This window comes from Salvia miltiorrhiza, chromosome 6, assembly GCF_028751815.1.
Source record: "Salvia miltiorrhiza cultivar Shanhuang (shh) chromosome 6, IMPLAD_Smil_shh, whole genome shotgun sequence".
Lineage (NCBI taxonomy): Eukaryota > Viridiplantae > Streptophyta > Magnoliopsida > Lamiales > Lamiaceae > Salvia > Salvia miltiorrhiza.
In genome coordinates, this window is record NC_080392.1 from 12,577,449 (window position 1) to 12,843,752 (window position 266,304).

At 37.3% G+C, this 266,304-nt stretch overlaps 19 protein-coding genes, 2 long non-coding RNA genes, 3 other non-coding genes and 1 pseudogene across 37 annotated transcripts; 12 read left to right on the forward strand and 13 right to left on the reverse strand.

Moving 5' to 3' along the window:
- The first annotated feature begins 8,374 nt into the window (after positions 1-8,374).
- Positions 8,375-11,042, forward strand: LOC130988737 (dolichyl-diphosphooligosaccharide--protein glycosyltransferase subunit DAD1). Its single transcript, XM_057912678.1, has 5 exons — positions 8,375-8,627; positions 8,736-8,783; positions 10,151-10,238; positions 10,335-10,378; positions 10,778-11,042. Exons 1-5 carry the CDS (start codon positions 8,541-8,543, stop codon positions 10,859-10,861), a joined length of 351 nt encoding a protein of 116 aa, XP_057768661.1. The 5' UTR covers positions 8,375-8,540; the 3' UTR covers positions 10,862-11,042.
- A 4,939-nt stretch (positions 11,043-15,981) lies between these two features.
- Positions 15,982-20,838, forward strand: LOC130988739 (SPX domain-containing protein 4). Its single transcript, XM_057912680.1, has 3 exons — positions 15,982-16,542; positions 19,851-20,016; positions 20,145-20,838. Exons 1-3 carry the CDS (start codon positions 16,303-16,305, stop codon positions 20,618-20,620), a joined length of 882 nt encoding a protein of 293 aa, XP_057768663.1. The 5' UTR covers positions 15,982-16,302; the 3' UTR covers positions 20,621-20,838.
- Positions 20,839-21,273: 435 nt separating this feature from the next.
- Positions 21,274-24,820, reverse strand: LOC130988738 (phosphate transporter PHO1 homolog 9-like). Its single transcript, XM_057912679.1, has 11 exons — positions 23,891-24,820; positions 23,711-23,759; positions 23,557-23,628; positions 23,218-23,468; positions 22,884-23,142; positions 22,692-22,796; positions 22,540-22,584; positions 22,270-22,419; positions 21,895-22,188; positions 21,667-21,803; positions 21,274-21,560 (listed from the first exon to the last, which is right to left on the reverse strand). Exons 1-11 carry the CDS (start codon positions 24,619-24,621, stop codon positions 21,455-21,457), a joined length of 2,199 nt encoding a protein of 732 aa, XP_057768662.1. The 5' UTR covers positions 24,622-24,820; the 3' UTR covers positions 21,274-21,454.
- Positions 24,821-49,226: 24,406 nt separating this feature from the next.
- LOC130988740 (vesicle transport v-SNARE 13-like) lies at positions 49,227-55,046 on the reverse strand. 3 transcript variants are annotated; one of them, XM_057912684.1, is made up of 6 exons: positions 54,849-55,046; positions 54,599-54,706; positions 50,858-50,916; positions 50,589-50,777; positions 50,150-50,320; positions 49,227-49,612 (listed from the first exon to the last, which is right to left on the reverse strand). In XM_057912684.1, the coding sequence occupies exons 2-6, from the start codon at positions 54,690-54,692 to the stop codon at positions 49,460-49,462; spliced, it is 666 nt and encodes a 221-aa protein (XP_057768667.1). In that variant the 5' UTR covers positions 54,693-54,706; positions 54,849-55,046; the 3' UTR covers positions 49,227-49,459. The 3 variants fall into 3 exon arrangements, with proteins under 3 accessions (XP_057768667.1, XP_057768666.1, XP_057768664.1); XM_057912683.1 differs by having other exon boundaries at positions 54,599-54,702; positions 54,849-55,036; XM_057912681.1 differs by having other exon boundaries at positions 54,599-54,765; positions 54,849-55,034.
- Positions 55,047-68,541: 13,495 nt separating this feature from the next.
- LOC130988741 (SNF1-related protein kinase catalytic subunit alpha KIN10-like) lies at positions 68,542-76,115 on the reverse strand. The gene is made up of 11 exons (XM_057912685.1): positions 75,821-76,115; positions 74,765-74,954; positions 71,967-72,151; positions 71,681-71,863; positions 71,442-71,573; positions 70,768-70,953; positions 70,384-70,473; positions 70,232-70,315; positions 69,940-70,077; positions 69,478-69,720; positions 68,542-69,147 (listed from the first exon to the last, which is right to left on the reverse strand). The coding sequence occupies exons 2-11, from the start codon at positions 74,949-74,951 to the stop codon at positions 69,034-69,036; spliced, it is 1,542 nt and encodes a 513-aa protein (XP_057768668.1). The 5' UTR covers positions 74,952-74,954; positions 75,821-76,115; the 3' UTR covers positions 68,542-69,033.
- Positions 76,116-80,301: 4,186 nt separating this feature from the next.
- Positions 80,302-81,036, reverse strand: LOC130988742 (uncharacterized). Its single transcript, XM_057912686.1, has 2 exons — positions 80,863-81,036; positions 80,302-80,783 (listed from the first exon to the last, which is right to left on the reverse strand). Exons 1-2 carry the CDS (start codon positions 80,987-80,989, stop codon positions 80,320-80,322), a joined length of 591 nt encoding a protein of 196 aa, XP_057768669.1. The 5' UTR covers positions 80,990-81,036; the 3' UTR covers positions 80,302-80,319.
- Positions 81,037-85,685: 4,649 nt separating this feature from the next.
- Positions 85,686-88,011, forward strand: LOC130988744 (uncharacterized). Of its 2 annotated transcripts, none has more exons than XM_057912687.1 (3): positions 85,686-85,956; positions 87,060-87,359; positions 87,643-88,011. In XM_057912687.1, exons 2-3 carry the CDS (start codon positions 87,089-87,091, stop codon positions 87,720-87,722), a joined length of 351 nt encoding a protein of 116 aa, XP_057768670.1. In that variant the 5' UTR covers positions 85,686-85,956; positions 87,060-87,088; the 3' UTR covers positions 87,723-88,011. The 2 variants fall into 2 exon arrangements, with proteins under 2 accessions (XP_057768670.1, XP_057768671.1); XM_057912688.1 differs by having other exon boundaries at positions 85,716-85,956; positions 87,051-87,359.
- Positions 88,012-89,103: 1,092 nt separating this feature from the next.
- LOC130988745 (uncharacterized) lies at positions 89,104-90,157 on the forward strand. The gene is made up of 2 exons (XR_009090195.1): positions 89,104-89,593; positions 89,719-90,157. It is a non-coding gene; the product is annotated as an uncharacterized LOC130988745 (long non-coding RNA).
- Positions 90,158-95,362: 5,205 nt separating this feature from the next.
- LOC130988746 (zeatin O-xylosyltransferase-like) lies at positions 95,363-102,796 on the forward strand (annotated as a pseudogene).
- Positions 102,797-106,508: 3,712 nt separating this feature from the next.
- LOC130988747 (uncharacterized) lies at positions 106,509-111,592 on the forward strand. Of its 2 annotated transcripts, XM_057912690.1 has the most exons (11): positions 106,509-106,760; positions 107,419-107,545; positions 107,660-107,957; positions 108,344-108,424; positions 108,882-109,286; positions 109,428-109,566; positions 109,638-109,800; positions 109,883-110,011; positions 110,229-110,423; positions 110,826-110,948; positions 111,158-111,592. In XM_057912690.1, the coding sequence occupies exons 3-11, from the start codon at positions 107,684-107,686 to the stop codon at positions 111,269-111,271; spliced, it is 1,623 nt and encodes a 540-aa protein (XP_057768673.1). In that variant the 5' UTR covers positions 106,509-106,760; positions 107,419-107,545; positions 107,660-107,683; the 3' UTR covers positions 111,272-111,592. The 2 variants fall into 2 exon arrangements, with proteins under 2 accessions (XP_057768673.1, XP_057768674.1); XM_057912691.1 differs by lacking the exon at positions 107,419-107,545 and having other exon boundaries at positions 106,520-106,760.
- A 5,532-nt stretch (positions 111,593-117,124) lies between these two features.
- Positions 117,125-117,201, forward strand: LOC130991063 (small nucleolar RNA R12). Its single transcript, XR_009091027.1, has one exon. It is a non-coding gene; the product is annotated as a small nucleolar RNA R12 (small nucleolar RNA).
- Positions 117,202-117,296: 95 nt separating this feature from the next.
- On the forward strand, positions 117,297-117,377 carry LOC130991097 (small nucleolar RNA SNORD24). The gene has a single exon (XR_009091060.1). It is a non-coding gene; the product is annotated as a small nucleolar RNA SNORD24 (small nucleolar RNA).
- A 7,846-nt stretch (positions 117,378-125,223) lies between these two features.
- LOC130991124 (small nucleolar RNA R71) lies at positions 125,224-125,330 on the reverse strand. The gene has a single exon (XR_009091087.1). It is a non-coding gene; the product is annotated as a small nucleolar RNA R71 (small nucleolar RNA).
- Positions 125,331-135,237: 9,907 nt separating this feature from the next.
- On the reverse strand, positions 135,238-139,910 carry LOC130988748 (protein IMPAIRED IN BABA-INDUCED STERILITY 1-like). Of its 2 annotated transcripts, XR_009090196.1 has the most exons (8): positions 139,074-139,910; positions 136,647-137,477; positions 136,481-136,578; positions 136,348-136,411; positions 135,984-136,256; positions 135,705-135,807; positions 135,500-135,622; positions 135,238-135,461 (listed from the first exon to the last, which is right to left on the reverse strand). XR_009090196.1 is itself a non-coding variant. In XM_057912692.1 (7 exons), exons 1-7 carry the CDS (start codon positions 139,491-139,493, stop codon positions 135,615-135,617), a joined length of 1,797 nt encoding a protein of 598 aa, XP_057768675.1. In that variant the 5' UTR covers positions 139,494-139,910; the 3' UTR covers positions 135,238-135,614. The 2 variants fall into 2 exon arrangements, 1 of the variants encoding a protein (XP_057768675.1); XM_057912692.1 differs by having other exon boundaries at positions 135,238-135,622.
- A 2,461-nt stretch (positions 139,911-142,371) lies between these two features.
- Positions 142,372-147,623, reverse strand: LOC130988749 (probable WRKY transcription factor 4). 2 transcript variants are annotated; one of them, XM_057912693.1, is made up of 4 exons: positions 146,870-147,623; positions 144,981-145,657; positions 144,728-144,886; positions 142,372-142,865 (listed from the first exon to the last, which is right to left on the reverse strand). In XM_057912693.1, the coding sequence occupies exons 1-4, from the start codon at positions 147,308-147,310 to the stop codon at positions 142,592-142,594; spliced, it is 1,551 nt and encodes a 516-aa protein (XP_057768676.1). In that variant the 5' UTR covers positions 147,311-147,623; the 3' UTR covers positions 142,372-142,591. The 2 variants fall into 2 exon arrangements, with proteins under 2 accessions (XP_057768676.1, XP_057768677.1); XM_057912694.1 differs by having other exon boundaries at positions 142,372-142,839; positions 146,870-147,585.
- A 13,116-nt stretch (positions 147,624-160,739) lies between these two features.
- LOC130990504 (uncharacterized) lies at positions 160,740-162,518 on the reverse strand. Its single transcript, XM_057914733.1, has one exon. The coding sequence runs from the start codon at positions 162,516-162,518 to the stop codon at positions 160,740-160,742; it is 1,779 nt and encodes a 592-aa protein (XP_057770716.1).
- Positions 162,519-163,799: 1,281 nt separating this feature from the next.
- LOC130990505 (uncharacterized) lies at positions 163,800-166,317 on the forward strand. The gene is made up of 4 exons (XM_057914734.1): positions 163,800-163,807; positions 163,909-164,371; positions 164,549-165,885; positions 165,981-166,317. The coding sequence occupies exons 1-4, from the start codon at positions 163,800-163,802 to the stop codon at positions 166,315-166,317; spliced, it is 2,145 nt and encodes a 714-aa protein (XP_057770717.1).
- Positions 166,318-168,425: 2,108 nt separating this feature from the next.
- On the reverse strand, positions 168,426-170,792 carry LOC130990506 (uncharacterized). Its single transcript, XM_057914735.1, has 5 exons — positions 170,742-170,792; positions 169,062-169,588; positions 168,752-168,998; positions 168,587-168,670; positions 168,426-168,533 (listed from the first exon to the last, which is right to left on the reverse strand). Exons 1-5 carry the CDS (start codon positions 170,757-170,759, stop codon positions 168,426-168,428), a joined length of 984 nt encoding a protein of 327 aa, XP_057770718.1. The 5' UTR covers positions 170,760-170,792.
- A 2,299-nt stretch (positions 170,793-173,091) lies between these two features.
- On the reverse strand, positions 173,092-195,373 carry LOC130988759 (chorismate mutase 1, chloroplastic). Of its 2 annotated transcripts, none has more exons than XM_057912713.1 (12): positions 195,023-195,373; positions 193,950-194,172; positions 193,788-193,874; positions 193,268-193,411; positions 192,685-192,777; positions 192,383-192,592; positions 179,930-180,024; positions 179,300-179,402; positions 179,047-179,165; positions 177,966-178,152; positions 177,742-177,882; positions 173,092-173,694 (listed from the first exon to the last, which is right to left on the reverse strand). In XM_057912713.1, exons 1-12 carry the CDS (start codon positions 195,199-195,201, stop codon positions 173,404-173,406), a joined length of 1,872 nt encoding a protein of 623 aa, XP_057768696.1. In that variant the 5' UTR covers positions 195,202-195,373; the 3' UTR covers positions 173,092-173,403. The 2 variants fall into 2 exon arrangements, with proteins under 2 accessions (XP_057768696.1, XP_057768697.1); XM_057912714.1 differs by lacking the exon at positions 195,023-195,373 and adding an exon at positions 194,475-194,970.
- LOC130988768 (cyclic dof factor 2-like) lies at positions 188,676-241,097 on the reverse strand. 5 transcript variants are annotated; one of them, XR_009090200.1, is made up of 3 exons: positions 240,645-241,091; positions 237,799-239,263; positions 188,676-188,985 (listed from the first exon to the last, which is right to left on the reverse strand). XR_009090200.1 is itself a non-coding variant. In XM_057912726.1 (2 exons), the coding sequence occupies exons 1-2, from the start codon at positions 240,879-240,881 to the stop codon at positions 237,953-237,955; spliced, it is 1,548 nt and encodes a 515-aa protein (XP_057768709.1). In that variant the 5' UTR covers positions 240,882-241,097; the 3' UTR covers positions 237,578-237,952. The 5 variants fall into 5 exon arrangements, 1 of the variants encoding a protein (XP_057768709.1); XR_009090197.1 differs by lacking the exon at positions 188,676-188,985 and adding an exon at positions 236,136-236,313; XR_009090198.1 differs by lacking the exon at positions 188,676-188,985 and adding an exon at positions 236,831-237,246.
- On the reverse strand, positions 198,784-200,302 carry LOC130990507 (uncharacterized). The gene is made up of 2 exons (XM_057914736.1): positions 199,499-200,302; positions 198,784-199,371 (listed from the first exon to the last, which is right to left on the reverse strand). The coding sequence occupies exons 1-2, from the start codon at positions 200,300-200,302 to the stop codon at positions 198,784-198,786; spliced, it is 1,392 nt and encodes a 463-aa protein (XP_057770719.1).
- On the reverse strand, positions 206,966-207,858 carry LOC130988817 (leucine-rich repeat extensin-like protein 6). The gene is made up of 3 exons (XM_057912783.1): positions 207,457-207,858; positions 207,304-207,374; positions 206,966-207,247 (listed from the first exon to the last, which is right to left on the reverse strand). The coding sequence occupies exons 1-3, from the start codon at positions 207,524-207,526 to the stop codon at positions 207,098-207,100; spliced, it is 291 nt and encodes a 96-aa protein (XP_057768766.1). The 5' UTR covers positions 207,527-207,858; the 3' UTR covers positions 206,966-207,097.
- On the forward strand, positions 219,374-228,149 carry LOC130988787 (uncharacterized). 3 transcript variants are annotated; one of them, XM_057912747.1, is made up of 7 exons: positions 219,374-219,860; positions 219,940-220,005; positions 221,193-221,265; positions 223,963-225,979; positions 226,059-226,124; positions 227,312-227,384; positions 227,955-228,149. In XM_057912747.1, the coding sequence occupies exon 4, from the start codon at positions 223,964-223,966 to the stop codon at positions 225,032-225,034; it is 1,071 nt and encodes a 356-aa protein (XP_057768730.1). In that variant the 5' UTR covers positions 219,374-219,860; positions 219,940-220,005; positions 221,193-221,265; position 223,963; the 3' UTR covers positions 225,035-225,979; positions 226,059-226,124; positions 227,312-227,384; positions 227,955-228,149. The 3 variants fall into 3 exon arrangements, with proteins under 3 accessions (XP_057768730.1, XP_057768732.1, XP_057768731.1); XM_057912749.1 differs by lacking the exon at positions 227,312-227,384; XM_057912748.1 differs by lacking the exon at positions 221,193-221,265.
- LOC130990508 (secreted RxLR effector protein 161-like) lies at positions 231,608-232,306 on the forward strand. The gene has a single exon (XM_057914738.1). The coding sequence runs from the start codon at positions 231,608-231,610 to the stop codon at positions 232,304-232,306; it is 699 nt and encodes a 232-aa protein (XP_057770721.1).
- Positions 241,098-247,592: 6,495 nt separating the features above from the next.
- On the forward strand, positions 247,593-249,838 carry LOC130988824 (uncharacterized). The gene is made up of 2 exons (XR_009090206.1): positions 247,593-247,835; positions 248,572-249,838. It is a non-coding gene; the product is annotated as an uncharacterized LOC130988824 (long non-coding RNA).
- The last annotated feature ends 16,466 nt before the right edge of the window (positions 249,839-266,304 follow it).

Here is a 266,304-nt window from a genome sequence, read left to right on the forward strand (position 1 = left end):
CTTGTAATCTCTATAAATACCTTGTATCTCCCTTGTAAATGATATAATGAAATAACCACAAAAAGAAATGAAGTGTTCCGCAAGTTCTCTGACTTAACCCTTTGAACTCCGGCGATTTTAAGGGAATTCAGGTCTAATTTTTGCTATTATTTTCCAATTATTGTTAGTAATGCTTTTTTGTTTCACCAGCTTGGCTATCCTATTTTTAGATTTCGGTTTCATGTTGATAGTTAGTATGTTCTGGTATTTATCCTTTCTGATGCTTTTCCCTTTGTCCTCTAGATGTAGTCACTTTTGGACTATATCTATGTATGGTTTTGATCTAGCTAGTTTATGGTTTTCCATTTGCTTTCATCTAGCCGCTGTCACTTTTGGACAACATTGTGTATGGGATACAAGTTGAGGTTTATTTACAGGTTGGGGGTTCGCCTAACCCCTCACCCCTCAGGTGTTTAAAAAAAAACTAGTGACACCTGATAAAATTAAAATTGGAAGCACGAGACTTTTTTTACTCGGGGGAAAGAAAGCGTGAAGTTTGAACCCTAAACCTCACTGTTTGTAAATAGGAGTTCGCAACGCTTTCAAATATAACTATAATGAATAAATTTAAGAGACACATCAATCTTTTAAGCCTCCTTAAATTAGAACTCATGAGCGTACACACACTTTGCTCTCTGGGGCACATGTGTTGAAGGGCGCTTATGAGTCAAAAACTCATAAATGTATATATATACATATATTTTAAGGTTAGTGTTTTATGTCTCGAATTTTCAGCGCTTTTCATAAAATGTCCCGAACATTTATTTTCCCCTAAAAAACTCCAAACTTTCAGTTTTTTCTATAAAATGTCTTGCTATTCAAAATTTAATGACGGAAAGATGATTATCTCGACGAATGAAATATTTTGAGTATCGTCATTGTTGAAAAATTATATTAGGAACCACCATTGCTGGGAAACATTGAAAGTTCGGGATTTTTTTTTTCTGTCATCGAATTTTGTATAGCGGGACATTTTATGAAAAAAAATTGAAAATTCAAAAAAAAATTAGGAGAAAATGAAAGTTCAGGATATTTTATGGAAAATGCTGAAAGTTCGGAACATAAAACACTATTAATCCTATTTTTTTAACATCCGAAAAAACCTTGACAGAGATTGCTCCACTAGTCTTAAGTTAAGGTAACTAAAGTTAAAAATTATTGATTCACTATGTTTGATTCACTTGATTTTCTTTGAAAAATTGGTTTCTTCTCTTAAAACCAATTTAATCATAAATAATTTTTTTCAGTGAAAAGACATAATGCAAATATTTTCATACTTATATAATTAAAATGCACACAATAATATTTATTATTTGATTTAATTACTCGAATAATTAATCAAACTCAAATTAATTAATGGTGATTCTATTCATAGCCCTCATTTTACTCACTATAACCCTCTTATTTAAGATAATAATAAAAATTACCCCTCCGTCCTTGAAATAACTTCCTTTTTTTTTTCTTTTTGGGACGTCCCCCAAATAACTTGCTATTTCTTTCTTTCCATTTTTGGACAATTACCCCACGACTAATGATACTTTATTTATTCTTACTTTTCACTTTTCACTTTTCACTTTTCACCACTCCAAATACTAATTATAACACATTTTCACAACTTCCAATAATAATTATAACACTTTTTTTCCACTATCAATGCAGTTTACAATGTTTTCTTAAAACCCGTGTCGTCCCCAAAGAGGAAGCTGTTTCAGGGACGGAGGGAGTATTATTAAAAATTTGCTATTTTACCTATAGCATGTAGCCTTAAAAAAAAACTAATAAAAATACCATTTTTGTCTTCGTCGCCAAATTCTCATTCACCTCTGCAGCAATGTCAACAAAGATAATTAATCGAAATTAAAGAAAAAGGTCTATGTGTCAAGACCCTCGCGAAGGAGAACTACAATTTCGGCAACCTCAACTCCATCGTCGCATACGCCAAGCATTCCCATGACCTCCATCCTTCCATCTCGGGCCTGCAGATGCTCATCGTCTTCCAAATCCCCCACGTCGCTGTCATGTCCCCCATTCTCGACAACAACGTCAACAAACAAAAATCGACTCCAAACTACTACAGGATTCTGCTAATGCAAAGATTCTCGCACATCAATTTTATAAATATACCTAGAGCTAAACAAAAAAATCTATTTATATACCATTTTAATATTGTTGCTGGGAAAATGTTAGAAGTTAAGGGGAAGATTTCCCCCCCCCCCCCTCCCCCCTCTTTTTTGAGAGAGAAAAGATGATGAATTTCGTAATGTTATCACTTTTTTTTAAGATATAGGGTAATTGCATCAAATATTATGAAACACTAATAGTTTCTTTTTTATTCTTTGGAGTAGCCGAGGCATGCATAATAGGTGTTGCAAAAATTCTTGATTTTGAAGATGTCAAAACTCAATTATAATAAAATTCCGATGATAGCAAAACTAGCTTATGGATCATGAAGTTCTCAGCTAGAGTGCAGCATGTTGAAATACAATACTGAGAACTAGGATTCAAATTACTTTTGTTCTTACTTTTTTGAACATGCTGAGAAGAAGGTTCTGCTGAAAATAAAGTTGCAATTGAAGAAGGACTTCCGACTGAAGTGAAGATCCAGAGAAAACAACTGATGAGAAGATCCAACTCAGAAGACTCATGATGTGTGTGATTTAGTTATTTATTTTTGTGTCGTTTGCCGTTGGTTTTGCTTTGATATTATCCAAGTTGTGGTGTTTTTGGCGCAGGATTTCATGGAGTGTAGAAGAAGGCTCCTGGATGGAGAAAGTTCGATAATGGCGTGAAATTGAAGAAGAAGGCATGTTTTTTATGGAGATATTTAAAGATTGAGCTTGGAGTTAATTATTTCACATTTAATTAAGCCCAAAACTCTTATTTCTATTAATCTTGGACCTTATTATTTTGTAAGGGCCGATTAGCCCATGTTGGCTAGGAGACGGCATCTTATGGATTCTTTTAATCCCTTAGTTTGTTTAAATAGGGGCAGCCGCATGCCTTAAGGATTATTAGGTTTATTTTAGTCTTGCAACACACGTTTTAATTTCTTAGATATTAGGTTTTATTCTCTTAGGCAATAGACGTTATTTTTTTACTTCTAAGAATTAGGATTCAAATTACTTTTGTTCTTGCTTTTTTGAAGATTGGCGGCTGGGACATGCAGAATCATCAATTGGTTTAGAAATTCTTTTTTCTATTATTTCTTGTTTATAAGAGTTGGATACTTGTTATTAGTATTTTTCGTTTATTTTAATATATTAGATTATAGTTATGTTTTCTTCGTTTAATTTTATTGTGTTTTATTTTAATAGTATGAGTAGCTAAATCTTTAATTCGGCGAGAATAATGAAGTACTCCCTCCGTCCCACGAATCTTGATACATTTTCCTTTTTGGGCCGTCCCACGAATCTTGACACGTTTCCTTTTTGGGCAATAATTATTACCTTCTCTCTCCTACTTTATCACCTTTATTATATTCTCTCTCCTACTTTATCACTTTTATTACCTTCTCTCTCCTATTTTATCAATTTTATACTTTATTAATTACACACTTAAAACACTAATCTACAACTCCTTAATTCCCGTGCCGAACCCAAATGTGTCAAGACTCGCGGGACGGAGGGAGTATTGATTTAATAATCCGTGAGACCTAATTGATCATATAATTGATTTCTATTGATTTCGATTTATTCCTTGTGTTTAAAGTTAATTCTGATTTAATTTAAGTCTGATCAACTTAGGTTTAATTGGAGTAAAGTTAATTGGTTCCTCCAATCCGTAACTGTTGGAATAGGGTTGATTAGTGATAAAGCTACCATATTCGTAGTAGGAATAAATTGGTATATTGATTATTACTAGCGTATCTAGGGTAATCTATCTAAACTGGGTTCCTTCATCTTAATGCTATTAGAATATTAAATCTAGGTCTGACGTCTCCAGCTAGGTTATATTTTAATAAGGGAAATAAGCAAGTCTGTCATCTCTATCGACACAGTAAGTATGAATTGGGGTACGTCCGTTGCGTTCACGGTATACTATAACTGGTTGGTTGATAGGGATTAATTAATCTTTGCGTCGATGAAAGAGTTATTAAATTAGTATGGATTTATTCGAGCCGAGTTACCTTTTCTTGATTATTTTCTAGAGTTATTTTATTTTATTTAATTTGCTTTCTTAGGTTAATTCATATTTTCATAAATTAAGGCGTGATGGCTACACCAAATTAGGTCTTTAGGGAATTGGATGATTTTACCTGCTCTCTGGGGTTCGACCCTGCTTATTATACTCACTTAATTCTTGATAGTAGTGTAGGAATTATTTGGTGGATACGACGTCCACCAACTCAGCAAAATCAGAAGACTTGGTGAACTTGAAGATTCAGCAAGGTAATCGGGGAAGCAACTGAACATGCATTGTAGCTAACTTCCAGTCCACAATCAGTGAACCCCACGTTGATGTTGTCTCCACCAGCTTTCAGACTACTCACACGTTATCTCGGATGTTGTCTATCTGGAAGTTCTCAACGAACAACATATTGGATTGAAGACGAGTTTTCTCCAACGGCTCTATTCAGTTCTCGTACATAAATATAAGGGTTAATTGCCCCTAAATACACAAACTTTTACTGAATTCTGGAATTGCACATTACCTTTAAAATTCGCTATATAATACTCCCTCCGTCCACGAAAGAACTTCCTATCTTTCCTTTTTGGGACGTCCACAAAAGAACTTCCTACCTATTTTTGGATTATACCCCACCACTTATAATCCTCTTACTTTTCACTTTTCACAACTCCCAATATTAATTATAACACATTTTCACCACTCCCAATACACTCAACTACCTTTTATCCATTCTCAATACACTCAACAATATTTTTTCTCAAAACCCATGTCACTCCCTCCTAGGAAGTTCTTTCATGGACGGAGGGAGTATATCACCTTACTATTTTCTTATTTTTCCCACGACCACAAAACGCTCAATCAGAAAAATGACTTGGCAGTCGAAAAACGACACGTAATCACGTCGGAACACATGGAAAATGACATGTCACCCAACTTAAACAAATGACGTCATTTTTGAAGTACTCCACAATTCATTTGCAAATTAAAAAAATGACAATTGCAATTAAAAACCATGGCCTTATGCTGAGAAAGTTGTTGTTTTCATTCCCCAAAACCATGGCATCCCAACCCTAAATATGCCTATGTTCTGTCGTTTCTATTGCAAGAAATTTGACTCCCCAATTTATTCAGAGGCGATACAAGATGACAGAATTAGAAAAATCCCACAATTTCTAACGCCTAATTCTAATATTCTCTTACATGACTCAACAAGAAACTCAATTGTGTTTTGAAACTCCTGGGAATTCACGAATTTGAAAGTGAATTTACAGCCAATCGTGAAGAACGACGCTCATGTCACGCTTCTTAATGTGACGATGAGGGCTCGCAGGACGATGGGGTGAGATTTGGAGAACAAAAATGAAGAAGACGGATTTACAGCCAATCGTGAAGAACGAAACTCCTGCTTTGAAGAAGAATGAAAGAAATCCATTAGAAATTTGAAAAAGATGGGCATGAGCTTCGAATGAGAATGGAAGGGAAATTCTGTAAACTTAGGGCACGATTTTTTTAATATGGAAATGAATTGTGGAGTACTTCAAAAATGACGTCGTTTTTGGAGTTGGGTGACACGTCATTTTCCAGGTGTTCTGACGTGATTACGTGTCATTTTCCGACTGCCAAGTCATTTTTCTGATTGGGGGTTTTGTGGTCATGTGAAAAATCAGAAAATAGTAAAAGGTGATGTATTATACATCGAATTTTAAAGGTGATGTGCAATTCCAGAATTGAGTGAAAGTCTGTGTATTTAGGGGCAATTAACCCTAAATATAACGTAAAATCAAGATACTTGTGGGTCTAGACGCTACTGTATGATTTGCTTAAAACCTGCATGGTTATTCTCAGACAATAACAACGATCCAAAGAGGAACTTGTTCTTCATTGTAATATTCCAAATCCACACTTGTGAATAAATACACAGTTCCTAGACTAGGTAGTTCCCAATAAACATCCTTAACTTAGAATTGAACATACTGAATATACCCAACTCTTCTTCATTGTAATAGTGTGTTCACTTAGTTGGAGACCCCTTCTAAACCTCCCCACTCATTGTAAAAGATAGGTGTCAAAAGTAAAGAAAAGTCTGACTAGTAAGCTATGTGTGAGTAGTCTGAAAGCTGGTGTGTGCTACTGAGAAATAGTAGACGAAGGCAATCCGAGTAAATTGTCATTTACGGTCACGAACGCGTAACCTGTGGATCAGCTTAACGTAATTAGCTGATCGGTTGACTTGCAACCATAAAACAAGGAATCCTAAAGTGAAATGGATTGCCCTATTCAGCATGGTCGTGGACGTATGAGCAATTGGCTCCGAACCACGTTAAATCTTTGTGTGCTTTACTTCATGCTTTTCTCTTCAGTTATCTTTAATCTTGTTAAAGCATTGCATAAATCATTATGCATAAAAGTCAACAAAGAAAGTCAACACAAACTTTTACTCCCTCCGTCCCACGAAGCATGACACATTTCTAAAAATGACAAAAAATTTACCTTTTATTCACTTTTTTATTTTTTCACCTACCACACTTAACACACAAAATACCAATTTCTTAATTCCTGTGCCGAAAAGAACTATGTCATGCTTCATGGGATGGAGGGAGTACTTATTTTCTAAACAAAAAGTTGACTAAGCCCTTCTGCTGACTGAAAGAGATTTTCATATAGCGAGTATTTAGAAATCACCACATTCCGCAAGCACATCAGTTACTAGTCCAACTGATCACTGCTGTCAGTAGGATTTTTAATTGATCACTTAGCTTAGTGTGAAAAGAATTGTTAGAACCCCAATCAAACTATCAATTAACTGATTGATGTTAAACTCAATTGACTCATTATCAGTTGTACTTATTCTTAGACACATCTCTAATCAAGAAACAAAAAAGTTGTAATTGGTGTATTCTCCTCATACACTAATATGCATTCGTTCGGGACCAACAATAGGCACATCAAACTTTTTTCAAAACAAATCCTTGTCAGTGTTCTTCTAATTCTTTTAGTTGCAGTAAGAATGGTATTCCATATTGTTTAATTAAATTAAAATATCCTTTTTGTTCATAATTGCTTCATATTTCCAATGAATAAAGCAGAGTTGGAATTTGTAAATATTAAGTAGTTTTAAATTTGAATCATGGATGGCCTATTGAAATCGGAGAGACACCAGAGCGATTTCTAAGATTAGTTCTTCGATAGGAATTTTGTTGCTACGAGGTTGTGGGGGTTAAAATATAAGAATTTATTTTTGAAGTTTTTTTATTTTTATTATTTGAAATTTATTTTAGAAGTTAAATGGTAAAATAATATGTTTATTATGTTTTTTTAGAATGAATTATTATTATTAGTATTATTTTATTTTTATTTTTGATAAATTAATGATATTAGATAAAGAAATTTAAAGACCGCACCATAGAGGACTCGAACCCAAGACCTTTGGTATTAGGCATTAACCTCTTACCGCTTAGTCAACACACGCACACTTATTATTATTATTATTATTATTATTATTATTATTATTATTATTATTATTATTATTATTATTATTATTATTATTCCCTCCGTCCCACAAATCTTGACACATTTCCAAATAAGATAATAATTATTAGTTTCTCTCTCATATTTATCACTTTTATTACATTCTATCTTCTACTTTATCATTTTTATACTTTATTAACTACACACTTAAAACACTAATCCACAACTCCTTAATTCCGGTGCCGAAACCAAACGTGTCAAGATTCGTGGGAGGGAGGGAGTATTATTTTTAATACTATCTCCATCCCAATAAAAGTGGTCACATTTCCTTTTTGGGTGTCCCATTAAAAGTGGCTACTTTCTAAAAATGGCAAAAGTTTACTTTAATTAAGTCAACAATTACTCACTAATTTGGTCAACAATTGTAGGCCACTTTCTAAAAATGTCAAAATTACTCACTAATTTGGTCAACAATTGTAGGCCACTTTCTAAAAATTACTCACTAATTTTGGTGGGTCACACTCAATTAAAACATAACAATCCCCTTCTTAATCTCCGTGCCCAAAAAAAAGTGGCCACTTTTATTGGGACGGAGGGAGTAAGAGACTATAGAGAATAAATTAGAGGCCCATTTATTAATAGACGGTTTTATTCGTTGGCCTAATTTCGTTTTTATATCAGTAGCCCATCAATTAAATAAGTAAGGCCCAAAGCTAAGTTAATTAAAATTAGCCGTCTGTCATTGCTAACGCGCGACCCCGCACACTTCCTCAGTTCCTCTACGGCCAAACGACGTCGTGTAACAAAATAGAGAGATTTTTAGAGCGTGAAATCCTTCCCTGAACCCTCACTCCGCCTGAATCTCATCACTCTCAAACAAATTAGAGAGATTTAGAGTGAGAGAAATGGGGAGATCGGCGACGACGAAGGATGCCCACGCCCTGTTTCACTCTCTCCGCTCTGCCTACGCCGCAACCCCTAATCAACTCAAGGTCTCCTCTCTCTCTCTCTTTCTCTCTTTCCCCTTGTATTGTATTTGAAGATGCTTCGTTTAATTTTTCCGAGCAATTTTGGGTTGAATTGTTTAATTTGTTTCTCAGATCATTGATCTCTACATTCTGTTCGCTGTCGTCACCGCTGTGATTCAGGTATGACGCAGATTTATTAGACATATTATGGCGCTTTCTTTGCTGATTTTAACTGATTTCGTTTATTCTTTCCCGGTTCGAAAAATATTTCTTTGAGTTATGGAGGTTTAGATCTGAAACGATTTGTCCCATGAGTGCTGGAATTTGGATTTCGTGTGAAGTAAAAATGAAAAAGATGATAAGGGTTCTTTTGGTGTGAGGTTGGATTATTCTGTAGGGAATAATTTGGGATGCTTGTCTAGGGGGTCAATAGTTGATGTTGGCCTAAAGTAGATATATGTGGCATTTCTTTTGTGAACTTTCTGTAAATAGTGAGGTATATGATTCGTTCCTGTTGTGAAGTGGTGTTAATATTTTTGGGATTGGAATTAGGTCAACATGAATATATGGGGAAATCCCGAGTTTAGAAAGCTAATGGTTGTCAATGTATTGGTTGAATCAGTATAATTGGTCTTCATCTGGAGATAAGCATGAATTACACCATCGCATAGTGTTTGTTCCAGCTTGTAGGTGATCAGAATATTTATGGCCATATAGTTAGATGATCTCCTTCTATATCTCATTTGACTGCCTAATCCATGGGATTTGTTTTTTTCATACACTTCTTTTGATCTTTTGTATTTTGTATTAACTGATGCACATAATCCTTCTAAATTTAAGTCTGATTGAAATCTCTAACTGGAAGTGTTGACCAACTGTCATAAACATTTTAGCTTAGTTGTGGCTGGATTCTCAGCTTTAAGTAGTCAATTGGTTTCTCCCGTCCTTGTCAAATGTGATTTATGAATTGTACGGACAAGTAGTTTTGTCTCCTACTCTTTATCTAGATTACCATGTCGGACATGCAGGGATTCAATCAATCTATCTAAGAATGATGTCATAGCTCATAACTGAAATTTCTTTAAGATTATGAACTATGTTTGCAAATGCATAAGTTACCATAATATCGGACTCTTGAGCTTCCACACCTTCACAACTATGCAGACACAGAAGAAGAGAGGATTTGTCTCTTCTTTCTTTTTCTTTTTATTTCTTATTTTTATATTTTGGTACAATCAAAATTCGAGAAACTTTATTATTAATTCCCACATGATGAGGTTGTATATTTGGAGACATGTATGGTAGTATGTTTTATATTTTGATTAGGAAACTGAAGAGTATAGAGGATAACGGGATTATGATGAATATTATGTTTGCATTCGTTTTAGCAATTGAATAAGTTGTATGATGTGGTTATATCATATTGTTTTGTTTACTAATTTGTGTGGATTCTATTTTTTAAGTATAGATAATTTGTGTGGATTATAAATAGGCTCAAGTGCATTTAAGGTAGAGAAGAGAACTCAAAATGTTTCTATTGTAATCAGGTTGCTTACATGGCTATTGTTGGATCATTCCCATTTAACTCCTTTCTTTCTGGTGTACTTTCATGCGTGGGGACTGCTGTGCTTGCTGGTATGTAGATTGCACAGTCATATTTTATATGCAAAATGATATTAATCAAATCTTGAAATACAAAGTGTTAACTGGATTTTTATTTTTGGGTTACAGTTAGTCTCCGAATTCAAGTAAACAAAGACAACAAGGAATTCAAGGTAATGCATCTTGAAAAAGCTGTGATCTCCAAGTTATGGAGCTTGGATTCAATCTTTACTTGATATGATTTATGAAAATTTGAAGCACTGAAATTTCTGGCTAGTAGTTCTACTTTTAACATTTAGTTCTTCGTTATCAAGTTTTTGAGTTTTCTGATAAGCACTATTGTTGTCTAACTAAACTCCTGGAACTTCTGGGTTTCTTGGAACACGTTCTTCTGCCCTTTTCTTACCAGACAAAATTAAAATAGTCTTGTCTTGTGATCTTCTTAGTAACAGATCAGATTAATAACACCAAATAAAGCAGGGATCCATGTTATTATCCTCAGTCTTTCAACTTTTCTCGTGTTGATAACTTTATTGGTCCTTGTAACTAAGTTTTGTGTTCTGTATTTGCAGGATTTACCTCCTGAACGTGCTTTTGCAGATTTTGTACTCTGCAATCTAGTGCTTCATTTGGTTATTGTGAACTTCCTAGGATAACTGGAAAAGAGATGAGCTTGTTTGAGCTTTGAGTTGTACTCCAATAGAATCATTGTAATGGTCTTATTACAAGTGTTACCTGTTACTGGATTTTTTCACATGAGAGTGACTGTAATATTTTGACGAAATGTGTTTCTGAATCTTTACCAGTTGGAAATAATTAAATTAAAATCTTTAGCTATGCGCCTTGTCACTCACATAGTTTTATGTGTATTATTGTAATTTTTACTAAATTTTTTAATTTTGCGTCGTGAAATTCGTGAACTTTTCTTTTCATTTAGTAACTTAAGAAAATATAAAGGAATAATGGATATGTTAGTAGACTTTTCTAATATGTTCTTACATCAGTATGTAAAGAGAATTTGTCAAAGGGATCGACAATTTCCTAAGGGCATTGTCACAAATATGATTTTTCTATGTTTCTAAAAGTGTAACTATGCCGAATTCACTTAGAAAAAATTGTGTTTGAAATAAGTTTTATGACTGAGTTTGCTAATCATTTAAAAAATGGTACTACTTGTTTGGATCTTAAGTTGAAATCTCATGGAAATGTGATCAAAATAGAGGAGATTGAGTTTAAAAGGATCAAAAGTAAAATTTGAGAATGAGTTGCTCATGGAATTGCGATAAAAATAGAGGAGATTGAGTTTAATAGGATCGAAGTAAAATTCGAGAATGAGTTGGACTGAGTAAATCACACAAGAACATGCTTAATAGGATCGACGAGAATGAGTTGGACTGAGCAAATCACACAAGAACATTGCATGTACTATAGACAGCACAACGATCGCGGCATACGAGGATGAAAATTGCATATGCCTCTGTCAAATAGAGCATATGCCACAACCAACGCCATGTCCGCATTAACCCTTATGCCCAATGGTCAATACTTGCATATGCCCGGGACCAGTCCTGTATCTCACAAGGCCCTAAACAAAAATTAGAAAATTGGCCCTTATATAATTTTTTTATATTGACGACACAATAACAATATATTAACATAACCTTTTTCGGCTTATTATTCATAAGAGTTTTCAACCAAAAAAAAAAAAGAAGATGGCACTAAGAAATCACATTAATGATATAATCTAAATGACGAAAAGAACCTTCATAAGACGAATATATGTTTCAAAATTCTATTTTTATTGTTAAGAAATGGGCCCTCAAAAATTTGGGACCCTAAGCAACAACATATTGAACATATGATTAGGTACGAGCCTACATATGCCGCGGTCGCAGCAATAAAATCCAGGCTTTGCTTATTTTTTGCCGTCTCTTCCCTATTTTTGATAGTTTTGAGCTCTTAATTAAACTATGTAGTGGACGGGTCAAACCTCTATAACAAAAAATGTACCTAGAGGTATGATGATCGAAGAAGATGACCGAAGCTTGTTTGGAGAGTTACTTATGAACTTGTTCTCTCATTTTTGTTGTATTTTGTGTATCCGATCTTATCATTCATACTTTCTCTTAGCTCAGGTCTGGTATTTATAGTGAAGATCATTTTTTAAATATCTTTTAGGTTTATTATTTATCTTATTATTATTTGATTACTTTTATTATAGATTCATTTTAGATTTAATGATTAATATGATGCAAATATTTTTCAGATGGGGGGAGGGAAGGATGGGATTAAACACGTGTCCATTGGTCCCAATAGTTAGTTATGGTCCTAATAATTATGGATGATTCCTCCTAGTAGAGGTAGAAGGTCTCTCTCTGATGGGTTTGTATTACATATAAGTTTTTTTTTCCCCCCTAATATTATTGTAGGCGCTTCCAGAGATACGATCCTTGTCAGAGTCTTCCTTTACGGTTTACCCTCTTCATATTCCATAGTGAAATAGGTACTACAGATTTTACTCCCCTACAATCAGTCCCTCTACTCTAGAGAACTGTCGTGAGGTGTTGTCCTCTAGAGTAGAAAATGTCTTTGGAGTTTACCTTTTAGGTATGGGTAAGACAATTTTCGTGTATGCCTCATTTAGCATTTCTCACGAAAATTAAGTCTGCAACTAGTCCCCCCTTCTCTAGAGGATTTTCGTGAGGTTTTGTCTTCTGGAGTAAAGAGTGCCCTTAGGGTCTGCCCTTTTAGTATAGGTAAGACGCAAATTTTGTGTATGCCTCTTTTAACGTTTCTGGCAGAAATTTAGTCTACGACCAGTCCCTTCTGCTCTAGAGGACTGTCATGAGGTGTTGTCCTCTGGAGTAGAGAGTGTCCTTAGGGTTTGCATTTTTAGTATATGTAATACACAGTTTTCTTGTATGCCTCTTTTAACATTTCTCGCGGAAATTAAGTCTACGATGAGTTCCCCTACTCTAGAGGACTGTCGTGAGGTGTTGTCCTCTGGAGTAGGAAATATCTCTAGAGCTTACCTTTTAGGTATGGGTAAGACACAATTTTCACGTATGCCTCTTTTAGCATTTCTCGCGAAAATTACGTCTATGACTAGTCCCCTTACTTTTGAGGACTGTTACAAGGTGTTATCCTCTAGAGTAGAGAGTGTCCTTAGGGTCTGTCTTTTTAGTATGTATAAATCACAATTCTACTCATGTCATTCTGATAAACCCCCCATTGTCAGGCTATGACCATTTTTTACTTTCTATTAATTCTCTGCTTCAAACTTGACATGATCAACTATCTTGTCAGCACAACTATTTACGATTTTTATTATATAAAAACGATTCATACTAGAGAATGTAATAAATTATGCACTGATGTGCATGTCATAATTAGTTGTATGCTCGGGCATAAGGCATACCCGAGAGGATTTGACGTAATGTGTTTAGGCGCAGGTTTGTCATAATTAGTTATGTGCTTAGACGAAAGTCACATCCGAGAGGGATTGCCATAATTAATTATGACTATTATTATTATCATGAAAAGTTTTATCATTTTATAATCATCCCCTTATTTTTTAGCAACGAGTTTGGGCGTGCCGTGGTGGCTGTGTGTTAAAAAGATAGATATATGTAACATGCAATAGTTTTATTCTCAAAGTATTTTCTTTCATGTAATAAACCTACGACCAAGGGATCTTTGACAAATTGACTCATTCACTCCCGAGCCTAAATAAAAATCTCGTGGGAAAAATGAGTACTCAATCTACTACTTTTTACATAACCATTCAAATGAAAAATTTCTTTAGCTTGGACACATTCCAAGCTCTGGGTAAAGGTTTGCCTTCCTCATCTGCTGACTCGTATGCTCTTCATCCTAGTACTTTAGTCACCACATATGGTCATATCCAATTAGGGTCCAGTTTACCCGTTGGCCCTAAGGCATCTACTCTGCGCAACACGAGGTCACTTTTGTCAAACTTCCTGACATGGACTCTTTTGTTATATGCGTCTCTGACAACACTTTTGTAATGGTCTGCTCAAAGTCTTGCAATTTGCCTATGTTCGTGGATCAAGTCTAGATTTTATCGCAGCATGTTTCCATTTTCCGCCTCGTTGTAAAGTCCTGTGCATTCCATACAATGCAATTCATAATGTTCGGTGGGGCTGCATAGCAGCCTAGCTCCGCCGATTTAAAGTCCTGTGTGATCTCTCTCATCAATAAATTTTAAATGTTACTTTTGAAGACGGTCGTTCAGATTCCTCCAAATCATCCCCCTCCTCTCTCTTACCAGCCTTGCTCCTCTTGTTACTTCCCCTTTCAAATTTCTTAGCTTCGAAGTTATGCTCCCATGCAATTGGATTTGGTGGCTGGCATGGTTTGCAATTTAATGCCACTACTCATGTTCTCCTCTTGCTCTGAAGCGACCAAACTGCCTCTATCGTCCCTACTCTTTGAGAGCCTCGGTGATTCAAGGGGGTATCATAAGGATATCTCCTATTAGAGGGTTGTTGTTCAGTTGTGTCTTGTCCACCTTTAGGCCGTCCATACAAACAAAATCACCACTTTCCAACATTGCGACTTGACTCCTTAGTGGACGAAGTGAATTCATTAACTGGGTTAGCCTCTGGATTTCATGGTGGGGGCCGAGGGCCATTCGCTCGTGCTTTAGCGACCAAGTCCAAGTGCGGACCGTCTAAGGTTGGTCGTTGTGCCGTCCGAAAAGACCCACTTCTCCTATAATCAACTCCTATTCCCGCCATTAGCCAATTCCCAAAAGAAGGATTAGGCTTCACCATATCACTATCTTCACACTGTCACATGAGATGTCCCAATCTTTCGCACGCATTACAAAAGAGATGTGGGAGTTTTTCATAGAGAGCTAAAACTATGACTTCCTCCTCCAAACCCCCTCACAACCATTGAGACACATCGCGTGAGCAGTTTTGAAATCGAACAAGAAACCCTAACTCTAACATAGCATCCCAGACACAGTCATCCTACACCACAATCAACTTCCACAATTCGTCCAATTTGTTCTCCCACTCAGCGCACAATATGCGCTTTCATGCATACAATTGGCATATTGCGAAGTTTTACCCATAACTTAACAGTGCCAAATTGAGTGTTTATCGTTATGAGCATGGTGTATGCCTTTTGTAGTAACACAAATTCTTGAAAAAAGTGTCATGGCCCATCAAAGTGTATGCGATCTTGATTCGACTCCAAGTCTAAAGTTATAGCAAAAATATTCTTCCCAACTAGTTCAACCTCCATAATTCCTCGAGGCTGTAGAAAAGTGAGTAGGTGTTCCCTTAAGGTTTCACGATTGACATATCTATCAGAAAATATCTTCCCCATTATAATCTTTGTTGTCCTTGTCTGGTTGCGAACCACCTCACTATACGAAAGAATGACCATATTATTTCCCACCTTTGTCGATAATTTTAGGTCCGCCAATCGTTTGGCTATCTCCTCATGATCCATAACAAGGAAACCAATTTTCATAACAAATAGAGACAAAATCTACTTTCCCATCAGGGAGGAAAACGATTTTCCTAAAGTTTCAGGAAAAAAAAAAAGCATAGTTTTATTCTCGGAGTTTCTGACTGTCATTATTCTAAACAAAAATTTTTAAATAACTTAATATTTTATGTATTTAACTATTTTACATATGAACGGGTTATATCCAAATAACATTATTGATATTTAATTCCCGCTCTTGCCCCATTTTGGTCAATGATATTTTTTTATATTTGTGATCTTAATATCACTTGTTGCTTTCTTCGTCATTTCCTAACTCGTAGCAATCATAATCAGATATGACAATACTCGACTATAGAATATTCCGAAAATTCTCCGCAACAAGAAACGCACTCTATCACTACGTGTCAATTATATGTATACATACACATGTACACAGCCTGCAATCCATTTCCATGTCTCTTACTCACAAACAATTCCAAACCAGATTCTCCGCTCTTTTTCTCACAAACTGCTTCAACAATTCCCGACGAGAGGGAATAATCACAATCACAATCAAACGAGCATAATTCAATCCGGAAATTAAATATCAAAGGTCAACTGCGACGAAATAATTATGAAATTCGGGAAAGAATTCAGGATTCATTTGGAAGAAACCCTACCTGAGTGGAGGGACAAGTATTTGCAGTACAAGCCCCTGAAGAAGCTTCTCAAGAATATTCCGGCTGCCAATCCGCTGCCGTACGGCCCCTTGCCGGAGCTTCACGAGTGGTTTGTCGGAATTCTCAACGAGGAGCTCGAAAAGTTCAACGATTTCTACGTCGATAAAGAGGAAGACTTCATCATCCGCTTCCAGGTTTTCCCTCTTTTAGGTGTCTTAATTGTTTTGTTATTACTTTCAGTTACATAATTTTATTCACGGGGTTTATAGTGATCGAGGGTGGTTCATTTATGGTAAGTAGTATGGTTTAAGGTTTTGATTTCGTCAATTCTGTTGAAAATTGAGCCTCTTTGCTTGTTCAGATTCGTAGCGGTATCTAGTTTTTGTGGAGAGTAAGTCAAAAGTAGGAAAAAGAACAAAATAAATAAATTCTTTTACTTCGTATTCATCTACTAAAAGCTTGGATTGACTTGGTTTATATTAATGGATTGTTGAGTAGTATGTATGTGAATTATGGGATGATGAGTAGGTGAGATGATAAAGTTCAAGAACTTACTGGAATTCAACTATCTCTTCATACTTTTCTGGGTGATCAAGACATAGACTAAGATTCCTTTGTATCCGAGCGTTTATCTCGCTTGTTAGGGATCGATGCTTCACCTCCTCCGTGCTCATTGGAAACCTTGACTCTTCAATGGATTCATCTTAACTTAAGAAAAGTGGTGCCTTCTGTTTGCCTTCCCATCTTTTCTCAGCGGATCAGCCACATACTCTGAAGTAAGGTTAGTGACGGGAACATAGCTATCATTATGAGAATCAAAGATCATAAATCCCTCCTTATCAATGTAGAAACTGTCGAACTTTTTCGAACCAAGAAGTTGCCCTGCAAAATGAATTGGTGCTCAAAGTAGGCAGGGCTATTTGGAAAACCTGGTGTGGATAATATAAGTGCAAGTCTATTATTGTTGTTGAGTGAAACTTGAAAAGAAATGGTTCTTATTGAGACAATGTGAGGCAGGAAAGTTGTGATAGAGATAGCTCTATAAGTGACTAGTGGTAAGGAAAAGACATGAACTATATAAGCTATTATGAAAGTGGAATTCATTCTTTGTTAGTTGGAGGGTTCAAATCTCCCATGGCATATTCCGTTTCTTCATGGCATTTATTTATTTGATTGCTTAATGGAACACATGTCTATAGATTGGCTTCAGCTGTGTAAATGCAGTGATTACTTAATGGGTAAATCTCTTTTTGGCTCATCGTTTGAGTGCTCTTTCAAAAAATTTCCAACACTAGTATAATTACATGACAACACCCATCATTGCATTTTTTTTCTTGTTTGTGGTCCGCAAAATTTCCGGTGCCTGAGGTTGATGTGTTCCGGCATATGTCTACCATGTCAATCTGACGTGGAATTTTTAATTGACATGACAATTATGTTGGATTAAAAAAGAAAAAAAGAAATTCCACCTAACACTTAGCAACATCGTTTTTATTAAAATCCCATCTCTACGAGCCTCGTCTGCTCTTTAACAATCCCATCTTTCAAGAGAAAACTCACCTGCTGCCTTGAGCTGTGGTGGTGGTGCTTGTGATCCTCGTGAGTCGTGACCTTCAACTGCCGCCTCGTCTCCGGCTGGATCATCAGTGTTGCCGTGTTCCTCATTGAGTGGAACTTCATGCTCCGGGAGAAGGTTCTCTACTTCACTTCGTCTACGGCCTGTGGAAGAGCATCCAGAACTGCGTCTGACTCGGCCTTGTCCTCCTCTTGTGGACCTTTATCAAAAACTCCGACCTATTCTCCCTCAAACCCCTTCTTCGCTGCCTGCCGCTTCTTCCTTCTCTCTGCGCATGGTTTTCTTCATCAATTTGAAGGTGGCGAGGAGCACCATGACCATGCCGATCAAAGCGTAGCCGAATAAATAAAGCAACCCTTCTTAGATGAAGCATTTTTCTTTTAGGCGGAGGCGGGCAAACATTAGGCAACGGCGGCCCACACAGCTGCGGATTGCCTGAAAATCTCGATGCGTTTAAACCCTGCCGGGGATCGCACTGCTGAGATCGTTGTTGGAGACATTGAACTCGTCGAGATTGGAGAAGTCGAAATTCAGTATGCTTCCATTTAACCGATTGTTCTGAGCGAAAAAATTGAGCAAGCTGGAGATCCTCGAGAAGTCTGGGATGCCGCCGGAGAAGCCGTTGCCGGGAATGCCGACTCTCTTGAGATTCTTCATTCCAGAAGCAGGAATGCTTCCGGACAAGTTGTTTCCATGGAGATATATGTGAGTTTGCTGCATTTCGATATAACCTCCGGCAGCGCTCCGGCGACGCGGTTGGACTTGAGGATGAGGACGGTTATTGAAGCGGTGGCGACATTGATGGCCCCCATGAGGTTGAGCTCGTCGCTAAGTGTTAGGTGTATATTTTTTTTTCTTTTTAGTCCAATATAATTGCCACATCAATTAAAAAATTCCACGTCGGATTGACATGGTGGACATCCGCTGGAACACGTCAAACCTTAGGCACCAGAAATTTTTTGCGGGCCATAAACAAGAAAAAAATGTAGTGATGAGTAATGTCTTATAATTATACTAAAGTTTGGACTTTTTTGAAAAAGCGCTCAAACGTTGGGTTAAACAGAGATATTTATCCTTAATTAATAGATACTTAATACGTTTCGAGAAATTGAAAATCGACGCGTAAAGGAAAGACTAGAATATGTTAACGTGGATGAGATGCTGTTAAATTATTGTGATTGCAGTTAGTTTGAACTTTTGGTGTGAAATACATGGAGAGAATTTGAGAAAATAGGTATGGATTTTGTATCTCCAAATGCTTGGTCACTTGGATTATGCAAAAAAAGCAGAAATTGCAATCAAATAGACAGAGAAAGTTGAAACTTATGAATTTGGCTGCATGAAGTTCTGTCGAATTTTTTGTATGTAATAAGCTTTAGACCTGCATAATTACTTTTAAGTTGCTATCATGAATATTGAACTCATTGGAGTTTTTGGCATATTTGCATATTGCTAAGCCACGATTCATCTTCATCAACTCTCTCATGCCTCACCAAAAGAAGCAGCTACATAAAGAAGGTTCCAGTACATAGATTCATATAAGTACAGTGAGATATAGTGTGCGGACATACATTTTGACATGAGAATTATGCTGAGCTTCTTTATTCCCATTCGAATTCTGTCAGTTTGAATAGAAGAGAAGGTAAGGATACATGATTTTTTTCTACTTGAGGTATCACGAAGCAATTACTGATAAGTGATTACCACAAATAAATCAAAGACTGCATTCAGATGCGAACTTTAAATTCTTGTCATTTGGATTGGTGGGGTTTATTATGGGCATTGTTCCTTTTGTAGCTGGAATGAAAATGATAGAACAGGGTACAAAAAAGTGGACCAAGTGGTAAATAGCATTTGTGCAGTTAGTGGTTTACCAATGAACATAATCAGTGACAGGCACTTGAGCAATTTTATTTATCATTTCAGGCATTAAAGGAAAGAATAGAGAGATTGAAGGCAAGAGGAAGCACGAATTTGGTGTTTACATCCGAGACTGAATTTAGCGAAGAGATGATGGAGATAAGGAAGGATTTCGTCTCCATCCATGGGGAGATGGTCCTCCTAAAAAACTACAGCTCTCTTAACTTTGCAGGTAAAGCAGCTGATTCATTCTCTTTAGTAATAGTATCTAATGAAGTGGTTCTCACTATCAGCTGTCTACTTCTGTTACATTTGTCTTACACTGACTTCTTGTGGTTTATCTTGTGTATTCCTAATTAGGTCTTATCAAGATTTTGAAGAAATATGATAGACGAACTGGGGAATTGTTGAGTCTACCTTTTACTCAGCTTGCTGTCCACCAGCCTTTCTTTATGACTGAACCAGTCACGGGATTAGTTCGTGAGTGTGAAGCAAATCTGGAGGTCCTCTTTCCACTGGAAGCAGAGGTTGTCGAGTCAATGTCCGTTGAACAGAAGCAGACACATGCTGATCTACCAAATGCTTCTTCGGAAGCAAAAGTGCCGCTCGGTGAAGAAACTGTAGATATATATAGGAGTACCCTTGCTGCAATTAAAGCTATACAATGCCTTAAGAAGGCAAGCTCCACCTATAATCCTCTGTCACTATCGTATATCTTCGGAAACCAAGATAACGACGTCACAGGGGCAGTAACAGCAGAAAACTCGCCTCGTGATTCTTTTGTAACCCTGCCTAATGAAGAGGAGGCAACTGAAGATGTTCATTCCCCCGTGTAAAAAACCTTTCTACTTTACTGTTTGCTCTCCTTTTCTCCAGTGTGGTGTGTGGTGTGTGATGTTTGCTCTTGTGGCAAAACCTTTCTACTTTACTGTTTGCTTTCTTTTCCTCCAGAGTGTGCTGTGTGATGTTTGCTCTTGTCGCAGCGGAGTATAATAACAATGTACTTATGTACTTGCTTAATAAGCTGCCAACTAACGACGAAATTTGGATTGCAGTTTTTGCGTGTAAAAGGGTGTTTGGCTAAGTTTATTTGAATAGCTTATAAGATTATCAAAGAGCTTATAAATTGTTAAAGTATTTGAATAATTATGTTTATAAATTAGAGATAGAAAATACGTGAAAATCTGGAAGAAATGAAATTGGAAGGGCATAAGTTGAAAAGAACAATTAGCACATTGTAGTAGAATATATTTTTGTAAATTGATTGCTGTTTAAAAGATTGTAAAAAAATAAGAGGGGGTGGAGGAGTTTAGATTTCGAAGCTTATTTTCTCAGTTTATTAGTCGGTGAGGATTTTTTTGCCAAACACTTCTCAAGAAGACCCACTAATATTTCTGATTTTGGCATTGCGATACATATATGGGTGGTGAACTATGCTCGATCACAAAAAATTGTATTCAAAATGACCAGTGAGTTAAGTCTCATTGAATAGTACTAAAATCTGGTGAATATTTATTGGTATTGGTAAACCTTTCGAGGACTCATGATGATTGATATTAGATTTAGGTCAATCACACTAGAAAAAATTATCTACACATATTGTAAATGCTATCCTTCACACTCTTGTCACAAAACTTAAAAGACATATCTCTAAATACAAGAACAAAATTTCATAAATCATGTCTCCTAACTGACTCTTGTTCATAGTAGAATGGCATAGGTATGGACTTGAATGCCCTATAATTTTCCACGTTGCTGAAGTGCTCATTCTCCAACCTGTACAAATGATGTCCATTAATGGTAGAAAGAAACATTGTTTTTTATGTGTTTCGTGTGTGAGCCTACGAGTAGAGTGATTAATGTTTGAGGCCAAGGAACGTACCTGAAGAAGTTCCAAATGCCACGACGAAGTATCTCCAAGCATGCAACGACAGAGACCATGGCATTTCTGTGGAGAAATGGGAGATGGAAATCAAGAACCAGCTGCATCCATACAAGTCTCAGAAGTATGTTGAGCACCTGCAGTTTCATGTCAAACACTCTCTGTAAGTGCTGCTATTCGTAGACGAAGCAACGAGATTGAGGGAGTTGAAAGAGAGAGACTACTCACTATAGCTACTACATATACAGCTTTGTTTGATATCAGAAGCTTATCTCTGAGCCATCTGTTCTTGGCTTTCTTTCGCAGGAGACCCCAATCCACTATGATATCCCAATACGTGTTGTAGATGGTCGTGATTCCTGAGGTTGCTGCAGCCATGATCCTCCAAAACGCCGATGGATTGCCATTTTGTGCAGTGATATCATACACTGACCTCATCACCAGAGCCACAACTGTTGACAAATACTTTAGGCCGTTGAGGCCCTGCATGGCGTTTTTCTCCTCAAACACACGACGGAGGCACTGAAGTTCATCCGAGCAGCAAAGATTTCAGTTGAGAAGATTCAAATCGAAGATTTACATGATCAATGTAGCTCGAGTTACCTGAAGGAGGCGCAACCAGTATGGGATAACAGCTACGGCTATGTATAGAAACTTGTAAGTACTGTTGTTTGTGCACTCGCTCGATCTCTTTCTGAAGTCTCCCCATACATAGTAGCATATATAGAATTGCAGACTTCTGATGGCCTGAATCTGATGTACAAATGGAAACAGAATGTTACAGTTAATTAGGTATGAATTATGATCCTAATCTCTAGTGCTGTTTATTTAGCCTAACATTTTTGCATTTGGATGATATAGAAAACGCGGTACCTGGCTCGTCATCTGATCTGCCAAGAAGAAATCAATGAAAGTAACCTACAAAAAGGCAGCCAGAATTCAGATGGCAAAGAGGTAACAGTTTCTTTTAGTTTCAAAAAGGAAATAGAAATCCTTCATTTCTATGTTTTCCTGTTTCTGCACACCTTGTAGAGAGGAGCGCAGATGCAGTGCCACGTTGAACGAATGAGGAAGAAACGACTGGAACGGTATATAACGTTGAAGGGACAAAACGTTATAGCAAGCACAACCTAAAATAGAAATAATTCACAGCATTAGTCTTCACCATTTGAGTGTTGTGTGGCAGATGTGATATGAAAGAGCAGCTCGTGACTCACAGTCACTAGGAAGAGCGGAAGCAGTTCAGTTAGTAATCGGAACTTCTCCGTCTCTAGATCCATATCCAAGTCGAGATGAGCGAGGACAGCAGCCAGGGTGAGTACAGAGAGCCCGGAGGCAACAAGCAAGACTTCTCTGAAGCCAAGTGATGTCCCTGGTTTGCAGCCGAATATAAAAGGGTAGTTCACTCTTAAACGCGTCCAGAAATAGGTGTTCGCGCCGTACATGATCATGTGTAGGACGATGTATCCAAACAAGCTACAGAGATCAAAGTTTATCAGCATTAATGAAGGAGATGTGGGAAGAGTGTGAAGATGTTTGAGAGGTGCATACCTATAGAGTGGGAATATGGTCTTCATATACTGCCTTCCTCCGTTGTGTTGCAGGAGATCACGAGCATGGACAGAGACGACGATAGCAGCAATCAGAGCTATGCAGCAGCCGGTGAATAGACCTAGGAGAAACGTTGCCCCGTGCCTCTCCCTTTTGGCTCCAGGTCTCAACACCTTCATCCCTTCTCTTCGGTTTCCATTGGCGAAGTGCTTGATAAACGATGCCTCTAGTTTTCCGATGAGTTTGTAAACCTAGCAAAACAGAAGATGGGGAACTCAGGGCCATGATACTATGTAGAATTCCTGAAACTGAATCTTTTCATGTTGCTGCACTGCAAACCTCGTCCGAGCTGCCAAGGGACGAGGTGTCCACTATTTGCAAGTAAGTTTTTGAAGCATTCCTTGAAGTTATCTGCAAATAATTCATGAATCTGAGTTAAACAAAATCAAGAAAAGTAACCAAAACTAGTTGATTGGAGAAGGTGAAACTTTACCTTGTCATATTTCTTCATAATCTTGGAGAAGGCAAGCATATTCAAGAAACTGCAACATCAATTCATGCAGCTTCTGTTAGTCATGTTACAGCTAGCATCACTTTTTCAAAAAAACTGAATGTGTATTCCATCCTCAAAATAGAAAGTTATATATATGTATATATAGGAGAGTTGTGCGACCTGTAGCTCTTGAGAAGGCGAAGCTGCTGGTGAAACTCGACGAAGGCCTTGCGCATCTTCTTCTCGGCCCTGCGCAGCTCGTCCTTGCTGAACGACAGCTCGAGCTTGGAGCTCATGACGACGTTCTTGAGGGTGGAGACGGGGGTATCAGGATCAACATTGATCTTCACATGCTCCAAAAGTTGCAGAGGTGCAGGCCTCAAACTCTCCTTCTGCTCACTAATCTCACCTACTTGTTGAATCACATCCATATCAGCAGCAAGGCTGGTTCTTGCAGAAACAGCAGGCGGCGTTAGGTGGGGCTTCTGGACTCTGATCCTCAAAGCAATGAGAGCATCCATCTGTTGGGTGAGCTGTGCGGCGGCGTCCTTGACCCCTTGAAGCTTCCCCTCGTGGAAGGCCCTCACCTTGTCGAACTCGAGGTCGAGCTTCTTGAAGAAGTGGAGCTCGTGCTCGGCGCCTTCCTCGGAGAGCCTGGTGAGCAAGGCCTGGTAATGGGTGGTGTGTGGGATCATCACAGACTCTTCCTCTCTGGTCCTGGGCGAGCTCCACCCGGTTAGGCCGCTGAAGGCCCTGTGCAAGGCCGACCTCCGCCGAGTGAAGCCATTCTGCTGCTGCTGCTGCCGGAATTTGAGGATGGTTTTGAGGTGTTTCTTGAGGTGGGTGTAGTCCATGTATGCTCCCTGCCATTCTTGCACCATCTGCGAAGAGAACTCCTTTCCGAACTTCATCTTTCACTCTCAAGAATGTGTTTTCCCTCTTTCTCTACTTCATTCTTTTGGTGCTTTAAATGTGGCAACAACGAGTAGCTAGAATAAGACTGGGATTCAAATGTGGCTGCTGCTACCCAATAATTGTGTAGTGAAATTTTGGAGGGTATAATCTCCATATCCAGAAAGGATTAGGGACCACTTGTGCATTACGGTGACAGAGTTAAAAAGAAACCGAGTTTATGGTTGCATTGCATACTTTGCTATCAGTTGACGTTTGGATTCACCCACGGGGGGAAGGGGTCAAGTGGGCCACTGGTCCCGTTGAAATTTAAAGAAAAAAAAAGTTAATTAACTGTAAAATACTACCTCCGTCCCATTATAAATATCTCATTTGAACAAGAAGATTAAGAAATGGGTAAAAAATAGATGAAGTGGCTTGATGAAAATTATTTATTAAATATTAAATATAGAGAGAGAATATATTGCCGAAAAATGAATGAAACATCTCATTATGGAAAGTGGGGGGACATTTGTAATAGGACGGAGGGAGAAATAAATTTTTATTAAATTTAAATTTTATACACGAACTTTAAAAAGTGAACTTTTCTCATATTCTGATTTTGCATACAAAATTTAAAAAAACCGTGTACAAAATTTAAAAAGTAGCGTGGTAATTATTGAGCTTTCATTAAATTTTGATTTTACATACAAGCTTTAAAAAGTGACGCGGTAATTAACGAACCACTGATTTTACTATAAATTGAGATTCCTATCAAATTTACCACTGACATAGCTAATCGAATAATCTAATTTTGCATAATTTCGAATAGTGGTTGCGATGTGTCATCACATATGTTGTTTTATTCTATTGTCGATTATGTCACTTTAATTATTCAGCTAGCTATGTCAGCAACATTAAATTTGGCAGAAATCTCAATGATAGCAAAATCAAATTAAATTAATAGTTCAATAATTATCACGCTATATTTTAAATTTGTAAACAAAATCAGAATGTAATGAAAGTTCAGTAATTATCACGCTACCATTTAAAGTTTATATGCAAAAAATTTGACGAAAATTTAATATTTCACCGGCAATTAATCCAAAAAAATATTCTCTCTTTCCCACTATTAAAACTTGATTGGTATGATGGACGAAACAAAGAGGGAATAAAATAAAGGTAAGAATAAAATGAAGTTGAACATGATATTATAAATCTTGGTTGATTATTACACTATGTTTGATATGCTATTTAAATGAAATCGTTATTTATTTATATAAAATTATCATTTCATATCATTTTCCTCTCTCTCAAAACAATTTTAGATAGAGAAAAAATGTTAGAAAATGAAAATTTTAGAGAAAGAAATTTGAAAAGAGAAAAATTTATTTTTATAGATTTTCTTTTCTTTTCAAAGTTTAAGACTTGTGTATTTAAAATTTTCCCTCTTAAAATTTTCACCCTATAAATTTTTCTCTCAATAAATTTTCTTTCTTTATAGAGTTTTCTCTTTTACTCCCTCCGTCCCACGAATCTTGACACGTTTGGTTTTGGCACGAAAATTAAGGAATTGTAGATTAGTGTTTTAAGTGTGTAGGTAATAAAGTATAAAAATGATAAAGTAGGAGAGAGAAGGTAATAAAGTGATAAAGTAGGAGAGAGAGAATGTAATTAAGACCCCTTATTTTTGGACTAATTATTATCTTATATGAAAATGTGTCAAGATTCGTGGGACGGCCCAAAAAAGAATACGTGTCAAGATTCGTGGGACGGAGGAAGTACTTTTTTTCCCACACATTATCATTTTTTCTAAAAATTAGTGAATTTTTTCTTCACTCAACATATTATCTATCAAACATTTCTTAAAACTCATGTTATCCCTCAAGTGATACTCTCATACAAGACACAAGGAGTATAATTTTTTTTCATATAAATTATTATCAATTAAATAAAGAAAGTTAAAGATTGTGCTACGGTGAACTCAAACCTCATGACCTATGATGCACAGATTCTTCAAAAAATAGCACAGTGCAGTATCGAATACGCGTAGGGTGCGGGTGCGATTCGCACGGGATTCGCCAGGTGGCGAATCCCCTCAAAAAAAAAAAGAAGGGATTCACGAATCCGATTCGCGCACCCACAAATAGGGTGCGTTTAGGGTGCGTTTTGGGCTATTTTGCAATTTTTTCAATTATTTTTGGATTTTTTTTGCAATTTTTTCAATTATTTTTTGGGCTTTTTTATAATTTTTGAGTTATATTTACATGCAATTTGAAACTTTTACATGCAATTTATTGAAATTTTTACTTTACTTATATTTGCAATGCGATTTTTTTTTTCATTATTTTTGGGCTCTTTTGCAATTTTTGAAGAACTTCATTATTGAAACTTTTACTTTAACTTATATTTGCAATGCAATATTTAATTTGTGAATGTTCTTTTCTTTTTTCAATTTGATTGGTCACATATAATAAAAAAATATATAAATATAACAGACGTATCCTTCACGAATCGCACCCTATAATTTTTGAAAATTCGTATCCCCGCATCCGAATCGTATCGCTCCCGCACCCGCCCCCTCGCACCTATGCAACATAGCTCATGACCTTTAGTTATAGGCAATAACCACTTTATCGCTAGGCCAACACACGCACACTAAATTTTATACTTATTTCGTCTCAATTTAATAGGCCAAAAGGCTTGGACACATAAGTTAAGAAACAAATAGTTTATAATAAATTTGAGATTTAAAAAAAAAATAGTAACTTTTTTTAGGGTATATTTGTCTAAAAAGTAGAAGAGAGAAATTAAGATATTATTTTTTAAATAAAATCAGAGATAATTATGTGTAGATCATAATAACATTTGATGCAAATAATGAATTATGTAAAAATATTTGTTACTATACATTAATTATTAATCTTAAGAAATGATCTATTAAAATGAGATATTCAAATAAAAAAATATGATTTATTGAATATTATGAGATATTCAAATAAGAGAAAATATTAGATTAAATTGAGGTTTATTATAAAGTGAAAAAGAAAAAACATCCCTTGAAAGCACAAGATGCAGACTAAGGGCACAAAACTTAAAAAGCAAAGGAGAACAACTCAAAAAGGAAAGTCAGGATCATTATCCAAATCATCCGACCAACGCCTATGGACGACATTATTCATTGCAATCATACTAGGCCTATTGGTGACGTCAACCACAAACTCCATCGGTTTGTTACCCATTTCTTCCACATTCCTGAGACGACTTTTAATACAACCTTCCGGAATTGCATGTATAGGCTCTCGTCCCTTTACCGAGCCCTTTGGACGACCACGTCCGCGCTTCTGCTCCGAGAGCAACTGCATCCCCTGATTAACTTGCTCCTCTAACCTAATAATACGACTCGCCATGTCATCCGGAGAAGAAATGGATTTATTATCAAAATCAACTTCCTTAATCGGCGAATTAACCCGCTGGCTCGCTGAATCTTCTGCCCTAACTACCGGTTGTTGCTCTACCACAGCTCCACTATTCGTTCCAGAATCCAACTCCAAAGTTCCCTCTACATTCGAGCCCTCCTTATCACTAGCCTTGTCCGTGTGAGGCGACCCATCATTTTCTTCCTCATGTAAAGGGTCTGCTTCATAATTGGAGTCCGCAATGATAGTCTCCTCCACTTCCTCTTCCTCATCCTCATCTAGCGCTTGATATCGGTTAGCATCCCCCGCCAGAGGGAGATCATTTTTCTTAAAAGGTGCCGCGTCTAGAAGATCAAGACCTGATAGAGGTTTAAGAATATCAACTTTGGGCTGCCATGCAGGAGTCGGACCCTCTCCCTTATCAAGATTCTTCACAACCACAGCAGGAGGCTCAGTGATCTTTCGCTTGCTCGTGGCCCTATCAGCTCTCCGGCATTTATCCGTTGAATGACCTGTAAGTTTACAACGCGAGCAAAAAAGAGGCATAGATTCAAAACCAAACTCAATGTAGAACGATCTATCACCGTCATCAATGTACATCGAGTTGAGAATAGGCAAAGCCATGTCAAGTTCCACCAAAACCCGCGCAAAGTGTCCCACATGACCAGTTGCGGAGGCATTATCAATTCGCATAGGATGACCAAGCACACGACCTATACCAGCAATAATCACCGGAGTCCATAACTCCACAGGGAGATAATATATCCGAACCCATACCTGAGCCAGAGACGACACTTCCTTATACGAGAAAATATGTGAAAAAAAAGAGAGTACATGTTTTGACACCAATAATCCTTACTTTCGTACAATTTTTTTTTATATATACTTCGTTCGTCCCATAAAAGCATGCATAGTTTGGATTGACACAAGTTTTAAGAAATCTTATAAACTGTAGTGTGAGTGGAAAAAGAGTCTCACATTAATTGTGATGTTTAGTGGGAGAATTATTATTATAAATGAGTTATGCATATTTTTATGGAATAGGTAGAAAAAAGAAAATTATGTATATTTTTATAAAACGAATGAAATATAAGTAAATAAAGAAATTTCAAATCCAAAACTTACATATTGAACATTAACCTTGTGCGTTGCGCAGCTGCATTCTGTATGGAAACAAAGTAGTTTGTCTAAATTTGACTTCTTTACAAAGAAAGCTGAGTAAAGGTGCAACAATTAATTTCATTATGCACATATATCATATAAAATATTGAGAAAAATCAAGTGGCATTTATGTCCAAAGTAAGGGAGGGCCAAAGTGTCGTTTCTCAGAATAATGTTTCGTCATTATCAGCAGGAGGAAAGAAAAATGTTGCCAGTACAATATAAATAAATCAATGAAAAAAGATATCTTCTAAAACAAAGAAGTGATATTGGCTGCGAAAATTTAATGAATGAGACTAGGTTGTAAATTCGATTTTCGAGTTCCATTTTTTGTTAAAATCGAATTAAATAGAATTTATATTTAATTTTTTATATATGAAAAATAATTCGAACTAAATAAATTGAATAAATCAAATCGAATTAATCGAAACTTTTAGAATTATAACATAATCAAATCGAAAACTCTAAATAATCCAATACAATTAGAAAAAATGAAAAAGAATTTAAAACCTAAAAAAAAGTGAAATTATACTGTAGTATTTTTTATTACCTGAATTATCAAAATGAAATGTCATTAGGGTTAGAAAATTAATATTATATATAATTAAATATATATATATATATATACACATACATACATGACTATTATAAATATTATACTTTCTTCTTCCATAAAAAATGTAATGTGAAATAGATGGCACATGTTTTAATTAATAAAATGGTTGAGAGATGTATTTTTTAGTGTAAAAGGAGTCTTACCAAAAGTAGTCATTCTTGTTCTTTTTGGGGTGTTCCAATAAAAACGGTGCATTTCCTTTTATAGAATAATAAGAGGCACTAACTAATTAATTAAGAGCTTAATTAACACAATTAAATACACGCTTATTTATTTTTTTAAGTAACCCAATAATCACTCTCTCTCTCCAATCTTTCTCTCTCTTCCTTCTAGACATGGCCAAAAGAATCGGAACCGTGAATCGGACCGAACCAGCACGGTTCTGGAACCGGAACCGTGAGAGACGATTCAGAACCGGAATCGAAATCGGCTCCATGCGGTTTGGTTACGGTTCTGCTTTTGAGAACCGCCGGTTCCCGGTTTCGAATCGGAACCGAAACCGTGAACCGCATCGGAACCGCATTAGAACTGAAACCGTGCGGAATCGACTGGAACCGTCTGGACGTTGCAGGCTTTTTTTGCAGCTTTGGCAGCTATTTTGCTGCAAGCCTGCAAATATGTAGGGGGAGCGTCTGCATTGCAGACGTGAATTTGAAATTCAAATTCAAATGTTAAATTCACCTCAAATTCATCTCAAATTCACCTCAACATCTTCCTATAAATACACCCTTAATTCCCTTCATTTTCCTCACACCATTTATCATCTCTTCACTCTTTCTCAGCAATTCTCTCTACAAAAACACTCTCTATATATTACTCTCTTTCTCTCCATATTACTCTCTGCATTCTCTTTCTCTCTATATTACTCTCTTTCTCTCTACAAATACTCTCTTTATTACTCTCTATGCATTCTCTCTACTACTCTTCTTCCTTCTTTCATTTATTATCCTCACTACAAAAATGGCTGCTTTCGGTTCCGGCTCTGGTCGTAGTGGTGGCAAGGGAAAAATACTCGTTGACTACACTGCTACCATTGGAAATAAACTCCACGCCCCTCGTTGTCAACGTGGGGTTGTTATTCAAGATAATCCCGACGAATCAATCTATCTTGGGAGTGAGGATCCTACTTCTCAATTCCGAAGGGTGCCCAATCACCATGAACGTGAAGAAATGGAGGAGGCACAAATCTGTGGCGATGCAGAAATGGCGGAGCACCTTGCTCAACAACAATCCGATGAAGAAATTCCATCCACATACCAAACTGAACAAGCCGATGCCGATGCCATCGATTTGGATGACGAGATGGACGAGGTGGGACCGCTCCGACCTAGACGATCGACAACGAGCAAGAAGGAACGAGCTCCGCGGTCCAACGTCTTCATGGTGTACTTAAAAAAAGTACAAGTGAAAGACCTCGAAATCGGCGAAACTGTCACGAAGGCCATGTGCAACATTTGTGGCAAATCTTACGTTTTCAATGCGGGCAATGGTTATGACACCTACAACAAGCATATAAAAAATGTGCATCCTCCCACCAAAGGCAAAGGTAAACAAACGCAACTCACCTCTACCCTCGGCGAGCAAGGTACGCCCGAAATCTCTCTTTATAAGTTTAACGATATTGTTGTTATGGAAGTTATGGCTAAATTTGTTAGTACCGAATCTCTTGCTTTTCAATTTGCCGATAGCATGAATTTTGAAAATGCCATGAAATTAGCATATAATCCCTTAGCTAAAAGAATCCCACGTACAACTATGACTAGAACCATAGTTAAATTAGCTAGAAGATATAAAATACAATTGCGTAATATTTTGACTACTTTATCACATAGAGTTTCTATGTGCTCCAATATTTGGACATGTGCATTTCAACATAATTCTTACATGGGTATGATTGTTCATTGGGTCGATTTGCAATGAAATTTGAACAAACGTGTTATTGCTTTCAAAAAACTCAACTGTGCTCATACCGCCGAAAATATTGCTCTTAATATCTTGAAAATTTTGCAACAGCTCAAGATTATTGAAAAAGTATTTTCAATTAGTTTTGACAATGCAAGTGTCAATACCGCTAGTGTGCCTTCTTTAATTTGTGCATGTAATCCTTCTCTACAAGGTAAGTATTTTCATACTCGTTGCATTGCTCATATCTTAAATTTGTGTGTTCAAGAATTAAGATGGCCTTAAGGCTTTGGATAAATCAATAAAACCAATTAGGCAAGCTGTTGAAATGTTACGTGATAAGCAAAAATTACATAGGTCATGGCTAAAATTTTGTAAAGCTCAAACTGGACGAAGCAAGTATTTTAACATAGACGTGTGCACTAGGTGGAATTCAACATATGAAATGTTGAATTCAACATACAAATTTAATGATTTATTAGTAAATTTTTTTACAAGTGTAGTGAGTTCTATGATTTTATTGTCATCTTATTGGGATGATTGTTATGATCTTGTGTAATTACTTAAAGTTTTTGAGGCGCTACTAAAGATTTATCGGGTGTCTATTATCCTACTTGCTCACGTGTTCTTGTTCATTGTACAATGATTATGGCTCAATTAAGTCTTTGTAGTAGTAAAGAAAAGTTACAAAGATCCGTTACTTTTATGGTTTGAAAAGGTTAAAATATTTTAAATAAATTCCTAACGTTTTTTTAATTGCAAAATATTTAGACCCGTCTTTCAAATACGAAGGTGTTTGTGGCCTTTTAGAAATTTATTATCAATTTTTTCAAGATATAACCTATAGCGAGGGTGTTACTTATGAAGCTTTGGATATGCCAAACTTTATGAATATCAAAAGTAGTCTTTATTGTGATTTACAAATGCTTTTTCAAGATTTTACATCAAAATATGATGCAAATATTTCTCGAAAACAAACTGTTAGGAGTATCGGGTCTTCCTCTTATGGATTTGACACTAGTACTCAAGCGGGTCAAATGCTTCAAAAAAAAATTTGCCAACAAAGGTCATAGTAGTAGTCAAACACAATTTTCTGAATTAGAAGAATACCTTAGGGAGCCAAAAGGAGGGGAATTGCTTAATGCAGGGCCAAATGACATGGACGTGTTGAATTGGTGGTCAATTAAGCAAAGCGAATACCCCATCCTTGCAATCATGGCGAAAGAGATCTTTTCTGTCCTCGCATCAACTATAGCGGTCGAGCAAGCTTTTCGCGAAACGGGATACATGCTCGATGAATGAAGATCCCAAATGACACCGCATAATCTTGAAGCCCAACTATTGCTCAAAGATCATACATTAGCTTAAGCAAGAGAACAAGAAAATAAATAGGATGATTTGTTTGTAGAGTACCCCATATCCACGACCGAAGGCGACACCACCGATGCGAGCGAGTCATCTCAATGCACCGAAGGTGAAGACTTTGACGATGACTTCGACTTCGACATGTAGAAGACTTCATGATTATGCGGTGTCACCAAAGGTAAGACGAAGGCAAGAGAACTACGAGGACTTTCATTCATTCGGGATACTTAGGCAACTTAATTATAACTTAAATGTTATAATTAAGCTCAAGTCCTATTTCCTTTATTTCTTTTTTCCCCCAAATTACAAGTTGTAAATTAAGAGTTGTAATTTTATTTTAGCATCCAAAAGTTGTAAGTTGTAAATTATATTAATAAGAGTTGTTATGTGCAACTTTGTAACTTAAATTGTATTTGTAAGAATTGTAATTTATAAGTTCAATATTGAAATAAAGTAATTATGCAATTTACATTTTGTTGTGTCTTTTATTTTATTAAAGCATATTTTATTTTATCAAAGCATATTTCATTTAATTAAAGCATAATTAAAGTATATGTTATTTGAATACATAAAAAAAATTGAATCACAGTTCGAACCGGAACCGGCGGTTCGGAACCGGAACTGAAACTACCGGTTCATGGTTCAGAACCGGAACCATCAAGGTTACGGGTCCGATTCTCGTATTCAGAACCGTGGAACCGGCGGTTCCGATTCGGTTCGAACGAACCGAACCGGAAACCGGACCGTGGCCACCTCTATTCCTTTCCCATTCTCGTCTCTCTCCCTCTCAAACACTCACACACGATTGCAATGCCTAAACACAACGGCGTCTTCCTCGTCGGCGTCGCCGCCATCTTCGATTGTCACCGACGTCACCCTCATTTCACAGATCGACGGAACCTCGTGTGCCGCCTCCTTCCTTGGCCTGGCGTTGCCGCCGCTCCTACCCGCTCCAGGCGCGCCTACTCTCATCTCTCTTCGGACACATCACAAGCCTACCGCCACCGCTGCCCGCATTTTAAGCGGTAACGCCGCCTCCCTCATTTCCCAAACCCTAGGTTCCAAGATCCTCCTGCTACCAAATGGCAACATTAAATCCGTCGTCGCCGCCGTTACTGGGGAAGATAAACGATTTTCCGTCTGTTCCTATCGGTACGAGCCCCACATTTATCTCCTTCCCCCCCACCCAAAATCCGTTGCAAACAATGGCCGCGCCGCCCAGCTTATTATTGCCAAATTAGGGTTTGAAGTAATCCCCCTTCGGTCACCCGTCGCTGTATAGATTGGGTTGGAGAGGAGGCTGCCGGATTTCTCGGTGGCCACCACGCGAATTATGGCTTTGTCGAATAAGCTTTTAGGGAAGGGGTGGAGGGAAAGAAGGGGATGAAGACGATTCAGGGGGGGTGTTTATTTGGGTATTTTTTTAATTAATTATAATTTTATTAGGGCAAAGGTGCAGATTGGTCCTTGAACTCGACCCCCCTAGAGCGTTTACCCCCTCATACTCGGTCAAGGCGTGTTGACCTCCCTGAACTCCTGAGAAAAAGGTGCAACTAAACCTACGAGTTTAACGGCGGTTTAAGGCCGTTAAACGATTTTTTTTTATTTTTTTAAATTTTCTGGTCATCTTTTCCGGCTGGTTTCCTTCAATTTTCTGGCCAGAACCACCGGCTCGGACGACCAAGAATGGAGTGCCACCGCCGCCGCTCGCCTCCCCCTCATCCCTCTGTCGCGTTTCCGGCAAAGGATCTGTCCTCCCTCTCTCTCTCGCATCTCCGACAGCGGACGATGCTCTTCTCCACCTCCTATTTTTTCTCCCCTTTCATCTCCTCCGGTGACACCCCCGTAGCCACCGCCCCTGCTCCACCACCGCTACCGCCTCCTCCACCTTGAACGCGCTGAACTTCTCCAGCACCACGTCCAGCTCCCTCACCTTCCCTTCCTGCCCATTCGCGGCAATCGCCAATCCGTATTTAGCTTGCAAATGCTCGAGCTACGAGTTTATATTAAACCTGTCGCTCGCTTACACCGGTCAGAGCCTTAAAAATTGGATTCCATCAGATTTAAATAAAGGTAAGCTTCAAAGAAAGAGATTGGAGATAATAATTGTGGAAAGACAGAGAAAAAAAAACTAGGGTTTCAGTAAGGATTTAAATTGATTTACCTGCATATTGAACATTTTTAGATTGAGCGATATGGTTTCAGAAGCGGTGTCGCGCTCAGAGAGAAGGCAGAGGAGAAGGTGTCGCGCTCAGAGAGAAGGTGGAAGAGAAGACCAGCGGCAGCGCGGATGTTGCAGGAGGGCGGCGCGATATGTTCTAACTTGCAAGAGGGGTGATTGGGGGCGAGGTGTGTTGAAAGAGGGAGGGAGGCGTAGCCTGTTGCTGCGATTGAAGGCGGCAATAGCCCAGATTTTGGCGCCCAGAAGATTTGGGAGAGAGAGAACCGCAAAAAAAAAAAAAAAAGTTTAACGGCGTTTAACAGCAGTTAAACGCGGGGGGCAATCTGCACCCTTGTTTCAGGAGTTCAGGGAGGTCAACGCGCCTTGATCGAGTATGGGGGGATAAACCCTCTAGGGGGTGTAGTTTAGGGGGCAATCTGCACCTTTGCCCTTTAAAAAAAATCATTTACCACATATATAAACTAATTAAAAAAACTGGAAAAGTATAAAAAAATAAATTTAATAAATAAAATAGAAAAAAAAATATAAGTATAATAAATTAAAATTTTAGTTTTAAATTTAATATAAAATCATTAATTATTACATATTCAATTAAGGATAAAATTAAAAGCACACTTAAACCCCTAAACACTAGCTCCTTAAATCCTGTCCCGAAAAGAAATGCACCTCTTAAGTTGGGACGGAGGGAGTATATTTTTTGTAGATAAACGAAAGTAGTAATAAAACAATAATCTTCGTGGACAGAGAGAGTATATAATATAATTCGATTTTCGCTTTTGTTCGATTGTAGAAAAATCAAACCAAATAGAAAAATTAATTAAAAATAAAATAAAATCGAACGAAACCAAAAATTGAAAAAAATGAACCGTATTTTAATATTGTATTTTAATATTTTGATTTGGACCGATTTAGTTATTCAATTTTAGATATTTTGTTCACCTCTAAAGAACACACTGTAATTTAAGATGGTTAAAATAAAAAATTTAATAATGTACGCATCAAAATATGTATATATACATTTCTCCAAATATGAATAGGACATCTATTTATATTAATCTCGATAGCTGCCAAGACAACCACCTTTGAAATGACATAAATACTTGCCCGTTTAGGTAATATTAATAATTTTTTATTTTTTTTTTCTGGAAAATAGGAAATAACATTATTTGACAAAGTAGTCGAACTAGGCCAAGTCAGTTTTCATAGAAATCCAGCCCATGAATGGCAGTCAAATTTGGTCTCCAGCCATTCAGTTGTAAACATTAATTATCACCATCACTGATAGAGATGTCAATGCAGCCCGAAATTCGTGGGCCGACCCGAATAATCCGACAAAATTAGAGGGTTAGAGTTGAAAAATCGCAATCCGAAAAAATTTCCAGCCCGATTAGCCCGCACCCGACTAACCCGGAATCCGATAGGGCTAGCCCGAAAACCCGATGGGCTGGCCCAGTGGGCTGACGGAATTGTGACTGATGCATCCAATTACAACTTCTGCTATGTTTAGATCTATGGTATTTGCTTAAATATATATATGTAGCCTCATTAAAAAAAGTGAAATTAATTAGTTAGAATATATGTGTGTGTGTGTGTGCAATCTCATTAAAAAAAGTGAAATTAATTACGGATTTTTTGTAGAAATTGATTAATAGTATCTCATTAGTTAGAAATTAATTATTAGTATCTCATTTTAAAGTGATAACAATTTTTTTTTCTGTCAATGAGACGTGCATGGCAAATCCACTAATTATTCAGTAATAATCCAAATTGATTCTAGTGCATTGATACATGTTAAATTTTACTATCTCATTTTAATATAATTTTGTTTATGTAATCTTGAATATCTTATATTTTTGCATTTCATGCTTTGCTATATAATTTATATCTTTAATATCTAAGTATATTTTATACATTATACATTAGATCATTAGGAATAATAAAATACAAATGATAATTTTATTTTTACGCCTTTAACCTGATTAGCCCCATGGGCTAGCCCGAAACCCGAAAATTTAGGGTTAGGGTTGAAGATTTACAACCCGAAAAAATCTCCAACCCGATTAGCTCACACCCGACTAACCCGGAACCCGATAGAACTAGCCCGAAAATTCGGTGGGCTGGCCCGATTGACATCCCTAATCACTGACCAAATGCAAGTATTTGATTTTTTCTTAAAACACGTATAATCGATTTAAGGGCGCGCACTTCTAGAATGAAATATTATTCTAGATTTACCTCTAATAAATATACTACAAGTATGATAAAAGTCATATTTTGGCGCATGTCAAATATGATTGGAAATTTGGAGCATGCGTCCAAAAAAATATCACTAAAAGAAAAGATTTAGCAAGTATGTCTTTTCAAAAAAAACAAAGAGTATTTCTTGACCTTCAAACACTAAAGCTCGGTTAAGAAAAAAGTATACATTCGGTCTCCTATATAAAACGGGTTTGAGCAAGGGTAGAGCGCAGGTCGGGTAGGAGCTGGAAGCAAATAAGTACAACTTCTCCGCTCCACCAATCACACTGTCGCCGTGCCCTTCGCTACGGCCGTGCCGCCTTACCTTTTTGCCCGTGCGCCAGTGCCGCCTCTCCTTCCAACTAATGCATTTCTACTACGCGCCCGTGTCGCCTCTCCTTCCAACAGATGCGCCCTCTGCACCGCGCCGGTGCTGCTGCTCTGCCAGCCACCTATTAGAGCACGCTCAGCTCCGTGCACGTGCTCTCAACCACTCCTCTCCTGCCACGTGAAAGGTTGGATTGGCCCGTTTCTTAGGTGAGACCGGTCTCACCCAAGACATACTCAAGAAAAAAATAAATTACTTGAGTAGTAATTTGGTCCTTTCAACTTCTTAAAATTTGGTCCTTTACGTCTGCAAAAATAGTAAATGCAAACTTTATTACTCTTATCCTTCCCATTAAAGATGACTTACTTGTTTTTCGATGCAGAGATTGAGGAGAAGATATAAATTGGACAAAAGTGGTAGGGTCCACATCTTTCCAAGAGTTAAATATTGTCTTTTGCAACAATCCCAAATGAAAAATCAGTAATCTTTAATGGGATGGAGGGAGTATTTTATTTGAATTATTCGCTCTTCAAATCTTAATTACAAATACAACTTAGTTACCGAATTAGTGACGTCCAAGGCTAACCCGAATCGGGTGAACCCGGCCCATGGTCAATGGTCTGGGCTCGAAATCATTGACAACGGGCCAAAATCGGAAACGAAACCAAAATCGAAACTGCCAAAACACCTGATCCAGTTACAGGCCCAAAATTTTGAAACCAAAAATCGGCAGTTAACCGCCAGGCCTGTAGGGTTGCATGGTGGCAGTGGGCAAAGCTAGAGGTGGCAGGCGTGGTAGTCAAGGCGGAAAATTGTCGGCTTTTGGCAGTTAACCGGCGGTTTTCGCTGGAAACTGGCCAAAATTGGCAATTTTCAAAGTAATCTATTTTTATATAATCAAGCCCAGATGGTCAAGTTGATGTCTAGCATTGGTGGTCGACATATGAGATGGACTTTTTCATTCTCTTCATCTTGGTCGAGCTAGCATTTAGCTTTGGTGGGCTCCTGTTGGGCGGAAGAAAAAGCATCATGGATACTTGAAAAATGAAAGCCACCATGTTGCTTGATTATGGTCCAAAGCCGACATAAGAGCTCAAGAGAACTAATGAGATCAAGTTGATAAGAGCCTAAATGATGAAGTCATCGAATCCAATAGATCCAATGCATATAGGTTTGATGATTAGGAATCGTGCTGAGCCGAATAGGTAAGTTAAGGTGAGAGAAATATGTGGGCTTTGATTCTTTATTATTCAATGAAGATATGTACGCCACTCTATTGGTTCGGAGGTGAGTATATACTGGTGTAGGGGGAATACACCAGTTAGCGAACGTTTTTTTCTCGTTTTCTTAGAGTGGTTGTGATTAATAGCTCAGCTAATAATGAGTCAACTGTGTTGATTTAGATTAGCAAGTTGACCGATGTCTGGAGCAAGTTGATCAAGCTAATGGATCAATTAGCAATCCTACTAACTGCTCAAAAGCTTATCAGTTGGACTGTTAATTAACTAATGTGCGGAATGTGGTGGTTGGTAAACTCGCTTTTAGAAAATCTTTTTATCTTAATTTTTCAGCTTAGCAAGATTCGGTTTAAAGGTCAGTCTGACAATATATGCTGCAGTTTACTACTTGTGCTGAGTGTGATTGTGATGTCAGTTTATAATGCAGTTAGCAAGATAAAAGCAGATTGAAATGTAAATGCAGAAAGTAAACAACACAATCAGTTTTACGTGGTATGGAGAAAATTCCTACGTCCACGGTCCTGGTTTATAGGAGAATCTCTTAACTTTAAACTCCTTGCTTTTATAGTTGCAAGTCCAACTTGACCAATTAATTCCATTAAACTGATCACACGGTTTATGCGGTCGTGACTGTTAAATACAATTTCCACGATTATAATACTGTATTTAGTACTTCAGTTTTTAGACTTCGCACTTAAAGCTTACTTGTTGATTTCCTTCTAACTCTAACACCTAATTTTTTACACAAGATAAAGGGTTTACATAGGGTTTTCCAACAAAGAGCACATTGTTACAAGAAGAACAACGAGTATGGTGGTGTTCTCAAATCTAGGCAAAAGATACTATAATAGTAGAGCCTAGAACTAAGAGTCTGTTTGTATACTAACCCTGAAAGAACAAATCATGTAATTCCAAGAATAGTTTGTAAACACGTTAGAATTTCCTTCTTCGAAATACGTTAAGTGCTTGAGAATAAGATTGAGAGATTGATTGCTTGAGAGGATTCAAATGTACAACGTTTCAATTTCGGTAGTCTTCTCGCTGGGATACCTCGAGGTACTTATAGACCGATCTCTAAATATTTATGTTGGAGAGAACATGTTCAAATCGTGGTGGTTGGCTTGAAAATATCCTGTTAAAATATGAGGAGAGGCGATTTTAATGTACATCTTGATGTTGATGTATAGTAGAAACCCTCCTATCATGTTGTCCTTTCTTTTGAAATAGTGGGATCTTCATTAAATGACAAATCTTTCGCACTAACTTGCTGAACTCTTCTGATACGCTTTTATGTTGACTCTGCATTATCTTCTGTCTCTTTGAGATGACGTGGCAAGAGGCAAATTGGATCAACATCAACTTAAGATGCATGAATCAACTTACTTAAATTTGATAGGACACCAGCATATCTTTTGGTACTCATTGAATGTAACAGCCCGACTCCAGAGTTGACGGCTGTCCCCACAGACCAATACGAGTCTTTTCTAGCGTGTTTTGTCCTCACTCGCACGCTCTCTGAGAAACTTCCCAGGGGGTCACCCATCCCGAAATTGCTCCAAGCCAAGCACGCTTAACCTTGGAGTTTCTTCCGTGTGGGCACCAGAAAAGAAGATGCATCTTATTGATATGAGTAGCCCAATCAAATCCTTTAAGCTCTCCTCGAATATGCAGTCCCATACCTGCATATTCTCGGAATCCCTCTCGTTCAGGTGTGTTCCGGTTCATCCCTGCGCCCCTCCGCTTGGAAGTCTTAATCGGAGCCGCTCTTTGTCCGTGCCTCTTTTTGCACCGACGATCACTCCGCACTTCGTCCCCGGGCGTCACAGGCCCACCAGCTTCCGCTTGGTTCGTCCCCGAACCACACCGTACTGGGAGAGGTTCGGCTCTGATACCACCTGTAACAGCCCGACTCCAGAGTTGACGGCTGTCCCCACAGACCAATACGAGTCTTTTCTAGCGTGTTTTGTCCTCACTCGCACGCTCTCTGAGAAACTTCCCAGGGGGTCACCCATCCCGAAATTGCTCCAAGCCAAGCACGCTTAACCTTGGAGTTTCTTCCGTGTGGGCACCAGAAAAGAAGATGCATCTTATTGATATGAGTAGCCCAATCAAATCCTTTAAGCTCTCCTCGAATATGCAGTCCCATACCTGCATATTCTCGGAATCCCTCTCGTTCAGGTGTGTTCCGGTTCATCCCTGCGCCCCTCCGCTTGGAAGTCTTAATCGGAGCCGCTCTTTGTCCGTGCCTCTTTTTGCACCGGCGATCACTCCGCACTTCGTCCCCGGGCGTCACATTGAAATCTTCAGAGTTTTTAGGATACTAGCTTTGGTGTGCCGATCAGCAAGACTCCGTGTTGATCTCTCTGTCTGTGCTGATCAGTCAGCAAACTACAAGCATACAAGTTATACTTCCAAACAAATTAGTAGCAGCTTATAGGATACGGTTTATGACACATTCATCAGTTGGGGGTTTGGTATAGAATAAAACATCATAATTTTCTGAACACACTCAATTTTAATAATTATATTAAAATTGAGTTGAAGCCCTTTATTAAATTTTTTGTCCCTTATCATTATATTTTCTAAAATGTAATTTTCTCTCTTTATTTATTTTTTAGAATAAGTTGTTAGTGTTAGTAATTTAGAAACTTTAGTGTAGTAAGTTTAGATTACTTATTCAATATTATAATTTGAATTTTGAAGATTGTTATATATTTGTACACGTAAATTGTAATTTTTTTACTTTAAAATCAAGAAAAATGCAAATATTATTTTACTTTGATTGTAAATCTGTTATAATTTTATTTCATTTATAGTTTACTGTATTTCGTATGGATTTTATTCAAAAATTTCATAACATATGTAATGTATTAAATGAAGTAATTTCATAAGAAAATTTGCACAATACATTACAAATAAAAAGTCAAAAATCAACGGACCAATCATGGCTTCTCTACCTCTTCACGGACCAATTACGGTTCATCTTCCTGGTGAACCATGAAACGCCGATTCAGGCACATAACCGATAGTTTTCGGCTCGTGGACATCACTATACCGAAAGGTTGGAACGGTTAAACCGCCAACTGTCTTCAAGACACAAACATGAAATAACAATAATGTTACATTAAAAAATACTCCCTCCGTCCCATGAAGCATGACACACTTCTTTTCGGCACGAGAATTAAGAAATTGGTATTTTGTGTGTTAAGTGTGGTAGGTGAAAAAGTGAAAATGTGAATAAAGGGTAAATTTTTTGCTATTTTTAGAAACGTGTCATGCTTCGTGGGACAGACTAAAAAGGAAACTGTGTCATGCTTCGTGGGACGGAGGGAGTATTATAACAAGAAAGATGGAAAATCTTAAGAACAAGAACCTGAGCTCTGATTTTGAAAAGGAAATAGAAATTCTGTCAGATGGTCAGAATTGTCAGTGCTGGAAAATATGAAGAAATATCCTAACCTTAGTTTTGATGATCCCAAAACCCTTAGACTTTATTTTACTAGACTAGAATTTCTTTTGAACTCAATTATTGGAGTTCATTTTTTTCTAGCATAGACTGAAGACCAAAGCACTGAAGTCCCAGGGACTGAAGACCAAAGCACAGAAGTCTTAACGACTGATAATTCGAAGAACTGAAGATCGAAGATCTGAAGTCTTGAAGACGAAGTATGAAGGACTGAAACTACACTGCTCACCATAGAGAAGACTGAAGTCCACCTGAATTAAATGCTGAATTTAATGAAGGATCTGCATTGAAATATAAGTATTAGGGAAACACTTCAGTACACCTGATCAGTCAAAGAACTTTCAATGCAACTGAAAGGAATGTTTCGAATAGAAATCTCGGACTGATAATGCAAGATGAGGACTGAAGCTGGAGTAATGTATAACGCATTCAGTGTTAACGAAGGACAACTTGAATGCTTCCAGTACACGCCGCATTTAATGCTAAGGACAGTGCATTTAATGCAAGGATATGGTGAATCGTCCTTAACCCTGCAGAGTTTCCCTTTCTGTGTTAACTTACACTGTAACACCATCTCCTAGCTCAAAAAAGCCATGCTTCTTTCGGCGTAAAGGAGATAGAGGACAAAGACTTGAGCCATATTTGAATTGACAAGTCCAACGACAGATAGGATTGAAGGATCCCCTCCAATGGATCTACTCCTTCTCTTTCGCCTATAAATAGAGCTCAAGAATCAACCTTCAACCTCACTGATTCAAGAACATACGCTGAAGTTCTGCCAAACTCAAAACTCGGCTTATACTTAGCCAAAACCCTTGAATCGAATAAGAGAATTTCCATTGTCAAATATCAGTTCACCTGATATACAAACATTCTCTTAAAAGCTTCTAGGCAAATATTTCTTATCTTTAGCCTACTTTTTGATTACTCGAGAGCCTATTCTCAGTAATCTATAGTTGGAGATCTGAACCCTTTTCAACCAGAGTGAGAAGAGTGTTTGAGATAGAGAGAGAGTTCGAGACGTCTGTCTGAACTCAGAGAATCTTAACCACCGCAAGCTAGACATGTGTTGTCTTAGCAACTGCGCGCGAGTTAAGAAAGAGAAAAGTCCAACCCAGTGTGTTGGCTCTGAAACTTGAGTTTCAGAAGAAAGGTTTGTTGTGCACTTGCAAGCACAAACCCAGTGATTTATCAGTGTGATCGACTGACCGTGGACGTAGAAAATTTTTGCGAACCACGTAGAAACTCTTTGTGTTCTTATTGCTTTCAGTATTTACTTTTCCTTATCTTTGCACAAGTCATTATTCATACTGAAGTTGTTAAAGTGAAAAGAAAAACCCTAAGAACTGACAAAGTGATTCACATAAAGGCTATATCGTAAAATCGTTTCCGCTCCAAGTGTTATAAATCTAACTAACAAATCTTCGGATAGTTAGTAAGACTTCTCTGATTATTTAAAACTGACTAGATTGAAACCTTACTTGAACTATCAGTGTGTCGACAAGTTCCTCGCACTGAAGTTAATCTACTGAACCAATATCAGTATCAGTCTACACCCGTTCTTAACTAACCTTACTTTACACTGATCACTTCAGTCAACTCACTTCAGTATCAGTCTCGATACTCACATCAGTTTAAAAAAGAAGTTTTAAGTTTTAAAAATAGCCTACTGGTGTATTCCCCCCCCCCTCATACACCAGTTCAGTAACCCTACGGGACCCAACAGTCAGCACGTTCAGAATCTGAATGTTGTTGGTAGCTCTGTTGCTGCTGCTGGTATAACTTTGTCGTCTATTCTTTCTCAGCTTTTGTTTGTGTTCCCGTCTCTGCCGAAAATGTCACTGTCACTATGCCAGAACATATGTTGAACATTTTGCAGATGTTGATGGCTCAGCAGATGAGACATGTGCTTCTGATTCCTACTACTGCTACGTTGGCAATACTATCCCTCCTTAAGCTGTTCCATCTACGGCTCCTTCCGCAGAGCTAGACACGGCTAATCTGTCAACACCACCGCTAACAAAAGAGAAAGAAACCATGCATGTCTCAAAGAATCAAGATGTTAGATCTGCTAGCAAGATAGGAGATCGGGTCTCCGTAAGCAAGAGCATGGCAAAAAGCCAGTGATCGGTGGAGGAGGTCGAGGACTCCTCCGAGGAAGTAAACTCTGATCATAATGACAAAGAAGCTGCTACGCTGACATGATGAGGGCAATTAATGATGTTTTCTCTATGAGAAGTTAAGAAAAAAACAATAGAAAATCGATGAAGATGCGCATGAGTCAGCTCTGGAGTCGAGCAGACGTGATATTTATGCTCGTGATAACGTGCCAATGAGGATGCGTCGGAGTCCCTTCTCTAAAGACATCTAATGTTGATCCTGACGTGCATATGGCACGCTTTGAGGAGTTAATAATGCTCTGTCAATACTCTAAGGAAGTCTGTGTAAATTTTAGAGAGAGACAATTTCAAAAGAAACTTTATTGTGAGTTTATGAACCCTACAATATATTTACAATTTTCTTTCTTTTTGAAACATGTGAATGTGGTGCACGCATCCATCAATCACTAATTAATTTTCGATGAGGTTCATTAATCGTCAATAACAATTTATTCATATAAACTCAATTAGAATTTATTTAATTATAATTAAAATTTATTTAGAACACATGTATTGTACATCCAAATGCACCCAAGACTACCTCCATTTTATTATTATTATTAAATTAAGTCGTGATATATATATATATATATATATATATATGTGTGTGTGTGTGTGTAATTTATTAATATTTTAAAATTATGTACTGATATATTCATATAATATAATCCATTGGTTATTACGAGAACTATATTTTCTTATAACAACATGAAAATATTATATTGGATATATAAAGTTGTTGTACTAATAGTGAAATTTATTGTATTAAAAAAAAAAAAGAATCCCGTTGTGGAATTTGAATCCGAGTAATGCATTCACAATAAGTCTTCACGATCGAATGATTAGAACTGGTTATTCATTTTCACAATAATTAAGGGTTCTTAATTATTTGAAAAACAAAAGTGAAGTTACTTTATCATTTAAGTATTTATTTTACAGATTAAGTGTAACATTTATAGTTTTTATGTAAAATAAGATTTTTATTTGTTACTAATTTTTAAATTTTTATGTTTCTGGTATATACTACTTCCTCCATCCACGATATCGTTTCCACATTGTGCATGACACAAGTTTTAAGAAAATTATGGATAGCAGTTGATAATAATGGGTATTAGTATTAGTGGAGTTTGGGTCTCACTATAAATGTATGTAGAGGGAAATAAAGTGTTATGTGGACCCTACTGCTATAAATGGAAGTGAAAATGATATTGTAGACAGATCAAAATGATAAAAATGGAAACAATATCGTGGACAGAGGGAGTATATGATTTTTTTAAGTACTAGTATTGTATTAAGAAGTTACTAGTCCATCCTCCCGTGCGGTGCACGGCCCATAATATACTTACAATTTTTTTTAAAATTCAATTAAAAAAATATCAAAATATCTTTATTTATGAGTTAGATTATTTAGTAACAAAAATATAATTTTCGTTAATATAGATATTATTTAATTTGGAGTAGTGTACAATAAACTATTATCAAGTGAATGAAAATAATATTAAATTTAATGAGTATCGTATAGTCATCATCATAATCATGAAAAGATAATTTAACAGTATTAAATAAATAAATTTAAAGATAATTAGTAAATTATTACTAATTATAATTAACACCACACATTATAATTATAGAATATAATTAGGCATTATATAAAAAATAAATAAATATTTTCATACACACATACATATAAAAATAATAATTATAAACCGTATTTTAATTTTTTTTAATTTTAATCAATATCCCACACTTAATTTAGTTATTAGTTTTAGATCTTTAATTAAATTAAACAAAATTAATAACACACACCTAATATAATAGTTTTGGGAATTTAAAGATTCGATTTAACTATTGGGCTCAAAGAATCAACTAATGAAGTATTAAAAGCCCATCTTCAAATACTCCAAAATTAATTAAAAAAAAATACAAATACAAGTAAAATAAAAAAAGAATAAGGTAACCTACTCCATCTATTCCATCATTTTCGATGCAGCGCCGCTGCGTTCTGAGTCTTCTTTTTCCTTGCGCTTTTCTTTTTCTTCATCTTCTTTTTGCAGTGTAATCTTCTTCTTCTTTCTTTTTCTTTCTTCTTTTGCAAAATAATTTCATCATCTTATTCTTAATTCTCATAAACAATAGTGGTGAAATTACAATTTTCAGAATTATGTAAAGTTGAATGCGTCGATATCCTTTGAATTAAGAAATTTCTGTGTAAAACAAATTTGTTCAATTTCTTAAGAAATTATGGTCTGTCATTTCCCTTTTTATGATGAAGATTTTCAAGTAATTTTGTTTTTGTGGTTGCTGGATTAAAACTGGAATTCTTGTTTCTGTTGTCCTTGTTTTTAGAAATCTACTTGAAATTTTGATAAAAAACTGAATTGTTGCTGAAATTTTGGAAGAAAAACCGAGTCTTTGCTGAAATCCACGTTTTTTCAAATGTATCTAAAATTGGGAAAAATAACTGATAATAAATTGCCGGGAAAATATGACCGTTGAACTGGTCTTTTATATTATATATAGATTGTAAGTAAATGATAGATTTGTTGAGTAGATTATCCATATTTATATTTAGTGTTCTTATTTTTCCATATTCCTTATTCTAGTAAGCAAAAATGTGTTACTTACTATTTAAAAATTTTACTAAAAAGAATGTGCACAAATGTGTGCGTAATAGAATGTATTCGAATTCTCGTAAATTTCTAAAAATTAATGTATAAATTTTTACATAATTTTAAATTTTTAAAAATTATAAATATATTGTGGTGCGAAAGCAAAGGGCAATCAGAAGATAGAGGAGGCGACTGATCAAGTTGAGGAGAATCATAAAGGAGCTGCTAAGAAGGATCCCAAGCCTGCTTGGCAGCCTAAGGAACAGGTTAATGACACCAATGTCAAGGATAGTGATCTTCCGCCGATTGGATTGAAAAACCGTTATGGCGTGCTTCATAATAAAGATGATGAGAAGGTGGCCGAAACAGACAATGACGAGGTGGATGAAACCTTTGTTGTTGAGTCTCCCGATATGTCTCTAAATGAAACTGTGGAGGTTGGTGTGGAGCGCCTGAATGCGGAGACCTGTGGGAAAGCTCATGATTTTCAGGAGGCTCATTGCACCCCTAAGCGACATGATGCTTTGGTGTCGGGTGGTAAGGGAGCCACGACTTTCATAGGGGAGGAAGACTCCGGGAGCAGCAAGGGTCAGCGTGGGGAAGAGGTTGTTAATTACTTCTCCAAATATGCAGTCGGAGGATATTGCTAGTCGCCTTGCACGGTTAGAAGAACAGGTTAGTCAGGGGATGGAAATGCTCTCCGAGAAGCGAGGGCCTGGCCGCCCGAAAGGTTCGAAAAAGAAGCCGGTGCAGGAAGCTCCGGAAGGTAGCATTAAAAGTCGACTCAGGAATGCAAGTGAACTGGGCTACAAGCTGAGGGAATTTGTAGTTGATCTTAGCACTAGGCCTTGTATGCGTGTAATGGATAATATTGCTCATGGTAGTTGGTCGAAAATGGATGATTATCCAGATTTTAGGTACTGATTTGATGCCTTTGTTTCTCTTTTTTCGTTTTTCGATCCTCTTTTGAGTTTCGGACCCTTAGTCTGCTCTTTGTGCTTTCAAGGGATGCTACTTTTTTTTTTATCATTAAACGTCAATTTCATCATAAATATATCGTGGTGCATGTGCTCGCATGGGAGGGCATATTAGTAAATAAAAAAACCCCAAATATTACTATGACTTAAATTGAATATGATGTAGCAGCTATATAGTACTCCTTTCATCAAAATAATACTCCATCGATCCCCTATAAATATGCATAGGAGTTTTAATGAAAAATTATGTAGATTATTGATAGTGGAGAAAGGGTCCACCTAAAAGAGTATTGTTAAATAGATTGTGGGTAAATAGTGTAATTTACTAGGGTAAAATTGTGTGTAAAATAATACTAAAAAATAAGGTATGCATAAATTTGGGAGCATTCTAAGAAAAAAAAAAAAAAAGGTATGCATAGATAGGATGGACGGAAGGAGTATCATTTTAATGGCACAAATTATAATGTTTTAGTGGAAATATCTTCGGCCACTGCTTCATTTAAATTAAATTTCAGATATTTGTTACATTAATGTATCTCATATACACATAATTATGCCATACTAGTAACAATAATTCATTTGAAAGCAGACCAATATTGGTCATAAAATAAAACCGATAAAAGTATAGTAATTTATAGACAAGCATTTGTAAATTGTAATATGCAAAACAAGAAATTGATGAAAATCAATAATTACAATACAAGTCTTAAATCCAGAATTGGTAGATTGGAAGAAAGATGAGGAAAAGGTTTGGAAGAATGATATGTCGCCTATTTAAGAGTGGATAAGCATCGAAAGAGAGAGACGAGCAGCTATTGAGGATGAGGTACCCTGTTTCTTCTTATGGATGTTTTGAAGCGCAACAGAGTAGAGCCGACGATGCAATTAAGAAAAATAAAAATCTAAAACATATGCTGCAATTGAAAATTAGATAAAAGAATCGAGAGGTTTTACGTAATCAAAACTGGTGACAAAGAAAATATTTATTAATTTCTTTCACATTACATACGCCCAACGCAAGCTGCGCACACATTTGCAGTGCTTCTCATTTGATTGCAGAACAAGGAACTTCAAATTTACAGCTATTTTAAAAACAAACAAACAAACAAACAAAAACAAGGCAGTTGGCAGTTTCACTCGGAACAATCGAACAAGAAGAATAAAAACAAGCACAATTTACACACAACACAAGTCTTGTTTACTTGGCCAATTTAAAGTATAGGATGAGAGCGATCGCGATAACCAGTACCGTGATTACACCACCAATCATCCACTTGTTCCGGTTCATCCTTCTCGACATGTTGGTTAAGATTTTCTTGCTTCTGCCTATGTTGTTGTCGACACCATTCAACTGCAAGACAAAGGTACATTCGAGTAAGTTGGGTAGTCGACTCTTCATGCATTGTTACATATAGAGAAAAGACAAAAGGGCCGGCCAAATACCAAAATAATCGAAAATAATTTTGATATCAATCTTCTTTAGAGGTAGATAAAGGTAACAGGTAATATATATATATATATAGGGGTGCACTCTAGTGAGATTGTTATTTTTCGTTAGATCATGAGTACAATGAATAAAGCATAAAGCAGTATATAGTGTTGAATAAGGCAGTATATACTGATGAATAACGATATTAAAAAAATTGATAAAATTTTCGCTCCCTCCAAGATTCGAACCCTGGTAAAAAAATTCGCTCTCTAGGTAAATATCAGCCATAGGATACATGAAATCAACGCCCACAAATCAATCTAAGATCTCACCACATATAGGAGACCTCATTGGAATGCTCCCATATATATATATATATATATATATATAAAGCATGCCATTACTTCTTCAGATTAAAATCCAAAACATGAAAAGGAATAGTTAAATGAGAAGAAATACTGTGTTATCAGCATGCGAGAGAGACTGCCGCTGCTGATGCAAATCTTGAAGAAGTGAAACGCCAAGCTCTTCTGTTTCCAGCATGACCTTCCTACTATCCCTGATCCTGTTACTCGAATTATCCAGCCGTTCAGTTGCCGTTAATAATCTATCCCTTTGATTTGCAGATACCTGCACCAACCAATGTAACACGCTGCTTAATCAGCCAGATAAGGGGGCGCAGTTTGCTCCCAAAAAATTGTTCAGCTGAAGGCTTTTTCATAAATACATATATGTGTGTGAGAGTGTGCTTGTGTGTGCGCGCGTGTGTGTGCTACTTACACAACATGGAAAACTATGGCTTCCAAAATTTTGTATAACAAGAACCACCAACCCCACCAATAAAGATGACTAAAAAAGTATAAAAACAGATGCAATCCAAAAAGCAGCAGAAACATACTGCCAGTGTATCTGCCAATCCTGCCTCCAGCAGCTCATCTCGGGCAGCTTGGTTCAAGTTCGTTGATGCAATTCGTTTCACTTCACTTTTCAAATTGTTCAGATCAGACTTATACTCTCTCAACTTAGCAAGAAGCACTACCTTAATATTTGGCTGCAAGGCACGAGCCTCCAGATCCATCTTCCTAATCTGCAAGACCATCATCCATTCTCAACTAAAGAATATAAAGAGGGAAAAAAAAATAGATCCCATTATTAACCAATCTATACCAGTGCTTCTGCCTCATCCAATCCAACTTTAATTTCAGAAATCTTTTGCTTCTTTTGCTCTGCAAACAAATGATATGTTCATGCCCCAATGCATAAATTTCAGTCACAAGCACAATAACATTATGTAAAAGAAATTCAAAGAAAAATGGAAGATAATGAACAATACCGACAAATATGACTAAGCATGAAGAAGGAAGAAAATCATCCATCTCAAAACCATAAACCATGTCTATTTTACAACAAATAATCTATTACATATTTACATGTGTCAATGAAGAACAAAAAAGAGACCAAGAACATTCCCCTACCTACTTCACAAAGGATGTAATTAGGTAGAGATCATAGAAAGAGTAACATAATTATGACAGCCAAACAGCTTTGAGGTTGTCGGTTAAAATGCTTTTCCGGGCAGTAAAGACTGAAGGAATAAAAATTGGGAGAGGAAATGTCAGATATTCCTATTTCAATGGTGTAAAATGCTAAAATATTCATTTTGGGGTGCATAATGCAAATGAAATCTACTTAAGAATGTAAGTTGTCAATTACAGAATTACTCTTAAGTTTGATATAATAAATTTGATTTGAGAGTGGTCTTATCATTTTCTTTATAAACGTCATGTAATTCAACTATATAAATATGTATTCACTGTAATACGAATTATAATTATCACAGCCGTTATGCCATAGCCTCCGTGGATGAAGAACACATGGTCAAACCGTGTTTCATGCTCCTCTGTTGCTATTCAAGTGTACCATAAAACTAAATATAATGTGGCATAAAGAACAGGTATTAAACCGACCTACTAGTGTTTATAGGGTCATGTTCATTCTATCTGTTCATATCCTTCTTTCTGGTGCTTCTATATGAAGTTTGTGGCAACTCTACATTAATGACTACATGTGATAGAGAAAGAGGAACAACAAGGGAAATCCATAATAGTTAGGAAGACTATTGGCATAGACAATGGCCGTGATTAGCATTGATATGGGAACTTTCATTAGCTAATTTCTCTCTTCAGTTATTAGGTACACATATATAAATAAACACATTTGTTAGAAGAAGGAGCGTGCAAAGAATAATCTAGAAATTAGTCTTATAGTTGACTGCCAAAACTATTAGTATTGTTGGCGATTTCATCCCCTGGAGACAGGATATTTTATTCTGCCCTATTCGAGTTTTATTCTCTCCAGTTTTTTTTTTTTTTAATTAAAAAAACAAAATCTCTTTTCTTTCATACTTTTCTGTCTCTTAACTTCATAAATGTGTTAACGTGTGCCAACTTATCACAAACCTTCAATCACAAAACTGTAGTGCATCCAAGAATTCTTGAAGTCCATAATTTTATTTAAACTAGAGCATTTCAATCAAGATTTCGATATTTAACTTGAGGGGAGTGTTGCAAAATACTCCCTCCCTCCATCCCACTAGAATAGGCTCAATTCTTTTGGGCACGGAGATTAAAAAACTTACTTTTGAGGAGAAAAGTGGTGTGATCCACACCAATTAAGCATTTAAAGTACATTATTAATCTCCCAAAATGGAAAACGAGCCTATTCTAGTGGGATGAAGGGAGTAGAAATTAATTCCTAAAACTGATCTCTTATCATGAGAACCATTTCACGAGACGCATAAAGTATAAGCACACAAAGTATAAAGTATATGCACTATGATAATGCACTAAACATATAAGATTATCGGTTCATTGTCATAGTGCATATACTTTATACTTTACATGTATGTACTTTATATGTCTCGTGCAAAGGTTGTATGTACTTTATATGTCTCGTGCAAAGGTTCTGATAGTTCACACAATATTTATTTAAACTCCTCCACATATTATACATATATATATATAGGGGTAGGTTGTGGTAGTACCATGTCCTTCTAATTCGAAAAACTCATAGGGGTAATATAGGAAGAGCTCAGTTTTAGGAATTTCCTAAAACGCGCAGGAGTATTATTAAATTCACGAGCAACCCAGACTTATACATATTTGTGTTTAACTATATGTATATTATGTTATACAAGCATATCCCAAACCCTAGAAGGCTTCGCCACGTGTCGTGTTTTTAGTGTGTCCACATGAACAAAATGTGCGATCAAAATTTGGTACCACATACCATCTAAGGCTTGGGATTTGAACCCATGACCATAAATTCATTCAACAAGACGATGAATCCACCGTAGATCTTCATCATCTAAGGGCTGAAAATGGTTTCTAATTTATATTTTGAAATAATAAGGATTGAGTATGAGCCAACGATTGTTTGGCAAATAAGAAGTGTTTGTAAGGTCAAATTATAAGGATAGAGTGTGGGATCATGTCATAAAAAAACAAGTGGTGCACTCTTTGTGGACGTCGAATAACGCAATTGTGCCACGCGCTTGGTAAGAAATATTGCATCATTAGTATTAGAAGAATTGTCCCCAAGCATCAGGAAGAACGTATATACACAGAATAACATGCAATAAAAAAGCGAGATGATCAATTTATGCTTTGATTTTATGTTAAGTAAATGATGGAAGTGAAGACAAAGAAAAAGACAAAGATACAACATAATTTCATCATATAACCTACCTAAGGCAGAAATACCTTTATACTGTTCTTTCTTGATTTGAACTTTTGAAATTACAATGAGCACCTATTTATATAGGTGAAATGCATATGATAAATAATGAATATGAGGAGATCACTCCAAAATCAAATCAATATCACAATAATCAACTGGATATATTGTAATCTTACTCCATATGAAATAATCAATTCATTATTTCACTTAATTTCTTGGATAAATGTAAAAGAAGCTTTGCCCATCTTAATAACCCCCAATGACATGCAGATGCTTAATTTGATCTAGTTACACGGAACCATACCTTTTCCCCTATACCACACCAAATGAGAAAACTTGGCCATACTCCTACAGTTGGGGTAACTTTCAAACCAATAACGAAAACCCTCAAAAATAGCATGTGATCTAAGTAATTGCAATACCACAAACAACAACGTTAGCATATTAAATCATAGCTGCAGTTATGTTACAAAGAGGCAGAACACAATTGAAAACTCCTTTAGATATATAATTGGAATGATGTCATCACTTTTCATTCAACACAAAGGTTCTCGTACCAATTGTGTTGTTGTCATATCTACTCAATGTGGAACTCAGATTCTACACCAAAAAAGTAGCAAACAAGACTCCAGCCGTATCCCTCCACTTAAGCTATGGACTTGAATCTTTCCCACTACCAAATCATATGATGTACGCTAATAAGGCCGTGGTAACAGCACCATTAAGAATTAAATCCCAATCACAACTACGCAACATGAGACGAGAAAGAAGTTGAAAGAAATCCTCAGGGAAATATAATCAGAAATAGAGCAGTAAATTTCATATACCAAAATACCAAAACTTCCTAGCTTCAGTAGTTGATAGCAGTGCGAAATTAACCCCAGCACATTCATGTTTTCACATCCTCTTAACAGAAAATTTCTTTGAATTGTTTCAAACTAATAACAAGTTAAACATCCTCTTAACAGAAATTTATTTGAATTATTTCAAACTAATAACAAGTTGAGACTTTTAACCGTAATTTTATTTCTCTAACAAAATAGAAAAAATAAAAATGTAACAACCGATAGAGGCATGATATAAGATCGCCCAAATAAAAGAAAAATAAAAAGACCAAACAATATAAGAATTAACATGCAAATTTCAAATTGAAATAGGGTTTCAACTAACCTCCATCGAGTAGGTTGGCCGACGCACACTTCTTCGACAAATTCGCAGAGAGCTCGCAGTATTGTTTTTCGTAACCTTCAAATACGGCGCTCATCGTCACCTTCCTAACTAAATTTGGGCAAAAATTGATAAATCAACGATCGGTCGAACTCTTAATTACAAAACTACTGCAGTGTACATAAACATTCAAATAATCACAAGTCGCTGAATTTGTTAATAGTTTCAGAGAAACAACCAATAAATAGATAACCTGAAAAATCTGGTCCAAAATCAGTGTTTGTAATTCGAATCAATTAAGAAAAGTGGGTTGAATTTCGGGGGTTTCGTTCACGAAACTATTCTGTTATTCCGCGGTTCCAATTTATCGTTCAAGATTTCTACTTTTTATATTTTCTCTATTTTTCTTTCTTTGAACAAAGAAAAAAGGTTTTTAGTTTTACCATTCTATCAATAACTCTAAATAACTAGTTTTATAATTTTATAACTAGTTTTTTTTTTTTTTGATGGGATAATTTTATAACTAGTTTTGCTTAACAAATAGTATATATTTTTTTCAACTTTTATAATTTTATTTTTGCTTCTTTTAGGTAATAATCAAAATAGAAATATAAAAGAGTTAATATATAGATATGTCCACTTTCATATAGTAAAATTAAATTTTGGCCTATGAAATAAAAACATTAAAAATTGGCCAATTTTTGTGTAAAAGTACAAAATTACCCGTCACTTTAAAATTTAAAAAAATGGCCCGTCACACCTCTGTTCTTCTCTCTCTCTCCCTCCCTATCCGGCTCTCCTTCTCCCTCTCGCCATCCGTCCGCCGCGCCACCACCACTCAATCTCCGGCAATCGCATCGGCAACGGTGCACAGCCACCACCACCGCGACGCACAGCGAACCACCACCATCGCGATGCACAGCGGCAGCGCCGTACGCCGAACCACCGCCTATTTTTCCTCTCTTCGTGGTCCGGCGACTCCATAGCCAGGAGCGACCGTCGTCGCCCTTCCCTTTACTAGACTCCGGCGACCAGATCTCGGCCTCCCTATTGCAGCTCTCTTTCTCACCACTGTGGATTCCACCGCCATCTCCTGCTATTTTTTCAAAGGCTTAGCCTGAGATTGATATGGAAAATTATGTTTTGCTCTTTGTGTTTTGCATGATTTCTTTCTCCACAATTTGGAATCATTCCAATATGATTTGATTTAATTAGTCGGTTCGGGTGATTCATGTTTCTCCACAATTTGGAATCTTTCTCCACAATTACATTGTGGTGCTCTCTCTCTCAATTAATGAACCAATCACATACATGCTGGATAAGATGTCGGTGGAGTGGAGGTGGCTCAAGTAGCGGTGGTCACCGATTTGTGGCTCAGTTTTCCGATTTGATGTGTGCTGCAGGAGATTTTGATTGTAGATTGAATTGATTCGGATAATATTTTGTTGTATTTTGATTGTTAATTTAGAGGAATTGATGTATTTTGATGGTAGATTGAGTTGTTGTATTTTTGTGTTGTACAACAATTTGATTGGGCTGTATAATTATTTTTTTAATGTTCTTAGATTCACAACCAAATTTATGAATTCACAGCTTAATGTTTTTGAATTCACGACTAAATCTATGAATTCACAACTTAATATTCTTGAATTCACAACCAGATCTATTAATTCAAAACTAAAACTCGAATTCACAATCAAAATAAATTCTAGTTTTAGTTGTGAATTCAAACTTTAAAAACTCAAATTCACAACTACTTAAATTCACAACCAAAATAAATTCTGGTTGTGAATTAAATTTTAATTGTGAATTCGATTGGTTGTTAATTCACAACCAAAAAATTCTGATTGTGAATTAAATTTTTGTTGTGAATTCACAACCAAAAAATTCTGGTTGTGAATTCGATTAGTTGTGAATTCACAATTGGTTGTGAATTCACAATTAGTTGTGAATTGCGGGATTTATGAATTCACAAATAAAAAATTTTGGGTGAATTCACAACAAAAAAATTTTGGTTGTGAATTGCGGGATTTTTTAAAGGGGTGATGTAAAGTGGACATTTTTTTAATTTTTAATGTGAAAGGGTATTTTGGTAACAGTGGCCATTTTTTAATATTTTTATCTTAGTGGACAATTTTTAATTTTACAATATGAAAGTGACCATTTTAAAAATCCACTCAATATAAAATGGCATATGGTTCAAATTAAGTTTTTCTTAAGTAAATGGCCAAATTAATATTTATCTCTTTTACTTTTTAGTAAAACAAGTAGTGTTCCTTACGTGGGCTGTAAACGAGTCAAGCTACTCGTGAGCTATTCAACGTTCGATTCGATAAAAGTTTGATCGATAATTTAATGAGCAGCTTGTTTAGCTAAACAAGTCAAGCTTGAACATAACGATACTCGACTCGTTAGCTCGTGAGCAAGCTCGTTAAATGATTTATCTTAAAAATATAAGATTATTTAATTGAATATCGTATATTTTATATTATAATTAGTAATATTTGGATTAAATATCTAACTAACATCATTTATTTACAAAAAAATAGTAAATATATTACATCGTTGTGAATAAAATATTTTACAGTTGTTCGCTATTTTATTTAACACGCCGCAAGTGTACGGGTGCAATTGTGTACAGTAGCAAGCAAGGTCGTATTCCACAGAGACTGAATTAACCAATTCATATCCTAAATTATTCTACTCTATCTGGACAAACGAAATTAAGAGTTTTCTTTTTAAAACTAAAAAAAATTAATAAATACTGGTAACAAAATAAATCAAGCTGTGAAACAGAGAAACAGATAAGAGAATATTTCCCAAGGCAAAGATTTCAACAGATTCTCCTAACTAACATGTTCAATTCAATTAATAAGACGATTCCTAAGGCAATCTCTAAGCTAGTTCATACCCACTCTCGTGGCATACAAACCGTTGATTACATGCAAGGCTACCATCCCTGGATCTCACTTCTAACATGTAACTCCTAAAAGTTCCTAGGATTAACGCCCTCACAAATATCAATTCCCTTTAGAATTAAAATAAATGTGTTCTATGTTCTTAGTTCAGGTAATAATTATCATCTCCCGGTCTCAAATTAAAACCTATGATTATGCTAAATTGGTGGCCAATCAATAAAGCAAACAATTAAAATAAGAACATAGAAAGGAATAACAATCCAATTAATTGAATCAAACTATTGGAGCTTGTTAACGGCAGTGGCTATTTGACCCAATTGGGTCTCGAACATCTTTATTTGAGTCCCCACAGCAACGACATTGGATTCTAGCTTTTCCATCCTCTCGTCGGACTTGGAGATAAATTTCATCAGCAGCTCTTCCAAATTAGGCTTCTTCTCCTCATTGATGACTCCATTGGTGACAGGGAAGCCTGGTGGAGCCTGAAGCGCGTTATTCGGATTCCCATAAGCCAAATTGGGATGTGGACGCCCTTCATCATGAAACCGTTGTCCACTATTGTATCCACCCTGTTGCCCATGCTGAAAGTTCACATAGTTTCTGCCATTGATGTAGTTGGCGTCTTCTACGCCTGTTGGGATCTCCACAGCCGACTCAGGATTGCCAACAGTCATAGCATTGATCTTCGAGTTCATCTCTGCCAGATGAGTCAAAATCAACGCCATAGGGTCCGAACTGAATGTAGCAGCAACTTTCTTCAAGTGAACTCTCTCGGATGGCCATTGATAACTCGTGGTGGCCATGCTCTCAATGATCTCCATAGCTTCAGAACTCCCCTTCTTGAGCAATGAGCCCCCTGCAGCTGTATCCATGAACATCCTGGTGCGCTCCCCACAAGCGTTATAGAACATGACCACCAGAGTCCCCTCATCAAAGCCATGGGACGGGCACTTTCTCAACTTCTCCTGGTATCTCTCACATGTCTCTGCTAGTGTCTCTCCATCGAACTGTTGGAATTGGAGAATCTCCATCTTTAACTTCAATGTGAGCCCGGGAGGATGGAACTTCCGCAGGAAAAGATCTGCCAGGTCCCCCCATACTGGATTGGCTCCCAGCTGTAGAGTTTGATACTACGACTTTGCCTTATCCCTGAGTGAGAATGGGAAAAGACGGAGTCGTATAATGTCATCAGGGACTCCATTCATCTTAACAGTGCTGCACAGCTCCAGGAATTGCGCCAGATGCGCATTGGGATCTTCCACAGCTTTGCCTCCATACTGGTTTTGCTGCACCATCGTGATCAAACCAGTCTTCAGCTCGAAATTATTCGCGTTGACTCTTGGAGGCTCGTAATATTGATACTGCGGAGTGAACGCCTCATTGATCGGAGGCTGCTTCTGCGCCTCGTGGCTTTCCTGCGCCTTAATCAAACGCTGCAGTTGCTCCTTTAGAGCACGAACTTCTTCTGCGGTAGCCATAGAATCCAAATTATCTTGCTTTGCCTGGCTGTTGTTGCGGCGGAGCGTAGCTTCAATCTCAGGATCAAAATCTTCAAGAGGAAGCTTCTGAGATCGCGTGTTCATGCACTACCTAAAAAAAACTCCAAACGCAAGAATCAGAACCGCAGGAAAAATAAAGAACAGAAAAATAAATAAACAGAAAAAAAAATCCAGATTAGTCTCAAACAATCAACAGATAGTACTGATAAAAATCAGTCCCCGGCAACGGCGCCAAAAACTTGTTCGCTATTTTATTTAATAGCGCCGCAAGTGTACGGGTGCAATTGTGTACAGTAGCAAGTAAGGTCGTATTCCACAGAGACTGAATTAACCAATTCCTACCCTAAATTATTCTACTCTATCTGGACAAACGAAATTAAGAGTTTTCTTTTTAAAACTAAAAATAATAATAAATACTGGTAACAAAATAAATCAAGCTGTGAAACAGAGAAACAGATAAGAGAAGATTTCTCAAGGCAAAGGTTTCAACAGATTCTCCTAACTAACATGTTCAATTCAATTAATAAGACGATTCCTAAGGCAATCTCTAAGCTAGTTCATACCCACTCCAGTGGCATACAAACCGTTGATTACATGCAAGGCTACCATCCCTGGATCTCACTTCTAACATGTAACTCCTGAAAGTTCCTAGGATTAACGCTCTCACAAATATCAATTCCCTTTAGAATTAAAATAAATGTGTTCTATGTTCTTAGTTCAGGTAATAATTATCATCTCCCGATCTCAAATTAAAACCTATGATTATGCTAAATTGGTGGTCAATCAATAAAGCAAACAATTAAAACAAGAACATAGAAAGGAATAACAATCCAATTAATTGAATCAAACAGTCAGAAATTCAAACCATGTTTACTCCCTAAACCCTGGGAAAAAAAGGGATTATAGCCACACATAGACATATGAACTAGAATACAATTCTCAATAAAACAAATAAACATCCACAAAAAAAACCGTAGTCAAATTGAGAATCTTCAGTTCTTGCTCCAATGGTGTTCTCCGTCTTCTCAAAGCTCTCCAAAAGATGTAAAATATGATAAAAGATGATTGGGGAATAAGTTATTGGATGGTATTTATATGCCCTAGGTCTTGTAGCTCTCAAAAATACCCAAAATCGCTAAAAAAAACGAATTTTGGGCGGAAATACGGCGACTCGCGCGTCCACGTCGCGCGGCCGCATGGCTGGCCCACGTGACGAAACAGAACCCTTGACAGCTTTGCGCAGCGATTTTGTTTTGGCTCGTTCTCCTCGTCCGAATTTCGATTTATGATCCGTTTGCGCTCACGAACTCCTATCGAGACGAACTACAACTTGTATTTCAGCTAATTCTTCCAAATTCTGCTTCATTATTTTTGAAAATTCGTTCAAACAACAAGCAAGTGACAAGTTCTTGACCATAAACCAATATAAGCTCAAATAAATCATCAAACACACAAAATCCTCATAACTAAACATAAAATTTGACACACCAAGAGGTAAAAATGCATGTTTATCAACCCCCCAAACTTGAACTATTGTCCGTCCTCGGACAAAACAAAGATGGACCAAGAATGAATCAACAAGAGCGTAGAGAAAAGTAGATAACATTGTGGCTTCAGATTTGTCAACAAAATTATCAACATGCATTTGTATCTCCTATTATCAAGATATCACAATCATGACAAATTCAAATTATGGTCTCAATGAATTGCAATCCTCACCAAAAGGATAAAGAAAATAAGAACTCTCAACTCTCAAGTGTATCAATCAAAAAGGACGTGTATACGCTCAGATCGCTAAACAAGTACTCATCCATAAGCTTGTCAATCGTCTCACCTCTCCACCACTAAATGTGTGCTCCTATAACCAAGATCAAAAAGGTCTTTATTGAGGGTTGTAATGTAGGCTATTTGGTAGGGTATGATATATTTGGCTAAGTGACTAATAAATACTCAATGTAGCACAATCACCAACCTTATAACATTCTAACTCAACAATCATCCACCTATCACAAAAACCAAATTTCCAATACAAAATCCATCACAACACAATAATTAATTCTCATGATATTATGACTTTCTAAAGCATCCTATGTACCCATTTTTTTCAATTCTTTTCTCTCTTTTCTTTTCTTTTTTTCTCTCTTTCTTTTCCTTTTTTTTTTCAACGACTTGTAGGGTACTAGGATTTTTTCAATCAAGATCAAAGTACATAATCCATAAACACACATCTCCACAAACCAACTACCCCATAACAACAATCTCCAAGCTCCCACCCACGGCTAAACCAAATAAAATGAAAAATAAAAGGCTCAAAGGGGTGAACTAGGATCATATATAGTAATAGGACAAATATGGGATATATAGGCTAGCAAAGACGGCCTTCTATCATCTCAAAGTTATTAAGCACACTATGTGGCCTCGAGGGAGAAACCAAGATAAGTTCTAGTGAGACACATGCAAGCTTGAACAATCACTCAAGAAACAGAAATAAGACTGTAAAAATAATGACAGTCAAGGTTCAAATCATCACAGCTTATTTCATTGCTTGCAACAACAAGAGACCATGCTTATCATTCATCAATCATGCTCAATCACAACAATATCGACACAAACGCATGCACTTTCACAAGTTTTAAACAAAAATCATCATAAGCCAGTTATCTAATCCAAATCCCTACACAACTCATATCTCCACCAAGGTATCATCACAGAGAAACCACCAAAGAAAGACTAACGAACTCAACAACAAAACTTAACTATATAGTCTTTGAGTTTAGGGATTCAGTACCAATAAGTTTTAAGATAATAGGTATTATTGGTTCGATTTGGAAAAATCTCATTTGTTAATTAATTTTTGTAAAATATTTAGAGGTAATATATGGAATTGGTCACTTTCCTATAGTAAATTTAAAAATTAGCCTATCAAATAAAAAATTTAAAAATTGACCATTTTTTTGCAAAAATACAAATTTACCATTCACATGAAAAACTTAAAAATTAGCGATTTTTTTCTTCTTCACTCTCACGCACTTGAGATTCAGCTATTACCACAGGAATTGCCAAAAATTTGGCATCGAAAGCCCCCTTGGTATATTGTTGGAGTTCAATGATAGATGACCGTGAAACTTAAGCTTGACCACTGCCACTTGAAAGCAATGGACACTGTGATTGGCAGCGGGGTTCAGGATCTCGTACGACGTGAGGTGAGCGAGGAGTTTGTCGTAATTCTCCACAAACGAAGGTGCTATGATTGGCAGCGGGGTTCAGGATCTCGTACGACGTGAGGTGAGCGAGGAGTTTGCCGTAATTCTCCACAAACGAAGGCATGTAGTCCTCCATGACGAGGAGCACGTGTGAATTGAATTGTCTAGTTGATATTAAGAGAGGGATGATGATCTCGTTGATCTTGTGGAACACGTTGAATCAGCTCGCTCGCTCTCTCTCTCTCTCTCTCACCCTTTTTAGGTGACTTCTTGTGGGTAGGGGATTGAAAATTAATTAATGTTTTTGAATTCACAACCAAATCTATGAATTCACAATTTAATGTTCTTGAATTCACAATCAAATATATGAATTCACAACCAGCTCGATGAATCCAGAACTGAGTCATTAGTGTTGGTTGTGAATTTGAGTTTAAAAGCTCGAATTCACAACAAATTGTTTTGGTTGTGCATTCAAATTTTAAAACTAAAATTCACAACTGAATTGTTAGTGTTAGTTGTGAATTCGACTTTTAAAGCTCGAATTCACAACCAACTCTATTACTAGTTGTGAATTTAAATTGTAAAGTTTGAATTCACAGCTAGAAATAGTGGTAGTCGTGAATTTGAGTTTTAAAGCGTGAATTCACAACTAGAAATAATGTTAGTCATGGATTTGAATTTTAAACCTTGAATTCACGACTAACAATAACATTAGTTGTGAATTCAAACTTTAAAACTCGAATTCACAACCAACACTAGCTATTCAGTTGTGAATTCGAGTTTTAAACTTGAATTCACAACTAAAATTAAGTGCTAGTTGTGAATTCGACTTAGTGGACAATTTTTATTTTTACTATTTCAAAGTGACTGTTTTCAAAATCCACTCTAATATTTATTACATATATTTGGATAAGATTTAGCATATTCTAGGATGTATTGTTAATTTCAAAAATTCTAACCGTTACAAGTTTCTTTTTTTCTTTAACAATTAATACTAAAGAGGGGGGGATAAATTATACTATCTCTGTCCCAATAAAACGTCCCAAAAAATGGGGCACGCAAATTTAAAAATGTAGAGAAAACAAATGAAGATAAAGTAAACGAAAAAAGAAAGAGACGATAAAATAAATGAGGTGAGAGGTAGGAGAGTATATAAAGTAAATTATTTTCTTTTTTGGGTTGAGACGTTATAAATGGGACACCCAAAATGAAAAATTGAGACGTTAGTATTGAAACAGAATGAATAATAGAATACAAAAATAAAATTTTAGTATCAATTCCCAAGTTAAAACTGGTTGGTCCCATAACCCCATTGAACTCGAAATATGTAAATAGAGTGGGAGGTAAATTATAGCTTTAAAAAAAAAAAAAAGATTTATAAGAGGTATCTATTACTCCCCCCGTCCACCAATTCAAGGTCTACTTTCCTTTTTGGTCCGTCCACCAACTCAAGGCTTATTTATTTTTAGTAAGTTTTATTCATATTTTAATTGATGGGTCCCAATAAACAATACACTTTTTCTCCACTCAACTAATAAACAATACACTTTGTGGGCCCCTTTCTCCACTCTACCAATAAACAATATATTTTGTGGGACCCTTCTCCACTCAACTAATAAAAATACTCTTTTTCTTAAAACCCGTGTTTTTTCATGTAGGCCTTGAATTAGTGGACGGAGGGAGTATATAATAAAGGGTTAAGTACCAAATTCCCCATATTGATGGCTTCCCTATCGCGTACAGAACCATATAGTCAGGATAAGCGATGTACTACCTCAACGTGGCAAAATCGACCAATTTTCCCCCGCCACTTAACGGACATTAACACCGTTAGATTAAATAATTTTTTTATTTTTAATTAAGGTGGACCCCTATCGATAGGGGGAATTTGGTCTTGGGTGTGATGGCTGGCCTTAGGCGGCGCTTCCTTCTTCTTCTTCATCGGCGACAGTGACCGCCGTCGGTCGCCGCCTCTTCTCTCTTTGACCTTCTTCGCCGGAGATAAACACCACCGCGTGCCCAGCTCCCCCAGTGAATGGAGAGCCACTGCCGAATCTCCCTTTTCCCTCTCTAAAAATCCTAGCCCCAAACTATGACAACTCTCCCACCCTTCTCTCGACTCCGGCAACTGTAGTGGCCGGTGAGGCCAGCCACCGCACCTAGGACCGTCTCTCCCTCTCTGGCTTAGCGGCAGACACCGTCGCCCGGTTTACAGACGACGGCGCCGCTTCACTCCTGCGTTCGGCGACGCCACAACAGTCGGACGAACTGGACGGCCATCGCCAACCATTTCTCTTTCTCCATTGGATGGACAACAAGGTCGTGCCACTGCCGGCGAAGGAGATCAGAGAGAGAAGAGGCGGCGACCGATGGCGGTCGTTGTCGCCGATAAAAAGGAAGAAGAAGGAAGCGCCGCCTAAGGCCAGCCACCGTACCCAAGACCAAATTCCCCCCTATCGATAGGGGTCCACCTTAATTAAAAATTTTAAAAATTATTTAATCTAACGGTGTTAACGTCCGTTAAGTGGCGGGGGGAAAATTGGTTCGATTCTGCCACGTTGAGGTAGTAAACAGCGCTTATCCTGACTATATGGTCCTGTACGCAATAGGGACGCCATCGATAGGGGGAATTTGGTACTTAACCCTATAATCAAATAAGTCATTCGTACGTAGGCGGGACCTTTACACCACACAAATGTGAAAAAATAATCGCACGCAAGCAAAACCACTACCCACACAAAGATGAAAAAACTACACTGCGCCATACAAAGGTGAGAAAATAGTTGCACGCAGACGGGACCATTACTCACACAAAGATGGGAAAACTACACCGCACCACACAAAGGTGAAAAAATAACTACATGCAGGCCGCGGGACCATTACCCACATAAAGATGGGAAAACTACACCGCACCACACAAATGTGAAAAAATAATCGCACGCAGGCGGGACTCCTACTCTCACAAAAATGAGAAAACTACATTGTACGCAAGCGGGACTCTTACCCACACAAAGATGAGAAAATCACGCCGTATACAAGCGAAATTGAACTCAAGACCTCTCAGAAAAGAGACTCTTTAGGTGTCTCAGCTTTGTCACAAATAAACCACTGTTACAAACAATTAACAGAGTTGTAGTTTTACTCACATAAAAGCTCCTGCATGTTCCTTTTTCCTTCAAAAATTAAATTAAAATTCAATTCAATTTTTACATTCTTTTGTTTTTTATAATGGCCATACATTATTTTAATCCCACAAATCGTTTCTGTTTAGACTGTTTAGTCCTCCAACTCTACATCTTCTTTCTTGATATCATTAATAATATCTTCATTAACAGCATCACAGGTTTGAATTTATCACATTTAACGTTATATGTGTAGTTTATCCATCATGTATGATTTGCAAATTATTGCATGAAAATTTAAATTTACTTAGTGCACGTTGAATATAATAGGTATGAATTAATATTAATAATAATAATAATAATATACTTCATTTTTCTTTTCTACACACTTCGAAAAATATTTTGCGCCCTCTTGGAACTCATAACTTGTAGATCCACTTGTCAGAAACACATGAAACTGGTTTGAGAAATCATTTTTCAATTAGTATGAGCTTTTTCTTTTTATGTTTTGACCAAAATATATATGTTGAAATGACTACATATAATACTTTCATTCGTTTTATTTTAAATATCTCAAAACTATTGTAATATTGTTCTATTGTTTTGAGACATTTAAAATGGGATAAGAGAAATATGATATAACTTGGTTTGCTAAGGCTTGTGAATATATTAGATCATGATAAAATACGCCAAACAATATATTATGAAAGTTGTAGCATGACATAATAGCTTTAGTTGTGGCCATGTCAATAGCTTTAATTAATCACTAAAGACAAAAAAAGGCCTTTTTGTTCGTCACCAATTAAACAAATGAAAAAATGTGAACTAGTAAACATTCAAAGTAAATGTAGTAGCATGTCTACATTTTGTTAAGAGTACGTTAAAAGAAAGGGGATTTTGGGGGACCTTTGCACTTACCCCGGCTTTCCCCTCTGGCACCCGTTTGAAACCGGAATTTGTGTCGCTAAAAGCGTTATATGTTTTTTAGGGACGGAATAAGTATAATTTTAAATTTCAAATGATCATAGTTTGCGTCTTAAATCTATTTTATTTAACTTTTGTATTGAATTTAAGATTTATCATAATCACTTAAATTAAGATATATATTGCATGCTTGATTATGAATAATTTATGAAAATGAGAAAGAATCGAAATAAACAAAACGATGAATAAAAAAGTAAATAAATAGAAAAAAAATCTCTCTATCATTTACGATGGACATGTTCTCACGGGAAAATCGTAGGGTTTGATTCTCCTTTAACATATACAGATTTGAGATCTTCTATTACCGACGTTTTCAATCTTTTTCAGTTCATCAATATATATTTGGTGAAATTTGTTACTCTCTTCATCCACGAAACTTATGCCACAATTTTCTTTTTCGTTCGTTTACAAAAAATATGTCACATCCATTTTTAGTAATAGGGTCCACATCACTCCACTCGCATTTAAAATGAGACACTTCACTACCAACTTCACCCATATTTTATTAAAACTTATACCAAAAGTAATGTGACATAAATTTGGTGGACAGAGGGAGAGAAGTTCGATACAAGTAAGATGCCAAAATTAAAACGCGCGTAGTAGTACATAAATTAGCAGTTGCGATCCTCTGTCCCAAGATATAGTGTGTACCGCGTGTACCACCCTTCATTTCTTCGTTTTATAAATTATTTTTTATAAAAATAAAAATTATTATTATATTATAAACTAGTCTAATTTGTATTTATCATTGAAAAATTTAAATTAAAAAAATTATATACCCTAACTTCGATTAATGAACCCAAATAATCATTATTAATTCATAAAATATAAAAAAATAATTATAAACCCTAAATGGATGAGTGAACACTTGTTAATTATCTTTATATTATATAAAAGCATAATAAATTAAAATTGAATAAAAAATTATAATATAATAAGAGTGGTACACGGTGATACACACTATATTTTGAGACAGAGAATCTGATTTGATAAATTAGAAGGGATTCGCTATTCAAGAACTTCAGTATTTGGCCAGGTCAAAGCAAGAATATTGACATGTGGATTACCTAATATTGCATCATGACTTGTGTATATAAGATGGGATTAATTATTACCCATTACATCAAATTAAAAATATCCATTTCTCTCTCTCACACACACACTTAGAATGTCCAAATGTCTAAGGAAGCTAAAAGTTGTAATAATAAAAAGAGTATGACCAAATGAAAGAAGACCATTTCAGCTTCAGTGACGTGATATTTTTGTTGAATCCATATAAAGCCAAGAGATTGCACTCCCCTCACTAACTAAGCATAATCAACAAATCCAAGAAAACAGCCATCACTGAAGTTCACGAACGAGCATGGCTAGGAAAAGAAAGGCCGTCGATGACGAGAAGATGAACGCCAACGTTGGAGACGGCACGGCGGTGGTCGGGACACCGCGGAGGAGGCTGATGAAGCGGCCTGCTTGCTCCCCTCGAACTAATTTCTGGCCCGCTTCTTTGAATCATTCATCTTCTTCTCCAGCGCTCCCTTCCAAGATCACCAACCTTCTACTCAGCAGCGATGATGAGTGAGTGTATGAAAAGGATGAACTACGAGAGGACTTCAGTGGGGTTACAGAGTGCCTCAATTTGAAGCTCAAGCACAAGGAGGAGAATATGGATCATCTCTGTTTCCTCAACTACACTTCGCTGCATACACCAACTAACCATTCCTTCACAACCAAAATACATGGAATAAAAATTAAATAAAAAGCATTTTTTATGTACGTCTTTCTCTCACAAGATATTCCACACAAATCGAGTTAAATATCTTAAAATACACAAACATTTTGCTCATTTTCGCATGAATTTCCAATTTTTTCGACAAACACATAAACTTACTTTTGTTTCCCCCGCTAAACCATGCTGCCAAATTAAATCTGAATACATCTTGTAATATCATACTTATTTTGAAAATATCAATTAATAACTTAGCACTTAATTCAATTTGTAACTGACTTTTAAAAAGTAAGAATAAATTCTTATATTACATCGTTTTGGACTAACCTATACTCCACGTGAAAACCACATCAGCTTTGATTCGACATGATAGTTAAATCAAGTGAATAGTGCAATAAATGTAAAATTCGTGTAAGTGAAAAGGGAAGAAAAATGAGAGCTCAATGTTTAAAACCACAAATAGGCAAAATTTTAAGTATTTTAAGCCTTGAAAATACGATGGTAATGTCGTTTTCTTTTATAGTGAGCAATGAGCATGAATTGATACAACATGAAATACTACAACAAAACCTTCAGCCCCAGAGCCACATTATTGTATAAAACTGGGATCTGCTGAGAAAATAAACCTAAGCTCTACAGCTAGATAAATGTTGATGACTAAACATCAAGCTGCATAAGATCATCTTTTAATTTAAAATTCTATTACATGATTACATCTGCAAAGTTACAGCTACCAGAATGTGTTGAAGAGGTGCTTCGATCTCTTTAGGGTTGCATAATATTAGGACAAGAAAAGTTACAGTGTATGAAATGAGATTGATCATTGCAGAAGCCAACTCGTAGTGAGTTAAGAGCAAAAATTTATCGGCTTCGCACGACGTTCATCTCTAAGGAGGAGATTCGGCACTTAGCTGGTAACAATTATATACACAAACATCACCTTGTAATTCTCCACCCCAGACGAGAAGAAGTTTTGCTGCAGAGCTTCAGAGCACACGTAGCTGAGCTAGGAACGCAGCGCATAGATCAAGAAAGAGGAACTGTGGACCCTGGACTCTCTGCAGATCGAGCAAATATTTGTCTTCACGGGTCTTGTAAAGCTGGAAAGAATCAGACAATTTCAGCATGGAACAAATGAACACGAACAATAACAGCTCAAAATGATAACTAGTAAACAAAACAACACTATCTTAATTGATGGATGAGCTGTCAGTTTCTGGCACAAGCCTTGCAACCATCATGCATAAAATCTTATATGTTTCAGAATCCAAATTCCTCGTGTGAGTAAGAATCTCTTCAAAATATTTATAATTAGGTCTCGTCCTTGGATGATTACCGTTTTACTTCTTTGATACCGTTGAGTGCAAATATAGTTACTCATATTATGATACCACAATAAAGAGAAATAAAGACACAAATAAAAATATTACCTGCACTTCGAATTTGACCACATTCTGTGGCTTAACATTGCCATCATGCTCGACGATAGAAGATTCATCCCCAAAATAATTATTATCGTGCATAGAATTATTAAGTGCTCCTTCACTATGACCGGGACTGCCGGGAACCCATCTACATTTCATGTTGTAGTGCCCAATCTTTTTCCAGTAAACATTCAGTTCTTGCAGAGCTTTGAGAACTTCTGTCATTATCTCACGTGGATGGGCTCGAGACTACAAATAAGCCAAAATGATACAAGTATCATGGCAAACAAAGACAAACTGGATTAGTTCTCGACATATACTCGAAATCATAAATTTTAAAATTGTCAAAATCATCCTGCTAAGAACATTTAACGATTTCAGACCAGCCCTCAATTATGCCTGCTAAGCTAATTTCACGGCCCTATTGCCTTTCAAGAATGAAATACAAAGAGAAGCATGCCAACTAACCTGGAGTCCAAGTGCCCATTTCCTCTCGGCTGGGAATTGCCTTGCCCCAAATTGTTGATAATCGATAGCTCCAGGAGATCGTTGCCCGACAGGAGAGGCTACAGTCTCACTTGGATTAGTTGAATTATATCCAAGTTCCTACACAGGTAGGGATTACTCAGAACATAAACATTAAGAAAAAAGAGATATACACAGTAGGAAAATCAGAAGATGGAGATCAGAAAATCACAAATTACAACCCTATGAAACTGGAAACTGGATATGTACATAAGCCGAAGTTAAGAGAGCGCACCACAGTTTCTTGAAATTCGGATCCAAGGTAGCCCCCAGAAACACGAAACCTGTTGTCTAGCAGAAGATAGTACGTAACAGTACCCTGAAAGGCAGTTGAGATATAAGAAAGCTTGAACATAAAGCATGACTAGGATACAGCCATGTGCTGACCTCATTTTGAACTCTGTTTTGAATAGAATCAAGAAGCACGTTCCTGTCGAATCCCATATTAACCACTTCCTGAAGAATCTCTTCGTCAATCTGCACGTAATAGACATAACAATCAAATTTTTGTTATGATATGATAGCACACAGTCACGAAGCAATAGAATCAGATTGTCAAAATCATAAGAAAGAAAGTGTGATGCCGGATACAAAAATTAAAACTTACTAGCCGCGGAGAAGACCTAACACCGTAGAATCACTAAAAGAAGTAAAATAGAAACTTAGAAATATTCGATCACTGCCTTTATGTTCCTAGATTTGCTTACGTGTACAAGAAACAGCATGTATGCTTTATAAAAATCCAAATAAAGCACTGCCACTTCTATTGACCTTTTTAGCTTGCTGTGTCGTATCTGGTGGTGGAACAGCTAAGTAGCGAGGCAGATGAGCTTGGAACCAAGGGTGAGCACGAATCTCAGGAATAGTCATTCGCTTAGTAGGATCAACAATAAGCATCCTAGGAATCAAATCTCTAGCACCAACAGATAAATGGCTGGGGAGCGTATATATTCCACCCTACAAATAAATAAACAAATAAACATTATATCAATCTAAATCCAGCTACCTAGAAATAAAATTAATAACAGAATCAGGCAATTAATGCCAGAAAATATGATGTAAGAACATAACAGGGCACTAAAAGGGGAAATTTAGAACACATCTTGATCTAATATTGGGGACCTCAGGCTCAGACTTGCAATACTACAAGAAGATTGAATAAATAGCTAGGTTATACAGATTCAACTCTAGGCAAGTTCGTAGCTCGTCAAATGATGTTAACAAAGCTAATAACAGCCAAAACATTAGAAAACAGCATGAATAATAGAGATGCTCAATCAAGTGCAGTTTCACACTTCGAAAACCTCAAATTGTATGCTAATTTGCTAAAGAGCTGGTACAAAAAATGAAAGAAGATCGAAGATACCATTTTGACCTTTTCACCTACTATTGCTGAGTTCCAAATGAGACACAGTAATGAGTCTCAAAAGTAAACCTGAATATACCTTAATTTTCTTGAAAAGATTAGGAATGTTTTCATCATCGAAGGGAAGGGTGCCACAAAGAAGTGCATAGAGAATAACACCACAGCTCCAGACATCCACTTCAGGCCCAGCATATAACTTACCAGATATAACCTATGGGCAAAAATGCAATATCAGAGTCTTTCATATTGCCCAATTCTTATTTTTTTAATTTTTCTTTATCTGTTTGTCATTAATATTTCTGGTAAAATTCTAAGCACCTCAGGAGCAGCATAGTTGGGGCTTCCACAACTTGTCTTCAGGAAATGACCATCACGCATGATGTTACTCAAGCCAAAATCAGCAATCTTCACATTCAATTTAGAATCCAAAAGCAAGTTCTCAGGCTTCAGATCCCGGTGAACCACCATATTCCTATGGCAATACTCCACTCCAGAGATTATCTGCAACCATCATCAGAATGACAAAGACTCTAGAAAAATGCATTTATAAATTGACTCAGATAATAAAAACAGCACTATAAGTCCAAACAAGAAAAGCACCAACCTGCTGAAAGAAGATGCGGGCTTCATCCTCATGTAACCTCCCTTTCTCAACAATATAATCAAACAACTCACCAGACTTAACATACTCCATCACAACGTAAATATCAGTTTGTGTCTCCACGACCTCATACAGACGAATGATATGCGGATGCATAAACAATCTCAAAATTTTGATTTCTCTCCTAACTGCAGGGAGAAAACCCACTCTTGGAGGAATTCATCATGGTCAAACAAATGTAAAGCGAGGCTAACTTTTACAATATTGGAAACAAAAGAGATCCAAAATCTAGCTAGCAAGTTATATTTATTTAGTTAGCAATTAGATATCAAGGATATGGACATTTTTTTCCTGAAGGTCCCATTTAATGGTCAATTTTACCATAATACAATACTTTATCTCAAGATCTACCTCCGATAGATTTGTTTTACTGTTACACTTAAGGGGGGAACAAGAAATGGCTAACATTTCCTACATTTTAAATGGACAGAGGTCAAGGATACTGCAAACACTTGATCCAATGGTTAACTAACTTAACTTACTCTAATACAATTTCCAATACCCAAACTTTTACCCAAATAAAGTTTTAATACTTGAATGTTATAAATTGGTTCTTTTGTTTAATACTCGACCAGTCCATGAAAAAATTGTTACATTGTGGATGACACGAGTTTCAATAAAATGGTTGGTAGTGACGTAGTGTTGTAAGTGGAGTAAGGGTCTCACTATAGATATAATTTAAAATTGAGTGGTTATAAAGTGGAGTAAGGGTCCCATCAATGGCAAATTTTGTAAATAATGGAGAATTGGAGGTTAATAAAACGGTGAGTTGTGTGGACCCTACTACTATAAATGGACGTGGCAAATTTTTCCTGGACGGACCGAAAAGGAAATTGTGGCAAATTTTTCGTGGACAGAGAGAGTATTAGTACTCCCTCCGTCCCAATTCAGTAGGCCACATTTCCTTATTTGGGCGTCCCAATTCAATAGGCAACTTTTAAAAATGGAAAGTCAATACATAACAAATAACCTTACATAACTCATTATTTACACCATATGTCATTATGGTCCACACATAATTACCTTTCTTCTCATTTAAACTCTCCTAGTTTTTTGACTAATATATCCTCAAAAAAAGTTACTTTCTATCTCATGTTTTATTATAAATTATTCATTTCTTAACATCCGTGCCCAAGCCTTGTGGCGTGTTGAATTGGGACGGAGGGAGTACTAATTGGTAGTGAAATAACATTATCACCCTAGAAGATGTCATCTACCACAACTTGCCTATGTAAAACATGAGTTGGGTCTAAATTATAATTTTCTGTTCATGTACGTATTTGATGCTAAAAAATAATACTACCTGCTAAGTGGTGACAGGTTGCCATAATTTTGAACTAGGTGCTTCGGGATCGGGGAATGGAAATGGAATGAATATGCATGCTTGAGAGGAATAAAAATGGGGCATCAACCATGCCCCTCACAATCACAAATGAGGGAAGTAAAGCCCATCCAATACCCAATTCCCCACCAGTCAACCTTCATTCCCATTCCCATTTTCCTCAAACATCCAAGCACCCGGTAAAACTAGTGGATTAGAGTAAAAGTGGGTATTAAAAATTAACATGACCCAACGTTTGAGCTTTGCCTAACTTTTATTATACCGGTACAACGTGCAATTTTCTATTACTAATTGGAGTTAATTGCATATAATATCACGATCTTTGCCCGAAATCCATTTTCCCCACGATCTTCAAAATTTCATTTTTTATCAAATACTTTAACATCACGTAACACTGACGTGGAATATATATGAATTTTAAATTACAAATATAATATTAAATCATAATAAAAAGCCCTGATTTCTTTTAATTTCTCATTTTTATCGGGCAAAAGGAAATCAAAGATTGCTTTTGGCGCTAGAAAAAAACGATTGCTTTCCTTTCCACCACCTCTGTGGAAGGGTTCCTCTTCAGACCAGTGTGGAAGTCTTCGTGTCGAGGTCTTACATACCAGTGGCGCCGATTGCTCGCTGATTGCTGGCGCTGATTGCTTCGTGTTTCCAGTCTTCCAAACCAGTGCGCCGATTGCTGGCACCGATTGTTGGCGCTGGTGCTTCGACGAGGGTTTTAATGTTTAATCTGAAACGCATCATTTAATTTATCGGAATGGTGTGTGCCGGCGAGCCACATCAACGCCACGTCGATTCCGATTTGAGGGTAAAAAAAAATCGTGGGGGAAATTGAACAAATGTCAAAGTATTTAATAAAAAATGAAATTTTTAAAGATCGTGGAGAAAATGGATTTCGGGCAAAGTTCGTGATATTATATGCAATTAACCCTACTAATTATGATGTTCTAAAACTAGTGGAAGCAACGAGACATTTTATCAGCTTTACTTAATTTCCTTAGGTTGTTAAATTTGTAGGCATTTTAGTAAAATTAGAATTGACTAGTGAGGCAAAACCCATGGCCCAATATCAAAGTTGTTTCCTCAAAAGAACTGTCCAGTTCTCTATGCAGTGAAACCCTGGTAGATGCATCGAACAACACATGTACAACATCCATAACTAGTGCTGGAGATAGTGACTGATAATATCCAAATTATAAGAGAAACATATTGTACCCAATAAAATATTTTACTATGGTAAACAACATATTTTCAGATTTAGGCTATTTATCAATGGTTGCAGTCTACTTTGTCTTGAAAAGCATGAAAACTGATGAATTATCAGATTAACAAAGATCGGTGATCTTCACAAAGTAATTAGCAATAGCATATGATTATTTGAGTGGCGCACCTTTTTCTTCCATATCCATATTCTTAATTTTCTTGCGGTTAAGAATCTTGACAGCAACTTTGTGGCCAGTCAATGCGTGTTCAGCAATTTTAACTTTACCAAATGAGCCAATTCCAAGAGTCTTCCCAAGTTTGTAGTTCCGCAAGAATGAATCCACAGTTCTTCCATCTTGGTTTGTTCCATCCATTCTCTGCAGAAATATATGAAGGAATTAAAGCACCGATTTCTGAATAAACAAGCATGATGCATAAGGGAATTATAACAGCCCCAGAAGACAAGGACTTTTGTATGTAACATATTTGATAGCAGTAAGCGGTTCCAATTTTCCATTGCCCGACTTCAGTCTTAAAAGCAATTATCACAAAGGGAAACATTCAGTCAAATTAATGCATTGTCACTGTTGATAGATGAATTTAGGATCCACAAGTTTGGACAAAACCAATCATGATACTGAAGCAGCACAAACAAACACAAAGTTCAAAACTTTTTGAAGTATTCGATTCCAATTCGATAAAGTAAGCAAATTTAGGATAAGATTGCCTTTTTTTTTCTTTTCTTTTTTCTTATCTTCCCCAGCAACAGTAAGGTTTACTATTCCAAAATTGAAAGCACATGTCATCTTCTCCAGAAAGCAGCACTTAGATTACAAACTAAACAAAAAACAGCTAATTTGAACTTGAAAACAAGCAACCAAATCACAAATTAAAACCGCAAAAGAGGTAATTCTTCAAAATATCGTAATTAAATCACCCAGCACTTCACTCAATACCCTAGAGCTCCAATTTATGCAATGAAACAAACAATTCAACGTATTAAGAATGCACAGCTCCACATACCCGCAACCCGCACCAACCCACTTCAGATCTGAAAATTCACCTTAATAATAAAAGAAACCCCCAAAATAATGAAGAAGAACAACAACAACAACAAAGAAAGAAGGAAAAGAGGGAGACGAAAAATACAACCTTTAGTTTACGAGGAACACAAAAAATAAAAAACAAATAAAAATTAGACAGCTCAAAGCCCCTGAAAAATCAAGAAGAAAGTGGAACTTACACAGAAACAAAAACACGCAGAAGAGTGCCAAAAACCGAGAGGTGGTGCTGCGAAGATTGAACGAGAAAAAAAGATCAACGATAATTTAGGAATTGAGAGGATAGGTTAGTGTGAGTGACGCGAACGAGGACGAATCGCCCTCCTCAATGAAATGATGAGCACAAGGCGTTGCTGCGGAGCTTGTTTGGTTTCCTGCGAAGCTTTTTTATTTCTTTTTGTTTTTCCAATATATTAGTATCTATTTGTATTTTGACCCCCAAATTTTCTAGAAATGCCAATATTATCTAGATTCTTTTATATGTCAAATCACACCAAAATCGGCAGTATATAGTAGGAACTCAAGCTGCTTGGCTCAGTTTTTTAGTAGATTCGTTGGTGGTGGAAATTCGTCGACAAAGCGAGCAACCAAGAGATATTCTTCTTGTCCGCATCCATACTAAAGGTTCCACATAAATATTTGAGTTATGGTTAATTACAATTTAATACTCCAATTCTCAATAAATTGATAAATTTAACCTTACATTCAAATTTCAGTGTATGGAAAATAAGGTTGAAAATGAGCATTGTTGGTCCCTAAATGGATTTGACAGGTGTATAAGAGAAATACATCTATATGAAAACTTTCCGACCTATTATTTTGAGAGTCGGCAATGTTGAGGATGATTTGAAAGTTTATGCGTCACGTTCCCAAATATATATAAATTCATATAGGTATTATAGTATAGAAACCATTATAACTGTTAAATTGTGTTTAGTGTAGTGTTGTGGTTTGATATCACTCGAAACATCAACAATTGGAAGATTAACAGAACTCAAGAACTCATAGCAACAATTAGAAACAAAACAAGCACACAAGCGAGCAAGAATGAAAATTAAGAACAATATGAAGAAGATGACACACAAGTTTACGTGGTTCAATCTAAAGACCTACATCCACGTGAAAGATAATCAATTCTTCACTAATATGCCGGTAAAACGAGTACATTTACAACTCTGAAACAAGAAAGAATATGCAGCTTCAAGCTATAGCAATAACTACTGCATTTACCAACTCTCTCTCTTTCTATGCTGTAAAATCTATCTCTCAACATTACAATGAGATCTGTATGTAATGTGTGAACTGTATGACTATCATATATACCAGCTAAAGAAAGAACCAACTCAAAAGAAACGGTTCTAGAAGCTTCATGCATGCAACTGAACAACCGTTCCTTCACAAGTTAGTTGTAACTAACTCATTCAATGTATTAATATGTTGTATACCACCCTATTCAGACCGCATGTTTTCTTATATAGGCTTACTTATTCCTTGTACTGATATTCCAACTATGAAGTCACCATTCATCACATTACCTTGATTGTAATAGTGAGAATATCATAGATAGCTCTCCAAAACTTAGCAAAATACTTTTAGCAAACCATATTGCTCTCACTTTGAGAGCCTAGCTCAATGACCTTAAGACAATATATGAACTTAGCCACTGGTAAAACTTTAGTTAACATATCTGAAGCATTCTCTTTTGTACTGACTTTTTCCATCTTAATAGTTCCCTTTTCAACAATGTCTCTCAAAAAAATATAGTCTTACATCAATGTGCTTGGAACGCTCATGAAACATGTGGTGTTTTACCAAATGCACAACACTTTGATTATCACACGAAATGGTGATAGAATCATGCTGGATTCCAATATTTTGTAGCATTCATTTCCACCACATTCCTTCTTTCACTGCTTTTGTAATGTACTCTTCCTTTGTTGTTGAAAGGGCCACAACTAAATGAAACATAGACCTTTAGCTTATAACAGAACCATATAAGGTAAACATATATCAAATCTGAGACTTTCTAGTATCAACACTAGCTGCATAATCAGAGTCTACAAAATCGAGTAGAACATCCTTATCTTCATCAGTCTTTTGTTTAAGGGAAAATTGCACCTAAATACACAAACTTTGCCGAAAATCCATATTTGACGCGAAGTTAGGAATTTACATTTTAATACACCAATTTAAGAAGTTGTTCAATTTTGACACATTTTTCAATTCCGAAGACCGGCATTCTGACGTGAACGCCGGAATGCCACATCATCACCACGTCACACACACACACACACTCCACTCTCTCTCTCTCACACCTCACTCTCTCTCTCTCTATACACGTCACCTTCCCCCCCGTCCGCCCGTCGGACCCTCCCCCTCCTCAGAACCGCATCACACCGCCGCCGCCGCCGAGCCCAGCCTCCCGCCGTCAGCCACTTCCCCCTCCCCAGAACCGCGTCACACTGCCGCCGTCGAGCCCCACAGGGCCTCAGCCGCAAACCCTCCCTCCCCCCGTCGGACCCTCTCCCTCCCCAGAATCGCGTCGCACCCGCCGCCACTTCCCCCACCACCCGCAGCCCAAAATCGACTCCGCTCTCTCTGACCTCCGACATCAACAGCAGATCCTCGCTGCCTCCGTGCCTGTACTCCCTCGATCCTGAGTCACGCCGCCGCCGCCGCCGCTCACGGCCAAGCACAGACCCTAGATCTGCAAATCTGTGCAAACCAAAAAAAATGATGGTGGTGGAGATTTGGTGACGGTGGATATGGCGTTTTTGGTGGTTATGGTGGAGGTGAGGGAAAACGGTGGTGGTGGGAAATCCGGTTGGTTTGGTTGGTGGAGGTGGCGGGTGCGCCGCGGTTCTGGGGAGGGGGAAGTGGTTGACGGCGGGAGGGAGGGTTTGTGGCTGTGGGGCTCGACGGCGGTGGTGCGACGCGGTTCTGGGGAGGGGGAAGTGGCTGACGGCGGGAGGCTGGGCTCGGCGGCGGTGGTGCGACGCGGTTCTGGGAAGGGGGAGGGTCCGACGGGGGGAGGGGGGAGGTGACGTGTAGAGAGTGAGAGAGAGTGGGTGTGTGACGTGGCTGCGACATTGGCATTCCGGCGTCCACGTCAGAATGCCGGTCGCCGGAATTGAAAAATGTGTCAAAATTGAACAACTTCTTAAATTGGTGTATTAAAATGTAAATTCCTAACTTCACGTCAAATATGGATTTTCGACAAAGTTTGTGTATTTAGGTGCAATTTTCCCTTTGTTTAAACAAAATTTCCACATTTGTAGTTGCCTTTATATACCTTAGTATATATTTTAAAGCTTCCCAATGAGCCCTTCCTGAATTTGTCATATACCTACTAGTGACACTAATAAATGTGCCAAATCATGTCTAGTACAAACCATGGAATACATAATACTTTCAACCACATTTGCTCTGAGGTTTCTGAGACTTTGATAAATTTACATGATGAGCCAAAGGTACACTAACAGAATTAGCTTTATACATGTTAAATTTCTTTAGAACTTAGATACATAATCTGACTGCAGCAACATTAACTGACACTTCTTTCTATCTCTGTGAATATCCATTCCCAAAATTCTTCTTGCCTCACCCAAGTCCTTCATATCAAATTTAGAGCTTAGAGCTTGTTTGACCTCTTCAATATTAAACCTTGACTTGCTTGCAATAAGCATATCATCTACAAAAAGAAACAAATAAATCAAACCAATCTCCTTACCATTTTTTAGATAAACACGCTTATCATGCAATGATCTACATAAGCTTATGCTTAGCATAAACTCATCAAATCTCTTATTCCATTGCCTAGTACTTTACTTTAATCTATATAAAGACCTCAGTAGTAAGCATACCTGACTTTCTTCAAAACCCTCTAGCAACCAACCTTACTTTATATTATGTTCCATTACTAACTTCTAATTTTCTTTTATACACCCACTTACAACTGACACATTTCTTATTTTTAGGATTAGGAACTAACTTCTTGGTTTTATTCTTCACTAAAGATTCAACCTTTTCCTCCATGGCCTTAATCCATAACTTCTTCTCAGCACAAGTGACAACTTCTATGTAAATAGTAGGTTCTTGATAGTTGATCTCTTCAACAACTATGAGAGCATAAGCTATTAAGTCGTCATGGCCAAATCTATCAGGTGGTTTAATATTTCTCCTAACTCTATCTCTAGCAAGAAGATAATTGCTCAAATCATCTTTTTGTTAACCAATGCAATCCTTATGTACTTAGCTAGATATTCGTCACACCATATGAATTCGTCCGGGTGATCACCTTTCAATGGAAATATGTAGAAGCATCTTCCCGGATTCCTCAACCTCTACCCCGCGCGGATTAGACGCATTTGGCCATTTCCACATTCACACATCGGTGTTTTGCTTACGTACTGCTGCCAATTCTCCATTTTTTACTGCAAAAGCAATGTGCAAAAATGATGATTTCATAGGACAATAAAATTATTTTGTAAATCAAATGCAAGCAATCAAATTCATTAAGAAATTCCAATACACATAGAAACGTTCTAATTCCAATCCATAAGCAAAAAACAGCAGGTATATCGCAACATATCAGTACCAAAATAATAATCTGAACATTGGTAACCAAGCCAAATTTAAATGGATGGTTTTTAATTTTAGTTTCATAATCACTAAACATGCATTAGTTCATAGCATCACAATATTGCTGCCACATTGTTTGTGCGAGGGCATCCATCTCCGCGTTCCACGCTTGAGACGAGTTAATTGTATCAACAAAATCCTTCGGCTCATCATTGGTGATCTCGAGTTCTTGGAGGAGTAGATCGTACTGCTGCTCGACCGGATCAATCGCCATGTTAGAACGAATGAAGTTGTCAAGAAGAACACACGCCATCATTAGCCTAATTTGAATTTTGATGGGATAATACGTTGAACTTCTTAGTGCAGCCCACCGCATCTTCAGGATTCCAAATGCAAGTTCAATAACATTCTGAGCTTTGTCATGTCGTAGATTAAACAACTCCTCAGTATTTTGAGGCCTTGCATTAGTAGGCCCCCACTCCTTCAAATGATAACGAACTTCTTTATACGGTGCAAGAAAGTCTTCACTGTTTGCATATCCACAATCTACCAAATAATAATTCCCTAGACAATTGAAAACACAAAGATCGATTCATAATTTATTTATAAAAAAAAAACACAAAATCTCGAATTAGAAACGTACCCCGGGGGACTCTAAATCCATGTGGCCTATTGACTGCATCCCGGAGTATGTGAGAATCAGCCGCTGATCCCTTCCAACCCGGCAATGCATATACAAACTTCATATTGCGATCACAAACTCCTAGCATGTTGGTCGCAATTTGGCCCTTACGTGTTCTATACCTGGCCTTCTTAATATTGGGCACCAACACAGTAATGTATGTGCCGTCTAATGCACCGAGGCATCCCTATAAGTAGGACAAAACATGTTGTTTGTAAACTAGATACAATTATTCACATATTCTTTAATAAATGGCAGCATATTGGCTTTTACATTAATATAAGTTTTTTGTTAAATTAAGTACCTTAAACCACTTCCACCTCGAGTCATTACATTCTTCGGTTACGAGTTGCAGCTTCACTAGCAAAAGTACATGGATCTTCAAAATGGCTTTCAAAACAATATGCACGTAATGTGATATTGTCTGCCTTGATCTCCAAAAATCAAACTGGACAATCCTATTCTTTTTATGATGTGCTAATATTGACAAGAACATTGCCACTTGTTCTTCAACAGTTACATATGTACCATCCTTCAAAGAGCCTAGTTGCCTTAACAAATTACATAATCGGCCGAATGTGTTGCGGTCCATTCTTAGATTGAGTAAACAATCTACATCACTTACTTTAGTCAACCAGTTTAAGTGCTTTACTTGGTCAGGAATCCGAAGTAACATGCTGTAAGGCTGTGATTCGCACACACGATTTCTCTTACGGGATTTCATCCTAAGAATTACATCTATTAAAATGACTAGTTGATAGTAAAATTGACGCATAACTTCCTCAATTAACCAACCCACAACTTTCTTGTTAATTGATGTGTTTCTCATTGTGTAGCAGCAAATTCAACAACAATTTAATTAGAATATGCAATCAATTCGATATAACACAGCAATTTGTAAGAAGAGAGAAGATGTTATAGGCACAACGAATATCCCTACAGATCATGGATTTCCAAAAAAAAAAGAAAAACACAACAAATCACCAATGAAACAAATATAAAAAAACAGGGGATAAGATTGAGTGAGTGATCTAACAAAATTAATACAAATCACCAAGCTCCCATGTGGTATTAGAACCTCCAGTTTTAGTTCAATATTGCAGAAGAAATACATAAAAATTGATCAGTTTAACTCTGATACAATTGAAATCACAGCACCACATAAATGTCAAAGTAAACCTAAAGTCACACCAACGAGATAAGCAAAAAAATTGAAAGCACTGTGAGGGAAAATTCAAATTAATCCATTGTACTTAACAAAATGAACATCGAAACAATTATCAGCCTATTCATCTCCAAGCACATTTGCGATTATTCCGTAACAAATAATACAAAGTCTTCAACGAAAAAAATATTTCAATCACAACAAAATGAAACTGAAGAAATCACAAAATTAAATACAGAATCGGAGTTGAATTTCGGATAATAAAGAAATGAAAAAGAGGTAAAGATGCATTTCGTACCAGTTCAACGAAGCCCTTCTTCGCGATGAATACCGAGTCTTCCAACCAAAAAATTGTTTGAACCACGAGAAAAGGAAACTGCATATATCACAAAATGAAATACAGAATTGGAGATTAATTTCAGAGAATAAATAATTGAAAAGGAGGTAAAGAACTACAAAATCGTACCAGTTCGTTCGGAGGAGCCCTTCTGCGCGACAAACAAGATGAAAAATGAATGATGTTATGTTCCCAATATAATTGATGAGAGGGCAAATATAAAATTTGAATTTTTGGAAAAGAGGGAAGAAGAGTTAGATTAATTTTAACTGGCACCTACCGCCGGTTTATTAAACGAGCTCAAACAAAAGAATTATTGCGGGCTGGCTGGCTCATGCGGGCCACATTGGTTATTTACCGAAGCAACCAAACACCATGTACATACCAGTCTAATAAACAAACTAGTGCAACCAATCCAACCAAACTGGCCCTAAGGATTCTTAATTATCTACTTTATCACTTTATTATCTATACACTTTTCTACTTATTACATACACACTTTTATTTTATCACTTTTATACTTTATTACTTATACACTTAAAACACTAATCTACAATTCTTTAATTCATGTGTCGAAAACAAATGCATCAAGATTCGTGTGGGACGAAAGGAGTATTATATATTTGTAATTAAAAGAGACAATGTGAAACGAAAAATCTCTCCTCTCTCTTCGCGTATCGCTAGCAACCCCTGCAGTTTTTTTCACCTGACTTTTCTATTCTTAGTGTTTGTTGAATATCACCTGAAGGTAAAATTTCCCATTGCAGAAAAAATCCTGTTGATTTTATCTCTATTGTTGGATTCTGTGCTTGTTGAATTAATAATATACTTTAGATGTTATGAAACAAATGTAAAATGAGAAAACTAACATAATTAAGATATTTATGGACAACTACCCCCTTTTTTTTAGGGGGTTATTGCTGGAAAATACATGTAGTTTGTCAATTTTCTGGTTTATAACATGACTTTATAATTTGACCAGAAAATACATCAATTTTCAATTTAATCGCAATTATAACATGACTTTATAGTCTGACAATAAAATACACCAAGTTTCAATTTATTCTCAATTATAACATGACCTTGCAATTAATTTAGTATAATAATATCAAAGTTTAATACATTAAATATTTTTAATTTTCTTTTCATCTCACAATATACTGTATATATATATATATACATATATATTTGATAAATAATTAAATATACATCTATATATAAATAATATATAATATTATTTACTTTTTAACATAGTTTATATATGTACCTAAATTATTTATTGGTCCTAATATTTTATAATTTCATAATTTAAATAAATAAATACTTATTATATATGTAATATATTAATAGAATATTAAAATCAAATATATATATATATATATATATATATATATGTATATATATATATGTATTTTTAAACCATCAATGATCAATATAATATCTTGATATATATAGGGTTAATAGTCGAAAAATACACGAACTTTCACCAAATTTGCATATTGTACATGACCTTCAAAAATAGCCTCAGAATACATCACGTTTGAATTTAGTCGTAAATTGCACACGGGGAAAGTTCTGGCAGCTCTTAAGTTTGACCGGCGATGGCGTGGACAATATTTAACATTACATGGCATTACTCGTGACTTTTTTTACATGCTGGCAAGCCACGTGGGCAAAACGACGTCGTTTTGATATTTTGAAGAATTTACTACAAAAAAACAAAGAAAAATCCTCCCTGCCGGTTGCCGCCTCCCTCCTCCACTCAACCGCCACCTCCACCCTTCCAGATCTGGAGTCGCTCCCTGCTTCTCCGGCGAGGAACGCCTCTCCGACATCACCCTCGACGGGAGCAGCGCCGTTCAAACGCTGCCTCCTCTTTTCCACCTCCACTCAACCGCCATCTCCACCCTTCCAGATCTGGAGCCGCCCCCTGCTTCTCCGGCGAGGAATGCCTCTCCAACATCACCCTCGACGGGAGCAGCGTCGTTCAACCGCTGCCTCTCCCTTTCCACCTCCATTTAACCGCCATCTCCACCCTTCCAGATCTGGAGCCACCTCCACTCAAACCCCTCATCTCCAACAATGACGCTGCGTTCAATCTCTCCCCGCCCTCCCTCCGTATCCCTGTCCTCTACTTCTCTCTCCTCTCTCTAGGCATCGCCGTCTCCCCCTCAACCCACGACTACACAACACTACGCCTCTGGAGAGTTAGGAAGAGGGCGCTAGTGGCGGTGGTGGTTGGGAATGACAAAACGAGGGCACCACTACCACCTCTGTCGCCAATACCCTAGATCCCCAAATCGCGGCCTCCTATCCGTCGATTCGCGGCGTTCGCATAGCCGGAAGGCCGCCGCCGCCGAGCCCAGCTCAAAACCCCCCATTCTCTCCACACTCTGGCTAAAACAACGGCTTCTTGCCCCAAATCACTCAACAATCAACAATCACCTTCAACAGCAATTTTTTTATTTTTCAGCCCCAAATCACTCAACAATCAACAATAATCTTCAGCCCCAAGTTCGAGTGGCACCACCAGGCGGAGGCAGAGGCAGAGGCGGGGATGGCGGCTGCGGTGGTGAAGCAGCAGGTGAGCCGCGGCGGGAGACTTGGCAAAACAACGTGAAGCTTTTTCTTTTTCTTTTTTAATTTAAAATAACTTGACGAAACGATGTCGTTTTGTGTGTTGTAATGTAACAACAAAACGACGTTGTATTCCTACATCGGAAAATTATCCACGTCAACAAAATCCGACAGCCACGTCACCGCCGATCAAGGTGGTAGTCAACGCGGGTGCAATTTGCAATTAAATTAAAATGTGGTGTATTTTGGGGCTATTTTTGAAGGTCATGTGCAATATGCAAATTTCGTGAAAATTCGTGTATTTTTCGGCTATTAACCCACATATATATATATATATGTATATTATGAAATAATTAATCATCTAACTTAATTTTTTATAAAAGTTAATCAATTAATTAACAATATTTTATACATCACAATTTAATATAAATACAATAAATATTAATACATCTATGATAAAAAACAATCTAAATAAAGTCATGTTATAATTGAGAATAAATTGAAATTTGGTGAATTTTCTTGTCAGACTATAAAGTCATATTATAATTGCGATTAAATTGAAAATTAATGTATTTTCTGGTTAAATTATAAAGTCATATTATAAATAAGAAAATTGACAAACTACATGTATTTTTCGACAATAACCTTTTTTTTTATATACTATATATTTATGGGGCCTTTTCTCCCCGAAACCCAAATTGGCCCACTCGGTAAACCCAATTTGATACTACTTGATCCAAAATTTATGTACGATTTGTCCGATTACATTTCTCTCTTATAATTTTGATCTAATCCTCCGCTGACGCAGCACCGGCGACTTTCATTTTCTCTCTCCTTCATCGCCGCTCTCTTCCACTACCTGCCGTTTCAGAAGACTGAGCTGCATTCACATCAGTTTCTCCGGTTCGCTGCTACTTTTCTACGGTTTTACTAATCGCCAGCTTCACGCCGCCGCTGCCGACTTTTCCGCTCCTTGGTAAATCCTGATGCATTTAATGATTGACTGCCGGAACTTAATTTTATTTTTGATAATTTGTATGCTAACTTGCTGGAAGGATCATCTTCGTCGATTTTAGGGATCTTATGAAACTTATTGCGTACTCTTTTTGGTAATTAGTGTTCCAAGTGGTGAAGTACTGTTACTTTGTTTTTATTTATTTGATTATTGGTACGCATCTATAGTGGAAAGAGCATTTCGTTGATTTTGGAGTTTTGAAATTTATTGCTGGTTATATGGTGTATTGTTTGGGGAATTTCGATTTGGGGGTAATGATGGATTTGGACTATGTGAAGATAAAAAGAGGAAACGTGACGTTGTGGTTCAAGATTATGCTTATGAATTCTGTTTGATCCAGAAGGAAACTTTCATTCTTAGAGATATCAATAGATGTAGGAATTACTTCATCATGTACTCCTTATTAAAAATCAGCTGGTGCAGTCCAGATATGTTTGAATGTTTAGAAATAACTGTTTGGTTTTGAGCACCATCTTCATATGAATCTATGATGTAGAGATATGTACTTACACACCTATACAAGTGTTTAATATACTGTCGTACTAGTTTTGCTCTGTATAAGCATTATTTCTATGTGGATAGTTTTTGGGAATTGTTGGTTGAGTATAGAAGTCAAAGGCTATTTTATATTTATGTATCTCTCTTTTCTTAAGTGCAAATATTGTATTTGAATGAATGAATGCATAAGCATTTTGTGTATTTAACTTTTTTAATCTAACACGTTATTGCACTTTCTTAAGCTTTTTAGTTTGCTCAAATGGACTGATATTGCACTTTCTTAAGCTTTTTAGTTTGCTCAAATGGACTGATATTTTAATGTATTATTCAATTAATAAGGAATTGAAGTAAAATGGCTTAATTATCACCCATTGTTGCTACCTTTGTAAAGCATATGGTGCTCCTAGCCATGAGTTTGTTACAAGGACAGACTTCTCAACTCTAGCATTAGAGGTGTCATTTGGCTTTGCAATTTACTCTGTAAACTTTTCTTGGTCTTTTCAAATTCATCCTCTTGTGTGTTGTATTGAAGCCGTCTTATTTTGTTTTTGCACGAGGTTTTCCAGGGATATTTCTATAACCAAGAGTTACAAGAATGGCATCTAGACGGAATGTCCGTTATAGTCGTCTTGCTGATGACGACGATGATGATTATAATGGTCAAAATCGACATGACCCTAGATTTGATTATACTCCCAGAAGCTATGACAAAGTTCCTTGGAAGTCAATAATTCTCGCAATCTTTTTGCTCCTTCTTGGGTGTCTGCTTCTCTTGCTTGCAGTTTTCATCTTCACTGGTCACATGGGAGGGGAGCTCTCCCAAGCTTATGGCCTCTTAGGACTGGGTTTGCTTACCTTTGTACCAGGTATCTCGATAGCCTCTTTGTACAGTTATTTGATCGTAAGCACTACATAGTGTTCTACATGGTGTTCCTTATGCTCCACCTATTGAAAGACCCTCTTTTTATGAGCTGGGTGCCTCTACCACAGAATTTTTAGTGCAATATGCTTTACATATCTCAATACTCCACTTAATAACCCGAAATCCTCCATTACTACTCTGACAGCACATTTCCCAGATGCAATTTGTTTCGTAATTCATTGCACAATGGCTCAGTTTCTATTCTTACTATTATTAAATGATTGTAGGGTTCTATGAAACTCGGATTGCCTACTATTCGTGGAGAGGTGCCCAAGGATACCGCTTTGCCAATATTCCAGACTATTGAGAGGTTTTCTTTGTTTCAACTCAAGGCATATTTGTTTTTTACGCATTTAGCTTACAAGATTCCTCTGTAAGAACTCGTGGTCGTATTCATGTGTATATTTAGAAACAAGTGTGTGTAGTGTGTACATTCTTCAGTTAAGTTTAGCATAACTCTGGTGCCACGCACTGGACAATTGTTTACAGATGTGTCTGGACAAAGTTTTGTATCAGAGAGTTTCTTGTGGTGAATCTATGAGCTAGCTGCAAACTGAGAATGGCATTAGGATCATTTTGTTGGTTCTTTTATTTCAGATTGTATGTCATTTTCTATTTTCGTTCTTTACACATATGACATGAATTTGTAACTTTAAATTTCCCTGAAGACTGAAACTTATCTGTTCATGAAAACTGTATTTTTTTTTTTTTTTTTTTTTTTTTTTTTTTTTTTTGATGAAATTACATTATAAATAATACAAATCACACACACACCCCACCTAGTGGTTATTGTGGCCGAGAGTACTCGAACCTGTGACCTCTTGGACAACAGGCAACCACCCTAACCACTAGGCCATCCCAAGGGGACAAAAACTGTATTTTTATTTATATGTCAAGATGGTCATTTGTGTTTCCTGTATGAATCTCCTTGCCTTACATTCATATTAGCTTTTCAATATCCAATTATTGTTGTGATTCACAAGGCAGGATGTCACGTCTATACATGAGTTGAATATCCATGTATGAAAAGAGGAGTTTTAAATTTCAAAATTTTCTCTCCTCTCACTTCTGCCCTCCAAATTTTCCTTTTCCTTTTTTATATTTAGTTTTATTCAAAAAATCATTAATTTTGATTCATAAAAATATTCTATTTGAATGTTAAATTAAAGATGCGAGATGATCTTTAATTCAATGTAAAAATTATAAAAAATAAACTTTGAAACAGAAGAATTTGTATTAATGTTAATATAAATTTATAGTGAATAATTAGTTATAAATCTAAAGAAAACAATTTCTTATTTTGTTTAAATTTATTCAATTTGTATTTATGTTTGTCTATGAATATTTATTTATTTGTATGAACATATTTGTTATTTTATAAGATATAAGTTTAATTTAGATTTACATTTATACTCCCTCCGTCCATGAAAGAACTTCCTAGGAGGAAGTGGCACGGGTTTTAAGAAAAAATATTGTTGAGTGTATTGAGAGTGGATAAAAGGTAGTTGAGTGTATTGGGAGTGGTGAAAATGTGTTATAATTAATATTGAGAGTTGTGAAAAGTGAAAAGTGAAAATTAAGAGGATTATAAGTGGTGGGATATAGTCCAAAAATAGGTAGAAAGTTTTTTTGTGGACGTCCCAAAAAAGAAAGATAGGAAGTTCTTTCGTGGACGGAGGGAGTATATATAATAATGAAATATAATTTACATTTACTTTTTAAATAGGTCTTGTGTGAGATCGGTCACTAGCTAGAGAGCAGTCCTCTCTCGCCCCGACCCAAAGCTACCCATGTTCCCTCCCCACCCTAAATTCTAATCTTCAGCAGCCATCTCTCTCTCACGCGCGCGCGCCTCTTTTACAAGAAGTCGCGACATCTACCATTGAAGATGTGGTTGAGGGTCTACTCATAGGAGATGCGCTTGACCACCCAATCGGGGTTGAGGCGGTAGCCGCCCACATGGGAGTACTTGGGGCAGCACAACTCGAGTTCGTAGACGGCGAGTATGACGTGGCAGAGGTGGGGGACGAAGTCGAATTCATCGGCAGTGGCGGTGGCCCAGCTCTTGCTGTCGTAGGAGCCGATGTAGGTGCAGAGCTTTTCCACCCACCATAGGCACCCCAAAACGACGACACATTCCACGCCACAAGCTATAGACATTTCATCGAACAGTTTGAGGTAGAAGAGTCGAAGCTTCCCATTTGTAGAGTTGTAAAGTAAAAGCTATCGATTCTTTGTGTGTTGCGTGTTGTGAATAATGAAATTCACTTTTCGTTGATGATACATACAAATCCCTCAACCAGATCATCAACTCTCGCCACCATGAATTCCTCCAACTCGTCGTCTCTGGCCTCATCTACAACCTATTCTCCGATCTCAATAGACAGGACTACTTCCAAAAAATCCACGACAAATACTCGCGTGTGTTGGAATGACTCAGGTCGAGTTCCTCTTTAGCAAGGCAGAGCCGATGCTGAGGAGGTTTCGAATTTTCAAGTGCGGATTTACGACAAGGAGGGTGACAGAGCAACTGGATGTGGCGACGAAGGGGGCGTGGATGTTGAAGAGGGATTTCAATATTGATTTTTGATCTCCAATTTGACTTATTAATCCTCAAACATTACTTTAGTTTTATTCACGAGATGTTTTGCTTTTATTTATTTGGTCAAGTACTTATTTTTGTAAGAAAAAAATAATTATTGATATGATGAAAGGTAATGTTTCAAAAATTTTACCTTTTTTTCACGTCAATTGTTATTTTTACTTACGAGAGCTTATACTTTTAATTATTTGGTCAAATAATTATTGTCGTAATAAAAAATAACTATTGATATGCAAAAAGGAAATATTTCAAATTATTACCTTTTAACTTTTTTATGATAATTGTTATTTTTTTACTCTCGAGAACTTGTACTTTTATGTATTTGTTCAAGTAATTATTGTCATAAGAAAAATTAACCATTGATATGGAGAAAGCTAATGTTTAGAAAATACATTACTTTTTTTACGAAAATTGTTATTTTTATTCACGAAAACTTATACTTTTAGTTATTTGACCAAATAATTATAGTCGTGAAATAAAATTAACAAATTCAAATGAAAGATTACTAAACTCTAGTTGGATAATTAATAAACAATAGTTAGAATGTATTAAAAGTCAAAACAAATAAAGAAAATAGTTGATAAAAAGTAATTGAAATTTTTAATTATAAAGTGAAAAGATAAATTGTGACAAAATATAAATAAAATACAGAAAAATGAGAGTTTCTGTAGAAAAATGGGCTAAAAAATCAAAGGTTTAGATCGGCCATTGCCTTCCCAAAGTTGTAGGTTTACATAACTTATTGGGAGGTTCACTGCACTAGACTTCAAAAAATTTCACCGATCGTTTCTCTCGTCCAAAAATGGTGAGGTTGGTGTAAAAAGAAAGCGAAAGGGATCTAGAACAATATATCCAAGTTTCAAGGGTTTTCATATATTGAAACTGGACTTATGTCCTTTGAAATTTATCTACTAATTAAACTAGATTCAAACCGGCCAATAATATTTGAAAAATCATAGGATATTTTTAAGAGCTCGGGAAAATCTAAAAAATTTTACAATATGGGAGAAGACATACGAAAGGTCACTATGTAAAATTTTGAGAATTTTTGGGAACCATTTGATTGGTTGGAATCGCCTTGCAAAACACTGCCAAAACAGTAAGCTTACAACATATTTCCATCTTCACCTCAAACATGGTTTCTAGCCCACGAAAACTCGTCAAAATCATGATCCAAGGCCACAACACACACCGCCACCACTAAATATACATCATATCTATGCAAAATACCAAGGCATACATGCTCATTTCAGATTTTTAAAAAGAAGACTCACCCTTATAGCTATAGCTTCACTCTAAAACTTACGCCCAATATCCTTCTCACATTCCCTTTCTTCCTACTTTGCTTGAGGCTTCAAGGGGGATGCTATGGAGGGTGAGATGGGGGGAGAAGAGCTTGATAATGGTGGTGGGAGAGAGAGGGGATGGAGAAGTGAGTGATTTTATTAGTTTCTTATGGGATGTGTGAAGAGTGTGAGAGAAGAGTGATCAGCCAAAACAATATTTGGGGGGGAAGGGCGGGGAGGCGGCTGCCACCAATGGGTGCATTAGTACTTTAACCTTTATATTTTCCCTGCTAAAATAAGTACTAATTATGTTAGCTAAATTAATTTAAAATGGTGGCTAAAAATTACATGGGTTTGTGGTAACATTTTGTGCTGCATTTTAACTTAAAAACAAGGCCTAAAAATCACCCTAAGCTTCACAAAAATCGGCTTACCCATGGGCCTCCTCTACGGGCCCGTTATCGCTCAATACTCGAATAAAATCAAAATCGTATAAAAATAAATAGTCAATTAATTTTACACATTCGAAATGTATAAAGATATATTAATTTTAAATCAATATGACTCACGAGAGAATAAAATAGAATAACTTAATTTATTTTATTCCCCGTCTTTCTTAAAAGAAAATATAAGCATCAAGACACTTAAATGATCACAAATATAATTATTCTCATTAACCGGGAATTAGAGACCTAGCAAATATTAATAATATTATTAAAATATTATTACTTTTAGGATAAAAAAATCCGGGGTATTACAATAAATAAGTAACATATTAACATCGACTTACATAATAACTAATATGCAATTTTTAGAGAAATAAAGATGCAACATTTTTGTTAATTAATTACTCTCTCCATCTCATTACAAATATCCCAATTTTCATAAGGGATGCCACATTATAAATGTCTCACTCCTTTTTTTGACAAATAATTAATTACAAATAATTAAGAGACTAATTAACTAATGGGCCCACCACCTACTCTCTATCCATATACCTATTTTTAAAAATCCTAATTTATTTATCTCTTTCCACCAACTCACTTTATCTATTAATTACACATTTCTTAACTTTCATGCCCAAAAGTAATGGAACATTGTAATGAGACGGAGGGAGTATCATTTTTAATTTTTACTTCTAAATTTTTTATGTTAAGTATTGGATTTAAAATACAGAGAAGTGAAATGATAAGTATAACTTTCTAATATTTAATCAAAATATATTTCACAAACTTACAGACAAAATATTTTGTTATATTAATTTTCATAAGCAAAGTAATAAAGTTGAAAATCAAATAACAATAAAATTTTCATATAATTAAGTGAACACATTATTTTCGGGTCAACCTTATAGAGTTTCAGGTTATTTCCAGGCGAATCCTATCGAGTGTCAAACTATTTGATTACGAATTATTCAAAATGTAATATTATCGGGATGAAATTTTTTAACCATAATTTTCTTGAATTGACGGGCTAATCGAGCCAGTCCACGAGTTTCAAACTGGATTAACATCTCCAGTTGAAATGATGAAACTACCTCTCTGTGATCATAACAGAAAATCATTTTACCCGTCCTCAATTTTGTAACATCTATAAATAATATTCCCTCCATCCACAAAAAATGTAACACTTTTGGTGGACACAGATTTTAAGAAAATAGTTGATAGATGTGTATTAAAGTATAAATGAGTGATTGTGGTTGAATTGAGTATGAGCCATAAAAAAAATGAGTGATTGTAGTTAAAAAGAGTAAGTGACCATGTCCTAAAAAAAGGACTTCATCCGTCCACCAAAAGTATGACACTTTTGGTGGGCACATGTTTTAAGAAAAATGATCAATGGTGATTTTTATGCAGTGGAGAAAAGATCTCATCAAAATTTAAAATGAGTGGTTGAAAATGAATTAAAGATGAGTTTTTTTATAAACAAGGGGTGTTTGTAAGGATAAATAATACTCCATTTGTTTCACTTATATTCACCGCGAGGGAAACCGGCCATCTGATTTTATGTTGAGGATAGAACATCAGGCTCAGACGTTGACTACTTTCGATTGTTTTTCTGCTCCTCGTCATTTTCTTGCTTTGGTTAGGATGGATCAGTTTGGCTATCGTAACTTTAGATTTGGTTTTCGTGTTGATAGCTAGTTTGTTTCCTTTTTGATTTGGTTTTCTTTGTCTTCTGGATGTAGTCATTTTTGGGCTTCATCTTTTTATGTTTTTGGTCTGTTTGCTTTTGGTTTTTCTTTGTTGTTTCTGCTGGGCGTTGTCACTTTTGGGCACCGTTGTGTATGAGATACCAGTTGATGGTTTAATGATAAATTTACAATTAAAAAAAAATAATAATCTCTCTGTCCGACTTCAAATGATCCAATTTCTATTTTGGATTGTTACACCCAAATTTAAAAATAAAATTAGGCATTTAACACAACTCACCACTACTTTACACCTTTATCACACATTTCTTAATCTCTATGCCCAATTTTTTTGGATCATTTGAAGCGGGACAGAGGGAGCAAGAAAAAGTAGTACGGTCATGTCTTAAAATGGAAAGTGTCATAATTTTTGTGGACACCCAAAATGGCAAAAATATCATACTTTTTGTGAATGGAGGAAGTATTATATTTTTTGTGGACGTTCAATTGAGTAGTATTCCCTCCGTCCCGCTATTCATGGCACGTTGTTTTTCGGCACGGAGATTAAGGAGAAGCAAGTTAAGTGAATAAAGAGTGTGGTGTTTGTGATTAAGGGATATTATTAATTATTTCTATTTTATCAAGACTTTATACTTGTTACAAGATTCAATAATCTGAATAGCTTTAGATTCGCATTCAATGACTGATCAAAAAGAATTTTGTTTATAAACTGAGAAATTAGAGATTCATAGAACAAAATTAAGAAGATCGCAACAAAATAAGGCCACAGCCAAAAAATTCAAAAAATTTGAAACAAGATTTGGCAACATTTTCGACTTTTCTTTCTTCTTCTGCAACAAGATCACAACAACATAATCTGAAAAATTCAAATTACTCAAAACTAAAAATTCCAACAATTTCTATAACCAAAAATCAACAAATTCCAGAATCACCTGTTATCGAGTGGGAAAATTGGGGATCTAGGGCTCTGTTCTTTTACATAGAGGGGTGTGAAGTCTGTGAAGTCGCTGGAGTCTGTGGAGCCGCCTAGGAGGCGGTGAAGTCGGTGTGGGCGGCGCACTCCGTCGTCGTTGCTACTACGAGCCCTAGGAGGTGGTGAAGTCGGTGTGGGCAGCGCACTCCGCCGTCGCGCACTCCGACGGCGCTGTGTGTTAAGGAGGACGTGAAGAGTGGGAGAGTGGTGGAGGTGATGAGCCGGCGAAGAGAGAGAGAGATAGTGAGCGGAATTGAAAAGGATGAAAATAGAGAATGATTTTAGGGGTTCCCTCAAATCTGTAATTAGCATAATTAGGGAGGGATTAATTAAGCTTAAGTTATCCCTTATTATTTCTCAAAATAAAAATGAGCCATTTATACTGGGACAATCTAAAATGAAATACGTGCCATAAATAATGGGACAGATGGAGCATATTACATTTTCGGTGGACGGTAGGAGTAGCATATTAAAGCTATTCGCGATAAAGCACTTAAAGGCTGCACAATTAAATTTCAAGTGTTGTCGATCATTTGTTTAATCGCGTGCTTGTTACCGGCATTGTTCAGTTTACTCGCTTCGAATTAAATTTCATTTTTAGGTTTGTTCTTGAGTGAAAGGAAAAGGCTTTGATTGGATGGATGTCGAAATAAAAATCCACTCTAACAATGATTGAACTCATTAATAACTATAGTTTTATATTTTATACTCCGAAGTAATTTTTTAAATTTGGTGGCCTTTTTGATACACGTGGACTGATTTATCTGCTTGACTGAGTCCAGATCCATTTACCTGAGAGTTAAAACTTGTCACTCTCAACTTATGGATCAAGAAATTAAATATCTGATATCTCTCAACTTATGGAGCAAGAAATAGAATTCCGTCTCTCACATCTATAAATAGATGCAACTTCCTGGCCATCACATCATCTCTCATGCCTAACTCTAAACACACAACAATCCCTCAAAACACGATGATGAGCCACACCAAAAAATCTTCGGTGGCCGTGGTGGCAGTGCCGTTGTTGGCGCAAAGCCACCTGAATCAGATGCTTCAGCTCTGCTGCCTCATCTCCTCCGGCGGCCTCCCCGTCCACTACGTGAGCACCGCCCTCCACAACCGCCAAGTCAAATCTCGCTGCAGCGCCGTCGCCCAAATCCATTTCCACGATCTCCCCACTCCGCCCATCGCCTCTCCCCCTCCCAACCACAACGCCGCCAACAAATACCCCACACATCTCAAGCCAGCCACGGCGGCCTCGCTCACCCTGCGCGGCCCCTTCGCCGCCTACTGATACGGGCCAAGATGGTGATGAGACAGACGTGAGCGATGAGGAGTCGGAGGATGGGCCTCGCGAGTTCGATACGAACGAAGAGCTGGACGATGAGGCTGTCCGCGATGGTGGAGGGAGGCCTAGGCGCGAGCGTAAGGAACCCGTGAGGTTCCGTGATTTTATTAAATAATCGGGCTTGGCCCATAATTTTTGTATTTATCGAGTCGGGCTTATTAATGCTCCTTTTCGGGTTTTCTTATTGGTTCTTTCCCGAATCGTAAGTGTCGAACCAATCAGGGTCCTAGTATAAATAGTGGGATTAGGGTTGTTATACGCATGAATGAAGAAGAACCCTATTTTCCTTTCACGTTGCTTATTTTATTCTCGCAAGTTCCTCGACGTGATCGACGGGGAAAGCCCGCGACTGTCGAAATCGTGTTTTCTCGAGTGCTCTATCGAATCGTTCTTTGATAAGGGAGGCGAGACCTTATCAACTGGTGCTTTCATCGATCCTCTTCCTTCCGTCTCGCGATGAACCCTAACCCTCATCGGGTGTTTCCTCCCCATTCGAGGGCGCCACCGACGTCCAACATGGTGGTCTCATCGGCGTATACTCAGCCACCACACTCAGCGCCGCCGTTGACTCCCCAGGTTCCGGTGGAGACTCTCATCTCCGTTCTGCAGCGGCTCGAGGCGAAGCTCGATGCCTCCGACCACCGCACGCCGCTACCATCATCTCGTCCGCTCCCGGAGCCGCCGTCTGAGATGCAGGGGTCCGGTTGGGCGCCGCCGTGGCCATCGGGGTGCTTCCAAACACCATCGCCGGCAGTTACGATTCCGGTGCCACAACCGGTCACGATGGCTTGGCCGCCGCAAGAGGAGAGTCGGCGGGGATTCTCCGGGCAGCACAGCGGGTACAATAATCGCTCTCACGAGCCACCGGGACCCACGGCTTGGGATTCGACGAGAGAGCAGTCCAACCGCGCCATCATCCCCACTCACACAGCGTGGGATCGTCCGGTGGTGCGTAGTGGGGAGAATTCGGTCCCTCGTTCGTCATGGGAACCGAGTCAGCCGCGGGGGGGGGCCCTCCCACACCTCGTCCGAGCCATCCCGCTATATGCGTTTGGATCCTCCGATGTTTGATGGCTCGGACGCGCAATCATGGGTAACGAGAGTTCAATACTATTTCGATTACATTATGTTACCACTTGACCAACGCTTACATAGTGTTATTGTTTTGTTTTCGCCCCCGGCATCGGACTGGATTTTTGCTTATCGGGAGACTAACCCTCATGTCTCGTGGCCTCAATTCTTGGACGATGTGCGCCGTCGCTTCGATCCCAACTACTATGTGAACTATATCGAGGTGTTATCCAAGCTTACTCAGACGGGAGCGTTGTTGGATTATAACAACGAGTTCGAGAGATTAATGAATCGCACACACGGCCTCACTGAATCAGTGCTCATTCCGATGTATATTGGCGGTCTTCGGCAACCTATTCGTGGCCAAGTTCGCTTGCAGCATCCGCGTTCTGTGGCTGCAGCCATGTCACTTGCTTCCGAGTTCGATAGTATGGGGGAGCGAGGGAATCAGACGGGGAATACGGGGTCTCGACGGCCGTGGACGGTTCGGGACTCTCGGGGATCGACGTCGGGAACGGTCCCTACGGCCCCGACCTCGGAGGTTTCAAAAGCGGCAGCAGCTGTGGGCACCGGGAACCGCCCTCGCGAGTTATCCAAGCTGCCTATTATTCGTCTAACATCAGCGGAGAGGACGGAGCGGAGTCGGCAGGGGCTGTGCTGGTATTGTCCGGAAAAGTGGAGCGCCGGTCATGCTTGCAAGAAGCCGGTGTTGGCGTTTATGGGAACTGACGAGGCTCTGGCGGAGTTGGAGACAGGGGAGGCCGAAACCACGGGGTCGGAGGTAGTGGCGGAGGACCTTTCGCATTTATTGAGCATTGACGGCTGCTCCCGATCACCCTCGATCGAATTCCAAGGGGCGCTGGGTGCGAGGGATGTATCTATATTGGTGGACACCGGGAGTACGCACAATTTTGTGCACCCTCGGATTGCAGAGCGATGCCAACTTCCGTTGACGCCGATTACCCCCTTTCGTGTTTATATGGGAAACGGCCAAGCTTTGTCGTGCTCTTACAAATGTGAGAGGGCTGAGATTCGGATTCAAGGGAATGGTTTTCACGTCGAGTTATTTGTGCTTCGTTTACACGGGCCCGATTTGATTTTGGGAATGGATTGGCTTCATTCGCTTCGTCGTGTTACGAGTGATTACGAGAAGGGTACTTTTGAGTTCGAAGATGATGGCCGCCGGATTTGTTTGGATGTTACACCCCGTCTACCTCGGCAAGTGTCTGCGAGGGTTTTCTCGTCTCTCATAACCAGCCTTGAGAGCGCTTCTTTGTTCGAAATTTTGCCATTAGAGAAGGCCGAGCCGGCTGCCGGGGCCGAGGAGTCGAGCGCGGCGCTGCAATTTCCGCCGGGGATAACGGAGGAGGTGCGCGTGATTTTGGAAGAGCATGGGGAGGTTTTCTCGGTCCCTTCGGGTTTGCCTCCCACGCGCCGGTTTGACCATCGAATTCATCTTCTTCCGAACACCAAACCGGTGAACGTCCGCCCGTATAGGTACCCGTATTTTCAGAAAACCGAGATTGAGAGACAGGTTAAAGAGATGTTGGAAACAGGTATCATCAGACGGAGCAACAGTGCTTTCTCATCCCCGGTTCTCCTAATTCGCAAGAAGGACGGTTCTTACCGGTTTTGTATTGATTACCGTGCCTTGAACGGGGTGACGGTCCCGGATCATTTCCCTATCCCCACCACGGATGAGTTGTTTGACGAGTTAGGCGACGCTCGGGTGTTCACTAAGTTAGATCTGAGGTCGGGATATCATCAAATCCGAATGCACGAGGAGGATGTTTACAAAACAGCGTTCCGAACGCACGATGGCCATTTTGAGTTCTTAGTGATGCCTTTTGGCCTCACGAACGCTCCATCGACTTTCCAAGCGGCGATGAATGAAATCTTTCGGCCATTGTTACGTAAGTTTGTGATCGTGTTCTTCGACGACATTCTTATATATAGCCCGTCGCTTGAGAGCCATGCTGAACACCTCGGGGAAGTTCTCACGATTCTGCGTGCCCACCAGTTCTTCATTAAGCTTTCCAAGTGCTCTTTTTGTTGCACGACCGTGGATTACTTGGGTCACATCATTTCGGAGGGCAATCTGAAAGCTGACCCATCCAAAATAGAGGCGATGGTGGCATGGCCGACTCCCAAGACAGTGAAGCAGTTAAGGGGATTTCTGGGTCTCACAGGCTATTATCGTCGCTTCATCTCGAAGTATGCATCAGTGGCGTCCCCGTTGACTGAGTTACTGAAGAAGGACGCGTTTGAGTGGTCCCCAGAAGCGGCTGAGAGTTTCGCAGCTTTGAAGGAGGCCATGACGTCGGCACCGGTTCTCAAGCTCCCGGATTTCTCGAAAATATTTGTAGTTGAGACCGATGCCTCGGGATTCGGTATTGGGGCGGTGCTCTTGCAGGACAGTCATCCCTTGGCTTTCTTCAGTAAAAAGCTGGGTCCGCGACGTCGAGTTTCGTCAACATATCACAAGGAGTTGTACGCTATCGTTGAAGCCGTCCAGAAGTGGAGACAGTATCTGTTGGGGCGTGAATTTATTATTCGCACGGATCAGAAGAGTTTGAAGGAATTACTTCAACAGGTTATTCAGACACCCGATCAGCAATTGTACGCGAGAAAATTGATGGGATACAAATTCCGGATCGAGTATAAACCTGGAGCGTCAAACAAGGTGGCAGACGCACTTTCTCGTTGTGAGGAGGATACTGATGAAGCCGCGACCAATGCGACTCTTTTTTTGGAGGTGGCCCAACCCATTCCCGACATTCTAGAGTTACTTAGGGTGGAAGTCAAAACTTTACCGGAGTTTAAAGAGCTGCGTGAGGCTTTAGTGGCGGGCTCGGCGCCCCGGGGTTATCGGTTGCATGACGGACTGCTTTATCGCGACCATCGTTTAGTGGTGTCACCTTCATCGGAGACAAAAACGGCAATATTATATGAACATCGCTCCACGCCATCAGCCGGGCATCCGGGAGTGGAGAGAACATTCCGTCGCCTTGCTTCTTCATTCTATTGGCCGAACATGCGTCGTGATGTAAAGCAATTCGTGGCTGGTTGTTTCGAGTGCCAAACGACAAAGTATTCCACCCAAAAGCCGGGCGGGCTTCTACAACCGTTACCTATTCCTTATCAAGTGTGGGAGCACGTCTCTATGGACTTCATTACCGGCTTACCGCAGTCTCGGGGTTATACAGCAATCATGGTGGTGGTAGACCGCCTTTCGAAGTATGCTCACTTCGCGCCTCTCCCGACACGATTTGACGCTTGGAGAGTAGCTAATGCCTTTGTGGACACGGTGGTGAAACACCATGGCTTTCCGGCTTCATTAGTTTCGGATCGTGATTCGGTGTTCCTTAACGAGGTATGGGAACACTTGTTAAAGCTGAGTGGAACGAAGCTTCACTTTACAACGGCATATCACCCGGAGTCCGATGGCCAGACTGAGGTGAAGAATCGGGGACTCGAACAGTATTTGCGAGCATTCGTGGCCGATCAACCGGCTAAATGGTCGAATTTCTTGCCTTGGGCGGAGCTTGCTCTTAATTGTTTCCACCATGAAGGATTGGGGACTTCCCCATTCCATGCATTATACGGTAGAGAACCACCTCCACTAGTAGCGCCGCGGCCTTCGGCGACGTGTCCGGCGGCGGTAGCCGAGGTGATTAAGAGTCGCGGGGAGTTGATTGTGTGGCTCCGCCGGCATCTGGAGCGTGCGCAGCAGCGCATGCGGGACACGGCCAATAAGCATCGCCGCGAGGTGAGTTTTAGCGTGGGAGATCGGGTCTTGTTGAAGCTCCAATTATACCGGCAGCATTCGGTTGCTAAACCTTTGTCAGTTAAGTTGGCTCGGAGGTACTACGGGCCATTTGAAGTGGTGGAGCGGATTGGTGAGGTGGCCTATAGGCTGCGTCTGCCCGAGGAGAGTCGGATTCACGACGTTTTTCACGTCAGTTTATTGCGGCCTTACGTGGAGGGAATGGCGGTGAAACCGGCGGCGTTTCCAACGTTCTTTGCCCGAGGAAAGGCCGTGGCACGGCCTGTGAAGCTGCTGGACCGCCGAACTGTGCAGCGAGAAGGTGAGATGGTGGATGAGTGTTTGCTACAGTGGGAAGATGATGGAGGAGCGGTGCCGACTTGGGAGCCGCTAGAGGTGGTGCAGCGTTGCTTCCCGGCTCTACTCCTTGAGGACAAGGAGGTTATTAAGGGTGGGGGAGTTGATACGGGCCAAGATGGTGATGAGACAGACGTGAGCGATGAGGAGTCGGAGGATGGGCCTCGCGAGTTCGATACGAACGAAGAGCTGGACGATGAGGCTGTCCGCGATGGTGGAGGGAGGCCTAGGCGCGAGCGTAAGGAACCCGTGAGGTTCCGTGATTTTATTAAATAATCGGGCTTGGCCCATAATTTTTGTATTTATCGAGTCGGGCTTATTAATGCTCCTTTTCGGGTTTTCTTATTGGTTCTTTCCCGAATCGTAAGTGTCGAACCAATCAGGGTCCTAGTATAAATAGTGGGATTAGGGTTGTTATACGCATGAATGAAGAAGAACCCTATTTTCCTTTCACGTTGCTTATTTTATTCTCGCAAGTTCCTCGACGTGATCGACGGGGAAAGCCCGCGACTGTCGAAATCGTGTTTTCTCGAGTGCTCTATCGAATCGTTCTTTGATAAGGGAGGCGAGACCTTATCACCTACCTGCAGGAATTGGCGGCAAAATTCGCGAGGGTGGTGGTCGTCCACGATCCTTGGATGTCGTACGTGGTTCAAGACGTCGCTCAAATCCCCAATGCGGAAACCTACACTTTCGTTTGCATCTCCGCCTTCTCCTCCATCTCCTACTTCTGCGGATTTCTAGGGTTACCTTTCCCTGTCCCGCATCCCAGAGACTTGTCCCCTTTCGACGATTGGATGACCGAAGAAGCCAAGAAATTCGCTACTCTACAAATGGAGTCGTCGGCCAATCTTAGGCGTGGGAGCATCTACAACACCTCCAGAGTGATCGAACCTCCTTACATGGAGGTTATCGAAAGAGACGAGCTCAAGAACGGCAGGCTCACTTGGGCGATTCGCCCACTCCTTCCTACTTCATCACCACTTAATGAAAAACGGCATGAATGCTTAGAGTGGCTGGATAAGCAGGAGCCGAGATCGGTGATGTACGTTTCTTTCGGCACCACGGTTTCCTTATCAGACGAGGAGGTTAACGAGATTGCTCACGGGCTAGCGCGCAGCAGAGTGAAGTTCCTCTGGGTGTTGAGAGATGCCGATAAGTGCAACGTGTTCGACGGAGACGTGAGGAGAGCCGAGGTGCCGGAAGGGTTTGGAGAGAGAGGGAATGGTAGTGAGAGAATGGGCGCCGCAGTCGCAAATCTTGGGGCATCCCTCGGTGGGCGGGTTCATGAGCCACTGCGGGTGGAATTCTTGCATGGAGAGCATTACAATGGGAGTGGCGATGGCGGCTTGGCCTATGCATTCCGACCAGCCAAGAAACGCCGCCTTGGTTGTGGATATTTTGAAAACGGGGATCTTGGTGAGGGAGTGGAAGGACAGACTGGAAGTGGTGAAAGCGTCGACGGTTGAGAATGCTGTGACAAGATTGATGGCGTCGGAGGAAGGGGATCGGATAAGGAAGACGGCAGAGGAGCTCGGCGCCGCCGTCAGGGAGTCCATGGAGCCCGGCGGCGCTTCGCAGATTGAGTTGGATTCCTTCATTGCCCATATCACAAGATAGAAACTTAATTATTTCTACCACAAATCGTATCACGTGCTTTTGTTTGCCACTTTATATTTTTGGTCATTTTTTTTCTTTTTTCTTGAAATCATCTCGTATTTTCTTGTTATTGATGGAGATTTCTTTCATGTTCATGCTATTTCAGGATGCCAATTGATTCCTCCATTATCATTCTATGAATTTCAGAGAGTATGGCAGTTGTTTTTTCCAATGTTTTTGGGATTAAGCTAGAAGAAAAAAAAAATCTTGTTCCTAAAAATCGTGGGGCGTTGTTAGCCCACATATATGAGAGAGAGAGAGAGAGAGAGAATAATAAGAGTAAAGATCCGCAAAGAAAAGAAGAAAAATCGAATTTACGATATGAGCAAAAAAATAGGATTTTGAAGTAGAAAAAATTAAATACTGAAATTTTAAAAATTGAAGACCGAAAATAGTCGTTAAAACTGTATGTTTATATATTATATAGATTACTCTTTTAAAAATTAGAATTGTACTAGTAGTATTAATTAGTGTTGTGTATAGTTCCAATTTTATGATGATATGAAAAAGTGTCAGTTACCAACATATTTTGTGACCATAAGAAATTACAAATATCAGTTTTTAAGCATTCCCAGCAAGAAACACTATCCCATGCACATCAAATTGAAAAAAAAAACATGGGAAATTGATTGGATTCAATTATTTTAAATTTTTGGTATGGATGGATTTGGCCTTTTTTAAGGTCACATGAAGAACTTCTATTTATAGACGTTATTGCCAGAAGCCAATAAAGTGATATAAAATGGGGAAGTTCATTATATTTACTTTTTGAAAATGATAATTTGTACGTCAAAAAAAAAAAAAATTGTTGGTATTTGTGATAAAAATTAAAGAAGGTGTCTCACAACTTTTGCACGAGCTATTGAAAGAACTTTCTTCTCTAGATCTCAATGTGATTCGTTGAGGATTGTTATCTAATCAGTTAATTAGCTGTTAATAGATGCCCTCCCCAACTCCCCCAAGTCAAAAAAAATTAGCTGTTAATAGATCGATATATTATAGCGAATTCCTGATTTTTTCAATGTTTTATAAAGTTGGTTAAATACATAAATTTTGGTTATTTTCAAAATTACCTAAAAATTAAAATTCCACCAAATGAAAATTGGCAATTACATCAAAAAATTTAGAAACTGTAGCTCCAATTTTGAAAATTTCTAGCCTCACGTTTAAAAAATTTCGATGCTACATCAATTTCGATTTAATCGGAATCTTGATTTTAAGTGAATATGGAAAAAAATAAATTAGAATTCACTAATAATTTTTTAATTTATAAATTTACAACTAATTAATTACTAACAGAGCACAACTCAATTAGTAAGACCTTCATTTATCACAAGGAAAATGAGGAACTATTATTGATCCTTGTTACATAAAAACCTTTATCTAATTATTTGATTGATTAGTAAATATACATTAGAATCTCCACAAATTAATAATGTCAGGACCGTGAAATTTTATTGTTTTAAAAAGATATTAATTAAATGTTAAATTAATAAATTATTAATTAAAGAACACATTTTAGATTCAACGAATTCAAATCTAATTACATAGGTATTTGACAAAATTAAATTCAATGTAGGATTTCAACAAAACATTAATGTAATTACATAGAAAAATGTTTTGCAATCTTGCAATTTCATTTTAAATGGACTATGAATGTTCAGCAAGAGACAATTGTCAAGTGTTTCAAAGGATGCAAGAATTTCAAAGAACTTAAATGAAATGGAAGTTAAAAGACCTTTATGAACTCACCACAAGGATTAGTAATCTTGGTTGTTACAATAAAATGGATATCAACCACCTATTAAATTATCCTAGTAATTAATAGTATATCGGAGATTTCAAATTTGTTATAACTAAAATTAAAGTTTCGATCCCAATTTCCTTCACTCATAATGTGATAATAAAAATATAATGTGGGAAAGAAACATACTCCAGTGCTCACATTTTTTCTATGCTTGGCATCAACTTCGATTTTATCCTTTATTTTTATTCTGTAACCCAAGCTGGACATCATCAACAGTCGCCACCAAATAGGTTATAGGCAAAAAATTTATTGTTTGTGACACGTTATGACAATTATCACATAAAAGAAATTAAACCCAAAAAATATTTATATATTGTATCATCATTTTCGTTCGGCACATATGATTTTCCGCTAAAAAAGTTTGTAATGCAAGGCAACCTCATACCCCTGCGGAATGGTGAAATTCCCAACAATTGGAAGATCAATTATCGTCCCCAAAATAAAGAGATGCACTCGTGCACGCTCTGGCGCATCGTGCGCACAGGTTGGATTCGACTCGAATTCAGATCCGATCCGATCTGATTCTACCTAAAATCTTATTCCCTCCGTTCCATTGTAAGTGAGACTTTTTTTTTGTGGGCACGGAAATTAAGAAATGTGTATTTTGTGTGTAGGGTGAAAAAGTGAAAAGGTGTTTAAAGAGAAAAGCTTTTACCCAAAAAGGAAAGGTCTCACTTACAGTGGGACGCCCAAAATAGAAAGAGTCTCAGATACAGTGGGACGGATGGAGTACATAGATTTGATCAATTTATTTTTGAATGTATGAATTGTCATTGTTATTCATTAACATCTATCACTTTTATTAAGAACAACCATCACTTGTAATCATAATAATTGTCACTTTTATTTGAAGTAGTTTTGGGTTTATATAGAATAACTGCTACTTTTGCTCATAATAATTGTGGCTTTTACTTTTATTTAGAATGCTCTATTACTTTTGTTAATAACAAACCTCAATTTTATTTGGAACCATTGTGAATTTTATATAATAAATTATGAGTTAAGATTATGGGTCAAATTTTGAATCGAATTCAAGATGAATTTGGGCCGACCCAACCCGCGTGAATAGGAGCTTTTGTCTTAGATTAAAGGGTTAATTGCCCATAAAATACCAAACTTTCATCCAATTCTGGTTTTGCATACAAACTTTAAAATGTGGCATGATAATTACTAAACTTTTGATTTCATCTGATTTTGCTACTAATCTAAATTCTGGCCAAATTTCGTCCAAATTCCATGCTAATATTTGACGTGTCGTATTTATTCTTGTGTGCCAAGTAGTTCGACTCATTTGCTTTCTTTAAATATTTTATTGCAAATAACACGTACAAATCAAATTAGTCTAATATTGGCATGGAATTTGGACGAAATTTGGCCGGAATTTAGATTAGTAGCAAAATCAGATAAAATCAAAAGTTTAGTAATTATCACGCCACAGTTTAAAGTTTGTATGCAAAATCAGAATATGATGAAAATTTGGTATTTTATGGACAATTAGCCCTAGATTAAACCATGCCAGTCAAATGACATGATTTTAAAAAACCAAACTCTCTTTAGCTCTCTTAGAGCATCCACAATGCTTGCACCCATAGTGGGTGCAATAGACATGGTCCCACTTCTATTGCACCCACTCCAACAATGGCATTGCACCCACTTATTTTAATTCGAATTTTTTTTTATTACGGAAATGGGCGCGTGCTTTTCACCCATTTCCTTCGCTCCAGCCATCAGCCGAGTGCGTTCCATCGCCCCTGCGCCATTGCACCCGGGTGCAACAACCGTGGCGGGTGCGATAGGCCGGGTTCAATCCGGCCTTCGCACCCCACGTTGTTGATGCTCTTACTACACATATATACACTAGTACTGTAGTACACCCGGTTAACAATCAACAAAAAACTATATTAGGACTAAGTCAACAACAAATAAAAAAGATTTTATTTTGACGCAAGCATTGAAATATTATTATACAGTACATCATCAATGGTAGAATTAATGATAACAAACAAAACAACCACTAAATCCGAAATATTGGATAGAACAAAAAGCAATATTTTAGGATTCTAAAGCGGTAATAACATGGATGATTCACCACCTATAATAACAACGAGAAAAAAGGAGGCAACACACCAATTAAACAGACCAAACAACGTTGCTATCTCCCATCTTCCCTTTTCTTCTCTGTATCTTCAACAACTATAGATACAGAAAGGGAAAGAAAAAGGGAAGAAAATAGAGAGGCGAAAGATTCAAGCTTGGAGTTTCTATTTGGATCCCCACATTGCCGGACCCACTTCTCCTTTTCCCCTGGAAAGCCTTTGTTACAGGTTCCACCTCCCTTCCCCCTTCCTTTATCTCTCATTGTGTTTTCTTTGTTTACATGTATTTGTGGTTGAGTTTTCTATGCAAAATTCCTTTTCCTAACGATGATAAGTTGATAACAAATGAGGGTTTTATGAGTTTTTTTTTCTTTTTGTAGTGAGATTCCACATATTTATATTTGAAATGGTATTTATTGATGTTTTGTCTTTTCTGATTCTTGTCAGATATGAGATGAGATTTCACTTTAGCTGTTGTATTTTATTAATGTATGTTTCTGTATATCCTACTTCCAATGTTCTTGAAAATGACGGTTTTGTTTTATTTTATTAATTTATGTTTTGGTTCTTGAATGTTAATCACCATGATGCTTGGATTCATATTAATGAATTTGATCAAGGATAGTAGCATATATGATGTTTGATCTTCTTGTGAGCACTTAGCTATTTATATCAGGTAGTACCGTCAATGAATTATTTTTTACATTGTTTCATATGTTCATTTTCAACTCTCATTCTAGGTAATTAAATGGAGCTGTTTATTATTGTTTCATTTGGTATGCCCATGCTAGTTGGAGATGCTTTGTTGTGTTGGATATGATGTTGGTTGAATTTCTATATTTTTCTGTATTAGGCTCACAATATAGCACTTTTGATGTGTTTGTAGTTCATTAGGGGAAGTGGAGAATGCAATTTATGAATCTTTATTCTGAACTTTAAACCTATAGAAAGGGGAGGACTGCAACTCTGTTGCAGTTATAGGGCGTTTCGTTGTTCATAAACGTCATGCTAAGGTATGTTTATCATATATTATCAATGTGAAAAATTCTTAGGATTTAACAAGTATGATTATGTAATATTGTTCCACAAGATGTATGTAAAGTCAGCAGCAACTTATATTTTTGCAGAGACTTAGAGATTGAATTACTATAATGGGTGCTTGTGTATCATCTCCATATATAGCAACTAAACCATCAAAAAGTAGTAGAGTGAGAAGGTATTATGGCCGCTCCAAAAAGAGACACGTGAAATCGGCTTCAGAGGTGAATAGGAAAAGGAATAGTGATGCAGGAGCTCGAGTGTCTACAGATTTTGCTGTTAGTGAGTTTGTTCACACAACTACCAAATGCAAAAGATCGTCAGTCTCTAATTCCACTTTCCATCTCACTCAGCTGCAGTTCCACCATAGTCAAATTGATGTCAATGGTATGTATATCTTATTCTTCTCTAAGATTGGTTTTTGCCTATGTTGATAAGAATCACACCACAAAAAGGCAAAGGAAACTAAAGAATATTCCCACTTTAGTTTCATACACATCTGAAAATTCTAGTCTCTTTATGTTCTTGTCAGACTTTCTTTCTAATACGTCCCCAAGGGGAAACCAAGCGGTGCGAACTCCTGTCTACGAACAATGAGGTCCAGGGTTCAAACTCCACCGCTCCCCCTCCCCCAAAGTAAAAAAAAAAGGCAGACTTTCTTTCTAATACACGAGTCTAGAAATTACTCCAAAATGTGTGTTGACGAACCTCCATTTCTTGAGGATTACGAGCATGGCTATGTTAAAATGACGCGGTATACTTATATTCTACAGGAATGTATCAGGAAGAATGGTTTGACACGGTCAGCTTATTGGAGTCCGACTCCGATGATGACTTTAGTAGTGTACATGGAGGTAAACAATAAAAAACTTCACTAGTTGTTATTTTTTTAGCATTAACTTATTTGTCTTCTGTATGCAAAGAATTGATTTATTTACAAGATATAGTTGCTATAATCTCTACTGCTATTATCGCAAACCATTCTCTAAATCATTCTACAATGAAAGTTGATGTTTCGATTATCATTCATTTCATTTTCCTATGCAGTCTTAATAGAAATATGTTTGTCATAACAATTTAAAATCATCACTTATCAAGCACATAGAAGACCTGATCGAAATTCTATGAAAACTTATCAGCTGCTAAAGGGTTGTTTGTATAAACTATTTCAGACGTAGAATGTCATCAATAACATTGATTATATGTAAAACCTATATATGATTGTATTTCATGCGAGTCGAAATAACTAGTTCTCATTGCAAACCTTGGATTAGCACCACTAGTTTATATATCGACTTTCTTCTTCTGTAGATTATGCCCCATATACAAACGGGCAAGTTCTGCACTACGAAGTAGATAGCAAGAGTAATTTCAAAGAGTTGTTCTCAAGCAAAGATGGATTAATGCTAATAGATACCCAAAGGAAAGAGCTTCCTTGCTTAGTGAACAGTGAAGATACTGGTGCCGTGAAGACACTAAAACTAGATCGGGCCTACTTAAGTTTTAACAACGTGAAAGTTGACGCAAGTGACCATAATGATAAGGCGTCAGAGACCCTATTGAAGTCTGTCTTGCCGACATTGGTTCCCACTTTAAGTTTCAACGACAAGATGCACAACTCAGTAAATTCAGGTCCACAATCTCAAAGGAAGTCGGCAACTATTATCAGGCTCTCCATTACAAAGAAGTCCGTTGAGGAAGAAACAAATGAATTTTGTGAGTAACTCTTTTTTAAATTATTACAAAGAAGTTTGTTGAGGAATAAACGAATGAATTTTTTGAGTAGCCCTTTTTAAATTATTATGTGCCTAATGGAAGCAATCATTTCCAACTCCGATTTAACATATGTCAATACAGGTGCATCTGCAACAAAGTATCTCTATCGGCCTAGAACCGGCTTATTAATTCCTTGTTCTCCTGATGGGAAGCCGACTCCTGGAAGTTGGTCCGAGATTTTGCCATCCACGTTTAAGCTCCGTGGACCTAGCTATTTCAAGTACATGCCATCCCTAATACTCGACACATGATTCTGCTTTAGTACTAGTGTCTGATAATGTAGTTATGCAGAGACAAGAAGAAGAATCCTGCACCAGACGTCACTCCTTTCATTCCAATTGGAGTAGATCTTTTTGCCTGCCAGAGAAAGATTAACCACATTGCCAAGCACTTAGAGTTGCCTTCTATAAAATCAGACGGAAGAGTGCCCCCACTGCTAATTGTTAACATTCAGGTGATTGTGTGTGTCTTAAGAATAGATCATAGTAATGTGACTGTCCAACACCGGCTTGATGCATTTGTTTGTATCGTTGCAGCTGCCCACATATGCACCTGCTATGTTTCTTGGTGAAGGGGATGGAGAGGGCTTGAGCCTCGTGCTATATTTTAGGCTCTCGGAGACTTTTGAGACAGACGTATCTCCCCATTTCCAAGAAATGATCAAGGTACTATCATACATTTTTCGAGCTCATGCAACAATCCATTCCATTCTTTATTGATGTGCTCTGTTAATTAAAAACAATTGAATGCAACTTTAGTTATTTCTTTATCGTTTAAAGTGCTTGTAATGATCTCTTCTTACATGTTAGGAATCTTTATAAAGTGCAATGTCCAAATATAATTTCAATTAGAACTTTTCATGTTGAATCTTTTTTGCTGCAGAGATTGATTGAGGATGATAAGGAAGTTGTTAAGGGCTACACAAAAGAATCAACTATTCCATTCAGAGAAAGGCTGAAAATCATGGTTGGGGTGGTTAATCCCGATGACCTCGTCTCAAATAATACCGAGAGAAAACTTCTTAATGCGTACAATGAAAAGCCGGTTCTTTCTCGTCCTCAGCACAGCTTCTATGAGGTGAGGGATGGATTGCATTGGTGTGATAATATCTCATTCGTTTCATAATACCTACTCCCTCCGTCCCCCAAACATCTTCCTAAGGGAGGGTGACATGGGTTTTAATAAAAGTTAATTGTGTATTTGATGAGTGGAGAATGAGTCCCACAAAAAGTGAAGATTGTAAGAGTAATAGTGAATGCAATTATTTTCAAAAATAGATTAGGAAGATGTTTTTGGGGACGACCCAAAATAGAAGAGAGGAAGATGTTTGAGGTACAGATGGAGTATTTTGTTTTGTTTTTTGTTTTTCTTTTCTTTTTCTTTCTTTTAATTGTTATGACAATTCTAGTGTTGTTTTTTTCATTTCGTAGTTGCATAATACAATGGTCTCATACTACAAATCTTGATTTTTTTACACAGGGTCCCAACTACTTCGAGATTGATCTTGACATTCATCACTTCAGCTTCATAGCAAGGAAGGGACTTGATGCATTCCGCGAGCGGTTAGGCAATGGAATACTGGATCTTGGATTGACAATTCAGGTTCGTTAGAATTCAAAGAAAATCTACATTCATTCAAATATGATCAGAATCACTTGAGTTTGGCACGGGAGAAGTGCCTAGATATGCATGAGTTCTTGACTCGAAGGATGACCTACACAAGCTTACACACTTGTGGGCACTAATTGTATTTAAATTGGTATTCAAGCTAAGTAAACTAAGTGACTCTGAAATTGTGCTATCGCAAACAGGCTCAGAAACCAGAAGAGCTGCCGGAGCAAGTCCTTGGCTGTGTGAGATTGAACAAGATTAGCTTCGTTAACAATGGCCAAATACCAACAATCGTGAGGCTAGATGATGATTGAGTCTAGCGTGCACTTTTCATAACACACAAGAAAACGGAAATGGTTTACTGATGTGGTACTACTGTTGGAGGTCCAAGCAATCCCATGATCAAGTTTGATGATGTAAAATTATGTATCAATTGCATTACCAGAAATGATGTTTCAATAGAGATTGAATGAAATAACTTTCCAATGTTTGAATTTTCAATGTGACATTTACGTAGAAAGTCATGGCTTCCGAAGACAAAAATATTGTCTCGGAAATTTCTTTCTATCATCTGTTGTAAGCATATTTTTGTATTGTGTCACTTTTTCATAAGTAGAATTTTCTTAACTTCATTATTTTTGAAATCTTTATATGCCGATGTGGACTAATAATACACTTGATTTCCACTATATAAGGTAATGAATATATCTTATATACTCTCTCCGTTCACAAAAAATAGTATATTTTTGATATTTTGAGATGTTCACAAAAATTAGTTTTTTTCATTTCTAGACAATATTCAACGACTTATTATCCTCAACACATCTACATATTTATACTTTTTACCACATGGTGAAACCATTTCTCCACTTACAATATAATTAATTATTATTGTTAATATTATCTTTTAAGTGTGACACTCAGGGTGGTCCCATCAGTAATTTTTTGTAGAAACAACTACGATCTTCAACCCCACACATTATATGGAATCTGATTAGGCTTTAGGTACAAATTCAATTGTTGTAGAAAGAAGTCAGTTTCTAAAAAACGTGTGCATGAAAATGTTAAGCATTTAGAGGCGCATAGTCTGCTATTAGTGTGTACAGCGCACACGTGCGTGACTGCGGGCCCATGTGCCTATTAATTTCTTTTCGTCTGAAGAGAACAATTAATTCTTTTTTGAAGAGATAGTATGCTGAATGATTTTTTTTTGGTTTAATAAATATTGATGAATCGTTTCTTTCTCAACTTTTTGGTTTTCCAAATAACCATTAAAAAAATGACAAATGACTATTTTCAAAAAAAATTATTATTTAATAAATGGTTATTTGAGAAATAACAGTTATGCTTTCGCAAACCAAGGAACATAACCAACGATCCAAGAACGAAGAATTAAAGAAAAAGCACACACATGTTTATAGTGAGATTTGAATTACAAAAAAGAAACTAACAACACACTATTTACGTGGTTTGATAACAAAGGATCTACATCCATAGAAGAACAGCTGAAAGTATTTCACTATGAATCACGATTAAGATATAGAATACAATCAAGAGCAAGAAATCATAGCTCACATGTCTAACTTCTAAGACTACTATTTTTCAGGCTTCTTTTCACTATTTTCTTCTACAAATTCTATATCAAATTTGTTGATCTAGGTAGCACTTATAAGTATATTTACACAGCTCTAGCCCTTCAATCCGCAGAAGAAATCTGAGCACAATCTGATCATCTTTGCACTTAACTCTCCCAGATTTCCTGAAATTTCTTAGAAGCCCTCAAGCATGCATGCACTCATGCAGTCATATTTTTCCAATTCTCTACCTTGACTGCATAGTGATATACACCAAATTGATCTTCAATCTTAACATAACATCTACTGAGCAAGAGTGCTCTTCTTCAGAGAGCAAACTTGAATCAAATTGAGGCAATGTTTGAATTTGCTTACATGTCTTAGTGGGAATTCACTTTCTCTCCAAGTATTCAAGCACTTTTCAAATCTTTGAAGCGTTCTTAAGCATTCAAGGCATTCTTCAAGTTATCAAAAACTTTCTTCGAATCTTCAAGAGCGTTTTCCATATCAAAAGGCATTCTTCGTGCAGATCAACACGTTTTTCACTAGAATTAATTAAGCATTTGATTCAGAAACAAGACGATAGTCATCTGAATCATCGCTATCAAATTTATATACCAATTCTGAGAGATTAAGGAAGAATAAAATTTTCAAAATCTCGAAGAACATTCAATGATCATGCAAGAACCAAATTGTTGGGAACTTAATGAAATATCATAGCCCTTGTTTTGATGATACCAAAATATTTAGGTTTTCCTTGTAATAGACTAGAACCTTTCGAACTCAAGTGTTGGAGTTCACCTTCTAGTTTAGTTAGTGTTCTGAAGACTGAAGACTGAAGACCAGAGAAATGAAGAATGAAGAACAAAGGACTAAAGACTGAAGACTGAAGAACTAGACTGTTGTTCGCGATTAAAGGCAGAGTCAAATACTGATATTTGACTAAACGAGTTTCTCAACTGAAGAATCAGTTATGACTGATTCATTAATGCAAACCACGTGAATTTAGCAGACTGATACTAATGTCAAGTATCAGTTAGACTTCTTCCTCAGATTGATTCTCTAGAAGTTAAAAGGAAGCCACACATCGTCCTTTCTCTGCAGAGCATTCCTTTTTGGTGATTACCTTTTCAGATACGTCTTATCTCCTGCACTTGAGTAGCCGTTTCTCACCAAACAAGGAACCTCGAAGATTGAAGCCTCAGCCAAGTTTTAATTTATTTTCAACGGATGAATTCTTGAAGACCATCTTCGCCAACGGATCTATTCAAGACCTTTCCTATAAATAGAGCTCGAGGAACACTTCAATCTTCACCGATTCAAATACACAAGCTGAAACGTTGTCGAAATCGCCACTCAGCCAATCAAAGCCTTCCAAAGGTTGAATCGAAGAAGAGAATCCTAAAGCCAAAATCAGTCTACTACTGATTACATATATTTTCTTAAAACCTTAGGCAAATATTGTTTATCCAAAGCCTAAGTTACCGATTACAGAGAGCCTGTTCTCTGAGATCTAGTTGGTAGTTTTCGAACCTCCTTTATACTGACCGAAAAGAGAGTTTGAGTCGAGAGGAGTTCAGATCAGTGTTCTGACTCCAAGAGATCTTAGCAGTCGCAGAAAAGACATTGTTGTGTCTTAGCGAGCTAAGAGTGTTTGAGAAATCCAACCCAATGTGTTGGTACTGAAAATCTGATTTTGAGTTGTAAGGTTTGCTATGCACTCGTAAGCACAAGCCCAGAGTGTTTGTCAGTGTGATCAACTGACCGTGGATGTAGGAATTGGATTCCAAACCACGTAAAAATCCCTTTATAATTTATTGCTTTCAGTTCTTACTTTCTTATCTGTGCACAAACTCTTTGTTAACTGAAACTGATTAATTGCAAAGTGAAACTAAAATCTTGACAACGTGTTAATCACAAAGGCTATTTCAAAAAGAATTATTTTTCGCTGCCAGTGTTATAACTCTAACTGATAAATCTTCGGATAGTCAGTAAGATTCATAACACTTCTCTGTTTTATAACTAAAACTGAAGCCTCGCTCTTATCAGTTAAAGTCTTACACTTAACTGATATCTCTTTACTGAAGAGAGATTCAGTATCAGTCTTCAACCTTTGGAATCAAAGTTTTCCTTAACGCTTTCAATAGTCAAAAGGTTGTGTTTGTTTTGAAAAATAGCGTGTATTCCCTCCCCATACACCTATTCTAGACCTTCCGGGACCTAATACAAATTGAAGAGAAGAATTAGATGATAAAGTAGAGATTGTATTCGCATCAAACATGTATTAATTTCAATCTAAATTTATTGAATTTGTATGCAATTCCGTGTTTGTTAATTTAAATACGAAATTTGTTGTTACAATATTAACGTGTTTGAAAGATCTCATCTTTTCAATTACCTCGCTAGAGGTATCACTCCACTTGCACATTATGTCATACAAGGAAAATAGTATAATATTGTGGACTATTATTTAGCTGATGAAATATATTTGAAGTGATACATACTAATACAAACTGTTGGAAAAATTATATGTTTTGATGGAATGTCAAAATCCAACGCTGTAGAGCACGAGGACTTTGTTGTACCCAATGCTAAGCTGATGGAAGCATTAGTTTAACCTATCATACTAAAGGACAACATGATGATCCATGCTTAGATTCTTTCATGTCATGCCTATCATTTGGTCAAAAGGCTCAAACCAAAGTTAGCCCCTAAAGCGTATACTTTTTCGAACATTAAATGTCTCTGAACATGCATTAAATGTGAATCTCGCTTTTCAGAAGAAAGTACAAGGATGACTGCTAGACGTTAGCATCAAGTACGGATGTGTATATTTTTCAACTCAGTCATTCCTTGCAACAATAGGAAGAATTCAAAGAGAAACATATCAAACTTTGAAGAAGGTTCTGTCCAACGACTAGATTCATTCTCCGGTCTATATATATACATTAGAAGAAACAGAAGCGTGGTGGTGATGATGGTGTAAAACATGAAGTTGTTGTATATTGATAGAATACATTCTTAGAAACAAGCAACCTTCAGGAATAGGAACTAGATCTTCATTGTAAATTCCAAGTGAATAACTTGTGAGTATATTTTTAGTTCTTAGACTAGGCGTTTTAAATGTAAACATCTTAAGTCTAGCATTGAACACATTGATCTCATAAACTGTTCTTCATTGTAACAGTGTATTCACTTAGTTGGATAAACATCTTAAGTCTAACATTGAACACATTGATCTCATAAACCCCTCACAAAGATTTTAAGACAAAAATTAATATATAATATATATATATATATATATATATATATATATGTGTGTGTGTGTGTGTATTGTTATAAAAAATAATACTCCCTCCGTCCCTAAAATAACTTCCTCTTTTTCCATTTTGGGACGTCCCCCAAATAACTTCCTCTTTCTTTCTTTCCATTTTTGGAAACCTACCCCACCACTAATAATACTTTATTTATTCTTACTTTTCACTTTTCACCACTCCCAATACTAATTATAACACTTTTCACAACTTCCAATAATAATTATATCACTTTTTCTCCATTATCAATACACTTTATAATTTTTTATTAAAACCCGTGCCGTCCCCAAAGAGGAAGCCATTTCAGGGACGGAGGGAGTAATTATAATAGTGAAGTGATTGAATAATTAAATATGAGATAACGTTATAATAAAGAAAATATGAAATAATAAAAAAAAATAATGATTAATGGGTGCTCTTATTAGTTTTTTTTTTTGGAGGCTGGATGCTCTTAGTTTCCGCACGGGACGGGACACAAAAGAAAAGAAGTGAGGGGTAAAGAAGGAATTTCCATGAGAGGAGAGCTTAGCCCTAAGTTGTGGAGCAGATATAAAAGAGGGGAGAAGATATGCAATGGCAAGCAAAGCAGCGCCGTAGGCCGAGCGCTTCCCCCGGGAAAGAAGGGGTGGCGTGGTATTCCACGAGAGAGGTTTTACGTGGCGCACGCTAGTGTGATCGGCGCACACTAAAGGGGCTCCTTGGCCGCTTTGCTGTTCTACTTTATGCAGCCAACAGCGAGGGGATCGCCCTACATTTCTCATTTTTGCTACTGCCACTTTTACAGAATTCGATTTCCTCGTTACTTCTGAAGAATCCTTTACCGATTTCCATATTTTTATCATTAAAAAAAAAAAAATCGGTAAGAAAACTTGTGGAGATTTCGACTCTAAACTTCTCTGCTTTTGCGATTAGTTTACGGAGTCATTTTGTTAGAAAATTTCATCTGTATTATTTTCAATTCACTTTTTTTCCCTTGACTTATCTTTCAGCCATTGAAACTTTTGCCCTAGCTTTTACTTCTACACATCTCTATGGTTCTTGCACTTTAATTCCATTAAAATGAAATGCATAAAAATGAATAAAATTAGTTATATATAATAACCATTGCGAATTAGCACTTTCTGTTTTCTTTGTTTGGTGTATATTACTATTGTATACAGATAATAATTAACTTCAAATTTCATGTTAATGACAATTTATTTTTTTCTTTTTTCAATCCCTTCTTTTGGAAAGGGTTGAATCAATGGGTTTATCATTTGAAACTTATTTTCGATGATGCATTTGGATGATGAAAAAATCAGACGGATTCCCAATGAGATTTCGATCTGTGATCACTACCAGCTACTTCTGACTTATCTTGTCATCGTCTTTCTTGTGTTAATTTTTTCTACTATTTGACTAATCAATAATTTGCTTTGTGTTTATTTTTAGTTTTTTTTTAAAAATCGGTTAGCCAATGATGCAGATAATATTTGCTACTCTTGATGGGATTCCCATCTGATGATTCTTTATCCACCAAGATCTCTGAGGCCTATTCTTTTCATAAAATTTTGAAACTATTAAAGATTTTGTACACAAATCAGGTTTCTTTTGGATTTGGTTTTAGCGAACATTATTTGAAATGTGAAATGGAGGACCTGTGTTGCCTTTGTGTATTTCTTTAGGGCATCCACAACACTTTTTATCTCATTTCTAGGTATCAATTTTGTCACATCCACATCCATTACTGCGTGTATCCAAGTTGAAATCAAAATGCAATTCTGGGCACTGCTTCCCATATTTCATTCAAAATATCATAATTCTTCTAAAGAAAATCAATATTGCTAACATAATATCCGGTCGTATAAAAAAATAAAAAGTAACTGGCGATGGAGGGAATAATTAACTTAGCATTTTAATTGATACATTTTTTTTAAAAAATGTTCATTTCGTCTATGAAAAAGAGTATCACTTCACTTGCCCCTTTTTATTTCACGAAAAATGGTTCTTAAAAAATATTTGTTTGTCATTTTGAAATGTTTATAAAAGTTACTCCTTATATTTATAGAAAATATTTGTTTTTGTCATTTTGAAATGTTCATAAAAGTTAATTCTTTTTTTTATCTTTGGAAATTTTCTATTACTTGGTGAATTTTTTTATTAACAATATAATAAATTTTCATTAATTAAAATTTGTGTTGTTCCTTTGTAGTATTATTTTTTTTGAACGGATGGAGTATTTAACTATAAATAAATTGTACTTTTATATTATTTTTTAACTAATGTAATTTTTTTGTACTAACAATATTCCTACAAATTGTACTTTTATCTTATTTATAACAACTAGCGTCAAACTCGTTGAAATTCGACGGGAATTATTTTATGTCATCATTTATAATTATTTTATGTTATTTTTATTACTATAGCATATTGTTTTTGTCATTTTGAAATGGATTTGAATTGTGTAACATCCATAATAGCTCCTTGTTGTTTATTGTGCTTTAATCCTCCATATGTATGAGAGTTGCCTATAAATAGGCGTCCAGAGCATAGCATTCCACACGTGAAAATTTTGCAATTTTACTCTCATTCTTTGCATAAAACGCTCAGTTCTTGATCATATTCCGTTCGCCGGAGTTCGTCGGATTGTGGTGCTACATCCTACAAGACGTTGTCATTTTACCTTTGGGGAAGATTCGCCAACATCGAGAGTACTCCCGGGGCGATAATCTTATTGCGGGAAGAGTTTCATCTCGACTCGGCGTTCTTTCTTGTTCGCTTGTTTTTTGTCCAGATCAAGCGCGCAGAGCCAGAGCAGACAACTCCAGAGCAGAGCTGACCTCCAGAGCAGAGTCGACTTCCAGAGCAGAGTCGACTTCCAGAGCAGAGCTGACCGCCAGAGCCAGAGCTGACTTCCAGAGTAGAGCAGCGAGTCCAGAGCAGACCAGCAGGTCTAGAGCAGACCTGTGACCTGTTCGACAGAGCCAGAGCAGCGAGCCCTGTTACTTACAAATACCACATCTGAATTTTGAACATCATCTTGTATGGAGCTTGAAGATTATAACTTACTTGTGAGTATCATTTTATCTAAAATTTGTGAAACTATAATTAAGTTATAAGAATAATCTCGTCTCAAACTTTAAACAACATCGTCAAATTTGAAATCATATTCAATTATATATATATATATAGTTAATTATTTAAGTAAATACATCTATATATAAATGTATTATATATATACATATTAATTTGTGAGTATGATGTGATGAACTTAAATTAATATTATATAATAAAATAAAATACAAATATAAATCTTTTTTAGATATGAAAATGGATTAAAAATTTAGAAAAAAAATAAGAATGAATGAAAATTGAAGAAAATTAAAATAGAGTGATTATACGGCGCCACGTAGGATATCATTTATTTTGCTATTATATATAGATAGATTGGGCATAGGCATGTATTTTATTTATTTATAACATTTAGTTAAAGAATATCTTTTCTAAAAAATGAATTGACATTTGAAGTTGGTATGAGGTTGGGAGGGATTTCAGGCGTTTGAAAACAGACGAATTGATCCTCGAAGTGCTAATGTGTTTTAATTTGGCTGAGTTTCGATAATCAAATGGATATGTAGGATTTATAATTAAATGGATATGTTGGATTTAGTACAGACTTTTTCTAATAGTTTTATACAATTATTTAATAGTAGAATTTATCTATAAATTTATATGATTATTTAATAGTTTTTAAATGTAAAAATTGATTACAAATGTATAAATATGAATGAGAATTGAGGAAAATTAGAATGAAGTGATTATACGATGCCACGTAGGATATGATTTATTTTGATATAATGTAAAAATTGATTAGAAATATATAAATAATTATGAATGAATGAGAATTGAGAAAAATTAGAATAGAGTGATTATACGATGCCACGTAGGATAAGATTTATTTTGCTATTATATATGTAGGATTTTAATTAAAACTCAACTCTTTTTTGTCGGGATAGATAGTACTCCCTCTGTCCACGAAAAAGTGCCCTATTTACCCATTTTTTTTTGTCCACGAAAAAGTGCCATATTTACCTTTTTGTACATTCATACCCTTTACTTTTCAATTTATTTACAACTTATGTCATTAATAAATCCACACTTTTATTTAATCTATGCAATTAACCCACACAATTAACTCACTAATTAAAACTACGAAACCAACTCCCCCACGCCTTATCAATCCCATTTATTTATTTATTTTCTTAATTTTCAGTTTATTTATTTATTTTCTTAATTTTCAGTTTATTTATTTATTTATTTTCTGAATTTCAAGTTTATTTATTTATTTATTTATTTTTGAATTTTTAGTTTATTTATTTCCAGTTTATTTAATTATTTATTTATTTATTTCCAGTTTATTTATTTATTTTCTGAATTTTCAGTTTATTTATTTTCCATTTTATTCATATATTTATTTTCTGAATTTTCAGTTTATTTATTTATTTATTTTCTGAATTTCAAGTTTATTTATTTATTTAATTTTGAATTTTCAGTTTATTTATTTTCTAGTTTATTTATTTCCAGTTTATTTACTTATTTATTTATTTATTTCCAGTTTATTTATTTTCCAGTTTATTTATTTATTTATTTATTTATTTTCTGAATTTTCAGTTTATTTATTTATTTATTTTCTGAATTTCAAGTTTATTTATTTTTGAATTTTCAGTTTATTTATTTATTTATTTTCGAATTTTCAGTTTATTTATTTTCCAGTTTATTTTTTTTTCTGAATTTTCAGTTAATTTATTTCCAGTTTATTTTTTTATTTATTTATTTATTTCCATTTTATTTATTTATTTTCTGAATTTCAAGTTTAGTTATTTATTTATTTTTGAATTTTCAGTTTATTTATTTTCCAGTTTATTTATTTATTTCCATTTTATTTATTTATTTTCTGAATTTCAAGTTTAGTTATTTATTTATTTTCTCAATTTTCAGTTTATTTATTTATTTATTTTCGAATTTTCAATTTATTTATTTTCTGAAAATTTTATTTCCAATTTATTTATTTTCCATTTTTTATGTATTTATTTATTTATTTATTTATTTTCTGAATTTCAAGTTCATTTATTTATTGAATCGGCACTTTTGTTTAATGTTTTCTCATTTAAATGCTTTCATTTAATTCACCTAATAAAATAATGCCAAATAGTTAGTGCAAGATTAGTAAAAGTAACCACAATACATTAACACTACCCTTTTAGTCTTTTACACCACCTTTACACCACCTTTTTCAGCTTTCTTAAAACACGTGCCAACACCCAAATGGGGCACTTTTTCGTGGACGGAGGGAGTATTAATTTTTAACATCACCAAACAATTTTCAATTTATTATAATTCAATGTATAACAATATTTTTAGTGGAAGACAAATTGGACAATTTGTTTTTGAAAAAGGAAAGAAAACTAGTTAGAAATCTGAAGAGGAGATTTCCAAAATCAATTATTTATGTTTTCTAGTTATTTGAATTTAAAATAATTAAACAAAAAGAGGAGAGCTTAGGCCATCCACAGCGCAGAGGGCGAATGACGGGTCGATCCGGGGTGAAGAAGACGCCGCCGCACTGGAGACTCGTCCTGGCTCGAAGGGGTGGCGAAGCGAAGACCCGGGGCGAGAGGCGGAAGTGTATGACGCGTCCGGCGGACGCGCCTATTAAAAAAAAAATATTTAATTCGATTGTTTTTGAATTTTTTGACCGTTTGTAAATTTTTTTTTTAATAAAATGACCGTTGAATCAAACGACCGAATTCCTCTTTTTCATTTTGTTTCCCTTTTATCTATATATATCACCACTCTTCTTCATTCATTTCACATCTCCACATCAAAAAATCATCTCCACATCAAAAAAATTTCTAAAAAAAATGTCTTCCTCCTCATCAAGCCACGAGGACGAGCGACGTGCTGAAGAATTTTCCAATCTTGTACAACAATTTAACCAAATCGTTCAAGATATTGGTGATCCAGAAGAGCAACCTCGTCGTCGTCGACGAGGTGGGCGGAAGAAGGCTTTCATTCGTCGGGACCGTGAAGCCGGCGCTGTACGTTTGCACGCGGATTACTTTGATGAAAATCCGGTGTACGTGAAGCCGACGAAGCTTCGAGTAGCGCCGCATCTCAACCTCATGTCGGTGCTCCGCCGGATTTTCGTGCATTTGTTGCACGACAAGCATCCATGCGAGACGCGGAGATGCATGCTCGCCTCACTTTGGACTTGAAGGAGCACATTTGGTCTCGTTTTGGTCCGATTGAGCCCTAGAAAATTCTTGTAATTTTTTTTATTATTATTGTCTTTAAATTATGTCTTTAAAATATTGTAATGTAGAATTTTAATTTTAATGAAATTTGAATTTTAAAAATAAAAGTGTAAAAATATGAATTTTGTGGAAATGGAGATTTAAGCACCCACCTAAGACACAATGCATTGGAGAGGGGTGTGTCTTAGGTGGGGCCCACTCCTAAGACACCCCTATAAGCAACAAGCATTGTGGATGCTCTTATGACTATCTAAAAAATGACGAGTTTTTAATAAAATATAAGTGAAGTTGTTAGTGGGGTAAGAGTTTCATTTTAAATGTAAGTTGGGGTGTGTGGATTTCATTACTATAAATAGAAGTAATAAATTTTTTATGGATGAATAGAAAAGAAAATTATTGTAATTTTTTTTGTGATCGAAAATTATTGTAATTTTTTTTGTGAACGAAGCGAGTAATAGGAATAATTCTTCTTAAAGTATTAAAAATTTGAAATAGTAAATAAAAGAAACAAAAAGAGAAGAAATAAAATTGGATGTATATGAATTTAAGCCAATATTGTGAGTTTAAATAGCACAAAATTCCAGGTAATGTTGTTATTATTGGGGTAGTTGTCGAAGTGGTGGAACCCACTTGAGAGTCGAGAGTTGTGCGATTCTTCTTCTTTTCCTTCTTTTCTTTTTATTCTTTGTGGATTAATCGTATTTTATGATTCGAACTTTGGAGTCATTCTCTTGGCCTCAATCTGAAAAGACACTTTCCGAGACTTGGGATAGATATAAGGAGAAATATAGGAAGTGTCCCTATCATAGCTTTAATTAACGAGGGAATGCAGGACAAACAACGCCTTAAGTTTGGGGGGTTGACAAACATGGTTTTCGTACCTCAATTCCACATGATTTGTTGTCATTTCTCTTCATATTTTACTTGCCAATGCGTGTTTGTACCCTAATGTTGAGTTTTATGAAGATTTGATTCTTTGGTGTAGTTATGGAGTGATTTCAGGAAAAATCAAAGATTAATTGGAGGATTTTGAAGACATGAGATTGAAGTACGTCTCGAGAGGAATCCGTGAGCGCAAACGGCGACCAAATCGGAGTTCGGACGAGGGAGAACGGAGCCGAACAAGCAGACTGCGCATAAAGCCCAGGAGCCCGCGGTCCGGGCCGCGGCCACGGGCCCGACCGCGGGCCTCTGTCCAAAATTGCCGAGTAAGCCGCGGTCCGGGCCGCGGCCGCGGGCCCGAACGCGGGCCTCTGCTCCAGAGCAGTCCAGAACGTTTTTTACAGGCACCCGCGGTCCGAGCCGCGGCCGCGGCCCATGACCGCGGCCTCCCCTGCTTCCAGCCGCGTTTTCAACCGCGGTTCATGCCGTGACCGCGGGGAAGAGGCGGGGATCCGCCCTTTGGTGGGCCCAGACGTGATTTTTAGCCCAAAACTCCATTTTTCCCCTTTTTTCTCATATCTTTCATCTTCCCCAACATTCAATACACTCTCCTACCTCTATACCCAAACCCTAGCTTCCATAACTACACTCAACCACCAAGATTTGAAGAAAGCATTGACGATGAGAGAAGATTGAAGCAAGCTTTTCAATAGGATTTGTTCTTTCTTTCTCTCTCTTTCATTTATGTTTCCTTTTATGTTGGGTATGTTGTTGTTGAACATGATAGGCTAAATCCCCCATTGGTTTGGGGGTTAGGCTAGTAGATTATGTAATGGATTGATTATTAAGCTTAATATATGTCTTGATTATTTCCTTGTTATTATCTTTTCAAGCCCTAGTTTTATTCCTTGTATGAAGTGTTGGCCACTCTTTATGCATTTCTAATTTGTAATTTGAATCGGGAGAGGATAATTAAAATAGATTAGGTGTTTGAAACATATCGACTCAATAAACCGGGAGGTTGAGAGTTGGGTGAGAGTTTATCGATCTTAGTGTGCTTTTGGGAGTTATAGGTTAGAAGTTGACCGGGGACGGCAACTATGACCCGTAATCTACCGTTTTAGTCGTCCGGGAGGGGGCTAGAACTAGTTGGGAGATCACTCTAGATAAATAGGAATATCAAGACTAATATTGAGCTAAATTGAAGTCCGTTGCTAATTCATCATGCCTAATCCCTAGACCACCTTCATCACTTAATTAATCCACTTTGTTTGCTTGATTTACTTTGTCTTTGAACTTGTTATTTAGTTAGATAATCAAACCAATCACTCCATTGTTTAGTCTAAATAGCTCTAGCATAATGAATTAGGATAATCACTATATTGAACTACTAATCCTTGTGGGATACGACCTTGCTTCCATATATTACAACTACCCGTATACTTGCGGCGTGGTGAAAATAATAGCGAACAAGTTTTTGGCGCCGTTGCCGGGGATTAGTTTAGTTTTATTGTTTGTGATATTTTGAATCATTGTGCTTAACTACTTTAGACATTTTACTTGCTTTATTTTTTGTTTTCAATTTTAAGATTGTGTCTTGACTCTTTGCTTCTTTTTGGTTGGTAGGTAGTGTATGAACACAAGGTCCAAGGGTGCACCTCTTATACCCATTGACCTTGAGGTTGAAGCATTTTGCCGACACAACAAAGTAAGAGCAAGAAGAGAGAAAAAAATGGAGGGAGACATGACGGGAAATCAAGAATTGATCCTCCAACTCCAAAGACAATTGGAGGCTATGCAAGGGCGTATCAATGAGCAAGAGGCTCAAAGGAATGCACCACCACCACCACCTATTAGCAATATGTTCCAACCCGTGGTCCAACAAGGGGGAGTGCATGCCCCAAGAATCAATGCCAACAATTTTGAACTCAAGGCGAGTCTCATCAACATGGTGCAACAAAATCAATTCGCCGGTCTTTCTCAAGATGACCCGAATGGACATCTCGGCAATTTCTTGGAGATATGCGATACTATCAAGATAAATGGAGTCCCGGAGGATGCCATTCGACTCCGACTCTTTCCCTTCTCACTAAGGGGCATGGCCAAGACATGGTATCAATATTTGGAGATTGGTTCCATCACTACATGGGAGAAAATGGCTCAAAAGTTCCTTATCAAGTTCTTCCCTCCAAGTAAGACAATGAAGATGAAGAAGGACATTGTCCAATTTCATCAATTCGATGGAGAGACCTTCTATGAAGCTTGGGAGAGATTCAAAGAGATGATAAGGAAGTGTCCCAACCATGGTTTGGATCAAAACACCATTATTTGCTCATTCTATATCGGGTGTAGTGGTGAGATGCAAAGAGACATGAATGCATCGGCCAATGGAGCATTGTTGGAGAAAAGCTACGAGGAGGCCGCCCACATCATTGAGAATTTAGCCGCAAATAGCTACCAATTTTCGGGGGAGAGGACTATTTTGAAGAAGGTGGCGGCTACAACAAGCTCGGATCCAATAGCTCTTTTGACGGCTCAATTGACCGCTATGAATAGCAAAATTGATGCTATGTCCACATCAAAGCCGGAGCCTATAGTGGAGGAACGAACCAATATTGAGGATGTGAACTACATTAACAATAATCGAGGCTTTGGAAACTTTCATCCTCAACACCAAGGAGGGTATCAAGGGCAAGGGCAATACAATCAAGGATTTCAAACAAATCGCCACCCAAATCTTGCCTATGGTAATCCCAACAACTTCTTGCAACCACCACCTGGATTTGCGGTAAGCGATGGTATGATCAAGGAAGAGAAGAAACTCAACCTTGAAGAAATTTTAATGAAATTCATGACGGCCACTCAAGCCCACATGACGAGAACCGATGAAAGGTTGGAGGCTCAAGCGACCCAATTGAAAATGCTTGAGATGAAAGTGGGGCAAATTGCCGAATCCTTAAGCAATCAACGGCAACAAGGGCAATTTCCAAGCAACACAATTGTAAACCCTAAGGAGCATTGCAAAGCTATTAACATACTAGGTGAGACAACCTTTGAAGAGTCTAAGATGTGCTTGGGAGATGAGGGCATGGTTGAAATAGAGAAGAGCAATGATGGAGGCATTTCTTCAAAAATGCAAAATGATAAGGAAAAGAAGAAGGAAGTGTACAAAGCTCCACCTCCTTATTGCCCACCAATTCCCTTTCCTCAAAGGCTTCCCAAGAAGAATGTGGAGAGTGAGTTCTCCAAATTCCTTGAAATCTTTCGAAAGGTGAATATCAACATCCCCCTTGTTGAAGCTTTGCAACAAATGCCCAAGTACGCAAAATTTCTCAAGGAAGTTCTATCCAAGAAGAAGAAATTGGAAGAATTTGAGACGGTCAACCTCACCGAAGAATGTTGTGCCGTTCTTCAAAAGAAGCTACCTATCAAGATCAAGGATCCCGGGAGCTTTACTATCCCATGTGATGTTGGAAATGGTCGTTTTGGAAAGGCCTTGTGTGATTTGGGAGCAAGCATAAATTTGATGCCTCTCTCCATCTTCAACAAGCTTGAAATAGGAACCATTAAGCCAACCACGATTGCTTTGCAAATGGCGGATCGTTCCGTTTCATATCCTAAAGGGATAGTGGAGGATGTCTTGGTGAGGGTTGACAAATTCATTTTTCCGGTGGATTTTGTGGTGTTGGATATGGTTGAGGACAAGGATGTACCTTTGATCCTTGGACGTCCATTCTTGGCGACGGGGAGGGCCCTAATTGATGTTGCAAAGGGCAAGCTCACATTGAGAGTGAATGATGAGAGTGTTACCTTCTCAATCCACAAAGCTCCCAAGCACAAAGATGGGGAAGAAAGAATGAAAATGGAGGAATGCAAAATGATGCAAGTGATCGAACCTTGCATCAACTTGAAGGAAAAATTGAAGAAAGAAAAGGGAGAGGAGAAAGCTCCAAGCTTGGAGTTGAAGCTTCTCCCCACACACTTGAAGTATGCATTCTTTGGTGAGAATGAGATACATCCAACGGGGCAAGACCGTGTACTCCAACTCAATGAGTTAGATGAGTATCACGCATTTGAGAAGACAAGCCTCTACAAGGAGAGGACAACAAGTGCCCATGGTAAGATGATGCAAAAACAAGAGTTTGAACCCGGTGATGAAGTTTTCCTCCTTACCTTTCGTCACTCATTACTCCCGGGGAAGCCAAGATCAAAATGGTCGAGTCCATTTATAGTCAACAAGGTCTTCATCAATGGAGCTATGGAATTGAAAAAGAATGATGGAAGAACCTTTGTGGTTGGGAAGGAAAGAATCAAGGCGTATTCACCCTTGGAACCAAAAGTTGAAGTGTTTGTTAGCACCATCCCCGAGCCATGACACCACCATAAAGACGTCGAGCTCACGACGTTAAACTAAGCGCTAGTTGGGAGGCACCCCAACAAGGTACCCTTTAATATTTGCAAGTTCAATAAGCACACACATACATAGATATTTATATATTAATCTATGTATATATTTATATATGTGTGTGGTTTTTTTTTTTTTTTTTTATGTTAGTTTTTTTTTTGTGTCCGAGACAACTTCTCCTTCTCTTTTCCTCCAAACTCATTTCCACTTTGTGTGAAATAAGTTTGGGGGGAGGGGAAAGATGGATTAGTTGTCTCATCTATCTTTTGCTTTACTTGTTTTTGTTTGTTTTAGTTTTATTTTCTTATTTTTGTTATTGTTGAATAAATGAAAGCTTGAGAGTTAGTTGGGTTGATATTTTTGTTTTTGTTTTGCTTGGGATAATTGTAGCAAATTTTGTGACGATGAATTGTTTGTTGTTGGGCTTACAATATGATTGTTGTTTTTGAAAAGAAATTGTGTGTATCACTTGTGGATTATGCATGAAAAGTTTGAACTTGTGACAAGTGAGTTAAATATTTTGCCTCCAAGAACTTGATAATGAGCTTGTAAGATTTGAGCCATTGATTGTCATATTATCACAATCTCATTTCATTCTTGAGTGTAAATCAATTGAACATGCTCGTTAATCTCTAGAACTTGCCATAAGTCCTCTCTAAAAAAATGAAAGTAGATGTGTTATGGATATTGAAGTGATTTAAGGCCATCCTTGCTAGCCACTTGACTTAAATTGTGTCCAAATTCTCATATGATCATAGTTTACCCATTTTGTGCCTTATAACCTTTTTTTGAATGAACCAATGATAAAGGGGTAGAACTTAGAGTGTTAGTGGTTGCTTTGATGAAAAGGTTTGGGAAATGATTGAAATTGCCTATCAAGCTTTGATTGAGTGAAAATCACTAGTCCCCTATGAGCTTAAAAAGAAAAAGAAAGAAAAAAGAAAAGAAAAAGAAATGTTGAATAAAAGAGCATAATGGGGAGTGATTTACCTTTTGAACCATAGCCATGATAGATATCACTAAGGATGAAAAGAAGAAATGTGGGGATATTGGTTATTGATTGATTAGAAAAGAACAATGGTGAATATGACTTATTCAATTTGGGAATTGTATGGGATATGAGTCACTTCGCCTATAAACACCTCACCTCACCAAAGAGCCCTCATTGCAACCTAAAGAAAAGCCCTTGTTGATCATTATTTGTAGCACATTGAAGCATAAAAAGTTAGGACAAATGGCAAGCCTATGGTAGATTGCATGCATTGTTTCAATTCGAGTGCAAACACGTCCATTCTAAACACTTGAGAGTTGAGTGCACCATTGAAACGTTCACCTTGTGAGGATTCAAACTTGGATGCTATAATGTTGAACTCACTATCACTTGTGACTTCTTAGAATGCATTTTGCTTGTGATACACTTTTGAAAGATTTTTGAAATTGTTGAAGCCTTGAAATGACATCAATTCATGCTCACATGTTTGTTTACTTTTATTTCTAGTCTTTTTGTCGTTTGGGGACAAACAACGCCTTAAGTTTGGGGGGTTGACAAACATGGTTTTCGTACCTCAATTCCACATGATTTGTTGTCATTTCTCTTCATATTTTACTTGCCAATGCGTGTTTGTACCCTAATGTTGAGTTTTATGAAGATTTGATTCTTTGGTGTAGTTATGGAGTGATTTCAGGAAAAATCAAAGATTAATTGGAGGATTTTGAAGACATGAGATTGAAGTACGTCTCGAGAGGAATCCGTGAGCGCAAACGGCGACCAAATCGGAGTTCGGACGAGGGAGAACGGAGCCGAACAAGCAGACTGCGCATAAAGCCCAGGAGCCCGCGGTCCGGGCCGCGGCCACGGGCCCGACCGCGGGCCTCTGTCCAAAATTGCCGAGTAAGCCGCGGTCCGGGCCGCGGCCGCGGGCCCGAACGCGGGCCTCTGCTCCAGAGCAGTCCAGAACGTTTTTTACAGGCACCCGCGGTCCGAGCCGCGGCCGCGGCCCATGACCGCGGCCTCCCCTGCTTCCAGCCGCGTTTTCAACCGCGGTTCATGCCGTGACCGCGGGGAAGAGGCGGGGATCCGCCCTTTGGTGGGCCCAGACGTGATTTTTAGCCCAAAACTCCATTTTTCCCCTTTTTTCTCATATCTTTCATCTTCCCCAACATTCAATACACTCTCCTACCTCTATACCCAAACCCTAGCTTCCATAACTACACTCAACCACCAAGATTTGAAGAAAGCATTGAAGATGAGAGAAGATTGAAGCAAGCTTTTCAATAAGATTTGTTCTTTCTTTCTATCTCTTTCATTTATGTTTCCTTTTATGTTGGGTATGTTGTTGTTGAACATGATAGGCTAAATCCCCCATTGGTTTGGGGGTTAGGCTAGTAGATTATGTAATGGATTGATTATTAAGCTTAATATATGTCTTGATTATTTCCTTGTTATTATCTTTTCAAGCCCTAGTTTTATTCCTTGTATGAAGTGTTGGCCACTCTTTATGCATTTCTAATTTGTAATTTGAATCGGGAGAGGATAATTAAAATAGATTAGGTGTTTGAAACATATCGACTCAATAAACCGGGAGGTTGAGAGTTGGGTGAGAGTTTATCGATCTTAGTGTGCTTTTGGGAGTTATAGGTTAGAAGTTGACCGGGGACGGCAACTATGACCCGTAATCTACCGTTTTAGTCGTCCGGGAGGGGGCTAGAACTAGTTGGGAGATCACTCTAGATAAATAGGAATATCAAGACTAATATTGAGCTAAATTGAAGTCCGTTGCTAATTCATCATGCCTAATCCCTAGACCACCTTCATCACTTAATTAATCCACTTTGTTTGCTTGATTTACTTTGTCTTTGAACTTGTTATTTAGTTAGATAATCAAACCAATCACTCCATTGTTTAGTCTAAATAGCTCTAGCATAATGAATTAGGATAATCACTAGATTGAACTACTAATCCTTGTGGGATACGACCTTGCTTCCATATATTACAACTACCCGTATACTTGCGGCGTGGTGAAAATAATAGCGAACACTTTTTTGCTCCGGTGAAGCTCCAAGCTGACGTGTCGCTTACGTGGTAATACCAAGCTGACATCTCGGTTACGTGGTAATACCAAGTTGTCCTGTCGCCTACGTGGTAATACCAAGCTGATGTGGCACGTACGTGGTAATACCGAGCTGATGTCGGCAGAGCAGATTCGGCAGAGCTGAGTCGTGGAGTCGGGGCAGAGCTGAGTCGGGCAGAGTCAGCTCTGGAACTCTTCGTCATCTTCAATTTTAGGCTCGCATCAATCCAGAATTCTCCACCGCTGCCGTCCACCGCAGACCTCGCATCATTCCAGAAATTCTTCTTCTCCCCATACCTCCACCGCCACCGTCCACCACAAACCTCGCGCCGTTCTTCTTCTTCTTCCCCAAACATCCATCGCCGCTGTCGACTTCTTCTCCCTAAAAAAATCTTCTTCTTTCCAGATCTTGCGTCGCCGACCTCACACTTCACTAGGGTTTGCGCCCCCTTTCGTGCGGCGCCACCACCCGACCTCGCGCCGCCTTTCATCGCTCTGGCGAGATTAAGGAATGAGAGATTTGAGAAACTAGGGCTCTGCAAAACTGAGGGCAGGGGCGGTCTGGTGGGCGGTTCTTCGCCGGAGTTCAGAGAGGAGAAGACGGGGGCTAGAATTTGAGGTAAAACGACGTCGTTTTACGCCCAACTAAACGACGTCGTTTTGGTTCCCGTCCGGCGACGCCATGTCATATTTCAGGTCATTGAAAAGTGCCATGTCAGCACTCAATTTGGGGATTTTTGAAAACCATGGCAAAATTGATCAGTTGGTTAAGTTCAAGGAAAATTTGATAAAAAAAAAAGTTCATGGCAAACTTGGAAATCGACCCAAAGTTCATGATTTTTCACGTAATTGTTATTGATCAAAAAAAAAAAAAAAAAAAAATTAATATTCAATTGTTAAAGTTAACTACATATTTTCATTTCTATATGTAATTTAGTCATGATTGTGGTAATGAAAGTTAAGTAACAAAATTTTTAGTCGTTAATCACGGCTAGGGGTGGAAAATCGGGTTGCGGGTATCGGGTATACCCTCACCCGTCCCGATACCCGCGCGGGTATCGGGTATCCGATACCCGCAAAATTCGGGTGGAGGGTCGGGTGCGGGTATCGCATCCTCAAAAATTGCGGGTAGAGGGTACCCTCGGGTATACCCGCGGATACCCGCATTACCCGCAAATAACATTATAAAATTAAAATTAAATAATTTTATTAGATTTTACTTTTAGGAATTAACCCCCAAATCCCTTCTCTCTCCCTTTTCGACTGAGTATTGCCTGCCTCTGCTGAGTATTGCCTCTCGACTCTCTCCCTTCTCGACTCCGCCGCCGGCGCCGCTGCCCCGCGCCGGCCCGTCGCCGCCGCTGAGAGTACGTTGCTGTGAAAGACGTTGCTGAGTCGCTGACTGCTGAGGCCTGAGAGTATGCTGCATCGCGCCCACCCATCTCCGCTGCCTCGCGCTCGCACGTCGCCGCCCCCGCCCACCGGCGCTGCGCGGAGGTTTACTTTTCTTGGTCCATATAATTAAATAGTCTATCAGCCATACAGCTGATTATCTGGAGCCTGATAGACTTATCTCTGTCTGTTTCGATCTTTTTGTGAGCAAGGTAGAAGCCCGTGAAACTTGTCTGTTCGTCTTCATCTATTTTTGAGCGAGGTAGAAGCTAAGTAAAGTGTACAAGCATAAGTTTTGCAATGTTTCACATGGTGGTTTTTCTTTACATTCTATATTAATATATTGAATTCCAATAAAAGACATGCTTTTTCAATTTTTTGGGTCATATCTTAGGATATAATTATCTATCTGAGGACCTAATAACCATTTGTTTCCTGTACTTGCCAGAATGACCATCAAACAGATGAGATTTTTTTTTGTGAAATGTGGGACAAAATACCCTCTCCGGGATGAAATACCCTCCAGCGGGGCCAAAAATCCGCAAAATTACAATTAAAAAAAAAAATCGCGGGACTGTGAGGGTACACTCATACCCGCAGCGGGTATCCGCTGCGGGTATTCGGGTACCCGCATCGGGGAAGAGGGTCGGGTGAGGGTGCCATTTTCGGCAATTTTCGTCCCGCGGGTACCCGCATTTTGCGGGTAGGGTACCCGCGGGTACCCGATTTTCCACCCCTAATCACGGCGATGAAGATATCAATTGTTAAGTCCATCGTAATAGATGACACGGACGTATGGAGCAAAAATTTGTCGTTGAATCGCTGAAATAATTGTATTTATAGTAAAATCTTAATCTATTGTAATTCTTTTCATCATGAGCATTAATTTTTATTTTTTTGTAGTGAGCCAAACTTTCAAACCCTCAATGTTCACTAACATATCTTAGAGGGTGTTTGGTTATAAGCTCCTCAAAATAGCTTATAACCTGTGTAGGAGCTTATAAGCTCTTTCAAAGTGTTTGACAAAATAAGCTCATAAGCAGCTTATAAGCTCCAAGGGCTTAAATCTCTCCAAAAAATAAGTTCCTCTACCTCAACTTATTTTTTATAATCTCATATGCAACAATCCTTTTACAAATATTTTTCAACTATAATTTATTATTTTCATCATATATCATTCAAGTTCATTTTTCTTCAATTTTCTCTCTCTAGCAAATAAATTCTCTCTCTCTCTCTCTAGCTTATAAGCTCAATTATCCAAACACTCTGACAACTTAACTCTTAAAAATTACATCTTATAAGCTCTTGAAACATCTTATAAGCTCCAAGAACTTATAAGCTCTTTAAAATAAGCTTAGCCAAACACCCTCTTAGCCTCCTCCTTCCCCAACTATTTATGCTGAGTTTGCCAAACTTAATGATGGAATATTGAGAAGGTTTCGCAACGTATAATGAAAGATATGGAGTTTCATATCTAGATGTTCATGCAGATATATCGACTTTTTTTCCTTAGATGCGTCCGATCACTTCCACCCCAACATCTGAGTAGCTCGTTTATTTTGACATTCCGATTAGATATTTTATGACTTTTTTGCACCCTTCATATTTTGTCCTATGAATTTATGACTTTGGTACCTTTCTATTTTGTTACATTTCTAATATTGTTATTAGAGATAGGAAATAAAATAAAAAATTAACGATCGAAAAATTGATTGTTAACAAAGTAATTTTTTTAATATAATTAAAAAAATAACGGTGAAATGATGGTTTTTTCGATCGTTATATTAAAAGAAATACGGTCAAAAATAAATTTAATGATCGAAATTGCGGTCGCTAATTAACAACCATAATTTCGATCTTTAATATTAAAATAAACGATCATAATGTTCTCAAAATCCGATCAATTCTTAAATTATAATGATCGAGAAAATGGTCATTAATTTTTTTTAAAATGATCGTCAAAATCTACGACAGAAAAAACGATTGTTAATACCAAGAACAACGGTCCAAATCAGGACGCCTTGAAACGATCATTAATTCGATCGTTAAATATTTTAATGACCATTTTTAAGGTTTTAGCAATCGAAATTTCGATCGTTTAGGAGCACATTTTCTAGTAGCGTTGGATCCGTGGTTAGGGATGACAATTTACTCGCGGGTAACGGATATCCGCGAAAATCCGACCCTAATAGAATGGATTTGAGAGGCATTTGATATCCACGGATAATTTCGTGGTTACAATTCACTATCCATTTAGTTTGTGGGTATGAGTTTGGATACTTATTATCCATACCCGCGAAAAATGTCCGCGAAAATACCCGTCAATTACCCGTGAAATACCCACAAAATATTCTAAAACTATGGGCTTGAATATACATTTCAGATATGTGCCAACATATCATATATGAAAAAAAGCCCAAACACAATCTAATCCCTAAGGCCCAAACACTACATAAACCCTAATTTGTGGTGATTTTTTATTTTATTTTTGTATTAAATTTGTTATAAATTTATATTTAAATTATGTTTCACGGGTATCCGTTGAATAGCAGGTGGCGGGTATCCAACGGATAGAGGGTGGCAGATACCCGACGGATAGCAGGTTGACGGATAGTTGGTATCCGCGAGTAGCGGGCTTGAGTAGCATTTGATATTCACGGATAGTTTTGTGATTAAAATTTACTATCCATTTAATTCGCGGGTATAAATATGTATAGTTACTATCCATATCCGTCGTACCCCGATTGCCATCCCTATCCGTGGTTCTAGAAATCAAATGCTGAGTTGTGGTGAACGCAAGAAGAAAAATACGTTGGCATATTTGTTGACGCCCTCGATATTTCCTAAACAAACGATGGACATCAAGTCTAATGGTAAGTGCTACAAATAGCTTCAATAAACTATTGTCATTTTAGGAATCCATACCTTTTAAGGAGTCAAAAGTGATCTATTAATTTTTCAAGGTTTCAAGACGTCGATAAAAGCTTTAATAACTCATTTGGAGGAATTTAACAGAGAGCAAGTTTAGACTTGTCTGACTTAATTAGTTTTGTACTACGAAATGAGTTCTCATTTGTGGACGGCACAAGTTTTAAGAAATATATTAAGTGTAGTGTGAATAAAATAAGGATCCCACTTTTTGAAGGTATTAATTAAATAATTGTGTGGGGTACACTTGCTAAAAAAGAAAATGGATACTCATTTCGTGGACAGATAAAAAAAGAAATATTGGTAGTCATTTGGTGGAAGGAGGGAGTATATACGATGTGAATCAAGTGTGAACGTGTGTGTTGTATGGAATGTAAAAGCTGGAATAGTAAATAAACAAAAGAAGAAAACAAAAAAACTATTGAACATGAAAAAAATTAAGATATTAACAAACACAATCCAAAATATACACTATGAGGAAAAGAGAAAAACAAAAGAAAAAAGAAGAAACAAAAAAAAAGTGGATTCACAAGGCAAAAGGGGGAGAAAAAATAATTGGATTCGGCTTTGGCTATTGGGATGTTTCTCTCTTACAATGGCAATGGGAAACTAAAGATGGTTGCTTTGTGCCTCTCCGTACGCCTCCTCTGTTCCTCTGTATATGTATATTTAGATGCATATACTCTACGCCAAAAATCTAGAGTTAGAAATTAATTAAATATCGCCATATTGGGAGGGTCAACCAAAACCGAGGCACAAAGCTTTGTGATGAGCGTTTCGTCACTTAGAATCTTGTCATCACACATCTGCACAAATTGTAGCAATATCATCAGTTTCTTTAATTCAACTCATTTCCCATTATTAATCTTAAATTATAATCGTTGCTACCTTTAGAGAAATGTGATCCGCCAAGATTTTCGTGTTGTTCCGACATATACACAATCGGCCCTGAGAATGTCACCTTGCTCTTCTTCCTCGTATTGCTACTATCCTATTTCAATCCAAAACACATTCTTTAATTATTGGGTGAGACTAAAAACTAAGATTTTTTTGAGGCGACTCATGATTCTGTAGCCAGGTTTTATAGAGAGGGACATGGATTGAATTTTTAATAGAAAAAAAATTATGATCAACACTTAATTAAGATTATATAGTGGATTGGGTTACCGCGGAAAATCCTTGAGGCTCGTAATCCTGAGACGACGCAGACTGATCTAACGATTCGAAACGATTGGGGTATATTTGGCGGCTGGACGTTCCTCTTTTAGACCACACGAAATCAGTGGTGGATGGTTGGATGGGCACCGATTTAGTGGTGGATATGTGAGATGTTTGTGATTCCTGTGTCATTCGCGATGCCTCCGACATTGTGTCGTATTGCAATGACGTCCGCCCACTTCTTCGCCTTCCACTCATTCCATGCCTCCTACCCTCACTCTCCTTCATCATCAACAATATATAAGAAACACTCAGAGAGAGAGAGAGAGAGAGAGAGAGAGAGCTAGAGAGAGAGAGAGAGCTAGAGAAAAACCTCGCTTGATCCTTCTAGGTCACGGATTTTCATTGGTAGTCTAGAAGTAGCACCAGCTTTCCTCCTGAAAGAAACACTCTAGCATTAACACATTATATTGCATTTTTATAAGAAGGAAATTAAAATATGTGACCTTTTTGCATCTTCGCGATATTTGGCATCCATCTCTTTGTTAGGCGGGTACTTAGGCAAGCTTGATGGATCGCATGCATATGGCTTCGTATAGAAGTACTGAAAGAGACAAATGTGCATATAAATATATGATTTTGATAAACCTGAATCAATGGTTGATCGAGTACCTTTGAGGCGAGCGCAGAAGAAGCAGTGCCACGTTTGTGCGGTTCAAACGAAAGAAACGTGTCTATAAGCCCAACCGCACCTTTTGGAAAGTCTCTACATCTCTCATGAAGCGTTGACTCATAGGATTGCTGCGGTCTAAACATTTGAGCTAGAGGAAGTTTGGAACTCCTCCAATACTCATCTGGCGGAGTGCCACAAAGTTTGAAGATTTTGTGCAATTGCTCCACCTCGGTTCTGCCCTTAAGGAGAGGCCTTCCGACGAAAAGCTCAGCGAAAACGCAGCCAACGCTCCAGAGATCGACGGCCTCCCCGTAGCTGGTGGCGCCCAGGAGGAGCTCCGGGGGGCGGTACCAGAGCGTCACCACGCGGCTCGTCAGGGGCTGCTGCTTCTTAGGTTTGGCGAAGTTTGCAAGACCAAAATCCGCGATTTTCAAAACGCCTTGATTGTTGACTAGGATGTTGGAGGTCTTGATGTCGCGATGCAGTATTCCCCGCGAGTGGCAGTGCTCCAATCCGCTCAACAGCTGCTTCATGTAGCATTTGATCTGCGAGTCGGTGAATTTGATGTCGGGGCAGGATACGAGGCCAGCAAGGTCATGCTCCATGTAGTCGAAGACAAGGTATACGTGAGTAGATAATTTAGAGGCGATGATTCCCTCGAGCTTCATCACGTTGGGATGGTCCAGCCTGCGCAGGATCCGAATCTCACGAGCCATGAATCTCACGCTGTCCGCTTGGAAACTGTCGAATCGCACCTTCTTCACTGCAACGATTCTTCCGCTTTCCACATTGCGCGCCCGATACACCTCGCTGTATGTGCCTTGTCCAATCTGAAATATTTCCAACCCCAACCATTTTTCACATATCACAAAATCACAATTAAATTAAGTATGTCAAATCTACCTAGTTTTGATCATCAAGTTTCACTTAAAAATTCGTAGTCGTACCTAAATGAATCCCTCAATTGAAACATCATGTTTCCTAAACTCACCATTGGTCCATATTAATTAGTTATGGTTATTTTGCCGATCTACGATCCTCTATTCTAATTTTGATGTGTCCTACTCAAAGTTTGCCCCAATTTTCTTTCTTTGGTGTCCCAAAAAATTTGCTCAAATATTTTTATTTTTTTATTTTTGTATGTGATCCACTGTCAATTTTACAATTACAATCCTTTAATCATTATTTTTATACATGATTTCATCATCAAACTTTTGAGGGATGGATGCAGTACGTAGATTTATATTTTAGTTCTCATTTCAATATATTGTTATTTAGTTTAGGGTTATTAGCATATAAATACATCAACTTTTTATATTTTCTGAAATTTAACATGACTTTTATTTTTAGCCCATAAATACAGGAACTTAGCATTTTTTCTGATTTTTGACATCGACATGAAAAAACTCTATTTATTGTTGAGGTGGCGGCCGGAATACATGACGTGGACTACGAAATATGCACTTGAATAGAGTAATTTGATTCATTATTTTGATTAGAGAGTGAATGACATGGTATACCGGCCTTCACGTTAATAGTAAATTAGAATTTTTTCTGGTCGATGTCAAAACTAAAAAAAAAATCACTAATTCAATTAGGGTTAAAAATAAAAATCATGTTAAATTTCAAAAAATATAAAAAGTTCGTGTATTTACAGGCTAATAACCCTTTAGTTTAAATTCACTAATTCAATTAGGGTTTATACTTATATTAATTTTTATATTTAATCTATATTTTTTAGTTAAAAATGATTATTCGAATTATTATTGCAAAATTAAGATATAGTATAACCTTTTTAACTATAAATTTATTATACTCACTCTGTCTACCAATTCTTGACCTATTATGTCATTTTGGTCCGTCCATCAATTTTTGACTCATTCTAGTTTTTGTAACTTTTTCACTCACAATAATGTGGGACCATCATTCCACTAACTCCACCTATTTCTTAAAACCCATGTCACTATGAAATGGGTCAAGAAATAGTGGACGGATGGAGTATTATTTATTTATTTTATAATAAATATTAATAATGAAGTTAATAGTGAGACGCAAACAAGACAAGGGGACAGAGTTTGAAACGAGAATCCCATCTCGATTTCACCAGCCATAATAGCTTTAGAGCATCTATAGTGGAGAGTCAGGCTTGACTCTTAAATGGTGGTCCTTACTATTTAAGAGTCATCCTGCATAGTAGTGGGAGAGCCTCCACTTTACCTCTTAAATTTAGTTTTTGATTTTATATTTAATTGTTTACGATTAAGTTTGACATCTAATTTAATAATTAAAATTTCATTAATGGTCTTATTAATATAAGCATAGAATTAGGGACAAGGATCCCATCTGAATTTTGACTGTACATACAACGACTTATTTTAATTTTAAGAATTTTGACTGTACATACAACGATCTAAAATTGTACGTACCTTTTCTAATCTTTTGAAAGAGTCTGATCTCAAAGGCAGCCATCCTTGAATGGCTTCCCCCGCAGCGGCGGAGAGCCACGACGGCCACCCCGCCGCCACCTGCTCTCCTTCCGTCAACCTCCCAAACCTGAAGCCGAAAAGAGCCGCCTTCTTATGAGACGACGAAGAAGAAGCTCCCTTTGAACTCCCGTCCTTCCTCACTTGGAGGTGCACCTCATCCTCTTCCTCCTCCAGCCCTTCCTCCTTCTCCGGCTCCTCCTTTATTCCCTCCAGCGGCCCGTACGACATGGTGCTGTGCAGCAGAGACGACGAGCGCCGCCGGCCATTGCTCCTCCGCCGCCGAGACGAGGCTGATGATGATGAACGGCGTTGGTATTCGGGAGACTCGGAGCTTGCACTCTTTGAGCTAATGCAACCCATGACCCGCTATGCCCATCCACCGGCACCCGACACCGCCTGTATTCGGATCCACCCGGATGGGCAAACGGGTCGGATGTTGGAAGGGGTGCGAGTGTAAAACAATTCACATTCAGCACCCCTTACAACATCAGATTCCTTGATCCTCAAGGATATATATATATATGAGCTTTGTAAATTAAATTTCTCTTGAGAAGGTGCGGAGGAGAGAGAGAGTGTGCGCGTGTGAGAGTGTGGAAGCAAGGAGAATCGAGAAATGTTTGGTGTCCATTTTTGTTGTTTCTTCTTCGCGTTGTGTGCGGAGGGGGAAAGGCCGATATTCATTGGCATTTTTCGTTTGTCCAATCATTGTTAAGCTTTGTTGCAAATTCTGTTATACCGTACTATTTCTGGATTACTTATGTATGTGAGCTTTAATATTGGACGATACTATAATTACTTATGTATACTATATAATACAATAATTAAGGTGAAAGATAAGATGATGATAAAAATTATTATTCTGAAAACAGACAATTGCCATCTAAATCCGGCCAATTAACAATCAAGATCGGTCATTTGGCTTATTTCATCATATATATACTTTTTTTAGGGTATCATATATATATATATATATATATATATATATATTGCATTCTCCAAACTCATTATTAAGAGAATTCTTCCCGCCTCAAATTGGGGTCTTCCACTTTTTCAATCCAGAAAACTTGAAAACTTTCAAGGGATTCCATATTATAACTATTATGACTATGTCAAAGCTTGGGATAATATTTTCCTTTATGAAAATAGTGCTCGAAAGCACTCATGGTGGATAAAATTCACACTTAGATGATGAAAATAAAAAAATTCCAAATTGGTATTTCTCTTTTTTCTTGCATGCAATATGCATCATTTAGGTCCTCATTTTATCAAATTAATCTGAATTTAGTATCGGATTAACTAATGCATTATATTGGAAACATACTTATGAGTTAAAACTGGAAGTTTTCTATATATTGTTTGTATATTCGGTTGATCAAATGTTATATTGAAAATATAGAAAATAATTAAGTTTGTATGTTGGCCTAATGATAGAATTAGAGATGTAAATCGAGTTAACTCATCAGGTTACGGATCAATTTTATCGATTTGCGGGCTATTCTATCCTAACTTTAAATTGGATTTCGGGCTAGCTTGTCGGGCTAGTTGAGCTTGAAAAATTTATAAATGAATTAACTAATATTCGTGATGATTTTATATTTATAATAAGGGTTAATTACGCCAAAAAACATGAACTTTGAGTTCATTTCCAAACTTTCCATGAATTTTTTTTAATAAAAAATTCCTTGAATTTAAGGGATTGAACAATTTTTCCATGCTTTTTGCTTCGATGAAGCTTCGAGCTGACATGGCAATTACGAGCTGACATGGCGCCTGCTATGACTGAAAATTGACACATGGAAAAAAAAAATCATGGATCTGCCGCCCTCTGCCTCTGCCTCTGCCGCTGCCCTTCTCCACCACCACACCTCTTTCTTCACCGCCCTCTCCCACCACCATCACCAGATCCGTCGGCTACCTCTTCACGCAACCCCCTCCGTTGCCTTCCCCCACCACCACACTAGATCCGCCGCCTTCCTCTTCCCCCAACCCTACCCCCGCAGATCCGCCACCCTCTGCCGCCCCCTCCGCTGCCTTCCTCCACCACACCAGATCCGTATAAAATGTCTAGGGTTTTTTAAATCTTCATCACCATCTGAAAATCGCAAAGGCTAGAGGAGAGAGAAAATCTGCACTCCGGCGAAAATGGTGACCTACAGAGACGGAAAACCTTCTTTCCGGCGTGCTCGACCACCAACTGAGAGAGAGAGGGGTTCGGGCTCAAAACGAACCCCCAACTAAACGACATCGTTTTGATTCACCACCGGCGACACCATGCCACTTTTCAGATCACTTAAAAGGTGCCACGTCAGCACTCAGTTTGGGGATTCTTAAAAGTCATGAAAAAATTGTTTAACACATTAAATTTAAGGAATTTTTTATTAAAAAAAAATCATGGCAAGTTTGAAAATTGACCCAAAGTTCATGGTTTTTGGAGTAACTAACCCTTATAATAAACAATTACATGTATAAATAAGTGAAATGTCAATATTGACTTAAATAAGGAAAATAATGAGTATAGCTTTCGAATATTGAATCAAAATAAATTTCACAAACCTTTGGAAGAAAATCTTCTTATACTAACTCTCAAAAGCAAAGTAATAAAGTTGAAAAACAAAATAACATGAAAAATTTCATATAATCGGACTATTTTCAGGCCAGCCCTATAAACCTCTGGCCATTTTTAAGCCAACCCTATCGAGTTGTCGAGCTATTTGGGCTAAAATTTTATCAAACTGAAAATTTTCAATCTTAATCCTCTCGCGTTGTTTATCTATTCAGGTCAATCCATAAATTTCGTGTTGAATTGCCAACTCTAGATAAAAGATCTCAAGTTCAAGTCAATCGTGATATGGATTTAATCGGTATTTTGATATGGTATCAAAATAAGAATAAAAAATAGAAGTCGATCAGAAAATATGACAGATATATCCAAACCAAAAGAACAGAAAATATAGAAATGAAAACCCATTTGAAACATAAAAATTTAAGCCTAACAAAAGATTTTAGGATTTGGACACCAGTTAATCAATGAATGAACCCAATTAGCAGGTGCAAACCAAGAATATACAGAATAAGATCAACCATTGTGGAAGAATAGTAATCTTTCTCTGTGCATTTTTCCCTATGGTTCACAAGGAATAGCATAAAAAGAAATGAGGGAAAAAATGTTTACATTCACACACGCGCGCACACAGAATAACAGCTGATATATACTATTATTGACAGAATAACACCGTAGTTAATTAAACCCTCACAATCCAATATTATTGACATTTATCACATTCTTGTTTAATATTGAACACAAGTACAAAATTACAAGCCACATACAACTATTAACTTTTATGTATCTTACAGTATAGGGGAAGATTTGGTCTTGCTGCATCGCGACTCTTCTTTCGTCATCCTACTAAACAGGGTTGAAGATGATGCAAAAGCTACATATAGTCGTGCTGGGCATATCACGCTGCGATTTGTTCTTCTTTGAGCTGTAAAGTTGTTGGTATTTGGTCTTTGTTCCCATAACCAATTTCCGAAATGTCCTTTGATACCGCCGCCACCTTCTGTGTTTTCGGATGCTGAGTCGCTGCTCCATGGCTGCTGCCATGCTTCCCTATCGGGATGTCATGATTATGCTTGCCCTCGTACGTCGTAATCACTGATTTTGGATCTGCTGAAGCCCTCTCCACATGTTTACGTACATTACACCCTGCATACGTACATCTGTAGTAACTCCTGCACACACAACTATGTTTTACTTCTAGACTATGACATACTTAACCATCAATAGAACACAGGGTGTTTGATAGGCAAATAATTTGATGGATCCAACAATTTTGAGCTTATTTGATCATGTAATCCTTTGAAGAGCATTTGGTTTGGTGGATGAGATAATAAGATTGATGGAATATACTATTAAGATTGGATTATTTAAATTTGTGTTTGGATTGATTGATTATAGTGTAGGATAAGTTGAAGAATACCAAGATTACCCTTTCGATCCATTTTCCTTCAATTTGCAAACACATACTACTACTACTACTACTACTACTACTATATTATTATTATTATTATTATTATTATTATTAATTTTTATTTTATTTTTGATAAATTATCAATTAAACAAAGAAATTTAAAGACCGCGCACCGAAGACCTTTGGCAATATTAACCACTCTACCGACCCTTGATGAACCCAAACAAAGTGTTTTGCTATAAACATGTAAAGATATGTGAATGTTTTATTCTTTTATTCTCCCTCCATCCACAAAAAGTATGATATTTTCACTATTTTGGTTTGTCCACAATAAGTGTGGTTTTTCGATTTTGGTACACATATTTTATATTTTCAACCTTATTCACACTCAATATTTACAAAAAATCATCTTATAAACCATTTATTAATTGTCTAACAAATCAATTTTGATGGATTCTCTTTCTCCACTTTATATGCATCCTGGATTATTTATTAAAACTCGTGCCTCCAAATCACACCACACTTTTCGTAGACAGAGTGAGTATTAAATTTCATAGATATCATTCCATAGAACAGGAAAAAGGGAATATCACCCAAATTTCCAATCTATTCAATAAAAATCCAAACCATGCATAATTACTTCATGTAAAGTTGTAAACACACAAAGCAAAACAGGGGACAGAAATATCAATCGGCAAATGAAATTGCAAAAATTAAATAATTCAGAAAATAAAAAAAACAAATTCAAGCCCTCACAGAATTGAAATTCAAAGAAAAAAATCATAAAACTCGAAATCTGCAGCTGCAAACTCCTACCAACCAACTACCCATAAAAGGACAAAAAAAATATATCAAAATTGACAAATTCATAATTAAGAAATCGGTGAAATCAGAAAAAAGTTAAACCGACTTTTTATTCTCTTGCTAACGCCAGCACACACCCAGTGGATAATGATATTGCAACTCCAAAATTACATCAACACTCCAATAATAATTTTGTTGAGGCTATTTTGAAATTTTGAATTATAGATTGGAATATTGGATGGTGATGATTAAATAATAAACTCAACTCCGGGGTGATAAATAATCATCCAATTGGATTATTAGAGTCCGGGCCGAATCATGCAAACCAAACATTTGATTAAATTGAATTATTTTATCAATCATATTCCATCACTCAAACCAAATGCCACCTAAATATACTCATCATATGTATTGTCAATCAAATCTAGGTGATCTGTTTTAAAAAGTGAAAGGCCAACATGCCCTAAAGTTCTCATTCAGACATCAATGCAGTAAGGGGGCGCTTACTTTGAGTGTTATGATAGATTGACAAAATATAGGATTGAGTATTTCAAGGATAAGATGTTCAAACAAGCTCAAAATTATGCAATACATTAAAGTAAATGATAGATTAGCTTCGATTATCTTTATCTATCCATCCTACCACAAAAAGTAAACGCCCCCTAAGATTCCAGATTACAGTGAAGAGCTTCAAAGTTTGTCAATGCTCAGTGCATGTTCGTTTCCCAGTTCTTTAATTTGTTTAAAGAATCAAGGTGACTGGAATTTTTTTTATGAGAGCAAGCACATAATATTTTTCCAAATTAATTACCAGTTTACCTTGGATGAGGATTCCCCTTTACCACTTTCTGCCCGTATTTTCTCCATTTGTACCCATCATCTAGAAGATCAACTTCACTTCTCGTCTGCAAGACAATTTTCGAGTCTGGAACTGCTTGATGCGACGAAGCTGGTACAGATTGACCAATATCCAGGATTCTGCAACTCCAAGGAAGTGTGTTTTCTTTAGATGATATGATATGATAGATAGGGATAGGGAAAAAACAAGAATAGGGGAAGACATTATTTTTACCTTCTTTTGGCAGCTGGTTCATCAGCATCACCCTCATCTACTACTATTGCAGCCTCTTTAACATCTTTTTTATGATTAGCAACTGCATAAGGATCAAATGACTGCTGAGAAGTTGTGGCAAAATTTTGGTTCTCATTTAACCTTTCAGTTTCGGTCTGATCCTCAGAAGCGAGAACAGAATTGGCCTGGGAGTTTGTTGATGTATCCAAAACAGAACTATCTTTTTCCCTTTTAGTGGGTTTAGGAGGATCGTGGTTGTGCTGCCCTTTATACGTAATCTCAGATATATGGCCATTTAAAGATCGTTCGACCTTCTTCTTGACAGGACAATTTGGATGGGTACATTTGTAGTAGCTTCTAGGGCATTCACTTGCCTTGACATGCTTCTGCCCGTATTTTCTCCAGTTGTAACCATCATTTGCCGGTTTATCACCAGCAGCGGCTTTACTAGATTGGGAAACTTCAGCCAGCTCTTTCTTTGTATTCTCAAGATGAAGAGGCGAAGGATTTTTCTGCTGTGTCAGAGCTTCCGTCTTTGCTGAGGAAGAATGGTTTACTATGGCCTCTGCAGATGAAGAATGCTGAAATTCTTCTTGCATATGCATGATAGAGTGAGACAATGCCGCCTGAGCAGTAACGTGTGCCAGGGCTTGCTGGTGGGACATACCGAAGGGGCTCTGCGTGAAATTAAAGAAGCCATTACTCGTAGCATCCAGATTGCAAAACTAGATACCACTGTACCGACAAAATATTTTACCCATCAAACTTACTACAATCAAGAGAGAATGATATTGATTCTTAACATTACCTATATTAGGACATAACTTGAATGACATCAAAAATACCTGTGCAGCCTATTCTTATACATGACAAACAAAAACCACAAGTATTATCATGAATGCATATCCATAGATCAATAAATTCCCCCCAAATGACAACAAACTATCGAAATATTCAGCTCTAGATCTATAGGCACAATCAAATGGGCAAGTTGGCTAAAACAAGAGTCACAATTGCAATAGCAATAGCACAAGCAAGAAACATGAACTCAAATTTCCAGACAAAACTGATCACAACAGTACTAGAGTTTGAATTAGATCGTGAATAGCGTGCTGGGGAAATTCACACTATACGCCTCCTTGAGCATATGGCGTTTAGGGTGCCTCACATTTTACGTGAAGGGAACTATGTAGCTAATAAGATGGCAGCGCCTAAGATGGTTGGTGGACTCGAGCTCATCAAGATATTGTAGGGGCATTTACTTTGCATGATTAGTATTTTTATCATCAAGAGTAGGATTTCTCTAGTCTCACTCTTTCAGTGGGATAACAATCAAGCAAAACTAGCTTAAATGACAAAAATAATCAAGGACCTTGGGATATCTGGGATATCCCGAAGTTTCAATCCATCAAAGTAAACAAGGGATTAGCCTTACTATTTTTATCTATCAAGGCTAATCCTTCAAAGTAAACGCTCCCTTAGTTCGGCAGGACTACCTGTCTATTATTTTTTCACTAGTATTGTAACTTAGACGAATACTCTTCTTCCTTTGGTTTTGGCCGGAACGGATTAAATGATGCTTGGCCCTATGTTTTTGGCTTGTGGGCTCTATCATTTAGCTAATTTTGTTTGATTCACATCCCATGTATAAGGTAGGATTGGAAAATCATAATAATTACCATAAAAATACTATATCGTGAATGTTATCAATCGAGAAAAGTAAACGTGCCCAAGAGTTTCAGGTGTTTTATTGCTTTTTCTGTTCTTTTTCTTAATGAAATTTCATTTCATTTCATTTCATTCTAGGGCTTAAATTCACACCCAAACCCAAAATTCAGAAACAATTATATGCATCAATCAGAATTGCAAGAGCTAAATTCGACGGATACCTGAAGCGGCGACATTAATCCCGACGGACTAAGCCCAGGCGGCACCATGAACAGAGGACTCATACCCATACTCTCCACCTGCAGCTGCGGCGGCGGCGGTACCACCAAATTCACAGGTCTATCCCACTTCCGCCCAACTCCGGCCTCACTATTACTCCCAGCATCACAAATACTCTTTTCTTTCCCATCCTTCCAGGAATCATAGGCGGAGGGAAACCCCGGCTTTGCGGCGAGCGGCGACGCCATGGCTCCGGCCAAGAGCTGAGAGAAGGAGAACGGGCTCTGCTCCGGGAAGAAGCTAGACACCAGGGTCATCGGCCCCGGGCTGAACCCAGGGCCCGACCCGTTTGCGTAGAGGAAGCCCACCGAGCCACGTGGCGGCACCTGTATCGTCGGCTTGGCTCGCGAACTCGGCTGCGCGTCTCCCACTGTTTGAGCCATTTCTGTGGAATAATGCTACTGGACAGAATTCCAAGAAGATAAAGATTAAAGAATTCAATTCGAAAATAAAGAAACAATTTTTCGAATTTTGCGAGGTTAATTGCACTGCAAAGATAGTGGAATTTTCGCCACTTTGTTGGATTGGGATGATGCAAATTTTATTACTACAAGGAATCGGAATTTATGTCATCAAAGTGACTTACGTCTCCCCATGTCTGTAATCTGAATTTTCAAAAAACCGATTTTTTTCTAATATTTATTGTTTTTTCAAAAAAACATTATATTTATTGTTTTACAGTGCATTTATTTAAGTACTCCATTTCGTTTTCGTAAGTGAAAGGAAACATTATTACATTACCTACTGGACATTAGACCATGTTTATCGGCGTACTTTTTCCAAAGTCGTCGAACGTCACATTAAAAAAATTTAAAAAATGAAAATAATGGAAAAGTAATGGTCGATCGGATGAAATATGAATCAGGGTGCTCTCCCTTTCTCTATAGAAACACCGAAGTAGTCATCTTCTGTCTCCTAGTATGTAATTTCAATTCTTGAACTAATGCTCAAATCACAAAAAGTATAAATTTCTCAATTAAAAAAAATTGTAGAAAATTCTTACTTTCTTAGTTAGAAAACTTTACTTTATTAGTTAGAAAACTTATACTCCCTTCGTTCCGCCAAAGATGAGACATTTCTTTTCGGCGCGAAAATTAAGAAGGTAATATTTAGTTACTTAAATATATTTATAAATATATGATTAAGTAGTTATTTAAATAGTTAGTGATTTTAAATTAGTTTTAAGTATAAAATCTAAATATTTCAGGTCCCACAATACATTTATTCATCCAATCTTTTACAATTGAAAATGAAGAAGGTCAGAGGCAGCGGCGCCTTCGCCATCACCAAGGAAGGAGGCGGCAGCATGTGGGTGGCGTCGTCGTCGGCGAGAATCAAGGAGGGAGTTTGGGGATTTGGGGATTTAGCAACAGGCGGGGGAGATGAGGGTAGATGGAGGGTCGTCTGGTCGGTGAATCGTGATTTCGTCGTGGAAGAGTGTGGATTGGGGATTTAGGGCTTCGATTGGCGGTGACTCTTTTGCCGTTTAGAGTTGGAGCAAGAGAGGTCGGAGACGAGGAGAGTCCGACCGAACAAAGGGAAGAAGAGAGATTTGCGGCCTGGGCTCTAGACGGTGGCGGTCTCACCGTTGTTGCTCGGAGACGAAGGGAACCCATAGGATGAGGGTTAGGCGAGGACGATAGAGATAAAGGAGATAGAGGGTAGTCAGCGGTTCTTCACCGAAGATGAATCGCGGCGGCACGATTTAGTGAGGAAGAGGGAGGTGGTGGTGGCAGCTTGTCGTCGTTGAACCACTGGAGATTCGAATTGAAGAAGGGGCGCCACCCTGTGTGGTTGTTGGCTGAAGAAGAAAGGGGTTTGGGTGACGACGGTGTGTGAGAGAGAGAGTTAAGAGTTGAGAGAAAGAGCAAGAGTTGAGAGGTGTGATGATTAAGGAAAAATAAGGGGTGCAATTAGTTGTGTTAATTAATATTTTAAATTGCCTAAATTTTGCCAAAAAAGGAAACGCATCAACTTTGTTGGGACGGCACAAAAAGGAATACGCACCAACTTCGGTGGGACGGAGGGAGTATAATATTCCATCTGTCCTATTGGTAATAGCTCACTTTTATTTTTCGTCTGTTTCATTGATAATAACTTGTTCCAAAAAAGGAAATACATTCTCTCATAAAAAGTTGTGGGCTCCACCACTTTCTATCACTTTTGCCATTAAATCACTTTCCTTCTTAATAATCGTGTCGAACAGTAATGAGTCATTATCAATGGAACGGAGTGAATAATATACAAGAAAACAAGGTTTGTCTATGTGGCACTACATAATCTCACAATTTCAAAATCTCTGAATTCTCCTTTATTTACAATTATTCTCTATTTTATATTTTCTTAAATATAAATTATAATTAAGAAGATGGCATATTCTAATTAATATTAATGCTTATTAATCAATCAATTAATAAAGACGTTACAAAAGCATAAAACAATCAATATTTTTTATTATTTATAAATGTTTACATATAATTCTAATTGTGATATGATGTTGAAATAGAAATTTTATTAAAAATGAATAAAAAATGCCCGACAAGAAAAAACAAAATAAGAGAAAGCACCCGCAAGAAACTATGGGTAACCGAAAAACAAACAAACCAAGACTAGGAGAATGATTTTAGAGTGTCTTCCCCATCAAAAGAATCTTCGTCATCCAACATATTTCCCCATCTTTTAGAAACCACGTCCGACATAGCTCGAGCTGCGTCGGAATACAAGTGGACCACAAAATTATGCAGAATCGCGCCTTCGGACTTAGCATGTTGCACTTTATTGAAGAACTCCACCGGCGATGGGATGTCCAGAACGGCGCCCTGCAACGCGGCACCAGCAGCACGACCAGCTGCTTTTTAAAAATCCGAAGACATACCATTCTTGATTATACGCTGGAGCCAATGCTTGATAGAAGAATTAGAAACCTTCCCCTTCGTGGTAGCCCCCTTCGGACGCCCTCGGCCGCGAGTTATGGGGGGATCCTCCATCGTCGCCTTTCCTAGCATCACAACCAAAGCTAGATCTGGACTGACAGTAACAATTTGTGTATCAAAAACAGTAGTTGTATCCGCCAATTGTCGGGTTGGAGAAGCAATAGCAACAACTTGAATCGGAGAATAACTAAGAGAGGACCGACTCCCCTCAGGATTGTCCGTGTGATCCTCTACTCCAAGGATAGCAAACGCATTGGAAATAGAGACTCCAACAGTTGGTGTGGTGTTCGATCCATCGTGTTTGGGCTGAACCCCAACGTTGTTATAGCCTTCAGAAACAGAAGCGTGGTGAGTCCCCTCAGGGAGTTTTGGAACCTGACGCCATAAATCAACAGAACCTCCCCTAGATTTCCTGTTTTCCCCCTAATGCCGCCAGACTTCTGACCTTGTTCCCCTGGATTGTTGGCTGGGGAAGAGGGTTCCATTTCAGAGTTCTTCCTGCAGTCATCAGTAGCGTGGCTAATAGAAGAGCAAAGACAATAGAAATATGGCAAATTCTCATAACCAAATTCAATCTCAAATATTTCCCCATCACATTTCACATCCAAAAACTCAGGAATCTCTAAAGCAACATTCATTTTCACAAGCACTCTAGCAAAAACAGAGCCTCTAGCAGAAATACCATCAATAATGATAGGAGTACCAACTTGCCTAGCAATGCCAGTGAGAACCTCGCGATGCCAGTACTCATGCGGAAGGTTAAAAATACGAAGCCAAACCTGAGCTGAAAATGTGGTAACTTTGTTGGGACTGAAGTTGGGCACCCAAGCCTGAAGATGAAGAATTCCAGTACTCAAACGCCAAGAAGCTTTAGAGAAAGCAGTCGCTTGATCCTCTTAAGAGGAAAACTTTAAGGTGAAATAACATTTGCCAAGAGGAATAACCTCCCAAGGGAGAGAAGGCTTCCATAATCTGTCTAGTTCAGAGTGAAGGTCTCCGGCAAATCTCGGTGTATCTCATTTACGAAGGAACAGACTTCCATGCAGGGCGTATTGAAACGAACGAATCTGCCTCTGATAAAAGGCTGGGGATAGAGTTAGGCTTGGGCGATCATCTTCCACCGTTGGCTTGAGAACTATATAATCATGAGCAGGAATATCGGCGGGGCGACCCGCCTTAGATTTGAGAGTGTCTGCAAAAGAAGTTACCGTCGGTTTAGCTTTGCTTGGCGGCGGACCACGCCTAGCATTCGTATCAGGCGACTCCAAATTTCACCCTTTCGTCGTGCTAGGGTTTTCCACAGCCCTCGGCTGCTGGTGATCAGCATGCAGCGGCATGGGGTGCAAGACCATCGCCAAAGGCTCCACAGGCTTCGAAAGAACCTGTTGGGTTGACGACATGGCAACCCTAGCGGCATGGGGTGCTAATTGTGATATGATGCTATTAAATAATTTGTGCATGTTAATTGTAATAGAAATTAGTAAATATTAAAATCTAGTAAATTCACGAAAATGAAAATAAAAATAATACTCCCTCCGTCCTATTACAAATGTCTCACTTTTCATAATGGGATGTCTCATTAGAAATGTCTCATTCATTTTTTAGCAACATATTCTCTCTCTATACCTAATATTTAAATAATTTTCATCAACCCACTTTATCTACTAATTACACATTTTTTATTTTTCGTGTCCAAAAGTAATGGGACATTTGTAATGGACGTATGAAGTAACTATTAATAAATATTATATATATATATATATATATATATGTGTGTGTGTGTGTGTGTGTGTGTTTTATTGTGATGCTAATTTATTCATGATGTTGAGAAATGAAATGATAGATCTAACCCTTATGTTTTGATGATACCAAAACCACTGAAAGGCACACTCTAGCTGAAGTGGTGTTAATACTCTTAATTGTTTGAGTTTCTTGAACAGCTAGACTGGACATTGAATGCAATAATAACTGAAGATGTAAGCTCAACTGAAGACTTGCTCGACTGAAGGCTATGCACAAGTCTAGAACACACTAAGAGATGCAGACTCAACTGAAAGCTCCCAACTGAAGGAAACTGTATCAGAAGCAATTGAGGAATCTACGAGTCATGGCATTCGCCTCAACTGAAGAAGGGAAGGCCACGTGGATAACCTCCAAGACATGTTGCAGAAGTCAGAAGCATTGACTTTAAAAGATGGAATTTCCTCTCTTGTGTAAATGCCTGCAGCATCCGTACCAAAGGACAAGAAGACCATTTCTCCATCCATCAAAGAGAAATGAAGACAGAGAACCTGAGCAGATTAAGACGTTATCTCACAACGGCAGGATTTGAAGAAGAGATCTCCACCAACGGATCTATTCTTTATAGCTGTCTATAAATAGCTCAGGAGGACACCCCAAGAAGTGGGGGAAAAGAGAGAGAGAGAAAATCCGATTCAATCATCAATGTAAAAGCTACATTGAAAGATCAATTCGAGCTCAACCTTCACAAGCATTGAATCGAAGAAGAGAGTAAATAGAGATCATACAATCAGAATGACTGATTACAAGAACTCTCTTGAAAATGTATTACAATGTTATATTAATATGAAATAGTTTATTTAATTTGATGTTTATATTAAGTAATATTTTAATAATTCTAAACATTTACTATCACTAAAATCGAAAAGTGGTACCATAAAAAATTATTTATTTTGAAAATCTCATTTATTTGTCAAACTTAATACATGTGATATTCTAAATTATTTATGATTTACAATTAGAATAAAAAGGCTAGAGTTCAACTACTCAAACTCCGTCTAGATTATATAAATACATGTACCCGTCATAAACCATTTAAAAGTGATTTTACTATTAATTCTAATCTCAAACATGTGTATTATACACGCTGTTTACTTGAACCTATTTGAATTTATAAAAATATATTGTTACACTAATTGATTATCTGTCACAATAACAAATCGACATTACAAAGTAAATATTAATATAAATAAACTAAATAACAAAATTAAGATTTAAAAAGTAAAAAAAGAATATCTAATCATATCGATTAATGTTTGAACCAATTTACAATTTATAAACCCATACCAATCTCAAATATAATTAAAAAATAATTTTACAACTTGTTCTCAACCCGAACTCGTATAATAATACCCAGTTATTACCCATGCTCATTTATAATCGTTTTTCTAATTTAGATTCAAATTTAAGATTGTGAATATTATTGAAACATAAAAATTGTAACATATGTTTAAAGTAAATTATAATACTCCCTCCGTCCCACCGAAAGTGGTGCGTATACCTTTTTGGGTTGTCCCACCGAAAGTGGTGCATTTCCTTTTTTGGTAATAATTTTACACTACAAACAATGTGGCCCCACACACATTTACACACCTTTACACTACAATTTTATTCTCCTTAAATCTCGTGCCCAAAAGAAGTGCACCACTTCCAATGGGACGGAGGGAGTATTAGAAACCATATACTTTTTGAATAATTATATTGATTTTATTTCACCAAGTCTTAGAATTTCATGAATCAAATATTACATGTATATATAATATTTACAAATACAATAAAATTTATATTGTGTAAAAAATGAGAGAGATGAGAGATGAGAGAAAAATATTTAATTTTAAAACTTCGGGCTTGTATGAATTTCTTAGTTTAAATCTATTATTTACATGCTCTTGACACGATCTTTAATTTGATATGTATATTGAATATTTTTTTAGAAACAAAAAAGATAAAAATGAGAATAAAAAAAAGTAAACAGAAATAAAGAAAGTATGATAATTATTAAAAAAAATTCTATGTTTAGTTTGAGATTTCTATACTGAAGAGAATTTCCTGTTTAAATTTATGTTAAAGTCTCTACAATTGCAGAGATTTAAAATAAAAATCTCTTATGAAGCCACGTTGGACCTAAAATTAAGGGGAGACAAGGAATCTCAAACCGTATTATATAATGATTGAATTCGGAGAACCTTTTTTTTCCTATATTAATATAAATACATATTACGGCTTTTGTCTCTCGTTTGATTCAAGTAAAGAAATGGAAAGGGGATGTAATCAAATAATGGAAAGGAATGGTAACAAAAACTATTACTTTTATTGAGTGTTTGGTTTAACAATGAAAATGAATCACTAATAAGGAATTCCCTTTCTTTTGCTTTCCCTCTATTTTGAGGGGTAACAAATTGGGTGATTGAGATACCTCAAGTAAGGGTAATGGTTAACTCATTACCCAAATCAAACAACAAGTAATGGATTCAATTAATTGAATCCATTTCCATCCTCCAAAATGTCTAACCAAACGTGGGCTAATAGTTTAATGCTTCAAAACGCAGTTGATGTTAAGTAATGCTATTATATTTTCAAAATAACTAGATTTGTACATCGTGTAGTTATAGTCAAAATTAATTAATATACATATATAATTAAATTGGAGAAAAAATAAATATGACACAAAAATTTTAAATTATTTAATTTTGTACAATATTTATGGTTATACCACAAAAATTAGAAGGTCATGGATCTGAAGAAAAAAAAATGTGTAATTTCAGAATTCTTAAAGCATTTTGGATTTATAGACAATTAATTCAAAATAGAATGGTACACTAACAAAATAAAAGCTTTAATATTTTATAAAATCAATTTTCAAAAATTAAAATTTACAAATTGACTGAATAATCATAATGTATTACGAAAAGTCTATAGTTATATATATATATATATATATATATATATATAATATTTTAATCAGTAACACATAAATGATAGTATGTTAATTTAATCTAACACTAAATATGTTATTTGCAAAAGATTCATTATTGTTTTAATAGAATCAACCAATTATAAGACCATACATAAATATATAATATAATATTGAACTATGTCAATTATTACTACCTATAATTACAAAATTTTTAATTTTTTATAGCTAATATATATATATATATATATATAAATATATGTATGTATGTATAAATTTTAAAGAGGCGAAATTTAAAGTGCCCATTCTCTTATGCAAAATTTGAAAAATGCCCTCTCTTACTATGTAAAGCACTCCATGCCCTAAATGTGTGAACTGCCGAAAATGCTCATAGATTGTGATGGATGTGCATTGTTTTCCGCAAAAGGTCTTACACATCTATGACAAAAGTTGTTAAAGTGTAAGAAAAACATCAATGTCATGAATTAAAGATTGAAATCGGTCAAATTATTGTTGGAACAAGTGAAAGACTGACACAAAAAATAATATTTATTTATTTTTGAATTAAAATCGAAGGTTATTATTAAAATGCGATTTTATTAAAAAAGGAAAAAAGAAAAAACCTAGAAAACCCTTGAAAGCACAAGAAAAGCAGACTAAGGGCCGAGCCTCATTAAAACCTTTTTGCAGAAAACCCAGTGGGAAAAACCGCAAAAAGGAAAAAGAGTACCCGTCTAAAAGACAAAAACGGAAAAGGGAGAGAGCGGAAGGGAAAGTTTCCAGAACTCCGGCCTAACCATCGTCCCCAAACAAACCCGGCTCTCCACCCAAGAAAACAAAACAAAGGCCAAAGGCCGGTTAGACGCCGTCGCCTAAAAGCCAACAAAAAACAAACACAAAACAAAAAAACCAAGAAACACAGCCGGTTAGACGCCGTCGCCGTGAAACCAACCAAAAAACCCATACCACACAGCGGAGCTACACGGCCGGTTAGATGCCGTCGCCGTGAGCTCACAAAGAGGCAGCGCCTTACCGAAAAGCAAGACCGAAAAGGCCGGTTATATGCCGTCGCCTTGGTCTCACAAGGAGAGAACGCACCATACCAAAAAGAGCTACACGGCCGGTTATATGCCGTCGCCATGAACTCATGGAACGGAAGCACGCTATCCAACAAGTAGTAGCCATACGGCCGGTTAGATGCCGTCGCCGCTGGCTTACAAGAAGGTAACGCGCCACCATCCCAAAGGACTCCATATCTGCGAAGGAGGGAGACGGAGTCACCATTGCCGCATTGAGCAGCAACCCAGCAGACCGCAGCTCGGCAGAAATCGTGGAACAGCACGGACTCCAGCCAAGCATCACAACAACGATCAGCAGCAGCCATGACAACTCTGGGCGAGAAGCTCATGACAGCACAAAAAACCTCCAAACGACCGGAACAAACTCCAGTTCAACGCAACCCGCGCAGAATAAGACTTGAGGCGAACCGCGCAATGCGTCGCCAAATCCAAGTTTGCCGCCAATCCGAAACAGAGCTCCAAAAACGGGCAAGCAGCAACCGCCCAGAGCAGACGCCAAGTGCTCGACGAAAGGCCCCCATCACAATCGCCGAACACCAGCAGGCAAAACAGCAGATCCAGAAGACCATCGCCACCCAACCTCAAGGAGAAAAGCCCAAAGCTCGCCAAAAACAAAAAAGTTGACCTCACCAAACTAGCGAGGTCAAAGATCTGCTCCATTAAAGTGACAAAAACAGTGGAAATGCTCACGGAAAACGCACCTCTCTCGCCATAAAGACCAAAAAGGCTTCTCAGAAAATTCACCACCTGTTTGTTAAAAGTTCTGCTCCACTTGTTTATCAAAAAACCGAGAACAACGAACACCATCTGTTTGCTAAAAGGCCTGCTCCAGTTTCTCATCAAAATACCAAACATCCAGCAACGCTCGGCAAGAAAGGAAACAAAGGCCCCTTTTTCCGAGTCACACGCCCGCCAGAAGTGCTACAAAACACTGAACCAAAACCCAAATTAATACTTAATCCGGACTCGACTGTGAGTCGACATATCAGTTGCAACAACATATTTAATCTCTTCAATGGCATGGGGCCACCATCCCTCCGAACGGGCCTGGTTTGCCATGATATCAGCTGCCGAGTTGCCTTCCCTGTAAATATGAGAAATTTGTAAGCGAAAGTCCAAAAGAAACCGAAGGGTACTTTTCCAAGTAGCTAAAAAACGCCACGGAACATCTTCGGATCGAGAGTGAAGAAGGTTAACAATATAAGAGGAATCCGATTCGATCCAAAGGAAGATCCATCCTCTGCTGTGGGCAATAGCAACTGCATACATGATCGCTAAGAGTTCCGCTTCGAAGGCGAAACCAACACCACCTTTGTAATGAAAGCAACCGCGAACCCATCCCCATTTATCACGAAAAACCCCACCAGCGGCAATCGTTCCAGGTGCTCCTAAGGCCGACCCATCAGTATTAACTTTTATCCATTGGCCAACAGGTGGCCACCAATGAACCTCGATCATGATGGGAGGGGGAGCCGCCCTAGTCGCCACTCCAATACTACGCATGGCCAGATAGTCCGACCAGGAGTTAGACGTGTTGCCAAGCTTTTTAAAATTCAAATCCATTTCCTTAAACATGACTTTAAGGAACCCCGTAATCATCTGACTAAGAAAACTCTTCTCATTGAAAATGATATTGTTGCGACAGTCCCAGATCTTCCAAAGTAAATTAATGATGCCAGCTTTCCAAAAAGAAAGAACTTGAGAGCTAAAATTCTCATTCCAAGCAGCAACAAGAACGCAATGAATATCAAGAAAATGAGAATAATCTTTGTTAAACCAAGCCATGAACTCTCTCCAAATAGGTTGAATAGAACCACATTCCCAAAACAGATGGTTTATGCTTTCCTCCGCCACACCACAAACCGCACATCTATTCGGCCCCATCATACCTCTCGTCATCAAACAATCAACAGTTGGCAGTCGTCTGTGAATAAGACGCCAGCAAAGCAGCGAGCGCCGTTCCGGGATGAACTTCTCCCATATCCAACTTCCCCATCTAACCTTAGGAAAATGATGTCCTTGAGTAGCGTAGGCAAGGGCCGCCGTGACATTACCATTGACCGAGGACTTCCACAATCTACAATCTCCCTCCTCACCGATAGGGAGTAAAAGAATGTCCACCACCACGTCCGGAAAGTTAATAACAAACTCCGCCGTGAAATGCCAAATACCATCATAGTAATAATCTTCCACAGCTTGATTCAAAAAATCATGAATAAACGGTGGAATTCGAAGCTTATCAATCAACTTGTAACCCAACCAATCATCTTTCCAGAAATACGTATTCATACCCGTCCCAATGTAAGCAAACGAGTTATCCACCAGATCATCAACATGTTGCTTGACGCTTGTCCAGAACGGCGAAGAAGCCAGATGATTTTTAGCATAGCCAAACTTGGTCAGGTATCGAGTTTTTAAAATTGAAGGACCATACTCCTGACCATGAATGATCCTCCAGGCCATCTTCATAAGGAAACTGCTATTCATAGCAGAGAAGGAACGAACTCCAAGACCACCCTCCACACGAGGAGCACAAACTCGCGTCCAGTTCACCGAACAGGAAGGTTTAATATCCACACTACCTGACCAGATAAAGTTACGGCAACATTTATCCAGGTTATAAATCAAGGATTTCGGCCAACGGTAAATCATCATAGAGTGAGTCACGGAACTTTGTATTACCGAACGAACCAAGCAAATGCGCCCAGCCATAGAGAGATGCATACCTTTCCAACGGGAGAATTTATTCACAATTTTATCATGTATAGCGGCAAAATAAGAGGCACGAATGCGGCCAGTGAATAAAGGAACACCAAGATACAAAACCGGGAGCGTGCCCATGGGAAACCCAAGTTCACGCCTAATACCCACTCGCATGTTGTTGACGACCCCGTTAGAAAAGAAAATATTGGACTTTAAAGTATTACAATTCTGCCCAGAAATTTCACCGTACAGATCCAAAATTTCCTTTATTTTACGAGCATTCCTGATGGAGGCTTTGCAGAAGATCAAGATGTCATCGGCATAAAAAAGATGAGTGGGAAAATGAGCACCACGGCTGAAATCCATAGGAGCAAGATGTCGTGAATTGACACAATTTATAAAAAGGTGGCTGAGCACGTCCTCCGCAATGCCAAAAAGAATTGGCGAGAGAGGATCCCCTTGTCTCACACCTCTCGAGCAAGCGAAATAACCACTCAACTGCCCATTATAAAAAATGGAGATACGGGCGGACTGAAAGATAATAGTGATCCAGTTAATAAACTTCTCATGATAACCGTTAACACGGAGCACCTGAGTAATAAAACTCCAACTCATAGTGTCAAACGCCTTGCTGATGTCAATTTTGCAGGCCATGTTGGATTTACGACCCGTGCGATTCATGCAATTAAAACCCTCCGACCCCAGCATAATACAATCATGAATTGACCGACCTCCAATGAAACCGAACTGGTTACCCGAGACAGTTGCCGCCGCCACCAAACCAAGCCGAGTGGCGAGAATCTTCGAAATTATCTTGAAGAGGAAGTTAGAGAGAATGATTGGACGCAGATCCGCCACAGTATCAACAGACTCTTTCTTCGGAATAAGGATCAACGTACTGGAGTTACAACCAGTCGGCAAATACGAGTTCAAGAAGAAAGCCTTAACCGCAGAAATAATATCCACTTTAACAATATGCCAGCAGCTATGAAAGAATCTCCCAGAGAAGCCATCCGGACCCGGAGCACTGTTAGAATCCATCCCAAAAACCGCAGCAGTAATCTCATCGTCATTCGGGGTACAAATAAGACGGTTATTCTGGTCCGTAGTGACACACTCATCAATTATGGCTTCCAACAAGGTGCGTTCGACATGATTCTGACCATCCTGTTTGAAAAGATTCGAAAAGAAGTCAATTATATGCTGTTGGATCACATCCGAATCATAAGTCATCACACCATTAATTCTCAAATGTGCAATGCGATGGTTCTGTTTCCGAAAACGAATCATACGGTGGAAGAAGGCAGAATTTCTATCCCCATCCATTAACCAATTGGCTCGACTTTTCTGCTGAAGGAGCATGTTCTTTCTTGTCAGAGTGACATTGAGATTAGCTTGGGCCGCAATTTCCTCGTCAAAAAGATCTTCAGTGTAACCTATGTCAGAAATCTTTTGCTGCACATCCATCAGATTTCGCTGACCCTCCTGAATTTGCATGTCAACATTACCAAAAGTCGTCTTATTCCAGATGCGGATGTCACCACGAAGCCTCCGAAGTTTGAACATGACTCTAAAAATCGGGCAACGAATATCAGCACTTGCAGACCAAGAATCCTTCACCATATCAAGAAAACTCGGATGAGACACCCACATGTTAAGGAATTTAAAAGGTCTTCGAGCAGTAGTATTATTCGAGCTGCACTTAAAGATCAAAGGGGAATGATCCGAAGTCACACGAGGCAAAGCATGGGAAACAATTTCCGGCCAAATCTCAGCAAAGCCTATAGAGAAAAGAGCTCGATCAAGCCTAGACTCGACATGTCTAGGTAGAAGACGTCGACCAGACCAAGTAAAATAGAGACCAGACGTGGGAGATTCAATGAAATTAGTAGCTTCGATAAAATCACAGAAATCCCTGCAAGCACTCCTCGAAGGCATAGCCGTGCTCAATCTCTCATGAGCACCCTTGACAGCATTAAAATCCCCAATGAACACCGTGTTCCCCTGAGTAAAAGAAAGCAAATCCTCCCACAAATTCCGGCGAGTCATCTGATCATTGGCTCCGTGAATAACAGCTACACGAAAATTAGCATTTTGCCAACTGCACTCGGCGATGATAGCCTGCTCCGAAGAATGGATAATTCTCGTAGCAACAGAGGGGTGAGCTAAAAACCAGATGTTGGAACGACGCGTAGCCCTGGAGTTTTGATGACGAGGTACCATGTTAATAGAACGCCAATAGCTCTGCCTCACTTTATGAAATCTGACCTTGGGTTCAATCAAGCCCACAATAATAGGCGAAAAGGAGTTACAATGCTCCTTAAGGAGCCGTTTGGACTCGTCCGTAAGACCACGGACATTCCAAACAAGCATATTCATTGAATTAGAGAGAATTCCTGGGCTGGGCTTCCCCCAGCTCCACTTCATCAGCCCAACTTTTGGTAGCAATGTTATCCATTGTACTAAAATTATCCGTATTACTATAATCTATGATATAGTCTCTCGGTTTATGTCCCGACTCCACCGACTTTCTAAGCCTGCTTTTGATATTTTCTTGCTGCTGTAGCAAGGCTTTATTGTGATTGCGGGCAGCTTGATCTTGTTTGGAAGGCCTTCCCCGACCACGTTTCGGCAAATCGGAATGTTCCTGAGTCGCCTGCAGCGAAACTGTTTGATCCTTAGCTTTCAACCTCTGCACTTTCTGGTTCTCCAGATCGATGAAATTAGTATTAGTATCCAAGAGCACCTGCTGTGTCTCTTCTTTCTGATTCAAAGAAGGTGTCGCCCGTTCCTCCGTCAACTGTTTGTTAGGAGCGTCTTGCTGTTTCGGACCTCTGACTTCATCCAGGTCCGACGTCTGTTTTTCCTTGTCCATGTTATCCAAAGAGTCATTGCCGCCCATGCACTCATTAGTCTGATCAACATCCTCCGACCTCTGCAAAATTTGCGCAGGCGAAGTAATTTTATCTTGAATCATCATAGTAATATCCAATCTCTTCCGTGAGTTGCTGGGTGATGAGCCAATCCCCTTTACCGTAGATATGGTTTCCTGAATCTCCAAGTTCTCCAAAACCTCAAAACGGTTATCAGTTTGATGATCCCCTTTTTTAGTAAAATCAGGACCAGACAGATCCTTGTGTGTAGCACCCTGATCATCAGATTTTTGTTTCGCAGTTCTTATGCTTGTCGCCCCATGTTTGATTGGATGCCATTCCGGCTCTTTAATGATTGGCACCTCCTCGGTCGATTGCTTTTCCTTTCTTCCCTTACGACATTTATCCGCCGAATGTCCGGTAATTTTGCATCTGGTACAAAAAAGAGGAAGATATTCATAACTAAAATCAATCTTAAAAGCATAATCCCCACCATCAATAGTGAGATTCTCCGGTAGCTTCTTAGCCAAGTCAATTTCCACCAGAATGCGAGCGAAATGAGCAACTTCATCATCCAACGAGTTGCCGTCTATTTTCAGCGGTTGCCCAAGCCAATGACCAATCCCTGTGAGAACTTCCGGATGCCAAAATTCGACTGGAAGTTCATAAATTCTCACCCAAACTTGAGCAAGAGATGACGATTCCTTATAAGGGTTAAAATAACGAACCCAGTCACGCAGGCGTATGGAGCCAGCCTTCAAATCCCATATGACGTGAGCTTTCGCTGTGGCTTTGTCCTCTGGAGTGGTGAATTTTAACGTATAATAGCCTTTTCCCATAGGCATTAAAAACCAAGGAGATTTAATCGCCCAAAGAGATTGAAGTTCAGATTTGAGATCACGCGTGGTTCTCGGTTTCTCTCCTTTATTCAACAATAAACGTCCTATAATGGCATGCTGGAACTTGTTGGCTTGGAAAAGTTGCAGATCACGTGGAACTTTGAGAACTCCATTATCACCAATATTGATCGGACGGAGCGCCTGAAATTTATGCGCAGGGATATCAGGTTTTTTGGTACGTTGTGGAGCCGTGATCCTTGCATAGGAGTCTTTAGGCGTCGTAGTCTTGTCAACGGCCGCAGTAGTTTCCGAAGACAAATTCGGAACAGTAGTTTCCTTTCTTAACGAAGCACTAGCGGTAGCAACTGACGAGGGTTGAAAGTTATTCGACACCGGTGGGAGGTTAAGCCCCCCCTTATCTGCCGGAGAGATTCGAGGCGAGGCAGACATCGCCGGAAAACGAAAGACGGCGCAGCAGGAACTAGGGCTAGGGTTTCGCGTAGAGAGGAGAGGTCATGCTTTTTGAATTAAAATCGAAGGTTTTACAAGTAAATCGTACGCTAATTAATCAATGGAAAATAAATACTAAAAATTAACACAATCGATATTAGCACTCAAAACACACATTGGAACAAAAATAAAATCTGTCCGACCGAAAAAAACAAGTGTCCGACCGGACACAAGGTTTTACCGGCCGGACACACATTTGTTCCGATCGGACAGATGTTTTTTTGGTTCCATTGTGTGTTTTGAGTGCTAATATCGATTGTGTTAATTTTTAGTATTTATATTCCATCGATTAATTAGCCTTCAATTAACGGACATATATTTTTTTTAAAAAAAATTTGATGATAAACGACAAATATGATGTGAAATAGCCTTGTCAGTAAAGTACTCATGTCAAACACTCTAATTTCATTGAAATTCACGTGAAATGAAGGAATCTTTGTTTATATATGAGTGAATTCTCTCATCCGAACACTCAAAGTGAAAAAACACTCAAACTTAATAGAAATTCTAATATTTTCCAAGTGGTGAAGCTATTATTTGTGAATTCTCTCATCCGAACGTTTAAAGGTATGTCATTTTACGTTTGAAATGTAATTTAAGTTGGTTATTGTTTATTTTCAATGTTTTGTTTTATCCTATATGCTTATGTGAATTATTAGCATATTATAGCATACTATGATTTAAAGCTACGTTTGAAGGAAATACATGTGAATTAGAGCACATTCTATCATGTTTTAAAGTATTAATTAGTAGTTATTACTTACATTTTAGTTCTATACATATATCTTGCTACATAACTCATGTTAATATGCTCGAAAATCATGTGTCCGCCCGGACAAGTGTCCTTGAAAATGTGTCCGGTCGTGTGTAATTATATATTATGTAATACACGGCCGGACACATTTCCTCGGAAACTTCCCCGGGCGGACAGATGCTTTTCGAGTGTATTAACATGTTATATGTTGTATTTTTACATTTTATTCCCTTTACATCATATATTTATTTATTTATTATTTTTTCTGTAGATGAATGAATATGGGAGATACTTTTTGGTTAATTATGGAGGTGGCTTCAATGGTTATGAGTACATCGACGGCTCTTCAAAGAGTTTGCATATTTTCGGAGACACAATGGCCACTACGGTGTACATGATAAATCACCTGATGTTGGAGAATTCATTGAGCACTAATTACAACTTGTATTATTTGACGAAGGGATTAAATGGCAGGGTATACAGTAAAAATCTTCTTGCTGATGACAATGATTTGCTTCAGTTGCTGGTGTCCCAGCCACATTTTCCTGAGATTTATGTTGTCGAAGACGATTATAGTGGAGAAGTGTATGTTCCTTCGTTCGATCTCCCTCAATCTTCCGGGTATGGAGGTGAATCCAGTGCAACATTCGAAGGTGGGGACGGATCGGAAACAATCCAAAGATATGTTTATTTAGACCTATCAGCCGGAGATTCACCGGCGCAAGAAATTGTTGAACCGTCGGTCACTTGGGGTAATGATCAGTCAACGGGTTGGCCTTCATGGGATGAGCCAAATCCGTACCATTACGATCACCTAACAACTGATCGTTGTTGGGGTCCAGCTGATGATCAATATACGTACGAGCCTCAGTTTGTGGAGAATGCTGGTAATGTAGATGAAGATTATGTTCCATCGTCTGAAGCCGAGACTGATACAAGCGCCTCTGAAGACTTGTCGGAGCCAGAGAACGTGAGAAGGGCGGGGATTGAATATACAGGTTGGCAGAATTTGCAGATCGATGACGATGATGACGAACAGGTTCCTGGAGCAGATGAACTAACTAATTGGTTAGTTCCGGTTATCCCGTTGGACGCTGCAGCGGCACTTGTGGATATTGAAGATTATCAGCTACTGTCTCGGGAGTTGTCAAAGAATATGTATTTCAATAGCAAAGATGATATGATCGTTGCAATCGGTCTGTGGAACATGAAGCAGGGCAAGGAATTTTCTGTCACCAAATCAGACAGCAGACGAATTTACTTCAAATGCAAGCATTCAGATACGTGCCCCTTCAAGCTCCATGCATCGTCACAAGATGGAGCCATTTGGGGAGTGTATAAGTTAACCAATGAGCACTCATGCGACGGTGAGCTAGGGTGCGTAGCGCGAATAAAGGCCCCCGTAAAAGTCGTCGCAGCATATTTAGCACAGAAAATACACGACAACTGCGAGATCTTGAAGCCGAAGGCTATCCAGCTGGAGCTGCGACGTGAGTTTGGCGTACAGATCAAGTACGATGTTGCATTGCGAGCCCGTAATCGAGCGACTGAGATGGTTTATGGTCGACATGATCAGTCCTTCGAGATGCTGCCCAAGTACTTATACATGTTGAGACAATCCAATCTTGGTTCGATGGTGGAGTGGGAAGTTGACGATGATGGCCGATTCAAACATTTATTTGTTGCTCTTGCAGCTTCGGCTACCCCTTTCATGTTCAGCTTACGGCCAGTGATTGTCGTCGACGGCACACACTTGAAGGGCAAGAATAGGGGTATTTTGTTTGTTGCAGTGACGAAGGACGGCAACGAGAGTTTGTTCCCACTCGCGTATGGTGTTGGCCCGAAAGAGAACGATGAATCGTGGACTTATTTCATGTCACGCATTCGACGTGTTTATGGCCAAGCCAATCCACATTTGATTGTCTCTGATCAACATATCTCCATTGCCAATGCTATCAGGAATGAGTTACCAAATGCCACCCACGGCCTATGCTACTACCATTTGCAAAATAACCTGAAGCATTACGGTAAGGCAGTGGTCGAGGTGTATCGACAAGCTGCATTTGCGTACGAGAAGTCCGACTTCACTAGGGCTATGAACTCCCTGAAGGTTATGAAGAGAGCCGCGTACGATAAACTAATGGGGATTAGGCCGAAAAAGTGGGCTCGTTCGATGTGTCCTGTGCCTGTGCGACGCTACAGTTTTATGGCATCAAATGCTGCTGAAGCTTTTAATTCCAGATTGTTGTGGGCAAGAAGACTTCCTATCTGCTCGATGTTAGAGGCAATCAAAATTGTTATTGAGAAATGGTTCAGCGAGCGACTAAGGGCTGCACAACAAATCGAGCAAGGCTTGACTGCTGAGGCCGGTAAAAGGGTAGCTATTGAAGTCCAAAAAAGTCGTCGATACACTGCACAAAGGTTGAGTGGCATGAAGTATAAGGTGCAAACTGCTGACAGAAGCTTTAAGGTGGATCTGGAGAAGAAAAAATGCGAATGTCGAGTATTCCAGCTAGACCAACTGCCCTGTTCTCATTCAATCGCTGCAATAAGGTACGCGCATTATTTCTAAGGCGGGTTCAGTGAAATGTAAATATGTTCTAATGTTCGTTATATTGATTACTGTCGGAGTTTGTTTGTTTTTATAGTGAGGCCGGTGATACGATCGCGGAGTATGTAGACTCGTACTACACGAACGAATTTCTTATCGATACTTACTCTCGCGAAGTTAATAATCTCCCGCCGAGATGCCAGTGGTTGGTTCCCGAGCACATCGCTGAGCAGGTTGTATTACCTCTGATTGTAAAAGGTCAATTGGGGTGCCCAAAAGAAGGTAGACATCGAGGTGGTGGTGAAGGCAGCAACATACAAGCAGATGAGTCTTCTAGTATCAGGCGTCGTAAACCAAAGAAGTGCAGCATCTGCCATGAAGAAGGACACAGCAAGAGAACGTGCGCTGGCAGGGCGACTGAGCCTAGGGAGTAGTGGTTTGTATTTGTGTGTTGTAACAGTTAATGATATTGATTGAATTATCTTATTATTCGATAAGCTGAAATGATTAACTGGAAATAAAGTTCGTTGAATAACCAAATAGAACCACACATGAATGTAACAATATACAACACTATGTAAAACCAAGTCTACTGCATCGGGCCTTCCAAGTTTCACACAACGAAAATATAGATCTAGCAATCTTGCTCCTATATGCCCTCACGTTGCTATTACCCCACTCAATGGATGGAGAGCCAGATATCAGTCGTTCAGCATACATGCAGATGAAAGGCCCGCAGCTGACAGCGTCCTGCTGCTGAAACTGAACCTCCGCTGGAGCAAACTCCGCCGTCATAATTGGCCACCTCTCATTTGCCACTGTCGAATCAATGGATGTGTCGTCTAGCCACTTCGACAACTGAAGGACAACTGGCAACAATCTCAGTCAAGGTAGTAGGTCACCATATCGAGCCCTTTGATTTTGAACACTAAGATTGTGGAATACTGGGTCATAGACCTCGCAAACGGCTTCTCCTAACCGAATCCGACATAGGATAAAATGGTGACCAATTATGACTGGCATGAGAACCTATGACAAACCACAATGAATTGATAAGAAACAACGATAAAGCACAAATGACTAATGACAAATAATTGTTTAACTGATTACCTGTGTGGCATCCATCCATCCTATTTGACCAGAAGGAAGTTCATGGCCCCGAAGTGCTTTTCCACGTATAGCGCAGATCTAGTCTATCTCAGGCTCCCAACCATCAGCCATTGCTGTACTAGTCAATACATGATACTCCGCTGGAGTAAACTCACTTCCTGCCCACTTCACCAATAGAGCGTCCCACTCTTTCTTGAGGTATATCTACAGATCAAATAAGTAATTAATAATTTATATCCGCACCAATGAAAACATATAAATAATGAAAGTTTACTTACAAACCAATCCGTGTCTACTATGACTGTGTTATTCATATTTACGTCATCAAGTAAATCCAGGGAATCTCGAAGTCTATTTCTCAAGGTCAAAAAATACAAGTCAATATCCTGCAACAAAGTTAAAATCAGAAAGTTAGTAGAAAATAATTTAACAATGTTAAAATCAATAGATTATTTACCCCAGTTGTGAATTCCTGGCTGACATTCTCCACCCGCGCGAAGTCGTCGTACTCCCGCACACCACCACTGGCCTTGATATACACCTCACCAGCCGCTCGACATCTAGCAACCCACTTCTCATAATGGTCACTGCAGTGTTGTGTCACTGGACGTGGCATTCAACTATTAACCCAAGGCGATCTCTGAAAGTTAGACGGACGCCTCACCCTTTGACTGCGACGCGGTGGCTGCTCTGCCTGGTGCTGCAGCAGCAGTGCCTGTGGCTGCTCTACCTGTGGCTCAGGCTCCTACGTCTGAGCCTGCCCTGCAGAACTAGACTGTCCCCACTCATATGGTGCAACAGAAGTGAGCGGCTCAGCAAAGAATATCGGGGGCTCTGTCCTATACTGCGGCTTCAGGAATGGGGAAGAGCCATGAGGGTAGACATAGGTCGACCAATCAAAAGTCTGTTGTGCCGGTGTGTAGTCGCCCTGACCAGACTGCATCATGGCCCGCCACTGCTCGTTGTAATCCGGGGTCTCTGCTGGGCGAGAATCATAATCTGAAGGACGTGCATCATAATGCTGGGTCTCTGGATGGCGTGGTTCCTCATCTCGGGGGTCGTCGTCGCAGGGACGTGAAACGCTTGGCCCTGAAGCGTCGGGCCCTGAAGCACTGGGTGGGGCTCTGTGCTTTGGAGGAGACCGTCGCTGGTAATCATCAGGGGACCGTCGCTGGTCATCATCATCAGGGGCGTCAGACCCTTGGAAATGTTTGCTCTTCTTGCACCTATCCTTTTTGCCCTTGCCCTTCAGTTTATCCAGGAATTTGCCGAAGGCCTTCTTAATCTCCTGACGGATCGTCTCCTTCACCCACTTACGGTCCATCTCACCCTCGCTGGGACTGGATACAGTCCGAGATCCGCTCGTCGATGAAGAAGTATGCGGCGCTGGGCGCTTTCCCGGATCTACTGAATGACGAGCCAGCTCGTGAGGTCAAGCATCCCTCACAGGGCCCCGAACACTGTGACTACGAGTCATACGAGGTTGTCTAGGTACATCCTCCTCGTCCCCGCGCTCCTCCACAACACGGGCTCCGATGTGCTGTGGAAATTGGACACCCCGAGCTAATGGGTTGTCGGGGGCCTGAAGCTCACCGAGAGTTCGCCCGATGTCAGCGCTGATATGAAGTAGTGACTCGCCAGATCGTCACCATCGGGCTCCAGGGGCAGGACACCACCCTAGAAAGCAACATAGATAATATATTAGAACATAAGTAAAACCAGTAACGGTGAAACACTAACTCTGAAATAACTGATTACCTGTCCCTCAAATAGATCTCGCAAACCGTGAAGCCGGGGCTTACCCCTGAAAGTCCATCTCAAACATCGAGGGTGCGCTGTCGGATCACCGCTAGATGCTGCCACCATCTGTCCGAGGCCCGGGACGCGCTCCAATGCCCAGACATATAAAGCCCACGAAGGACCGTAGAAGTGATACTTCTCGCCGGTTCCTATCTCTGTCGTACAATGGCATAACATCTTATACGAATACGCGCCCCAGGGGAATCTATCAAATGCAACCAGATCATCCACCAACACCCAAAGCCACGGCTATACCCGCGCATCCAACCCAAGAACAAGGGTGTGAGCCACACACACGAGGATAACACGAAGGTACAGGCTCCCATCCTCATCATCCACTCGACGATCCAAATTGCACACGCGTTTGATGAGCGCCTGTATTGTCATGGTTCGCCCACCGCAGAATCGTCGGTATGCCTCCACGCGACTGCAGTCGTGCTGTAAAGTCGCATCGAACATCGATCCCCCGAAATTGAGCCCAGTCACTAATGCGTAGTCCGCAGGGAAAAATCTGACTCGTGCTCCGCACAGAAAGAAGCACATCTCATCGGCTTCTGACACAATCTGCCTCGATACAATCTGGTGTAATGTTTTATTGCTCTTCGGGCCGGGCCTCCAATCAGTGAAATGCCCAAAACATGATGCTCTAAATCTTCCCAATAACCCTTCATTGCACTGTTCGCCGACCACATTTAAAGTTTCAACCAGCTCCGGAAAATGCGAATCCCTATAGTAGGTGCTGATAGCAACCTCCGTCTGGTCAATAGTGTCGGGACGAAGATATGGGACATTCGCCTATTCATTTACAAAATGAAAACCATATTAAATTCAGTAAAATATTAAAAATAATACAAATAGGCATAATTAAAAAACTGCAATTTAATTAATACCAAGCAATACCAAGCAATTTAATTAAACTGCAATTTAATATTAAATTCAGTAAAATTCAGCAAAATTCAGTAAAATTCAGTAATATTAAACTGCAATTAAATTTAGTAAAATATTAAAATTCAGTAATTCAGTAAAATAGTAAAATTCGAGTAAAATAGTAAAATTTAGTAAAATATTAAAATAGTAATTCGAGTAATATTAAAATTCAGTAAAATTCAGTAATATTAAAATTCAGTAATATTAAAATATTAAAATTCAGTAAAATTCAGTAATATTAAACTGCAATTAAATTCAAGAAAATTCAGTAAAATTCAGCAATTTAATATTAAATTCAGTAAAATTCGAGTAATTCAGCAATTTAATATTAAATTCAGTAAAAATTCAGTAAAATATTAAACTACAATTAATACCAGGCAATTTAATTAAATTCAGTAAAATATTAAAAAACTGCAACTTAATTAATACCAAGCAATAACAGTTTCAATAATTAATAATTAAACAATTATAATTAAATTAAATTCAGTAAAATAGTAATAATTAACGTAAACATACAAATAGATTTAATAAAGTATTTTATGCCTAAAGAGCAACTATCCGGCCGGTGAAGTGTCCGGTAAAATGTATCCGGCCGGGTACATTTCAGATTGAAACTGTTCCGATCGGACGCATTATTCCGGGCATAGTACCGGCCGGATAGTTGCTCTATAGGCATAAAATACTTTATTTTATTAAATTGCACAAAACACACATAAACAATGCAATGTAATACCCAGCAAAACTCGCAATAATAATTCAATAATGATTACTTAAACAAATATAATTAAATTAAATTCAGTAAATTACTAATAATTAATATAAACATACAACTAATTAAAATGGAATAGTTTATGCTAAAAAACGATCAGTCCGGCCGGTGAAGTTCCCGGAAAAATCAATCCGGCCGTATGTTTCATTTAAATAATGTACTCGGCCGGACCAATTTATCCGGCCGGACCGATCGTTTTTTAGCATAAATTATTCTATTCTATTCAATTTCATGAAAATTAAAAATAAAAACCTGTGAAGAAGATGCCATGGATGATGAAGAAGCTTGTGTCCGACGTGTTTCAATATTTTGAACTCTCTCGGTGGGTAAAAAAAAGTGAAGAAGCCGATATGTATATATTGGTGAGTAAAAAATCCTAGTGAAGGAAGGTAAATATAGTGTTAAATAGAGATAAGATATATGGACGAAAAAAAGTGATTGAAGCCGATTGTATCGGCTTTATGTCTATCAAAAGATAATCAATTTTTTTAGAAAGATATTTTTGTCCTTTATGTATCGGTTCTTGCATAATTCACTTGGTAACATGCATGATTTTTTTGGGTAACAAGCATGCATTTATTTGGGACGGATTTTGAGTATATATATATATATATATATATATATATATATATATTAAATTTAAAGATATGGATTAATTAACACGATATATATAGTGTTATATACTATACTATACTATATATCAACATTCAAGAATAACACAATATATATATATATATACAAATAATTTCAAAGAATATATGTATTGAAATTAAGATATTAAAGGGAAAAAAATAAAAAAAATTAAGATAGATACGCATGGATATATATTATTAGCTTCTTGACTTTTTTTTTTTATTTTTATGAAATTGAATAACATAGAATATTTTATGCCTAAATAATATCTATCCGGCCGGTAATTTTCAAGGAAAAATGTGTCCGGCCGGGTCATTATTTACCTGAAATGTACCCGGTCGGATACATTGCTCTGGCCATTTCACCGGCCGGATCGATGCTATATCGACATAAAAGTTTTTATTCTATCTATTTGTATCTTTATATTATTTTTTACTATTTTGCTGAATTTAATTTAATATATTGTTTAAGTGTTAATTAGTGTCCGGTCGATAATATTTACAATTTAAAGATATGAACACTATATATATATACAGTGTAAAAAAAATTATTGCATGCACTCAATGTAATCATTTCGGTCAACATCACAAATTATTGTAAAAAAATGCATTGAAACTCAAAAATGTGTAAGATGTGTAAGACTGCCGAAATGATTACAAAAGATGTTGACCCACTTAAGGGTTATTTAGTAATTTAGGGCATGGATAACTTTGCATGATAAGGGTGGACATTTTTCAAAATATGAATAAGGAATGGGGCACTTTTGCCTATTAACACAAATTTTAAATACCATGCATTAATTTTTATAAGCAATTTATCTTTAAATTCATGATAAAAGCTAAAACAAAAACTAATGATAAATAATACTCCCTCCGTCCCCAAAATAAGTTCCTCTTTGGGGACGGCACGGGTTTTAAGGAAAAATGGTAAAGTGTATTGATAGTGGGGAAAAATATGTTATAATTAGTATTGAGAGTGGTGAAAAGATGAAAAAGTGTTATAATTAGTATTGGGAGTGGTGAAAAAGTGAAAAGTAAGAATAAATAAAGTATTATTAATGGTGGAGTAGTTGTCCAAAAATGGAAAGAAAGAAAGAGGAACTTATTTGGGGGACGTCCCAAAAAGGAAAAAGAGGAACTTATTTTAGGGACGGAGGGAGTACTCCCTTTATCTCGCCGAGCTTGACTCGTATTCCTTTTCGAGCCGTCCCAACGAGCATGAGTTGTTCCCGTTTTGGCAAAAATTAGGAAAATTAATACGCTAATTAAAGCTACTAATTACATCCTTATTTTTCAACCCATTTTCCCTTTCCCTCTCTCAAACACATTATTCACAAATTTATATATAAAAAATAATTAATTTAATTAATTATAGAAATAATTAATTTGTATATAAAAAATAATTAATGATTAATTCAGATTTAATTAATTTAAATTTTATATTAAAAAATAATTAAAATAATTAATTATATAAATAACTACTTAACCACAAATTTACAAACATACTTATATAACTAAACAATAGCTCCTTAATCTTTGTGTGCCCAAAAGAAACGCCTCAAGCTCGACAGGACGGAGGGAGTAATACATATACTTTCATAATAAAATTTAAATAATTACACTACCATAAAATTAACACCACAAAATTTCCACTAATAACAAAAAAATAATGAAAAAACAACTTAAAAAGTGCATGATTTTATTTAAAATTAGAAATTGCAATTTTATTCAAAATATTGAAAATCAACTTAGAAAGTTGACGATTTTATTATCATTACAAATGAAGCTGTGAACTAATCCAATCCATTAGGATGTTTAATTTGACAAATGAGAGAGAAAATTATAACATTCTGACGATAAATAAATACTTTGCCTAACTTTAACATGATAAATAATTACTCAAATGCATGATTAGAGTGTGAATTGAGTGATTCATCGCGAGTCGAATCATGCAAACCAAACACTTGATCAAGTTGAAATTATTTTAACAAATCAATATCTTATCACTCAAACCAAACACTTTATTAATGTGCAACTGTATTCACATGTTAAAATATACATACAAACCGTACGCTAACAAGAACTAGGAGGATCCTTCATTAATCAAGAGTCCAGGATGTGCTGAACTCCTGCGAAGATGACAAAAAGCGGAGGAAATGTGAACGAATTTGATTCTGGTTCTTGGCCCCCTTACATTTACCGCTGTGACGATGCCGATGAGGACGAGAAAGATGAACGCACGATGCAAGCATCAGGATGCAGCGCAAGAAGAACCATCAAACTCATTGTCTCGTTTCCAGATAATATGTTGATGACACTGCCAATCCCTCCACATCATATGTCCGAACCAATCTTTGTCTCTTGCCAGGTGACTCGAGCCAGCAAAGTTCCAAATGGAAGGACTTGGACTCTTGCACACTCTTTGCCACGTCGGAAGGGCATCCCATATACATGCCGCCAGGCAATAAAGTGAACTGGAAACCACCATCAAAGGTGATCAGGTTGCTCGAGATGGAACCCGTCCAGAGCACGGAGGTGGTAACATCACTGCCATCTGATGTAAATCTTATATCCTATGCACATCGACAAATGCAACCAAAATTTATTTAGTAACAGATGTATAAGTATCGGAGGTGAAGCCATCATCAAAAAGGAAAGATGAAGCAATCAAAAGCTTCTATGTTTACTAATTTCCAAACTGAAAACAGTTCTGACTTTTTGTGTAGATCTACACTGCTATACACAATTTGCAAGGTGAGATGAAGTCAAAGGAAAAACAAGTCAGAAATAGAAAAGCATGCGCAAGTAAAAAGTATGGTTGAAATGAGGGAGTGGTAAATTGAAGACAATGCAAGAAACAACCACCATTATTTGAGACCTAAGATTGCAATTTAGGATTTCAGCACAAAAGAGGAATATATCTTTAGTCATTCCTCCGGGATCTGTTTGTTAACAAATAAGAACATGCAGGTATGACTAAATTGGAAAACTAACGGTTCAATTTTCTGGTCTTGGATCGAGTACAAATGCGCGCGCGCTCGAGAGAGAGAGAGAGAGCTATTTTCCTTCATCTTCATTCCTGATATGTACTATATTTTTCATCTGAATGAACAACTAGAAATAGCAATATTTTCCTTCATTCCTGATAAGTACTAATTGATAAGCCTAATTTTCATTACGCCTTTAGGATAATAATTAGTCTATCCACAAATAGATTTTGGAGTCCCAAAAGATTTATGTTTTTGAAATTGATAAGCCTAATATTCTACTCTTACTATATCACGTACAAGATCATATATAGCTTCATCATAATTTTACTTATCCAACTAGGAGATTTATACAAACCACAATCTCATGTTTATAATAACTCCCTCCAAAACTAGTATAATTAACAGGGATAAATTCCTACCCCAAATCATACACACGCATGCTCTCAAGAAAGCATTAAGTAGGAGTACTTTTTATTTTTTCCCTTTCCTCGTCGAAGTCCAGAGGGGATTTTGTAATCCTCTAAGTCAAATTAAGTTTGTTTGCTATTACTTGGAAAATATGGCCTGACCACACCATAGTTGTTTTGGGGGTTAAAAGCAATTAGCTATCTAGGATCTTCATCTCAAGATAATTCAAGGCGAGGTTAAGGTGGGAAATTTATGCATGTGGTTTATGTTATCCATATTGTCCTTTATGCTTTTATTTCATAGTTGATTCTATGCTTATATGTCATTGTTATCAAGATCTCATGGTATTTTACTTTCTCATGTTATTATTACTAAAACCTCACTGATTATAAGGTCTCATGGTATTATATTTAAGACCTGACTGATTATAAGGTCTCATGGTATTATTATTAAGACCTCACTAATTATAATATCTCATGGTAGTGTATTTAAGACCTCAATGTGATAGAGTAAAAGTGTACGTAATGTAAAGGAGCAAAACATGGTAGTGTATTTAAGACCTCAATAATATTAAGAACGCAAGAACCGAATGAATAATGTAAAGATAAAAGCTCCTCCGTAAAGGCCTACAGTAACAAACTCAACTGACCTAAACGTGCCTGACTCCTACTCCAAGTTGAACTATAAATAAACCAATAAGAAACCATAATCTAATTAGCCAATGGGCTCTGTTTATTCCTACTAAAAACAGCTGACCCAAAAGAAGTTAATAAACCAACAACAACAAAATGGCTAATTAAAAAAAGGGTTATTTGCGAATACACGAACTTTAAATATTTTATGGTTTTTCCCACGAACTTTATTTTTTGAATCTAAAGACATGAATTTTATGCTCCTCTGATTTTTGACATGAAACTTATTTTTCCTTAAAGTGATGCCGACGTGTCCGCCGCAGCTGCCAACATGGGATGACTGGCATGCAGTTTTAATTTTTATTTTTTTTGAGTTATTTGCATGTAAATTACACGAACTTTCAACATTTTCTAGTTTTTCCCGCGAACTTCGTACTTTTCTGGTCTTTCCCACAAAATTCATTTTTTCATCTTTCGCACAATGATAGAATTTTGGGATCCAAAAGTCATATTAAAGCTTTCCAATTTCTCGACACAATAAAAATTTTGAATTAACAATTTAACCATAACTAACTACAGCAAAAACTCGTTGAGAAATATGTCATGACAAAATTTTTGGATCCAAAGATCATATTAAAGCTTTTCAATTTCTCGACACAATAAAAAAAAAAATTGAGTTAATATTTTAACCATGACCAATTGCAACGCAAACTAATTGAGAAATATGAGAAAAAATGAATTTTGTGGGGGAATCACAAGAGTATTAAGTTCGCGGGAAAAACTAGAGAATGCTGAAAGTTTGTGTATTTACACGCAAATAACCTATATTAAAATTGACATGTGTACGCCAAGCCATGTAAACAATAATATGCCGCGTAGAAGCCAAGTCAGTTACAATTCGATAGAATTGCTCGTGGGAAAAATTAGACGAACACAAAGTTCGTGTATTTAGATTCAAAAAATAAAATTCATGGTAAAAACCAGAAATGTTGAAAGTTCGTGTATTTACACACAAATAACCCTTAAAAAGATAACGAGAACCAAAAAATAAAAGCCAACCCCACGTGCTATCACACTAATTATAAGGTCTCATGGTATGATTTATAGTACTCACTGAGCATATTGCTCACCCCTATGTAATTTCACTTTTGCAGTTGGAGATCGAAGCAGTCGTGGTCTTCGTGGCCATGGAATTTGAGAATGACTAGAACGAGAAGAAGGGGATTTCACTTTGGTTAATAAGACTGAATTTCAGTTTCCTAGATTTATTTATGCTCAAAACACAGATTATACTTGATAATGAATAATTATTTTAAACGACTTATTTATCTTTATTCATAATTGAGGGACACATTTGAATTTTGTTGTTAATAGAATTCAGCTTATTTTATAAGAACTGATTACATGTTTGAATTGATAACTTGGTTTGGCAGCATGACACAGCTACGTTTTTCTTTAATAACTTACTAATAAGGAATGGATAAGAATTCAGAACAGCTTTAGTTAACATTTTCCTTATGGTTTTTTTCATGTTTTGTTATTTAGAATATTGTGCATCAGTTATGAGATTATTACTTTACTGTTTATTTGATTAAGTTATACTCTTCTGCTGCTCTACATCATAGTAATATTTAATTTTTAAGATAAATAGTACTAAATATTCTAGTTAATTAAAAGTAGGGTGTTACATCAAACCTCATTAAATACTGGCCAAAAAAAATCATATCCCTAAAATCTTCGGAGGATTTTTCCGAAGCATCACATGAATCTATTAAAATTAAGCAGCTTTGCTTGAACTAAATACATCTGTGATCTCAGAAATGATTATCTACCATTTCGTGGGTAAATTAATGTTCCCATTAGTGATACCTTTCTTGATATCTCCATTTATTTTATTTTTTATTTTTCATTTCGTTAATTAAGTTATGTAGGGTTAGAATAAATGGATGGACTGGGCTTTTTTTCCGCCTTTCTGGAGCCCTAGTTCCTCTTGTTGTTCAAGTAGTAGAGCTTAGCCATTTAGGATCATCAAAAGTATTATTATTGAGTTTAGATCTTTTGGCTGAGGTAGGATTCGCCTGTGAACCTCATATGTTTTAGTTGGGTTTCTTAATTATTCTAATTCATTATTGTTACTTTTCACCTTAACTCTATCAAATGGTCCGACTCGCCGAATGTGGTAGTGCCTTATAAGATGCCATGTGATTAGGCCATTAGGGTTCACTTTCCTTTTAGTTTTTGTTACTTTTACATGTGAATATTGTACATATGGAAATTGTGTACATGGCAGCTCATGTGGCACTACCACATCATCAATGGGCAAAGAGATCATTTTCAAAATCTCAAGTAAATAAATTACTGCTAAACCAATAAATATTTGCTATTGATAAACAGAATAAGACTAGAGGATTAACTCTTTCAAAGTAATTCCTGCATTCTAATTTGAAGAAGAGACTCTAAACAAAGCTCAAGATGAAACCTAAAGTTGAAAATAGAAAGTAAGCCTTTCAATGGGCAAGGCACAAACAAATTTTTAACTAGAAATCAATAATTAAAGTAGAAGAAATGAGAGCAAGCACTGATGAAGCACCTGAACAAGTTGACCATTCTTGTTCATTTCAAGCACAGCAATAGTATCTGCTTCAGCTATTGTAGCACCGTAAACACCACTGCGTTTTGTTATAGAGCGACCCTTCCATGTCCCTAGATGAGGAGTAATCCTGTCTAAGTCCTAAAACCAATATTACCAGCGTCAGGAAACTTAGCATTTTCGAGAAAATATAATATATTGTTTCTTTAATATTATATAGGTACCTTAGAATTGTCAAATGAAGGGTGGGGAGTCGCCCCACTTCCTCTTTCTTCGAGGAATACAAGTAGCATGTCAAGTATACCTTTTGGATCCATGATATGGAAAGCTCTTACTCTTGCATCTTGTTCCAATGAGTAGAGGCAATTCTCACATACAAGTGAAGGCCTTCGAGATGGCAGCTTTAGGTTTCTGCCCGATGAAAAGTAATGCCATGAAATTAGTGATTAACGCGATAATGGATATAACTGGCATAACATAACAGATAGAACAGACCTAAATGACCAAAAAAATAAAAAATAACAAAATCCACGTACATCACTATATCTTCCTTCAGGAGCTAGCAAAATTCAGAAATCCATTTTATGGACAAAGGAAAGAATCCATTTGATAACATCAAGTTCTCTAGAGAATTAATCCTGCCTTCTCCTAATGCAATAAAATAAGTTCGCATGAAAACAAGGAAACTTATCCATTCAGGATTTTTTTTTTTTTTTTTTTTTGATAAATTACGTAAGTAAATAAAGAAGTTTAAAAACCGCGCGATAGAGGACACAAACCCAGGATCTTAGGCCTTGGGCATTTACCACCTACCGCTAGACCAACACATGCACACTAAAATTTGAGAAATATAGAAAATCCATTCAGGAGTTATTGATTTCATGTTTGGTGATCATGGCCAGACTCAGATGCAAATCATGAAACCAATATTAATACAGATTTATTTCCACAGAAGAGATAAAAATAAATAAAAAATCACATAATGAGTGAACATGTTCTCATTTCCAGGACTTATCAACAAACTAATCCAGAACTGCCTTCAAATAGCTAAGTAGACTCCTGGGGGAGACACTTGTCCATCAATCATGCATTAATCCTTGCAAAAAGCATGTTTTACATTCAGGCTTTTGAATCATTGATCATGATCAGATGCATATTGAAACCTCTGATATTAAGTACGGCTTTGTGTCCATAATAACTATGACAACAATCAAAACAACAAGTCAAAGGGTTGTTCTCAACATTCAATTTCAGGAATTGTTAATCCATTCAACCAAAACTGCTCAACTACATTGAATAACATACCTGGGAGATTCTTCTCCAATATCATCTTCACCTAGCACCCCTTGTCTCAAAACTGTTTCCAACATTCCAGCTGTCTGGTACCTCAATGCAAATGCCTTCTCTTTATGAAAGAACCCAATCTGCAAACTAAATTCAGTGGATGATATGCAAAACAATTAAAATTTCAACTATGGAACTGCCAAGAAACTTAGATTTTGCAGCTACGAATTACTATTGAGCAACCAAAATTGGGATTAGGCAAATGAAGTCTCACCTGTTGATATTTGTCCACCGTAAACATGTTGGTCTCTTTGATCTTGTACTCAAACCACTCTGGCTCATCTTTAGGGTTTAAGGGAGGCTGCCTGATGTACAACCTATATTTTTGGAAACCAGTAAAACACCCAACTAGTGCTACAGCTACTTAGAAGAAAAACAAAGCAACATGCCTCTATACATAGCAACCATAGCATGTTGGAATGTAGTTTCTCTGGCACTTAGAAAGATACAGTTACTTTACTTCGACCAATGAATAGTAAAATCTCAAAATAGCTCATACAATCCTGCAATATCAGCAATGAAAGACATATAAAATCACCTTCCCATAGGGTAAAACAAGGATAACAATTAACTTCACTTCAGCATATCTGACTATTGACCTCATAGAAAAACAGATAAACTTCTAACCTATCATTGTTATTAGCTGACCTGCCATATGACTACACAGAATCTGTACTCAATTTATTGGTTAGGATCTTACAAAAGTAAAGCTTCGACTCTTACCCCAAAGTAAGAAAAACGAAAATAATATAAAAGCAACAAATAACCCATATGCATGGTAATAAGATCAAATAAGATCATACCAAAAGTCCATTCAAGTAATGTTCCAGGGTAAAAAACTTACGACTGTATCAAACTCGTGAGTTCATTTTCTCCATAAGAGCTCGCAGCAAGCTTTGTACTAATTTTATACAGCAAATTCCCATTACAATCGAATTGCTGCAAGATATCAACCAAAAATCTTTTATTCGCATTCTCGTTCGAAGTTCAAACTCTTTAAATCACAGAAATAAAACTTCTCCCTATCAGAAATACCTAACTGATACAAAACAAAAACAGAACCAAACTTCAAAAACAACACTTCAACCATTAAACGTGATAAGAATCGTTACTTCTTTAGATCTTATACCAGGTGTTGAATCCATTGCAGACTTAACACACAAATAATTACGTGTACTTACAATCTAGCATTTTTTCTCCTACATCCTAGAGAAAACAAAACCCTAATTTTGTTGACAGAAAATTAAGAGCTATGAATTAAGGAAGAATGATAATTACGTGGAAAGAACCCTTCCAACTGCCCAAGTTGAGGTCAATGAAGCGTTTAAGGACGTCAATGCTAATCGAAATGTCGCCGCTTTGCTGTCCATCTTCCACAGCCGTAGAAGACGCGCCATTGACGGAGCTCGGAGGCGAATTGGCTGAAAATGGTGATTTAGTTCGAAGAGAAGGTCGAAGAAATGGCCTTGCCGCGCATAGAGGTGAAGGAAGCTTAATAGACATCGATGGGCAGAGAGAGATATGCGGTGGTAGCGACAATGTGTAAGAAAGTGCCGTCGCCATGAGAAGCAACTCAAGTCTGGTTCTCCGTTGCGGCGAGGCGGAGGAAAATATCTTATCCGTTGAGCAAACGATTGCCTTCAAATTTTTATCTTAAATAGTTGCACCAAAAACGGGTTTCTTCGCAGGATGTGTGTACTGACACGTATTTTTTAAATCACAGACTATTATGGGGTGTTTACTTTATGGATAAGCCTAGATTGATAAAACAATAAATCTATGCAGCCACATTGTGGCTACCCACCTTCTAATTTAATTGAAATTTTTTTAATTTATTTAACTTATTTTTTAAAATAAAAATAGGATTTAGTTATTTTATTTTATGCTATATATTGTAGTTATTTTTTTATAATTTTTTTTCATTTTTTATTTTTAATTTATTTTTTAATAAAAATAAAAAAGTTGAAAAAAATTATAAAAAAATAACTAAAATGTAGAGAATACAATAAAATAACTAAATTTTATTTTTATTTTAAAAAATAAATTAAATAAATTCAAATTTTCTCTATTAAATTAGTGTCACACCCCAATTCTTGAAAGAATAAATATAATCGAGGTATAAATAATTCATAGAAATAAACAAGGGAAATACCTTGTTAAAACCCGAAATAGGATAGAAAGTCGGGCTATGCCCCTTTGGATCACAAGTTTTGTTTCATGCTTCTGACAACCGACATTCATTGGCATAAATTTAGTAGTGAAGAGTCTAAGCTCGGTCAGGTATATCATTTGAAATTTAACATGAAGATCTTAAGTTGGGAAAACAAAAGACTGATATGAGTAATTGCTACAGCGGAAGTCTAACATAGGAATTTATCGTTAGCCTCAGCTCCGTCCCGTCAGCACCAGCCAGCCAACCTGAAAACATTTGAAAGTATTTTTGGGCTAAGTACTAATGTACTTAGTGGGCATGCATTTTCATAAACATTTCATTATTTTCTTAAAGACAGTTTATCCAATCATACTTGACATGACTTAGAAGGTTTTAAATTGAAATAACTTCTAAGCATGTTAAAACATTTTCTTTCATTTGTGCGCACATGTCACACTCCCTTTCTGTTACTCGCTGTGATCCCGGACCTCTAGCCACCGACGGATCTCTGTCTCCCGCTTACTTGAACTGAGGGCGTAACCCAGACAAGTTTACTTTTGACCTCGGGACGCTACCCAGGCAGGCCCTTACATTACATGCTTCGGAACACATCCAGCAAGCACCCTTATAACGCCTCTTAGTTAGTGCCCGAATGGAGATCAACCCACCGAGTCAGCTAACGGTGTACACAATTCTCAAACAACGTGTTAGGTCATAAGAGAACCTCAATTGATTCGTTGTGGCGAGCCTTAAACAGAGCAGAGTGCACATAAACATTTTATTGGATAAACAGTTTTCATTACATTAAATAAACAATTTGCATTTCATTGAAACATTTAGAGCTTAATAACTCAATCATACTTTGTACATTTGGAAAGTAAGCCCACCTGTATAGGCAAAGCCTGTCGTTTAACCTTATCTCTGAATCGGAATAGCAGTGCTAATCCTTCTGATGCTCAAAGCCTACAAGAAATCTATTCTCAATAGGTCTCCTTAAATCTAATCTTAAGTCATGGTATAGTGCTTAACATTCTATGATTCACTTAGCCGGGTTTTCAAAATTTAGTAAATAAATAATTGAAAACTAAATTCTTGAGTTAAGGACACCAACAATATCCTTACTCGATTTTCTTAAATAATTGGAATTATAAATAAAACCAATTAAATCATAAATACTTTTATTGCAAAAATAAATGCAATTTCATGTCATGCTTAGCATATAATAAGTAATTTACTTAAAATATGCACATAATAATAATTTAATATCATTATGAAAATTAAAATTAATCAAACTTTATAAGTCTAATTAATTATAATAGTGTAGCTCTTTAAAACAAATCTGCACAATCCAATTAAATCAATAATTGGGCAGCCCATGATTTAAAATAATCAGAGGCCCAAACTGAAAATTTAATACAATCAAAATCGGCCCCAAAAAAAAGAGCCCAAAACCCAAACCCTTTCTCTCAAGCCCAACATCCAACCCTAGCCTAGCCCAAACTCCCTCCCTTCTTCTCCCCTCGTCAGCCGCACACACACTCACACATACGAAATCAGTCATCTCTCTCTCTTAATTCTCGACTGATCGTCCCCCTCTCTCTCTCGGACTCACGACCGCGTGCCACCACCCCCGGCGAGGCAGCCGTCGACCGACCTCCTTCCTTGGCAACGACGATAGGTACCGCCGCCGCCTCCCTCCGTTCTCACTCTCTGTCCCAATTCCGGCGACTGCAGCAGGAAGCTACCGCCGACCGCGACTCCCATCTCTCCCTCCGTCCGTGGCCGAGCAACAGCAGCCATGGCCGCCGAGCTCTGGCCTCCCTCTGCTAAACCCAGCTCCGACCAGTCACCGCTCCATTCCCCGTCACTCCCCCTGTTCTCTCTCCTCCTGGGCGACGACGACAACGCCGCCGCCTCCCTCAACTGCTCTCTCTCTCGGCCTGTTACAGTGGCGAACCACCACCACCACTCTCTCTCGCTCAACTCTTCACCGACAAGCAGCTGCAAGAGCCGCCCGCCGGAGTCCTAGACTCAGCCTTCGACTATCTATCTCAAAACTTCGCCGGAGCAACGGCGATGAGCCGCTCACAGCCCCCGACCTTCTCTCTTCTCCGGTCAGACCGACAGTGGCGCCGAGCCACCGCCGTCGACTTTCTGCCCAGACTCGACAGACAACCCAAGTTCAAGACTCCATTTTTATCATTTCTTCTTTTAAAAACAAACTCATGCTTGTATGTAAACACACATATATAAACAGAGTGTATGTAGATGCATTTGAAATGCCATTTTGTTTAATTACTGAGAATGTTATATGCGGTGCTGTGCATATGTGTTGCTGGGTATATTGGTTTACTGGAATGGCACAAACGAAGTGCTTGATTAAAGCTGTAAAAGCTAATGAGACGAAGAGTTCAAGAGGGAACCTTTAGGAACTTGGTTTGGTTGCTGGAATCGAGCTATGGCCGCTCTGCACTTGAATTCTTGCTGTGAAAAAAAAGTCTGAAAATTTTGGGTATTGAGAATGCCAACTGAAATTGGCTTGAACGTGCTTAAGCAATGAAATTTGACAGCCTGCCCTTAGGCATGGCTGGAAAGTGAAATTTGGGGCTGGTAGGGTGGCTGGAAAGAGTGTAGACAGCCTGCCTTTAGGCATGGCTTAAAGCTTAAAGCTGATTTTGGGGGTTGTTTAAAAAGACAAGGTATGGTGTAGGGTGTAGTGTTGATTGGACTAATAAAATCCCTCAGGATAAAATATCGGGATTGTAATAATACTTCAGGGTTCGCTAAATAAATAGCTCGTGAAAATACTTGAATGCTAAATTAAATAAATATGCAATGCATATAAATTTAATAACTAAATTTACAAATGTTTTTTTTTGTAAATTATTTTTGTTGGAATTAAAATAAATTCTTTTTCTCAATCCGGCGTGAATCATCTTAAATCTAAGTTTAAAATTATTCTAAACTTAGCTCGAGGAAACGGGGTATTACATCCCTCCCTCCTTAAAAAAAATTTCGTCCCCGAAATTACATATCTGGTATTCTAGCATGGGATACTTGACTTTCATTTCATTCATTTCTTTTGTGGCCTTTTCCATCCTGTGATGGTCCCACTTCATGATGAGAACAAAATTATTGTCTCATAAAACCTGAACCTTGCGATCATGTATCTGGACTGGTTTTCTTTTCATAACTTTAGTCCTGGCTAGGACTACTTTATCTGGCTTAATCACATGCTTTCTTAATTGCGAGATGCAATACGTATTGTATACATCCATAATGCTTGGTGGCAGAGCCAACTTATAGGCTACAAAGGCCTAACTTATCTAGGATCTCAAAAAGTCCTATATAACGGGGTCGTAACTTGCCCCTCTTTTCAAAACGTATAACTCCCTTTGAGGGAGAGACTTTGAGGAAAATTCGATCCCCAACATTGTATTCTAACTCTGATCGGCGTTTATCGGCGTAAGACTTTTGTCTATCCTGAGCTTCGTTGATTCTTTGCTTGATGTGGTTGACCTTCTCAACCATCTGTTGGACCAATTTAGGACCTAACAGCTTTCTTTCACTCACTTCATCTTAGTAATGTGGTGAACTATCTTTTTGGCCTTACAAGGCCTCATATGGACCATTCCAACCGTTGCTTGATAACTTTTGTTATAAGCAAATTCTACGAGAGGTAACAAATCCTCCCAACTTTCACCTTTGTCTGCGGCAATCGTTCGCAACATATCTTCTAGAATCTGAATCGTTCTTTCTGACTGTCCGTCAGTCTGAGGGTGGTACGTTGTGCTGATGTTCAGCTGAGTGCCCATTGCTTCTTGTAAACCTTTCCAGAAACGTGAGGTGAATCTGGTGTCACGATCTGTCGTGATAGATGCAGGTACCCCGTGAAGGCGTACTATCTCTTGACATACTTTGCAAGTTTCTCCAATCCAAATGTCATTTGAATTGGCAGAAAGTGCGCTGACTTTGAAAATCGATCCACTATAACGCTATATCTCTTTTAAATTCCTGTTCGCCAGAAAATTTTCTTTAACTCTGGTGCATCTTTGTACTGCCTGGGTGTGCAGTGTATGGAGTATCATGAGCCTCGCTCATAATCTCGTTCTTTAATTCTTCATTGTGCGGCACACACAATCTTTCACCAACCATAAGTGCATTATTCTTTGCTTCAGTGAATCCTTTTGTTTCATTTGTTCTTGCAGCAAGACGCATATTCTCCAAGAACCAAATTTTCTCTTTGTGCTTGCACAATTCTTTCTCTCAAATCAGGTTTAGCCGTCAGCGCAGCTACACAACCGGATACTGAATCTGATGAATAAACATTCTCTAAACTGAGTGAGGCGAAGTCACGAATCAGTTCTTTCTGCTGGGTGATGAATTACCCTAGCTTAGCCTTCGTCTTTCGACTCCGGGCGTCAGCTACTACATTCGTTTTTTTTCTGGATGGTAACTGATGGTGCAATCGTAATTCCTTTATTAATTCAAGCAATCTTCGTTGTCTCATGTTCAAATCTTTTTGCTCGAAGAAGTACTTTAAACTCTTATGATCTGTAAAGATCTCAAACTTAACTCTATAGAGGTAGTGTCTCCAAATCTTCAGCGCGTGCACAACGGCTGCTAGTTCTAAATCATGAGTTGGGTTGTTCAGCTCATGGGGCTTCAATTGACGAGACGTGTATGCTATCACTTTCTGATTTTGCATCAACACGCAACCCCATCCTAGTTTCGAGGCATCAGTGTACACCTCAAATTCTTCATTCTCCCCTGGTATTGCTAACACTGGTGCAGTAGTCAGCCTAGTCTTGGGCTACTTAAAACTTTGTTTACAAGCTTCGGACCAAACATACTTAGTCCCTTTTCTTAAAAGCCGAGTCATTGGCCTAACCAATTTCGAGAATCTTATGTTGTAACCTGCTAGACCGAGAAAACTTCTAATCTCATTGACATTTGATGGTGCCTTCCATTCCTTGACTGCTTCGACCTTGGCGGGGTCTACTTTGATTCCTTCAGTCGACACTATGTGACCGAGAAACATAACTTCCTTTAACCAAAATTCACACTTGTTGAATTTGGTAAACCATTTCTCATTGCGCAGGGTTTTGAGTACTATGCGTAAGTGTTCTTCATGTTGTTCTTCGGTCTTAGAGTATACGAGGATGTCGTCGATAAACACTAAGACAAAACTATCAAAATACTGATGGAAAACTATGTTCATCAGGTCCATGAAAACTGCTGGGGCATTCGTTACATCGAAGGGTATTACTGTAAACTCGTAAAGTCCATAACGCGTTCGAAACGCTGTCTTTGGGATGTCTTCTCTTTTCATCCTGAGTTGGTGGTATCCAAATCTTAAGTCAATTTGGAAAATACACCAGCTCCTCTCAATTGATTTAACAGGTCGTCTATCCTCGGAAGAGGATAACGATTCTTATAAGCTTGCTTCAACTTCTTATAATCAATACACGTCCTTAGTGTATCATCTTTTCTTTTGACATCTTGAATTTGTGCTCCCCATAGTGACATACTATGTTGCATGAAACTAGGTCTGGTGAAAATTTGGTAATTCATTGGGAAAAATATCTTTGTACTCTCAAATCTGTTGAACTTCCTTAATTGTTTCCTTCGTCCTAAGTCACCTTCTCAGACTGACTAGGGAATTCTAACATCAAACTTTTCTCATCGTTTTCGTAACTTTCACTTCGAGGATTAATGGCACTCCTTCTGCCATGTAAACTCATTTTCCCATTTCCAAATGATTATTTAATGGGGGTTTCTAAGTTTCCATTGTGGTGGCGTTCCAACTTTATTCTTGCTGTAGCCTCTGGCACTTTTAGCCAAAGCATTCACTCTCTTAGCTTGAGCCTACTAGCCTTGGGGTTGGGTTATACCTTAAGTTTAGTTCTAGTGCTTTCCTTCCATTTCGGAGTTTCCTCTATTTCTTTCATTCCATTTCCTTTTTCTTTACCTGCATCTTGAGGTGGTGTACATATCTTGTTTGTGCGTGAACTTTTTACTTCTCCATTTGTTGTAGTGACTCGGTGGTGAGAGTCTCGTTCATTGCTTGTTCCTTCATAATATCTCCCTGGTTCACTAGGGGAATTGAATATCTCATGACGCGATTCATTCACGAATTCCTTTACGCATTTCTTATTATTGTTCACCATGTGGACCACATATTGACAGCTGGTTGAAAACTAATGACAAACTGAGTAATTCTAATCGCTACTATACTTATCGTGATAAAAGGATATTCTATTGTGACAACTATATAGTGCGAGTCTCTATATATTGTGATGATGCTCTACCTCGAGATTAAAAATCTTAATTGACAATCACCGAGATCTTAGTCATGTGGGCTGGCCAGACCCAACAAAACAAATCACTCAGTCAAATGGGAGCTTCGTCCCCAATCATGTCAACTTCTTATTCATGTAAGGCTCTGGTCAAACTTCTAACTTTAAAACACTTACTAACAAGTACTTCATCATCAGTTACTGATACCATGAAAAATCCATTCTATGCCGTTCTAGCAAAGCTATCACGACTAACATCATAATCATAAGCAACATAAGTTCTTATGTGAAAAACTTAATCTCACCGCTATTGAAATAGCTCAAGTGAATCCTTAGTCTTAAGGCATTGCCTCTATGTTATAACATATCTATGTTAAACATTTCTATCTTACCAATCCTTACTTAAATCGATCAAGCGGTGCTATCACGACTAACATTCTCAAAGCATTCTTGGGTGGTACTCAAACGGTTGTAAGAGGACCCTTCATTCTGATCGTATAGGCAATGAACCTAAAACGATAACATAAGCTTTCTCATTCATTCATTCATTCATACTTCTGTTTCTTTTGAAACCTTAACAAATATGGACATTTAAAGTCCCTTTCATGAAAACTTTGCTTGTGCCGGAAAGATTCAAGGAATCTAACTCGACCATACATACATTGATTCGTTAAGGGCTCGGGTAGTCCCAAACACGAAATAACATTCATTGAGTCGTTATGGGTTCGGGTAGTCCCAAACACGACACTATCGTTAAGGGCTCGGGTTGTCCCAAACACGATACTTGCTTAGTTATATGAGTCGGAGACCCAAAATAACAATATGAAAGCGATTAGCAATTCATAACTTATAGCATATGGAAAGCGGTAAGCAATTCACATATCATCATTCATTGAAAGCGCACACTTTTTCTTGGAAACATTCATAACATCTGAAATACATATATGTATATTTTTGAAACTATTATCGTACCTTAGTTGCGGCAGTGTGACGGCGAGCTGAGGGCTACTGACATTCTTAGAAGTCTAGAGATACTATTCTAGACTCGACATTGAAAAGCTTATGGTTATCAGAAACATGAAAGGAAACTCATGCTCTGATACCATTCTGTCACACCCCAATTCTTGAAAGAATAAATATAATCGAGGTATAAATAATTCATAGAAATAAACAAGGGAAATACCTTGTTAAAACCCGAAATAGGATAGAAAGTCGGGCTATGCCCCTTTGGATCACAAGTTTTGTTTCATGCTTCTGACAACCGACATTCATTGGCATAAATTTAGTAGTGAAGAGTCTAAGCTCGGTCAGGTATATCATTTGAAATTTAACATGAAGATCTTAAGTTGGGAAAACAAAAGACTGATATGAGTAATTGCTACAGCGGAAGTCTAACATAGGAATTTATCGTTAGCCTCAGCTCCGTCCCGTCAGCACCAGCCAGCCAACCTGAAAACATTTGAAAGTATTTTTGGGCTAAGTACTAATGTACTTAGTGGGCATGCATTTTCATAAACATTTCATTATTTTCTTAAAGACAGTTTATCCAATCATACTTGACATGACTTAGAAGGTTTTAAATTGAAATAACTTCTAAGCATGTTAAAACATTTTCTTTCATTTGTGCGCACATGTCACACTCCCTTTCTGTTACTCGCTGTGATCCCGGACCTCTAGCCACCGACGGATCTCTGTCTCCCGCTTACTTGAACTGAGGGCGTAACCCAGACAAGTTTACTTTTGACCTCGGGACGCTACCCAGGCAGGCCCTTACATTACATGCTTCGGAACACATCCAGCAAGCACCCTTATAACGCCTCTTAGTTAGTGCCCGAATGGAGATCAACCCACCGAGTCAGCTAACGGTGTACACAATTCTCAAACAACGTGTTAGGTCATAAGAGAACCTCAATTGATTCGTTGTGGCGAGCCTTAAACAGAGCAGAGTGCACATAAACATTTTATTGGATAAACAGTTTTCATTACATTAAATAAACAATTTGCATTTCATTGAAACATTTAGAGCTTAATAACTCAATCATACTTTGTACATTTGGAAAGTAAGCCCACCTGTATAGGCAAAGCCTGTCGTTTAACCTTATCTCTGAATCGGAATAGCAGTGCTAATCCTTCTGATGCTCAAAGCCTACAAGAAATCTATTCTCAATAGGTCTCCTTAAATCTAATCTTAAGTCATGGTATAGTGCTTAACATTCTATGATTCACTTAGCCGGGTTTTCAAAATTTAGTAAATAAATAATTGAAAACTAAATTCTTGAGTTAAGGACACCAACAATATCCTTACTCGATTTTCTTAAATAATTGGAATTATAAATAAAACCAATTAAATCATAAATACTTTTATTGCAAAAATAAATGCAATTTCATGTCATGCTTAGCATATAATAAGTAATTTACTTAAAATATGCACATAATAATAATTTAATATCATTATGAAAATTAAAATTAATCAAACTTTATAAGTCTAATTAATTATAATAGTGTAGCTCTTTAAAACAAATCTGCACAATCCAATTAAATCAATAATTGGGCAGCCCATGATTTAAAATAATCAGAGGCCCAAACTGAAAATTTAATACAATCAAAATCGGCCCCCAAAAAAAGAGCCCAAAACCCAAACCCTTTCTCTCAAGCCCAACATCCAACCCTAGCCTAGCCCAAACTCCCTCCCTTCTTCTCCCCTCGTCAGCCGCACACACACTCACACATACGAAATCAGTCATCTCTCTCTCTTAATTCTCGACTGATCGTCCCCCTCTCTCTCTCGGACTCACGACCGCGTGCCACCACCCCCGGCGAGGCAGCCGTCGACCGACCTCCTTCCTTGGCAACGACGATAGGTACCGCCGCCGCCTCCCTCCGTTCTCACTCTCTGTCCCAATTCCGGCGACTGCAGCAGGAAGCTACCGCCGACCGCGACTCCCATCTCTCCCTCCGTCCGTGGCCGAGCAACAGCAGCCATGGCCGCCGAGCTCTGGCCTCCCTCTGCTAAACCCAGCTCCGACCAGTCACCGCTCCATTCCCCGTCACTCCCCCTGTTCTCTCTCCTCCTGGGCGACGACGACAACGCCGCCGCCTCCCTCAACTGCTCTCTCTCTCGGCCTGTTACAGTGGCGAACCACCACCACCACTCTCTCTCGCTCAACTCTTCACCGACAAGCAGCTGCAAGAGCCGCCCGCCGGAGTCCTAGACTCAGCCTTCGACTATCTATCTCAAAACTTCGCCGGAGCAACGGCGATGAGCCGCTCACAGCCCCCGACCTTCTCTCTTCTTCGGTCAGACCGACAGTGGCGCCGAGCCACCGCCGTCGACTTTCTGCCCAGACTCGACAGACAACCCAAGTTCAAGACTCCATTTTTATCATTTCTTCTTTTAAAAACAAACTCATGCTTGTATGTAAACACACATATATAAACAGAGTGTATGTAGATGCATTTGAAATGCCATTTTGTTTAATTACTGAGAATGTTATATGCGGTGCTGTGCATATGTGTTGCTGGGTATATTGGTTTACTGGAATGGCACAAACGAAGTGCTTGATTAAAGCTGTAAAAGCAAATGAGACGAAGAGTTCAAGAGGGAACCTTTAGGAACTTGGTTTGGTTGCTGGAATCGAGCTATGGCCGCTCTGCACTTGAATTCTTGCTGTGAAAAAAAAGTCTGAAAATTTTGGGTATTGAGAATGCCAACTGAAATTGGCTTGAACGTGCTTAAGCAATGAAATTTGACAGCCTGCCCTTAGGCATGGCTGGAAAGTGAAATTTGGGGCTGGTAGGGTGGCTGGAAAGAGTGTAGACAGCCTGCCTTTAGGCATGGCTTAAAGCTTAAAGCTGATTTTGGGGGTTGTTTAAAAAGACAAGGTATGGTGTAGGGTGTAGTGTTGATTGGACTAATAAAATCCCTCAGGATAAAATATCAGGATTGTAATAATACTTCAGGGTTCGCTAAATAAATAGCTCGTGAAAATACTTGAATGCTAAATTAAATAAATATGCAATGCATATAAATTTAATAACTAAATTTACAAATGTTTTTTTTTGTAAATTATTTTTGTTGGAATTAAAATAAATTCTTTTTCTCAATCCGGCGTGAATCATCTTAAATCTAAGTTTAAAATTATTCTAAACTTAGCTCGAGGAAACGGGGTATTACAATTAGAATGTGGGTGGCCACAATGCGATTATTTAGCATAAAATACGTGTAAAACTAGTTTTGCTTAAATCTTATTCCATCAATGAGGTGGGATTGGAGCATAAAAATACTCAATCATTCATTATATTAAATATTAAATTTAACAACATAGCGATTAATTTTCTTAGTTAGGGCTTTAAATTGTCTATTTTTTGTCAAAAAAGGAAATGACTCATCTTCATTGAGACTGCCCAAAATAAAAAATACGCCTCATCTTCGTTGAGACGAAGAGAATATTAGTAAAAAACAAATTGCATTTCCAATGTTTAGCATAGAGTAGATAAGAGTAGTATAGAATTGTAAAGTAGAGAATGACAAAGAAAAACAAACATGCTCTTAGTTTCAGTATTTTGTTCTTTGATAAACTTAAATTTCTAGATTAAATAAACTCAGTCATTTATCTTTAATCAAATATTCATATATCAAGTAATAAAGCCAGTTTTTGTGCAGTATAAGACATACTCAAACAGACTCTCTATTCTACTGCAAAATGTGAATCTCAGATACCAATTAAAGGAATGTAGTCTATAAAGGTGAAGAAAATATTTCCATATGAAACATTGCATAGTAGAGAAGTTGGAAAAAAATATTTTCATCCTAAACTTAATCAAGTCTTTTCAATAGATACTCAACCTGAACTTGCTTAGTTAACGGCATGATCCATTCGCAGTAGAGCTCGGCAACAATGGTGGGGTTTATCTTGTAAACAGGTTCAATGTTATCTTGATCACCTGCAGCCGCGCTTACTTCTTGTCCATGCTTTCGAGTTTTCAGCTCCACGCGCTTAGTGATTGCCTCTTCCACAGTCGCGTAGGTCAGCAAATCCATCAGTTGAGCTCCATCCTGAAACAAACTCCATACGAGCTAAGTCGCTAAGCACATTGAAACTCGGTTTTTACATGTATACGTTTTGAGGACGACTTGAATCAACTTACTTGTGCTCTGATCGCAGCTTTATAGACGTCAGGGGAGGCTCGGAATTTGGCTTCAGCTACAAATTTACCGTAATGAATCCTCTTGGAAAGCGTCTACAAGTTGAGAGATGAGCAGTTAGTGTATGACTAATCTAAATAAAACTATAAATGGAATTGAGATATCCTTGATCAGATGCGGATACACATGCAAGATCTTGATGTAAAAGCTACGAAATTACAATATTTTAAATTTGGAGGGATGCAGCGTAATAACCCAATCTTATTGATCATTCAACATAAATCACTCAATCTAATGGATCAGAAAGCTGACACCGAGGACAATGATATGGTTACGGACAAAAAAAATTCCAACATAGACTCGGTAAAGAATCTGCTTTCAATATAGAAGTTGGATACCCCTTATAGGGCCCTTTAAGGGGATGATGAACCCAATTCTAATATAGTTTAAGGCCCAAATCAATGAGAATTACATTCAATACATAAGTTGGTGGAGTGTTAAAGTCCTGTCTCTCTCCCCTTATACGACCTTTTGAGGGAATGATGAGCCCAATTTTAATAATATAGTAGGTTTCAAAACATGTACCTGCAAGCATAAAGTGTCACAGGTTGCAGCTGAGCCATAATTACCATCATCACCTTCTTTAACTAATCTAGGGAGGAGATTCCTGAAGTACATATTCCATACTCGCACATTTATATTGATCACATCTGCTGCTGAATGAAGAACCTGTATCAGCGTCGATAGCATCATCTCTTAGAAGGACAAAAAACAACCAAATAGGGTGATGCTCGCGAAAAGAAAGAAAGCTAGTAATTAAGAAGCATATCCATATCATGCAGAAATAGTATAAACGCGCGTGTCATTTGTAATACAACCAAAAACACAAAGTTTTGCTGCACATCATTAGTAATTTTGAGTTCCACTGAAGGTTGGCCTATAAAAATCCCAAGACAACCTAGTAATATTCGACTTATGGTTTCAATTGTTTTTGTTAATTCCATGCAATAATATCATTATTAATGTGGAAATATTAGTGACTGCAATAAGTTTTTGACTTAACAGGAGACGGTAAACTATAAAGACAAAGCATCTATGATTTTACTTGTGGATACTCCAACGGGGGCAAGAGTGGCTCGGGCAAGTCATCTGGGAAGAATGGATGCTCATCGGGGCTCTTGTATCTTCCGGCCTAGATCAAAGAAAAATTGTTTAAATGCATATTCTTGCTAGGCCAAACCTTCACGAAAAATTAGTTTCAACTTACATTGGCATGAAGCTTTTCTGTTTCTTTGACCATGTACTCGACTAAAGAGCCATGGAAACCATCTATAGCAAAAGCATCAGGATCATATGTTGCCGCATTATAACAAAATTGAGCTCTCTCTACCAGACTGAATATAATGCTCTCTTCTTGTCGTATCAAGGAGCTCCTAATGCCCTCAAGAGTGTACATCTGCGACTCGTCTACCCTTTTCTTCTGTGTATACCTGACATGGATTGACATGACCTAAGGACCGGTTTCTAAAATGTCATAACATAGATCTTTACTGCAAATGGATCCATAGACCGATACTATCAAAGTGATTACAAATATCGGTCTTTATTGAAAAATGGTAAGAAGACAACTAGACAGGTTTATAACGTGATCGGTAGGGACCAATACTCAAGAATAAACATGAAACTATCGTTTATCAGAAACACAAGATGATCATACTCTAGAATCATTATTGTTTATCAGGTCACGAAAGGAACTAACTTAATTGAACTAGAAGAGATAATAAAAGCCAACATGTATGGAAAATGGAAGAATGGTCAATGTATTTCGTGATGCACATTGCTGAAAATCAAACAAAGTGCTTCTTCCAGATCATCTGCAGCTAACAAAAACGGGTAAAAATATTAGAAATTTATGACCTGCATGGAAAATACTCGAGCACTTCTAATAAGGGATCTCAAATATTCTCAATCATGATTTATTTCCTTTGTATACGATGCAATAAAAAGAATGTATCTGGTTTATGATTAGGTCTAGTACAATTAAATAGCTAAGATAAATGTAAGACTAAAACATTCAAAAATTGGATCCCTAAATAAAATTTTCACAGAATGAAATGCTTACATGTAATTAATAAAACAATTTTAAAAGAAATGCCTCCCAAAAAAAAAAAAAAAAAAAAAAAAACAAATTTAGAAGAAATGTTTAATTCATGAGCACTGCATATCTAACAAGAAAGTAGTAAGAGTCTTCAACCAGAGAAAATTATCATCGCCAAATTATAAAACAATTTTTTATAAATAAAAAAAACGAAAAAGAAACTTCGATAACCAGATTTATACCCAACCGCAGAAGCGGAAGAAGCTTGATTTGTGAGATTGCCATTACTGAGAAATCTCGAACTGGGAAATTGAAGGCGGGAAGATGTTTGATCTGGAAAGAGGCGAGTGGGCTTTGGGATATCGGAACTAAGGTGGCGGAGGGCGGCGGAGGAGGCGGCTTCGAGCAGCTTAGCTTCCATTTATTACAACAATTGTACTATATTTTTTTTTTTTTGGCAAAGACAACAATTGTATTAACAAAAAGTTGTGTTTATCTGGACAGATCCATATAAAGAAGAGTTCCGTCACTAGTAAATATGCGACTGAAGAAACGGATTCAGTTGTCCAGAAAATAAGATTGGATTTGAGTATTAAGCAGCAAAGATATTAAAATTAAAATCTTATACGTGATGTAATACTTTTGTTCATAAAAAATTGTCATATTTTGATTTATTTAGCATCAAGTTAAATATCAAACTTTACTTATCGAATACTTTGAGGCTCACGAGCTTAATCGAGCCTATACGAACTTTTTAAATTTATATTTATGTTCAAAATATTGATTATTTTCTGTCACGAGATCACCCGATCACCGCGGCGGCAGTTACCATATTCCGGCTCAACTCCAGACCTCCGATGGAGATGACTGAGGAACTCTAGCTAGTGCGCGTGTGCGAAGATACAAAGAAGAATAAGAACTCAATAACCGCTTTTTGATTATGATTCAAATGATGTGAAATATCGCTCAAGATTCTCTTTTTATCTTTGCTCTGTTTAGCAACTAACTAATTTCTATTCTAACTATTTTTTCTACTAATGAAAGACACGTCAACACCCTTAATAAGAGCCACGTGTCTCTTATATCAAGACTAATACAAATCTATGACAATATGCCCTCCTTGGAAACATGGCTTGTCCTCAAGCCTGGAAGTGAGGAAAATGAGCAAATCTTCCCACATAGCCTCGTCTTCTGGCAAATGAGCCCACTGGATTAACAGTTGAGCATGTGGTCTGTTGTTGTGGTTGATGATACGTTTGGCCAACACTTTGATTGGGTGTAGTAAAGTCTTGCCCTCTTCATCAAATTCTGGTAGTGTAGCAGTAACAAGAGCCGAGGGTTGAACACTTTTTTTTTCAGCAGACTAACATGAAATACCAGGTGTATTTTAGCGGTTGGAGGCAGGTCCAGAACATAGGCAACTTATCCAACACGTTTGATGACTTGAAAAGGTCCTGCATACCACGGGATGAGCTTCTAATTCTTGTGCAAACAGAGTGAGTGTTGTTTGTAGGGCTTTAACTTTAGATATACCCAATCAACAACTTTAAATTCCTTGTGACTTTTCTTCTTATTAGCAGCTGCCGTTATCCTATCCAGAGCTTTTTATAGCAACCGTTTGAGGTATATCTGTATATCCTGTTTTTCGATCAATGTAGCTTCCACTCCTACCACTTGAGGCTGTAGATAAGAGCTAAGTGCTAACAGTGTAGGCTTATAGCCGTACAAGGCTTCAAATAGTGTTAGTGAGATAGAGGTATGAAATGAGGAGTTATACCAAAATTCAGCTAAGGGCAACCATTGTGCCCATTTTTTTGGTGTGTGATTACACATACACCTAAGATAAGTTTCAAGACATTAATTAACCTTTTCACTTTGGCCATCGGTTTGGGGGTGGTAGGCGATGCTCAAGTGTTGTTTTATGTCTAGAGTAAAGAACATTTCTTTCCAAAAAAGACTAGTGAAAATTTTGTCTCTATCTGAAACAATGCTGATAGGTAAACCATGTAACTAATAGATGATATCTATGAATTTATGTGCAACGTGTGAGGCTGTATATGGATGATGCAAGGCTATAAAGTGAGAATATTTAGTGAAGCGGTCAACGACGACCCAAATTGAGTTCTTACCTAGAGAGAGAAGAAGTCGTTCAATTAATGAAATCCATAGTAAGGTGTTGCCAAGCTTGAGTTGGAATAGGTAGTGGCTGCAGGTAACCGGGTGACCTCGTGAGTTCATGTTTGCTAGTTTGGCACTGATGACACCGCTACACATGCCGCTGCACTTCTTTCCTCATTCCCGGCCACCAAAAAATAACTGCAATCCACTGAAAAGTGGCATTTATACCCGAATGCCCCCCGTAACTTGAGGAATGTAAGAATGATACTCCCTCCGTCCCAATAAACTTGTCCCACTTTCCTTTTTGGGTTGTCCCAATAATCTTGTCCCATTTCATTTTTTAGTAAAAATTAGGGGTCTCATTAAAAATTAATTAAACACATTTTAATTAACTTTGTTAATTAAATCCCTTTTATTTCCTACTATTCCTTATTCCCTACTGCACTCGTCTCTCTCTTTCTCTCTCTATCAGCCGCCTCGTTTCCATCCTCCAGAAAATCCTAAAATCGTCAGCCCCATTCGACCGGCGCCGCCACCACTTCCCCCCTCTGTTGGTGGCCGGTGCTCGTCGGCTATTGTTGGGCGACGTATTGCATATATTCGGCACGTACAGGGCTCTCTCTCTCCACTGGTCGCCTCTTCGCGTTTCTCCCGGAAATCCCAAAGTCGCCGGTCCAAATCGACCGCCGCCGCCTCCGCTTCAGTCAATTTTTGTATCCCCTTGGTTCGTCGGCTCCAAATTTCTGGTGTTCATTGGTTACTGTGAAACCCCTAAAATTTCACAGATCTAAGACGAGCGGCCGCCGATCTCGACCACCGCCGTGATGAACAACCCATGGGAGGGTTACCTGAGCGGCACGTACATTCCAGATACGGAGGAGGATTTCTCAAACTGGGGTTCACCTCCAAAGGTGTATTTTCCTTTCTCGGCGACGTTTTCGGAGGAAGAAGGAGAGTCTGACATGGTGGAGGAGATTGAAGCCGTGTGTTCGCCGGTCAAAACCCTAGCTTCGCCGAAATCCAGGTGGTCTTTGTTTAGGCGTCCTGCCCCCTTGAAATATTATCAAATGTTGAGCTCTCCTACTGTGGAGACTTTAATTTCATATCCTGATGATGTTTCCCTCGTTTGTGAGGAAAATTGGGACGACGTTGTTCGTTATTGTGGTCCAGAGGCCCCTGTGAGGAAGCCTGCGTACTCTCCTGCAATGTTGGTCTTCTTGAATGGCATGCTCCCTTTTCCAGAATATTGGGTGAGATCCTCCAATTTTACATGCCTCTCTGTATATGTTGATTGGTATAGGCTCTGTGTGGCCTCTGTTTTTGCACTATCCCCTGTATATGTTGATTGGTATAGGCTCTGTGTGGCCTCTGTTTTTGAACTGTTTCCTGAATATGTTGATTGGTATAGGCTCTATGTGGCATCTGTTTTTGAACTATAACCTGTATATGTGCACTTGGAATATGTGTTGGGTGATGGTTAGCAAGTTTGAGATGATGAAACTATGCTCATGAATTGTTTTAAGTTAAAAACTCTATGATGAACTAGAAGCCACTGAGATGTTCGATTTACAGCCCCTAATGTGCGTACATATGTTGGTGTGTGCCCTATATGCGTACATATGATGGTGTGTGCTCATATGTTGCTTTAATTAAGCTTACATATGCTGGTGTGTGCCCATGTGTAGTGCAATTGTTGGTGTGTGCCCATATGTACAATGTCTAAGGTTAAAACTGAAACTGAAAATGCATTTCACTAAAAAGGCTGACTGCATACATCCAAATCGTTACAAAAACTTACTCTTAACTGCCTACAAAAAGTTTTAATGTATGTGGCAGCCTCCATGACCACCTATGCTTCCAAAATACAGCCTTCATTACATCATTTTCATGAAACTTGAATACCTAAGCCATTCATTTGGTATTCAATTTCATCTAAGGAAATTGAACTTATTCCAAGTGCATTCCTTAGATGATCCATGCCACTTACAATTCCATTCTCCATGAGATAGTTAATTGCCTCTTTAACTAAATCATGTGGAACTTGTAAGTTGATTGGTAGTTCTCCCTGCCTAGTAAGTGATCCTTTCTTCATATGAGGGATTTTGTAGCAGTTTTGGCCTTTCACCTTTAGAATTTCAGTCAAACAACCTTGAAGGCTTAAGAAAACCTTGTTGAGTGTTGTAGGAGATAGTTCATCAAATGAACTCTTCACTGCCTCCACTAGTGTATCTACGTTGGTACAAACTGATTCAGTTTGTAGTCTTTGAATGGCCCTAAACCAACCAAGATCATTAATGTTGGTATCCGGTGAATTGGGTGGTTGATGAACAATCTTTATGTCAAATCCATCTGAGCTGGCAGCCTTTCTAAAATCTGGATCACTATCTTTAATGTGAGGCTTCGCGTTGTCTTGTTGAATAAAGATCACCCTACTTGCAAATTGTGGCCACTTGGCCTTTATGGCAGGAATAATCTGCCAACATACATTTACATCAGCTGTTCAGCCCCTAAGTAATGAACATCCTATCTAAAACACATGTTAATTGAATACATATCATCGTTGAGTGACAAACATGACATATTTCATGTAAAAGTACTACCTTATTAATAATGCAGTCCTTAATTACTTCCTTGGTGATTGATTGAATGGGCTTTTGCTCCAGAGTACCTGCCTCCCTGTTTTTGCTATTTCTCTTGGCTGGTACATATTCTGTAAATGGGAAAATGCCTATTTTCCCATCAAAAAGCACAGTCCCATCTTCTGCAATCAAGGGCCTGCACACAGCGCACATGAACATCACTTTCGTTATGAACTTCTTTGACTTGCAAGTCCTGTGTGGTTCGGCCTCTCCGGGTGTCAAATAAAACCGGTGATTTGCTTTGGTTATGTAAAACCATTTCTCATCAATATGCACCGTGTTGTGCATACTCTTGAATTGAAGCACCTTGAGTATTCTATCATACTCGATTGCTTCAAGAGAAAACTTTAGACGTAGCAACTTGTTAGGGGCTGTTAAGTCGGGTTTTATCGCACTAGTATGAGCCCTGATCAAACCCTTGCTAATCCATCGCCCAACTGTGCTCTTGCTGCAATTTATTCCACTTGCTAGCCTCCGAATGGTTGATCTTTTGCTTAGCTCCAATGTTGAAATTAATTGAAGATCTATTTCAACTCTCTTGCGTCGTAGTTTATTGATTTTGCCACTGATTGAATGCATATGCTGACCTTGATTCTGTTGTTTTTTTGCAGCAGTCCATAGTCGCGTCACCGTCCGACGGCAAACGCCGAACTTGACAGCAGCAGCCTGAATTCTGCCCCGTTTTGGCTTTCCACCTTGGCTGTCTTCAAGAATAAACTGCACGATCGAGTTTCTATCGCCTGTTGATAGATCTTTTCGCCCCATTTTTTCTGTTTTTGAATGGTTTATTGTGGCAAAAAGTAGGCTGCCACAATTTCATAGTTTTTGAAGTGTAATAGCCTTGTGTAGTGAATGGCAGATTTTATAGAACTTGGCAGTGAATTTTGGTGGGAATTTTGAAAGCTGTGAATTAAATGAAAAAGTTTCAGATTTTTGCTCTACTTTTCCCTCTTCTTTTTTCATTTCAGATTTTTGCTCTAATTTTGAAGTGTAATGCCTTGAATTCTGCCAGCCTATTAAATTTGAAGGGATCAAATTCTGCCGTCTTGAATTCTGCCGCCCTTTTAATTTAATGAAAAGTCAGTCAACCTTATTTGAGTTAAACATAAGAATAATTAAGATTTACTTACTTTTTGTTAAATATGTGGGACCTCTTACTTTACAACACTAATTCAACACTCCTTAATCTCCGTGCCCAAAAGAAATGGGACAAGTTTATTGGGACGGAGGGAGTATCACTTTGCCTCTAATACCTCCTGCACCAATATACAACTTTCCCTGTACCTCAGAAGCCCATCAACCAATGAGTACAAAGACATATTGTAGGGTGTGATTGTGCACTCTGTTATAGCTTCTTGAGCTGTGGGGTCCGACGTATAGCTTTCTTGTATTTTTGTCATCCACACTGGCTGAAGTAATTTAAGTGCATCACATTTCCCCTCTTCCTGAAACTTTCTGGATAATGCATCGGCTACGTTATTCTCTGTCCCTTTTTTGTACTCAATCTTGTAATCAAAGCCTAGTAGCTTAGTCAAATATTTTTGCTGCACGGGGGTAGAAATTTTCTACTCAAGAAGGTACTTTAGACTTTGATGATCAGTTCTTATGATGAACTGCCTATATAATAAGCATGACCTCCATTTTTCAATGGCATGTACAATCTTAAGAATTTTTTCTCATATATGGACAACCCCAAGTTCTTAGGAGCCAAAGCTTTACTGATAAAGGCAATTGGGTGGAATTCTTGTATCAATACAGCTCCAATCCCATTGTAGCAGACATCCGTTTCAAGTATAAATGGGAGCTCAAAGTTGGGTAGTGCAAGAACAGGTGATGTCAATTGTCACCATAGCCTTCTTAGTCATATCTGTTAAGGGCTTAGAAAAAGAGCCATAATGCCTCATGAATTTTCCGTAATATCCAGTTAAACCAGAAATCCTCTAAATGTTTTTACAATTGTGGGCTTAGGCCAATTTTTGACAGTGATGATTTTAGCAGGATCAGCTGCCATTCCCTGTTTTGATATGACATGACCCAAGTTTCAACTTGAGATTGGCCAAATGAACACTTAGAAGCTTTAGCAAAAAGTTGGTGGGTAGAAAGGATTTGGAAGGCAGATTCATGGTGTTGTAAATGAGAGGTTAAATCTGAGCCGTATATAAGTATGTCGTCAAAGAAAATTAGGATGAATTTTCCAAGGTGAGGCTTGAAGATGTGGTTCATAAGGGATTAGAACGTTGTTGGTGCATTAGTAAGGCCAAATGGCATTACTTTGAACTCATATAACCCACTTGAAGTTACAAAAACAGTCTTGTGGATGTCTGCCGAGTCCATTCTTATTTGGTGATATCTTGCTCTCAGATCCACTTTAGAGAAAATGGCAGCCCCTCCCAATTCATCAAGAAGATCATCTATCAATGGGTTGGGGAAGTTATCCTTAATAATGAAGGAGTTAAGTTTCCTGTAATTAATACAGAAACGTCACGTTCCATCATTTTTCTTAACCAACAAGACCGGAGAGGAGCATAGACTAACACTAGGCTATATAATGCCCGAGTTCAATATTTCTTGCACCAATTTTTCGATCTCTAGTCGTTGGATGTAAGGGTATCTGTAAGGTTGTTGTTTGAGGGGTTGTGTATCGGAATTTAGAAGAATTTGGTGGTCATCTGTGCGGGGGTAGTTGGGTGGGGATGTCAAAGATGTGTAGGTACTTGGTTATCAATGGTTCAATTTTAGGTGGGGGTTTGCAGTCTTTAACCACAGTATCTGCTGAGATCATACACAATCACCCAAACAAAGCTCATTTACCTTTTCTGATCGTTCTCTTGAATTGGTTTCATGTCATCATTTTCAAACTGATTCTTATGTTATGCCTTGAAGTGTGAAACTCCTAGTCCCTCTTTTAAATTGTATACTTTGCTCCTCAAAATTGAATGTAATAGGCCCCAATTGCCTCAGGAGATCAACCCCAACTACCATATCACACCCTCCTAATTTGAGTATTTTGAGCGCTGCACTAAACTTGCAGTCCCCCATTTTCCACTTGAACTTTGGGCATCTCATGTTGCATTCCAATTTTCCCTCACCGGCTACTGTAACACTCAAAGAATTTGTGTATTCCAAATCACAAACAATTCGTTTGGCAGTTTGTTCGTTAAGAAAACTGTGCATGCTTCCCGTATCTATCAGTACAGTGATGCTATGTTTCCACTTTTTCCCCATAATTTTGATTGTATCTGCAGCAATTTGTCCCACTAATGCGTGTACTAAAATGTGGCAATCATCCTCTGCTGGTTCTACTTTTTGCAAGATTAACTCAGTCTCTTCGTCAGCTACATGCTCACACACTATGACGAACAACTTCTTGTACTTATGGCCTATGTGATAAAGCTTGTCACAGTTGAAGCATAGATTCCTTTTCCTTCTCATATCGATTTCCTCAGGGGTTAACTTCTCAAATGTAGAGTTTGTGGAACTCTTAGCAGTATAGTTTTGTCCCCCTCCCCCCACAAAGGATCCAGAGGTTTTTTCTTCCCCTTTTTTCCAGCTACCATCTCCCACTGATGGTGTGGATTTGGTAAAAGCTCGTGGTCCTCTGCCCAACGAGGTAATCAATTACTCTTGTTTCTTCACTAATTGAATAGCACTGCTCAACGTGGTGGGATTAAACATCTCAACCATCTTCCCTACCTCCTCTTTTAACCCACTAAAGTAACTTTGAACAAAATAAGATTCAGTCAAAGCCTTATTCTCTGCGACCATGAAGGCTTTCAATTCTTCAAACATATAGTATAGCTCATGACATCAGAATCTTGTTTAAGCTTATTAAACTGAGCTACCGGATTTCTTTCTTCAAGATTCAAAAATCTCTCCATAACAAGAGCAACTGATCATTATTTTTATTAGCAACAATAACTGCAACTAAACAGTGTAATTGTAGTAATAAACAGCAAGCAGAGTATCGTCTCCACAGGGACTAATAACCGAAATAACTCTAAGTACTTTAAAATTAAACTCTCACAGTAGACAGGCAACCAGAATAATAATGAATGATTAAAGATAAAAATAGAGCGAATAAAAATCAAATATAAAATTCAGATGATAAACGACTGATCCTAGGGTTGTAAATTCGTTAATCAAATTCACATAATCAACCTATTAATCCTAATTACCAGTTTAATCCAGCTATGATGAGAGATCACACAATTAATCAATTACTCTTGCTAGAGCAGCAACGATCGTAGATTAGTAAATTATCTATCTTCGTCAGGTCTCAAGAAAATCTACTAACTCCCAAAAGCACCTAAGAATAGCTCTCTATGATCCACCTATCTCCGCCAGGTCTCAAGGTTAAAATCATATTACACATTCTTGAATTCGCTAAACAGTTATCTCCGCTAGGTCTTAAACCGAATAGCTAAACATGCAAACTATTAGCTAGATAATCCACAAGAATTCAAGCACCAGTAATTATGAATCATAAACTGGAAGACAAAAAGGTATTAACAAATTAATCACATGAATTCAGTTAACTATTTACAAACCCTAGAATCAGATAAAGAAACTAGCCAGACATCAGAAAATAAATCAAAAGCATAATAAATAAGAAAAGAAATAAAAATAAATAAACTTGATAAAATCCGAAAAAAAATCTGAACAATAGCTTGAATGTTGAATTATTCAATCTTGCAGGAAAAGAAATCTAATCTATGAAAGCTATAAAATTCTAAAACTGAAAAATATGAAAAGAGGAAGAAGAGGGGTGAAAAGAGGTAAAAAGATGTGTCTAATAGGTCAGGAAAATGACCTATATAAAGGCACAGGAGATAAATACAGTGTAGAACTCGAAAATACAGATAAAATCTCAAAATCCCGCAAAATCCCGAAAATTCAGAAATTCCCGTCGGGCACTATTCACTATTGCACGCGACTTTCTTGTTTCGACCATATTTTTTTCGTCCGAACTCGGATTTACGAACCTTTTGCGCCTGTGAACTCATATCGAGACGAACTATAACTTTCATTAAAACCACGGGTCTAAATTTAGACTACATATTTCTGTAAAATTCATCAAAGTATGAGCAAGTATCATATTTCACAAGATGAAATAGTTTAAGCACAAAACAAATATCCAACACTCAATTTCCTATAAATTTAACATCATAAGAACACTAAAAACCATGGAAAAGTGAGTGTTATTAGCAACAAAATCACATTAGGCCAAACCGCTAATCCCTTCTATGTATTCTAAATACCAGAGATCGGCGGCCCCATCCATATGCATAGCGGCAGTCAAAATTTTATCAGAATCCGACATCTCATTGAACAGAAAGTATTTATCACATGATGAGGAGTAAAATATGCGTAATACGAATATGACAGCACCAGGGCCGCCAACGCTGAGAACAAATGCGGAGCGAAGGGTCTGAATAAGGCGTTTCAAAGAAAACGTGAAGGATAAAAGCATCAGGGCCATTTTAGGAAAATTCAGATACTACCCGTGACAGTGCTGAAGAAAAGATAAAATGAGCAGCGCTGGGGATTGAGCAGAGCAAGTGCAATCAGGAGTGGGATTCCAGCGCTGGAAAAGAGCAACAACTCCACTGGTCGATAATAACTCTGGAAAGATTCTCTCTAACCAACAGGGTCGTTATTAGCTGTGTAATTACTGTTTTACCCTTGCATTAGGCGATTATAAATAGAAGGAACACCGGTCATTGTAACACATATTACTCAAATTTCAATACAACTCCTACTCTCTTTTCTCTTCTTCAACTGCTCTCGCTTTTTCCACCAATCCATCAACACACTGCAGGTGAATCACTTTACTCATAATCGAAGGGTGAAATTATTGAACTCACCATAACATTTGTGCAGCCAGTTCCGAGGATTTTCACCAACAAATTTTGGAAAATCGAATTTAGGAACCCTAGGCCGATAGTAGTGAGAATTACCTGTATCACCCGATGGAGATAAGTCACCTGTATGGTGAGTCTGGTGGCCTCTCTTTTCTGGTCGTTTGCTTTCTTTGGCGCATTTCGCGGCACAATTCCTCAAATTGCTAGCAAACAAGTTCCATCATCACCGTCTGATTCATCTCAACTTGTTGATGATGGAGTTGAGTGATTTGAGTCTCCAAATTTTCAATTCGTGCTTCCATCGTTGTTGTCTGACGAGTGTGAATTGTTGTTGTTTGACGAGTGCGATGTTGCGGCATGCGCAAGCGTGGAGAAGATTACTGCTAATACCACTTGTCACGAGATCACCCGATCATTGCGGCGACAGTTATCATATTTCGGCTCAAACCCAAACCTCCAATGGAGATGACTGGGGATCGAACTCTAGCTAGTGCGCGTGTGAGAAGATATAAAGAAGAATAAGAACTCGATAAACGCTTTTTGATTATGGTTCAAATGATGTGAAATACACCTCAAGATATCCCCTTTTTTATCTTTGCTCTGTTTAGCAATTAACTAATTTTTGTTCTAACTATTTTTTCTACTAATGAAAGACACGTCAACAACCTTGATAAGAGCCACGTGTCTCTTATATCAAGACTAATACAAATCTATGACATTTTCTTTTAAAAATAAATTATTTCATTAAAATAATAAATATATTAATTAATTCTTATAACAACCAGAGTTAATTAGAGGTTTAATAAAATTATTATTAATTTTAATGGATAAATATAAGTTGTATCTACTAATAATTTATAATTTTTCAAGCTGAATCATTTAACGAATTTGTTCACGAGCTAACGAGTCGAATACTACAAAGCTCAAGTTTGGTTTGTTTATTTATCAAACTTCTCTAAATGAATTTAAGCGAGCTTTTTTGAAGTTAAGCTTCGAATAGTTCGTGAACGACTTGATTTATTTACAACCCTAATTGTGAACGATACAAATTTTAATTAAATGTGAATAAAATTGTTAATGGGGTAAGGGTCATATTATTACACTTTTATATATATGAGTAGAGTTATGTGGATTATACTACTATAATGAAAGTGATAATTTTCTTATTGACGATTTTTTTGAGCAAAATTTTAGTGAACGGAAAGGAATATTAGTTATTGCATATATTATATATAGATGAAGTACATATGACAATTTTAAAGATTAATTTATAATTGACATATTAAGGTGTACATATTTTCTTTATATAGACCGTAAATTCTAAACCCTTAAAAACGACAATGATGCTCACGGTAAGTACATATCATATCACTCTTGTAAGAAATATGGAGGAGATAATGTCAATTTCAGTTTGTAAACTTCACTTATATATACTTTGCCAAATAGAAAACATAATGACTCTTATTTGTACTGAATTTAATCGATTCAGTCTGCATTTGGCATGAAAACATGTGATCAATGCATATAACCTCGGAAGTTGATGACATATCATTATTCGAAACCAATATTAAAGAAAGAAATTAATTGGAATATTTTCAATTCAAGGTGGGAAAAGTTTGTACTATTATAACAGGGACAACTATTCTAACTCGTGAAATCAAAGTCTGTTTCTATCTGGTCTTGGAATACAACGCAATTTTCAATAAGGCGGCGGTGGCGGTGGCGGTGGCGGCGGCGACGGTGGAGGCAGGCGAAAAGGCTGAGGAAGAGTGGGTAAAGGTACAGATCTTCCATTGACGTTTGGCCCAGTTCCTTCATAATCCAACTCGAACATTGCCCTTGATTTCCCCTGCAACATTTCAATTAAATACACAGAATATTACAAGGAGTAGAGTAAGTAAGTACCTGCAGCTCAGTAGCAGTAGCAATGGCGTGATTTTCTGAGACTGACATATCCACTAGTTTTCTTCCAAAGCCTAAAAACAACATAATCTTGATGATTCATGCAACAACTCAAACTATAATCTTCAATATTAGACAAAACTAATTAGAATTTACCGTAATTAGGTGAAACGCAGAGAAGAAAACATAAGAGAAGAAGCCTACTCATCATACAAGATCCATCCATATTTCTTTCTGGCCTCAAATCAGGACTCCATCTCTCCTATATATATATCCTCCAAATATCTTTTTTTAGCTTAAGATATTCAACTCATCATCGCTTGCCAAGTAATTCCTTTTTTTTTTTTAATAGTGTCGTGGAAATTTGCGATCGTTACATTTGATATTCATTCAAAAAAAATGCCCTTTATTTTGTATTCTCATCTTTTATACATTAACCTATACCAAACACATACAAAAAGTAAATCACATTTGTAAAATTAAATGAGATAGATTCAAATCTATAAAAATATTAGCATGATTAATATAATTATATAACGAATATATAAAATGAATCAAAATTTTAATTATACATGTCCATCTATTGTAGCCATCATCATGTGATCTGTCCCATATTAAGTTAGACAACCTTTCTCTCTCCTTACAAGGCTTTTTTATTTTCTTTTTTTTTTTAAGGAAAGGATTAATTCAAATTTAATATGGTATGAGAAAATATTTACGTTGACATGGATTTGTTCAATCCACATTGTAGTAAGATGAGCTCAATTCTAAATACCATCCAATCTCATGGAGGATTAATATTAGATATTTTTTCGGATCATTTTTAGTTATGTACGTAAAGTAATGTATGTTATATTTGGCTTTTGCTTATGTGATTTGGAAACAACATTTTTTCAATTATACCTTTATTCTAATTTTTACATAATACTGTACATTCATTTTACTTTTTCTTCACATACAATAATTTTAACAATTTTATTAAAAAAATTGTATTTAACACATAATAAACTCTTTTTTGTACCAACTAAATATTTTTGTGCTACATGTGGGTCAAACGCACGTGTGCGGAAAGAAGGCATGTGACTGCCAGTTGAATACAAAGTTTTAATAATAATTAATAAATGTGCCCTTTTCTTGTATCAAAACCATCAAATCCAGTGCAACTTTCTTTTGCTTTGATCTTCTTAATACTCCTACTTTTTTATTTTTCGTTATAATTTCTTTTTACTTTTCTACTTAATTTACTCTATGTACATCATTCCACACTGCCTTCATGTTATGCCGACCATTTACCTAATGTTGTGCATGTATACTAGTATATTAATCCGATTCTTTCAAATTAGATCGTCACCAATGTTACACATTTTTATCTTGTACGACGATTGGACACGATACTCATCTATGATATATGAAATTAAGGTTTTATATAAAAGAGAAAAAAAAACCCCCTGAAGATACAAGAGAGCATACTGAGGGTCCGAAACTCGAAAAGAGCTCGTTAATAAAACGAAAAGAGCAAGCAAAATGCGTAAATAAATGAGAGCAACAACACATCACAAATCAACCATAAGGAAAACCATGTTGGTGTGAAAGTCGTCCATCTTCATTTCATTCGACCAACGTCCGTTCGCAATATTATTCATAGCACGCATTGCACTACTGTTGTTATGATCAATAACAAAGTCTCTCGACTTATATCCAAGTTCATCCGACACGATACTCACCTCCTATTTTATATATATGTCGTTTTAGTCATTTGCACATTTTTTAATAAAAAAAAATTAGACCCATATTAACCTCATTTAATGATAACTTTCTCTTATGGGGAAGCATAAACGAGAGGTAATTTAATTAATGCCTCCTTGTTTAACAAGGTTAATTATGGAATATAAAATTAAAACGACAAGTAATATGAAATTAATTAAAAATACTAGAACGACATGTATATAAAATAGGAGGGAGTATTAATTTACATTATTTTCTAATTGTTCATTTTACTTTATATAATCATTACATGTATAGGATTGATCATATTTAATTTCCTAAGATTTAAGTCCTTCTTTCTTGAAAAGATATGTGATTTCAACTTAAGAATTTGGTATTTTTCTTTCATTCAATTTTAGGTATGCCTTTGTCTTTCATTGAGTGGCATAAGAATTATGTTAATTACTAACTTTCTTACTCTAGTGTTGATTGAACTTTTGTATAACAAAGTAACTAGTGTATAACCCGTCGAAATTTCGACGGGACTTTAAATTATGTATATTATTTTTACATAATATAATTATTTTTAATTAATTTAATTTGATGTAATAAAATTTACATTATATTAATCTCAATTATATTCGTCAATTAAATCTTAGTTTTTTTGCTAAAATAATAAAAATATTTGTTTATATAATTTTTTTTATACTTTTTCTATTTTGACGCATAAAAATTAATTTAAGATCTCATATGTCATATAAGCATCATCTCATCTTAACTCTGTAAGATTAGAAGATCATCAAGAACTCGAAAGACAATATTTGACTTTTGAACGCTAAACTTTTAAGCATTATTTCGTCTGGATCCTGAAACACTATATCTGACTTTTATGCGTCAATCGTTTGAACATCATCACTATCTGATGCTTTAAATATCATAACTCACTTCATAAACATTATTTCATTGGGAGCTTGAAAGACCAGGACTGACTTGTGATATTATACAATTTGAAGCTTATAAGATCATAACTAACTTTTAAACATCATCTTGTATGGAGCTTGAAAAAACATAACAGACTTATGTGCATCATCTCATTTGATGCTTAAAATACCATAACAGCATTTCAAGTATCATTTCGTTTGAAGTTTGAAATAATAAAACTGGCCAGTAAGCATCATCTTGTTTGAAGTTTGAAAGACCATAACTAAGTTTTAAGAATCATCTCGTCGAATGCTTAAAAAATTGATATGAGATTCAAATTAATTCATGTCAATTTATATGCGAATATTTATTTATCATAACTATTTTATATCCTACGTGGCACTCTCACAATTTATTATTTGCTTCACCCTCAATTCTATACTATATGACATTTTTACATTTGTTTTCATCAATCCAACATTGAGTTTATACAAAACTTCATCAATTCATAACCTAAATAAAAGGCTCAATTTCCATGAATACATTAGCTCATCTATCTTTCCCACATTGATATTCTTTTAAATTTAATCAAGGAAAAATCTAGATAAAAAAAATACTTGTAATATGTATTTCAAATAAATAGTTTTTCATATTTTTTTTATCATTGCAATAGCTTTTTTACAGTAAATTTATATTAAACTTCATAATTAAAAGTCTAAAAAAAATTGTAATTAGATTTAAATATTTGCAAACCTCAATAAAAATATATATGTTTTTAAAATAAATAGGTTCGTCAATTGAATGTTCAATTTTTTGATAAAATAATAAAAATACCCTTTTATATAAATTTTGTACGATTTTTCTGTATTGACGGATAAAAGTTAATTTAAGATTCATATGTCATATAAGCATCATCTCATCTGAACTCTATAAAACCAGAGGATCATCAAGAACTCAAAAAATAATATTTGACTTTTGAACGCCAAACTTTTAAGCATTATCTTGTCTGGATCCTGAAACACTAAATTTAACTTTTATGCATCAAATAGTTTGAACATCACTATCTGATACTTTAAATATCATAACTCACTTCTAAATATTATTTTCATTAGGAGCTTGAAAGACCATGATTGACTCGTGAGGTTATACAACCTGAAGCTTATAAGATTATAACTAACTTCTAAACATCATCTTGTTTGGAGCTTGAAAAAATATAATAGGCTTATGTGCATCATCTAAAATACCATAATTGAGTTTCAAGCATCATTTCCGTTTGGAGTTTAAAAGAATATAACTGGCTAGTAAGTATCATCTTGTTTGAAGTTTGAAAGACCATAACTAAGTTTCAATAATCATCCCGTCTAAGGCTTAAAAAGATTAATACGAGATTCAAATTATATCATATAAATTTATTTAGTATCTCAATTGGTAAATTATCATAAAAAATCAATGTGTAATCCAACTTTTACAAATAAAAAAAATGTGCAAAATATCTTATTTTATGACAAAATTTAAATGAAGAATTATTTATTTAATCACAAGTATTTGTTTTTAAAAATAAAATTAAATAATTTTTTATTTAACCAAATAAAATTGATCAATCATTCCACCAATTAAATGTGAAAATTTGGTTTGAAGAGTAAGAACATCCTTTTATATAGGTTTAATTTTGGTGAAATCACATAAAAAAATCAATATGGGATGAAAAGATTTAGATAAATAAGAATGAATAAATATTCAAATGCAAAAATATGATGATGCAAAATATAAATTAATAATTGGTTGATAATTAGGATAAACCAAATATTAAAATATTTGGAAAATTATATAGGATAAATAAAAATGTAAAAATATGATGATGCAACATAGGAGTATTCCACTTTTTTTATTATATATGTGATGATATTAAAGATAATTTATTTGAAATTATTTTTTATGATCAAATTAAATTGAAGAATCTATTTATTTTAAATGCATCTCATCAAAAGTATCCTTTTATTTATGTTTTTTTCATGATGAAGTTCAATTTAAGATCAATGCAAGAATGATAAAATATCAACGTGGGAACGATGATAAGCTAATATATGCATGGAGATTAAGCCTTTTTTTTAGTGCAAAAATATATATGAAATAATTTAATTGAAATAAATGCCATATATGAGAATGTGTTAGATCAACACATTCTTACAAAACTTCATCAATTCTACACTTATTATGACCATAATGATATATCTTAGTATCATTTTCTTTATTTTATATGACGAAATTAAATTGAATAACTTATTTATTTAAAATACATTTAAGTATTATTTTACTTTATATGACCAAATTCAATGAAGAACCTATTTATTTTTAAAACATCTAGTATTATTTATTTAGGTTTGTAAATATTGAAATCTAATTACAATTTTTTTTAGAGTTTGAATTATGATGTTTAATGTGAAAAACTATTGCAACTATAAAAAATGTGAAAAACTATTTATTTGAAATACATATTATAAGTATTTCTTTATCTAGATTTTCCCATGATTAAATTTAATAGAATATCAATGTGGGAAAGCTAGATGAGCAAATGTACTCATGGAGATTGAGCCTTTTATTTAGGTAATGAATTGATGAAGTTTGGTATAAATTCAATGTGGGATGAATGAAAATAAATGTAAAAATGTCATATTGTGTAGAATGAGAATGAAGTAAATACTACATTGTGAGAGTGCCACATAGGAGAGAGAGTGATGGAAAATGCTCCAATATGTATCATATTAAATAATAGATAGATGTTTCCCATAATATTTGACTTTTGAACGCCAAACTTTTAAGCATTATCTTGTCTGGATCCTGAAACACTAAATTTAACTTTTATGCATCAAATAGTTTGAACATCACTATCTGATACTTTAAATATCATAACTCACTTCTAAATATTATTTTCATTAGGAGCTTGAAAGACCATGATTGACTCGTGAGGTTATACAACCTGAAGCTTATAAGATTATAACTAACTTCTAAACATCATCTTGTTTGGAGCTTGAAAAAACATAATAGGCTTATGTGCATCATCTAAAATACCATAATTGAGTTTCAAGCATCATTTCCGTTTGGAGTTTAAAAGAATATAACTGGCTAGTAAGTATCATCTTGTTTGAAGTTTGAAAGACCATAACTAAGTTTCGATAATCATCCCGTCTAAGGCTTAAAAAGATTAATACGAGATTCAAATTATATCATATAAATTTATTTAGTATCTCAATTGGTAAATTTTCATAAAAAATCAATGTGTAATCCAACTTTTACAAATAAAAAAAATGTGCAAAATATCTTATTTTATGACAAAATTTAAATGAAGAATTATTTATTTAATCACAAGTATTTGTTTTTAAAAATAAAATTAAATAATTTTTTATTTAACCAAATAAAATTGATCAATCATTCCACCAATTAAATGTGAAAATTTGGTTTGAAGAGTAAGAACATCCTTTTATATAGGTTTAATTTTGGTGAAATCACATAAAAAAATCAATATGGGATGAAAAGATTTAGATAAATAAGAATGAATAAATATTCAAATGCAAAAATATGATGATGCAAAATATAAATTAATAATTGGTTGATAATTAGGATAAACCAAATATTAAAATCTTTGGAAAATTATATAGGATAAATAAAAATGCAAAAATATGATGATGCAACATAGGAGTATTCCACTTTTTTTATGATATATGTGATGATATTAAAGATAATTTATTTAAAATTATTTTTTATGATCAAATTAAATTGAAGAATCTATTTATTTTAAATGCATCTCATCAAAAGTATCCTTTTATTTATGTTTTTTTCATGATGAAGTTCAATTTAAGATCAATGCAAGAATGATAAAATATCAACGTGGGAACGATGATAAGCTAATATATGCATGGAGATTAAGCCTTTTTTTTAGTGCAAAAATATATATGAAATAATTTAATTGAAATAAATGCCATATATGAGAATGTGTTAGATCAACACATTCTTACAAAACTTCATCAATTCTACACTTATTATGACCATAATGATATATCTTAGTATCATTTTCTTTATTTTATATGACGAAATTAAATTGAATAACTTATTTATTTAAAATACATTTAAGTATTATTTTACTTTATATGACCAAATTCAATGAAGAACCTATTTATTTTTAAAACATCTAGTATTATTTATTTAGGTTTGTAAATATTGAAATCTAATTACAATTTTTTTAGAGTTTGAATTATGATGTTTAATGTGAAAAACTATTGCAACTATAAAAAATGTGAAAAACTATTTATTTGAAATACATATTATAAGTATTTCTTTATCTAGATTTTCCCATGATTAAATTTAATAGAATATCAATGTGGGAAAGCTAGATGAGCAAATGTACTCATGGAGATTGAGCCTTTTATTTAGGTAATGAATTGATGAAGTTTGGTATAAATTCAATGTGGGATGAATGAAAATAAATGTAAAAATGTCATATTGTGTAGAATGAGAATGAAGTAAATACTACATTGTGAGAGTGCCACATAGGAGAGAGAGTGATGGAAAATGATCCAATATGTATCATATTAAATAATAGATAGATACTCCAATACTAAATCATTTATATAGAGTTGACAAGTCCGTATATAATCAATGGCAGCAATAAATTAATCAAGTTACCATTACAGCTTGCATTGGAAATTTGGAACATGTGCGCCGACCTTACTATACTAAGATTAAACTTTACACTTATACTAATTAAGTTATTTCTCTATCAACTTTACTTCAATGTTAAGTTATTCCTCTAGCCATTTTAAAATAAAATTAAAAATTACTTCGTCCGTCCATAAAAATTAGTCATTTTTATTATTTTAGAATATCCATAAAAACTAATTACTTTTTATTTTTTAAAATTATCTATTACTAGTAGGCCCTATTTTCTACTCATAATATAATTAATTATCATTATTTACACTACTTTTTAAGTGAGACTATTTCTCCACTCACAATATAATAATCATTTTTACTAAAACTCATGTAATCTCTTATTAGGACTAGTTTTAGTGGACGGAGGTAGTACTATATATTTACCACGCCGATCAACGACCAAAAGTAAAGAAAAGAAGAAACAAAGTGATATGACAGCTTCTTACTCTTGCTTAATACACATGCTTCACAATCATTCATTCTAATATCATGTTGAATTTTGAGGGTTCCTTGTTTCTTAAGTTCAGTTAGTCATTTCTCACTTATATGTCCTAGTCTAGCATGCCATAACATGGTATTATTCTCAGAGACATTATCAGTTTCACTAGTTATAGCGTGGAAGCAACTAAATGATACAGACTATGTTTTCTCATGTCTTTCATCATAATTTTAGAAACCCTTAACAACTAGTAAACAATCTTTAGCAGATTTAAATTCACAGCCTTTAAGTTGTAAGAGACCACGAGAAATCAAGTTTCTCTTAAGGCTAGGGAGATATACCTGGCATCAGATAACAATCTGAAAAAGCCATCATGAAGTTGAAGTTTGATTGATCCCATACCTTTTACAGAGCAAACTTCATCATTCCAGGGACCACTTATCCTAAATCTTCTTCCTTCAAATCATGAAACCAGGATTTAGTTGGACACATATGAAAGGCACAACCAGAATCAAGAATCCATTCATTTCTTAATTTTGAAGAAATATTGTTTAAAGCTTCTGCTTCCTAATATTGCTCTGCAATATCAGCAAAGTCTGGTGTAGTGCCTTTCCGGGCTTGTTTCATTTTCCAGCTGTAGCAATCCCTCCTTATGTGGCCAGGTTTTTGACAATAATGGCACTTCCTACTTTGTTTTGTGTCATGATCACCTTTTTCCTTTTAATGTCTGCCCAGATTTCTGCTTGTCTTTCCATGGCTTCTTTGACTTACCTTTGGAGAATTTTTCTTTAACATTCAGGCTCTCATTTGGTGGCTTTTGTTTGGAGTCTGCAACCTTTTGAAGCTCCTTGGATTTCAAGGCATTAACTATTTCCTCCAGTGTAATGGAGGCCTCTCTGTCAGAGAGCATGACATCTTTCAGATTATCATAGGATTTAGGTAAAGCATTCAAGAGTAGAATTGCTTTATCTTCATTCTCAAGATTAACTTCAATATATGCTAGATCATCCACAACTTTATTGAAATCATCTAACTGATCCAAGATTGCCTTATCCTCTGTAATCTTATAAGAATGCAATCTTATTTTCATGTACAGCCTATTTGCCAAAAATATGGTCATATATAGGCTCTCCAATTTTGCTCAAATTCCAGCTGCAGTCTCTTCCCCTGCTACTTCACGCAATACTTTATCTCCTAGGCAAAGTATAAAAGCAATGTGAGCATTTTTCATCATGTCCATGTGTTTCTCACTGTCTTCTCCTTCCTTAGGTGGTTTCTTGGTAGTTAGAGCACCAAGAAGTCCTTGCTGAGTGAGAATCGCCTTCATCTTCAGCCTCCACAAAGCAAAATCATTTTTGCCTGTGAACTTTTCGGTTTCAAACTTTGGTATTGCCATGAAAGATGGCAACTCAAAATATTATTCTGATTTTACTTTCTTGAATCTAAGGTCCGACTTTTGATGTTCCTCGTAATGTTCTTCGTCGCGCCTTCTTCGTTTTCCACAAACGACGCCAATTTGTTAATCTTAATCAAGCTGTTGAATGCAACAGATCAAGACAAACCGCAACAACCAAACACTCGAATATGCAAGCTCAAACACTCAAGTTTGTGATGAAATTAAAAACAAGTAAAGAAGAATATGAACACAAGATTTTACGTGGTTCAGTTGTAAAACCTACATCCACGGAAGATCAGAAGAGAACTTTCACTATCAAGAACAAGAAGCTACACGAATTACACAAAAGAGCTAGAGATCACAGCTAACAAGCTTAACTTCAAGGCTACTGTTTTCACATCTCTCTCAACTCTTTTTCTCAGAGAATTCTACAAACTTCTAACCCTATCTATGTGGATTAAATAATATTTTAAACGCACAAAATGATTGAGAAACGGACTCGCAATCTGAGCTGCAGCATGCGCGATAGGAATGAGTCTGTTAGTTAGTTAAAACTAACTAACAATATTCTTTGCACTTTGGCCCTCCAATTGCTGCACATTTGCTTAAAAGCCCTTTACACTTAATGCACTTATGCATTCACATCCCTCTCCGACCATTTGATTTTTATTGGAGAAAGATCAACCTAACAATAGAGAATAATTTAGTGGTCTAGTTGAAGTTTGAAAGCAATTAATGAAGGAGATTTTGACATACTTCGACTTATAGTTACATTTTTGGGTTTCTCTTACCAAATTAAAATGTGATTGGTGCAAATAATTTACGGGCTATTATATTCTTGAAAAGAGGAAAAATTTTGATATATGATTCATTAATTTTAGTTAAATAACTATATGGAATTTCATTAGAGAATATGGAAAAAAAAATTCACGTCATTGTAGCAATATCTGGTGTAATTTTGACTTTTACAGTTTTCAAATAAGGATGTGATACCTATCCAAAAAAATATTTTAGTACTCCCTCCATCCATGAAAGAACTTCATAGGAGGGAGTGACACAAATTTTAAGAAAAAAGATTATTCAGTTATGAGAATTGTGAAAAGATGCTTTAATTAGTATTGAGAGTGGTGAAAAGGTGAAAAGTAAGGGTAAATGAGATATTTATAAGTGGTAGAGTATATTCTAAAAATAGGTAGGAAGTTCTTTTGTGGACGTCCCAAAAAGAAAAAGTAGGAAGTTTTTTCGTGGACAGAAATAAAATAATTTAGGTTTAAGTTCTAGAACAATCGATTAGTAAATGAGATGAAATTTAGGTGAGAACTGTCGGTGTCACAATAGACATGTAAACATTAAGGATCAATTTTGGTTAACTCCTAGCTTGGTTGCCATGACTACTCAAAATGGCAAGCTCGACCTAAGATTTCTATAAGTGTTTTAAATAGTAAAATTTGTAGACAAGCAAATGGTGAATGAGATAATGTTGTTGGATTAAATTCTTAATTAATCCAATTAGTGGACAAATATATATATATATATATATATATATATATATATATATATATATATATAATTAATGTAAATAAATACTATCATATTATGTATATATTAAATGTTATATTTATTATTTGTTGAGGGACCAAATAATAAATATGGATAACTTGAGAAGTTATAAATATGGGGTCTGGTCCCCGGGAAACTGTACCGTTCTGTATTCTTTTTCCCATCAAAAGAAATACGCTAAAAGAAGATACTGTATTCCTGGAAGATCAAATCTTCATACAGAATTCGTAATGGCTTCAGGTTAGTGATTCCGGTTTAATTATTTTCAGTTTATCATCATAGATTCTGTGGTAATTACATGAATTACTTCTAACAAGTGGTATCAGAGCCACTCTATCGATGATTTTCTGAAATTTGAATGTTTAACGGAAATTGGAATTTTTTATAAAATCTGAAGATTTCCGTGTCGGTAATGATTGAAATAAAACTGATTTGGTTTATTCAACTATTTAAACAAAGTTGATTAACGAAATTTGGTATGTGAATTCTCGTGGACTGACGTCAATTCTTGTGAAAATTCAATCGCCCAGAATGATGAAACTTGCATATTTAATTGCCGAAACAATTGCTTTGTTTGAGAATTGCATCATATGAATTGGGGTATTGAAAAAAGTGAAATTATAATTTACTAATTTATAAACGACGGCGGCATATTTAATTTGCGCCGAACTTGTGAATTACAATTTGCGGTATTGTTGATAACTTTGAAGTTATCATAATTGTGCAGAAAGTTAATTGGTTAATTGATATGCCAATTCAAATTTGTTTGGGCACTGTGATTAATTAAAAATAATATGTTAATAAATTATTATGATATTTTTTTATTGTTCTGGGATTTTATGCGATTGGAATCCATGAATACAATATCAGTTCTTTACTATGATTATCGTGGATATTTTTTTATGAATATTTTTTTTATTGGATATTTTATTGGGATAGATGTATTAATTTCTTAAGGATCTTCTCCCTATGGGATAGATTTTAATACGTCTTAAGGATCGTCTCCCAATAATAATATCTATTGTTTGTTGTATATTAAATAAATTGATTGAAGTAAAATGTCGCCAAAGTGACCCCTTTTATGTAGATCAATTTATTTAATACATTTGGTGTAATACCCCGATTTTTACCAATAGAATATTTTAATAGAAATTTTGAATTTTAGTTTATTAAGTAGTTATGCCCGGAGAAAAAGAAATTAGATGTATATATATATTCGTTTTTAAATTCCAACAAAGAAGTTTTCAAAAGTTTTACTAAATTAAGATTATTGATTGGTGTGTGTTTAACGTTGTCATGCGATCACGTGAATTTATTTACACGAATTAGATATGAATATTTTTGAGTTAGTATCACTTGAACCTTTCAACGTATATTTTATTTCAAATTATGTTGGATGAATCATCAACTCTTTATTTCAAACTAGTATGATTTTTATACATTTCGGGCTAATATGCATTTTTTTTAAAAGCCCATTAGTTGATATGAGCAAAGGCCCAATTCCTTTTGTCAAGAATCATGTGCAAGGGAAAAGGAAATCTTAGATATTTTCGCAGTGAGGTTTAATTATCTAAATCCTAGTTCATGAGATATGGCTCCCAAAAGGCCACGCTTCTTTTTACCTTCCATAAATTCTCTACTCTTTTACCCCAATCACCACTTCGTTCTGCATTCTTTACTGAAGAAACACCCTTTACGCCAATCATCCATCACCAATCATCCTCATTTCCTCCCGATCATTCGGGACATTTTCTCCATATATCACTCCAATATCATCCACAAGGCAACAAACAAAGTACTACTACTTACTCAAGAAATAGAAGAAAAAGAAAGGTTCAGGCTCCATTACTCACTTTCCTTTTTGTTTTCCTCATCAAATCAGACCTTAAGCATAATTCATATGTTTTTGCAGAAAACTCAAACAAAACAGTCACAGAACTCAGTCTATTCAAAGCTAGAACCACAAAACCACACCAAGGTTTCACCTTTAACTTCATAGCTCTACATCATCTACTCTATATACTACTCTTTAATTTACATCTATACATTATATAAGCAGAGAGAATACATTTATACTTTGAGCTGGACTTTTGTGAATGAATTGAAGAAACACAGAGACGAACGAACCCTTTTATTTTGATAAAACTTCAATCTTTGAGCTCCGATCTTGTTGAGCTTGATTTTTGTTGTGAGTGTCGGTGTGTGCGGTGTGAGTCGGGGATGTAGCCGAGCAGAGGGACCTCTGCAGCGGTGGCCGCTGCCCGTTCTAGTAAGAGAGCGAGAGAGATGGAGATGGTGGAGGGCGGCTGGGCGGCGATGACGGCGGGCCTGGGGGCTGATGCTGATGTCGCCGGATGAGAGTAGGGCGGCGATTCTCACCGTGAATGGAGGGTGAAGCGGCAGCAACCCACCCGTTGGCTGTTGTCGTGGGTGAGAAAAGTGGAAGAGGAGAAAATTAGGGATTTAGGGAGAAGGGAATTTTAGGGATTTGAGGCGTGGAGAGTCAGGGTAGGAAGAAGAGGTGGTGGCCAGCTGGAAAAGCAGCGGCGACGGCCGCCGGAGTTGCAGGAGCAGCCGGGCCGTGCGCGAGGGAGACGAGACAGGGAGAGAGAGGGTCGAGCGATGGAAAGGTAAGGAAGAAAGAGAAAGCAAGGGCGAGGGAGAGGGAGGTCAGGGGTGGCGGCGACGGCGGCGGCCAGAGGTCGGCGTTGCTGTCGTCTGCCGGAAGAGAGAAGGGGGAAGAGGAAATGCTGTGACGCGCAGCTGGGTGTGTGCGTCTGTGAGTGTTTTTGTGATTGTGAGAATGTGTGTGTGGGCATGTGAAAGAAAGGGAGAAGAAGAATTAAAAAGAAAATGTGTTGGGCCTTGGCAATTTATTAAATTTGGGCTTGTATTATTAGACTTAATTGAAAATGGGTTTAGTTATTTATAATTATATTGTGGCTATGAAAGAAAAATATTTATGCATTGACATTCTTTTAAGTTAAAGGTTTTATGAAAAATCGAGCAAAGGGTATTGTTGGTGCTCTTAGCTGAAAATTTATTTTTAAGATTATAAAGTGAGTTTTAAAAATCCGGGCATAGCGAATCAGAATTTAGTAGCCTCACTTTGCTATTATCTAAGGCTAGTATCACGAGACCTATTAAGTTTAGATTATCTTGTAGGCTCAATTGACCAAGAGGATTAGCATTGCTTACGAGACAAGTTACGTTTGACTTCGGACTTTGTCCAATCAAGGTGGGCTTTATTTTACAAATGTATCTTGAGTTATATAAGCTCTGATATTTCATGAAAGTTATTTGTTTATCCAATATAAATGTTTTTATGTGCGTTCTGTATTGTTTAATGCTCGCATAAGCATCGATCGAGATTCTCATTTGGCCTAACACGTTAGATGAGGATTGTGTACACAAGGTTAGTGGCTTGATGGGTTGATCGCCATCGTGCACTAACAAAGCAAAGAGGCGTTATAAGGGTGCTTGTCTGGATGTGTTCCGAAGCACAGTTATGATTATTGATCTGACCGGGTGCGTCCCGAGATTGATAAATGGGAGAAAAGAAAGCGATCCGTCGGTGGCTAGAGGTCCGGGATCATAAGCAGCGAGTAACAATCGAACGTTACATGGCGCGCCACTTAATGGGAAAAGTTTTGTCATGCTTAGAAGTGGATTTCTGTTTTAAAACCTTCTGAGTTATGATTGTGATATTGGATAAACTGTTTTGGTTATTTTCATAAAATATTTATAAAATGCATAACCCACTGAGTACACTAGTGCTCAGCCCAAAATATTTTTTAAATGTTTTCAGGTTGATCGGTTGGTGCAGATGGGGCTGAGCTGAGGCTAGGGTTCCACGTTGTCTTTTGCTTCCGCTAACGACTAGCTTGTTATCTTGTCTTTCAATTCCCTAAACTAAGAACTTCTATTATATGGTGCAGTATTATCTTATTGAGCTTAGACTCTTAATTCGTATTTCTATTAATGAAGCCATCGTTGATTATGATCAGAGTCACGAAACTAAACTTATGCTATCCTGGAAAAGTTGAATGTTGTTATTCGATTTATGTCGCTCAATGCCCATTCATTTATTTTATCTTTATTTTATTAATCTCTTCAAAACACAAATACCTAATCTTTTGGGTAAATCTTCGTAATTGATCTGTTCATATCTCTTTATTTCCTTATTTCTTTTTCTTGGGAAGTTGGGTCGTTACAAGTGGTATCAGAGCACAAGTTTTCTTTCGTGTCTCTGACTACCGCTGGTTGAATTATTCCGAGTCTAGAATAGTACCTCTAGACTTCTAAGTATTGTTGCAAACCTCGGCTCACCGTCTCACTGCCTGATCAACAAAGGTACGTTTTAAAAATTTTCAAATAAATAATTTTATTCCAAGAAAGTGCGCGCAAAAAGATTGCCTTGTGAAATGCTTGAATGATTCACATATATGCAAAAAGTTAATGTTTATGCCAAGAAAGAAGAGTATGATTTTTGGACCAGCGAGTCCTTACAAGAAGCAAAGTATGTAGTCATGATGGGACTCTCCGAGCCCACGTGATCTATTTTCAGAAGAAGAATATTATGATGAGTCTCTCTGAGCTCACATAAGTATGTTTGAAAAAAAAAAAAAAAAGATATGTTATTTATGTTTTGATTCTATGAATCATTTATGATTAAAGATATGTTATGATTTTTAACCCCATGCATGTTAAGAATATTTCAGATGACATAAATGATATTATTTGTCAACTTAGGTTATTTATAACCTTTTTGACTTAACGGTTATGAGTAGGTTGACCCAATAGTCAACTAAAGCTATGAGCTCAAGAGTATGTTTTACCTCATAGTTAGAGGAGAACTATCTAATGCTATGACAGGATTTCGATCCATATGAACTAGACGTTTGTCTAGAGATCTTTAAGTTTATGAAGGCTAGAACTTTGAAGAACATAGAATGCTTATAGAGAATCTATGATGTTTATAGAATAGAGAAACTTAGATCTAGCCTAGCGCTATTATATTTGAATGTTACTGGTTCTTCTTTCTAGATGGACAAACAAGGCAAGATATTCTATAAGCAATGCACTCCAGTGTATTTGCAAGAACAGTATGAAGAGAAGTTTCACAACTACATCAAGTAGCCAGATGATTTATTCGAGGAAATTTAAGGAGAATTTACGACACTTAAATGGATGCACGCAATGGAAAAGTATTAGATATCGAATCATTGATGGGACTCGTGTGACACCTTAATGATGAAAAACAGGGACAACCGACACATGCACAAGATCAATGATAGGCGATTTTCTATAGCTGACCAAGAGCTTCAAGCTAAGGCTATTGACATCGAAAGGTCTTAAGAACGAAATTGAGAAATCTATCACAAGAGAGTTAAGAGAGAACAACTGCCGCCTGTGTTATTAGATTAGTAGTTGTAATAGTTGTTTGGAATAACATTTCTCTTGATATAATCATCTAACCTTTTGGTTGTAAGGTCAAATTCTTCTACATTTAACTCAGACCTTACCTAGACACCCCAGACATTTTTTTAAATATTATTGCATTGTGCCTATGTATTTCAAATAAACACTTGGAGACACACTATTCTATTGAGTATAATGAAAGTCCTATTTTGAGACATATGATACATAAGTATCTTGTTCGTGCTTTAATGCGTGTTTTTCAAAATTTTCTTTCTTTAACACGCCTAGTTATTATGATTAGTTTACATCTGACCATGTTCAATCGTATTAACCAAAAGGAACTCTTTTGAGATGCACTATTATTTTGAATATATGTATTGCTCATATATATAAGTAATTTATTCAAACTTTATGCGTGTTGTTCAATTTACTTTCTTGTAGCGCGCATAGTTTTATGATTGATTCACATACAATATTGTTAAGTCCTGTTAACCAAATGAACCTTTAACTACAGGATGGACATGGAAACAAGAGGACGTGGACGAGGAAGAGGACGTGGACGAGGACGAGGACGAGGACGAGGAATTGCCCCGGAGCAGCCTGCACCACAAGTAGCACCAAATCGTTCAGCAATGGAAAGATTTCGCAAAGAGAAGCCACCTACATTTGATGGTTTAGGCGACCCTACGGATGTCGAGAAATGGATTAGAGCAATAGAACGAATTTTTAACTACATCCGCTGTGAAGATGAAGAAAAGATAATATGCGCCACCTATCAACTCGTGGATGAAGCCGATTTTTGGTGGGAATCTGTAAGAAGAACTATGACCGATGAGCAATGGGAGAATTTCACTTGGGACGACTTTAAGGCGGAGTTATATGAAAAATACATACCTGGCTGCTATCGCCAAAAGAAACAAAATGAATTCTGGAACTTGAAACAAAGAAACGGAACAGTCACAGAATATGATCGAGCTTTTAATCAATTGTCAAGGTACGCTCCACATCTAGTGGACACTGACGAAAAACGAGCAGAGAGATTCAGAAACGGGTTACGCCCCGAAATCTCAATTTCCCTAGCAAGTCAGGGAGGTCTCACTTACGCACAAACACTAAGTAGGGCTCTCACCATCGAGTCACTACTACCGAGAGAGAAAGGAAAAGCACCTGCACAGTTTGAACACGCGTCATATCCAAATAATGAAAAGGGAAAACGAAAGTGGAATGAGAAAGATTTCGAAAATGAGAAGAAACCGTGGACAGAAAATTGGAATCAGAACCAGCCACAACAACAATCTACGATTGGAGAAAAACCCCTATGTCTGAAGTGTCAGAAACCCCATGCAGGTGAATGCAGGAAGGGGTCCAACGTTTGTTACAACTGCGGACAATTTGGGCACTTTGCAATGGCATGCCCAAACCCAAGGAAGAACGGGGGAAAAACCCAGCAACATCAGAAGCATGGACACTTAGCTAATCAATGGCCATCATACCAAGCTAGGATTTATGCCCTAAACCAATGTCAAGAAGCTCAAGATGATGAAAACCTAGCAGGTATGACTGTGTATCTAACATACCACTTATAGTATCACGAGATGAAAATCTTCGATTTGAGATCAATCATTTAGAACACGCATATTGTTCTAAATTAAAGCAATGAAGAATCACTAGCTATGAATAAGAGTGAGACAATCAAACGATGGAAAAAGGCCACAAAAGAGTTGTAAGATGGAATGAAGACCTAGTATTCCAAATTAGAAAATGAGTATGCGAATTTCGAGGACGAAATTTTTTTAAGGGGGGAGGGTTGTAATACCCCGATTTTTACCAATAGAATATTTTAATAGAAATTTTGAATTTTAGTTTATTAAGTAGTTATGCCCGGAGAAAAAGAAATTAGATGTATATATATATTCGTTTTTAAATTCCAACAAAGAAGTTTTCAAAAGTTTTACTAAATTAAGATTATTGATTGGTGTGTGTTTAACGTTGTCATGCGATCACGTGAATTTATTTACACGAATTAGATATGAATATTTTTGAGTTAGTATCACTTGAACCTTTCAACGTATATTTTATTTCAAATTATGTTGGATGAATCATCAACTCTTTATTTCAAACTAGTATGATTTTTATACATTTCGGGCTAATATGCATTTTTTTTAAAAGCCCATTAGTTGATATGAGCAAAGGCCCAATTCCTTTTGTCAAGAATCATGTGCAAGGGAAAAGGAAATCTTAGATATTTTCGCAGTGAGGTTTAATTATCTAAATCCTAGTTCATGAGATATGGCTCCCAAAAGGCCACGCTTCTTTTTACCTTCCATAAATTCTCTACTCTTTTACCCCAATCACCACTTCGTTCTGCATTCTTTACTGAAGAAACACCCTTTACGCCAATCATCCATCACCAATCATCCTCATTTCCTCCCGATCATTCGGGACATTTTCTCCATATATCACTCCAATATCATCCACAAGGCAACAAACAAAGTACTACTACTTACTCAAGAAATAGAAGAAAAAGAAAGGTTCAGGCTCCATTACTCACTTTCCTTTTTGTTTTCCTCATCAAATCAGACCTTAAGCATAATTCATATGTTTTTGCAGAAAACTCAAACAAAACAGTCACAGAACTCAGTCTATTCAAAGCTAGAACCACAAAACCACACCAAGGTTTCACCTTTAACTTCATAGCTCTACATCATCTACTCTATATACTACTCTTTAATTTACATCTATACATTATATAAGCAGAGAGAATACATTTATACTTTGAGCTGGACTTTTGTGAATGAATTGAAGAAACACAGAGACGAACGAACCCTTTTATTTTGATAAAACTTCAATCTTTGAGCTCCGATCTTGTTGAGCTTGATTTTTGTTGTGAGTGTCGGTGTGTGCGGTGTGAGTCGGGGATGTAGCCGAGCAGAGGGACCTCTGCAGCGGTGGCCGCTGCCCGTTCTAGTAAGAGAGCGAGAGAGATGGAGATGGTGGAGGGCGGCTGGGCGGCGATGACGGCGGGCCTGGGGGCTGATGCTGATGTCGCCGGATGAGAGTAGGGCGGCGATTCTCACCGTGAATGGAGGGTGAAGCGGCAGCAACCCACCCGTTGGCTGTTGTCGTGGGTGAGAAAAGTGGAAGAGGAGAAAATTAGGGATTTAGGGAGAAGGGAATTTTAGGGATTTGAGGCGTGGAGAGTCAGGGTAGGAAGAAGAGGTGGTGGCCAGCTGGAAAAGCAGCGGCGACGGCCGCCGGAGTTGCAGGAGCAGCCGGGCCGTGCGCGAGGGAGACGAGACAGGGAGAGAGAGGGTCGAGCGATGGAAAGGTAAGGAAGAAAGAGAAAGCAAGGGCGAGGGAGAGGGAGGTCAGGGGTGGCGGCGACGGCGGCGGCCAGAGGTCGGCGTTGCTGTCGTCTGCCGGAAGAGAGAAGGGGGAAGAGGAAATGCTGTGACGCGCAGCTGGGTGTGTGCGTCTGTGAGTGTTTTTGTGATTGTGAGAATGTGTGTGTGGGCATGTGAAAGAAAGGGAGAAGAAGAATTAAAAAGAAAATGTGTTGGGCCTTGGCAATTTATTAAATTTGGGCTTGTATTATTAGACTTAATTGAAAATGGGTTTAGTTATTTATAATTATATTGTGGCTATGAAAGAAAAATATTTATGCATTGACATTCTTTTAAGTTAAAGGTTTTATGAAAAATCGAGCAAAGGGTATTGTTGGTGCTCTTAGCTGAAAATTTATTTTTAAGATTATAAAGTGAGTTTTAAAAATCCGGGCATAGCGAATCAGAATTTAGTAGCCTCACTTTGCTATTATCTAAGGCTAGTATCACGAGACCTATTAAGTTTAGATTATCTTGTAGGCTCAATTGACCAAGAGGATTAGCATTGCTTACGAGACAAGTTACGTTTGACTTCGGACTTTGTCCAATCAAGGTGGGCTTTATTTTACAAATGTATCTTGAGTTATATAAGCTCTGATATTTCATGAAAGTTATTTGTTTATCCAATATAAATGTTTTTATGTGCGTTCTGTATTGTTTAATGCTCGCATAAGCATCGATCGAGATTCTCATTTGGCCTAACACGTTAGATGAGGATTGTGTACACAAGGTTAGTGGCTTGATGGGTTGATCGCCATCGTGCACTAACAAAGCAAAGAGGCGTTATAAGGGTGCTTGTCTGGATGTGTTCCGAAGCACAGTTATGATTATTGATCTGACCGGGTGCGTCCCGAGATTGATAAATGGGAGAAAAGAAAGCGATCCGTCGGTGGCTAGAGGTCCGGGATCATAAGCAGCGAGTAACAATCGAACGTTACATGGCGCGCCACTTAATGGGAAAAGTTTTGTCATGCTTAGAAGTGGATTTCTGTTTTAAAACCTTCTGAGTTATGATTGTGATATTGGATAAACTGTTTTGGTTATTTTCATAAAATATTTATAAAATGCATAACCCACTGAGTACACTAGTGCTCAGCCCAAAATATTTTTTAAATGTTTTCAGGTTGATCGGTTGGTGCAGATGGGGCTGAGCTGAGGCTAGGGTTCCACGTTGTCTTTTGCTTCCGCTAACGACTAGCTTGTTATCTTGTCTTTCAATTCCCTAAACTAAGAACTTCTATTATATGGTGCAGTATTATCTTATTGAGCTTAGACTCTTAATTCGTATTTCTATTAATGAAGCCATCGTTGATTATGATCAGAGTCACGAAACTAAACTTATGCTATCCTGGAAAAGTTGAATGTTGTTATTCGATTTATGTCGCTCAATGCCCATTCATTTATTTTATCTTTATTTTATTAATCTCTTCAAAACACAAATACCTAATCTTTTGGGTAAATCTTCGTAATTGATCTGTTCATATCTCTTTATTTCCTTATTTCTTTTTCTTGGGAAGTTGGGTCGTTACATTTGGTATGGTTGTGAGTTTATAATTCATGCGTTTATAAATTGACCCAAAGGTTAATTGATGCTTGGCAGAATTATATACACACTTGTGGTAATAAATGTGTGACAATTATATGTATTATATGTGGGCAACATATTAATCCAAAGATTAATTCGCTGTTCGACATACCTTATTGTCAATGTTTGATTACTGCAACAAGAGTACCGTTTACAATTAATATTACTATCCAAAGATATGATATTAATGTTGTGATTGGTATCTTGAGATGGGATTAACCATTATTTTGAATTTATTATCCAATTATGGATATTGATGTGAACTTGTTTTTATTTCTTTTGTTTAATATTCAGCTACTTCATCTTCCGCTGCCACAATATCTTCTAACATCAATTCTGTGTCCATGCTTAATGGGACTAATTTCAAGGAATGGAAAAGGCACTTGATGATAGTGCTTGGCTGTATGGAATTAGACCTTGCACTTAGGGCGGAACAATCCGCACCTCTCACTGCAGATAGCGCCCCTGATGATAAAAGGGATTTTGAGAGGTGGGACCGTTCTAACCGCATGAGTCTAATGATCATGAAACACAGCATTCCGAATGCCTTTAGGGGTCCAGATTCTGAGGAGATTACTTGTGCTAAAGATTTCCTTGACGAAATTGATCAGCGTTTTGCGAAAAACGATAAGGTTAAGGGTCAAGGAAACGTTTTTACTTTGGTCTGTTCTGAGGTTAATTTAACTTCAGTACCTAGAAATACTTGGTGGGTAGACACTGGTGCTACTACTCACATAAGTATTTCTATGCAGGATTTTTGAGCTGCCGAAAGCCGAGTGATGATGAAAGACACATCTTTATGGGCGATGAAAATTCGGTGGAAGTGGAAGCAATTGGACATTTTAGGTTGTTATTAGAAACTGGTTTCTATTTGGATTTGAAAGACACATTTGTTGTACCGTCTTTTAGACGGAATTTGGTTTCTGTTTCTTTGTTGGACAAATTTGGTTATTGTTGTTCATTTGGAAACAATCAGTTTACTTTGTCTTTGAATTCAAATGTTGTTGGAACCGGTTATTTAAGTGCCTATGACAACCTTTATTTGTTGGGAACAATTGCATCATATAACGAAACCTTGCACGTGGAATCACGTGGTACTAAACGCAAATTAAATAAAGAAAATTCTGCATCATTATGGCACAAGCGTTTAGGTCATATCTCAAGAGGTAAAGTTGAACGTCTTGTGCATGATGGCATTTTGGAATCACTTGACTTCACAGACTTTAATGTCTGTGTAGATTGCATAAAGGGAAAACAGACCAAAATTAAGAGATTAGGTGCCAACAGAACTACAGACGTCTTAGAATTAATTCATACTGATATTTGTGGGCCATTCCCTACAGCATCTTGGAATGGTCAACAATATTTCATTACATTTACAGATGACTATTCACGTTATGGCTACCTATATCTAATTCATGAGAAATCTCAATCTTTGGACGTGTTCAAAGCTTATAAAGCTGAAGTTGAGAATCAACTCAACAAAAGAATTAAGATCGTCAGATCTGATCGTGGTGGTGAATACTACGGTAGATATGATGGATCAGGTGAACAACGTCCAGGACCATTTGCTAAATTCCTAGAGGAATGTGGTATCGTCCCACAATACACAATGCCAGGGTCGCCTAGCATGAATGGTGTATCTGAAAGACGAAATAGGACTCTTAAGGATATGGTGAGGAGCATGATTGCTCATTCTACCTTACCCGAGTCCCTCTGGGGAGAAGCATTAAAGACAGCAGCTTACATTCTAAATCGAGTACCAACTAAAGTAGCAGCTAAAACACCTTATGAGCTTTGGACTGGTCGAAAGCCTAGTCTAAAACACTTTCATATTTGGGGATGTCCTGCTGAGGCAAAGCCTTATAGGCCACATGAAAAGAAATTGGACTCCAAAACAGTTAGCAGCTATTTTATTGGTTACTCTGAGAGATCTAGGGGCTATAAGTTTTATGATCCCACATCTAGAAATATTTTTGAGACGGGAACTGCAGTGTTCTTCGAGGATGTTGAGTTTGAGGGGAGAAATAAGGTTAGAGACATTGTCTTTGAGGAGGAATTGAGTTCAACTTCAGTTCCTACTATCACTTTTGACGATGTTCACGTGTCCGCACCTACCATTGATCAAGAAGTGAATCCAGAACCTCAACAAGACAATGTTGAAATCTCCATTCCAGAAGTGCAACCTCAACAACCTCAAGAACAAGTGTCATTAAGGAGATCCACGAGAGAAAGGAGAAATGCAATTTCGGATGATTACATTGTATTTCTTCTTGAACATGAGGACAATGGAATGATGGAAGATGATCCTATCAACTCTCATCAAGCCTTGAAAAGTTCTAACTCTCAAAATTGGATGGATGCCATGAAAGAAGAGTTTGATGCTATGCAATATAATACCGTTTGGAGAATTGTCCCATTATCTGAAGGTGTTGAACCAATTGGTCGTAAATGGCTATTTAAAACCAAAAGGGATGCAAATGGTAATGTGGAGAGGTATAGGGTACGCCTTGTAGCCAAAGGCTATACTCAGAAAGAAGGCATCGATTTCAATGAGACTTTCTCTCCAGTTTCATCGAAAGACTCTTTTAGGATAATTATGGCGCTTGTTGCTCATCTTGATCTTGAGTTACATCAGATGGATGTAAAGACTGCGTTTCTCAATGGAGACATTGAAGAAACAATTTATATGTGGCAACCAGAACACTTTGAGGTGGGAGACCCAAAGAAAATGGTTTGCAAATTAGAGAAATCCATCTATGGACTCAAACAAGCTTCTCGTCAATGGTACCACAAATTTCATCAGGTAATTATCTCATTTGGTTTTGAGACGAACGTTGCCGATGATTGTGTGTATCACAAGTTCAGTGGGAGTAAGTGTATATTTCTGGTTCTATATGTCGATGACATATTGCTTGTCACTAATGATATGGGCTTATTGCACGAAACCAAGAGATTTCTATCAAACAAATTTGAGATGAAAGATCTTGGAGAAGCCTCTTTTGTGTTTGGGTATTGAGATACATCGTGATCGTTCTCGAGGCATCCTCGGATTATCACAAAAGAGCTATATCAATAAAATACTCAAAAGGTTCGGCATGCAAGATTGTAAACCAGGTGATACCCCTATTTCTAAATGAGACAAGTTTAGTCTAAAACAATGCCCAAAAGGTAACCTTGAAATTCAAGAAATGCAGAAGATTCCATATGCATCAGTAGTTGGAAGTCTTATGTATGCTCAAGTATGTACGCGTCCGGATATTTCGTACATTGTTGGGATGTTAGGAAGATATTTAAGCAACCCTGGTATGGAACATTGGAGAGCAGCCAAAAAGGTTTTAAGGTATCTTCAGAGAACAAAAGATTACATGCTCACGTATAGAAAATCAGATAATTTGGAGGTCGTAGGATATTCGGATTCTGATTTTGCTGGATGCCAAGATAGTCATAAATCAACATCAGGCTATGTTTATCTATTGGCTGGAGAAGCTATATCTTGGAAAAGTGTCAAACAGACACTAGTAGCTTCTTCAACCATGGAGGCAGAGTTTGTAGCATGCTATGAGGCATCAAACCATGGAATATGGTTGCGAAATTTTGTCACTGGGCTGCGCGTTTTGGAGAATGTTGAAAGACCACTCAAGCTATTCTGTGACAATAAATCAGCAGTACTGTATTCCAACAACAACAAGAGCTCGTCAAAGTCAAAACACATCGACATAAAGTTCCTTGTTGTTAAAGAAAGAGTGCAAAATAAACAAATATCTATAGAGCATATTGGGACAAACTCCATGATTGCGGATCCGTTCACAAAAGGCTTACCACCCAAGGTCTTTCATGAGCATGTTGCTCGTATGGGTGTTGTATCATTTGATGATATTATGGTTTAGTGGGAGTTTGTATTCCATTTGTTTTATATTGGTTTCAGATGCTTGTGTATTTGAGTATTTTCTGCAAAAATAAAGTATTAAGTATTTCACTCTTTTGTGACCTCACTTAGTTTAAAGAGGACCAGTCGAAAATATACATGTTTGATTAACATTGCGTGTTATTTTCGTTTGACCATTGATCTATGTCATTTGACTATATTTGTATATGTGACCATTGATGAGTTAAGTCATGTTTTTTATGACGAAAACTGCTTTGATCCTATATGTTTATAGTTGATGGACGAGATTGTTAAAGAATATACATTTTATGATAGCATATTAAGAGCTCATAAAGTCTTACATTTATTATGTTATATATGTTACCCAAGTGGGAGATTGTTGGATTAAATTCTTAATTAATCCAATTAGTGGACAAATATATATATAATTAATGTAAATAAATATTATCATATTATGTATATATTAAATGTTATATTTATTATTTGTTGAGGGACCAAATAATAAATATGGATAACTTGAGAAGTTATAAATATGGGGTCTGGTCCCCGGGAAACTGTACCGTTCTGTATTCTTTTTCCCATCAAAAGAAATACTCTAAAAGAAGATACTGTATTCCTGGAAGATCAAATCTTCATACAAAATTCGTAATGGCTTCAGGTTAGTGATTCCGGTTTAATTATTTTCAGTTTATCATCATAGATTCTGTGGTAATTACATGAATTACTTCTAACAAATGTCTGATTTCAGTATCATTGAAGGGTCTTGCAGAAAAACATTACACATACATAAATATAGACTTGCCTTTTACTCCATCCGTCCCATTATTTAAGACACACTTTCTTTATTGGGTTGTCCCACTATTTTAGTCACATTTATATTATTAGAAAAAATTAGGATATCTTTAACGTTAATTAATGACTATCCTAATCTACCTATAAAATTCCTAACCCTAATGGATCGACCCATACCCCCCGAGGCATTCCGCCATCTCTCATCCACTTATCTTGCGTCGCCCACCTCTGAAACCCTAAATCTTCTGTCGTCTTCTACCGTCGCTCTTCATCTGGAACCCTAAATCTTCTGCCGTGAACGATGAGTGAAAAGTTAGGATGGAAAGTTTATTTGAGCGATCTATTCGTCCCTGATTCGGAGGATTTCAAACCCTTCGATTGATTGCCTCCGTTGCCCTATTTTTCGTTTGTGATAACGGAATGAGATATGGTTGGAGCCGAGGAGTCTTTTGGTGGTGCGTCGGAGGAGGGGCTCACGGCAGGCGACAAAGCCCTCGATAAAGGCCTATCTTCGATCCGTCAGTCGATTTACCGCCGCCCCTGTGTCACCGTGAAGAAGCCCCCAAAGAAAATAGAAAATTCCCTCATCTGCAACGAAAAATGGGACAACATCATCCCGAGCGAAAGGGTGGAGGCCGTCGTCGATGATGGTGGGAGATGCGTTCCCCTGCTTTGCAAGGAATGCTTGAGATCATGTTTCCTCAACTGTTTCGGATGAGATCTTTCTTGTTGCTTGTTATTCTGTGATGCTTGTTAGATCTATGGTCTTTTGGCCGAGAGAACTATGTGGTAGATGGGTTGTTTTGAAATGATAAGAACATGCTCATCAAATTATTTGTCCCTTTTCGCTATATCTATGGTTATTTGAACTTTTAAAATGAGAGATTGGAATGTGTCCCTTTTTTTGGTTGAAGCTTAAGTTTGATGGAGTTTGATTACTATCTGGGCTGTGACTCTAATGTTCTTACTGTGATGATTTTCTTATTGTGAATGGGGCTATGTCCCTAGTGTTCTTGATGTGAAGATTTTCTTATTGTGGATATGGTTGTGTCCCTAGTGTTCTTGTTGTTGATGGGGCTGTGTCCCTAGTATTCTTGTTGTGATGAGTTTCTTGTTATGGATGGGGCTGTGTTTTTTGCTTTCAACATTGATAATCTGACCTTGTGCTTGTTGTTCTTTGACAGCCTTCCGCAACCGAGTTGCTCCTACAATATTCAAACTTGGACATGCCTTTTGAGTCCCATAGACAAGCTTCTCATCGTTGCTATGTTGAAGAAGAAGCAACACTATAGCTTGTCTCTCTTGTAATGAGAGATCTTTTCTTTTTGTTATGATTGTGATTTTTTTTTTTATTATTATTTTTATTTTGCACTCCAATTTGTGGGAATTAAGAAGTGGCAGATTTGTCCTATTTATAGATTGCAAATTTAGAGTATGATGAGAATCTATTTATTATATGAAAACACAGTTTGTGGCAAAATTGTAATAAAAGAATCAATCAAATGGTATTTATAAAACTCAACAAATCCTATATATTTTCTCTCTCCTCTCTCCCCTCTCCTCTATCCTTTTTTCATCATACGCATTCTTTAATTTTCTATACTCTCTCTCTCATATTCTCTTTTTCATATTTTGATGATTTTTTTAAAAAATCAAATTTTATTTATAAAAAATATTCTATATATATCTTAAATTAAAGATAAATGCAAGATCTTTGATTCGGTGTCAAATAATTATTCAACTCTTTTATTAGTATTCTAATAAATTCTAATAATATAATTTATTTTCCTACTTATCAATTGAAGCTTTTCTAATAAGATGACATAGGTAATGAGCTAACTTAGAAAAAATAATTTTATGCATGATTAGCTCATGTTTTAAAAATATATATTGTGATGTGAAAATTCTTTTTTTATTATTTCTTCGTTTCTTTTAATTTGAATGATGTGTTTATTCTATAATTTTAGGGAAGAAAATAAAGTTTTCCATCAAATAGATGGAAAATTAAAAACGATACTTTTCAAAATTATAAAATAAAATTAAGGATCTTTACTGAGTAATCGATGTAGATTATTTTATTTTATAAGAAAAAATAATTTACATTTACTTATATTCTAACTATATTTAAGTATATATTTTTTATTTATTTGACACATCATTTAATTTATTTATTTTTGATAAATTAACATGATTAAATAAAGAAATTTAAATGCCGCGCCACAGGGGGGGCTCGAACCTAAGACCTTCGGTTTTAGACATTAACCCCTAATCGCTTAACCGATACACACACTACATCGTTTAATTTTAATGCAAAACTATGTTCGCCGTGTATCGCACGGGCGAATGCACTAGTTTTGAATGAAATTTCAATTTGAAGAATTGAAAGTACTCTGCCGCCTTTTTTCTTTTCGTTTTTTTTCTTCTTCCAAATTTTGGTGCAAATTTTGTTTTTGGATTCACAAATTCTATTTTTGGCGCCTAATGAATCAATTTTGTCTGTTTTGGTGTAAATGGAATGATTAAAAGATGGAATAAAATTTAATTTAATATAATCAGTAATTAACTTTAAGTTAATTGTTCCGTAATTAAATTTAATTTTAATCTAATTAATCTGTAATTAATTTTAAGCATTTTTTAATTTTGTTAATTTTATTTTAAATTTAAAAATAAACACAATATAAATATAAAGTGGTCCACTAAACACATTTAATTAAATACACTAAACAAGTTGACCACAACACTTTACCACATAATCTAACTCATCTTAATTTTCGCACCTAAAAGAAATGTGTCTTCATTATTGGTTGGGACGAAGATGGAGGAAGTGTAACTTTAGAAGGTGATGGAATTGCAAAATTGATCATAGATTCATAACTTATGATTTATTTAACAGTTGTCCCAAAAAAGAAACACGTAAATTTGAATCAAGGAGAATTTTAGTGGTTATATTATTGAGGGCCATCGAGATTAAACATTTTTGAATTGGAGACCGAAATCCTCAATCTTTTTGTCTATTCTGATTTATGAAAATACCGAAATATAAATAATTTGTAAATATACATCTGAATGCATCTATAATAATTAAACCAACGTCAGTGTGTTGGGATAGTCTTATCTCTATCTATTCAAATCATATGCCACCGATTAATTTTAAAATTAAATTTGAGGACGGTGTTATCAACCCTAGCTAGCTCCGTTGAGTCGCTGCCCAAAAACCTGCAGAATATGGGTCCCACATGCAGGAAGTTTCAGCAATACAATACAACCCCCCACACACAATACTCAACAAGTATCTCTATTCACCATCTTCATTAAGGGAGTCTCCCTCTCCCACCGTTGCATCTTATTTTGACATGTCACTTGCACGCTCTCACATTAACACGATGAAGTGACCTTGGGTACAACAAAATATATCGTACAACTAGTTGTACCATCACTTTCATCGTGACCCGCATCCTGATTCAAATTTGTATTCTAACCCAAGCCGTATAATTAACACTATTCTGGATGGAGGTCAATTCAGTTGTACCCAAGTTTTTGTGTAACACGATGTCTTCAACCTTCCTTTAATACCTAAAATCATCAAAACTCTCTCTATTTTCGACTACGGTTACTAATCATTATTATTAACATCATGTCTTCAACTCAAGGATTTAAAATGCCTAAGACGTTTTCCGATGGCCCCGAGAGAGAGGTGTAAGCCTTGAGGCGTTCCAAAGCCTACATCCTTAAAAACACATAAAAACATAGCAAATATACAAAAACCCATGAAATCACAAGTTCATAATTAGTGATAAGTCTTTAAAATCTCAAATTAAAGTTTAATAATTATATAGGAGATAGAAAGAGAACGTGAGAGAAGCTGGAGTCTCAAAAGAATCAGAATCAGAACCATAGGGTTTCTTTGTGTTTCAACTTTTTTTACGCCGTCTTCTCTTTAAATCTTCCTGATAAAAGCATTTTTTTACATGGCCAACTTCAAGATGAGAGGCTTAAACATGAAAGCACGTTCATTTTTAGCCTCCAGAAGCCCAAAAAAGGGAAATTCAAATCCTAAACGTGAGCCTATCACCTCATCAGTGAGGCGGGTGCGAAGAGGCACGCCCCAAAAACGCCTTTTTAAACCAAGCTTCAATCTTCCGTCAATGCCTAGAACCATCAAAACTCTCTTTATTTTCAACTATGATTGATGCAAACAAATTTTGACATGTCACACGGTCTGACATAATATTTTTATGCTTAAGAGATCATTAACGTCACTAAACTTACAGGAATGGGACGCCTACAGAAGATAGAAACAACACTGAGCTAGGAGTAGAAAGGATTCTTAGTATCACTTACTAAATAAAGTATCAACAAATCCAAATATGAAATTATGATGAGTTATGAGATCATCTCAGCCTTTGATAGACAACTTATCAAGCAAATAGGTATTTTCCGATAAGAACCTAAATCTTATACTATTGGAAGAGGCAAATAGTGATACAAAGAAACTCAATATTCTGACCTTATTTTGCTGCACGTAGACTTTCGTTTCACAAGCGTTACGCTAATCTTGCTCTCAATGCATGGCATATAATTATGTACAATAACTAAAGAAGCCACCAAATCCATCTATGACCTAACAAATTAAGAACAACTATTTGCTAGTTGAAATGTTACTTAATCACATATCTTTAAGAAGATTGAAGAGAAATTTACCCAATCTCCAGCCTCATTCGTCCGTAGCTTTGTCAATGGGCGATCCTCGAGTTTCCAGGAGCAAAATGGATTGTCTGGAACAAAGCAAACAGTGATATCCTTGCAATGAGCAGTCAAGACAATTCAAGAAGCAGAGAGCTCCAGTCTGGTCAGCTTAAGAGTTCTCGTGGAAGCTCAATGACCTAGACAGCGCTGCTGGATTTGCTTGTAATACTGTCGAGGTTTCTGAAGCATGAGCCTTTTCATCGCCTTTCGATTGGCTTTGAAATGCCTTAAAAAGACCACCACCACCCACAGAATCTGCTCTCTCGTTCTTTATACCTAAAGTTGCCCATATGGAACTCTTGGCAGCTTCTCCAGGGTCGTCAATTCTCAAAGTTTTCGGAACCCACAGACATTTCTCGGGATTGCTCTCCTTTTCACTCGCATCCTCTGGGTTAACGGGCTTCAGAGTGTTGTCATCTCTCGAATGCTTCCCTAAAGTTGGGGAGTTGGGACCGGAATTTGGAGGTGTATGGCTCTGTGATGGTGTTGGGGGAATAATCCAAGGAACATTCCAAGGGCCAGGTACTGCACAACCCCAGTAAGGTGGTGCCGTAGGATAGAATGGCAAAGCAAAGCCACCGGGGGGAAAGTTCGGTGGAGAAATGGGAGCAGTCCACTGAACAGAATGCCACGGATAAGGCCATGGGGCTCCGGGAAAGCAAGGTACTTGGGGTGGAAAGGGATGATTATTTGGTATTGGTTCTGGCAAGCCGGTTTTACCAACTTCATCTTTTGAACTTGCAGCAGTGGTGGAAGATCCACTTGAGTGATCATCTCCATTCTCTTTATGTCCATGAGAAGTCTCCATTCCCAGTTCTTCCGGTCTATGAAACCCGTTCCTCAGGTTGCTTCTAACGGTTTTATCGGCAATATTCAAGACAGACACCATTGATTCACATAGAGGTGTGTCTGAATTGAATGTGATAACAGTGCCATTTGGGCTCAGCACAGGGTGGTGTATTCCATTTTGGAGGTCCACCCGTGCATTCTGAAGGACATTGGGAACAGTTAGATGACGGAATTGGGAAGCGGCATTCTTGTTTTTACGGCGCCCAGCCCCCACAGGAACATTCCTCATGGTCCCACCAGCTGTCCAGTACCTCTGGCAATTCTTGCAGAAATGTCTCGGCTGGTTGACGTTGTAATTGTTAAAATAACAAAATTTTGTGTCCATGCTGTTGCAACGAGGGCACGGGAGTATCTTGTCCGGCTTCTTCAGGGTTTTGTCCTGTGAGTTACTGGTCTCAGTCTGGTCCTCTTCCATCTTCGAACTTTGCACGGGTCCAGCATCACTATCGGCAGACAATGCCTTAGGGTCCGCAACTATACATGGAGTTGTATTAGGATCTTTTAATTCATCGGATGTCAAAGGCTGGGCTTGATCTTCCTCTTTATTGTCTTGTTTTAAACCTGATTGGTTCTGCAATTATATGGAAGCAAATGCTATGAGTTAACAGTTGCTACTCATTGAACAACTAAAGCCCATCAAGGTTTACATTGCACATTCCATTTGTTATACATAGCAATCTGCTACGAGGTAGTCAAAGTAGGATATTGTTGCAACAAAGCAATTGAAAGGACATGTACAATAAGCCGATAACAAATGAGAAATTTGATTAATACCAAAAAAAATCACAAAGTCACAATCTAGAAGACAGTAAAGAAGACACTAGTGATACAAGGACGATGATTACCGAGCAGGTCTATATGAGAGTCAATTTAGAGGATGTTTGGTTGGCTTATAAGCTCCTTAAAACAACTTTAGAAGCTCTTGAGAAGTGTTTGACAAACTAAGCTCCTTAACAACTTATAAGTCATCTCAAAGTTCCTCAAACCCAACTTATACCCTACAAAACCAACCCTGCAATAGTTTGTTGTTTCCAACACATACCCTTTCAATTTCATATTTTTTCAATTTTATCTCTCTAACAGGATTCTCTCTATCTAACTCACAATTCTCCCTTGAGCTTATTAGCTCAACTGTTCAAACATTTTGACAACTTATAAGCTCTTGAAACAGTACATCTCATAAGCTCATGAGCTCTCTAAAATAAGCTTCTAAGTTCATGAGTGCTCTAAAATAAGAAAAGACGTTATTGGAGAGCTTAAGATAAGCTTAGCCAAACACCGTTTTAACCAATCCCAACATATAGAACTGGTTGTGTTGATTCTCTCTGAAGTTCAGTTTAGAATCAGATATTATACCCTGGATCTTAATCAAAGGCTCCAAGTGAAATAAAACTCAATGACCTGGAACCTGTGTGTTCTAAAGGAAAACTCAATACAAGTTATAACCAATTATGCTATATTCACCATATCATTTTCGTTTGTCTTTTGGTTCATGAGTTACAATACAGGTTCCACGCTCGACTTTTCATTTTGGGCTATTGCAGAAGACAATAAACGTTCATCAAGATCAAAAAAATTCCCAGCATGAACCCCAGAAAGAGAAGGAAACGATCACAAAGTCATTTTGGCATCAATTGTAAACCCAACTAGAAACACATAAAAACCAATTTACTCACAAATGGAATAACAAAAGAGCAGAGCAACTTCTCCTACAAAAACCTCTATAGTTAATTAGTCAAAAATACTAAAATCAATTCAAGAAACAGAGCTTTCGAAGCCAGAAAGACAAAACCACCCTGAAACCCTAAATCGAGACATTGAGCCAGAGCATATCACAAAAGTACCCAAAATCTTGAAAAATAATGAAAAAAAAATCCGACCCGTTAATGTTTATGCCAAGAATTAAAGATTCTTCATCAAAACTCCAAAAATTAATCAGTTCGAAATTATACCATGTTCGATTCTTGGTCCTCTGCGTCGCCATTCAAATCGTTTTCTTCAATCATCGAGTTAGATGAACAAGGGGGATCTTGAATCGAATCATCATCTCCGGCAGCATCAAATGACTGAGCTGCTTCACCAGCCTTCTCCGCCGCCACCGCTGCCTCGGAGGCAGTGTCTGGCAGTTCAATGGTTTTGCCGAAAAGCTTTATCTTGGGGTCTTTCACTTCAGACATTTTCTCTCTCATTATCCCCTCCACCTCTATCTCTCTCTCTCTCTCTTTCCGTATATAAACCAGACAAAAGAACTCCCGATGAGTTGGGATAAAATTGGGAGATCTGACACGCACTCACACTGACCGTGTAACTGCGTTTTTTTGCGTTCTTTTTTTCTATTTCTGGGAGCACCTTTTTGGTGTGTGTTTGTGTGTGTTTTCTCTCTCTGATCAATGAATACTGTCGTTTGGACAACGTGGGAGGGATGGCGTTTTTAAGGTTTGAGTCCACGTCAGCAGCCAAGGTGATTTCTGAGCCACAAGTTTGTATGTGGCCATCAGATCTTGTCTTTTTATTTTTTTCTTTTTCCTTTTTCCTTTTTCTTGTTTTTGATTCTTCTAGTTCTACTCCTCTCAGTCTGACTCACCACTTTATTTCCCCACTTTTTGCTTTTTACTAAATTGTTAAACTTTCTTTATTCATATTCCATTTACTTCATTTTAAAATTCTTTATCCTAAATCCTATACCTCAAAAAATAAAAAATAAAATAAAAACATTTATCCTAAATTATAAGGCGACGACACGTATACATGTGTTACATGGAGTATTTGATATTACATGCAGTAGAATCTTATTCGAAAGAATTCACAACTTACCTATGCGAATCACATGCTTAGAGTTAGAGAGTATAAACAACTTAAACGGATGTGAATACTTCTATAAAAATAAAGTATAAGAAATGTATATAACTTGTTCTTAAACCATTTAAAACATTATTTATTCTCAATAATAAACTTTAATTTGATAAATTTTGATAGCCTAGTCATTTTTATTATTATAATTTATCATACTAATATTCTTTAAGCTCTTAGCGTTTGGGGTTTTATCAAAAAAATTATAACCTATGTTTAAGAAGAGTTAAGTATTATGACAGGAACCACAAATCCTTTCTAGAAAATGACTAAATTTTTTTATTGTCTTTTAATAACCTTGAATTTTATAGAAACATTTAATTTTGACCTGTAGTCGAGAATTCAATATTAAAATTAAAAATTAAATTGATTCATTGAATTCTGGCGCCGTGGAATATATAATATCGACATCTCAAGTCAATTTAGCTTATGAAATATACAATAATTAATATTCGATTCGAAAATCTTGTAAAATTGATTTAACTTTTTGGTGCTGAATTCTCGATCGCAAACAAATATTGGAACTTTCTATTTTTAAAAAATAAAACGAAAATTGATGTTATTTTTGAAAAATATTCCATTTTTTTCAAATCATAAACTACACTGACCCTTTAAAATATAGACTCATTAATAACAATATTATTTTATCTTTCTCCTTACAAAAGAAAAAGGAGTTATACTGATGCTGTTGTTCTTCTTCTTTAGGATTTAGGATTACATCAACTGAATTATAATGCTAGAATATGCTAATACCTTTTTAATAAGCCATAAGAAAAACTAATATTGGAGAAAGGGCCCATTTCCTCAAATAAATCCAGTAGTATATATTTTTCTGATAAAATTTATTCCCATCGTCCCATGGAATTTGTCTCTTATTTTATTTTTGGAATGTTTCAAAAAGATAATCCATTTTTCTAATTAATATTATATAAAAAATATTATTTTATTAAATTAATCTTATTTAATGTTTCATTTAAATATAAAAATGATATGTGAAATAATAAATAAAGATAAAAAAAGTAAAAATATAAAATTAATATCTTTTTTTAAAAAATTATATATATATATATTTATAGAATTATATTATTCTTTTAATATGTGTAAAAAGTGAAAGAGGATTAAATTGGTAGTAGGAGAGGAGGTATTATATATGCTGATAAATATACATTATTATTTATCAATTTATTACCTGGATAATGATACTATGATTGATGCCAAGTTCCTTGCCACCTTTTCAAAAAGTAGCCAAACTTTTCAGACTTTTGTATTTACTTTTCCTTTTTTTCTGCTTTTTTGTGGATAACAACGAAAGTTATTTAAAGGATAAAAAGAAAGAGCCCATCTTTCTAGCGTGAGAAAACCCCATCCATACGTGTGGAACCAGCAACACTTTTCTAATTACTTAATTAAGATAATTAATACTACTTTTCTTAGACCCACTTGTCCCATATATTATATGCATGCATATATTTATTTGACAACTACAATGCGATTCACAATGTTAAGCCTATTTAATTGCTGGGTCCCTTGTTCCTTTTATTATACAGGATTGAAAATTGAAATATAATTTTGCTCAATTCAGATTTGAATAAAACTAGATTTGCCATTCGTATTATGCACGAAAAATATTTTATATTTTTAAAATTTTAAGTTATACTTATATAAAAATATGTGAAGGGTGTGTGTAAGGAATTTAAAATCATATGAATAGTGTAAATATGTAAGAAACCTAAAATTATAAAAATTATAAAAATTTTGAATTTTGATATATATATATATATATATAGGAATGGGATCATATAGATCTCAATGCTTATAATAGATCCCTAGATCCAAATCTTGACCACACATTTATGACATGTGGCGCATCAAGATGGTGACACGTGGCAAGGATTCCAATGCAAAATCTGGAGGGGTAAAATTGGAATGTAATTTTCGGATTTAATAATTAAAAAAATATATATTTTTTTTTAGATTTTCTCAAAATAGATATATTTTAGATGCATATAGTTTCACACAAAGATGCATAAAGTTTTCACATGAAATGCATAACTTTGAACAGAAAAATGCATTTAATTTTTTCAGTTTTGGTATTTTCACCACCCCACCCCATACCACCCCCCAATCCAGCCCACACCACCCCCCAACCCTCCCCATTACCACCCCCCAAAAATATGCATGTTTCACATGCATATAAAATCAAACAAAAATGCATAAAGTTTTCACATAAAAATGCATTTCATTTTAATAAATCTGGTAGTTTCGCCACCCCACCCCTGCCCCTGCCCCCTGCCCCCCCACCCCACCCACCCCACCCACCCCCTCACCCCTACCCCTCCCCCCAAATTTTTTTTTTTTTCAAAAACTGATTTTCTAATTGCTGGCCCACCCCCACCCCCACCCCCCACCGACCCACCCCCCACCCCCCCCCAAAAAAAATTTATTTTTTTATTTTTTTAAAAACTGATTTTCAAAAAAAAAATTTGGAGGGGGGGTGGGGGGTGTCAGTGGTCAGAAAATCAGTTTTTGAGAAAATAAAAAAATAAAATAAAAAAAAATTGGTGGGGGGGTGGGTGGGTGGGGGGTGGGGGTGGGTCAGTGGTGAGAAAATCAGTTTTTAAAAAAATAAAAAAAAAAAAATTTTTTTGGGGGGGTGGGGGGGTGGGGGGTAGGGGGTGGGTGGGGGTGGGGTTCTGGGGTGGGGTGGGGTTCTGGGGTGTGGGGGGTGGGGTTGGGGTGGGGTGAAATCTTATGCATATTTATATGAAACTTTATGCATTTTTATATGAAAGTTCATGCATTCTCGTATGAAACTTTATGCATCTAAAATATACATATTTTGAGAAAATATAATTTTTTTTTTTAATTTCGAAAATTACATTCCAATTTTACCCATCTCCAGATTTTGTCTTGAAATGCCTTGTCACGTGTCACCATCTTGATGCGCCACATGTCATAAATGTGTGGTCTAGATTTGGATCTACGGATCTATTATAAGCATAGGGATCCACCGGAACCCAACCCTATATATATATATATATATATATATATATATATATATATATATGGGAGGGCTAAAATAAAAACACTTATTAAAATATAAAATATAAATAATTTTCAGCCCTTAGATCATCAAGATCTACGGTTGATTCGTAACCCTTTTGGATGAATTCGTGGTCCTGGATTCGAATCCCAAATGTAGCAAAAAATTATTTTTCACAATTCGTAATCATGTTGGATGAATTCGTAACCCTGTTGGATAAAATCCGTACATTAAAAAACATTTATATTTATATTTTAAGAAGTGTTTTCACTGTAGCCCTCCCCTATATATATACCAATCAACCTATTAAATCTATTAAAAATTTACCAATCCTTAATTTTATAATTTTTGTCTTATTATAATATATTTACTTGGAAATATGTCAAATGGAATATTAATACATAATAGCACCCCCTATAAAAAAAATTAAAGGTTGTGGCCACAAACAATGAACTGTTAATTATGGAATACTAGCACACGCCCACTCGTGCGATGCACGATCAATATCGAAACTGAACGATATTTTAAATAAATAAATATGCATATTAAATATATACTATAATTTAAACATAAATATAAATCTAAATAAAAAATTTAAATTATCCACGATATAATTTCAATAAAAAACACAAATTTGAAAATATATAAATTTTCAATTTTGTATTTTCAATTACCAATTAATTGATTTTTATTGATAATTAAAAGAAATTATAAAAGAGAAAGGAGAGATAAAAGATGAGAGAGAGAAAAAATAATTTTGTAACTTTAATTGATAATAACTTATTCGTTTTAAATTTATTTTTTATAATTTTTATATCAAATTAAAGATCTTTTCGTTATCTTTTTATTAATCAAAATTGACGATTTTTATAAAAGAATCAAAATAAAAAAAGAAAAATGAGGAGAGAGAAATTTTGGTGGGAAAAAGTAGCCGTTATACTGCTCTTTTATATAATATATAGATTAGTGCCTAGTAGCAGCCCCTATAATTAAGGAATAATATTAACAAATAATTTTATTAATATAGTTATTTGATTTTTTTTCATAAATTATGACTATAATTTCTTCATAATTTACAAAATTTTCATCCAAATCAATTTTAAATTAAAAACTCCCTTTTTAATATAGTATAGATGAGTCCTTGTATTATACAGAATTAAAATCAAAATATAATTTTGCTCAAGTCACATTTTAACAAAATGAATAAAAAGAATTAAATGGCCGAGTATCCGCATCTCATTCAATTAGATTTGTACAAAACTTCAAATCATTTTACTGAAATTAATTGACAGAATAGTGGTCGAAAATTAATTTACATAATTTTTTTAAAAAATATATGCTATCAAGTATTATTATTTTCGGAATATTGATTTAATTTTCAATATTTATTTCATCATCAAATAAATAAAAATTGAATTCATAATTAAATATTTAATTTTTATTGAATCAAAAGTTATAAAAGAGAGATAAATAAAATCATATATGTTTGAATTTATTCAAAATTATTGTTGCTTTCTAAATATGATAAATTTTTTATTTTTATTAATGTATGTATTTTTTTATATTCGTACAATTATCTTTTATAGGTATTAAATTAAGTTTGAATATCTTTGCATGTCTACTAATATTTTAAAAATAATGTGTTGAGATATGGTCTGTCAATGACCAATATGCTTAATAACAACTATTTTTATCCCTTAAATTGTGAAGATCTTTGATAGAATTATAGCTTCACTAAATAAATTTTGGTCTAGAGTTTGAATTTCATAGGTTGATTTTTTTTTATTCAGCATTTTTCACAACAAATTCATAATTTACGTAGTGAATTCATAGACAACTTATTTTATATTTATATATAAATTTTATTTAATTTGTATAATTATATAAAGTTCCTATATAAGTGATATTATATCTATATATAGACACATGTTATATTTTGATACGAATTACTTTGGTTATATTAAAATATTAGATCACTTTGCAAATAATAATTTTGGTATAAAATTTTAATTTTATTAGTTTGTATTAATATTATATATATATGCACAACTTACGTGATGAGGATGAAATTGAACACTTAAAAATATTCAGATCTAACTTCAGTGAAAATACGAAACATGAAGATAAAACCGCAAATATGAGGCTAAAGGGGAATCATAATAAAAGTGGGAAACGAAATATTTATATTCTAACTACATAGATACTGACTTTAAACACGTGGCAACCAACAATTTGCACTTCTCAAATATTATTATTTGGGCTTCGAAATGAGACTAAATGAGCCTTAGTATTGTATCTCAATAATAGACTATAAATAGAACCCTTAAGATTAAATATAAATAAGTCCTTCCATAAGAAGAAATCAAATCAACAAATGCTATCTTCTTTTTCACATATTTTGCACACTCAATTTCTTTGTTTTTAGCTCTTAGCTCGATTTTCTTCACTTTTTCATAAATTTGCCGTTGAATCTAATATCCAACTAAACATTACACGAGTCTAAAATTATATTCACCGCGCATAGCGCGGGAGGTACACTAGTAATTACTTAAAAAACGTATCGTTAGTAGCATGGACTTTATAAATTTTGTAATTCTCACGTAATGTCATTTTCTAGTCGAATTGAAACCAACACGATAACAAATAAATACATTGTACATCCATGTGAGGAAAGATAGATAACATCTCACATTCTATTATATATATATATATATATATATATATATATATATATATATATATAATTTTATGATTTATTAAAATTTGAAAAAATAATCTTCTTCGTATACTTTTTATTTCTTGATATTATGTGTAGGGATTTTAGGAGTCCGAAATTGCACCTAATCAAATTTTGATAATTGAGTTTATAATAAATATTTATTTATATTTAATTTGGGCCATAGGATGTGTTTGACTTATTATAAAGTATATAATTTTGGACCTTGGTATGGGTTAACGGGCTAGGTATATGACTTATTTAAACTTATCTGATAATATATCAGTATCTGATTAAATATCTAATAAATAGTTATAATAGCGAATTCACAAAAATAGTTCCAAAAAATCTTTATAAAAATTAATGGTTTCTACCAAGGAAATCCTGTGGAAAACGGTTTCACTATTCTTCTTCTTTTCTGAAGACTTGCGCAAACAGTTTCACAATCTGATCGTCTAAACAATCTCATTCTCCATCTTTTTGTACTCCACTATTTTTCTTCATCTTCTTTCTACACCAAGCAGAAACTCTCAGGTATATCTCTCTACTTTTCAAGGTTCGATAGACTACAAAGTTGTTTTTGAGAAAGGAAGAATTTTGGTATGATCTTAATTTTATTTATTATTTTGGTTTACAAATTTTGATTCAGCGTATGAAAAGTCGTATTTGTTGAGTATTTTGCACATGTCCCATCTTTATCTTTTTAACTGCAATTACTCATTTCTACATAACCCCACAATTAATTCAATCATAGTCGTTCATTTTCACTTAACACATTATCTACCAACTTTTTCTTAAAATTTGTATCATCTCATATGTGATATTCTCTTAGAGGATAGAGGGAGTATATGAATTGGTATTTTATTTATAAAATTTTAAAATCCCTAAGTTATGGTTTAACAAGGCGAAGATGATTGATCTTCTTATGTGATTGATTTCTTTATAATTGGGAGTGACAAAACTTTCTCTAATTCCTAAATTTTATTATTATTATTATTATTATTATTATTATTATTATTATTATTTTTTTTTTCGTGAGCTCCCTCAATTGAATCTAATCATTGTTTTTTACCATATGAGATGAAGTTTTACAGTACATGCAAGAATAGGAAGGATATGTTTTACTTTTGTCTGCATAGATTTTAACTAGATTAAATTAGTTAAGTCAAAAGTATATAAATTTGGCAAGTTTCTGGTCGTCCTAGAATGTATAATTTTGCTTTAGCTTCTAATAAATTTTTAATTGTGACTTATTAATCGGGTACCCTAGGTAAAATTGTTGCGGGTGGCGTCTTTCGTGACAAGTGGTGTTGGGTTAGGAGATGCTTTCACTTTAAAGGAGGGATTGGCTTTTCTTTTGAAGTCGAGCTTCTCACCATCATTAATTACCCATGCTCAAGGATGGCTTCACTTGTGGATTGAGTCAGAGTCCGCATATATTGTCCGTTTGTTGACCTCTAGGTCTCCCATGGTCCTATGGAGGTTCGTCGTTTCTTGAAAAAACACCCTTAATCTGCTTTCTGATTTTCATCTTCAAGTTAGCCATATTTTTTGCAAAGGAAATAAAGCTGCAGATATCATGGAAAACAATAATATGCAAGAGAGCTGGTGGGCTCGTGAAATTGATGTTATAAAAACTGCCGTTCGCATGGATATTTTGACTCACAGTCATATTCGTAAAGTGGTGTAATTCTTGATGGTTCTAAGCGGATCGCATTTCTTCTTTCTCCTGGCGGATTCGGCTCTGTTGCTAATTCGTGGTTCTTTCTTCTCCATCTTGTCCAGTAGGACAATTTGGTCTGGAGCTTCTTGCATTCTGATATTGCCCCTCCTTGTTTCGAGATGCAGGTCAGCGCCATTTTCCTTGAATGATAGCGAGCTTTGGGTCTGGATTTTGGTTGAATAGGTAGCGGGCATCTTTGGTTGCTTGCTGTCGTGTGGTAGATTTCTCTTCTGGGGACGTTACCATAGGTTTTGCTTGGGGTTCTTGCTTTGGGGAGCGAGATTCTCCTATTTTGATCTTCGAGGTTTGCGAATTTACTCTTTTGGCTCGTCACTTTGCTTGTCTTTGGAAGTTGGGCAACTTCGTCTTGTTGTATTAGTTGCTTGCCTTTATTTATTTATTTATTATTGGTGGTTTTGTGCACGGACCTTTTTTTAGCGTCTTGGTGCGCTAAGTGCTAGGGTCGGTTGGGCTGAGTTCGTGCTTGTTGCAGCTCTCCTGCGGGTTGCCCCTCTAACCTTTTTTCTAAGTCTCGGTAAGCTGAGCTCTAGGGTCGAGGGGGTTCATCGCCTTCTTTTTTGCTCGTCACTGCAATCTTAGTAAAGCCAAAATCAGGGTGATGGTTACTCCGAAGCGCTAGTTTGAGTTTTGCCTTTGTTGTAGTCAGGTTTTTTGGCGATGGTAAGCTTCATGTGATGGTTAGTCCGAACTCATTATTGCTTGTGTTTCTTTAATTTGTGTTGTTATTTACTTTTCTTACACGTACTATTTTTCCTCTTCTTGAGGTTTTAACGACGCCCGACCCTTAGTCTGCTTCCTTTGCTTTCAAGGGGTTTTTACGCATTTTTTTCTTTTCTATTTTTTTAGATTAAGGTTTAGTGATTATATTTATTTGATTAGGTGCGGTGCAATTAGAATCTCTATCCCCCAGTTAAACGTTAGTTAGGTTTTATCTCCAAGAATTGAAGGTGGGGTAAAGTAAAGAGAATTCTTTTATTTCAAGTTAAATGCCGCAAGAAAAATGTTGAAGTTCTTTATTTTGTGAAAGTGATTTTATGTCCAATGTGCTATGATATGATATGTGGGAATTATCAAAGGGTGTTATAGTCTTTTAAACTTAAAATGACTATATAACTTATCTATTATAAACTAGGGCTATAAAACTTATGTTTTTATGAAAGGGGGCTATAATAAGATTTTCCTCATATGATATATGAATTCCACAAGAAAATGTTTACTTGTGTTATGATATATGAATGAGGTTATGATCTAAGCTAGGGCTGGGAATTTCGGGTTCGGGTAATCGGGTACCCGATACCCGACCCGAAAAAATCGGGTATCGGGTACCCTATACCCGATTTTTTCGGGATCGGGTACGGGTTCGGGTAGTTAGGGGTTCAAAAAATCGGGTATCGGGTATACCCGATCGGGTATCGGGTATACCCGAAAATACCCGATTTTTTTAATTAATTTCAATTTTAAACTATTTAAATTATTTAATTAAATTACATATGAAAATGAAATCTAAAACTAAATCGCAATTCATCCCTAGAACTGTGAACTCCCTTCCCTCCCTCCCAAGTCCCAAATCGCAATTCCCAGCCCTAGAACTGTGAACTCTCGGCTCTCACGTCCAGCCCCGGCCGGCCGCCACTCGCCGTCGCCCCTCCCCCCTCGCCAGTGCAGCAGCCGTTCCGCCTCCGGCCTCCCCAGTCCGCGACCCTCGCCTCGCCTGTGGCAGCAACCGTTCGCCGCCAGCGGCGCCGGCCTCTCGCGAGTCGTCCCCAGCCAGTGTGAGTCCCGCCCGCCTCCCAGCCTCGCCCGCCCGTCGTCGCCGTTCTCCTCGCCTCGTCCGCCCGCAGTCGCCCAGTTCTTCTTCTTCTTCTTCTTCTTCTTCTTCTTCTTTAATACAAATTTCCTATGTCAATGTTGAATAATTGAATTTGCTGCTTTGAATAATTGAATTTGGTCCTTGAATTTCACTGTTAATGTTGAATTTCGACTGAATTTGCCGATTTGAATTTGCTGCCCTGGTTTGAATTTGTCGATTTGAATCTTTGAATTTGCCGATTTGAATCTACCAACTGAGCTATGTTTTCGGGTAATTTAGGGTACCCGAATACCCGATTCGGGTACCCGAGTCGGGTATTAGGGTACCCGATTTCAAAATCGGGGTCGGGTTCGGGTAGTGGATTTAGGGGATTTTCGGGTTCGGGTACCCGATTTTTTCGGGTAGGGTACCCGAACCCGACCCGATTCCCAGCCCTAATCTAAGCATAGTAATATGCCGAGTTTATGTTCCTGTGCACAGTGAAGTGATATGTCTCATATGTTCATACTTACTTAAGTGTTGTATTGAATTGTGGTTGAAGTTATGTTTCATATTTTTTTCTCTTGTTAGTTGAGCAATTTGTTGGTTTATGGTTGAAATTATACTTTTATTTTTCTTATGTTATGTTGCACGTTTGGACAGTGAAAGTATGTTATGAGCCCCCCTCACTGAGTATATTCAAATTACTCCCCCCATTTTATTTAAAACCCTTTCAGGTGAGGAGCAAGGAGATGTGGATGGATGTGTGTGGCACGTAGAATATGTTTTTTATGTTTAGTTACTGTTATTAAAGAACTTCTTGTTGTTTAAGAAAAATTAGGATTTGAAGTTTAGCTTATTTTTGTTGGTAAAGTTTCTAAGTTACAAGTGGTTCATATTTGACCTTCGCAGATTATATTAGGTACATTGGTAATCTAGCCTTTTATTTTCTATACGGCGTGTGGTGCTTTCTAGAAATCTTATTCTAGTGGTTTTAGTTTGATTATGGAGTTAAATATCATGATTTGAAATTTAGATGATTTAAGTGTTTTACTATTTTTTTTTAGAAAATGGTATTTGAAATTTGTTCAAATTTATGTATACATTCATGGTGTTACATTTAGTAAACGATGTCAATAGCTGCTGTGAATACTTAAGTTTTGTGTGTGCGAGATTCATGTGTACGGATAGGTGATATTTTCAGTTGCTTCTACCCATTCTCGAAGATAAAAAAAAAAAACAAAAGATACTACTATAAAAGAAAACTATAAAAACTACTCATTTTCAGCTTAAAATGACAAAGTTACCCTTACTTAAATTCACAAATTTTGCTTAAATTGTAAACTTTACTCGACATAATCTACCAATGCAAGTCGAGCATTAGTGCTAAATGCACTTATGCTTGACATGCTCGACCTCTGCGAGTTGAGTATATCGAACATTAGTTATTTACGATAAAGACATTAATGCTCGACATGTTCAACCTCTGGGAGTCGAGCATTAGTGGTAAATCCACAAATACTCGACATGTTTAACCATCACGAGTCGAGCAATCGAGCATTCTTAGAAATTATACTAATACTCGATATTTGTTGATTGTGAGTTGAGCATCAGTGGTCGAGCATCAATGCAAAATATACTAATGCTCGACATAAGGGTAAAAAAAATCTTAAATGGGTATAATTTATATATTTTGTAAAATATGAGTATTTTTTTAGATTTTATCATTTAGATGCGATCTCTCTAACCCCAGAGCTCATAAGTTATATGTTCATAATGTGACATTACCCTTTAGCCCTAGAAGGTGTTTAGTCTTTGGGTTAATAATTGCTTCTACCCATTCTCATAGACAAAAAAAATGAAAGATACGACTATAAAAGAAAAACTATAAAACTACTCATTTTTAGCTCAAAATGACAAAGTTATCCTTACTTAAATCACAAATTTTGCTGAAATTGTAAACTTTGCTCGACATATTCTACCAATGCAAGTCGAGCATTAGTGGTAAATCCATAAATGCTCGACATATTCAACCATTATGAGTCGAGCAATCGAGCATTCTTAGAAATTATACTAATACTTGACATTTGTCGATTGTGAGTTGAGCATCAGTGGTCAAGCATCAATACAAAATAAGCTAATGCATGACATAAGAGTAAAAAAAATCTTAAATGGGCATAATTTATATATTTTGTAAAATATGAGTATTTATTAAATTTTATCTTTCAGAATGTGTTGGGACACAAAAATATATATCCAACCTCCTTATTTTGATGATACCAAAACTGATAGAAAGTCTATCTAGACTAATACTCTTTTCTAGACATATAATTGAACAATTTTCATTATAGATTTCCCCAAAAAAACACCTGAATCAGATGAGGTAGTTACGGTTACTCAGCGACTTCCTCAAAGTGAGATTCTCGATCAGATCGCCGATCTGATTTCCACCCTTGCTGCAGTAAAAAGGAACTCAGCGACTTCGCACGCAGGCGTTTCGCACATCGCCGATCCGCCCGATCCGACTCATCGCCGATCCAGCAGCGCCTCCAGTCGGAGCTCGGCGTGGCGGAGAGATCAAGCAGCAGTCGAACATTTACTGTTCATCGACGACTTTTCAAGCAGCGCCTCCAGTCCGGAGCTCGGCGTGGCGGAGCTCGAGAAATCCAGCAGGAGATACAGCCTCATCGCCGATCCAGCAGCAGTCGTCCAGCAGCGGTGCTCCCGCCTCATCGCCGGGCAGCAGCGAGTTCGCCGCGCCACCAGCCCGGCGTTGCTCGCTGCACACCGGCCGTCTCAGTTCGCTGCTGCTGTGCCCGTCAGCCCGGCGCTCGGAGCAACCTCGCCGCAGCTTGAGAGCAGCGACGCCATCGACGTCGCGCGGCCTCGACGTTCGCGGCTCAAAGCTGCGTCGAAGGAAAGCGGCGACGTCGTCACAGATTGCCTCTGTTTGTGAGAAATGGCATCGCTCCAGCCTCCCCTCCAAAATTACCCGATTGTGTCTAATAACTTTGCTCCTGTCAGTCGATCATCATCGCCACTCCACAGTTCTACTAGGGATTTCACCACTACTGATCAGACGACAATGAACTCTACAACAGTAATGACGGCGCTTCTCTTCCCCGAGTCTGGGATCACGATGCCTCCGAGCATCACTGTCATAGATAGTTCGGCGGAGAATGCTAGAGTTACTGCTGATGTTTCGTTCCCGGAAATCGCTGCGGTGATGACTGCCCATACTGTCGGTGTCTCTAATCAGGCCGATGGTCCTAAGGGCCTGATCCCACCTCGCTCGATCGGGACTGCCCATCCGAATGTGGTCAGTCCACCGTATGCTTCAAAGGTGTCGCCGGCCTCTTTTGCAGATAAACTGAAAGCTAGGGATGGCAGTCCGACAGAGCAAGTTTCCAAGCCTAGGGACGTCCCCGCTCATGACTTTACAATCCTCCGGCCAGAGTTGGTGGATCTCAAACGTTGCCTTGTTTTAGAGCCTTCTTTCCACCAACGACAAGTCCGGCGTTTCGCCCATGCGGTTCACGGCCGGCTGATCCTCCGCAAAGGTGAGTCACCTCGGTTTGCAGCGGATCTTTGGCAGGAACTTCAGCAGCTTTGGAAACCGTCTGTTGGTTGGTCGATTCATCCTCTCGGAAAAGGTTACTTCACTTTTAATTTCGCCACCGACGAGGATAGGGCAGCGGCCTTCGCTAAAATGACTTGGCGTCTACGCTCAGGTATACTCCATCTCCAGGCTTGGGTGCCGAATTTTGATCCCTACAAAGCGAATTCTACCCTTGTTCACGTATGGATTAGAATCTTTAACTTGCCACATGAATATTGGCACCCAGAGGTTCTTTCCGGGGTCGCACGAGAAGTGGGTACGCCTATCTTGATTGATGGTCAGTCTGCACAGGCTCATGTGGGTCACTTTGCTAGAATTCTTGTTGAGTTAGATGTTTCGGCTGATATTCCTGAGGCTTTAGATATTAAGTGTGGCGACATTGATTTTACTGTCAAGTTTGTATATGAGAATTTGCCTTATTACTGCTCGGTTTGCAAGGTTGTGGGACATATTTCTAACGAATGCAGAAGGAGGAAAACAAACACGACCGAGGAGGGCTTTACGGAACATCAGGGCCGGGAACGTGGTCAGTCCAAGGTAGATGACCACAGGTTTCATCCTCGTCCCTACACCGGAAATCAGGAATCTCCAGCAAGGGCTGGAAAGGCTTTTGCTGAGGTTGGACAGAAACTGAACTCTTCTTCAGACTCTCCTACCTCATCCAATCCCTTTGCTGTGTTGGTTTCTCTAGAGTTGCAAGATGATCATAGACTTGTTTGTGATGATAACATGGAAAAGCCGCCTTCTGATGGAGGCCGAGCTTCAGATGCTTGCATCTATCAGGACAATCAGGATAGAAAGGATATGGAACAGCTTGAGTCAGATGACGAAAAGAGCCAAATTGAGGTAGTGGACCAGGAACACGAGAGGACTTCTGCACCTTTGGTTGTTCAGCCGCTTGCTGTGATGACTGACAACAACGATTTGCTAACTTTGACTGGGACGACAGGACCCATTTCTCGTAGACGAGGGCGTCCGAAAGGGGCTATCAACAAGAAGGGGAGAGTTTCTGATTCTTCTATCAAGCACAGGCTCCGTCGTATCATAATGAATGGCATGTCCTCGGATTTCCAAAACTCAGCACGCCGTGATGATATGCAGGGCCCAGGTCTTGACACTTCTTCGCCTGTGGAGTTCCTGAATAAAGTGAAGTATGCTCAGTCTAGAGGACATATTCTGCAAAACTTTGTGATCAACTCCTCTAACTCTTCCGATGCAGCCCATGCTATGTCGGTTGTGGCCTCTAAAAAATGGGGCGATATGTTGGACGATGAAGATGACGATGTTTTAGACGAGGACGACCCTCTTAAAATGTTCTCTTAGTCTTGGTTTCTTTTTTTGGTTACCCGGGCTTTCTTGCGGGTGCTTTTGCTTGTTTCCTTTTTCTCTGGTCTCTCTTTTTTCTTTTCTTTTTAATAAAATTTCTATTTCAACAGTTTTAGTCATCATTAGTTTAGACTGGAGTGGCAAAGACTGAAGACCAGTATCTGAAGACAACAGACTAAAGATTGAAGATCAATTGACCGAAGCATGAGTTTGAAGATGCCTGATCAGCAGAGCCGACTGAAGGAATGACACTGAAGACTACCTGACTATACTCAGACTGATACTTTAGAATGCATCAGTCCATTCATCAAGAAGCTAAAGTAGTCAACCGCTGTACAAGGTGAATTTAAATGGCAAAGATAGGAGATCGTCCTTCCTGACACAAAACTTCTCTTTCCATGTCACATTAGCCTGCAAACACCATCTCCAAGCGAAAGAAGACGTTACCTCCTTTAGCTTTATGGAGAACAGAAGATTGAAGACTTGAGCCCAAATTCAAGCAAGTTTCACAACGGCAATTTCTGATGAACATCTCCTCCAACGGATCTATTCAGGACATCGCCTGTAAATAGGCTCAACGTTCAAATTCACACTTCACAGATTCAAACACACAAGTTGAACCTCTGCCGAATTTGCAACTCAGCATACTCATAATCATCCAAAGTTTGAATCAAAGAAGAGAATATACAAAGCTCAAATCAGATTTCTAATTACCTACATTCTCTAGAGTACTTAAGCAATACATTGTAAACCTTTCGCCTAAGTTCATATTACAGAGCGCCTGTTCTTTGTAATTTAGTTGGAAGATCAAACCTCTTTTCAACCGAGCGAAAAGAGTTAGAGTTTTAGACGGTTGCCTAAACTCGAAGAGTTCACAGCCCCCGCATGCAAGACGAGTGAAGTCTTAGCGTATCTGCGAGATTGAGAAAAGAGACAAGAAGTCCAACCCAGTGTGTTGGCACTAGAACAGTTGTTTCAGTTGTAAGGTTTGATGTGCACCCGTAAGCATAAGCGAGTACTCGTCAGCCTGATTGACTGATCGTGGATGAGGGAACGTGTTTTCGAACCACGTAAAAATCTTGTGTCGTTTACAGCTTTCAGTATGTCGATTTTATTTTTCGATCTCAATCACTCTATACTGAAACTGATAACTTAAAAGGAGAAACTTTAAAATACGTAACTTGTTGCACTAAAGACCTTTTTAATTCACTTAGCTTCCGCACCTGTGTGAAAACTTTTACTGATTTTCTTTTAGTTTATTGAAAAGTTTTCTCACCATACTCTGTATTTATCTCTACTCGACTAAACTCTTTTATAAGCAACTGTTCATCGTTTCCTATCTCTGACTCCTTCAATCGAAAGAAAAGTTTTAAAAAGCCTACTGGTGTATCCCCCCCTCTATACACCAGTTCTTTAGCACCCCGAGACCCAAAAATTGGTATAAGAGCAGGTTGTTCGCAAGAAAAAACTGCTTTGACCCGGTTCTACTGAACTAGATCTTCTTTGTATCTGTGTGCTACGTGCGTTGTTTTACTTGTCTCTTTTGTTTGTTATGGAGACTAATTTTAGCAAATTAATTTATCTACCGATGTTCTCTGTTGATAACTATGAAAAATGGAGATTCAGAATCAGAAACTTTCTCACCGCACAACATTGCAGAATGTGGGAAGTCATCATCAACGGTCCAATCATGTACTTCGAAGGAAATGGTGACCTCACAACAGAAGAAAGAAAGCAGGTTGAGCTAGACAATCTTGCGAAGAGCATCATCTCTGGCACCGTACCAGACAAGCACTTGATGAAGATCATGAAGTGTGAAACAGCTAAAGAGATGTGAATCACTCTCGAAAGAATGTGCATCGGGTCAAGGGAGATCAAAGAGAATATGTTATCTATTTCATGTCAGAAATTTGACAACTTCCAGATGTTGAAGAAAGTGTCAATCGAAGAAATGAAGACTAGATTCAATCAAGTGCTCAGCGACATTCAAGCTATCTCCAAGGACAAATACAATCAAAGAGAAATCAACCTGAAGATCCTTTGTGCACTACCAACAGGCGACTGGCAGATATATGTCGTTTCTCACCGGAACAAACCTGGATTCAACCTTCTATCAATAGAAAAACTCTTCTCCGACCTAAAGGCGAACGAGTTAGACATCAATTGAAGGAACGATTCAAGAAAGACTAGAACATCTGACGAAGATGCTCCATCAGCATCAAAATGAGCCGCACTAAAATCCTCATCAAAGGAACAAAGAAATCACTCAAGAAAGACGACTGAAACTAACGATGAAGAAGTCTTCAGTCAGTATGCATTGCTGACTGAAAGATTCAACAAAATGGAATCCAAATTCTAGAGATGAAAGAAATTTCAAAAGCGACATTCCAAAGAAGAAGATAAGGAGTATAGGCAAAAGCACTCCAGAAATAAAGATGAAGAAGAAAAGTAATCTACTCGCGAATTAAGTGAAGTCAAATGTGTTGAATGTGAAGAGAGAGGCCACTACAAAACTGACTGCTAAGAGCTATCTTATTCAGAGAAGAAGATTCTGAGAGCCAAAAGAGATGAAAAATATGGAAAATGAAAGGCAGCTATGAAGGCCGAAGATAATGATGACACATACTCATCAACCGAATCATCCTCAAGCTACTCAACTGAATCAGACGAAAGCCAAGCACTCATGGCAAAGGAAGCTGAAAGCTCATCAGACAACTTCAGAAATCGCTATGATTACAAAGTCGACGAACTAAGGATGAGATCCTTGAATATTGATTCTGATGACTCCTACATTTTCCCAGAAGAAAATGAGAGTCTCAAATACTCATCTCTAGAAGAAGTAAATGAGTATGATCAAGTCATGTGTGAATATCAGATATTAAGAAAACTTTTTGAGAGACTCTTAAAAGAAAATCAGAGACTAGAAAAGGAAATCAGTAAAGTGGAGTTCAAACAAGAAACAATCATTCTCTACTATCCAGACGAGTTAGACATGGATGAACTGATCGTGGAAAATAACAAACTGATGAAGAAGATGGAAATTCTTCAATCAGAAAAGGCAGATGTGTAGTCTCGACTAGAGAAAATTGAAACTAATCTGAAGCGATCTGCAAAGGTACTCGATGAAACCATTCATGAAGCAGTTCGACTAAATGAGCAAATAAATCAGTGGGTGAAGAAGTGTATCAAGGAATCCCTAATGATAAAACATTTTCCATCAACAACACTAGTAGAAAGTGTTGGAGGAAAATTAACTGCAGAAGAAAAAGGCAAAGGAGTTGAAGTAACTGATGTTACTGAAGAGCCAAATGAAGACATATCAACCAAGTCTACGGATACTAAAGAAGAATACAGGAAGAGAAGGATGATGCTATATCAGTATGTTTCTTCCACAAACTACCTAGGTCGATCATCTGAAAGATACTGGAAGGGAAAAGAATCGATGGTCTATCACATATACCAGCACATAAAGGATGAAGGAACCTCGAGACTGAGATCTCACCAGTGTGGTTCACTGAAGAAACAAAACTCTCGACAACAATTAAGGGGGAATCATGGGAGAATGGAGCACACTCAATTCGTGCAAAGAAATCAAACATGCAGACAAGGCACTCATTGGTCCAGATCATATCAACCGAGATATCCTTAGATTGGACCACATCAGTATGGGTATAGACAAAATCAGTCAAATACTCATCAGTATGAGTCAAGATCCTTCTGTACATCATCCACAACTGCACACCAAAGGAAACTGGAAAATAAAAAGGTGAATGATTACTCCAGAAAGAAGGATGTTGGTTGAAAAATAAACCCAATCCAAACTGATGACACCTCAACTTCAACCGGAAGGCGAAAACTCAAAAAGTTAACCCCTTCATCACGCGTCATCAAACAAGTCTGGGTTCCAAAAGGAACAAACACCACTCCTGGACGCAAGCAATAATCAGGTGAAAGAGTCACTCATTCTTTACAAAAGAGCATTAAGGAAGAAAACCATGAAGAAGTCAAGGAGTGAAGACAGCTGACGCCACATGATTAGTTCATCAATCAATGAACTACAAGACTGAAGAAACTGAAAGAGGAAATATGTTACTCAAACAATCCTCGGCACATGCTGAGGGGGAACATGTTTAATTGAAACTGCTGACTTCAGTCAAACTCTCGGTATCGACTGACTACTATGTTCAGTCGACCTGTAAGAAGGAAATTCTTTTCGAACCACTTTTGCAAACAAGACAACTCTAACTGGAGAAAAACTTACTGATGCGATCGATGTTGGAGAGATATATTTTGCCGGCCCCACTGAAGATCTTAAAGATGACTCAAAACTATCAAATGAAGATGCGAACAAGGAGACCACAGATTCTGAGTCATTGAAATTCTCTCCAAGGAAATCTCCAATGCCTTCACAAGAACAAGTTAGTACTGAAGAAGATGCTGAACCTGCCAAGGGAACTTTTGAGGAAATTCCCAAAACAACAACTGAAGATGTGGTTCCCACTTCCACTGAAGCTCCAGACGCTGAACCAAACATCGAAGTGGAGCAACCTCGGGTCGAAGCTATGGTCATTGATGACATAGCTAACACTGAAGAATTCGCTGAAACTTCTCAGCAGTCAACTGATTTTTCGGCCACTGATCCATCTGATGCGTCTTCGACTTTTGGGCCATTTGGCCCTATTTTTCTCTTTCTTTTGTTTTGTTTGAGTCGTCTAGGGGAGAAAACAGGTATTCAGGAGGAAGAAGGCTCAGTCCAGGGCATATGCACGAAATATGGTCAGAATGGGCATTACCGGGAGAAAACTATCCAAGCTTCCAGAAGTGAAACTTACCAGGAAGAGAGCTCGGCGAAGTACCCCTCAGAACCATTCGAGGCGCGGGAATCTCCGAAGTGTACCACCTGGTGTGAGGCTAACCGAAGGAAGTAGTTGGTAAGGCCATAACAGCAGTCGCAGTCAGCATAGATGAGCTATATATGAACCAGGAAGAGAGCTCGACGAAGTACCCCTCAGAACCATTCGAGGCGCGGGAACGTTCGAAGTGTACCACCTGGTATGAGGCCAACCGAAGAAAGAAGCTAGTATGACCATGTCCATCAACAGCAGCAGCAGCTGGAGCTATATATGGAAAGACGTGTGGATGAGATTGCCCGGAAGATTCTGGCGAATTCTAGCAATGGAAGGATCTGGAATAATGTGGAATCAACCCCAAATCCGCTGGAGATCCATTATCTATCAAATCAAATCAAAGATCAAGCTAAATATGGAAGGAAATAATCTGCCAGATTTGGTCTGCCGGCTAGGGTTTACCGAACTGCTATATAAACCTCAGCATGTGTGGCTGGCAGAGGGCAGTTTGAGGGGAGTTTGACAGCAGTTTTTAGAGTTTTAGCAGTTTTTGAGAGGAGAGTGATCCACGAGTTTTTCATTACTTACATAGTATTTTTAGTGCTCTTATAGACTTAGATTTTAGTTAGTTCACCAAGAAAACAATTTACTTTTAGTTCTTTTATATTTTTCGCACCAAACAATTTAGTTGTTTTTCGTATTTCAATTCCGTTGTGACGAACAAAGCCAAGGTTGTTTCCTTAGGTATTTTTATATCAAGTATTTCGAATTTCTTTTCATTCATGTATTCATTTTATTTCGTATTTATGTTTTCCATTATGTGTGAGTAGTTCCCTTGGTGAGGTTTAAGGGGTGGAAATAATTGTTGTCAATATGTAAACATTCGTGAGGCATTTGTTCTTTCGGTTGAGTCTCGTGGTTCCAGACGGATTTGTGCCAAACCATGGACAGTAGGGGCCTAACGGGTGATCTCCGTTCGGTAAAACGCTGTTCGTGTTAAGCAAAGGCCAGGGCATACCAGGGCGTGACAACCGGTATACCCACGACCGAGTAGCTGAGCAGCGTCAACAAAAGGCGTTGTAGATCCGGAAGGTGGGGAAAGGATTGATGGGATACACTGTCCTTCCTCAGTCTTGGGCTTCTCTAGAGACTATCCATCAACTGTGACGAGGCATAAAGCCATGGTTATCAAACGAGGAAAGCAATCTCGGCGCCGTAGCATGTCTATGACTGGTCGGCTGACAAAGCCGGAAATAGTTGAGTCCAGGAGGCATGTGTCACTAAAAGTGCGGAGTTGGGGACCTCGGGAGAGAAGGTTGGTGAGGGCCATACTTGGTGAGTAACGGGTATGGCTACTATCTACGGAGAAGTGAAGCACTGCCTTGTGACCGGGGAATGTGTGACCTTCAGACCAAGTGATCGCAATGGACTCAACCATCCTAAGTGTGAAGTATGATCTCTTGAAACGCCCCAATGTCTTTGGGCCACGCCTTGAGGTTATATGGATCATGGACGGATCATCAGTATGCCTATGACCGAAATAAATATTGACAACAGTTATGACCTAACCGAAAACCTTACCCCTTGTTATATTTGATCTTTGTTTAAAGTTTAATTGTGCAGATAAACAGGTTGAGACCGTGACAACTTAATTTGTGCACCCGAAGAGTAAAGTAGTTCCTCACTCTCCGTGGGATCGACCCTATACTTGCTGCTAAGACTATTATTTGGTTGCGAGCAATAGGAGCGTGTACTGTCCGTCTAGGGCATACACAAAATTATTTTGATACCGCGCGCCGGGCGACGGGCGCGCGCGTCCCATCACCATCCAAAGCTCCCACTGGTATATCCAAGCTGGCTACAGATACACCAACTCCTGAAGTTGTTGAAACGCCTAAGACAGTTGATGAAGGAGCTCAACACACTAAAATAGCTCGATCCACTGATGAAGCAAAAGCGACTGAAGGAGCCGAGTCTATAGGAGGAATACAATTTACTGATGATCCAAATCAGTCCGACACTGAAATGACTGAAAGAAATCACTCAACTCATGCTCCCATTCATCCAGAGAATCAAACGACTGAAGTAGCTCAATCTACCCCTCAGACAACACAGCCAGAAGATGAAGCCACTGATAAGTCAGAGAGACTCAATACTGAAGCTTCCTCTTTTACTCCAGCTGACAAGAGTGAATCCTCTAAAGCTCCTGCCTCTAAATCCACCTCTCTTGGTGTGTCAAACTCTTCTGATGATGAATCTGAGCAACCCAAGAAGTCCAAGGATGAAATTGAAGATCTTGATATTCGAGGCACCAACACAACATCACTGCCTCTGATGTCTTTCAGAAAGAAGAAAGATAAGACATAATTAGAGTTGCTAGTTGAAGAACAGCAAGAGGAGATCATCATCCTGAAGAAGCAACTAAAGAAAGGTACCAAATTTGCGACCAAGCTACAACAGTAGGTCGACACAGTAGGACTCTATGTGAATGATGTACACGACGATCTTATTCTCCATCTAACTCTTGAGGATCAAAGGCACAAGAAGTTGAGATAATATGTTGAACTCCTCAAAGTTCAATTCTTGGAGCACGTCCAAAAGACTATCCCAGTCACCTCACAATTTTCAAAGCTTCAAGCTGATTTTCTCAAGATGGAAGCTAAAGTTGACACTTTGGAAATCTTGAGAAAACATGCCTTTGACAAATCTGCCCAGAAATTCCTTGAGCTCACCACCATGATCGAAAACCTCAAATACCAGGTATCTGTTCACGACATAAAGATTGTGAAACTGATCAATACGAAGGTTGATACGAAGATCAACCTTCTCAAAGAAAAAGTGGACGAGCTGGCCAAGGACATGCTCGAAGTCAAGCACATGGCCGACTTTGCAAGCGTCTCCCATTTTTACAAGGAGTACGCTACACTACAAGCCTCCGTTGCATCCTTTTTAGATGATGCCAAAAAGAGGAAAAGGTTATCAAGGAAAGACAGTTGACAAAATCCTACCTTTAGAGCTCAAATAGAACAACGAATAGAAGAATTCACAAATGAAGCCAAATATGCCATTAACCGAGAAAATGCTGCCCCAGCATACAAAGCCTCATCCTCACAAGGTCTCAAAAGGCCCAAAAATAAAGATGCACATGAGCCACCTCATGCCAGACGAAGATTGGATATGGATGGAACCCATGTCCAAGGAACTCACGCTTCTACTCCGCCTTCCACTTTTGCTCAACAACTGAAGCCATTTCAACGAATGGATCCTTACAAGAAGGTCGAGATTCTAGAATCTTTTTTCACTGCGAAGAATGTGAAACATCAAGATTATTGGGTGCCAAGTGACTTGAGTGACTGGTGGATCGGACTAAAAGAAAGCTTCACTAAATGGTATCGCATTTGCGCAAATATGAAGAGAAGAGCTTCAAAATAGGACTTAAGTGATGCATGGATTTATTTTCTCAAAAACTGGGGAGAAAATGAGAAGGTGCATCATCTCTGAGTTGCAGCAGACTCTGTAAATGCAGTTCATCCTCCTCTACTACCTTACATTACCGCTCCCACCAGGAATGGGATCTTCGACCGAGAAGTAGTGAACATGAAATCAAGGTCATCATGGACATCTGGAAATTCACCGAGGATTCTCAGCTAAAGTGGGCGGAAGCTTTGAGAGAAGGAATTTATCGGATCTACGGACAGAACCGTAGATTTATCTTTTCATGTTTTATGTTCTCTCTCCTTGTTGTGAATGTTATCTGAAACTGATAACTCATCAGTTTCCTTGTTCTATGAAATGACTCCTTCTCTACATCCTGAAGACAATCACTAGTTGTCCAGGCACTGTTCAGATCTTTACTCTTTTCATGTTGTACTCTTATGTTCTTCTCTCAGTCGTTTTCTGATTGCAGGATAAAGGTTATCGTGTTTAGGGGGAACTGGTGTCCTCTATTTAGTTTGGGTAAATTTGGTATAAAACCATAATAAATTTTCAAATTTTGGTTTTTCCCACAATCTTTCATTTTTGTTTCAAAATTCATAATAAATTATTTTTTTGGAATTTCCCACGATGACAGATTCCAATAAAAAATTTAAATAACGTGTCAATACAATGTAATTACATGGAAATTATGTGACATGACAATCTAATTGGTCATTGCGTTTTAACTGTGCTTGATCCCGTTAGAGCTGCGTTTGGGGAGGCTGTTAAAATGTGGGGGCGTTTTGCTTCAGTTTTGAAACGTTGAGAGCGCCAACCCTGACGTTAAGATGTTAAAGGCGACAGAGGTGTCAACGTTGAGGGGGAAAGTGGTACTTAACCCTTAAATATGCCACATCATTCAAGTTTGGCGCCACGTCATTTAAAAAATTTGCTGGAAAGTCACACTATGGGAAATTTAGAAAAAATGATTTATATTTTTTTTTGTTCTTGATTTTTTTTTTCAGAATCCACGTTCTGTAAGGGTTGAAAAACAAAGTATAGAATTTTCAAAAAATCGTTGGTGGGCAAGTTTGTTCTTTTGTTTTCTTGGGACGTATAGAGCCTTTTGGGGCAGTTTTTATGTGCACTTTTTCCAACTTTCAATTAAATCTCATTGTGTTTTCTAAGTTCCTTGGGTAGTATAGAACGTTTTGTGACAGTTTCTACGCAACACGTTTTTGGGTTTCCAGTTTTCGTTTCTTTGTGTCATTTCGTTTGTTGGTGTGGTACCTTGTGGACGTTTCGTTGAGTGCTCTCGTTGAGTCAGTTTGGTGGTTTTGTTTGTTATTGTTGGTATTGAATTCAAGTGGTAGATTGAGGGATTTCGATTCCTTGAGAGGGAACTTGAGTGGTACAAGGCAAGAGTGGTGAGACTATTAGAGGGAAAAGGCCTTTGTTTGAGTGATATACACGAGTGCTGAGTGATTCATTATTTGAGTGATATACACGAGTGCTTGTGAGGTGGTGAGGTCCTTTTGTTTTACTAACCGTTTTTTTGTTTCTGTGTCACTATGTCAAAGAAAGATGAACAGGATTCCAATACGACGGATGATCAACCTGTTGTTGATCTAAGACGAAATTCATAATAGAGGCACTTTGATCAGAATTGGGCAATATTCTGAGATCCGATCGAGTTGGAAAGGGTGCATGAAATAATCGACCAGATCGAGCAGTCTCACTCCAAATAGACCAATTTCACTCGAGGAGGAGGCCGAGACGACAGGGAGGTTGTGGTGGTAGAGGAGGTCGATTCCAATATCATCAGTATGAGGAGCATGGAGACGATTACAGATTTTGGTAAGGAAGATGATTGGCGGAGAGATGGCGGTAGGACTTGGCACGATAACAATCTAGAATACATCAAGATGAACATTCCCTCATTCCAAGGGAAAAACGATCCAGAATTGTATCTTGAATGGGAGAGAAAGGTGGAGCTTCTGTTTGACTGCCACAACTATTCATCGCTCAAGAAGGTAAAACTAGCTGCGATAGAGTTCTCAGATTGTGCACTTGTTTGGTGGGATCAGATGGTGACGAGTAGGAGGAGAAACGGTGAACCACCAATTCAGAATTGGCATGAGATGAAGGCTGTGATGAGGAAGCGATTTGTGCCTAATCATTACTACCGAGAGCTTTTCAACAAGTTGCAGAATTTGAAGCAAGGCAGTAGGAGCGTGGATGAGTATTACAAGGAGATGGAG

Excerpts from the sequence above, each read along its gene's own strand:
- LOC130988744 (XM_057912687.1), top strand. The coding sequence starts at position 87,089 with ATGGCATCTAGACGGAATGTCCGTTATAGTCGTCTTGCTGATGACGAC. Across the intron at positions 87,360-87,642 it reads TTTGCTTACCTTTGTACCAG|GGTTCTATGAAACTCGGATT; the intron begins GTATCTCGATAG and ends AAATGATTGTAG.
- LOC130988737 (XM_057912678.1), top strand. The coding sequence starts at position 8,541 with ATGGGGAGATCGGCGACGACGAAGGATGCCCACGCCCTGTTTCACTCT. Across the intron at positions 8,628-8,735 it reads CAACCCCTAATCAACTCAAG|ATCATTGATCTCTACATTCT; the intron begins GTCTCCTCTCTC and ends TTTGTTTCTCAG. Across the intron at positions 8,784-10,150 it reads TCGTCACCGCTGTGATTCAG|GTTGCTTACATGGCTATTGT; the intron begins GTATGACGCAGA and ends TATTGTAATCAG.
- LOC130988787 (XM_057912747.1), top strand. The coding sequence starts at position 223,964 with ATGGACATGGAAACAAGAGGACGTGGACGAGGAAGAGGACGTGGACGA.
- LOC130988749 (XM_057912693.1), bottom strand. The coding sequence starts at position 147,310 with ATGGCTCAAACAGTGGGAGACGCGCAGCCGAGTTCGCGAGCCAAGCCG. Across the intron at positions 144,887-144,980 it reads GAACCAGCTGCCAAAAGAAG|AATCCTGGATATTGGTCAAT; the intron begins GTAAAAATAATG and ends TTGGAGTTGCAG. Across the intron at positions 142,866-144,727 it reads AAGGGGAATCCTCATCCAAG|GAGTTACTACAGATGTACGT; the intron begins GTAAACTGGTAA and ends TTGTGTGTGCAG.
- LOC130988740 (XM_057912684.1), bottom strand. The coding sequence starts at position 54,692 with ATGAGCGCCGTATTTGAAGGTTACGAAAAACAATACTGCGAGCTCTCT. Across the intron at positions 50,778-50,857 it reads TGGATGAGGCAGAAGCACTG|ATTAGGAAGATGGATCTGGA; the intron begins GTATAGATTGGT and ends ATGGTCTTGCAG. Across the intron at positions 50,321-50,588 it reads GATTGGCAGATACACTGGCA|GTATCTGCAAATCAAAGGGA; the intron begins GTATGTTTCTGC and ends TGGTTGGTGCAG.
- LOC130990504 (XM_057914733.1), bottom strand. The coding sequence starts at position 162,518 with ATGTCTGCCTCGCCTCGAATCTCTCCGGCAGATAAGGGGGGGCTTAAC.
- LOC130988741 (XM_057912685.1), bottom strand. The coding sequence starts at position 74,951 with ATGGATGGAACAAACCAAGATGGAAGAACTGTGGATTCATTCTTGCGG. Across the intron at positions 70,474-70,767 it reads CGACACAGCAAGCTAAAAAG|ATTGACGAAGAGATTCTTCA; the intron begins GTCAATAGAAGT and ends TATTACGTGCAG. Across the intron at positions 70,316-70,383 it reads AAAACAGAGTTCAAAATGAG|GGTACTGTTACGTACTATCT; the intron begins GTCAGCACATGG and ends ACTGCCTTTCAG.
- LOC130988817 (XM_057912783.1), bottom strand. The coding sequence starts at position 207,526 with ATGGATGGATCTTGTATGATGAGTAGGCTTCTTCTCTTATGTTTTCTT. Across the intron at positions 207,375-207,456 it reads CTGCGTTTCACCTAATTACG|GCTTTGGAAGAAAACTAGTG; the intron begins GTAAATTCTAAT and ends TGTTGTTTTTAG. Across the intron at positions 207,248-207,303 it reads CTACTGCTACTGAGCTGCAG|GGGAAATCAAGGGCAATGTT; the intron begins GTACTTACTTAC and ends GAAATGTTGCAG.
- LOC130990508 (XM_057914738.1), top strand. The coding sequence starts at position 231,608 with ATGCAGAAGATTCCATATGCATCAGTAGTTGGAAGTCTTATGTATGCT.
- LOC130990505 (XM_057914734.1), top strand. Across the intron at positions 164,372-164,548 it reads ATGACGATGATGACGAACAG|GGCAAGGAATTTTCTGTCAC; the intron begins GTTCCTGGAGCA and ends AACATGAAGCAG. Across the intron at positions 165,886-165,980 it reads CATTCAATCGCTGCAATAAG|TGAGGCCGGTGATACGATCG; the intron begins GTACGCGCATTA and ends TTGTTTTTATAG.
- LOC130988768 (XM_057912726.1), bottom strand. The coding sequence starts at position 240,881 with ATGAGAGAGAAAATGTCTGAAGTGAAAGACCCCAAGATAAAGCTTTTC. Across the intron at positions 239,264-240,644 it reads AGGACCAAGAATCGAACATG|AACCAATCAGGTTTAAAACA; the intron begins GTATAATTTCGA and ends ATATAATTGCAG.
- LOC130988748 (XM_057912692.1), bottom strand. The coding sequence starts at position 139,493 with ATGGGTTGCATTAGCTCAAAGAGTGCAAGCTCCGAGTCTCCCGAATAC. Across the intron at positions 136,579-136,646 it reads CTTCTGCGCTCGCCTCAAAG|TACTTCTATACGAAGCCATA; the intron begins GTACTCGATCAA and ends TGTCTCTTTCAG. Across the intron at positions 136,257-136,347 it reads ACCTAGAAGGATCAAGCGAG|GAGAGTGAGGGTAGGAGGCA; the intron begins GTTTTTCTCTAG and ends TTGATGATGAAG.
- LOC130988742 (XM_057912686.1), bottom strand. The coding sequence starts at position 80,989 with ATGCTAGGAGTTTGTGATCGCAATATGAAGTTTGTATATGCATTGCCG. Across the intron at positions 80,784-80,862 it reads TGGATTTAGAGTCCCCCGGG|GGAATTATTATTTGGTAGAT; the intron begins GTACGTTTCTAA and ends TCAATTGTCTAG.
- LOC130988759 (XM_057912713.1), bottom strand. The coding sequence starts at position 195,201 with ATGGAAGCTAAGCTGCTCGAAGCCGCCTCCTCCGCCGCCCTCCGCCAC. Across the intron at positions 180,025-192,382 it reads CGTTAACTAAGCAAGTTCAG|CAATTCGATTGTAATGGGAA; the intron begins GTTGAGTATCTA and ends GATATCTTGCAG. Across the intron at positions 177,883-177,965 it reads CTTCATTTGACAATTCTAAG|GACTTAGACAGGATTACTCC; the intron begins GTACCTATATAA and ends TATTGGTTTTAG.
- LOC130988747 (XM_057912690.1), top strand. The coding sequence starts at position 107,684 with ATGGGTGCTTGTGTATCATCTCCATATATAGCAACTAAACCATCAAAA. Across the intron at positions 107,958-108,343 it reads TAGTCAAATTGATGTCAATG|GAATGTATCAGGAAGAATGG; the intron begins GTATGTATATCT and ends TATATTCTACAG. Across the intron at positions 110,012-110,228 it reads ATTTCCAAGAAATGATCAAG|AGATTGATTGAGGATGATAA; the intron begins GTACTATCATAC and ends TTTTTGCTGCAG.
- LOC130988739 (XM_057912680.1), top strand. The coding sequence starts at position 16,303 with ATGAAATTCGGGAAAGAATTCAGGATTCATTTGGAAGAAACCCTACCT. Across the intron at positions 16,543-19,850 it reads ACTTCATCATCCGCTTCCAG|GCATTAAAGGAAAGAATAGA; the intron begins GTTTTCCCTCTT and ends TTATCATTTCAG. Across the intron at positions 20,017-20,144 it reads CAGCTCTCTTAACTTTGCAG|GTCTTATCAAGATTTTGAAG; the intron begins GTAAAGCAGCTG and ends ATTCCTAATTAG.
- LOC130990507 (XM_057914736.1), bottom strand. The coding sequence starts at position 200,302 with ATGGGGCGAAAAGATCTATCAACAGGCGATAGAAACTCGATCGTGCAG. Across the intron at positions 199,372-199,498 it reads AGGACTGCATTATTAATAAG|ATTATTCCTGCCATAAAGGC; the intron begins GTAGTACTTTTA and ends GTATGTTGGCAG.
- LOC130990506 (XM_057914735.1), bottom strand. Across the intron at positions 168,671-168,751 it reads GAGATCTATTTGAGGGACAG|GGTGGTGTCCTGCCCCTGGA; the intron begins GTAATCAGTTAT and ends GTTGCTTTCTAG. Across the intron at positions 168,534-168,586 it reads TGACATCGGGCGAACTCTCG|CACATCGGAGCCCGTGTTGT; the intron begins GTGAGCTTCAGG and ends CAATTTCCACAG.
- LOC130988738 (XM_057912679.1), bottom strand. The coding sequence starts at position 24,621 with ATGAAGTTCGGAAAGGAGTTCTCTTCGCAGATGGTGCAAGAATGGCAG. Across the intron at positions 23,143-23,217 it reads ACCATATTCCCACTCTATAG|CTTGTTTGGATACATCGTCC; the intron begins GTATGCACCTCT and ends TGATCTCTGTAG. Across the intron at positions 21,561-21,666 it reads GGCATTTGGAACTTCTTCAG|GTTGGAGAATGAGCACTTCA; the intron begins GTACGTTCCTTG and ends TCATTTGTACAG.